This window comes from Dermacentor albipictus, chromosome 5 (assembly GCF_038994185.2).
Source record: "Dermacentor albipictus isolate Rhodes 1998 colony chromosome 5, USDA_Dalb.pri_finalv2, whole genome shotgun sequence".
In the NCBI taxonomy this organism is placed as follows: Eukaryota; Metazoa; Arthropoda; class Arachnida; order Ixodida; family Ixodidae; genus Dermacentor; species Dermacentor albipictus.
In genome coordinates this window covers 45,346,401-45,634,758 of record NC_091825.1, presented here as the reverse complement: position 1 = coordinate 45,634,758, position 288,358 = coordinate 45,346,401, and the positions used below count along the sequence as shown (strand labels likewise).

The following is a 288,358-nucleotide window of genomic DNA, read 5'->3' as shown; positions in this document are numbered from 1 at the left end:
CTATGAAGTGACCCCAACGGACTGAAGGGGTTATAAGCCAGATAGCCATCAGGAAGACAGAGATGTTTTCCTTGCCCTGGGCGGCAGCGTCCGATTTGCTGCAGGTCGCCGATGATTTTTTATTGTTATTTCGCTTTGTAAGTAAACCTTAATTTATTTAAATCCCCTTCCACTTCTGCCAACTCTCGCAATCAACAGCAAGATCCAATAGTGGCGAGGAGATGAAAGAGGAACTGGCCGCATCTTTGGAGCGAGGGAGCTCCTCTAAAGCAGCGCTGTGCCGCAGAGATGGACGAGGAACAGAAAGCCAGGTTGGCGCGAGCGTGCTGCGAGGTTGGTGCGAGCCTTCGACCATCTCTCTCCCACCAGCTCCGTGGCGAAGAGATGGACGGGGAATGGGCCGCATGATTGGAGCGTATAAGACATGCTATAAACCATCACTGAGCCGAGAAGACGAACGAAAAACGGGACGCCAGGTTTGTGCCAGGTTTGAACACCAACTCCATTGGGAGCTGATTAACTAAGAATGGGCCGCACATTCGGAGCGACAGAGAGCTATTATACGTGAGTGCTGCGCTGAGGAGAGGGACGAGGAACGGGACGCCAGGTTGTTGCGAGTGCGGGCTACTGGACACCACTTCCATGGCGAAAAGATAGACAAGGAACAGGCCTCGGGGTTGGTGCGAGAAGGGACCACTGTAAACCATCGCAGAGTGGAGGACACGGATGAAGAGAGGGAAGCCAGGTTTGCGTGAGTGCAGACTACCGAACACCACCTCCGTGGTGAGGAGATGGACGAGGAACGGGCCGCCGCATGCTTGTAGCTAGATAGGGCTAATATATATCAGTGCTGCACCAAGGACAGAGACAAGGCACGAGCAGCCAGGTAGCAGTGAGCGTGGGCAACCTAACACTAGCGCAATGCCGAGGAGACGGACGAGGAATGGTTGAAACGAGAGAAGGCTTCTATAAACCTGGGCCGCGCCAAGGAGACGGACGGAAAACGGGTTGTATGGTTGGAGCAAGTACGCCATACTTTACACCACGCCGCACCAAGGAGACGAACGAAGAACGCGCTGCCAGACCGCGGTGCCAGGGTGAAGCCAGTGCGGGTACCGAACACCAGCGCCACGCCGAGAAGACGGCGCAGGAAGGGTTGTCCAGGTTGGTATTAGCGCGCGCTACCGAATACTAGGGTAGCGACAATTGGAAGGATGAGGAATGAGAAGCCAGCTTTGAGAAGAAGCAGGCGATCGCACAAGCCATTAGATTGCTGCGAAAGCGGGACAACAAGCGCTGGCAGCCAGAGTCCAGCCACGCCGTCAACCAGTGCGGCGGTGACGGCCAACATATAACACTTTTGATCATGTTTCACTGAGGAGAGCGTGCAAAGATCGACGTTTCGTCAAGAAGTGCGTGCAGTAAAATTGCTTTTCTTCGAGCAATCCGAAATTCCGTTTACTACGAGGCACAACTCAAGAGGGATGTGTTCACCATGATAAGGCAACTCGGAAAGCCTATCCTCTCCCTGACCCTGATTACGTTCGAGCTGCCGACGGGTTCTACCTGCTTGTCATCGAGAGCCTCAATAAGTCCGTGGAGGAGCATCGCCAATCATTCGCCGAAAGGCACGCCTACAACAAGGCGTAACTCGTGAACAGTGACCATGTGGTGTGTGCCCTCAAGTTTTATAAGCTGGTGCACACTATAATAATGGCACTGCAGAGAATACAGACTTGCATCCTTTTGGAAAGCACTGAGTCACAAACTACATGAAGCGAATCAAGTTTCAGCAGAGGGGGAGCGTCCATGAGTGCGTGCTCATTCATCTCGACGAGGGGCCCGGTGAGGAGCTCGGTAAAAACGTGCCCCAGTCAATCGCACTAGTCGACTTGCTTATGGTTCTTGACACAAATTTTCTCGAGCAGGAGCGGTGCCAAATTCACCAGCACTCTTTTATATGCTACAAGCATGCTAACACCAAGAAAGTGTACCGATTGCGCGCCCTGTTTTCGCCAATCAGGAAGGGGCATATGTTCACACCCACGCTGAAGCACGAAGATAACGTGATCGAGCTTGAGTTGCTGCAAGGACAGTTTCAACATATGCGCCGGCGGCTCATGGAGGTTGCATACTACTCCTTGGAGGACTTCTTGACCCACAACGCTTGTCGCTATGGATAAGACCACCTGAGGATGTTGAAGGTGGGCATCAACCGGCCGAATGTGTTTCTGAAACGGGAGCCGTCCCAAAAGTTTGTGAGCGTCTTTCAACACTCCATTGCTGTTTTATAAGGCAACATGGACGTTGAGCTCGCTGCGGACACGTACTCATTCTCGGAGCTCGTGATGGAATAAATGAACAAGGCAAACCACGGTTTCTCCAACCTGCAGAACGTGATCGCGGACATCCCAAAACAGCGTCCCGATCTCGCGCTCTCTACAAGCTTGTGGCGGAGCTACACGGGTGCGTGCAGAACGGCGCGAGATGAGCAGTGAGGATGCCACGTGGATTCTGGTTCGCCTCGGCATGTCCGAGTGCAGTCATTATTGATGAACGAATATCGCATTACGCATTAAAGGGAAGCTGAAAGGTTTTCCAGAAAAAATGAGTGAACATCTGTACATAATGGCTTTCAACCCTCCGAATTCGAATATCGTATCGAAATTGAGCGAAAGAAAGCGCAAATATATTTTATTTTGACGAAAAGTGCAGCAGCGGACACGCCCAGCTCGCGCGTCTCGTTTTTGCCTGTGATTGGTCGGTGCGCCTCGTGACGTCTACTCTAGTAACCGACCGCTGCCGCTACGCATGAAGTGTGGTGCCAGGTAGTTTCGTGATGTTTTTCTGAGACGGTAATGGAAAATTTGGAGAGACTGCGTTTTTCTGAGGAGTTCAGCGTTACTCCCTACATGTACGAGCCAATTGCGAAGATCCGGCCTCTCGAAGAAGCAAACGATGCTGGTGCGAGCAGTGCTTTCGACGCGAACGAAAGCAAAGTCTTCGGATCTCCTCGTGTTGGAAATGCTTTTTGGTGAGTATGTTTTTTGCAAAGCGATCTAATGATCTCGCCGATCTTTCGCCGATCTAGTGAGCTCGTTTCCGGTCACACAACTGTAGTGTTGTGTTCCTGCATGCCTCCTCGTGGAACGTAAGCGGGGATGCGATCGTCGGCATGTGTGCGCTGTCTAAAGCTGTCGGCAATCTACAAAGACGGTTTAAACGCATGAAAAGCTTCCCGGTTCATGAAGTACGTGTAGTGACCTTCACCTTTTGACTACCACTCACGTTGATTACCACTCACGTTGACTACCACGCACATTGACTACCACTCTACATACACGCAGACGCACCAACAAAGGAATGCAGGGTAGATCTAAGCAGATTAGATGGCACGCACGCAGAAACAAGCGCGGTCAGGCACGGTCGCGGACGCTGCGAAGGAACGAAACGCTAGAGTTGATGTCACAACACCGCGGTTTCCGGCCACCGCTCCGCACGCTCACTCAACGGGGGGTGGAGCTACAGCGCAATTTCAACCGACGATTACGTCGCTCCTAATTGAAAAAAAAAACCCCAAATTTTACCTACATGGTTTATAAGGTTCCCGCCTCCGTATATGAGCGTCTTATTGAATTCGACAGACTCTTCAGCTTCCCTCTAACGAATATGTTCAGGTTGTCGAGACAGTAAGTAAACGAGCACTCTTAAACGGTGATTTCAGAATGGATCATTTTATTGAAAAACTTATGCCAAGAAATTCAGGCTACACACACAAAAAAAAATAATAGCGACTAGCACAGTTGCCAGTCGTCGAAATCTGAACCTATGGGTTAAATGCGTCCGCGATGTAATCCACGTATCATGTTACGCACGACAGTAGTTACGTAATCGCTTACATTTGAGGATGTGCCAGCGTCCTCGGGTCGCGCGGGCAATCATTACATTTTCTACATAGTATTTTACATAGTATTCTACATAGTATTCAACATAGTATTCTACAACCATTGCGTACCGTAAGAGCGTGATGCCCGTAACGATAACTTTGTAATAGTGATAATGCGGTAAAAATTGGTGACGTACCAAGATAAACAATATACGCATTGTAATTTTTCAAATTTGTGCTACATTATCTTGAATATGCGAACTGCTAGACTTATGCATTTCTGCTAATTCTCATTCACCTGTCTTGTTGCCCTTTCAGGAAAACCACTGTGCACTTACTGGGTGCCAAATTGGGCTTTAAAAGAACGGAACTGGCCATGCCATTTCAAGTTTAATTATACTTGTCATACGCCGCAGCATTATAATATCCACGACTTTAAGAAGGATTGCAAGCGTGTGAAAAAATGATCGAGGAGGTGGATGTGTTTAACTATACCACCAGTGTTTATCAAGCTGCTCAAATCACTGTAACCATTTATGAACAAGAATAAAATTATTATTACTGCGAAAGCATTATACGGCTCATGAGACGGATTATCCGGCATTGTCGACATGACCATTCGATGGTCCATATAGGCGATGAACCCTCGACCTTTTGTGGAAGTCGAGCCCACAGTCTTCGTTGTAAATTAAGGCTATGAGCGCACGACATTGGTTGGAGTCAAACTCGCGAACCATGGCATTAATTAAGGCGAAATTAGTTAAGAACCAGGAACTAGGTGTCCTAAGTGCTAGTTGCTCAACGTCTGACATAGCATAGGCATCGCTCGGTGGTCGCAATACTTCCGCATTCATTCGCGTAGGGACAACTACGTGGCTGCTGAATGTTTAGTCTTGCTTTTCTTTTTAGAAATTTTCAAAAATCTATTTCTATTATGACGGGGTTAGTGTTACCTTTCTTAGACATTTTCAAAGATATATTTCTGTTATAATGCCGACCCCTCGAGCGAAGACGCCGGCATATGTAGCTGTGAAACGGCACATAAATGCCCATTGGCTGCGACTCCACGTCCTGTGCGTGCCTAGACGGAGCAGGGCGGGCGAAAGGGGCCACCTTCTGGCGCGCCAGGTTTTGCGTGAGGGTAGAGGGCATTTCCATGAAGCCACGTCACTCTCGATCTCGCAAGCCTGGGCTAACCAAGCGTTGTTTGTGCTCAGAAGTGCTCACTTGCCTTCTAACTTCGCCTCGGTAATCGCTTTAAAGAAATAAATGCGTAAGAAGCTGAATAAATACGATGGGAACAAGGTCGGCGTTCGGGAGTTTCGAGCCTACGATAACAAGCTAAGAACCCGTCTTAGCCATGGGGCTAAACTAGCGCTTCCTAGATAGCAGGCCGGTGCACTCTCCATTTTGACGTCTTGCTACTAGGATCAGAACTTAATTGCCAAGCCCGCAGTGACGAAAGCGATGACTTCCAAATCCCCGCGGCGTAGTCGGGAGTGTCTCCATTAGATTCCTGGCAGTCGTGTAGAGTAGAATAATGTGACCGATCGAAGGGTGTGGGCCTTGTCCTATCTACGGGGCGTTGGCTAAGTGTCTGAGCCCGCGATGAGGTCATAACGCGAGAGACCGCCCAGCGACGTCCAAGTAGAGGTTAATACATTGAAATTCACGACTCATAAGGAGTGCTTAGGTGTCCTCGGATTTCTTTTTTGCTTTGAAATCATAGTTGCTATACACACTGGAGCTGCACGCTAGCGTGTGTAGGTTTTCTTATAAAAACTTATGTACTGAGATGTGCTGACGTATATTGCTGTAGCTCTATCTATCTATCTATCTATCTATCTATCTATCTATCTATCTATCTATCTATCTATCTATCTATCTATCTATCTATCTATCTATCTATCTATCTATCTATCTATCTATCTATCTATCTATCTATCTATCTATCTATCTATCTATCTATCTATCTATCTATCTATCTATCTATCTATCTATCTATCTATCTATCTATCTATCTATCTATCTATCTATCTATCTATCTATCTATCTATCTATCTATCTATCTATCTATCTATCTATCTATCTATCTATCTATCTATCTATCTATCTATCTATCTATCTATCTATCTATCTATCTATCTATCTATCTATCTATCTATCCATCCATCTATCTATCTATCTATCTATCTATCTATCTATCTATCTATCTATCTATCTGGCATCTTGCACGAACCCGGTCACCCAAGTTTCTTCTCAGCTTGGCATCATCATCATCATCATCATCATCCTGGTTACGCCCACTGCAGGGCAAAGGTCTCTCCCACACTTCTCCAACAACCCCGGTCATGTACTAATTGTGGCCATGCCGTGCTTGCAAACTTCTTAATCTCATCCGCCGACCTAACTTTCTGCCGCCCTCTGCTACGCTTCCCTTCCCTTGGAATCCATTCATCATCATCATCAGTATCATCATCATTAGCCTGGTTACGCCCACTGCAAGGCAAAGGCCTGTCCCATATTTCTCCAACAACCCCGGTCATGTACTAATTGTGGCCATGCCATTCCTGCAAACTTCTTAATCTCATCCGCCCACCTAACTTTCTGCCGTCCCCTGCTACGCTTCCCTTCCCTTGGAATCCAGTCCGTAACCCTTAATGACCATCGGTTATCTTCCCTCCTCATTACATGTCCTGCCCATGCCCATTTCTTTTTTTTGATTTCAACTAAGATGTCACTAACTCGCGTTTGTTCCCTCACCCAATCTGCTCTTTTCCTATCCCTTAACGTTACACCTATCATTCTTCTTTCCATAGCTCGTTGCGCCGTCCTCAATTTGAGTAGAACCCTTTTCGTAAGCCTCCAGGTTTCTGCCCCGTAGGTGAGTACTGGTAAGACACAGCTATTATACACTATTCTCTTGAGGGATAATGGCAACCTGCTGTTCATGATCTGAGAATGCCTGCCAAACGCACCCCAGCCCATTCTTATTCTTCTGATTATTTCCGTCTCATGATCCGGATCCGCAGTCACTACCTGCCCTAAGTAGATGTATTCCCTTACGACTTCCAGAGCCTCGCTGCCTATTGTAAATTGCTGTTCTCTGCCGAGACTGTTAAACATTACTTTAGTTTTCTGCAGATTAATTTTTAGACCCACTCTTCTGCTTTGCCTCTCGAGGTCAGTGAGCATGCATTGCAGTTGGTCCCCTGAGTTACTTAGCAAGGCAATATCATCAGCGAATGGTAAGTTACTAAGGTATTCTCCATTAACTTTTATCCCCATTTCTTCCCAATCCAGGTCTCTGAATACCTCCTGTAAACACGCTGTGAATAGCATTGGAGAGATCGTATCTCCCTGCCTGACGCCTTTCTTTATTGGGATTTTGTTGCTTTCTTTATGGAGGACTACGGTGGCTGTGGAGCCGCTGTAGATATCTTTCAGTATATTTACATACGGCTCGTCTACACCCTGATTCCGTAATGCCTCCATGACTGCTGAGGTTTCGACAGAATCAAATGCTTTCTCGTAATCAATGAAAGCTATATATAAGGGTTGGTTATATTCCGCACATTTCTCTATAACCTGATTGATAGTGTGAATATGGTCAATTGTTGAGTAGCCTTTACGGAATCCTGCCTGGTCCTTTGGGTGACAGAAGTCTAAGGTGTTCCTGATTCTATTTGCGATTACCTTAGTAAATACTTTGTAGGCAGCAGACAGCAAGCTGATCGGTCTATAATTTTTCAAGTCTTAGGCGTCCCCTTTCTTATGGATTAGGATTATGTTAGCGTTTTTCCAAGATTCCGGTACGCTCGACGTTATGAGGCATTGCGTATATAGGGTGGCCAGTTTCTCTAGAACAATCTGCCCACCATCCTTCAACAAATCTGCTGTTACCTGATCCTCCCCAGCTGCCTTCCCCCTTTGCATATCTCCCAAGGCTTTCTTTACTTCTTCCGGCGTTACCTGTGGGATTTCGAATTCCTCTAGACTATGTTCTCTTTCATTATCGTCGTGGGTGCCACTGGTACTGTATAAATCTCTATAGAACTCCTCAGTCACTTCAACTATCTCATCCATATTAGTAATGATATTGCCGGCTTTGTCTCTTAACGCATACATCTGATTCTTGCCAATTCCTAGTTTCTTCTTCACTGTATTTAGGCTTCCTCCGTTCCTGAGAGCATGTTCAATTCTATCCATATTATACTTCCTTATGTCAGCTGTCTTACGCTTGTTGAATAACTTCGAAAGTTCTGCCAGTTCTATTCTAGCTGTAGGGTTAGAGGCTTTCATACATTGGCGTTTCTTGATCAGATCTTTCGTCTCCTGCGATAGTTTACTGGTATCCTTCCTAACGGAGTTACCACCGACTTCCATTGCACATTCCTCCTTAAAGGGACACTAAAGGGAAACAATAAATCAGTTTAGACTAATAAAGCATTGCTTGAGAAATCTGCAGGCAGTCATTTCAAGAAAATAGTTTGAATATTAGATGAGAAAATGAAGGTCCAAGTATCAGTATTTGAATTTCACGCCGAAACGCCAGCGCCGGTACGTCAGCGTGACGTCAGGGATTCCAAAGTTTGTTTTCGCATTTGGGCCGCGTTGGCTGAATAAAGGTTCCCGAAACTTGGCATGTTTATTATTTGGTTCCTTTAGAACACAATGTAGTCAATCTGTACCGCTATATATAATTAGTAGGCCCTAGAAGATGCCATCAAAATCCAAGACGTCACAGCACCCAGGTGCGGGAACTCAAGTAGGCGTCGCCACCCGCATTTCGTTCTTGCGCTTTTTCTGGCTTAGCAAACGTCTTATCGTTGTAAGAGTGGTGTTCTTGGTGTTGTAGAACGGTGATTTACTGATGCAGAAGAAATCACTTTTCACTTTAGTGTCCCTTTAATGATGCCCACAAGATTGTCGTTCATTGCTTCAACACTAAGGTCCTCTTCTTGAGTTAAAGCCGAATACCTGTTCTGTAGCTTGATCTGGAATTCCTCTATTTTTCCTCTTACCGCTAACTCATTGATCGGCTTCTTATGTACCAGTTTCTTCCGCTCCCTTCTCAGGTCTAGGCTAATTCGAGTTCTTACCATCCTGTGGTCACTGCAGCGCACCTTGCCGAGCACGTCCACATCTTGTATGATGCCAGGGTTAGCGCAGAGTATGAAGTCAATTTCATTTCTAGTCTCACCGTTCGGGCTCCTCCACGTCCACTTTCGGCTATCTCGCTTGCGGAAGAAGGTATTCATTATCCTCATATTATTCTGTTCCGCAAACTCTACTAATAACTCTCCCCTGCTATTCCTAGTGCCTATGCCATATTCCCCCACTGCCTTGTCTCCAGCCTGCTTCTTGCCTACCTTGGCATTAAAGTAGCCCATTAGTATAGTGTATTTAGTTTTCACTCTACCCATCGCCGATTCCACGTCTTCATAGAAGCTTTCGACTTCCTGGTCATCGTGACTGGATGTAGGGGCGTAGACCTGTACATTCTTCATTTTGTATCTCTTATTAAGTTTCACAACAAGACCTGCCACCCTCTCGTTAATGCTATAGAATTCCTGTATGTTACCAGCTATATTCTTATTATACAGGAATCCGACGCCTAGTTCTCTTCTCTCTGCTAAGCCCCGGTAGCACAGGACGTGCCCGCTTTTTAGCACTGTATATGCTTCTTTTGGCCTCCTAACTTCACTGAGCCCTATTATATGCCATTTACTGCCCTCTAATTCCTCCAATAGCACTGCTAGACTCGCCTCACTAGATAACGTTCTTGCGTTAAACGTTGCCAGGTTCATATTACAATGGGGGCCTGTCCGGAGCCAGTGATTCTTAGCACCCTCTGCTGCGTCGCAGGTCTGACCGCCGCCGTGGTCAGTTGCTTCGCAGCTGCTGGGGACTGAAAGCCGGGGTTTGATTGTTGTGTTCATATAGGAGGTTGTGGCCAAGTACTGCACCAGGGTGGCCAATCCTGCTCTGGTGAGGGAGTGCGTTACCGGTTCTGGTCACCGGGATCAGGCCACACTCCAGGCCTGTTTGTGCAATTGTATCAACATGCGGATTCTTTTTTTTTTCAATCCGGTGGAAAATTGCCGGCACCGAGATTCGAATCACGGACCTCTTGCACGCGAGGCGGGTGTTCTACCTCTACGCCACCGCTGCAGCTTGGCATACCAGGTCAGTATAGGCTGTGACCGTCGTCAAGCCATCGTTGTCATTAATTCTACGCCGACCAAGTTACACAACTTGTCTAATATCATGCAGCACTAGCTGTGCTCGAGTGATGGCGTCATGGTTGTCGGTTGATAACGACCGATAAGGGTTGATAAGTATTTGTACTGGTCAGATCAACGGCCGAAACGGATTATGAGGGCAATAAAGCACATATTTGATGAACCATGTAATGTTTCGTCAATCGCGGTAAACAACATACGTCGTGTCGTATGCGTAGATATGAGCGAGTGGCAGAATTCTTAAGCATACTTATACAACTTCAGCGAAGTTTCTGCGTAACTTGCTTGTACGTCGTGGCGAACGTGTGCCACCTCAATCTCGCTGTGCTGCAAAAGCTATGCAACACAATGGTCGTCCAGATTTACTGCGTTACTGGCGGCCGCAAAGAATTGCAGGGTGGCGATATTGACGTCACGGGCGTTCTTTTTCCGTTCGCGTGAGTCGCTTTCAGAAAGAGATTACGCTTTAAGAAGAGTGTAAGTTGTTCTTGTCTCGTCGATTCATTCATGAGCATAACTGAACAGCATTTGCCACTCGTCTCAGAGGGTAGTTCCTGATTGTGAGTTTCTCAACCAGTTTCTGATTAAGAGGCACGCCGTAGAAGGGGACTCCGGAAATGTCGACCACCTGGGGTTCCTTAACGTGCACCTAAATCTAAGTTCACGAGGGTTTTCGCAGTTCTCTCTCATCGAAATGTGGCCGCCGTGGCCGGGATTCGATCCCGCGACCTCGGGCTGCGCAACCCAACACCTTATCCACTAAGCAACCACGGCGGGTCCATATGCCTTCACACCTACATGCGCGCACACAGTAGGCATGCGCACGCAGAAACACACAGACATATAGATGCACACACACAACTCCTGACAGTAGGCATGTGCACATACGAACGCACACACTTCTTCACACAGATACGTGCTGAAGCACGAACGCATACATTCGCCACATATACACTCACAGGGACCGTGCACGCCCGCAGAACAATGCAAACACGGATGCACACAAACTAAAATGCAAGTGCCCTCACACGGACTCGCACACGCAAACAGGCGCAAACACGCGCTCGCGAAGGATCACAGTCGCCTCCATGCACGCATGCATGCATACTCACACCTACTCAAGACGTGCACACGCATATTCGCAATCTCTCCCACCATACTGCTCCTCAGTATCTGCGCGTGGACTCAGACTTGACGGAACTGACTCAGCCTTTAGCTTTTCAACACCAACTATAATTAATCGCTCTACTGTTTAAATTTCGTCCCTCTTCTTCAAGCCAATTGGTAGTCTGCCCGAAGGTTGCAAAATGACTTGCTCCTGTCGTGTGACTTCATCGCCGATCACTTACCGAAATACTGCTTTACCGCAGCACGAATGTTACGACTAAGTGCCGTAACTGCATACGCTGTTAAAAGGCAGTGCTCTCTCACCGCTGTTATTGAAATGTTTTGATACTCACCGATAGTCTCTAATATAATTTTGTAAAATTTTACCCAATCATTTACTGGTGCATTGCCGTAAAGCTCCACAAAATGTGAAAGAAGCAGTGTACAAAACTCCTGGATAGGCCTACGTTTTGCTAAGCAAATTTTCACCACAAAAGCAGGTAGCAGAGCCTCATCTATATATTTTGTTCTTTGATCTAGGCAGCCTTTTAATTTGCAAGCCCGGATGTTTCTAAGGACATTTTCTAACAACCTGCTAATCGACAAAAAAAAAAGAGAAATGCTTACAGTTTAGTTAGTTTTATTTGTGTGAGGCAATGCAATGCTCAAGAAAGTAACAACAAATGCATTTTACTAAGGATAAGGTTAAAGTATCAGGCGTATTTCTGTTTCCAGCTTTGAAAACCGGAATTACTTTTACAACCGCGCAATCTGCAGATGATGGCACGGCTGACAACGATTTTCTTCATATGTAACACAGGGCTATGATTTTTTAGTATCTTACAATTCAGATTAAATATACTGGTAGAAATAGATCATTTAGGTTATTTATAACGCACGCAGTACATTCTGTTGGTACGTTCACAGGTTTCCTACAGGGAATATCTAGTTCTGGAGCTGCGGTATGTTTTGTTGATCCAACTTAGTTAATAAATAAGGGAAAAATTTGTTGACCTCAGACGAGCACTGCGCGTCAGATTAAAGAGCGTTGGTACTTTTCAGAAGACTAATAGTTCACGAGTCATGATCAAGTAATATGGTTTGCGAAAACCAATTTGAATGTGAACGTAAAAGCGTATGTCATACGTGAAGTATTTTTGCTTTACCAGCGTTAAATATAGGAACAGTAATAATTTACACATGCCTTTTCTTCGCCCGGCATTATGGGTTCGACGAGCACTTGACAGTTTCAAGCTGTTTCGTTTTATTTCGTAGTCTGCGGAATGACGAGATCAACCATGAATTTTTGTTATCGTGCTTAATTGAACGGAAGGAGATATCTTAATCTCGAAAGACGGCCAGTTTCCATCTACAGAATAGATGAAAAACATGGTATAAAAGGGCGAAGAATAAACGCTGCCAATACCACATTCATGCCGTCATTGTCGACTTTGTTGTGATAATGGACAGTTTTATTAGTTAGAGTGCGTATGCTTGTTGCGGCCTATGCACAATAAGTAAAGCTGAAGTAGATTACAGTCACCAACACCACCAGTGTACAGGACTGGACCTAGCGTTTCGGGAACTGTGGACTGCACGAAATCTAGGACGCTGTACCACGCGTAGGTGTATTCGTGGACTTGGGATGGTTTAAATTCAAGAATACGTTAACGAAATCCGTCGAATACAGCAGGACTGCGACTAAAGGAAGCAGCCAATGATATGAAAAATAACATCGCCGCAAAAGTAGCCATAATTAGTAGGACAGATCAATGTCATTACAGAAAGGCTGCTCTTTAAAAGGGAACTCCCGCGATGTTTGACCCTGTCATGGTAATGAAATGTTCAGGTTCCCGAGGCGCCCCATTCAAGCGTCTAATATTACAAATGTTGCGGAAGCACAAGAATAATTAAAAAATGGCTGTGGCTTAGCTAAGGTTAAGCCCAGGATGCGAAGCATACTAGCCTTTATTTTAACGCGACAGCGTGAGGGAGCTCGTGTCGCCGAAAAGCCGGTGTCGTCGGCGTCGGCTCAGGCGTGCGGTGCTTGCTCAGGCGCACATTTCGTTGTCGCGCCGAACGCTGCGTTGCTCGACGCTCACCGCGTCCGATGCGGGGCGTGTAGTCGCTGCGCCGTAGCAAAGCCACCTAGAAACAGTCTCTGTAGCACGCCGCAACCTTCGCTTCTCATTCCAACGAGCAGCTCTGTCTCCAGGAGGCATCTCACCTCGTGAGTGTCTAGCAGAGGCAAGCGCAGTTTGCTTATATACCGCCGCGACGCCGAGAGCGACGGCGCGAGTTGGAGCCCCGTTTCTCCTCTGTCGTGACGTCACAGTGTCACGTGGTATTGAAGGCGACACCGCCGCGCCTGAGGAGCTGGGTTGAGCTCTAGTAATATGCTTCGCATAAAAAAAAACATGGGAACGGAACCGTAATGTACTTGACAGGCACGTACCCAGGATTTTCTTTCGGGGGGGGGGGGGGGCACCACCTCCATCATCATCACCATCACCATCCTGTTTTATGTCCACTGCAGATCGAAGGCCTCTCCCTGCGATCTCCAATTACCCCTGTCCTGCCGCCAACCGATTCCAGCTAGCACCCGCGAATTTCCTAATTTCATCGCACCATCTATAGCTTTCTGCCGTTTTCTACTGCGCTTCCCGTCTCTTGGTACCCATTCTGTAACCCTAATGGTCCAACGGTTATCTAACCGGCGCATTACATGACCTGCCCAGTGACATTTTTTCTTCTTGATGTCAATTAGAATATCGTCTATACCCGTTCGCTCTCTGATCCAAACTTCTCTCTTTCTCTCTCTTAACGTCATGCCTAGCAATATTCGTTCGATTGCTCTTTGTGCGGTTCTTAACTTGATCTCAAGTCTCTGCCCCATATGCCAGCACTGGCAAAATGCACTGAGTGCACACCTTACTTTTCAATAATAATGGTAAGCTTCCAGTCAGGAGCTGGCAATGTCTGCCGTATGCGATCCAACCTATTTTTATTCTTCTGTGAATTTCCTTCTCATGATCAGGGTTCCCTGTGATCAATTGACCTAGGTAAACGAGCTCCTTCACAGCCTCTAGTGGCCGACTGGCGATCCTGATGTCTTGTTCCTTTGCTCGACTATTTACCATTATCTTCACCTTCTGCATATTAATATTCAGTGCCACTCTTACACTCTCTCAGTTAAGGTCTACAATCATTTGTTGTAACTCGTCTGCATTGTTGTTGAATAGAACACTGTCATAGGCAAACCGAAGGTTGCTGAGATATTTGCCGTCGATCTTTACTCCTAAGCCTTCCCAGTTTAATACCTTGAATTCTTCTAAGCACGCAGTGAACAGCGTTGGAGAAATTGGGTCTCCCTGTCTGACCCCTTTCTCTATAGGTATATCCCTGCTTTTCTTGTGTAGAATTAAGGTAGCTGTAGAACCTCTGTACATATTCTTACCCGAAGGACGGGTCAGTAAGACGAGAAGCTATTTACAGATTATATTTACAACAACGGTTGCAGCACCGACCGGTTAGATTCACAGCGCGAGCCCAGTTCGTTCTTCCTCCTCTTTTCTGGAGTGATGGCGCCCATGCGCCTCGTTCAAACAAACAGATACCACACGCATGTAGCAATATTTTCCAAGCTTTTTACGTGAGCGTTCTGTACTCCTTGATTACGTAGTGGCTATATGACTGCTGGTATCTCTACTGAATCAAATGCCTTTTCGTAATCTATATAAACCACATAGAGAGGCTTATTGTACTCTGCGGATTTCGCGATAACCTGAGTGATGACATGGATGTGATCCATTGTAAAGTATCTCTTCCTGAAGCCAGCCTGTTCTCTTGGTTGACAAAATCCAGTGTTGCCCTCATTCTATTGGAGATTATTGTGGTAAATATTTTATATAATACTGGGAGCAAGCTTATGGGCCTATAACTTTTCAACTCTTTAACGTCTCCTTTTTTGTGGATTAGTATAATGTCTGCATTCTTCCAGTTTTCTGGGACCCTTGCAGTCGATAGCCACTTCGTATAAAGAGCCGCCAGTTTTCCAAGCATTATGTCTCCTCCATCTTTGAATAAATCTACTGTTATTTCACCTTCTCCTCCCGCTCTTCATCGTTTCATGTCTTGCAGGGCCCTTCTGACCCCATCGCTAGTTATAGGAAAATTTCTGTATCCTTTTCATTACTGTTTCTAAGTGAGGTGTCGTGTCTCCTCTGAATACTGTATACAGGTCAGCTTAGAATTTTTCCGCTGCTTTTACTATGCCTTCGAGATTGCTGATGATATTATCTTTTAGTGTATACATCATGGTTTGTCCCAAGCCAGGTTTCCTTTTTTACTGATTTCAGGCTGCATTCATTTTTTACAGCTTCTTCAGTCTTTCTCATGTTATAGTTTCGAATATCAGTTATTTTCGCCTTGTTGGTCAGTTTTGACAGTTCCGCGAATTGCATAACGCTGTGCGGCCGCCAATCCCACACAACCGCGTAGAGCGCAGGACTCTGCGATTCTAGATGTACTGCACTCACCGCGAAAGGTTAGATAAACACCCACATAAGCACAGCAGAGAAGTGGCTACGTGAGGCGGTTCGACCGATAATTGTAGAAGCGTCATTCAAAGCAAGTAATTGTTCTCCACTTTCGGCAGCGTTTTCTCTACTTCCTTTTTAAATAAAAAGATGTTGATCCATAAATATTCTCATAAACAACGGTTAACTTCTTTTATTATTCGATTTTCCTTGCAGTTTGGTTGTTGCCTTGGCTCTCTGCCTTAGTAGATCACTTAATTTCTCAACTCCTTTCGATTTTTGTTTCCAGTTGCCAATTTTGCACGATAAGTGCTATACAATTAGGGAAAAACAGACGAGGTAACGGGCGACCGTCATCTTGCTTATGAGTTTAAGGGTTATTGCAGGGTTGCATGATGGACGCACTTTCACATTATTTTATTTCCTGCCTTATGTACCCCTATCACGTGTATATGGTTGCGGGCATCTGCCAGCCTCGCGGCGAGCCGTAGCTCAAGGAAATAATGAAGGAAAGGGAAAAGTTAAACGCAATTGGCGTTTTCTCCGGCCGCAACTCATTCCACGAGAGTGCAGACCAGCTCAGTAACAGCAGTATCCCTTTCCTGGTCCCAGGATCAGCCTAAACAAAGAAGATTGAACTAACAAAAGCAGCAGCTATGCGCGTGACGGTTGAATTGATGGGGACAACTGAACGCATCTCGAGTTAATCGCACGGGTGCGGAATCTATGAGAAAACTGTCCTTCACATTACAAGAGATGCCGATAACTACCGCCATCTAAAAGGAGTGAAAAAGGCAGCATAATGCTGACCGATTAATAGCTGCCAAGTCTCAAGATTGATCTGGCGGCGCTTTAGGAATGTGTGAGGAGTGGTGGCGTGGTTGGGGAGGTGGGGGGGGGGAGTATGCCACATGATTTCGGGGGGGGGGGGGCGGGCCCCCCCGGGCCCCCACCTGGGTACGTGCCTGGTACTTGAGCAGCCACAGTGAATCTCTTTCTGTGTCGTCACGAGAGGCACACCAGCAGGGAAGGCGCGAAAGTAATGACGGTTTCGCCCGCGGCGCGAACGAAATCGGCGAAGAGCAGACGCTGAACTGGCCCCGTATTCACAAAACGCTCTTACGATAAAAGCGTTCGGGCCAGCCAATAGTGATGTAGGACATATTATAAGCGAAGGCTGTCAGCCAATGAAAAGCAGCACTTACCAACGAAAAGCTTTGTGAATTCGGCCCCTGATTCGGGACCGCGCCAGACCTTCTGGTGACAGTGTCAGCTGCACCAGTCCTTTGGGTCTGTCAAACAGTGACAGCGAGGATTCCGGCGAATTCAATAGCCACGAATTGCCGTTCGAATTCAACCCGCCACCATGACAGCCAGCGCCCATGCGCAACAAACACATCGCGCTGGAGCATGAAGGCCAAGGGTAGCCCTAAGCATTGGTTTTATACGCGCGCAATGCTATTTTAGGTAGTTTACCCGTTCTAGGGTAAGCGTTTCGCATGCTCAATGTAAGGTACAAAGCGCGACTTCCCGCAACTATATCCTGCAGCAACTCCGCTAACAATCCAAAGCACCGGCCGGAGCATTTGTCTACATCTGCAGGTATAGTGATAGCTCGTCGTTTGCTTACGACATACAGGGTGTCCGAGCTAACTTGGACCAAGACTTTGAAAAAAACAACCTATGCGTTCTTCAGGAGAGAAATCGCGTCGATGTTGTTAGCGTTTATCTAAACTTACAGTACCATCTTTTTGCTCGTCTTTTCTGAGTAATTACCAGATCTCACTTAATTAACTTCTTAATAGAGCTTAAAACGTTCAGACGTGAACGGGAAATTTGGGAAGCTTTACAAATATTGCCCGACTCAGGAAGTTCCAACGAGGCAGACTTAGCGTGGCCATTTTTATTCGGGAAAAACAAAAACCCGCGAGGTTTAAGAAATACCATGCGGCAGCGCGCACTTGGCGCCCGAATGCGCCGCGATTACAGCTCTCTCACGAGTGTTTTGTAAAAACATCGCCAGCGCCGCACCTTCCCTTCATTACGAGAAAGAGCTTCAACCTTTGCTCGGCTCTGACATCACCAGAAGCGGCAGGTGACAGCCGTTTCGAAGAATTTGTTTGCTGTGCTTAAAGCATGCTGTATTCAAGAGAGAAAAAAGCCGAACATGGTCTTAGCCTTGGGATCGACAAGGGGTGACAAGAGGAAAGCTGCCAATTAAGGTCTACCGAAATAGGCAATGTGGGGTAAGACCTAGCGCGAGCACAATTATGAGGAGTTACTAGACAGACGCTGAAAGAAACAGGTAGCTTCAAGAATACGCAGCACAAAAAGTGGACCACCATAGAAGAAGCTGATGGAGAAATTTCTGTTTTCATGACTGCAAACCCTCATTCCAGCGTGCGTGATGTGAGTGTTGAGGTCGCCATTTCAAAGTCTTCTGGGTCAAGAGTTCTTAGGAAGGCTGGAATGCATCCGCATCAGCTCCAACTGCATCAAAAGCTGCAACATAGAGATTTTCCACAGAGGCTTGATTTCTCAAATTCGATCCTTTTAAATAGTGGCGAAATACCGTATTTTGTTGACGAAGTGCTCTGTACGGATGAGGCAACCTCCTCCCGGTATTTTAAAGTCAACATCCATAACGCGCATTACTGCAGCGATACGAACCCACATTGGGTGGCGCAGACCCGACACCTGTACCAATGGTCATTCGCTGTGTGGTGCGGTATCTTTGACGCAAGAATAATTGGCCCCATAATTTTTGACGACAAGCTCACTGCCAAGCGGTGCGTGAACGACATGTTAGAAGGCCCAGTCGAAGATTTTTGCTTTGATCTTCTTGCGTTTTTAAAGCGAACTTGATATCAGCACGATGGTGCACCAAGCCTGGCTTGACGACTCCTTCAAATGCCAGTGGGTCGGGAGGAATGGATCAGTCGCATGGCCTGCAAGGTCCCCGGACTTGGCACCTCTCGACTTCTTGTGAGTACATGTGAAAGACCGAGTGTACCTCAAACCTATAACTACACCGGAAGCACTAAAGGCAGGGATTGTTGAGGCCTGTAGCGAGATACCTTCTTGTGTCTTCAAAAAAGCTACATCGTACGTGCTGAAAAGGTGCCAATAGTGCATTATGGCAGAGGGCGACTTGTTTGAAGACATTCTTTAGACAGACATCACAGCGAATAAATCTCTACAACCGTTATTCATAAAAACAGCCATCTCTGTGACACTTTTGTACGATCTGGAAGAGGGACGTAAGTAATATGAAATTACAAATTGTCTGCCGACAAGAAATTGACCGGAAGCAAAAATGCAACCTTCCGTGTCAGTTTACAATTCTTTCTTCTGTACAACCAGCGTTATTATCAAGACGCTATCAAGCTTGTTATCTTGCGTGTTTGCTTGTTGGGGTCTTGCGCACAAATTCGAACTGATGAGCCTGTCATTTTTCCTCCGCATGCATTCTGCTAGCGTGAGAGTGCAATTATCTCCCCCAAAACGATAGCCACGATGTATTTAATCTGCCGCCCGAACCCAATGGTGTTTATCTCTGAACCAAGCTCAACGCGAAGCTCTGTCGTGGGCAGCACAAAAGGCGCGAAGCGAGCGATGTTTTTTGCAAAGCACGGTTGTGAGCGCTGTAACCGTGGTGCATTCGACCGCACAGACCGCGTTGTCACGTGGTATTTTTTAAATTTCCACGGGCTTTCGTTTTCCCAAATCAAAACAACCACGCTAAATCTATCTCGCATGAAGTGTCTGGTTTGGGTAATATTTGTCGAGCTCCGCAACTTTCTCATTGATGCCTGAACGTTTCAAGCTATGTTTAAAAGGATAATTAATTTATCTCGGCTAATTATTCAAACAAGGATGAGCGAAAAACGGTACTCTATGTTTAAATAAATGTTAACAACATCCACGTGATTTCTGTTCCGAAGAACGCATAGCTTTTTTTTTTTCAAAATCTTGCTCCCCGTTAGCTGGGAACCCCTGTATAATGCTAGACGCTCATCAGTGAACTGAATGCTGGGGCTTTGCGTGCTAAAACCGCGATTTGATTATGAGACACGCCATATTGGGGGAGCCAGGGTTAAATTAGATCAAAAGCAGACCTTTAACGTGCCCCCAATGCACGGGACATGGGCGTTTGTGCATTTCGCCCCCAATGACAATGCAACCGCGACGTCGCGCTTAGCAGCGCAACACCATAGCCGCTAAGTCAAAACGGCGGCTGCTCATCAGTGTCATCAAGTAATGTCGGAACAAAGCAAAACACGCAGATCTTGTCCAAGTAAGTGCCGTTGCATTGCTCTCAGTCGTGCTAATATGAGCGACTATACAGACATCCTAAAATAGCGAATGGGAGACCGTAGTACCGGAGCTTTGCTATGCCTACTACTTATCATCATTCGTATTCTCTTCATGGGCACAATTCATTTGTTCCGTAAAACAGACATGGATTAAGACTTTTCCAGTTTGATCATTTATTTAGAGAACGCGTAGTTTTCTCGTGGCAACAGCGATGCCAGTATTGGGGCCGTTGGCTGCTGAACGAGGCAGTTTGCTACGCTGCTTTATCAAAGGGACCTCGACTTGCTGGCCATTTGGCATGCCAGGCAAACAGTGCACCTTGGAAGATCAACATTCCGTCAGCATAAAAGTCGTAAAAATACAGCAATCTACGAAGTCACATTTACCTTAAGGAAGTGGTGGCGAGTGCGAGTTGCAGCCTTCGGGAGCAGCAACGTGCCGATGTTGATAGCGTGCCGTGTCGTCGCTTCTAGCTTCGTGTGTGTGTACTGCATGAACCGAAGAATGGCTTAATTCAAATGCACATGGTGCAAACTGAACTACAGAAGCAGTTTTCTTCATTCTAATGACTTTGTTAGCTTGAGGTCAGTCGCTCAGGTCCGCCAGCAGTAGACGCATGAACTCGGTGACTGCCATAGGCTTAACCTCGGCGCAAAGTGGTAGACATTCGCGCAAACTCTGTGTGTACATGGCGAGTGCTGAGGTTCAGGCAGTCACCAAAGCAACACCACATGCCTCCCATAGCTTGCCCGTGCACACAGAAAGTAACTTTTCGTGACAGTAACTTCTCACGCCAAACACTAGCTCCTCACCACAAGCTCACTTTTCCTCCTTGTCGTCTGCCATTCATTCCCAGCATGCTCTTTAATCAATCAATCAATCAATCAATCAATCAATCAATCAATCAATCAATCAATCAATCAATCAATCAATCAATCAATCAATCAATCAATCAATCAATCAATCAATCAATCAATCAATCAATCAAATTTTCTTATTACATACAAATAACATATAGATAGAGGTATACAGAAGGAGGTCCCATAGTTAAAATTGAATTGGGATCTCCTGTTCCTGGTTAACATAAAAGTTCATTTGGCACGCAACAACAGCTCAATTCGTACAATTGCGGACTTCGTGCACAGCTTTTTCCGCAATTACATAATGTGGCTAATAGCGCAGGAGTAAGCAAGGCACTATGAGAGAATTAATCAACAGAATAAATTTATGAACAAAAAGCTGCGCGAGCCTCAAGTCTGATGTTCTCAAGAAATGATGGAAGCGTGCAGAAATACGCATTCTGCAAATTTCATTCAGGTCCGAATGAACTCAACAAATATCCGTAGTTGTCATTTAAAGGGCAACTCCTGCATATCTTTAACCATATTATAATATGTTCAAATGATACTGACAGTCTTTTAACTGACAGGACGGTTCAATTTGTTATATTTTTATCATTATTTAAACATACCTCACAGGGCAAAAGGTTATTAAGTCCGACGAGGTTTAGGTGCCATTTAAAGGGCAACTCCTGCATATCTTTACCCATATTATAATACTGTCATGTTCAAATGACATTGACAGTCTTTTAACCGACAGGGCGGTGCCATTTGTTATAGTTTTTATCTTTATTTAGACATACGTTACAGGGCGAAAGCTTATTAAGTAAGAGGAGGTTTAGGTATTACAATGAAAGCGCAAGCAGGCTCGTAAGGAACATGGTTACAAAGCAAGGGCGCTGTAATGTAAAACTATTCCACACTTTTGTATTACAATTCCAATATGTTTTTATACCAGTCTCCTGACGTCAAATTTGCGTAACCGCCGACGCAATGATTAGGCGGTCACCCGAACGGCTGTCTGACCAGACCAATCAAACGATCTCGTTGTTTATAAAGGGTCGCTTTAGTTTGCTTGAAAAACATATAACATTGCCTGCACTGAGCAGCTTGTCTTATCTAATTGTCTGGCCGAAAGGCGTGCAGCGCGCTCAAGTGGAGAGGGATTTTATGAGGCCGAGCCACTGCACTGAAAATCGATAACCCGATTAGCATGGTACCGGCGTCTGTGATTGGTTCGCTTTCTCTTACTTAGCTTGCGGTGGCTGGTCGAAATTCGCGGCGGCATACAACGCAAGCTTAAAAATAACGCCATAACGGGTCCTCAGCAAAGAAGATTTGGCAAAACGAGCTTTTAAACATGCCGATAGCGCTAGAAAACGTTGCACGGCCACGCAAAGGATTATTACAGGCTATATGCCATGCTCTCCGGCATCTCCGAGTAACCATTGCCTGAGCGATCGGCAGCAGCCATCTTTTATTCTGTCCGGAACGGGCAGCCTGTGGCTATTCAGAAGAAAATTCAGTTTTGTTCGGCATATTAATGCATCTTTAAGGCGTACACTTCACTTTGACGCGGTGAGTTCTTGCGGTTTTGTGGCGACTCGTAACAGGCAGGTGAAGTGGGTGCATCCCGAGGAGGAGGAGGAGAAGGAAAAACGTTTATTTAGCTCTAGAAAATTCTATGAATTTCGCGGAGTCAGATGGTGTCTTCCATCTTCGTGGCAATGGCTGTGTGTCCCTAGTCCAGGGCTCCGCTGGATGCCGCTGCCAGCTGGGCCCGTCGGATCAGCCCTAGTTGGACGTCCTGACAGTCGCTGGAGAGCATTCCTTCCCATCGCTCCGCACTCGGGTTTGGTATTATTGGTGCCGCATTTGTTTTCTGGCAGGCCCACGTTATATGGTAGCGCGTGGGTGTGTCCTGGAACCATGGGCATTTTTCACTGTACTGTGAGGGTTGTATTTTGCTGAGGGTGCATTCCGAAAACTCTTGATCAATAACCGAGGGAAATGTCGAAAAGGCGGCGAATGAGAAATAACTATTTTTATTTTGTTCGGTCAAATCATGCATAATCTGTGTGTGCACGTCATATTAAATGGGGAGCTATCGCGGTTTTCGTGACGTCGCGTGAGAGACAAGGGGGTAGTCCAAAAAATTTGTGACCCATCGTGGAGGGATAATTGCAGAATTGGAATAGAAAAGCTTGGAATAGCTTTGCGTTATAGCGCCCCAATTCTGGAATCAATCCTCCACGAGTGGTCAACAAACTTTCGGGCCACCCCCAACTTCGCCTACATGCCACGCGATAGATGGGGAGCTATCACGCAAACCGCGATATCTCCCTATCTGCCATCACGTGTACAATCTTATTAGGTATAAATATGCAGAACGAAAATGATTCCTCATTCTACGCCTATTCGCCATAAGCCTTCTGCTTTCGTAAAAAGTTTTCGGGCTCCGCCCACTTCTCCTGTCAGGCGACGCGACGAAACCACGAAAACTCACCGCGTGATAGTGACGTGTATGCGTTAAACATGCATTAATATTGCGAACAAAACTGAATTTTTTTCTGAATAGCCAAAGACTGCCCTGTTCCGGAAGAAATAGAAAATGGCTGCCCGCCGATTCCTCAAGCACTTGCTACTCACACCTGCTCGTGCTCATGGATTTATTTCCATATAATAAACCTGTTCGCGTGGCGGTAAAGCGATATCGAACCCATTGGGCACGTATATGACATTGCTCTGCCAACTCAACTTTGCTGAGGATTCGTTTTAGCCGCATACCTAACCTTCCGATGCACACGGCAGGGATTTTCGGTGAGCCACCGCAAGCTAAGTAAGGGCCGAGCAATACCCGACGCCAGCACCACCCTGCTTGCCCGGTCAGTTATATTCATTGCGCTCGCTTGGTCCCATGAAAACACATCCACTTGAACGCGCTTCTCGCTTCTTGTTAGCCAATTAGATAAGAAAAGCCGCTCAGTGTAGGCAATGGTATTCCTTTTGAAAACGAACCAAGGTGACTTTGTAGGAACGAGGTGAAGGTGGATTTGGCTGGTCAGACAACGCTGCGGGTCACCACGCGATGATTGCATCGACGGGGACGTAAGCTTGATGTTAGGAGATCGGAATAAAAAGCAGAATAAATAATTATTTCAAGGAAAGCTTGAAGTGAAAAAGAAAACACAGCGTAACAAAATAAGTTCCGAAATACAAAAGAAGCCTCCGACACAAGTGAAAAAAAAAGAACAGAATGCTTTTGCGAAATATGCGCTAAAAGAGTGTTTGATTGCAAGCGAATTTGCTTAGAAACTCATCAATAATTTCAAACAACGAATAAACGAGCTACCGAAGCCAAAACGTGCTGCTGCTTCGTGGGACGTCACGATGAATCGAAGTCGTGGGATCCTACACTACCTTTATGCAAACCCAAAGAACGCGGGCTAAACCCGCACTACACGTGATGCTAACGTTAAAAGAAAGGGAAGTTCACAATTTCTTTAAATTAATTATGGGGTTTTAGGTGCCGAAGCCACTTTCTGATTATGAGGCACGCCGTAGTGGACGACTCCGGAAATTTCGACCACCTAGGGTTCTTTAACGTGCACCTAAACCTATGCACACGGGTGTTTTCGCCCCCAGCGAAACGCAGCCGCCGTGGCCGGGATTCGATCCCGCGACCCCGTGCTCAGCAGCCGAACACCATAGCCGCTGAGCAACCACGGCGGGTATGATGTCTTTTGACTACAGCAGGAGCTTTTCTAGCTCCTCCGAACTAGACAATGGCAATTTGAGCGACGATGTGAGCGTGGAAGGATCGCCGCTTGCTTTTGATTCGCCGCCGCCTCGCGAAGCAGCGGCGGCGACGAAAGCACAGAATCGCGCTCGCGTGCGCACTATTCTTATAATAAGCGGCCGCAAATAATGAATAAAGTAGACAAAAAATTGCTGGCTCTCCCGTAATCGAGAGAGGATGTAAGCATGAAACGGCTACCGGCAAAGCAGATTGGTTGCAGATGCTACTACCGACAATATTTAAATGGGTGTAGTGCATGTTCGCAAGGGCACACCCCAAAACACCACGCCATACTGTGCATTGATTCATATTTACGTGATTGTGTCCTGTCGTAGACAGCGATAAGGAACAATTGCGCCCATATGGCGTCTTTTTCTGGGTGTGGTGACGCCACCTTCAATCGCTTTTCTTCTTATCTGCTTTTTCTTTTTGTCTCGTCGAATTGGTCGGATGAAATGTGCGGCATTACGTAGGTGGCTGCTGTCTGTGACGGTTACGTCAACTTCGTGAACGGCCACATATTCCTGGAGTTCTCAGCAGAGTCGAGTAGTGTTCTGCTCTGGTGTGTAACTTTCTAAGCGGTCGGTCTCCAGAAAACGCTTCCTACCTCTCCTTCTACTGCGCTGCATTGCTCGGCTTAAGCATTTGTAATGACGACCTCATTGAAATGAAGCAATGAATCTCTTTTGAACTGGACCACATTGCATGTCCCTTCTCGGCCAAACAAGCATCCGCGGCGCTGCTTAGCTGCCGGCTTAGTCGCGCAACGTGGCACCAACTCATGCACCACTGGCGTTGAAAAGAGCACAGGCAACCTTGTCTCAGCACCCAACAATAAGAATCAAGTGTACGGTGCCCAGTATCTGCTTCTTGAACGTCGCAATTCGAAATGACGAATTAAGCTTCAGTGTACTAGAAGTTAAAGCTTGAGGGATATCGTGAGCAAACTTTAACGAGAAGTCGGAAGCAATATTTTTGAAACTGGTAAGCTAGAGTTAGCCAAGTCGCACACCTGGTGCGAAGAGTGACTAACAGAAAGCACGGCCTGAAGGAGCAGAACGCGATAAAGTTAATAGAAGCCGTAATAAACAGCAGAGCCACTTACGACACCCGATACCTGGTTCTCAAGAACAGCCAGAAGGACAAACTGAACATTCTCGTACGAAAGACTTACAAACTGGCACTGGGACATCCCCAGTCGAAGTTGACGGACAAGCTACTCAGCCTGGGCATCCGTAATAATAATAATCATCATCAGCCTGGTTACATCCACTGAACGGCAAAGGGCTCTCCCATACTTCTCCAACTACCCCGGTCATGAGCTAATTGCGGCCTTGTTGTGCCTGCAAACTTCTTGATCTCATCCGCCCACCTAACTTTCTGCCACCTCCTTAGACGCTTCCCTTCTCTTGGAATCCAGTCTGTAACACTTAATGACATTCTGTTATCTTCACCCCTGATTACATGTCCTGTCCCTGCCCTTTTCTTTTTCTTGATTTCAACATTAACTCACGGTTCTTCCTCTCCTAATCTGCTCTTTTCTTATCCCTTAACGTTACACCCACCATTCTTCCTTCCACAGCTCGTTGCGTAGCCCTCGATTTAGGTAGAGCCCTTTTCGTAAGCCTCCAGGTTTCTGCACTATAGGTGAGTACTAGTAAAACACATCTGTTATACACTTTTCTCTTGAGGGATAATGGCAACCTGCTGTTAATGATCAGAGAATGCCTGCCAAGTGCACTCCAGCCCATTCTTACTTTTCTGATTATTTAAATCTCACGATCCTGATCGGCGGTCACTACCTGCCCTAAGTAGATGTATTCTCTTACCACTTCCAGTGCCTCGCTACCTAACGTAAACTACTGTTCCCTTCCGAGGCTGTTAAGCATTACTTTAGTTTTCTGCAGACTAATTTTTAGACCCACCCTTCTGCTTTGCCTCTCCAGGTCAGTGAGCATGCATTGCAGTTGGTCCCCTGAGCTACTAAGCAAAGCCATATCATCAGCGAATTGCAAGTTACTAAGGCATTGTCCATTAACTCGTATCCCCAATTCTTCCTAATCCAGGTCTCAGAATACCTCCTGTAAACACTCTGTGAATAGCATTGGAATGATCGTATCTCCATGCCTGACGCCTTTCTTTCTTGGGAATTTGCTGCTTTCCTTATGGAGGACTACGGTGGCAGTGGATCTGCTAAAGGTATTTTTCAGTATTTTTACATACGGCTCCTACATAACCTGATTCCGTAATGCCTCCATGACTGCTGAGGTTTCGGCTGATCTAAAGGCTTTCTCGTAACCAATGAAAGCTGTACATAAGGGTTGGGTATACTCCGCACATTTCTCTATCACCTCATTGATAGTGTGAATATGGTCTATTGTTGAGTAGTCTTTAGGAAATCCCGCCTGGTCCTTTGGTTGACAGAAGTCTAAGATGTTCCTGATTGTATTTGCGATCATCTTAGTAAATACTTTGTAGGCAAATGATAGTAAGCTGATCTGTCTATGATTTTTCAAGTCTTTGGTGTCGCATTTCTTGTGGATTAGGATTTTGTTATCGTTCTTCCAAGACACCGGTAGGTTCGAGGTCAGGAAGCATTGCGTATAGCGGGTTGGTTACCTTTTCTAGAACAATCTTCCCACCATCCTTCAACAAATCAGCTGTTACCTGATTCTCCCCAGCTGCCTTCCCCTCTTGCATACCTCCCAAGGATTTCTTTACTTCTTCCGGCGTTACTTGTGGGATTTCAAATTTCTCTATACTATCGTTGCATCCATTATCGTCGTGGGTGCCACTGGTACTGTATAAATCTCTATAGAACTCCTCAGCCATTAAACTATCTCATCCATATTAGTAACGATGTTGCCGGCTTTGTCTCTTACCGCACACATCTGATTCTTTCCAATTCTTACCTTTTTCTTCACTGTCTTTAGGCTTCCTCCGTTCCTGAGAGCATGGTCGATCCTATCCATATTATACTACCTTATGTCAACTGTCTTATGCTTGTTGATTAACTTGGGAAATTCCGCCATTTCTATTCTAGCTCTAGGGTTAGAGGCTTTCATACATTCGCATTTCTTGATCAGATCTTACGTCTCCTGCGATGGCTTATTGGAATCCTGTCTAACGGAGTTACCATCGACTTCTATTGCACACTGCTTAATGTTACCCATAAGATTATCGTTCATTGCTTCAACACTAAGGTCCTCTTCCTGCGGTAAAGCCGAATACCTGTTCTGTAGCTGGAACCGGAATTTCCTTATTTTCCCTCTTACCACTTAATCATTGATCGGCTTCTTATGTACCGGTTTCTTCCGTTCCCTCCTCACGTCTAGGCTAATTCGAGTTCTTACCATCCTATGGTCACTGCAGCGTACCTTGCCAAGCGCGTCCACATCTTGTATGATGGCGTGTTTAGCGCAGAGTACAAGGTCTATTTCATTTCTAGTCTCGCCATTTGGGCTCTTCCCCGTCCACTTTTTGCTATCCCGCTTGAGGAAGAAGGCATTCATTATGCGCATATTATTCTGTTCTGCAAACTCTACTAAGAACTCTCCCCTGCTATTCCTGGAGGCTGTGCCATATTCCACCACTAACTTATCTCTAGCGTGCTTCTTGCCTACCCTGGCATTGAAGTCGCCCATCAGTATAGTGTATTGTGTTTTGACTTTAGCTATCGCCGATTCCACGTCTTCATAGGATATTTCGACTTCCTGGTCATCAGGACTGGATGTAGGGGCGTAGACCTGTACGACCTTCAATTTGTACCTCTCATTAAGTTTTACAACAAGAGCTCCCACCCTCTCGTTAATGCTACGGAATTCCTGTATGTTACCAGCTACATCATTAATAATCAGGAATCCAACTTCTAGTTCTGGTCTCTCTGCTAAGCCCCGGTAGCACAGGACGTGCCCGCTTTTTAGCACTGTATATGCTTCTTTTGTCCTCCTGACTTCACTGAGCCCTATTATATCCCATTTACTGCCCTCTAATTCCTCCAATAGCACTGCTAGACTCGCTTGACTAGATAACGTTCTAGCGTTAAACGTTGCCAGGTTCAGATCCCATTGGGGACCTGTTCAAACCCAGCTATTCTTAGCACCCTCTGCTGCGTCACAGGTCTGACCGTCGCCGTGGTCAGTTGCTTCGCATATGCTGGGTACTGCGGGCCTGGGTTTGATTGTTGTATTCATATAGGAGGTTGTGGCCAAGTATTGCACCAGAGTGGCCACTCCTGCTCTGATGAGGGAGTGTGTTACCGGTTGTGGCCGCCGGGATCAGGGCGCACTTCAGACTTGTTTATGCAATTTGAACAACACGCGAATTTTTTTTGCAACCTGGTGGAAAACTGCGCGGCACCATGATTCGAACCACGGTCCTCTTACACGCGAGGCGGATGCTCTACTTGTATGCCTCCGTGGCACCCTACTGTCGTAAAGAGAGTGAAATATGGGACAAGGAGGTACTCCAGAGAGCAGACGTTACGCGACGACTGCTGTGGACGCGGACTGGACTCCGCTTCGTCAACAGGCATAGCGGCGAGACTATGGGGACACGCCTAATGGAGAACCAATGTCATGTACCTGCGAGACTTGAAGATTCAGTTCGCAAACGCGGATTTCAAAGCAGTGACATGACGACGTTACACAAGTTGGGTGCAAAGACAGCACAAGCTCATGGCCGCAGCTGAGTCATCATCGCCGTTTTATCTCGTGGCACAGAGCGTCTGACCCGATGTTGTCCAACACTTAGGCTATTCCTAAAATGTAACAATTCAAGGAAGGTCAGTAAATTTTCAAGATACTTCTTGCCGCCGCACCATTACGTTGAAAAAAAACTATGTGCGAAGAGTTTTGTGACCACATAATGCAGTTGTGTGGCCACAGAAACAGTAAAAGAGTCCATAACTGTGGCAAATATTTCGTGAACTAAACGCACCTTGGTACAAACGGCAAGATTACTGGGTAGATAAGGCAATTCTGTGGCATAGATCAAACACGCGTGTAATTCTTGTGGCGCTGTTGGGGTATTTGCATCTGTATAAGAGACACTGTAGTGATGATGCTCAAAAATGAAAAGAAGTTTAGAAAGAATACCACACTGTGGTTCTTATTATGCATTGGAAGGCGCGTACGATATTCCTCGCCACTTATGCGTGGTGCGGTCTGCGTGGCTGATTATTTCTTTATATGTATCGAATCAGATTGTTGGTTTTTATGCTCATAAACTCCACAATTGGTTATAATGGACGCCCTAGTGAAGCGCTGCGGTCGAATTTTATAAAAAATTATTTTTGTGGCGAAAACAGTGTTTTGAAGTGCCAAAATCGCAATATGGTTAAGAGGCAAAGCATAGTAGGGGACTGTGGAATAATTTTGACCACCTGGGACTATTTACGGGACACCAAATGCACGGTACCCGGATGTTTCTGCATTTATGGTTTATCAAAATGCGACTGCCGAGGCAGCGTTTTGATCCCGCGACCTAATTGATAAGTCAGTTACAGCGCATAATTGACTAAAGGCCGATCATTGCGTCGTGTAACGAAATTTATTCTGCATCACCTACCAGCTACCATACAATCTTAACTTAACACGATAAGTTCATGGTGCTTGTCCTGTTTAATGCAGCTTAACTGCAGTTAAACAAAGGCTATATCATTTACTAGCCGTGTTCGCTGTGTACATTCATCTTACAAATTTAACGATAGCGCTATTGAACTGACAAAAGCGTACAAGTACCTTGGCCGTAAAGTACAATTGACTTATCATGGGATTACCATATTAACATAACCCTTCCTTCCTGTAATCGTTCTCTCGGCCGTCTTAAAAGTAACGTTAGGCAAGTGCCTTTTCACCTTCGTAAACTTGCTTACACAACGTTAATTCGACCTGAAAGTGAATGTCCATCTCTTATCTGGGATCTTTATAAACACTGTATTATTAACGACATCGAAGGTCTTCGAAACCGTGCTGTTCGCTTCATCTACTGGGAGTACTCACCTTTCGCTAGTGCCACTGCTTTGAAGAATCCGGCTCGATTGCAAGAGCTGTTGCATCACCGCAAGCTTGTTCGCTTATTACTTTGCCATGAGCTTTATCATCACACATCCCTCCATGACAAGTTTTTCTTCAACGTGCACCTATCTCTCCTCGCCGGGACCATGCCAACAAAATAAAACGGATAATGTGCCACTCAAAACACTACATTGTACCTTTCATACCACGCACATCAAAGGATTGGAACCAGTTGCCAACACACATCGCTGCAGGAACTAACATCAGTAAATTTCAAGACCTCATTCATAATAACGTACATGCAGTCATCCCTGATAAATATTCCACTCGTTCGTTCTTCTCACAGTGTGTTAATTAAGTCGCTAGTTTCTTTCTATGTGTAATGGTATTTTTCATTTTACTCAATTTAGTGCACGTCATACTTTTGCTCTGTACTTTAATCCTCACCGAACTTCGTAACTTTGTGTCACTAGGTTCTTCATTCGTTCTCCTTTAAGTGCCAATAACTAGAGCTATTACGCTTGGGTGTTGTTCATGTAAGGTGTAAATATAGCTGCAATAGTTATATATATTTTGTGTACACATTATCTGGTATTATCCTATTATGAATTCTGTATATGCTGCATTGTTAATTTTTAATTATAGTTTTCTTGAAATCCTTTTGACACTACTGTGACTGTGTTTGTATAACACACCTTCACCTCCCTAGTAATACCCTTAACCGGAGGCCCTTTAAGGGTAGCTTGAATAAATAAATAAACAATAAATAAATAAATAATTAAAAACAAGAAAGAACTGCGTGCGCAAGGACCTGCCCTGGCGCTGCATGTCTGTTCCGCTGCGACTTCCAATGACACCAACGCGGAGAACGCCAGTGCATACTAATATGTGTTGAGACAGGAGCTGTCGGCCTTTCTCCTGTTTCCCTCTCGCATTCTTCATGCGGGTTTCTTGTAACTGCGCTTCTCACGTTCGCACGTTGCCATTGCGCGTGCCGTTCTTGCCGCTAGAAGGCTTTCTGGTTTATTTGCAAGCTGTTTCCAAAGTCTTGCATTATTTAAAAAATTCTTGTTGAAGCCTCCCCACCTCCGTTTTATGATTTCGCGGTACGCCTAATCAAGCGGCTCAGGCTTGCTCGAACTCGCATTTACCGCCCGTCATTACCGAGCGGCCTACAAGAATCTTGGCAGAAACAGTGGTGAATGAAGTATGCCTTTTCAGAAAACTCACCTACTGCTCCGGAAGACAGACATGAGATATTGGCGAAGATAAAGCGAGGTAACTACTAAATGCGAAGTAAATACACTCTCTTACCTGTCTATGAACCTCCCACCTCAATGACTGTGAGCGACATGACTGTTAGGTCATGTCGTCTTGCCTGCCCTCGTTGCCTTTAAATCTGAAGTTTTCCGCCCGCTAACTGTGACTCATTTGTTACTTTGCGTTTGATTTTTATTACAATTGGCAGAACCGCAAGAAGCGCTGGAACGACTGAATGCAACTATTAAAGTTGTGCACGCAAACTTGCTTTGTTTTATTACTGGACATGAAAACGGAGGAGGTAAGTTCAAGATTGCCTCATTAACAGTTTAATGTGATCGTCACATGGAATCAAATGTCGACTGCAGAATATTTTTTTGTAGCATTGTGTCACTTCGTTTTAAGCGCTTTTTTAACCGACAAATGACCGCACTGCTGTCTCCGTAGCTGCGGGAACGAGCAGCATGGAAAAAGTAAAAATATAAAAATGACAAAAACATTTTTGACGTAAGAACACTCTTCAGATTCTCTTGACAGGAAATTTTCGAGAAAGAAAATGATTTATTTATATTGAGGCAGTACATACGTTACCCATCCAGGAAATGATATTGTTACGGGGATGTGGCGATTACAGAGACTATATTTACTATATATATACAGGATGAGTCAGAAGAGTTAAGAGGGCTGACCCCCAACAACGCGCAGCAGCCAGAGTTTCCGGTCTTCTTCCACTCTCTTCTTTCATTCTTCCGTAAGAGGACCCCCGGGTGGCGAAGCGCCGTCTCGGCTCGTGGTGGGCGAAGAATTGCGAGCGAAGTATGGCTTTAGCCGCGAAACGTGCACGACGTCAACAGGTGTCTGACTTGAGGATACATCAAAGTGTAGCGGTGAAGTCTTGTAATTTACGTTGTTAACTTGGCGTACGACTTCATAAGGCCCTATGTAGCGAGAGAGAAGCTTCTCGGAGAGACCAACCCGACGACATGGTGACCAGACGAGCACCCAAGCACCTTGCGCGATGGCAGTGGTCATATCGCTCTTTTTGTATATACTGTGAGGCTAATTAACGACATTGGGCGACTTGACGTGCCATGTAGGCGCAATCGATGACTTCACGAGCGTACTCATTTGCGACACGGGGCACAGAAGGGAGGATGGTGTCAAACGGCAATGTGGGGTCGCGACCATACAAGACATAGAAGGGCGAATATCCTGCAGTGTCATGTCGACACAAGTTATACGTGAACGTCACGTCAGGTAGCATGGCGTCCCAATCGCGGTGATCCTTGGAGACGTACATCGACACCACCTCTGTGATTGTTCGGTTGAGACGTTCCGTAAGACAGTTCGTTTGTGGCTGGTAGGCGATGGACAGCTTCTGATCAGTGGAAGAAGAGCGGAGGTGGTCGTCGACAACTCGAGATAAGAACGAGCGGCAGCGGTCTGTACGTAACTGCCGATGTGCACCATGGTGGAGAATGACATCGTGGAGGAGAAACTCGGCGACGTCTGTTGCGCAACTAGTCGGCAACGCCTTTGTTATCGTGTAGTGTGTCCCGTAATCGTAGCGACGGCGATCGGCTCATTCCCTATAGTCGTCGTCTGAAAAGGCCTAAGCAGGTCAAGGCCTACGCAAAAGAGCGGTACAGAGGGAACTTCAATTGGATGGTGTCGTCCGACAGATGCCAGGGGAGCTTTGTTCCAGTGCAGACAAACTTTGTGAGTTGCGACATAACGACGCACAGAGCAGCAGAAACCCGGCCAGAAGAACTGGCGCCGTGCGCGGTCATATGTACGCGAAACTCCAAGGTGTCCCGCCGTCAGTGCATCGTGAAGTTTCTCGAGAACGACGTATCGCAGATGACGAGGAAGGACAAGGAGCAACTCAGGGCCGTCAGGGATGATATTGCGGCGGTAGAGGATGCCCTCTTGCAGCACGAATAAGCGGCATCTGCCGTCGGTGCGACCTGATTGCACTCCGGCGATGATGGACTGTAAGGGTCCGTGGCGTTGTTGTTCAGCGCGCATGTCGGTCATGTCAGTCAAGGCCATCACGCAGGTCACCGGATCATGCGCTACAGATCGGGAGGATCTACGAGGTGACGAGCGAGGCAGTCAGCGTCCTTGTGGCGGGATCCAGCCTTCTAATTGACAACAAATGAAAATTCGAAAATTCCTAGAGCCGCAAAGTCCAGTGACCTAGCCGTCTTATCGGGTGCCGGAGGTAAGACAGCCAACAGAGTGCGTGATGGTTTGTAATGACCCAAACCGTGTGGCTGTACATACATGGGCGAAAATTAGCGACAGCCCAAGCTAATGCCAAGCACTCCCGCTGCGTGATGGAGTAAATTCTCTCGGCAGGTGACAGCAGGCGGCTGCTGTAAGCTATCACGAACTTGGGACCATTCTGTTGGGCGAAAACAGCGCCGATGCCATTGCCGCTTTCGTCGGTGTGGACTTCGGTTGGTGGAGATGGATCAAAGTGGGCAAGTATGGAAGGGGTGGTCAGAAACCAGATGAGAGCAGCGAACGCGTGATCCTGCTCCGCGCCCATGAGAATGGCGTGTTCTTTAGAGGATCTGTCAAAAGTTGAGCAACGTCGTCGAAGCTTTTGACGAAACGGCGAAAGTAAAAGGACGTCTTGTTGGGCGAGTTGGTCACAATTCATCTTGGCTACTAGGCGCGAAAACACACACGACACAAGGAAGGAGACGGGACAGAGCGCCACTTACAACTGCTTTTATTCGGGGGCACACCACACACCACCCACAAGCATGCGCTACCGTTCATGAAGTGCAACGAAGGAGTTGTGTACGAAATCTCCCTCTCATGCGGCCGCTCCTACATAGGGCAAACGGGGCGCTGCGTTAACGACCGAATTAGGGAACATGAGAGAAATGTAGGGCAAGATAAAGAAGGGCCAAACATTCCCAAGCACATTAAGCCCGGCCCATCGCGCTCTTGTGAGCCATGTTTTGCAGGGGTGCGAATTCTTGGAAAAAGTAAAGATCAAAAAGCTCGGGAAGTGATTGAAGCTTTCTTTATCGGAAAGAATGGAAGCATGTGCGTCAGCGACCCGTCAATATCTTTATATATGGCTGAAAAGAAATGTTTAACCAGTGCGCTTCCACATCAATCTTGATGGGATTGTGTCCTTGCGTCTAAGACGGTGCATACGTTTGCGGTGTGCCTCTGAATAAGAGCAGTTGTAAGTGGCACTCTGTCCCGTCTCTTTCCTTTTGTCGTGTGAGTTTTCGCGCCTAGTAGCCAAGATGGCGAAAGTAAGAACTCAGGACGACGAAGCAGCGTACATCGGAAGCAGAACGTGGCACAGGAAAACTGCGTACCGCGCGAAATTTTTCCGGATTTCATTTGACACCGGATGCGCCAACGAGGTGTCCCAACACGGTAATCTGATGGTGCCGGAAATGAAACTTCGTGGAGTTCAGCTGAAAGTCGGCTTCTCGCAAGACTGCAAGAATTGCAGCGAGTCGGGTAAGGTGACTGTCGAACGTGGGAGCAAAAACAATAACGCCGTCAAGGTAACAAAGACAGCTGGTCCATTTGTAGCCTAGCAGATGAGAGTCCATCATACGTTCAAATGTCCCAGGAGAACTGCATAGGCCAAAGGGCATGACTCTAACTGATGTAAACCATCCAGCGTGATGAAGGCTGTCTTCTCGGGGTGTATTTCATCAACTGAAACCTGCCAGTAGCCGGATCGAAGATCCATGGACGAGAAGTATTTAGTTCCGAGCAAACAGTCCAAGGCGTCATCGTTGCGTGGTAGTGGGTAGAGGTCTTATTGCGTGATCTTGTATAACTGGCGATAATCAACGCAAATACGCCAGGTACCATCTTTCTTTTTCACAAGCACGACCGGCAAATATCAAGGGCAGGCTGATGGCTCGATGACCCCTTTGCGGAGCATTTTGTCCACTTCTGATTGGATGGCTAGACTGTCAGCATGCGATACCGATAGGGACGCCGATGAATATAATTCATGTGTGCAGCTTTTATACGGTGGTGAACAAAAGATGTTTGGCCTAAAGGCCTGCCACCAAAATCAAAGATTTCACTGTACGATTCAAGCAGGAGACGTACGTCCATGGCCTGTCCAGAGGTAAGATCAGGTGCAACCATTTTCGCGAAGTCACCCGTTTAGGAACCAGAGCTGTTAGCTGCAGTTGGCACTGGTAAAGCACTCTCAGCATTCAGCCTCCATGTAAAAGTCCGAACTACTAGAAACGCTGACCAGCATGATGGCTGGAAGCACTTGAGGGCTGAAATTCAGAAGCGGTAGAACGACGTCGTTATTAGTAACCATGACTAGCGCATGCGGAACAATAACGTTTCGATTCAAGAGCACGTCCACGATTGGGCGAAGCATATATCACCGTCAGGAACCTGTGGCTGGGTGGTCAAAGTGACGCAAGTGACTGCCTCGGGTGACAGACCCACATCGTGAAGCGAGCACAAGTGCGGTGGGGCGCCGCTCGGAGCATTGGCGATTTGAGGCAGTTTAAACTGAATAACACCGGTTGCGCAGTCTATGAGTCCAAAATGATTGGATAAAGAAGTCCAAACCAAGGATAGCGTCGTCAGGGCAGTGATCTATCAAAGAAAACAGAACACAAGTAGGGCGGCCGGCTATAAATACTTAAACGCGCAATACACCTTCCGATAACAACCAGCACGCCGCCGTCGGCAACACGGAGTACTCGGGCAGTGGCTGGGGTGAGTACTTTCCTTAAACGTAGGCTAGCCCTCTTCACGGAGACATGGGCTCCAGTGTCGGCGAGTGGTTGGACAGATACGCTGTCTATTTTAACGTACAGGAGGCGAACGAAAAACGTTATTTGACCTAATTGGTCAGAAATTAACGGTAACAGATGTGGTCGGCCGTCTTCACGGCCTTCTTTCCCATCTACGCAGGGTCGACGCCCTATTACCGGGCACCATTGATGGTCACACTTCTCTATGTGGGCACAGACAGAGGATTTTCTGCGGTAGTAGGAAGTGCATCACCGCCCCCGAGAGCTGCATTTCTTAGTGTTCAGAAAGGGTGCGGCCAAACGCCACAAGGGATGAAAGACGACGTGGCTGCGGTGAACGGGAACATGGACGACGTGTTTGTGGTGAACGAGATGGGCCCGCGCGACGATGGTGAGTGACTGTACCATGCGTTCCTAGAAGAGTTGTCGGCGCTGTTAGACTCGGCGGTGGGAGAAAGATTACGGCCATTTGCATCAAAACGGCTCAGGATGATCGGCGTGTGAGGTGTTGAGGGCCACGACTTGCGAAAGTATCGGGCGACATGACTAATGCGGCGAAAGATGAAACAGATCGGCTGGTCGTCCAAAGTTATCCACTCAGTCGGGTTGCGATAACGTGGAGAGCAGCGTTGGGGTGGAGCTAGTAGAAGGGCGTTCGTTTCCTCTGGGATTGGCGACAGCACATACAGAATGTAAACGAATGTTTTTATGTTCCTGATGAACGATAGCTTGTATGAGAGGAACGGAAAATGTTGTAGCATCAGGACTACGCGAACAGAAAGCTGCGGGCACCATCGCATCCAGTTCACGTCAAACGATTCGCACCACGTACTCTGATGGCGATGCATGCTACTGTGCAGGTTGATCTGCACACGTCGACACTACGGCAGTAGTGGGAAGTCTGGCGAATGGGTGCAACACGCGTCGGCTTTTGACCTGCTCGAATTGGCAGCCCTCTTTAATGATAGCATCAACTGTACAGCAGCTGTTGTTTATGAGCAGCATAAAGGTGTCGTCAGCAATGCCCTTAAGCACGTGCCCAACCTTCTCAGCTTCTGTAATCTCGTGATCAGCTTTACGACAAAGTGCCAGCACGTTCTTGATGTGCGAGACATATGACTCCGTGAGGTATTGAGCACGGGAGGCCAGTTCCTGTTTTGCGGCAATCTTGCGGCCGGCTGGTTTGCCAAACAACTCAGTAAACTTCTGTTTGCATTGGTCCCAACTGAGCTCCTCTTCGTAGTTTTCGTACCACACCTTTGCCGTGCCTCGCGGCAATTAGGTAGAACAACAGGTCAATTAGCATTAGCGTTGGATCCCATCTGTTGATTCCACTTGCGCGTTCGTATATAGCCACACACTCTTCGACGTCGGCGCCATCGTTCCCGCAGAATGTACCAGGATCCTTATGTTGCACAACCACAACCGAAGGTGACAGCGGCATTGCTGGCGACGGTGGCGTTGGAGGTGGCAACGACATTGATCCCGTGGTTTCACCATCATTCATGGTGCGGACGGTGATGCGGCGTCCACTGCGGAGCTCCGTTTCCAGCCGTGGTACCCCGCATCTCCACCAATATCTTACGGGGATGTTGCGAGTATAGAAAGACAATATTTACGATATATATACAGGATGAGTCAGAGTAGTTAGGATGGCTGACCAGCAGTAACACGCAGCAGCCAGCGTCTCCGATATTCTTCATCCTCTCTCTTCTTTCATCTTTCCGCAACAATATGTTATTCGTCAGTATATCGAGAACCACGGCACTCAAAAGGTGCAACTTCCATTACCGCATTTTAGGTGAAGACAATGAAATTGAGTTCCACTTTATAGCAGCACACAATGAGCTGAGAGACCACTTTTACAGAATCAAACTCGGTACTTTTCTTGGTATGGATCACCACCTAAGTAGCAATTTAGCAGCTTCCGCCTGAAGGCCAAAAGAATACGGCACTTCGGCGGTTCTGTCTTAACGCTTCTGTGACACGGCTAGTTCTACAACGCACCAGGCCTGGGCAGTACCGAATATACATTAATTTTAGATACATTTTATTATGTAACCTGTATCTGTATCATGATACATTCAGAAAGACCTGTATAATTGTGGGTATTTTCGATATATGTGCAGATATGTATGCTACTATACAAGATACACCTATTTCAAGCCGCGCGAGGACGGCCAGAGTCACTGAAAGCTAGTAAATGTCGCCGATAAAGCTTATTGAAACAAACGAGTTTTATCTTTATACGCATCCGAATAAACAAACTTTAGCAGAAACATAATTAACTACAAAGGAATGACAACTTCAAGCTCATCACTTTTGAACTTTACAAATTGCTCAAGCCAGCCATCTGGATTAAAAGTTAGGGTGCTCTGTGGCGCTTTTAAAAAAGTTGCGGTACTGCGAGGCACACGCAACACAGTCAAAGTGTTGCAATATAACGGAACACAGTCAATGTTGCAAACTGGTGCAATATAACGGAACTGCAATACAAACTTTGTTATTATCGATGCTACGCAGCGCACTTGTCACATCGTGCGTCAGACGGTATGCTACGATGCTAATCGTGATGATGATGATGATGATGATGATGATGATGATCTATTGGTATTCTCTTTGAAACGGCATGGTGACAAAAGTCACCTACCCTGCTTGAATTAACGAGGTATGCCAACCATGTTTTTCAGTACTGCAGTATTCGTACATTTCAACAACCATCACTTTCACCCTCCAACTTTAATTTTCTCGCACCATTTATCTGTGCATCTGCTACAAGGCTACCTACCTGGTGTGATAATGTACAACTGCAATGCAAGGCGGGCACGTGTCAACGCTACGTAGCATGCATACCACATTGGAAGTGGCGCGATACCATGCTAATGGAAGTGACAATTCTGATTTATAGGCATCCCCTTTGAGACGCTGCGGTGCAAGCTTGATTTATTTGGGTAGGCAGTAAATATTTTCTAGCATTCTTGTGTAGATCAACTTAAACATTTGCTTCCCGAAACCTTGTCTAGCTACCTTGTGCCGCTACTTGCACATCTGCTACATGGAGTTCTACCTGGTGTAATAATGTGCAAAATTCAATGCAAAATGTGCAGATATCGACGGTACACGACGTGCGTTTCATATCGCCTGTCTCCTCGCGAGCTAGGACGAGTTTACAGGGAATTATTGTGCTGCATGCTAGCAAGCGCTGGGGTGGCTCCGCTGTAAAATAGCTCACTCCCGCTCTGCGGGCCAATGTTCGATGTCGGCGGGAATCGGGTGTGCTTTTTCTCATTCCCGGTGATAGCTGCTACAGACACCGGACACCGGCGGTAAATGCGGTGGCGGTGGCGGACACCATCGCCAACCGAAACGATTATAGGAATGAGCCCACAGTGGCTTGCGCTGTAAAACAAGATTTGCGTTGAAGCATTATATTTATATATGACTAATCAACAAAGGCTTCAAATTATCACACGAGGTATGTTTATAACTGAGCCTATCTATCTATCTATCTATCTATCTATCTATCTATCTATCTATCTATCTATCTATCTATCTATCTATCTATCTATCTATCTATCTATCTATCTATCTATCTATCTATCTATCTATCTATCTATCTATCTATCTATCTATCTATCTATCTATCTATCTATCTATCTATCTATCTATCTATCTATCTATCTATCTATCTATCTATCTATCTATCTATCTATCTATCTATCTATCTATCTATCTATCTATCTATCTATCTATCTATCTATCTATCTATCTATCTATCTATCTATCTATCTATCTATCTATCTATCTATCTATCTATCTATCTATCTATCTATCTATCTATCTATCTATCTATCTATCTATCTATCTATCTATCTATCTATCTATCTATCTATCTATCTATCTATCTATCTATTGGCCCAAGTTCTATACTGTCCATAGTTGCAGCGATGGCGATAGATGCAGCGATGACATAAAGCTAGAGAATCCACCTCACGTGCAAAGGGACCATGGTTCAAATCCCGGTGCCGCGCAATTTTCTACCGGTATAAAGAAAAGCCACGTGTTGATAAAATTGCATAAATAGGCCTGGAGTGCGGCCTGATCTCGCTGACGAGAACCGGTAACTAACTCCCTCACCAGAGCAGGATTGGCCACCCCAGTGCAGTGCTTGGCCACAACCTCCTATATGAATACAACAATCAAACCCTGACCCTCAATCCCCAGCAGCTGCGAAGCAACTGACCACGGCGGCGGTGAGACCTGTGACGCAGCAGAGGGTGCTAAGAATCTCTGGATCCGGACAGGCCGCAATGGAATCTGAACATGGCAACGTTTAACGCTAGAACATTATCCAGTGAGGCGAATCTAGCAGTGCTATTGGAGGAATTAGCGGGCGTTATATGGGGTATAACAGGGCTCATTGAAGTTAGGAGGACAAATGATGCATATACAGCGTTAAAAAGTGGGCACGCTTTTAGTAACATACAGGAATTCATAGCATCAACGAGAGGGTGGCAGTACTTGTCGTGAAACCTAATAAGAATTACAAATTGAAGGTTGCACAGGTCTACGCGCCTATGATGACCAGCCAGTCGAAAGCTTCCTTGAAGACGTGGAATAGGCGATGGGTAAAGTCAAAACAAAATATACTATAATGATGGGCGACTTCAATGGCAGGGTACGTGAGAAGCAGGCTGGAGACAAGTGAGGGGGGACATTGGCATATGTTATAGGAATACCCGGGGAATTATTAGTAGACTTTGCAGAACTGAATAATCTGCGGATAATGAATACCTTCTTCCACAAGCGGGATAGCCGCAAGTGGACGTGGAGGAGTCCGAACGGCCAGATTAGAAATGAAATAGACTTCGTACTTTGCGCTAACCCTGGCATCGTACAAGACGTGGACGTGCTCAGCAAGGTGCACTGCAGTGACCATAGGATGGTAAGATCTCCAATTAGTCTCGACTTGAGGAGGGAATGGAAGAAACTGGTGCATAAGAAGAGGATGAATCACTTACCGGTAAGAGGGAAAAAAAGGAATTCGGGAGCAAGCTATAGAACAGGTATTCAGCGTTAACTCAGCAAGACGACCTTAGTGTTGAAGCAACGAACTACAATGTTATGGGCATCATTAAGGATTGTGCAATAGAAGACGGTGGTAACTTCGTTAGACAGGATACCGGTAAGCTACCGTAGGAGCCGGAAGATCTTATTAAAAAACGCCAATGTATCAAAGCCTCTAACCCCACAGTTAGGATAGAACAGGCGGAAGTTTGGAAGGTATTCAACAAGCGCAACATAGCTGACATAAGGAAGTATAATATGGATATAATTGAGCATGCTCGCAGGAACGGAGGAAGTGTAAAAGCACTGAAGAAACTAGGAATAGGCAAGAATCAGATGTATGCCTTAGACCTTGAGAGACAAAGCCGGCAATATGATTACTAATATGGATAAGATAGTTCAAGTGGCCGAGGAGTTCTATAGAGATTTTAGAAGCGTGAGGCCCACTGATGCTCCTGGCAGGTTTGACAGCTCTGCACCATGGGAGCGATGTCCTGGTCCAGGCCAAGCCACCATCTTCGTCTTTTCTACGCTACGATAGCAAGCGTGGAGCAACTGCAGGACCCTGGACTGGAGACTTTGTGGGATCACCACGCTGGAACGCCACAGTACGCAGCCCTGTTGCAACCCACAGCTCAGCAGCCTTGTGGCTATACGCCTGCAGAACCAATTCGTCCCCACGGGACACCGCCTTGACCACCTGAGACAGGGCTGGGTCCAGGCTGGTCGCTTGCGATACCCCAGATCCGGGGAGCACCTCCGGGTACGCGTGCTTTAGCATGAACACTTGAGCAGGTTCTGCAACAGCATCAGGCACCTCAGGCAGGTGCAGGAGGGTGAGGGCATCAGCAGGTCCTAGGCCCTTTCCCGGACAGTAAACAAGCTGTTAACTGTAAGCTGCCAGCCTCAAGGCCTAGCGTACCACTCGAGGTGATGCCTGCACAGGAACTGCATTGTCAGGCCCCAGCAGCCCCAACAGCGGCGTATGGTCCGTGACCACCGGCTTATAGTCCCTGAGCGCCAGAGATACCGGTGGAAGCGTTCGACACCGAACATGAGGGCCAAGCCTTCGTTGTCGGACTGGCTGGAGCGTTGCTCTGCAGCATGAAGCCGACGAGAAGCAAACGACACAGGGCATTGCTGGCCATCTTTGTCCGTGAGCGACAGGACGGCTCGCACGCCTCACGGCGACGCATCTACGGTCAGGACGACACGCATGGCAGGATCAAAGTGTACCAGCACTGGAGCCTTGATGATTAGCTCTATGCTGCGCGTGAAGGCCCGGTCCAGCTTCTTCTTCCAGACCCATTGCTGACCTTATCAAAGCAGACGATGGAGCGGCTGTAAGTACTCCGACAGGTTTTGCAGGAAACTCGTGTAGAATTTGATGAGGCCGAGATAGCCCTGAAGCTCCTTCTTGCATTGGGGTTTAGGTGGCTTGAGCACAGCGTCAACTATGCGGGGAGCCAAGCTAGGCCAGCCTGGGAAATGACATGTCCCAAATACTCGACAGTGGGGGCAGGGAAATTCCCTTTTCCAACTTGAGCTTGAGACTGGAGTCCTGCAGTCGTGCAAGGAAGTTGTGCAGGTTTTTGAGGTGGTCCCTGTCGTCGCTGCTAGTAACCAGGATGTCGTCCAAATATATCACCGCGTGCCTCATGCCCTCAATTTGAGGGGCATGAGGCACGCGGTAATTGAGGACGACGCAACGAGCTATGGAAAGAAGAATGATAGGTGTAACGTTAAGGGATAAGAAAAGAGCAGATTGGGTGAGGGAACAAACGCGAGTTAATGACATCTTAGTTGAAATCAAGAGAAAGAAATGGGCATGGGCAGGGCATGTAATGAGGAGGGAGGATAACCGATGGTCATTAAGGGTTACGGACTGGATCCCAAGGGAAGGGAAGCGTAACAGGGGGCGGCAGAAAGTTAGGTGGGCGGATGAGATTAAGAAGTTTGCAGGGACGGCATGGCCACAATTAGCACATGACCGGGGTTGTTGGAGAAGTATGGGAGAGGCCTTTGCCCTGCAGTGGGCGTAACCAGGCAGATGATGATGATGATGATGATGCCTCATACCCCTGAAAAGATTGTCCATCTTCCTCTGAAATATGGCTGGGGCTGAGGCCACGCCAAAGGGTCAGCGCGTCTACTGGAAGAGCCCCAAAGTTGTCGATATTGTGACATACTTCCGGGAGGCATTCTTGAGCACCAGCTGCTGGTAAGCATATATGAGGAAGAGCTTGATGAACTTCTGTCCACCGGACAATGCTGACCAGGGATCTTCAATCCAGGGCAACGGGTACTTCTCGACGGGGTTGATGGTAACCTCGAAATCCCCGCAGATCCTGACACTGCCCTCTCGCTTGAAGACTGGTACGATGGGAGCGGCCCATTCAGAAGTCTTGACAGGCACCAGGATGCCCTCTCGCTGTAACCATCGCAGATCCTGGGTGACCCCGTCCTTCAGGGCGAACTGCAGTGGGCGAGGCTTGAAAAAATGTGGCCTGGCTCTTTCGGGTACATTGATGCCAGCAGTCTTGCCGCCAAATGTGCCCACGTCTGGCTGGCACAGGGACTTGAAATTGGTCAGGAGGCTGGAGACGTCTTTCACCGCATGCATGGTAACTTCCTGGTGCTCTGGCAGACAAACACCCAGTGCATGAATCCAGTTCCTGCCCAGCAGCGTCGGCGACGACCCCTTGGTTAAGTAAAGGAGAAGGGTTGCCTCCCTGTCGCCAAAGCGAACGCTGACCTGTGACTGATCCTGGACCTGGGAGAGCTGCCTGGAGTAGTTGCGCAGCATTCCGCCCGAAGCCTCGACGGACACGGCGGGGAAAGCACGCCTGCAGAGTTTCCAAGTCATTACTGACACGTTGGCCCCTGTGTCCAGCTCCATGGAAATGGGGTGCCCGCAGATTTCGACGGTCAGCTTGTACGGCGGCGCAGACGATGGTACATCTGTGTGCCGCATGTCGAAAATCGGCAGAGCCTCCGCCACGATGTGGAGCCTGGCCGCGGAAGAACTTGAGCCTGCTGCCACACGCGCCCACCGCGTACCCTTGCAACGGCTACACTGGCCGCGGGTTTGTGTCGTACCTGGGCTTGAACCAGGCTGCTGCTGCTGTTTGCTGTTCGTCTTACCCCTTCAGCATACCTGTGCCAGGTGCCCAGTTTTCCCGCACGGGAAGCATTGTGCTTGAGAGAACTGGCACTTTGAGGGGGAGTGGGCACCACCACAATAACCACAGGTACCGACTGCCCTTTCTAGACAACTTCTTGACCGCCGCTTTCGCCGACGGTGAGCCAGTCGGACGGACAATGTTGCCGGCCTCCTTGGCGGCCGCTTCCATTGCCAGCACTTCCTTCATGGCGTCGTCCAGCGAGGGGTTGGGAAGCTCCAGGAGTCGCGTCTGCATGGCGGGGTTGTTGAGACGCAGACGAGATGTTCCCGGAGCAGCGAGTCCAGCTGGTCCCCGAAAACGCAGGCACTTGCTAACCCTCGTAGCGCAGCAACGAACTGTCCGAGGGTCTCTCCTTCCTGGTGGCTCAGATTGTTGAAGCGGAAGCGCTCCATTAGTGTAGATGGTGCTGGGTTGAAATGCGAGTGCAGTTATGGCGAGCAGCTCACCTAGCTTCTTAACATGCGGCGTTGCTGGCTTGAGAAGGTCGAGCAGGATACGGAAGACGCGGTTCCCGCAGCTGGCCAGAAAAATACCCCACTGTTCCGCCTCGGGTGTGCCGTTTGCCCGAAAGAACACGGGGACTTGTTCCTCGTAAATTTTCCAGGCAGACCCATCTCCGTAGAACGGCTCAAGCCTTCTGCATAGCGACATGGCGGCAGCAACGGGGGGCGGTGTTTCGCCGCTCGTGGCGTCGTGGCACGATCCGTGGGTACTCATCGCCAGTGCCACGATCCGCTCGGGTTCGTGAACGAAGGAGGGCGCCAGATATATTCCATTAGACAGATGCTCCGCAGCGTGGTGGTGATGAACGCTTCCACAGCCACCGTAGTCCTCCATAAAGAAAGCAATAAAATCCCAATAAAGAAGGGCATCAGGCAGAGAGATACGATCTCTTCAATGCTATTCACAGCTTGTTTACAGGAGGTATTCAGAGACCTGGATTGGGAAGAATTGGGGATAAGAGTTAATGGAGAATGCTTTAGTAATTCGCGATTCGCTGATGATACTGCCTTGCTAAGTAACTCAGGAAACTAATTGCAATACATGCTCACTAACTTGGACATGCAAAGCAGAAGGGTGGGTCTAAAAGTTAATCCGCAGAAAACTAAAGTATTGCTTAACAGTCTCGGAACACAACAGCAGTTTATGATTCGTAAAAAGACACTGCAAGTGGTAAGGGAATACAGCTACTTAGGGCAGACAGTGAGCGCGGATCCGCGTCATAAGATTGAAAAAATAAGAAAACTAAGAATGGGCTGGGGTGCGTTTGGCAGGCATTTAATGATCATGAAGAGCAGGTTGCCATTATCCCTCAAGAGAAAAGTGTATAACTGTGTCTTACCAGTGCTTACCTACGCGGCAGAAACCTGGAGGCTTACGAAAAGGGTTCTACTTAAATTAAGGACGACGCAACGAGCTATGGAAAGAAGCATGATGGGTACAACATTAAGGGATAAGAAGAGAGCAGATTGGATGAGGGAACAAACGCCAGTTAATAACATCTTAGTTGAAATCAAGAAAAAGAAATGGGCAGTCATGGCACCTTAACGTTGACATTTCACCATTTTCATCACTTCAGTATCGCCATCCCATTGTCGTAGTGGCATCAACGTCATCATACACGCTATCTTACATACATTGTCATACCATTGTCGTCAGGCCATCTTGGTCTTGCCATCATCGTCATTCTGGTTTCCTTATCCGGTTGTCATGAGACCGTAGTCGTTACGCCATCGTCCTCATCTCATTGCCTTTAAGTCTGCGTCGTCATGTTGTCGTCGTTATACTGTGGGAAGGCTGTGCTTGGGCACGCGGGTCACCAATTTGTGGAAGGCGGTGCAAAAACGTAGACACCATGGCTACGGTTCATTTGCACCGACTAGCCATGGTGCAGCATAATGTATGGCGTGGTCGACACCGCGGCCGCTCAGGTCGAGCACGCCAGCAAGGTCTATTCTCGCGCAACCTTCACGTGAGTCTACCTTCTTCACTTGCTTTGGAGGCAATGATCACGCCTCTCTAGGGCCCCTTCATAGTGCAAATCGCGACGAAAACAAAGTCCAATAGTAAAGTGAAGGTAATGTGTCCAAATGGTGTTGTCATTGGTAGTGTTGGGTTCAGGCAGTGCACAAGAGATGTACCAGGCAGCACCGGCAGCGTACGTTGTGAGCGAGGCGCAGCCACAAGTGATACCGCAGTGCGAAATCGCGATGTGCCGCAGGTTTTCATAGATACTCGGGCGTGTAGTAGTCGGTGCTTCAAAAGTGGGCCGTCTGGCAACTCAGAACTTGTGTGGAGATAGCGCAAGTGTTGGTCGCTCGCGGTGTAGACGTACAAGTGATGCTGGAGCTGGATAAACCAGGTAGCAGAACTGCGCCTCTAAAACTTCCATAGGACATGCATCCGCAGAAGGTATGAGCACAGATCATCGAAAGGCTCGTCTACTGCTGGTTCAGGTGAAATATCGATAACCGATAGCATCAGGGTTGCGGTGGTAGCTGAATGCACCGTGGAGATTGTGCTTGTGGCGTATTCATGCCTGCGAGAGTGAAATTTTCGCCTTGTGGAGCCGTTGGAAGAACCTCTGTATTGCTGATCAGTGAGGTGCTCCCAAATGGAAAGCGGAGAGCTTGCGGGGACGTCCAAGAAAGGAGAGCAGCGGGCCGTAGAATAGCCGAAAGTGCATACGTTTGTCTCAGTGAATTCATTGGAAAGATTCGTCGCGTAGCTGCCTTTGGGCTGGAGGAGGCTCACGAACCGGGTAGAGGTCTGATGCTGGGCTCGGCCCGTGCTGACGATCGCCACGGGTGGACGCAGGTGCTGTAGGTCGACAAAACGTGGAATAACGCGACAGTTGAAATTGCGAGAGCTGTTCTGAGTGAGCACTGGATGTGACATGGTGGGCAAGGAGCGCTGCCCACAAGTCCACTACAAGTCGGGACTGGGAGTGAAAACCGGAGCCTGAAACGCAGGCAGAGCCGGCAACCTTGTTCAGAAGGAATTGGCTGTCCCGCTGGATGGACCAGATGTCCATCTTGTCCCAGACAGCCTGCAAGCGCGGGCCATCTGCCGGGCCACGTGAGGCCGTGCCACCTCACGTGGCCCGGCCTCACGGCCTCAACGCGATCGAGCGTCCTTGGTAATTTCGGTGCGTTGGCACTGGCATGACTGGGATTGGTGGTCGTTTGGATCACTAGTTTTTGGGAGGGGACGCGAAGAGGAAGCCGCCGTGGTCACGGTCGATTTAAACTGGGCCAGCCATGGCGCAGCGGGATCTTGGAAGGGGCGGACACCACGGCCGCTCAGGTTGAGCGTGCCGGCGTGTTCTATTCTTGTGCGACGTGCACGGTACACAAGCCCGGTGCCAATACTGAGGCTGCCCCGGTCCCTCGTAACGACCCGCTCCCTGAGAAAGTTAGGCACGCGAATGCCATTTGCTTACGCAAAGAGAACGACGACCTCAAGAGCACGATCAAGAGGCTTGTTCATGAAACGGCAGAGATGAGGAACCTCGTTTCGAATGTGATGGGTAACGCTACGTCAGTCAGGTCCACCGAGTCTCGAATCCTAGCTCCGGTAGATGGTACTGCGACGTCCTCCAAATGCAGGGCAGTATTCAAACAAAGATTTGAATTGGGAGCGTTGGCCGCAGAAGTCAGCGAGATTGAGCAAACTCTCATTGAGCTGGCAGACGGCCTCAAACAGGCCACCGCTAGCGCCAATTTGCTCACCGATAACTTTTGCCGAATTCAGGTTGTGCTCTGGGACCCCAACAGGGGCCTCAGAGCTCTCGCCATCGTATCGACGTCCTTGAGGCGGGAGTGGCTTCAGCCTCGTCCATAGTACAACCGCTAACCATTCCCGCAATACTAAAGGAAGCTAGACTTCATTACCCCGTCAGCGCGACGACAGGAGGTCCCTGTCTTTGCGCAGCCCTAACTGCCCATCAGGTGGTAGTCAGTCCGGTCAGCAATTCGCTGCATTGCAGAAATGCAGAGAAATCGACTATGTTGTGGATCTTGGAACCCGCACCATTCTATTCCACATCAACCTCCTTAAAAGTATGAAGAGAGACCACCTCCTACGGACCCAGCGGGGTGCGTCTCTGTCACGTCGAAGACGGAACAACAGGAAGAGCAACCGGCACTGCCGTTCCTCTCACTTAAACATCGCAAGACTCACCGTGAAGTCAAAGGCGCCAATACTTTTTTCTGTAAAGCAAAAGCCCTTGCGCTCGTCGGCGCTGTCCAGAAATTCCACGTCTGTCCTTTTGAGAAACAGTTTGTGCATCAGAGTGACCAGCAGCCGCTCGCCTACGTTAACTCGGCCAACCATACGAAACGAAGGGCACCTGCTGGAGTCTGATAATAAGGGAGCACGACTTCATGGTGGGTATCTAAAGGGGAGTGAAAATGTAGGTGCTGACTATATGAGCGGAGTGTAGAACTACAGTGTGAAGTGCGCTTTGTGCATTTACCGCATTTGTGAATGCTTCATGAACTAATTATGTGCGTGTTGAAATACTCTTACTTCTGAACACTTATCACCTTACGTACTTTCAACTTTGTCCGTGTACTTGCCTTGAAAAGTTGTTTAAGTGAAGCAACTTTCTGAATTGGGGAGGGGGGGCGTGAAATGTAATATGCAAGTGCCGCAAGAACACCGGAGCGGACACTCAAGATCCATAAGGAAGGAAGAAGTAAGCGGGTGGACGACAGCCACAGCACAAGACGCGATCTCGCAGTGTTGAGACCAAGTGGGCGGCAGTTTCGAGCTCCTGGGCTCCTGCCGTTGTCCTGCCGGCTGAGACATGCATGGCAAGGTGTGGTGGACTGCAGAGCCGAGTGCGAACGAAGGTTTCCGAGGTACCAGAACTCCAGCTGCCAGTGCTCGAGACGTTGGCTGACCCGAGGGCCGCGAGTCCGTGAGCTGCCGCACCTGATCTGTGCCGAGCATCATTCCAGTCTGCCAGACCTGGCCCTTACGTGCGGCCGCCGGAAGCAGGTTGCGAGCAGCGTACGAGCTGGGCACCTAAGCCGTCCTGGACGTGCGACCGTAGCTCGTGGGTTCCGAGACGAGGGAACCGTGAGCCTCTTAGCATGGGACTGCTTTAAGTTGTTTATCCTCGTGTGATATGTGTGGGTGTACGGATTGCAGCTACGCAGCTGATTAAGTTCATATTTTTTAAAAGTTCTTTCAATTTCTTTCAGTGTTTACAACAGAACAAGGTTAGCAAACGACTATGTTTTTCTTCCGTGTCACTGCGCACTAGAAAAAGTGCCGAACTGTCTTTACTATTGCATTCACCCGTTGAACATATTCACTGAGAAGACCTGGAGAATATTTACCAAAGCTATGCTGCAGCTGTATGGGTACTTTTCTTGGGCTTTTTGTGGTAAAAGTTGCCAGCATCGACCGCCGCAAGTAAAAGAAGCCTACGTAATTTAGAAACTGCTCCGGTCAAGGCGCTCTCGATTTGTCTCGAAATGCGTCCACTCCGGTAACAATTGCAATCGCAAGCGACTACCTGACCGAGACCGGTATCGCAGTTGAAGGACTAAAGGTGCCTTGTTCTGCGGAGCGATATCCGCACGTCGTGACGCAATACTATCTTGCTTTATATTTGCCTTGATACCTTCGACATTTTCGTGTCTTGTTTACCCAAATATCAACCTGACAATACCAAGCATCCGGAAAAAAGCTGATATGTCGTCGTGAGCTCCTAAGCAGCTTCTCTTACTCCTATTATATGAGAAGTGGTGGAATTACACACACATATACACCAGCGTAGGTTAGATGACCGGTGGACCATTATGGAATGGGTGGCAAGAGAATGGAAGCGCAGTCCAGGACGAAATATGATGATGAAATAAGGAAATTCTCACGCGCAAGCTGGAATCGGTTGGCGCAGGAAAAGGTAACTGGAGATTGGCGGGAGAGGGCTTCGTCGTGCAGGGTACATAAAGTAGGCTGATGAGGATGATTATACACAGACGGCTCTGTCTTGCTGAACAGCTCTACCACAGCTGTCGTCATTTCAGCAAAAGCCACCACTATCAAGGCGAAAAACCTCTCAGTTAACGACGTCACCGGCAGCAGAACCTGAAACGCTTCAAGTCGCACAACACTTTATAATGATGAACCAACACACAAATGGTCCATTTCGGTGACTCGAAGACAGCGCTGTAGTGTTTACTGTGAGTCTTACGGCGCAGTCCGCATGAAGATTTGGTGTTCGAAATAAAGGAGGTCATACACCACCTGACTTAGTAAGGACACAAAATCGCTTCTGAGTAGCCATCAACCCACTCTAGGGATGGCCAACACCGCAGCTTCTGGCGACTGCGGCGACGAGGAAACTCGTCCTATTCTGTGCAAGTGCGCGCAGTACAGTGTGCAGAGACAATCGCTTTATATTGTGCTCGATTCGTTGACAACCAGCATCTGTCGAAAAAAAGAATTCTACAACACCAACGGGATTTAACATTGCATCAGAACGACGTGCAAGCGCTACAGCGCTCGTTGTGATCGACAGGCCTATGTAAACACCTGTAATTAGAATGCTTTTTCTGTTACTTGTACCTGTTTATGCTATTTCTTCCTCTATTTTTTGCCTCTTTCCAAGCCCTATGTCCCCTACCCCGCTGCAGGGTCATCATCATGAGCATAATCGTCATCATAAGCCTATTTATATCCACTGCAGGACGAAGGCCTCTGCCTGTGATCTCCAATTACCCCTGTCCCGCGCCAACCGATTCCAACTAGCACACGCAAATTTCCTAATTTGATCGCCCCACCTAGGTTCTTGCCGTCCTCGAATGCGCTTATTTTTTCTTGGTACCCATTCTGTAACCCTATTGGTCCAACGCTTATCTAACCTGCACATTGCATGACCTGTTCAGCTGTAGTTTTTTTCTATTAGTGCCAATTAGAATCGGCTATATCGGCTATACCCGTTTGCTATACCACTGCAGGGTAGTGAACCGGAAATTCGCCTCTGGTTAATCTCTCTCCCTTTTCCGTCTCTGTCTCTCTTTAAAGGACCTTTTCGGACGTCGTGCTGCAAGAGCTTGAGATCGCCGTGGTCTAGATGTACGGACGAAAACACACTGATGCCGGCTGCTTGCTGCCTCTCCCTCGCACTTATTAACCCGATAACGTTAAAGGCCCCATGTCGCAGAAAAGCCAGTGTCACCGTCGGCAATAAGCGGCGTTGTCCGTGCGAAAAAATTATCCCGAAACGCAACCCCTCATGCGGTTTGCCTGGCACATAAGCGTAATTGACCTATTTGAATTTCTAATTGTAACATTCGCCAGAAAATTCATGAACTCCAATTTATACACACAGGAAAATGTTATGTGGAAGCGCAATAACAGACCCTTTTTCTCCTCGCTTATGGGAGCATGAGTCATTGATGAGTCACTGCTTGTAGGATCTACATTACCGATGTATAAGTGATTGCTCTGCCCTGCACTACCGACGGGATCGGCCAGCCATTGTTTTCTATTGGGCCTCATGTTGCAGATTATCCGGTCTCGGTGTCAGCGGCAACGGGGCTCGATACCTGTATGGCGTCCCACTGTTAAAGGCGAAGCCAAGGGTACATAATGTTTTTGACCCACCACCGCAAGGCGACCACGACGATGACACTTTCCTAGGGACAATAATTGCCTACGACTTCGTCCGCAGCAGGGAGCAGCCCGTTCCTAAGAAGCCATGCCAAGTTATTGTAAAGGAACACCGACTTCATCCCAAAGCTATTTAGGAGCGGACTTTTTCTCGTTGAAAATTCATTCTAAAAAAAAAAAACTTCCCGCAAGTCCGCGCCAAATACCTTCTCTTTGTGCCTTCAGCACTGCGACCAGACCAGAAGTTCTGCACGCACATCATGATGATACAAGGGCAGGGCATCTCGGGTTTTCCCGCACGCTCACGAGACTTAAGCAGAAATAATAATAACCGCGCCATAGCGCGAAAGTCACTCATTACGTCAACAAATGCCGAGACGGCCAGCAATGCAAGACACCACCGACATCACCGACGGGATTGTTACAGCTGATTTAGCCTCATATTGCCGACAGTTTCCGCAGACTGGGATGATTTTGTTGGGGCCCTTGCCAACGTCAAAATCTGGAAATGGTCGATCGTCGTGGTCACCTACTGCCTTACTAGCTATTACAAAATGAAAGCCCTGGCCAAAGATAGCGCTGCGGAAGTAGCGAAAATCTTCGTCAAGAACACCCTGCTGCGACAAGGTGTAGCAGAAGTCCTCATTACCGAAAAAGTAATGGCTTTTACAGCTTGAATTACTGAATCCGTCCTCCAATATAGCCGGACGAGACTCAAGAGGACAGCTGCCTACCACTCACAGGCGACAGTTCTGAAGGACAGCCTGAACAATTACGACGCTCACCGACATGTTAGCGATGTGCGTGGACGTCGAGCGCCAGGTGGGGGATGCAGTACTTCCCTACGTTATCTTCTCTTACAACGCGTCAGTGCAAGAAACAGCGCCGATTATGACGTTCAAGCTGGTTTACGCCAAGAACGCGGCCACGACTCTCGACGCCATGCTGCCGCACGTTGCCGACGAAGGGAATATCAACGTCGCCGCCTATTTGCAGCGCCCCTAGAAAGCATGACAACTTGCCAGCCTGCGCATCAAGAACCGGGAAAGGACGGACAGGCGACACTACGATCTTCGACGAGGCTACATAGAATACCCGCCCGGCCGCAGTGTAAGGGATTAACACTCGCATAGGGCGATGATAACGTGATGAGAAATATCTGTGACATTATTTTGGACCATACTAGATAATCTGATCTATTGGCGTACTGGAATGATAGGTTATACCAGACGGCGTTGCAAATCATGGCAGCACCGCACTACTTGAAGGCGTCCAGGTGGTGCTTTTCAAACTGTTCCACACGCGCTAACGCTGAGGGGGGCTTTATTTCTTTGTTGCTTTCAGATTTTTCTTTACCAAGTGTACATTTGTTTCTCCCTCTCGTGTTACGTTTGCAGCATCAAGATGTAGCTTTTTGTGCGATTACCACTCTTTGCCCATTTCCTATGCTTTGAGCCTTCCCATCTATCTATCTATCTATCTATCTATCTATCTATCTATCTATCTATCTATCTATCTATCTATCTATCTATCTATCTATCTATCTATCTATCTATCTATCTATCTATCTATCTATCTATCTATCTATCTATCTATCTATCTATCTATCTATCTATCTATCTATCTATCTATCTATCTATCTATCTATCTATCTATCTATCTATCTATCTATCTATCTATCTATCTATCTATCTATCTATCTATCTATCTATCTATCTATCTATCTATCTATCTATCTATCTATCTATCTATCTATCTATCTATCTATCTATCTATCTATCTATCTATCTATCTATCTATCTATCTATCTATCTATCTATCTATCTATCTATCTATCTATCTGGCCTATTACGTGAACCCACTGACCCAACTTACCTGTCAGCTTGGGCCACTAGGTAAGTATAGGATGTGGCTGTCTTCATCTCATCCTCGCCATACCTTGTTTGCCGACCAAGTTACTCAACTTGTCTAATATTATGCAGCTTGCATAAGCATAAGCATAAGCATAAGCTCGCATAAGCTTGCTATTATGCAGGTTTATAATGACAGATAAGGGTTGATAAGTGTGTATACCGATCGGATCAAGAGCCGAAACAAATTACAAGGGCAATAAAGCACACATTTGATGAACCGTGTACTGTTTCGTCAATCGCGGTAAACATACGTCGTGTCGTATGCGTGGATATGAACAAGTGGCATGATGCCTACGCATACTTATACAACTCCCGTGAAGTTTCTGCTTAACTGTTGTTTCGACATAGCGGCGAACGTGTACCGCCGCAAACTTGCTGTGTCGCAGAAGCTATACGACATAATGATCGTGGAGATTTACCACGTTACCGGCATCAAGACATTGCGCGGCCGCTGAAGGAAGGAAGGTAACGAATGTGAACCGCTAGGCAGCTTCTCGAGGGACCGTGCTGATGGTGATATTGCAAAGAAATGCAGGGTACTGATACAGACGTCAGAGGGTTTCTTTTTCCTTTGGCGCCAGTTTCGCTTTCAGAAAGACGTAACGCCTAAAAGAATAATAGCGTCATTTGTTCTTGTGTCGTCGATTTATTCATGAGTATAACTGAACTGTATTCGCAGCTTCTCTCAGAGGGCACGGATAAGATAGGAGACGACGCACGCATATGCCTTCACACCCATACATCCACGCACAGTAGGCATGGACACGCACAAACACACACACATATAGATGCACACACACAACCTCAGGCAATAGGCATGCGCGCACACGACCGCACGCACTTCTTCACATAAACGCATGCTCAAGCCCGAACACACATGTTCGCGCACATGTACATTCACGGGTGCCCATGCATGCACGCAGAAAAATGTAAACATGCACGCACACACATTAAAGCACGTGTGCACGCGTAGGCGCGCTCACATGGACTCGCACAGGTAAATGCGGCTATGCGCAAAGGTATACGCTATACGCAAAGACACACAAAGACGCGATACACAGCTATACGCAAAGACGCGCTCGCGAAGGATCACAGCTGCCCCCATACACGCATGCATGCCTATTCACACACAGACACACGAAACGTACACGCACATCAGCACAATCTCTCCGACCCTGCTGCTTCTCAAAATCTGCGCGTAGACAGAGACTTGATGGAACTGACTAAGCCTTTACTTTTTCAAAACCAGCTATAGGAAACCGCTTTACTCTTCAAATTTCGCGCCTCTTCAAGTCAATGTGTACTCTGCAGGGAGGTACCAAAATGATTTGCTCCTGTCGTGCGAATTCGCACATCCCTGGCCAAAATAGTGCATTGCCGCACAACCAATGTTACGACTAAGTGACTAACTGCATACGCTGTTAGAAGGGAGTGCTATCTCACCGCTGTTATTGAAATCTTTTTATACTCGCCGATAGTCTCTAATGTAGTTTTGCCTATATTGTACACAATCAGTTACTGGTACATTGCCGTAAAGCTCCACAGAATGTGGAAGGGGCAGTGTACAAAACTTCTAGATAGGCCTACGTTTTGCTGAACAAATTTTCACCAAGAAGAAAGTCGGAGGGCCTCATCGTATATTTTTATTCATTGATCGGGGCAGCCGCTTCATTTGGAAGCCCGGAGCCTTGTTGAAGCACTCGAAATAACTGTGAAAAGTATTTATTATAGAATTTCAGTTAGTTTTTCCTACCCCTAAAGAAAATTTCTTCGTGCGTCAAGGTATCGTCCCCACCGCTTTAATGGGCTTTGCTGCACAATATGCTTCTGAACCAAATAAATTCTTGGTTGAGATCATTAATCTCTCAATTAAGAGAACCGTTGAGTCTTGTATGAAGCAATAACGATGTTCCTATGTCACATCTAAAGCTTAGCGGGGCTAGCAGCTCAGCCCACGAAGCTCTAATCAAAATATTGCCAGACAGTCAGCCAAAGTTAAGCACAATAAAAGTCGTCAAGCATTACAGCAGCTGATATTAGTAGCAAAATTTGCGAGGAAATAACTGAGGTGTAGTGTAATGATGCGTTCCATGGAGGGCTCTAACAGTTCTTTATTAGCACGAGTGAAGCGCAGGAAGTAGATTTGAGCTCAATCGCTCGTGATTCTGTGGCAACAGTAAAATGCGCCCATTTCTCTATGCTGCTTTCTCACCCCCCCATGAATTCCGAGACATGCTCAAATGAGGAGGCTCCTATGCTGAAGCTAGTAGTCGCCCTCTCCATCGGGGCACAAGTCCCGGCTGTGCTCAGGAACGATCACTCCGCATGTGTCAACAAAGTGGTCGATGCAGTCTTGCGGCACATTGTCCTTGAATTCTCTCCGGGTCCAGAGTATGCACTCTTTAAAGAGAAAAAGAAGAAAACAGCTGTGCAGCAAATAAATACAGTGGCGGTGTTGGTAGTTATTAATTGCAGCCACTTAAATTCCTATTCTTTTGTGGGCGCAGTTTATATTCGTGTGAGTGCTGATAAGACGGATTCTTGGCAGCCTTTAACAATAGTGTTTAAACATAGTTATTTCCGTCAGTCTATTTATGCTAGCTTCATTACGATCAGTTTTTCCATAGTGCTCGAGATAGCTCCATTTCCCACTACGGGACTCCATGCTATCTACTTGAAGTTGCCGAGTACAACTCGGCCTCGAGTCGCTTTTCTTGGCAACAATACTGCAACTCTAACACGCTACCTCTTATCTTCTCAACGTATTGTATAGCCTGCCCACGTGTGCATTATACAGTTCCTAGAATTAGATGCACATACCCTTAATTAAATCCATACTACCATCATGCTGCCTCTAAAGCTATTCTTTTTCCTTCCATCGCTTGTTGCGCACTCGTTGGGTTATGGATTCTGATAAGCTTACATTTACACGAGGTCAGGATCATGACCAAAGAAAGCGCTTATCATTTGCTGTCGAGCATACGTGTATAGTACAGTTTCACAACATATAGATTTATATTACGTAATTTGTTCCGTGGACATGATATGGTCATTTTTTACCCTATCCGCACTTGTCACCAGTTATGCTCAACGATAGTTCAAAGTTTCGTCGCTATTACACAAGCTCCTTCAACGACTGGTTCTCGTCCATGGCCATGGCAGAATGAAATAAATAAAAAGTTCGGCAGTGCGTTACACTTCTGAAGACGTTACTGCGAAAAACTTGCTGCATATTTGGTAATGCGCCGTTTCACATCGTCGCATTGCTGCTTTCGCAGTTTGGTTTCTTCACATAGTTTTCGAGACTTAGCTGCGGCTTCGCGTGCTCGTATAGCGGAGTCAGACTAGCGCTAACGACATTTCTCTTCGACATTACGTTGCATCGTCTCAGAAGAGGAGTGAAACGCATGCTGTTCTGTGTGCTCTATGGGTGATTTCAGTGAATGCATGTTCATTTTGCTGAGCGCTTGTAGCCTCAGCTTTAGGTGGGTATGAGCCATTGCTTAAGGGGGCATGAGCCATTGACAAGGTCCCGTGCTTTCTTTCTTTTTTTTTACAGCTTGACTTCACGCCGCATCTCTATACGTTCCATGCATGTTTCCAATGAATGTATGCACAATACGCTTGAGTTTGCTTAGTGCTTGCAGGCTCTGGATTAGAAGAGGGATGAAACAGTGTATTTTTTGCTTGCTTAGGTGAATATGATCCATAGTATTCCCTTACCACTTCCAGTGCCTCGCTACCTATCGTAAACTGCTGTTCTCTTCCCGACACTGTTAATCATTATTTTAGTTTTCTGCAGATTAATTTTTAGACCTACTCTTCCGCTTTGCCTCTCCAGGTCAGTGAGCATGCATTGGATTGGTTCCCCTGAGTTACTAAGCAAGGCAATATCATCAGCGAATCTCAAGTTACTAAGGTATTCTCCAGTGATTTTTAACCCCAATTCTTCCCAATGCAGGTCTCTGAATACCTCCTGAAAACACGATGTTAATAGCATTGAAGAGATAATATCTCCCTGCCTGACGCCTTTCTTTATTGGGATTTTCTTGCTGTTTTTATGGAGGACTACTGTGCCTATCGAGCCGCTATAGATATCTTTCAGTATTTTACATACGGCTCGTCTACACCCTGATTCCGTAATGCCTCCATGACTGCTGAGGTTTCGACTGAATTAAACGCTTTCTAGTAATCAATGAAAGCTATGTATAAGGGTTGGTTATATTCCGCACATTTCTCTATCACCTAACTGATAGTGTGAATATTGTCTATTGTTGAGTACCTTTTAGGGAATCCTGCCTAGTCCTTTGGTTGACCGAAGTCTAAGGTGTTCTTCATTCTATTTGTGATCACCTTAGTAAATATTTTCTACGAGACGGACAGTAAGCTGATCCGTCGGATAGGCTAGGTTAGGTTAGCGTAAGAGACGTTAGGGTGGCGCGGCGTATACTCATAGCAGTTTTAGAGGCATCAAGCGTCACCCGCGGCCTTGCAGCCGCTGGTTTTCAACCGCAGTTGCTAAGGCACACTGCCTTCTGGATGTTCAATATATGCGTCCCGGTCTCTCCAACGGTCCCTACTTCTCTTACGGAAACATCTGTGACGTCATTTTCAAGGCATATCACCTTAAGGCACAACAGAGCTATGATCCGACATGACTGACTTACGACGAGCGACGCAGGCGTGAGACGGTCTCTGAAACAGCGGTCGCCAAATGGGGTGTCAGTGCCCAATGCTAGGGTGCCTAGAACTACCACTGCTTCACGTGTTTCACCACTCCAGCAGCCAGCGTAAACCAACTGAACCCCACTTCACAGTGCTTATGGGCAAACCCATTCAAGAGGCGCTGAGAAACTTCTCCGTAGTGCCTGGGCACGGTCATATAATCACGGAGCGAAAGCCCAAAATTTCTCTTTCGCACTCGTTCTTACTTGCTCATGCGCACAAAAGCACGACGCCTCCGGAAGCGCCACGCCCCGCTGTACTTACTAGCAATTGTAATGTCTCTGCCGCACACTCAAATTCCTCCGCCCTCCCTTTGCGCAAGACACTGAACGAGCGCAAAGACGCCGCGCCTTCTCAATTCACACCATCCTTCTCAGCTGATACCCTCACCCTCTCACGCTATTCCTCGCGCCTACAGCATATGGCTACGTGGGGCAGGATATGATCTTATCACATTTAACTTTTATGTGGAACTTCCCACCGACGGCTACCGCCGCAGCCTAAATTCTCTAGAAAGGAAAATTAAATTATGGGGTTGCACGTGGCAAAACCACGGTCTGATTATGAGGAACGCTGTAGTGGGGACTTCGGGTATTTCGACCACTTGGGGTCCTTTAACGTGCATCTAAATCTAAGTACATGGATGTTTTCGCATTTCGCCCCCATCGAAATGCGGCTGCCGTGGCCGGAATTCGATCCCGCGACCTTGTGCCTAGCAGCCCAACACAACAGCCACTAAGTAACCAGGGCGGGTCGAAATTCTTCGGGAGTGTCCCTAAAATTGGTGTAGGATTACCAACATTATTGTTTATTAGTAAGCCGTTATGGCTTTTTTTCGTACTACGAAACGTGTTATTGTATATGCGCATAGATTTCACGTTTTTGTATGCTTGCTGTATCCCTGCCTAAATAACACCTCCAGGGCCCTGCAGCTTTTTTCATAAAGTTACCTTAACAGAACGTTGTTAAACGAAATAACGTAACAGAATTAACTGTCCTTGAGAGCAATACAGTGAAATTTATAGGCACATGTGAGTGTCAGTTCAAGTTTCTTCTGCTTAATTTTTGGCTGTCCTACAGCTTGAGAATAATCTCCTCGTTAACATTATTTGCGCAGTCCTGTTGCTTTCAATTAGATTTTTTGTTTATTGTGTAAAGGGGCATGTTCAACAGCTCAGTAGGTAGTGTCAAGTGTAAGCTGGCCGTCAAGCGACACTGAGCAGCAACAGCTGAAAGTCCAAGCAGCTCACACTCGGCCGAAGCGCTACTATCCATCTGGCTCAGTGGCGGCGCGCTGCATGAATCGCATAGACGATTTGACAAGCCTCATCCACGCGTTACTTTTTTTCGTTACAATTACAATATATTACTGCATCCTGGTGTTAACAGGACAAAGCGTAGACGGGGCACAATAGCGGGATTATACAGCTACCTGCCATGTGCTGTGACAGTCCCGGACAACGGAAGCGCGAGACCTAGGTGGGGAAGGAGGCTTTGGCAACAGATTCAGTAATATTGTTTATCATGGGCATGGCATGATACCAACGCGCAAAACTGTCCTTTATCCATAGCAGATAGACGAAACCACGTGACGAAAGAAGTGCTCCAACCACGTCGATGAGCAGGTGGTCGAAACAACGCTGGCTGGATGGCAGGAAAGAATGAGCCGGAGGCTTAGTGTGAAACGTCTCTTTGGTGTTTTGGCCGTGCACAAAGTACAGCTTCCGTTAAGTTCCACATGTCATTGTTTATGGCAGGTCAGAAGTAGCCACGCACGACGAGGAATTGGGTAACTTCGATAGCAGAATGGTAGATGTCGCGATTTAAGGCGAAAAGTGTAGGCGTCTTTTTCAACGAGTGCCATGTTCCTGACTGCTCCTAATATAGCTCCCAAGTTTCTATATTTGCCCACTATTTATAATTGTCAAAAACCACTGCTGTGGTGAAACATGCGTGACGGTTCAGACGGTTGATTGTCGAGCGATGGAAGCACGCATGCTAGCCCATGCTGTCTGAAGCAACATCAATAAATAGCAATGGCAAGCGCGCGTGTCTTCTGCCGGCGTCATGGCTCAAGAGATACATATTTTTCTGCTATGCATTGGCGGCGTCATCTCCATACGACCAGGCGCGGTGTATTGCACCGTGTTTTGCCACAGCGGTGGCAGATAGCGACTTCATTTCATTAAGTCACATCAAGAGCTCCCTGCATGACCATAGGCTTATCCTTCATTCTATGAGTGAGTGAAAACTTTATTGTAAATGCCCGGCAATTTGGGCGGGGTGGGGCCATAAGCACCCTAGCCAAGGTGACGGGCTCGAGTTCTTGGACTCGGGTGGCTTCCACGGTGTGCCCGACGGCCCACATTTGACCAGCGAGGTCGTGGCTGAGCAGAGCCGCCTCCCAACGCGCCCCTCGGTTTCAGACTGTCATGTCTACCACGTTCGTCGGGGACTCCTGCTGCTCGCTACGGTGCATGCCCACAGCATGCGCTGCAGCGTCGCTCTGGCTCCGCACGCTTTACAATCGCCGGACGAATAAATGTCGTGGTAGCAGAGGTGAAGCATCGTCGGGTTCGGCTATGTGTGTGTTTGTAGTTGCATCCAGGCAACCGCCTGTTTCTTGTTTCGTTTGGCGTACAGTCATGGGTATTTACATCTGTTCAATCTGTAGTGTTGCGTGATGTCTCTGAAAGTGCTCATGTGATCCACCCACGTCCATTCCCGCATCGCTCTCGCGGTGGGCGAGACATCGCGATTGCCGGCGGGCGCCACGGTTCGGCTTTTAAATCCTCCAGCAGCGGCATGGGCCGCCTCGTTTCCCCGGAGTGGAGGGTCCGTGTGGTCGGGGTCCATACGAGGAAACTGTCGTTATTGCAGCAAATTTTGCGATGTTGAATTAGGAGAATGCGGGCCGCTTCCCGGGAGATCCGACCACTAGCGTAGTTGCGTATCGCTGCCGGCGAGTCGCTTATAAGAGAAAAATCTTCACAAGACCACTATGAAAACGTCTGAACCTTGCTGCCGAGGTTATGTGAGGTGCAGGGAAAGTATACAACACAACTCACTTTCCGTGAAGAGGTCAAACGGGTTAAAAACGGCTACCTGGTCGCTGCAAACGGGAAGGCCGCATCTCCAGCAACCCAGGGGATAACATACTTTGCATCCGGGCAACAGAGGTCTCTGGAGAGCGTCTACAAAAACCGCTGCTGCGGTAAAAAGAAAACTCACCGGGCCCATTATGAGAGGTAAAGGGTTTGTCGGATCTTTTCGAGCAACCTATTATCGCATTCCCTTAAGTTAAAAGACGCGTCTCTAATGCAATGATGGCACTGTCTGATCACTAAAGCTACAAATAAATCACGCGTATTATTGTGCGTCATTTTTCCTAACATCTCAATTTCTGCAAGCAATAATAGTTGTAGCTTTTGCCGTGACTGCAAGGTGCTGAAAGCCCTTGTTTCGCTGTGACGTAGAGCTTTTTTGGGTTCCATTCCGCGCTCCTCCCGGTCTGCCCCACATAGCACTTCCGACAAAAGCAAATTTATGAACTACATAAATCAGCTGCCCTCCCCCTTTGCTCCCACAAGAAAAGATTTGGTGCATCGTAAGAAATCCTTGCACTGTTTTGACTACAGCAGAGTGTCAGCTGACGAAGTTTGCTACAGGTGCTGACTACATAACCGCTATATTGTGCCTATTTGAAGCTTTTTCGAAGCTTTATTTATGTAATACACCATTTTTAGTCTACTTTGCGCTTTGTTTATTGCCTCATATTGTCACCTGACCCTATTTTCACTTTTTGAATGTCTCAGAAAAAGCGACCATGGTACAATTTGGATACCAAGCCGTCTGCAGCATTCACCGCCCATCGTTGAGATTGGTTTTGACGTTACAATTATTAGATGGCTTGAGCAACAATTTTCGGCAAAGAGAACAGACCCCTCTCTTTGCGTAATGGATTGGTATAGGTTCAAAGGTCATACTTCCTTGTGCACTCGGTGCGCTGAATATGCGACTGCTGTGGCATATATCCCCACCAAAAATTGCTTCTATTCCGCCACCCGAATAATGGACTTACGGTCTCTTGTGTAGTATTCGGCGTTCACCACGACACAATTTTCGAAATCCGTAAAATAGACCGTCCCTTCCAGTGGGGTGAGATCTGAAAGAAATGGTCATTATGCATACGCATACTATTCCTACGAAGCAAGAGTACCGAGTTCTATGTAATAATACAGTGGTTACCATTCGCGTAAGTACTTCTCAAAAAAGAAACTGCAGACTTCCCGCACATCCCGCGTGAGAAATGCTGTGTGATCGGCGGCCAGAGAGCTGTAGGTTCCCTTCCGCCTCTCTAGCCTACGCACCGTTTTGCAAAGCACCTGACACTCAACCTCGCAGAATAAGATGCAACAGAGGCAAGGCGATGCCTGTTTTGTAGGGAGGTGTTTGTAAGAGAAAATGTTTCCCTATAATACTGAACACATGATTAGGGGACGTCGCCGGCCAACGGCAAATGCTCTTGTGAACATGAACATCTGTGAATTCATTCGATACGATTCGTTTCAACGTACGGTTGAAACGGAAACACAGCACAACTAAACATCCCTACACTTATCGTTTGTAACGACAGTGTCACATGCAATAAGGTATGATAATAAGCTACAAGTGTTGCAGTTGTGGAGAGGGTGGTGACTTTCAATCACCACTTATGCAGGACGTTAATCACAAAGCCACAAATACTACTCACTGCGGTTGTTTCATATGCATACCTATGATAGCATCACAATGCCGAGCGTACCCAAAACTATCGTTTCAATTAACTGCCATTGTTAACTGAGGGCCCCGTGCTCCTCTGCCTCACATTTCTTCGGCAAAAGTACATGTTGAATTACTCAGGTTTGAAAGTCACCACGTTTAAACATTCCTAATTACACTTATAAATTGTGACTTGCGGTATACTTTCCTTTTATCAATGGTGCCTCCACGGGCAGATATGTTATGAAAAAAATTCTGTGTAGCACTGCTAATCTTCCATGGCTTTGCAGACCAGTCACACATATGTAACATTATGCAGACGACATCTTTATATTGCCTGCACAACGACCAAAAACACAAGACACACCAATGCTTTGGACTTTCTATGTTTCCGGTTCTCATTTCTTTCTAGAAATCCCGCATATGGAAGGTGTATTGTGAGGTAGCAAAGAAGGTAGTTCAAAAAAGTCATTTTTGTTCTTTAAAAGACGTCACATCAGCTCGCAGCAAACCCTGTGTGCCCACGTTCATTTTTGCGCTGTGCAGCTAAGATGAACGAACTTACACAAACTCAGCCAAGCATGGGCCCTTCTTGTACACACCGCAAGTGTCATGTCTCACACATCCGATGCAACTCTCCCAGAATAATAAATTGAGTGGACATTACAAAGATGGGCAATGATGTAAAAGCTGATTTGTAAGTAGGTTTGAACATTGCATATCGTATGCGCTAAGTTCATACAAGCTGGTGAAACCTCACTCAGGCAAAGCGTTGTAGTGACGAAAAAGGAATTGGTGACTTAACTTAGGACTTGTTTGCGTGCTCATTGTTAACCCACACCATCAGGTATTAAATCATCAGGTAGCGTAGTGAGTCACCTTGCTAAATTAAAATTCAGCGCACAGTGGGCGTTAAATCAGAAAAATTTTCTATTGGGACTAGAATACGATGACTGACCACTGTCTTATTACTTTACTTATAATTAGATGCCTAATTAGAATTAAGAAATAATTATAATTAGAGCATTTCTAATTTATTGAATAGCATGGGAAGTAACATTAGCGGATTGGAGTGTTTCAAAAAGCGCATCACAAGCTTATCACAAAAGTCGACATAGAGTATCACACAAGCTTATCACAAAGACGACATAGATTTCACACGCATAGTTGGAGACCCTATATGAGTCGTGCTTCTTGGGTGAAGGCAAAGTCGCTCGAAATCACTTTTGAAAATAGGAAGTACCCGATGAAAACCATGCACACGTGGAGTAATTTTCGTGTGGTTAAAGAGCCCCTCACCAGGTATGGCTATATTGAGCTGACAAGCCCAGAGTATACATTGCGCAATAACGAACGTATCTGCAAAGTATTACATCGCAAGGTGCTGCGGAAAGGTATGAAATTTCAAACCGAACGCCATTTCTCCTTCTCCTCGCGGCCGCCGCGCTCCAAGACAGAGGATGACGTACTCGTGTGCATGCGCCTACGTACTCGTGTCCGCAGTGTGACGACGCTCGGGGTGACACGTGACTTCGAGAATTATTCAAGACAACATCCGTTATGTGTGCGATCTGTTGCTTGGATTGATGAATTGAAGTTTAGAGAAAAAATGGCTGTGGCTTAGGTAAGGTTAAGCCCAGGATGCGAAGCATACTAGCCTTTATTTTAACGCGACAGCGTTAAGGAGCTCGTGTCGCAGAAAAGCCGGTGTCGTCGGCGTCGGCTCAGGCGTGCGGCGCTTGCTCAGGCGCACATTTCGTTGTCGCGCCGAACGCTGCGTTGCTCGACGCTCACCGCGTCCGATGCGGGGGGGCGACGCCGCAAGCGACGGCGCGAGTTGGAGCCCCGTTTCTCCTCTGTCGTGACGTCACGGTGTCACGTGGTATTGAAGGCGACACCCCCGCACTTGAGGAGCTGGGTTGAGCTCTAGTAATATGCTTCGCATAATAATATAACACGCAAGCGGAAGTTCCGCGTGTTTTGTTTTCTTTTACTTCACACCGAAGCAAGAAAAATATACTTGCGCTTCGTCTGCTTGTTCCCACGGTCATGCCTTCACGTGCGCAGGTACCGAAACTGCGCCATTTTCTACTTTGTTCCAGCGCTTGAACATCCTCTGCGCTCCGCTTGTTCTGCTTCAGTATTCGTGTAGCAGTGAATTATACCGCTAGTCATGTTTCCTTGTGCACAGCGCGCAAAATCTTGTGCTGCGGAAACGAGGCAACGGCTCGCGCGTGACGCTGTCAGCGGAAGTGCGTAGCGCCGAAAGAAAAAAGCGAGAAGAAAAGAAAAACGAAGGCGGAGCCTGTGACGCATGCGTCCCGCGATCGTCGAGGTCCTGTATGGGAGAACGCAGGGAAGTAATTTCGCTTGCGGAGGCTAGACGGGGCAAGTAGAGAGAGCGCCTTGCTTGGCAATGAAGCCCGCCTGCTGAAATCATGGATTTGCGGCATTGAAATATTTCTATCTCGGCTATTAATGAGCCGATGTGAAAATTTTTCGAGCAGGACGCTCCCTAGAGGACATGTAACAACGTACAGCGTATAACCAAAATTTGCTATGGGGCCTGGTGACAGCCTGCTATGGCTTGGTGATGAGCCCTTTAAAGTGATTTCAGGAAAAAAAAATGCGGTGTTCCCTGGAACAAGTTAAAGCTTTTTACGACGTCTAAAGACGGCATTCTGAGCTCGTTAGAAAAGCTCTTCACTAAACGACCAAATAGTTGTTTCAATATTGCGCTATTTATGTCACACTTATTAAATCACGAGGAAGGATGAGGCATGATTCTATTGCTCCGACAACGCACTCATGCGAGCTGTTGTCAAGAAGTATCGACGGCTGGTTGTATTTAGCTATGATATGCCAAGATCAAGATGAGTTTATAGGCTTGGCTCTAGCTAACTTCGTATTGATTTGTCCGTATCAGCAAAATAGAATGCAGTTTCTTTTTGGTAATTTCTTTTAACCAGTAGATTTTTAATTTTACGTGTTTTCCATAGAAGTCAATGACTCATATGAGCAAGTTTACCTTCTCGTGTAACGTTGTGTATTGCGTTGTTTAATAAAAGAACGCAATAAAAAGCAGTACATCTAGCGTCGTGTTTCTTGCCTTCGTTTCGGCAAAAATGTCGAAAACATCAACTGACAGCTTTTGCACGTTATGTTCTACTGTCACAGAGGCAGAGTTGTGTGCATCACTTATTACCAAAATTTAGACATCCAAATCTTATGCACGAAGCATACACCTCAGAAAGGGCTTTAACACTTCATGTTTCCGCATTAGGTACCCGATAATGTCCATACTTTGGTAACACTGGTTTAAATGCCTGTGCGTAACGCATTTAAATACATTTTATCTTGCACAGGAATCTTCTAAATCATTGCCCTTAACGGAATTTACCTTAGTTCTTTTTTTCTGTTTCCTTGCAGCTCTGGTATTCAGATGAAAGAACTGATAGCGAACAATATACCTATCTTGTGTTCTTTTTTCCTTTATTGAAAAAAAAATATTATAAAATACTGTACAATTTTCCGCAGTTTGCACTATCCGAGTAGATAACAGGGCAGGGCAGGCATCGCTTGTGGGGCAAACTGCCATCTCCAGTTACAATATGAGCAAGCGCCCAACTATTACACGGAAATTAAAATTTCTGGGAAAAATTTGCGACAATAAATTGATGGCGTGTAGTAGCAAAGTCTGGTCTGCTTAGAGAAAATTGTCACCACCAGCTTGGCGTTATTCAGGCGCAATACATATTGCATGCTCCCTGCAACCGCGCGAACTATGGGAATCATTTCGGATTCACGTGACGATGCAGTCTACACCGGTGGATTACGAAAGGAGCAGGACGGCTAGCCCATTACACGAATTACTCTAAAATAACAATATTGTGACGCAGCAGTAATCACGGCTTTTATTCCGCGTCAAAAGGTTAGGCGAACCGACCACGCCCACAGCAAGGAGCACACTCGAGAGCCAGCCCCACAAGCGATGATGAAGAAGAACCCCATATGAGCCCCACATGATGATGATCATGTAGAGATGACAAAGAATAGCTTATATCTCGCTACACTAATGTCCCCTCGCGCGAGAGCGGCCATCCTGGCCGCAACTCAAAGGGGCGGTGAACGTCTCGTGAAAGGTTTCATACGGGAAACGTGGACAATCTCAGCGGCGCGGCAGCGGCGGTCATTTGGAACAATAACTGGTTCCACGCGATAGTTCACTGGAGAAGTCTGCTCCATGACTTTGTAGGGGCCGATGAACCGAAGCTGAAACTTGTCACACAAGCCAGGAGTACGAACTGGTGTCCGGAGTAGCACTTCCTCGCCAGGGCGGAAGCACACGACGCGATGAGAGGCGTCGTAATGCTGCCTGCGGTCCTGATGCCGTGCTTCGGTGTTGATGCGGGCGAGCTGGCGGCAACGCAGAACGCGGGACACATATTCTTCGCAGGAGGAAGGACACTGATGGACAGTTGGCGCGAAGAAAGAGACGTCAAGACAGGAAGAGGGCGAACGACCATAGACAAGGTAGAATGGCGAGTAACCGGTCGTGCGTTGAACGGCGGTATTATATGCAAAGGTCACGAATGGTAAAATTGCGTCCCAGTTTCTGTGATCCGGGTCAATGTACATGGCTAACATGTCTGACAGCATGCGATGAAATCGCTCTGTGAGGCCGTTGCTTTGCGGATGGTAACTGGAGGTAGTCTTGTGGGTGGTTCCGGAGGCTCGGAGTACTTCGTCTAGTAGTTGCGAGAGGAATGCTTTTCCACGGTCGCTCAGGAGGACGCGAGGAGCACCGTGACGCAGTATTAAGGATTGAAGTACGAATGCAGCAACTTCAGAGGCTGAGGCAGAGCTCACATGAGTTGTTTCGGCGTAGCGTGTCAAGTGATCAACGGCTGTCACAATCCATCGTTTACCGGTGGGAGTCACAGGAAGAGGACCATACAGGTCAATGCCAACGATTTCAAATGGTTGCGACGGACAAGGAACCGGTTGCAGTTGTCCGCTGGGAGCTGATGTAGGGAGCTTTCGACGCTGACATAGGGCGCAGGAAGCGACATACTTCGCTACACTGGCGGACAATCCAGGCCAGTAGAAGCGACCTTTGATGCGGTCATAGGTTTTCTGGAAACCAAGGTGACCAGCAGTCATGTCGTCGTGAGAAACCCGCAGGACATGAGCACGTAGAGAGCGTGGCAGAACAGGAACCCAGCGTTGACCGTCAGGGTGATAGACATGACGGTATAGGACGCGGTTGTCAATCTTAAATTGCGTCAGCTGCCGATGAAGGCGGGCGTTAGGCGGGCGCGAAGCTCCTTGAAGGTGTTCAATGATGCGCCGACAGTAAGAGTCGGCAAGTTGATGAAATTGGAAGGATTTGTTGTCGTGTGGAGGCATCTCGTCGACAGTGGCCAACAAGAAAGCATCTGAGGAGGGATTGAGCGAAAGCTTGTCACGGATGGTAGTTGGAGCTCCATTGCATGGTGTCGTAGGAAGCGGACAGCGAGAAAGCGCGTCTGCGTCTTGGTGTTTTTTTCCCGCACTTGTAGGTAATGGTAAAGTCGTATTCTTGCAAACGAAGAATCCACCGACCAAGTCGTCCAGACAAGGTCTTCAGCGTCGAAAGCCAGCATAATGCATGATGGTCTGTAACGACCGTAAAGTGGCGGCCGTGAAGATAAGGTCGAAACTTCTGCACAGACCAAATGATAGCTAGACATTCCTGCTCCGTGATGATGTAATTCTTTTCGGCGTTTGTCAGAACGCGACTTGCGTATGCGACGACCCTCTCACCTAAAGTGTCGTCTCGCTGTAGGAGAATGCCACCAATTCCGTGACCACTAGCATCCGTATGCAGGAGGGTAGGAGCAGCTTCATCAAAATGGCGTAGTACTGGTTCAGATGTAAGAGCTTGCTTCAGATGGGTGACCGCAGATTCACATTCGGGAGACCACACAAAGGGAACATTAGAACCCAGTAATTTGTGCAGAGGTGACGCTATTGAGGCGAAGCCCCGTATGAATCGCCGAAAATAGGAAGCGAGGCCTAAGAAACTAGGCAAATCTTTGGTCTTTTCGGGACGAGGGAAGTGCTGAACTGCGGAAACCTTGTCAGGGTCAGGACGAATGCCATCTTTGCTCACAATGTGACCTAGAACTTTGATCGTCTTGCTCGCAAAATGGCATTTCTTGGTGTTTAGCTGAAGTCCAGCGTTGGCAAGGCACGTGAGAACTTCATCCAGACGTTGCAGGTGCTGAGAGAAGGTTGACGAGAAAACAACAATATCGTCGAGATAGCACAGGCAAGTCTTCCACTTTAGGCCACGAAGAACGGTGTCAATCATGCGCTCGAACGTTGCGGGCGCATTGCAAAGGCCGAATGGCATGACATTAAACTCGTAGAGCCCATCTGGTGTTGAAAACGCTGTTTTCTCCTTATCGTCCTCATGCATAGGTATCTGCCAGTAGCCGGAACGCAGATCGATGCTGGAGAAGTACTCGGCACCCTGCAGGGAATCCAAGGCATCGTCTATTCGCGGCATAGGGTATACATCCTTGCGTGTGATCTTGTTAAGTGCTCGGTAGTCGACACAAAATCGAACAGAGCCGTCTTTTTTGCGAACCAAAACAACGGGGGAAGACCAAGGGCTAGCAGAGGGGCGTATTATGTTGCGTTGGAGCATGTCGGTGACGTTCTCGTCAATGACTTTCCTCTCGGCTAGCGATACGCGATATGGTCTACGGCGCACGATGGATGTACCATCTGTCTCTATCCGATGCGTCGTAATCGAAGTCTTTCCCAACGAAGATGAATGCGCGTCAAAGGAAGCTTCATGTTTTTGGAGCAAAGCAAGCAATTGTTGTGACTGCGAAGGTGTCAGGTCGGAACTGATGGCAGCTGCAAGAGCTGAAGGAGATGCGGCCCGTCCGGTACAGAGACCTTCTGAGGAAGCTGGTTTAAAGGAAATAACAGATATAGACTCTGATGCAGTGGCGCAAGCCAATGTAGTGCCTTTAGGGATGAGAATCTTTTCGGATGTCGGGTTTGTAGCGCAGAGAAGTGCAGAGCCATCATCAAACCTAACGAGCCCTGATGCAAAGGCTATCCCTCTTGCAAGACAGCGTGCAGATGGTAAGACGAGCACGTCGCCGCAGTCAATCACATCAGACGTGATAGTAACGATGCTTTGATGGAGAGGAGGTAACGCGGTATCTTCTGCAGCAAGGAAGTGAAGGGGTGTGTCATCTGCATGAAGTGAATAGGTCGTGTCGGTCATATGGAGAACGCGTTGTCCACAGCAGATGGAGGCGGAGGCCATAGAAAGAAAATCCCATTCCAATATGAGCTGCTGGGCACACGAACTTAGCACTGCAAATTGTACGTGATGTAGAAGTCCGTCGATGGAAATACGAGCTGTGCACATGGCGATAGGTCGAATGGAGGCCCCTTGAGCAGCGAGTAGCGTAGGTCCTTCATAGGGGGTCGTAACTTTCCGAAGTCGCGAACACAAATCACGGTGAATGACTGAAACACTAGCACCAGTGTCTATTAAAGCTTCTACTTGTACACCTTCTACTACAACCAATATCACATTGTACGGACGCGATGGAGGAATTTCAGTCCTGTCGTTCGATGCAGCTTTTCCTCCAAAAGCTGCATAATTTAGTTTTCCGGACGACGCTCGGCGAATTGAGAAGCAGGTCTCAGTGGGGACGTAGAGCGGCGAAGGGGTGACGGCGAGCGGCGTCTCGCAGGACGGTAAGCCGTCTCGGATGCTACAGTAGGCGATGGAGAGCGTCCGCGCGGTGGACCATAAGGACGGCGTTGGTCATGGAAGCTCCCTAGACGTTGGAAAGTAGCTCCGGGCGAAAAGTCATCCCGTTCGTATACGTCATAGCCGCGACGCTCGTCTTGCTGGCGCTTGCGGCAAAAACGCGCTATGTGGCCCCGATAGCCGCAGTAGTAGCAGATGGGACGAGGAGGACGCCACTGCGGATAGCTGGTTTGGGTAGGTGCGCTGGTAGTCATGGAAGCGATGTGAGCCGGTGTTGGTTTTGGAGGCGTCGGTGGGACGATGACTGGAGTAGCTGCGGCTACTTGTGCGTACGTCGATGGGGCCCTAGGTGTTAGAGGGTCCGTGTACGCTGCACCAGCCATGGATGCCAATTCCTCCTTGATGACATCTCGCAGATTGGTATCGGAGGCATGAGAAGGCATAGGTCCTGCTGCTAAGCCAAGATACTGGAGCTCTTCTCGAATTATTGCGCGTATCATTGCTCGTAACGTAGGGTCGTTGGCGCTAGTGTTTGCAGTGGTGTCCGGCTGCAACCGTACTGATTCCAGTTCGTCAAGGCGCTGGCAAGTAGCGACGATATCAGCGACGGTAGTGGGGTTCTGGATGGCTAAAGCATTGAAAGCAATAGCGCCGATGCCTTTGAGGATGTGGCGAACCCTGTCTGATTCGGTCATGGCTGTGTGCACGCGTCGACAAAGAGCAAGCACATCCTCGATGTACGACGTATAAGATTCACCGGGTTGTTGCTTGCGAGTGTCGAGCGTCTTTTTTGCGAGGGCAGAACGAACAGCCGGTGTGCCGAAGATTTGGCGGAGCTGCTGTGTGAAAGCACCCCAGTTCGTGAAATCAACCTCATGGTTGAAAAACCAAGTCTTCGCTACGCCTGTCAGATAAAAGGCGACGTGACGCAGCTTGGACGCATCGTCCCAACGGTTAGCCGAACTCACTCGGTCATAGTCGTCCAGCCAATCCTCGACGTCTTCACCGCGAAGTCCAGCAAACAGATGGGGATCACGCTGGTGCCCACTGACAACCCAATACGGAGCGGCTGGGGTAGTCGAGGCCGAGATGGTGGAAGTAGAAGTGCCTGTGGGCTCGTCCTGCGACATGTTGGCGGACAGCTGGCACAATCGGCGACCCGATCGAAGCTCCAGGAGGTTGAGCGGGGAGTCAGAGGACGGGGGACCGAAGAGCACACTCCACCACTTGTGACGCAGCAGTAATCACGGCTTTTATTCCGCGTCAAAAGGTTAGGCGAACCGACCACGCCCACAGCAAGGAGCACACTCGAGAGCCAGCCCCACAAGCGATGATGAAGAAGAACCCCATATGAGCCCCACATGATGATGATCATGTACAGATGACAAAGAATAGCTTATATCTCGCTACAATATTTAAGGTTTGCAAGGCGTATATTAGTTGTGTGGCATTACATTTTACCTTCGCGAGCAATTTTTATTTGATGGAATGTTGTTTCTTTCCACATCCCACTGTCCACATACATAACCGGCAGTGCCTGCGCATAGACTATATCTTTCATAATGCTTGGACCTGCATATCTGAACTATGCAGTGCTGTCCATATGGTCCAATGATGTACGGGCCTACGCACGACGCAGTGCCGTCTTGAAGTTATAAGGTTAAGCCTTCACAGTACTACTACAAAGTGCAATTGGCAATGAGATCGACGCGTGTGCTAAAAGGTGTATTCTGCACTCGTAAAAAGAAAGAGAGCTGCTACATGAAATAAACTGGCCCATTCTACATGGACGATACGCGTTCAACCTCCTTGAATGAAACACTGACACTGTTGTTAAGCTGCGCACGCAACCAGGCAGAACAAGAAGGAAGAGAACTCACCCATGCCCACTGTGAAGGTGACTGTCCCCAGTGTCTCACCTCGTGATATGCGGAACGGGATGTGCAGCCTGAAAAAAACAAAAAGCAGGGAACTAGCTTGACTTTAACTTAAAGATATTTCACTTTGCCTTCTATCAATTTTAGTGCTTGTAAACTCTAGAAGTTGTGAGATTCTTGCTGAGCATTGTCCAGTTGACCGTATCATATCGCACCTTTATGGTTTCGAGGCGCGTATCTGGATGCTAGCGCTGTCGTGGGATCTACTTACCTGTACATTCTGGCCAGAAAATAATAATTACCCGTATAAGACCCGTCCTAGTACAATACCTGCTCCTCCTTTTTGTAACAGACAAACAGACAATGAACTTTCATTGAGGTCCTGAGGGACTAGCCGGCGGAGACCCGTTGGGGCCCCCGGCTCGCCGCTGGCTGCTCCCACGTCGGAATCGGGAGGCCAAGCCTCTCCGCTCTTTCAGGGTCCCTCTGGACGGCCATGGACTCGAGCTTGAGTTCCGTACTAGATGTGGCCTCGTCCCAGTCCTGTTCGCTGGTGAAGGACGTATCCCGTAACGGAGGACTCTGCCAGAGCATATGAGATAGAGTGCTAACCTTCTCCCCACACTACGGGCACTGTGGGTCAATTTCTGGGTAACTCCTGCTCAAGCAACCTCGCGAAGGATATGACCTCCTCTGAAGCATCCTAAGCGTGATGGATTGAGATCTGCATAGATTCGGGTGTGGAGGCGGCAAGCGCCTGCGTTCCTCTTTATAATGGGATACGATCTTATGAAAGGTTAATAAGGGGCCGCTATGGCCGAGCTCCTCCGGATCCAATGTAGCCCCACCGCCGTCGCGGCGCGTTAATTCTCGCCCACGGCGGTGAGCAACCTCATTGGGGTTCGGGCGGCCCAGCAGCACGTTGTCGCCCATGTGAGCGGGGAACCATATAATATAATGCATGGGGTCACAATTATTTCTGGATTTGCTTTTCAGAATTGCCTCCCCCTGTCTCGTAACCATTCCCGAAGCGAAAGCCCTGACGGCAGTGCTTGAGTCAGTGTAGATATACGGCCTTTTTCAATCCTGTATCGCGAGCGCCACCGCCAACTGTTCTGCCACGTCGGCCGTCACAGCGCCTACCGAGGCCGCAGATAGGAGCTCGCTCTTTTCGCTGACTGCCATAACCGTGAATATAATGGAGCGCCCATATTGAGCTGCGTCCACGAAGGATTCCATGCCGACCGTTTTCTTCAAGATCGCCCTGGCACGAGCTGCTCACAAGCCCGCATTATGCTGTGGGTGAACGTTTGTAAGGAAGGGACCAATGACGTAGGTTCCTCTGGAGTTCTCGTCCAGCTGAACCGCCTCGCTGTGACTGTAACGCGGCTGCAAGCCCGCCGCCTGCAAGAGGCGCCTGCCAGCGCTGGAGCCCGAAAGCCTCAGGATCTGCGCCGCTCGTTGCGTCTCTGCGAGTTCGAGGGTGGTTTCATGAACGTCGAGCTGCATGAGCCTGTCCGTGCTCGCCGTGATCGGAATACCCAGTACCTTCTTGACGCTTTTTTGCATCAACGTGTCAAGCTTGTCCCTTTCAGTCTTAGTTCACTGCAGGGCCGAGATCACATAGTTGATGTGGCTCATAAGAAAAGCGTGATGCACACTAAGTAGGTTGTCCTCACCAAGGCTCCCCTTCTTATTGGAGACTCTCATGATTAATCTGAGAATATTCTCGGATTTGGCGGTCAGATACACAATGGTTTTGGCATTACAGCCCCTGGCATCGAGCAACAATCCTAGAACTCTAATCGAATTCATTCTGGGGATCTTCTGGCCGTCTCGCGTGTATACATCTATGGGGATCTGCTCGAGCGGCACGAGCCCCCGAACTCCCTGCCTTGCCGGTCTGTATAGTATGAGCTCTGACTTGGTCGGGGAGAGTTGGAGACCCGTGTCCTCCAGGAAGGACTGGGTCACGTCCAAGGCCTCCTGGAGCGCCTGTTCCACGGACGCCTCCGAGTCTCCCGAACTCTTGATCGTATTGTCGACGGCGTACAGTGCGTGTCCCACGTTTGGTATGGTAGCCAGCCGCTTCAAGAGTCCGTACATTGCAATGGTAAACAGGAGGGGGGAGATCTCCGCCCCTTGTGGCGTGCCTCTGTTTCCTAGGGAGAATGGTTCTAGTTTAGTCTGCCCCACCTTGACGACCGCCGTCCTGCCCCTCAGCAAGTACTCCACAAACGCGAAAAATCTACCTCCCAAGTTCAATGGTGAAATCTCATTTAAGATGAAGTCGTGCGACACGGTGTCGAAGGCTTTCGACAAGTCTAGTGTAAGAATGCCCCTGACGTGTCTAGTCCTGTTGTCAATAACCTGTCTTTTTAGCAGTAGCATGATGTCCTGCGTGGAAAGAGAAGGTCTAAACCCTACCATATTGTACGAGAACAACCCCTCGCGCTCTATGTGTTTTGAGATCTTGTTATGTATAACATGCTCGGCAACTTTACCTAAACATGACGTGAGCGAAATGGGCCGGATGTTGTCCAGGCTTGGGGGCTTTCCAGGCTTAGGAATCAGTACCACTGTCACCTGCTTCCACGAGTCCGAAACTCTACTTTCCTCCCATGCCTTCTTGATTCCCTTTGCAATGGTGCTTATGGAGCGGTCGTCCAGGTCCCTCAAAACCCGGTTGGTTATGCCATCCGGCCCAGGGGCCGACCTGCTATTGAGATTGTGGAGCACCTCCCTGATATCTGCCTGAGAAAACGGATCATCGAGCTTTGGGGCGTCCTGCCCCACGTATTGAGGGCATTCCCGTAGTTCATCCTTCCCTACCGGAAGATACTTCCTTGCCAGGTCTCCGAGAAGGGACGTATCGGAATGACCTCCCTGTTTTTGCTTATGCACAAGTATATCTATGGCGAGTCTCTGATTACCCTTGGTCTGTTTATCATCGAGCAGGTGCTTAAGAAGGTTCCATTTTCCCCACGTGCGCATTCACCCGTCTGCTGCCGAGCAGGCTACATTTCATTGTTGTCTGTTGAGCTCCCGACAATGTGCCTCTATGCTGCTATTAAGCTCCGCGATCTTCTTTCTCAGCCTACGGTTTAGCCTTTGCGTTTTCCACCTCTCCAGCACAGATCTCTTGGCCCCCAGGAGATGCGCCAGGCGCGCGTCCACCTTGGGGGTCTTAAGGTCCATGGATATATCCTTGGTGGCCCTTTCAAAGTCTCTCGTGACCTGCGCGAGTAGATCCTCCAGTGCACCGTACTCCGACTCATCTTCGTCCCATATCTTTCGGAAGAGATCCCAATCAACGTACTTAAATATCCTAAGCGGGGCCGCTCTGATCCTGATTGATAACGCTACCATGTGATGGTCGCTCCCTAAATTTTCTTGCAAGTTAGCCCAGGCTGTGTCAGTGTTTCTAACAAAAGCCAGATCTGGCATCGTGTCCCTCGAGACCGAGGTGCCTATCCTCATGGGAAAGCGGGGTCCGCCACTAGGATCAACGTGCAGTCCGTGCTCACTAAGTTCACTCCCTCCGCCGTTTGTCTATTATAAACCCAGGCCATGTGCGGGGCATTGAAGTCCCCTGCCACCATCAGAGCACTGTCACCCGCTGCGGCGACTGTCCTGTCTAGGAGTTCGCGAAAGCGCTGTCTCTGATCTGTCGGAGGGCTGTACACATTGAAGACGAATATGCTCTGTTGGATACTGCCATTAGGGATTATCTCAACCAGCTGCGCCTCCAATCTAGTGCTAGCGTCAGCTCTGCCTATTGTGATCTCGTGCTCCTGGAAGGAAATTGCCTTCTTAACCATCGTGATTACCCCTCTCCTACGGTCTCCACTCGTCGACACAACGCGGTAACCCGAGAAGGTCGCCTCCTCACAAAGGGTCTCCTGTAGGGAGCAGGAAATGTGGTTCGTCCGCTTGGCTTTCACAAACTGTTGTAGCGAGGCCTTGCGCTTCTTGAAGCTGGCGCAGTACCATTGCCACACAAATAATTTGTCTTTGTTGTCCGCCATTGTGTCTCTATTTAGTTAGCATCCCCTTGCGCGCGGTGCACTTGCCCGACACCTCGGAATCTGGATGTGCTTTCGTAACCTTACCGGCCACCTTCAGTCTGCTTACGTCAAGAAGTTTAGCCTCCATTATCCCCATTCTGCGGTTGAGGGTAGCAATGGCCTCAGACTGTTTCTTGAAGGTCTCGGATTGCTGCCCGATAGCTTCGGACTGTGTCTTAATCGCCTCCGCTTATCGATCGAAGACTTCTTCTTGATTCTTCGTACTTCTAATGCCTCGAGGTTTCGGTGGTTGACAATGAGCGCCTTTAGATCGGCGTTGCTGATCACAGGGTCCACCCGCCCGCACCACTCCCTTGCAGGTGTCATCCGATGCCGCCATGTATGCTGCGACGTCGAAGGGGCCCTCCTTCGTGTGGATCCTTTGGACTCTGGCGTAGGCGCGCGCATTCGCCTCATGCGGCGTGGAAATAACTAGGATGTTCTGGATGCCATTGGGGCACACCGTGTCATCCCGCACTTGTGTCGGCGCCAGAGCCGCAGCCATGGCCAGCGCCCGGGCGAGTATTATCAAATCCGACTTCTTTAAGTCCAGCCCCCCTCGAGGTCGGACGATGATCTTGAATTGCTCCCTCGGTAATCTGGGGAGCCTCGAGGCGTCCACAGTACGCTTCAACGCGCTCCGTGGTGCGGCAGTGCGGCTGCCGCGTTTCTCACTGTTTTTCTTCGCTTCGGGCCCCGGCATCCTCGGCTAGCCCGGCCCGGTCTTCTTCTTTTTGGCCAGCGCTGTTACCCAGCCTGGGCACTCCGCGTCCTCCGGACTAATATCCATGCCTTGAACAATCACCACGCTTTGATTGGAGGCCATAGCACCGCGTCTCGCCGCGACTCGCCGAGCGTCTGGAGCGAGCGTCTCGCCGAGCGGCCGCCGCTCTGCCGTTAGGCTGAGCGCGTTAGGTTTAGCGCCTTGCCAGTGTGGTCCACCAGCAAACAGCTCGGAGAAAAGTCACAAAAGCACCCACCAGTGAAAGTTCGGTGTTCTTAGGTTCCTTGCGACCAACCGCGTCGAATAATGCAATTGTGTAACGTGACAGCCAAAAAAACCTGCCAAAAACATTTAACACAGCGGGAGCCGATATTCAGCCGTCCGCACTGGTCGGCTCTGCTTCTGCCCCCCCTCTTTGGAATAGAAAAAAATTGCAAAAAAAGTTTTAAAGATGTAATGGCTATATTGGCATGAGGTAGAAGAACATGACTGCAGAATTAGGCCGCCGTCGACCTAGAAAGTGCTGACATCTGCCGTGCAACATACAGCAAGAGTCGCCGACGAAAACACACCCACATTAGTTGGAACGTGTTCTGCCAGCATCAGTATATCTGGCCATCGGAGAAGTGCTATGTTTCTTGTGCTTGGAAGTTCCCATACGAAGTGATCTTGGGCATTGACTTTTTGTGCGCGCATTCAGCCCTCGTCGACAGTGGTACCGGCGTCAGTTCACTTGAACTCCCTTTTGTCTGGAAGACTCTGGCGGCCACCCCTATGCGGCTGTGTTCTCTAGAGCTCGTGCAGTTATCACGCCAATCTACTACTTATGTTCATTCGAAGACCTTTCCATCTGTTGCTGAACGGAAACACGCTGCAAACCCCATTATTGACGTCCCCTTGGCACAAAATGTGACCCTACCGTCGAAATTGTCAGCAATGAAGCTTATCTGCTTGTGCTTAAATTTGGTTTGTCCACACATATTCTACCTTCTGAAATTGCGCTTGCAACATTATCACCGCTAAACTACTGTCTAATCTCCACGCTAACATCTGAAGCACCTCCAACTCCTACACGTGCCGCAGGATCCATCAGCTTGCGCACCAGTGAAATCGGCAAAATGATAGTCGCGTACCTTACACCTGCGCGCGCTCTGAGGTTCGCGTGTGCTTGCGTGGTACGGGGTTGTTTTTGATTTCGACAACCTCCAACGGCGCTTCACAACAATTGCCACGCATCGAATCGACACCGGCGACGCAAACCCTATTCATCGACGTCTGTATCGCGTTTCTTGTGCTGAACGGGCGAACATACATAGAGAGGTCAAGAAAATGGCGGAAAAAGACATTATAGTACCTTTGTGTAGCCTATGGGCATCACCAGCCGTGCTCATCAAGGCGTTTCTGTGTCGATTACAACAGCTGAAGAAGATCAATAAGAAAGACGTATGTCTGTTGCCACACATAGACGATGCCTCAACTGCCTCCACAAAGCGAGGTATTTTTAGTTCATTGACCTGCGGTGCCGCTAATGACAGGTTGCCGTGGATCCTACGGACAGCGAGAAGACTCGGTTTTTAACATCTGACGCGCTATACCAATTTAAATGTATGCTCTTCGGTCCATGCAATGCTCCAGCCATATTAGAGCGCATGCTCGATTTCCTACTTCTAGGTTTCAAATGCTCGACTGGCTTATGTTACCTAGATAACATCACTGTTTTTTAACGAAATGTTCCAGTCATATTAAGCGCCTGTCGGCCGTTCTCCAAGTGTTCCGCCCAAGTGCTCACTGAAGTGCCACTTAGGTCGCTGCAAAATCACAGGCCTCTGACCAGTCGCTCCGGATGCTTACCCTTCATTGTGTAACTTTATACCGCCACATTTTATGCCCCCAGGCTCTGAACACTTGCTTGTGCTGCCGTCTCCTATGCTTTACACTGTTCTGCAGCTGCTTCATGACGAACCCAGAGTAGGCCATTTTGTAACGTGCACTTGTGTTCACGTGCGACGTCGATTCTTTTGGCCAGGATGTTTTGTCACTGCTCACAGAAGTATGCCGGCCGCTGCGAACTGTATACCGACGGCGCGAGAGGCCACCAACGCTCCCCGCCGGCCTTCTTCAGCCCGTGGATTTCCCGGCAGAGCCATTCTTCCACGTCGGCCACAACCTGCGGAGACCCTTCCCTACATTAGCATCAGGGAGCAAAGGGGTCGGTGTCGCGATAGAGTTTGCCGCGCGGTAAGCTATGACACATGCACTTAAAAGCAACCGTTCTACTGATACTGCCGAGTTCCTTCACTATGTGATTCTGGATCACGGGGCTACTTGTAAGTTGCTCACCAATCGCAGCCTTCTTGTCCCGCGTCATTGATGACATTCCCCGCTCATGCTAAACAAACCACAAGGTGGGCGAGTGAATGCTACCATAAGCGACATGCCCTTTATGTACGTTTACGCCGACCACCCCGACTGGGATGCCACATTATTCTTTGCTACATTCGCCGAAAATTCGTCACGTCAGGATACTGCAGGTTGTTCACCATTGTATCGTCTTTTGGTGGTGAACCGACCCTACCCATGGATACTTTACTACTAGCCGCTCCACAAGAACCACCCAAGTACGCGAAAGATGCCATCGCATGGGCAACCGCTGCGGTTCATATTGTGCGTGACCACCTTACGATATCGCAGGCATCACAGAAGCGCCGCTACGATTGCCATAAGGAAGCCCACTACTCTTCTGGCTCCTTAATTCTCCTCTAGTCACCAGTTCGCAGAGTTGGACTTTTAGTGAAACATTTACCGCACTACATCGGTCCTTATCGCATTCTGAGCCGAGTCACCGACGTGACGTATTAGATTGCACCGGCCAAACCAACGGTGTCGCCTGTGCCTGGCTAGACTGATGTACGTCATATTGCTTGGCTAAAGCCGCATAACCCGTCCGCTGATCCTGCGCTCTGAGATGCTCGGGTCATGCGAGCGTTTACGCGCAGGGGTAACGCCCCGGAAGAGAAGAGAAATACTAAAGCATTAGGCTGGCACCAATGCAGAAGAGGTAGATGTTGTTCCTTGCCATCTTTGCTGCTTGATCAGCTATGCCTATGCCGGATCAGCTGCTGGATCATCCTGTAGGGGTCCCGGGAGATGCAGAAAAGGCAGGCAACGATGAGGTGGATAGATTCGCTCGAAGGTATACAATCCGAGCACCCGAACAATCCATACTCGAAAGACCACCACCATCTATTCCAAATGAATATCGGCTTTATTGGCACACTAAAGGGGATTCAGAATACGATATCTTCCCCCCATAAAAATCCCTCACGAAGGCAGAGGCCACTAATTAGAAACGTTTCCAGACTGAACATTCAGCTCAAACCTACTCAGTGAAATGTAACACACAAGATACGTAACAAAGTGCCTGGGGTGCGGTCAAACGTCCACCTTATATCCCACTACATGCGAATGCCAACATATAACAGCAGTCTCCATAATCATAAATCGAAGTGCGGAGCGATGCTGGCATTGCTGGCCAGCGACCGTTGCAAGGACCAAATTGGTCTGGTGCAGCGGCACAGAAGACAGCTGAGGCCGTTGTAGCCTTGGACAAAGGGCCCTACACCTGCTAAATCCTGTCAAGAGTATCCAAGCAGACACTGATGGACTACCACAAGAGCCTGTAAAGAGAGAGCAAGGCGTATTTTTGATGACAGTGATAATGATCGTGGCTGCTGATACGCTTGTGCTACACGCCTTACTTGTAAATATTTCAAATTTTACATTTTTGGGCAACATACTATAGAGCATTAAGCATACGACATATCGTTAGTAAGTTTATTTTCATTTATTTTATTTTATTTATTTGAGTACCGTAAGGGCCCGTTAGGGCATTACATAGCGGAGGGGGGGGGGCGAAAAGTTCAAGCGTAAGTGGAAGATGTACGATGCCAATATTATATGAAGGAGTTAGGAACAATAAAAAAAGACCTAAACGTCGAGCAGAAACAAACAAAATAGAAAAAAAGAAAGAAAGAAATGAGAAACGGAGTTTATACAATATCTGGTACCGTGAAAAAAGAATCTAAAATGCGGAGTTAACAACGAATACCCATCAGAACACGAGTGCAAAGACACAATTGAATGATGATTTCGGTAAAAAACCTACACAAATACATATCAGGTGAAACGGAATGAATTTTATACAATGCCAAGCACATGAAAACATTGTTTCAGTAAATATTCAAGCAAATGTTAATTCGGACAGGTCGATACACTCTAAAAAAGATTGCACTGCTACATGAAATGATGATGATTCCGTAAGCGAGGCAATGTTTGAAGGTGGTGAGTTCCATTCGGCGATAGATAAAACTAGAGGTGAATGTTGATAAGCATTAGTTCCGGCAAATATAGGTTTTACTTTATGAACATGGTCTGTGCGGGTAAGGATGTGGGGAGCGGGGAAAATATGGGCTCGAGCGAATGCAATGTTGCTGTGGTAAAAGCTATGGAAGAAGGATAACCGTAATAATTTCCTGCGCATGTCAAGTGAAGGGAGATCGAGTAATTTCTTGAAGGCGGACACACTTTGATATCGAGATTATGAAGTTAAGATGGACCGCGCAGCTTTATTTTGAACTGATTCGAGTAGGTTCCTGAGATTAGAGTGATGGCAGTGCCAAATTGTGGACGCATATTCTAAAGAGGGCCTAACAAGAGAACCGTGTGCGCGAAGTCTGGTACCTGTGTACGCAAGGTGTCATCATCATCATCATCAGCCTGGTTACGCCCACTGCAGGGCAAAGGCCTCTCCCATATTTCTCCAACAACCCCGGTCATGTACTAATTGTGGCCATGCCGTCCCTGCAAACTTCTTAACCTCATCCGCCCACCTAACTTTCTGCCGTCCCCTGCTACGCTTCCCTTCCCTTGGAATCCATTCCGTAACCCTTAATGACCATCGGTTATCTTCCCTCCTCATTACATGTCCTGCCCATGCCCATTTCTTTTTCTTGATTTCAACTAAGATATCATTAACTCGCGTTTGTTCCCTCACCCAATCTGCTCTTTTCTTATCCCTTAACGTTACACCTATCATTCTTCTTTCCATAGCTCGTTGCGTCGTCCTCAATTTAAGTAGAACCCTTTTCGTAAGCCTCCAGGTTTCTGCCCCGTACGTGAGTACTGGTAAGACACAGCTGTTATAAACTTTCCTCTTGAGGGATAATGGCAATCTGCTGTTCATGATCTGAGAATGCCTGCCAAACGCACCCCAGCCCATTCTTATTCTTCTGATTGTTTCAGTCTCATGATCCGGATATGCGGTCACTACCTGGTCTAGGTAGATGTATTCCCTTACCACTTCCAGTGCCTCGCTACATATCGTAAACTGCTGTTGTCTTCCCGACACTGTTAATCATTACTTTAGTTTTCTGCAGATTAATTTTTAGACCCACTCTTCTGCTTTGCCTCTCCAAGGTGTAAGGTGTTGGCCTCGCAAGGTGTAAGTGCCGTTTAAGGTAACCATGTTTTTGTATTCTTTTCTGGTGATGTGTTCAATGTGAGCATTCCAGCTTCAGTCTTTTCTGAAAATAATACGTTTTAGCTATATCATAACTACCGGAGTTATGATATATTATTAAAGTGTGGTTCTTGTGAATTACTTCAGTGTAATGATGATTTTATCTTAACACCGAAATAACAGATGTGCGTTGGTACTGAGCACACATGCGCGTGGTACTATACGCAATGCGTGCAGAAGGTCATCAATTCATGCATGTGTTTGAATTCTTTTGAATTTATGCAAACCATAAATGCTTCCGGGTGTAAAGCCTGCGTTATAGAATGAACGCGATAAATATAGATGCGTGTATTCGTTTTCGATTGTGATTGGATATTGTAGTGAATCTTCCCACTTCCGTTTAATTTGTATACTTGTATTTTCTGTTGATGTGATGTACTGTGAGCTGGCGCAGTAGACGTGTTGGCACACCAAGCCTATAACGGCAAACGCTGATTTTTTCCACCGAGGAGTTGGTTCTGGGCAATCTAGCTGGCGCTCTCGATTCTCGACAAGCCGCTAGGTGAGTATTTGCAACCACGCCGTTTCAGACGGGATGGTAATAAATCGCCATGAGCAGCAGCAAGTCGTCATTGCAGGACGTATGGTCTCCTATGAGATCTTCGCTGTCACGAGTACATATATACTCTGGACTTTATCTGCGCATGATAAAGATTTTTGGGTGGCAATAAAATGTGGTTGAGCCTTCTCGGCGCATAAACCAAATCACTGTGCCAACTATATTTTTCCCCGATAATGCGCTTTAGTGATAGATTTTTCATTCAGTTGTACGCCGCCGCGATCTTGAGGAAGCTACCGCAAGCAAAGAAAGGCGAAGCCTACCAAGCGCAGACGTCGACCCTGCACTCCTTACCTGGAAATTTAAGTTCACTGGACTGCTCGAACACAGTGAAACCCTTGACACTTGTGGGCGCTTTTCGCCCATTGTTAGCAAATTCCACAAGGTATACCTGTCGAGGTGGCTAATGCTGTTCGCTTTTAGTGCAAACAGAAACGGTCTCCTATAAACGAGTAGAGCGTTTGATCGGGCTGTTGAAAGAGCACTGCCTGTCGCCGCCCCATGCTTGCTCCGGCGCTTACGTATTCGACGTCAGTACATAGGAATAAAGGTCAGTCAAAGAACATACCCGGATGAAAAGAAGTCGAACATGTATGTTGCTGCCTGTGCTTCGACATCGATATCTGTGCGATGTGCTGCGAGGCATTCGAATATGGTATCGTTGTCAGAGTCCGATATGGCCACAACGTTCTCGAATTTCTCCATCACCTGCGAGACAAGAAGATTCACTCAACGGCTGAGGTTTCTCAAGCACTAAAGGAGCGCCGGGAAAATCACGGCAAGGAAAATTCTTTGCGAAAGGATTTATATAGCTGACGGTGGCATGCAGCCGAAAGGGCTCAATGTAGAGGATTAACCTTTATACGCTTTCGCTATTCTACTCTTTCACTTGCGTAATTTTACTTGAAAGAAACCTTACCAAATTATGTATTTTAATTAGTGCTGCAACAACACAAATTACATTTTTTCAATTTTTTGCTGTAATATAGTAAACCACAAGAGCAAAATATTTATTGAAATAACGTTCGAAAGTGCCTGTAACATGAAGCACTGCTACATTGCGTATAAAGGAATAAAACCGATGTGATTATCGATAGACTTCATAAAGTTTAGCATGAAGTCTATTTGGACATATTTAAATAAATTCTGCTTGAACTTCGGACTCTGACTTTTCAAGGCGGTGTGCTCATCCCGGCGAGCCAAGCTAAACAAGGTAAGATCAGAGTTTTACTGGATTAGCAATTCACGGTAAAAATAAAGGTATTCTCTCTCTCTAATGGTGGACGAACATAGGGGTCACTAGATATAAAGACTTCAATTCATAATTCATGCTGTAACCACCGATAATGATGTGTGAAATAATCCGACAATGAAACCGTCCAAAATTACTTGCCTACAAGGATAAATCATTGCCTGAAGTTCGAGAAGGACATTCCAAAGCTCACTTCCATGGAAATAGCACAGTTACTAATTTAGACGAGGGACACGAGTGGTATGTATGTTATGGCTGACATTTACACTATGCTAACAAATATCTCCTATAATGTTTCTTCACGAGCATGCACCATATGCTTGAGGTTATTATTCATATCATTATTATTATTGTTTCGCTGCCAACCTAATTGCGCTAAACTCCTGTCTCTGTCAAACTCCTTCACGATAGCCTCACCTGCCCCGAACTGCTTGGGTGTGTAATGTTTAGGATACCACGTAAGATTACCAGAGAACATAAAATTTTCGATGTTCCTGCCTGTCAGCAACACTCGAGCGGCCACAGAATACATTCTTTAAAACTATAATATTCGTGAATTTAGTATTATTCATAACTCACTCTGATTAATCTGGAAAGAGCGTAGGTTAGGGCGTCTTGGTATTCATTAACTGATGTTCTTAATCTTTTAATTAATCTTTAATTCTTTAATCAATCCTTAAACTTAATCTTTTCCGAGCTTTGCGTAGTTGAGTCATAATTTCAGATATTGTTCAACTGCCCTTCTCCTCTTTTTTCTTTTGTATTTACTTTGTGCCTTGTTGTTTGTACGCTTCTTTTCAGGATTGGTCTGTGTACTCATTGCTTTCTTTACTTATATTTCTCTGCCGTTTCCTTAATATATGCGTGCGCCAGCATTCCCACCTCATGGTTGTTCCACTGCATGGTAAACAAATGGTTGATAAATAATAATAATAATAATAATAATAATAATAATAATAATAATAATAATAATAATAATAATAATAATAATAATAATAATAATAATAATAATAATAATAATAATAAATCACATGTGCTTATTAAAGTGTCCAGGAACATCCTAGAGGGTATTCGTGCTGGCGCACTTGGCAAAACAATGCACAACAAAAACAGGTCACACGCCTACACATATGCACATATAACACACACGCACGCATGAACTCGATAATTTCACTAATACAGATTTTCATAGCGCATAAAATGCGTACACGAAGAAAATGCAAAGCAGAAGTCGAAAAACAGAAGAGGATTACCGAATGACGGAGCACACAACGGATGAGGGTCTTTGTTAATTTAGTGCAACTCCTCTGTTACTCTTTTCAGGGCAATATTAAAATTGGGGTGCGTGAAGATATCCAGGTGCTCATATTGGGCGTTATATGTCACCTGCATTCTAGAAAGATGGTCACGAAAGTGCGAAGGCTGAAAGGCGCACAGTTTTCTTGAGGTTTTCTGCGGTACGCACAAGCGCACATTAGAACGTAACGTTGAGCAGCAGATATCTTGTGTACAAATTTTCGGTGAAAAACCAACGTATGACTGGTTGTGTCTAGGGGTGAGGGGAGGTAATGTGATTGCCTTTGATATTGCTAGTTCTAGGGAGATTGCAGGCTTATGAGAGAATCGATCTTCAATTATGGATGCGAACTTTTTCTGCACACTTTCCAGGAGTTCACAATTTGGTCTATAGTCGGGATAATTCAGAAGGCAGCGGCCGTTGCCCCTCAAAGGCGGATGCATACGATTCTCCACCGATGGACGCGCACCCCAGACTGACGTCATCAGCCGTAAGGCCGGTAACCCCGCCGACGGAGAACATAGCAGCCGCGCTTCGAACAGGACCGAGTTGTGTCAGCTGCACTATTTCTTTAGTCGCGAAACCAATTAGCGGCCGCGGTTCGGTCATCTGGGTGGGGCCTCTCCTGCCTTTGGAAATTGTACCCGCTGTACAAGTGCTGGCCCAAAGAACGGAGCTGTAATCAAGAAATGGAAGGCACACGCTCTTATATCAATTTACAATTGGCCCGGGTTGTTTGAAGGATCTCGTCACATGGCAGACTGCACCGAGCATGCTTGCTATCTGGTCTCGAGCGTTGGGAGAGAAACTCGGAGAGCTGTCAAAGTACACGCCAGGGTATTTAATTCCCTGAGCTCTTGGCAGCAGAACGTCTTTCACGGTAGTGTAAATACGATCCTGTGAGTCTTCCGCGTTAAGCTTACGATTTTCGTTTTTGATGCGTTTATGACCAGCTTCTTTCGAGGATACCATTGCGCATAAATCTGCGATGTCTTTCTGATCAAACTTTTTTTGCGACTTTGAAATGTTTCACGTCATCGCCCCATAACATAACTGAGGAGATTTTAATGACTGCCGTAACGTCGTTAACGCACAGCGAGAAAAGAAGAGGGCCTGGGCGAGACCCTTGAGGAACTGCGCTTGTAGCTGAATGAAGTTCTGACGAATGATCCTTTACGCTAACGTAGCAGTACCAATGGTGTAGCTAGCCTCTTATCAGCGCTGCGACAGTGTGGTGAAAATCAAGTTGTGTCAACTTCTGAAAGAGCATATTGTGGCATACAAAATATAACGCCAAACAGAAGTTAAAATAAATGGCACCCAGCTTCACTTTCTTATTCGCTGCTTGAGAGGCATGAGTCATGAGCCTAACGAGGTTGGTAGTTGTGGTACGTCCCGATATGAAACCAAGCTACGGAGGAAGGGCTGTACTTTTATTAGAAGATGAAATTTCCGTGTGCAAAGTTGATTAAAATAATTTAGATGCTGCGCATAGGAGAGAAATAGGCCTATAATACTCGCAGTAGGTATTTACCATGATCATAATCATCAGCCGATTTTGTGTCCACTGCAGGACGAAGGCTTCGCCTTACGATCTCCAATGCCCCTGTCCAGCGCCAACCGATTCCAACTAGCGCCTGCGAATTCCTTACATTGATCATACAACCTAGTGTTCTGCCGTCCTCGGCTGCACTGCTCTTTTCTTAGCACCCATTCTTTAAGCATACGCAGTACATGACCTGCCCAGCTCCATTTTTTTCTAATAACGTCATTTAGAATATCCGCTATACACGTTTGCTCTCTGATCCAAACCGCTTTCTTTCTGTCTCTTAACGTTATGGCTAACATTCTTGGTTCCATCGCTCTGTGCACAGTCAATAACTTGTTCTCAAGAGCTTCTTTGTCAGTCTCCAAGTCTCTGCCCCATATGTCAGCACCGGTTAAATGCACTGATTATACACCTTCCTTTTCAATGACAATGGTAAGTTCACAGTGAGGAATTGACAATGCCTGTCGCATGCGCTCCAACCCAGTTTTATTCTTCTGTCAATTTCCTTCTCAAGATCAGTATACCCTGTCGGTAATTGACCTAGGAAAACGTACTTCTTCACATACTCGAGAGGCTGAACGGCGATCTTGAACTCGCGTTCCCTTGTCCGGCTATTAATCCTCTTTATCTTCTGAATAATAATCTTCCGACCCACTCTTACAGTCTCTCGGTTAGGGTCCTCAGTCATTTGTCGTAACTCGTCCCACTGACAATCTAATCTGCAAATCGAAGCTTGCTAAGATATTCGCCGGTGATAATCACTGCTAAGCCTTCCCAGTTTAGCAGCTTTAGTACTTCCATGCGAGCAGTGAATAGAATTGGATAGATTGGTGTCCTTGTCTGACTCCTTTCTTTATATGTATCTTCATACTTTTGTGAAAAATTAAGGTAGCTGTGGAATCTCTGTAGGTATTTTCCAAGTTCCTTAAGTAAGCGTCCTGTACTCCTTAATTACGTAATGCCTCTATGACTGCTGGTATCTCTACTCAATGCATTTTCGTAATCTGAAAGCCATATAGAGAGGCTTATTGTACTCTGCGGCTTCCTCGATTACCTGATTGATGGCATGGATGGGATCCGCTGTAGACTATCCGTGCTTGAAAGTTATTACCCCGGATTTAAACACGGAAACAACCCGCGCTGTTTTGCGAACGTTTGGAAACGTATTCGCCTTTAAAGCCGGATTAGAAATACAAATAAGCACTGGAACAAGCATGTTCTAACTATAGCAGGTGGAATGTCGTAAGGCCCACACGAAAAAATGACAACCATTCCACTCTTCGAAGGTCGAATGGCAGCGAAAGCTGACGACAGTCAAAGCTCTCAAACGAAAAGCAGTCATTTGAAGTGATGTCTTTGAAGTCTCTCATTATGGGAGTTTATGTGTATGAATGGATGATTTAGTAAAGACTATGCTTGAGGTTCGTTTGGGACCCTTTATTTTGTCAGGGTAGTCATGATTGCTTCATGATCACGGTCATATACACTTAGTGGTTCGACTGCCACCGCAGAGGTGTTCTTGGCCTCAATACATTTGCAGCAGTCGTGACTAGCCAAGGACGAACAACCGTAGCAGCATCTATACACACGAAATCGGTTGCAACGGCCGAAGCTGTGGCCATAGCCCTTGCTATACGCGCCGCGGAATCTAAGGGCCAATCGGCCTACGTGCTGACAGACTCGCAGGACGCCTGCCGCCTCTTCCTTTGGGGGGGGGGGGGGGGGGGCTTTACCGGGCTGCGTCTTCCGCATCCTAGGAACGAACCTCACCATGGATCATTGCGTGACCTGGTGCCCGGCGCACACAGGGATAGCGGGGAACGAACGGGCGGACCGCTTGGCTCGAGGCATGACAGGCCGAGCCGCGGGCCACACCGCCACACCGCTCGACACCCAGTGCGCCAAGAGAAATCCTCGAATTACAACGGCTAAGTGGGCGAACCAAAGCCCTTCCTCACCCAGACCTAGACAGGAGGCAAGCACGGGACTGGCGCCGCCTGCAAACAAACACTTTCCCACATTTATACAGGCTACACAAAATGTACCCAGACAAATACAGCAACACATGCCCGTGGTGCGAAGGAACACCGACATTGGAACACATAACATTCCAGTGCGGGTCATGTCCGGCGGCTGCCACCTCGCCGCTGCTAGACAACACTCTACATAAGTGGTCGTGGGAGGCGCGACTCGAGGAAGTGGAATTGGGAAGCCAACTGGCGACCCTTGACCAGGCCCGGCGAGCCGCTGTAACCAGTGGGGCCCTGGAGGAGGGGCTCCACCCACCATAACCAAACAGTCTCTGTTACAATAAACGTTTACTCTCTCTCTCTCTGGCTAGAATCAAATAAATGCACGTCCGGTGATGCGTGGTAGGTATCATGGCGGTTACAGTAACATTGCACGTCAAGTTATTCCAACATGTATTGCGTGAACCATTTCTTGTATGGCTTAGAAGCGTCCATGTTGAAGTCTCTGTTGATGATCACAGGTGGGTTATCATCCTTTCTAACCCATTGTAAATACGTGATCACAAACTCTTTGGTTTCGGACTTTGAAGTAATGGGCGAGATTGTTGTTTTCGTTCAGCATCGTGGGAACGTTCTTCGTGGGTGGTCTTTTCGCGCCGGGGCCGTTAACATTCTCGTTGCTCCGGCGCTCCTTGTACGCATGTTGTTTTTCGGGTGTACACATTAAACGTGTCCGCCCCATCGATAACGTAGTTTTTGAATGGCTCACACCTCCTTAATCAATGGCTCACATCCCCGTAGAAACGGCCACCCAATCACGACGACGGAAGATAATTCTACACTGGAATGATGAGCGGCAACGGAGACAGCTGTGGAAGACGACGACGCTCGCGCCTTCGCTGATGAAAGTTTGTTTGCACAACGGAGCCAGCTGTGAAGACCATGACGACGACGAACGCGCGTGCAGTGGCACTAATGCGTTCGCACGGTTGGCACCGAGAAGATTTAAGGGCTTTTTGAAAAATTTGTACCAAACATTTTTGCACAAACATCTGTTCTTACCCGTGTGCCTGTGACCTCTTTGTGTCCCATGTGCGACATGAATAGTTCAAGGGCGCCGTACAGGTTCCCGAGTGCACAGGGGTATGCGCAATTGAGCTTGGACCATTTCTGCACTATTACCAGGATCGGTCCAAATGATTTTTTTTTCTGTTGCCGGACGCCGGAAAAAACTACGGAAGATTAGTGATATACTGACTTTGCTGTGAAAAAAAATTTGTGTAAGCCTTTAAAGCTTTTAAAAACAAGTACCTCTGAAATCGATAGGTTAGAGTCCAGGGAAGGGTCATCGAACAGCTCACTAACTCCATCACTCTACCCTTCACCGTACACAGTCCCGAATTGTAGGGCAAATGCACCCGCTACGTCTAAAACAAGTTAGCCGTCACCTTTAACTAAAAAGATATCTTGTTTCGCATTGTCGGATGATTGTTCACAAACGTGTCTCTAAAAAGGCAGAATTTCTGTGTTAGCTATTAAACGTGCTTTACAGATGGAACATCCTCGCTTGTAAAGACGATTAGAGAGTACCCTGTACTTTTTAAAAACAATATGCCAGCGTTCTTGATTTGTACGCTGTGCCTTCCTTTCAGCGAGGCCGTTAAGCTGTAAAGCTGGTTCCAATTCAACACAAAACCATTGGGGAAATTTAGAGCGTTTAGCGCCGTTTAGTGGTACAAGCTTCTCTATGCCGTCGTGAATAATATTCTTGCATGCTATGAATTGGTCCCTAAGATGTATTAGTTTTGCAACTAAAGACAACAACAACAACAACAACAACAACAACAGTAATAATAATAATAATAATAATAATAATAATAATAATAATAATAATAATAATAATAATAATAATAATAATAATAATAATAATAATAATAATAATAATAATAATTTTTATTGCCACAAAAGAATACAAAACAACATTAACAGGCCGGTCTAACACTCAGTTGGCTTATAGTACCATGCCTAGGAATATGACAGACATGGCTAGAAAAATATGCATAAATTCAAGAGACATGCAGAATAAAGAAATAAAACAAATTAGGAAGAAATTAAATAGAACAAGATATCATTTGGTTTATCTAATTAAAACAAATGAGGTTGAAGAAGTACATATTGTGATGGAAAAAGGTTCTGTAGGTTAATTTCAACATTTCTGCGTTAATAATTCTTTCAGCCTGCTTTTAGATGTCGCGTTAAAAATTTAGTCAGTAAATCTGGCAATAATAATAATAATAATAATAATAATAATAATAATAATAATAATAATAATAATAATAATAATAATAATAATAATAATAATAATAATGTTGCTTCAGTGTATCGCGCGTTCCACAAGAGTGTTTACCTCTTTGGGTACTGTTCATTTTTCGAAGACATAATTGCTGTGTTGCTGTGGCTGCCAAAGAAAAGAAAAGCGATACCAAAGATATCCGCAAGCCACCCAGCAGGGCTTTTTTCCTTGGCTCCTTTTACAATATGCAATTGTGAAGAAATAAAATGTAAGATTGAATGAAAAAAATAAATGAAATAATGAATGGAAGAATGTACGATAAGTGTTTGTGAGATGATCATACAATATTCGCAAACTATTTTGAATATGCGATAATGAATTAGGTTCGGTTTACAGCTGACCCTATAAGATTCAATTTCATTCGTTTCTGGCACCATTGGATTCGTGTTCGATTTGGTCTCAGAAACGGCTATTCGCCAAACCATGGCCTATTATGTACCTAAACGCGTGCTGTAAGCGTCCATGCGGACGAACAATTCTCCTCGGGAATATGCCGAACGTCATAAGTCATGTTTCTGTTATCGAAGAAGTTGGTCTTAGTGACGAAGTAGTGTGCTCGAAGTAAAAAAAATTATTTTTGTTTTTAAGAAACAGCGAACACGTTATATTTCAATTAGTGCTCTTATTCTGCCCGCATCACTTTGGCGCTCTGCTGCTGTAGCCCCTCAAAACATCTAGCATCTGCATTGTCGCCATCGCAAGAAAACAAAAAATGACCAACCTTCCCCTACCGGAAAATGGGGGTAAACAAAACCTGACCTTAGTCGCGATGAATTTAAAAAAATTAAATAATGGGGTTTTACGTGCTAAAAGCACTTTCTGATTATTAGGCAAGCCGTAGTGGGGGACTCCAGAAATTCACTCCACTTGGGGTTCGTTAACGTACACCTAAATCTAAGCACACGGGTGTTTTCGTATTTCGGCCCCATCTAAATGCGGCCGCTGGGGCCGGTATTCGATCTCGCCACCTCGTGCTCAGCAGCGCAACACCATAGCCACTGAGCAACCACGGCGGGTGTCACTGTTAAGTAACCCACAGGTGCCGGATCTCTTCGGTCTCCCGCTCTCTCAGCCCGGGATTTTTCATGCTGCCATTGCCTTTGTTCAATCAAAGCTTCAATCTCTTTATTCAATGCTGCCATTTCTTTTTTGTGCTCGTGCCGTTCTCGCTCACGTTCTTTCTCGCGCTCTTGACGTTCTCGTTCACGTTTACTCTCGTGCTCTTCGCGTTCTCGCTCGCGCTGTTAATGTTCACGCTTCTGCAATGATTTCGCTGTCATTGGCATTATTTTAATTGCCTTTTGGATAGTGGCCCCTGTCATTCTTCCGTTCGCTGCAACTCACAAATTGTCGCACAACACCAACGAGTCCGAGCTCGTCAACCTACTAAGACCCATTGCCACTGCCCCGACTGGTGGCTAGCACTGTTTCCTTAAATAATTTGTGCAAACTCAAAATACACTACAGATGCGCGATTCTCACAAGAATCAATACAAACGCAGAATCTGAAGCCTGGCGAATCAAAAGGAAAGAAATGACCAGCCCTTCACCTACCGGCAAACGGAGATAAGCGAAGCTTGTCCTGTGTGCACCTGACCTTCTTCATGGTCAAGTAACCAACATGGAATAGTGCCGGATCGCTTCGGCCTCCTGCGCCCTCAGCTCGGCATCTTCGTTGCTATGGTATTCCCTGCGCTCGGGCGGCTTTAACGACGGGATCGGCACGCCGATGGTGAGTCCTTTCACGGGCGAGTTCCCGCCGCCGCTCGACGAAGGATGCCTATTCCTTAGGGGAACGCACAACGCGTGCGCGTCCCATCCGTTTTCCGAGACTGAACTGAACAGAAACGAAACCGGTGCAGCGCGCGCAAAACCCTTGCCTGCGCTTTCCCTTCTCGGATGAAGTGAAACGACTCTGATTGGTTGCGTGCGTGGCGTGAGCACGTGCCTGTGCAGCTGGAATGCTGGCTAATGACTCAAGCTCCGGTGCCCGCGCAGCAGTGAACTCATCAAACTGCGCTTTCCTGCAGCTGTCCTGCTCTGGAAAAAACTGGGTTCTTTTGCGTGACCACAACAACGCTACCGAAATTTATGAGCCAATACAAGCTCATCAAACATTGCGAGATGAGTGGCGTCGTTACTGCGATTCTCATTTTTAGTTATGATGGATGTGTAATTAGAGATGATACTTGATAACGATTCCTATGATGGTGAAGCTAGTGAGACTTACACAACTGTGTAATATATACAAGTGCAGAAGTTTTCAAATGACATGCTCTAGTTGCTTGCTTGGCCTGGTTTCTATATAGGTTTATACATACAAAAATAAACATGTATGTGTACATCTGGCATCTCTATACGTTTATACATTTTCAGACAAAGTTAGGCAGCAATGGTACTCGCCACTGCGTCATCTTTAGTCGGGCAGTGATGGTCTAGTGCCAAGGACGATGGATAGACAAGTACGGTGCACGTGTAAGAGGCCTAAGGATTCTGATAGCACAAACAAAAATGTGATCGAGCAGTCCTCTGGCGCTAACCGTAAGCACCACGGCCATAAAAGGCCGCTCGATGTCTAACGCCTCCCTCATGTACACCGGAATCCATTGTTTCGGGCTTTGAGAGGTTCCTATTCACAGGTCCATGCAGATAGTCAGTAGTATGTCCCGTTCTCAAGAGTTGTACCAGGGTGTCAATTTGCTCTTGGAGTAGACGATCAAGTACATGGACATGGGTCGCTGCACCATCTCCTTGATGGCCCCTGGGCTGTGCACGGTGGTAACGGTAACAGAATTGGTGGAGTTCGTGATGTGGCCTAGGCAGGACACTGCTATACACGAATGCACCGTCGGCGTGTGGTGACAGACGCAGCGGGACGCATGGCGCATGAGAACATTCTTGCAGAGGACGCCGGGGCTCCTTCACCTGAGCCCCTAGTTATTTTCCACGAGAACAAACACACTTATGCGCGCTGGTTGGCAGCTTTACTTTTCAAAGATCTAGGGTACGTCGCTCCTGGAAATGACCGAGCCTATCTATTTCTCTAACATGCGCATTGAGTGACTGTTTGTTGGTGGCGGCGAGGGAGACGTGCGCCTAAACGTTGTGGATGTCCACGAACTTCTAAGTGCGGTTGATCATCATGTGCAGCCTGCGCTTGGTAAGTCGATTCATTTTGTCGACGAGGTGGTGGTTGGCGCACAATGAGTTTGTGGCCACCGTACTTTTAGCACAGCTAAGAATAATCTCGCAGAATATTTCTGGGGCACAGCAGATGAATGTAGTGACGTGTAGTGGTAATAGCACTAGCGTCGACAGTCATCTTCCGCTTCGAGCTTCTGCTTCTGCTTGCGAATACGAGCAGCAGCGACCTGTGTTGGTATAAAAGAGGTCTATTGCAGAGCGACACGTTCCCAGTGACCAAAGTTGGTCCGATAGTTTGATTTCGAAACCGGTCCTCTCAGTGCAGGCCATGCAGCACCCATTGACACAAGTATGTCCGACGGCTGGTTTCGAAACCAGTACCCTCAGCACTGCAGCCCGATGCCCTACCAATTTGACAATGATAGACTACCCCGTCAACCAAGGTGCATGGTGCATTAGAGACACGGACAGAAGAACACACATCCAGGTAGACAGGTAGGCAGGCGAACAGACAGACGAGCAGACAGGCGGATGGACAGACATATGGGTGGACGGATAGACGGTCTGATTAATATTCATCGGAATGTACGTGAAGTATTCTAAGAATGGTAATCGCATTAGGAGAAATTACGTGTACCATGGCTGGTTCTGAAGCTTCTAACCTGCTTCCCTCAGGTCAACATCTCGATGCTGTACTCATGCGCCTAGAAGCTTCACGCAACACTCTTACGTATTTAGAACGCGCAATCCAGTGTTTTGAGATGCTTGACACTAAGTGGCATCGCATGACAACGATATACATAATAAATTGAGATGACGCGCTCTTCTTGTTGACAATGAAAATAAATGTATTACGCTTGAAAAACTAGCCCATGCAGTCTCGTCATAGTTCGTTTGAAGTCAGTATTGCTACACAGGGTGCTTTTTCAGCTGTATCTACTTAAACAAAAAATTGCCTGAGGCAGTTTTTACTGTTAAAACGGTTGATCTCACTACTCGATGAGGGGACCAGTGTTTCTACAAGAAATCAAAACACCTAATTGAATTAATAAGGTAAACACGCCAGTTACCTTTATAATAATATATTCTATGGCTCTTATTTCAATTTAGGCAGTTTTGCCGGCGAGTGTCCGAAGGATAACCATTTCGAATAAATTTTCAAGACTCCACCACTTTCGAGATAATTTTCAGTGTTGGCCACGAAATGCATTCGCATTCCAGTTAGTTTTCTGCTACAATGTATGGAACATCTGTTTTCTCAAAACGGTAAGTGGAACAACATTGTATATTTACCACAATTTTAATGGCGCATATTCATTTGTCACTGCGTCGGCGCAACGCAATCGTTTTTATACCTCCATGCGCATCGCCGACCCTGGACAGAGAGTGCCATAGGAAAGTGAATCTGAGCATGCCGGCATATAGTCAACTTGCTCAGATTCACTCTCTCATACCTCTCCCTGCTTCTCTTTCTCCTTTTCCGCGTCATTGCGACTCGACAAGGGTCATTGTCCCCTGCGTTCCTGCTTTTTTTGCCAGGCGGCCTCCACGTAGGTGCGGCTCTTTCCAGCTAACCCTTCACCACGTTGCACGCATTCCACGTACTTTGCTAGCACTCCCTCTTCTGCCACGTCGGGGGACTGCGTTTCATTGTCGCGCATATTGTCGTTTACAATGGCGGCCCTGTTCAGTTTTTCCTCGGCTGCTACAAGTCTTTTTTAACTACCTTCCGCGCATCACGCTGCATATTTAGCTCATTTTTGAGCTGTTCCACCTGTTGGACAAGCTCTTCCTGAAAAGATTCTATTTTCTGCAGCCTAGTATCGAGATCACAGTGTGTGCCGGTTGATTCGATTCCCTCTCCATTTTCATACGTCTCCTCATCTGCCTTGAGCGACCCCCTGTGCATTGCCAGCTTTCTCGGCTTTCTTGCCTTGTATTGCACGGCTTTTTCTGATGCGAATACTATACACTATAATAATGCAGAGCACGTGCCTTTTAGCGAAAACCGATACGCACACGATCCAAATCCTCAAAATGTTGCAAAGCAACTCTCACCACTGTTTCAAAAGCAATCAATGCTGTTGACACCCATGGTATCACATGCTTTCGCGTGCACTTAACCACGCGGCCACGCTCTCGATTTCCTACCAAAACACGCACAGTAAAACCACTAATAGCTATTAGTCTTGCCACCTACAGGCTCCTATTTAAAGGCCACAAACACTGTCGTCCTTTCGCGCCACGTGTTGAAGCACGTGGCGCGAAAGGACGCTCTAACCATCCAGCAAAACCAAATGTACACTAAAAACACCCGCGCACACGAAATACGAAAGACAACATAAAATTCAGAAAAAGAAAGCCCCCAATTGCTATTTGAAAGCAAAAAATCAGCAAACGAAAAACAAAAGCAAGCTCAAAGCATGCACAAAAACTTATGAGTTCGTCGCTCTCACGGAGCCCCGAAAAGCACGTCCATTCGCCACAAAATCTCAAGCCATCTCCTATTGAGGTGCCAATTGTGGCCACCTGGCGGGCACTTTTGAGCGTACGCTCGGAAGCAGTAGCAGGCGACCACCCTATGCAGCCGGTATGGCTGAAGTTCGCGGCTATGAGTTTTCCTTTATTCGGATGCCAGACCACTGCTTCAGCAGGAAGAGCTGCAAGGAAGGTGGAGGCCTCTATGAGAGCGGATGTGTACGCGATGCTACTGGAGCTCTGAACAGCTCATTGTGCATACGTGCCAGATGCGTTCCACGCGCATGCGTTACGAAGCCCAATAACTCAAAATGGCGCGCGTCTTAAGCAGCCGTTTTGCTTTGTTGACCAGATGCGATGTCTACATCGCTTTTCTTTTTACAGCGAAAGCTGTACACAGGACTAACCTTCCGTATTTACTTTGGCGTCCGGCAACAGAAAAAATCATCATATGGGCTGATCCTGATGATAGTGCAGAAAGCGTCCAAGATCAATGACACAAACCCTTGTGGGTTCGGCAGCCTGCAACGCACCCTTGAACTATTCTTGTCGCACTTGGCACCCAAAGAAGTCCGAGGCACACGGGTAAGAACAGATGATCTTGAAAAAACAAAAATGTTTCGTAGAAATTTTTCAATAAAGACTTAAAAATTGTCAGCGCCAACAGCGCAAACACACTAGTACCACTACTCGTGCGTTTGTCGGCGTCTTCATCCACATCTGACTCCGTTGTGAAAAGACTTTTTTCATCAGCAATGGCACGAGCGTCCTCGTCTCCGCAGTCGGCTTCATTGCCGCTCATCATTCCATGGTAGGATTATCTTTTGTCGTCATAATTGGGTGGACGCGTCAGCGGAGGTATGAGTCATTGATTATGGTGGTGGGAGCCACTCAACAGCTGCGTTATAAATGGGGCGGACACGTATAGTTTGAACATCGGAAGAACAACATGCGTACGAGGAGCGCCGGAGGGAGCCGCAACGAGAACGTAAACGGTGTCGGCGCGAAACGAACACTAGCAAAGAACATTCCGCGATGCTGAACGAAAACGACCATCTCGCCCTCTACTTGCAAGTTCGAAATGAAGGAGTTGACAACCGCGTATTTCCGGTGGGTTAGAAAGGATGGTACCACACCTATGATAATCAACGGAGACATCAACGTAGACATTTCTGAGCCAGAGAAGAGATGGTTCATGCAATACGTGCTGGCAGAGTTTGGCCTGCAGTGTTACTTCAACGCGATAATACCTGCCATGCATAACCGGACGTGCTTTGATTTGATCTAGCCAAGAACCTCTCTAGAGCTGCAGTCGAACCAGTGAGTGTATATCACAGTATTCATGTAGTAATCGCGACTACGCCGATAAAATGAATCGGATATCAACCACTGTCTTTACTAAATCATTCCTTCAGACACATCAATTCCCATCAGCATAGACTTAAAATAAATGACAACAATTCCACTCTGTGTACATGGAATGGCAGCGAAAGCTGACGGCAGTCAAAGCTCGCAAACCAAAAGCAAAGGGCTTTCGATGCCATTCCATCTGCACAGAGTGAAATGGTCGTCATTTTTTTTTATCGTGCCCTTTCCATAATGCTGTTTCTGTACCCCAATAATAGGCACGTGTGTTTCGTGCACACTAAGATCTGAACTGACTCTGCGCGGTGCGAAGCTGGCACACATTGAAATGATCTTGCCACTGCTGAGTACACATGACATCACCGAATTAATTCCGTCAATGTTTACTCAAGAAGAGTATACTTGCGAATTTGTTAACGGAAATGCGTACACCAGTCCATGAAGTCACAAAAGGCACGGGTTTATAAAAGCGCGAATTAGCGCTGCAGCGCTGTTGTAATTCCGCTGCGGACGTCGACGAAACGCCCTTCTCTGTGTAGTTTTCCAGTCTGAAATTCGCTTAGGGCCTAGCTGCGAAAGTTGCAAAGGTAATGTCTTACAAAATTTCGAGTATGTTTGTTTCAAATGTTAAGGAAGAAGTCTTCGATATATTTGAAGGCCAAGGCACGTCAGCGCTGGCGGCAATACCCTGTCTACTCCTTTGCGGCGTTGTCATTGTGCTCTTACGCCGCAAAGTACAATAAAAAATATTTTAATGCGATTTTATTACACAAGTAAAAAAACATTCTGCGAGGTAAATCTGCTCATATCGACAGCATCAAGTTCGCCTAATGACGTCGCAAACATGACGCTAATTTTTCAGCGAAAATCAAACAGCAATACCATGTGATGCAGTTAGCGGCCATTCTCGCCCTGCGCTACACGTTTTGAAACACAATGGTCAAGAAAGCACAATATGAAACAGGCTCTTGGACGAAAGAAAAAAAGCTGTTGAAGAAACACTTGCGTGTAATGATTCCAATAAGACAGCTTTATTTGAGTCCCTTTTAAATGAGGCAAGGTGAAAACGTCGTACTTAACTAGATGAACAGTTCCGCATGAGGCAACTAGCAACAGTTCAACAGGTGTGTGTGAAGGAGAAATTTATTTACAAAAAGACGGAGAGATCAGCCTGAGCTATAAATTGATCTGGCCTGCTACTCTACACTGGGGAAAAGGAATGAAGAAAAGGGCTGACGAATGATAACGATTTGAAGAGGAGGTGGGCATTTATATGTTCAGAACGTCGTGCCATCCCTAAAGCCGCGCGTCCAGTTCAGTGGTTTATCGAAAGGTCCTAATGGCACTTGTTATCAGGGCTGCGCTGTTTGCATTAGCCGAAGGACCTAAAATAAGCTCGTCTGTTAGCGGCCTGTTATAGATGTTTGCGATGGGAGAGACGAGTTTCTGTCGTTCTTACGCATACGCAGGGCAAATTGAAGATATATGATCAAGTGTTTCTGGTACCTCGGTATTCACAATTTGGGACAGTATCTCACTGCAAATATTAAGGTGTCTATAACGCTGGGTGAATGCGACACAAAGGGGAATCCTGTGCACGTTGCTTGTTTTCTTCTTTTAAGTTTGTCAGGCCTACAGAATTTCCTTTCTGGGTCCCATTTATGCACTCGCTCGTGTCGTCCATCTGTTTGGATCTATTGCCCCAACGTACGATTTCGTATCACGCAACAAAGTAGGTCATTTGTGTCTGTTCGTGAGAAAGAAATGCGCATATCAGAAGCATTATTCAGAGAAGTTTTCTCTCCAGCGTCTGCCTGTTCGTTCCTTATAATGCCACAGTGCGAAGGTATCCACTGAAAGGTGATAATATGAACATTTGTATTTGCGTGGTTGAGATACTTTGTAATTTCTACAGCCATTGAATAATACGGCCCCCTTCTGAGGACAGAGTCAATCGCTTGAAGAGCTGGCTCGAAATCGCAGAATATCGTGCACGCGTGAATAGGAAGTCGAAGTGTGGAAAAATATGTGTAACAGACCTGAATAAATCTACCAGACTAGATGATGATTTGTCATCACCCCGATTCAAAGGGAATGCCATTAAATCATTCACACCATCGTCGATGTGCTTGGTAGCTGCCGCATTTCACTGCTCCGATTTCCCTACTTACAACATCGTCTTCCTGCACGCCGACCAGCCAGTGATGTGCATGATGATGATGACGATTTATTAGCATTCCCTCAGAAATGGGGCGGAGAGAAATTGTCACCTAGACTGCTTCAGTTATTCAAGGAAGCAATTAATGCTTTTTCTTGTAGCGTCCTTGTATAGATCTCATTAAACTGTTCTATCTACCTTGCACCGTTGCCAATGCCTATAATTGGCCCTGTCTCCTCTAATTGCGAATATTTCCTCCAATATGCTTTTGCCCTTAGGAAACCATTGCGAGCGTCCAATTTCAAGGCTTCCCTTCGCATTATCGCAGAGCTTTTCCCTTCTAATTTCTTTTTTCGCATCCTTGTAGACCTCCAAGTTATTTTTCGTTTCCGTTCTTAGCATCCAATTCGCAGTCTCTGTTTCTCTCACCTTCATTTTGATTACTCCTGGTTGTCTATCTACATTTTCCATTACCCTGTACTTGGTTGCCAACTTTCTTGACCTTTTCTTCCATTCTGTCTTCACGCTTTTTACGTACAGATGCTTGTGCACTTTAGCCGTTAATTTATTTTGATGCATGTTCATGAGTCTTTCTTCAAGACTAATTTTGTTCTGTGCTTCTCTGACTTTAAACGAGGTCCAAGCCATGTCCTCTTGCATTGCCTCATTTTTGATTTGGCCATGCAATCCCAAAACCTACCGGCCCTTGGATCTTTGGTTAAATTTCAACCCCGACAATGTATCCGATCTTAGGCCAAGAATGACATTTGCGAAGTGAGCGCTGGTACCACGACTCTTCGGAAGGTTTCACGTGCCACCTGAAGTTTATTGCGGCCCCAAATTGCTCTACGTTTCAATATGGCTGCATTCTACTTCCCCTTTATTTGCAGATTATCTTGGAGGGTGCTTGAGTAGGTCTCTCCTTGCTTTGTGTATACGCCGAGACATTATATTGCTCCACTATGTGTATAAATTGCTGTTGAAGTTTGCAATCAGTTTGTAGCAGCTACTGGTGGCGAGAAGGCTGCGCCGTGAAGAGAATTCGATACACTCTATCCGCTGAACCGTCGCTATGTTAAAGAACCTATGTTAAAGAAACCAAGCGTCACCCGGTGTCCCATTTGGTCTTTTATTGCGCTAATAATTATATGGACACAACAGGCGCATTTCTAGCATCGGCCTTACCATCACCATGACGTTCTGCATCAAATCCAAGGGCGATAACACCGTCGCCGCTCGCCCGCCGCTATATGTGCGAGTGAAAGCGTTCAAGGCAAGCCGACCGTCGCGGTTCGATCTCGGCCGCGCCAAAGAGAGGAAAGCGGGAAGGAAGCGCGCCTCCTTCGCTCTCGCGCGAGCCCCCAACATTGGGAAGTAGCGGTGGGAGGGGAGGGGGCGGCGTTCTACTCCGGCGGCAACTGCGTATGTGGTGGTGGCGCGCGGCTTCGCCGTCGTATCTTGAGAGCGATCTGCCTTTCGAGGAGCAGAATCCAGGTGTGCCGACGGCTCGTAGCTTTGTGCGTGTTGTGTATTCCGGCGCTCAGTTTGCGTTCAAGCAATAGGCAGCGCAATGTTCACTTCGCTCGCTGCTGTTGCCACGCTCCCTCACGGCAATATTTTGACGGTGAGGGCTCGTGGTCATCGAGTGTGATGTGCTCATGTCTGCTGTGCGTGCTGACAGCATGCTCGTTAGGTTATTTAGCAAGCGAATGTTTACATGTTGATGCGTCCGGTAAAAGTAGTATCATCGCTTCGTATGACTGTCGGCTAATTGGCTATTAAAATCGCTGCTTCGCCTTTTGTGTGAAACTGCAACTCTTCTTTTTTTTTTTGGTCAGCGCTGTGTAAATGACTCACAATCGCTTTAAGTTGAGTAAATACGGCAGTTCACACTGAAAAGTAATACAAAAAGAAAGCCCGCCTGAGTCATATACGGAGAAGAATGAATGCAGCAGCAGTTAGTTAAGATTAGAGTGGCATAAATGAAATATACATGGACACGTGTCCAGCCACTTCAACCATTGCCGCTTCTCACTTCTGATGAACTTCACCAGAATAAGCGAGCAAAAGCTAATGAGCAGGAAGTACTTTTTTGCAATCTAGTTGTTTCATGCCAAAATTCGCTGTGCCCTTTCGTATCGCGTCTCTCCGTTCTGTACCTAACGGCGACTCTTAGGAATTTAACTAATGGGCAGCTGTTTTAAAGCTTGATCGTTCACAAGGTTGGCCAAATTTACACAGCTTTCAGTAAGCTAGGTCGGGATACTTCTGTCTGCTAATAACATGCTTTTTTGGGGAGAATTCCCCGCCCTGTTACAGCAGCGCTCTTCACCTGTCAGAAACGCTGCTATAACCTGTTGCAGCGCGTTACACCCGACAGAAAACGATGCTATAACGCAGCGGCTCATTTATCTAGCAGCGGTAGAGGCAAATATACGAAGAAAGGCTGAAGAGGGAGAAAAGGGAGCTCTTGTAAGGAGTGAATGTCTGCCCTGTGCCGGAAGAAGGCGGAGAGGGACTGAAGGTTAATACAAGAGACATCATGGGAAGCACACGTAGAACGATGAGATGAAGTGCGCCATAACTCACAAGGTCCGTCACCTTTTTTGCACGTCTTCAAGAGCCACATCTCTGAATATTGCCACAGAGAAAGACAGATGGAGAAATAGATTGAACAGCGAGAGGCGACGATCGTGTCTGATTGAGGAAAGAAATGTTACCGCAAAGCTGTCTGTTGCATCTTGATGTAGCTTGTGCGGGCCAGGAGGCGTTCCCAGCTTGGCGGTCACTAGGATGGAGGTCCAAAAACCGATAAAGGACAAAGCCACATAGTAATGCACTGCCATTGTTCGAGAAACGCCCCAATCTACCTTCTTCACTGAGCTGAGTTCGAAAGTATCTTTGGTACCCCTGGGAAGCCAGCAGCGCTTGCTAAACGTTATTTCTGATGACCCGCATCCTTTTTAAATTGATCTCTGAAGCTGACAGACATTGTAAAAAATTGAGATTGACCACCTCTACATTATGCCGTCATGTGAACCGGTGACAGGCTGCAAAAGGACATAGGATATGATTGTTTTCGGCAGCGCTGTGCCATGCCATTCAGAATGAATCATGAAACTCAGACGTCAGACGTGTTTCGATATATATTTGAACAATATGCGATTGGTGTGGCGTCTCTTTTTGTGAGTTTGAATGTGTGTGCCTCAATGCTGTTATGCCACGCGTAACGCTACACGCACTGTCTGGCCCAGACAGTGATATTAAAGGTTGCGCCAGCGAGGACGCTCCGTAAAAAGGTTTTCAAATAAGTTGTCAGGTCACTCAAAATTCAATTTGCTCTAGATTGAAATGGCAGTTTAATGCCGTTTTTGTTTCGTAGGAATTTTACACGGAGAACTCGGTTTTGTCTTGTATTCATCAATGCTGCCTGAGCAATGTTGAGTTTCTGAAGAGCAGGGGCTGCGGCGTCAAGTGTCACTGTCACTGCAGAACAAAAGATTTCAGCGCCAAGGTGAAAGCGGTGGTTTTTGCCGCAAGCTCGGATTCACTGATTTGTCCAGGGCCGGTATTTTGTAGCGATGCCTTTTCCGATTCTATGCTTTTTCAGGCTTTTCGCGCTTGGCCAGTGGTCAGAGCGACGGTCTGCCCACATTATCAACGGGATCAGGCGGCCGTGTGTGGTGGATGATAAGTATAGCATAGAATAAGGCATAAGGCATCGCTACAAAATAGCGGCCCAGCTGAAACAGCATTTTGCAATGAGTTAGCTGGGATTTTGAAGATCCATAATATTTTCCCTTTTAGAACATATCCAAGCTTGCACTTTTCGTGCCATCTTCTCGGAGAGTTCTCTGGGAATTTGTCACTAATAGGCGCCGCAGCGCGAACCTCGCCTTAAGTACCACAGATGCCTGCACCGTTTTCCCACCTGAAGCAGTCTAACTTTTATTTCCGAATGAGGAAACACGATTCCCCTCTGCGTAATTGTTTTGAATTAAACATACAAACACACCATACAAACGTACAATACGCAACACGCTATGCTAGCTTGTGCAAAGTGTCGGTGGAAACAGACCAGCAGTCAATATAACGGAAAACGTAGCAACGGAACGTTAAAAACCACACTGTTGCGTTCGTTTTGGTTAAGGGCTACGCAACACAGTCTCATGAAAAATTTGGAGGATGCTTAAGCTTCATTTGAAACAGAACAGCGTGGTTTAGACGGGGACAGCAGGGCGAAGTGACACGGACGAGCACTCCTTCGTGTCGTTTCGTGTCCGTGTCCGTCCCTGCTGTCCCCGTCAAAGCCGCGCTGTTCTGTTTCAAATGTGGCTTACCAACTCACCCAAACGTACGGCTTAAGGTTCGCCATTAAGAGTGGAATGCGATAGCATTCGTATATCCCTCACTGCTTCTCACGCTTCCCGGCAACTGCAGCGTATTTAACCGTAATGTTTGCCGGGAAACGATAGAGGCAAACGCTATGCATGAAGCCGGGCTTTGTGGTAGAGACGCGGCCTCTTGCTTGGGCTGCTGCTGCTGATGATGATGATATTGTGGCCAACCCCTTGTATCGGGTGGACGTGGCAACCACGCCCAAGCCAGAATGACGCTCTATTGCCTACCTATCCAGCAAAGCAGGCACAGGTAGGAAAAGGAAAGAACACCAAAAGAAAGAAGAGAAAAGGAGATAATGCGCTGCACTGATAAGCAGTCATTGCATGGGGTCCATCCACAAGTGCCGCTCGCCAGCATTCAAGGCGCCTCTTGGTCTCTGCGACTACGGCTCTGTCTATACAGCATGCACCATCCGCTATACTAGTCTGATCGAAACCAAGGGCAGCCTTGGTTTCGATGCCCTCACACCATAGCATCGATGGCCCGATGCCCTCACACCGTAGCACCACATGTTCAATGTTTTCGTCCGCTTTCCCGCACGCCCGACACCGCACATCACTCACATCACTGTTTATGCTTCAAAGGCGCACAAGTGTACGGAGCGTACCAGCTCCTGCTTCAAAGAGCAACCTACTCCCGAGGGAATCGTCATATAGGTGTCATATAGGTGTCATATAGGTGTCATATAGACGGAGGTGTGCGTCATCTGGAAATCTTTCGAGGAAGCAAGCGCGCATCTCCGTGGACTCTGAGATATTTACGCGCCGGTGGGAGGAAACGGCGGACGCCGCCTCCGGTTTATGCATCGTAGAACGCTGGAAAAGGGGTTGGTTTGTTTTCGCGTAACAGAATTGTTTTCTCGTATATAGAAATTACAATCCAAGAGCTATCATGTCTGTTGATTGTGTGTAAGTAGTAGTTAACGATCTTTCCGCGTATTTTAGCTTGAGAAATGCAATTAGTTCCGTCGATTTCTTGCATCACATGAAAGCCTGGGTGTGTGATGTTAAAAAAAATATATATACTTGGCCAAAAGACGTCCGATGCCGACACGGGATTTTCTGCGACATAGGCTCGTTACCGCTATCGCGTAGGCACGAACGTCCGCGAAGGTAGCACAGGAGATCTGGAATATCTCAGTAGATTGCCTGACCTGGTGCTAACAGCTCCGAGGACGGTACGTCGGTTGTATGGCTTATGTGAAGAGGTTCATTGGCTGTCGACTTAGAGCGGCTAAAATGGCGGTAAAACAGAAGCAAAGGTCCCAGCACGAGCTGTGAACCCGTGTCTAGCGCTGAGGACAACGATAGGCCAGTGTTCGTCGTCTTCACTACAATTACCTTCGGGAACGAAAAGGGGCGATCCTAGCTACTGAAGAGCTTACCATGATGAGCGGGTCGTAGTACGTGATCAGGCACTGCAGGTCGAGAATATCGCATTCCACGGAGAGCAGGTCCGAAGGCGGCGTGACGGGTTCGATGACGTAGTTAACGGGAGATGTGCACTCGAATATACAATAAGAGCCTTCGTACTTGGGGAGTTGTTTCCAAGAGAGACCAGTTGCAATGGCAGAAAGTAACAGCCAAAGAAGCGCCCCAGGAAGTGGGCGCCTCGGTGCTGTCGATGTGGCTGTTCATTTGGCACTCCTGGTCAGGTAAAGTCATGGCCCGTGCTAGTTCGCGACTCTTTGCAACATATATCGTAGCTGCAGAAACGGGCGCACACTAGGATGTATCAGACCCATGCGGTAGAATTGTGTCGATAGTGTGCGACGGATGGCGGGCGCACAATAAAAAAGAAAGGAACAAAAGCCAGTGGTGCTCTGGGTCGTGGTGTCGTATGAGTAAGTGACAAGACGTAGAATAAGGTCCCAATTTTTGTGGTCAGACGCGACATACATCGCAAGCATGTCGCCAAGCGTACGATCGAAGCGTTCAGTAAGCCCGTTATTTCGAGGGTCGTACGCAGTAGTTGCACGATGAACAACGCGGCACTGATTGAGGATGACCTCAACGAACGCCAACAAAAAAAGGTGCGGCCGTGATCACTGAGCAGCTTGCCCCATGGCGGAGGATAAGCTGCAAGTTCTGCTGCTGTCGACGTGCTATTGTGATAGTATTTATATTTCAAGAAGACCGCGCCCGAGAAAACGACCACTGCTGCGGTAGAACTGTTGGAATCGGTGGCACCATCTGTGTAAATGTGCACGTGGAAGACTTGTGTAGGAGAAGCAGAGACAAACTGCTGCAGGGCTAGCGGTGAGAAATATGCCGTCTTAGAAATCCCAAGAAATCAGAGAGAGCGTAACCTTTATTTTCATATAGCTGAGATTGAGTGCGGCTTCTTTTTATTGAGTCTGGGCACCCGCCGCGGATGCGGTTCCAAGACTTTGTCTCAAAGCGGCTTCCTCGGCTTGCTGGACGGTCCAGAGTTGTGCTGTCAGTTTCGAGCTGAGCAGTGCGGTCTTTCAGCTCGAGCGGGCGCTGGCGGGGGAAGAGACGGAAGAGTCGGCACTGCCCGACTTGTTTGTCAGGTCCTGACACTCCCGTAACATGCGAGTAAGTGTGGCAACCTCGCCACACGATGTGCATCTGTTTGTAGCGTACATGTCTGGATACATGGCATGCATGAATCTGGGGCGCTATAACGTAAAACTATTCCAAATTTTTCTATTCCAATTCTGCTATCAGCCCTCCACGATTGGTCAAAAACTTTTTTCGACCACCCCCACTTCAAATGTCTGTCACGTGACGTCACGAAAACCGCGATAGCTCCTCATCTGATATGATGTGTACGTACTGATTATGCATGATTTGACAGAAAAAAGAAAAACAGTTATTTCTGATTCGACCCCTCTTCGCCATTAGCCCTCGGCTATTGGTAAAAAGTTTTCGGGCTGCACCTACTTCACCTGCCTGTCACGCGACGTCACAAAACCGCACAAACTCACCGCGTCAAAGTGACGTGTACGCGATAAAGATGCATTAATATGCCGAACAAAACTGAATTTTCTTCGGAATAGCCACAGGCTGCCCCGTTCCGAAAGGAATAAAAGATTGCTGCCGCCGATCGCTGAGACGCTGGCTACTCGCACCTGCCGGAGAGCATGGGTGTATTTGCGTATAATAAAACTTCTTGCGTGGCCGTGTAACGTTTTCGAGCACTTTCGGCGCGTTTACCACCTCATTCTGCCAACTCTTCTTTGCTGAGGGTCAGTTTTAGCGTCATTCTTAAGCTTCCGTTGCATGCCGCTGCAATTTTCGACCGGCCACCACAAGCTAAGTAAGGAAAAGCCGACTAATCGCAGACGCCGGCACCACCCTCTTCATCCGGTTGTCGATTTTCAGTGAACTGGCTCTGCCCCATCGGATCCCTCTCCACTTGAGCGTTCTCCTCGCCTCTTGTCAGCCAATTAGATACGACAAGCCGCTCAGTGCAGGCAATGTTATTCGTTTTTCAAGCAAACAAAAGTGACCTCCTATGGACGAGGACAGTGTTTGATTGGTCTGTACATACAACCCTTTGGGTGACCGCCCGGTGCTTGCGTCGGTGGTTACTCAAATATGACGTCAGGAGATTGGAATAGAAACATATTGGAATAGTTTTACGTTATAGGGCCCCTGGGGTTTCAGTAAGAATCCCTTTGTAATTACCTGAAGTGTACTGCTTGCGTCCTGCCTAACCCAGCGTGAGGGAATGGGTATACGCGTCTTTGTAACTTGTAGTGTGTCATGATATTGTGGAACTTAGTCATACGATCGTCGCAAGCCCAGACGTTTGCAGTGCCCCGCGGGGGCTCTTCCTCCAATGATGCTCGGTGAGTGAGGCCTCGAGCAACGCGGTGCTTCGTTGGGCGTGCTCAATCGTGTGTGTGCCGGGATCCATAGCAAATACCATCGGTTATCAAAGTCGGTCTCTCCACGGTGTACGGGATGTCGCTGGAGTATGTGATACGCCTCTTGCTAGATGCGCCAATTTTCAAAATTGCGTATTGCCGTTTGCGAATCGCAGGTCACGTATGTAGCTTTGGTTTGTGTGAAGGGCGATGCTATGGCTGCATCCTCTGCCGCTTCGGCATGTGCGGTCTTCGCGGTGACACTCGTGAGCTCGATGCTTCGGTGGCTAGTAACTGCCTCCACGAAACTCTTCCTGTCTCGATAACGGGCTGCGTCGTTGAAGACCGCCTCCTTGTTGTTGGAGTAACTTCTGTTTGTGTGTTGTGCCCTGGCTTTACGTCTCCCTGTGTGGTGTTGGGGGTGCATGTTGCGAGGCAATGAGGATCCGTATAGTTACTCGCGTATGGTTTTTGGAATTTCTACTTTGATGCCATGCTGCGTGCAGTATCTGCTGCCGAACTTTTCGAGCACATGTCTGCTTGGGCGGGTCTTGGATAGGCGCTCGAGTTTGGACAGTTGTTGCGCCTCCACAAGTTGAGAACTCAGAGGCACACGTGAATCTGCCGGAGACACTACAATGCCAATATTGGACGTTTTGCAGGTTTGAAGCCAGATGGTATCGACTCACGGTGTCTCGTCACAATACCACCAAATGTAGCCTGTAGTTCTCACGCTGGCAAATCGGCAAAATGGTGGGGTGGTAGCCTTGAAAGATGTCGAATGTGCGCCTTTAGCGTCTCAAAGACGTAATGAGTAGTTATCTGATGCTCCTGTGCATTTGAAATGATAATCATTGCAGCTGTGGAGGAACACCTCGGGAGGCCAAGACATGTCCGAATTGCTTGGCCTTGTACGCTGCGTAGTGCAAGGAGATTAGTTTTGCATGTCTTAGACGACATTCGAAGACAGCATCGAAGAAATCCGAATAAAAGTGCCACGTATAGCTGCAACTTGCAGCCAGTGCTGTGTAAAATCGAAGATATATGTATCTTAGGTACTCTTTGAGTATCTTGTATCTGTATCATGATACGTCTGAGAAGACATGTATCAGTATCTGTATTTACGATATATGGAAGAATGCATGTTGTGTTTAAAGATACAAGATATTTATATCGCAACAACACTCTGCGAAACTATAAACGTTAGCTGAACTTTGCGTCTCATGATGGTACTGCTACCACTAAACCACCTGAATAACGTTAAAGGTGGCGTCATTCTTTTATCTTTCCGCTAGGGTCCTCCAGCAATGGCAGGCGGTGGGCTACACGCCTCTCTATTGGTGAAGCAGAGCCACGTGGTGATGCTCACACCGTCTATACAAAAAGCACGAACGGCTGTGCGCAGCCAACCTTTTCTTCATTTTTTGCTTTTACTGTCGTTGGTACCATGACACTTGCTCGTAGCCACCGTACTTTTCAATGAACACCAGTGCATGTGGCATCAATATGTTGCTAACGAACGCATTACGTCGGCAGATAAGCGGAATAGAAATGGTCATTGCAGATTTATGTGCTCTCTGCATACACGATGTGGCTCAAAGAAATCGCGCTACCAGCGTTGTTCCTGCTATATACCTTTCCAGTGATCCGGTATTGTGCAAACGGTAACACGTTTACAGACAAGGTACTGCGGTAATTGCTCCTTCATGCCGAGGCTTACAGAAGCTTCTGTCATTAGATGGCGGTCCGCTAGATGGTTGGCAAGCAGAGCAGCGGCTCCTATCAATACAAGAACGACGAGCAAGAATCTCTGACAGCGCAGCGTATGAGAAACGTTCATGTAAAACAGGTAAAGCAACCCCAATAATGTCTCGAAAGGAAAATACTATACTTTGAGCAAAAAGAAGCTAAAATTTGGAAATAATAATAGAATAAAAGAAATTTAACTCAAATGAAACAAGGTTGGTCAGAGGTAAGCAATTTATTGCAGTAGAACATGTTATGGGGCTAGTTGGTTCATAGCTTTCAAAAGATTAAGCACCAACAGAAACAGCACACTTAGAAAGAACAGTGACAGGACAAGGCACTACTGGCAACTGTTTATTGAGGTAAAAAAACGCTGAGTATATAGGCATAGGAAGAGGTGGAACAAAAAAGAGGGAGCACTGTACATGTGATAGCGCACGTGCGAGAACACAGAAGATGTATAGGAACGGAATCACAAGATTAACCAAAATCTAGATACTTGCTTATTCTCATTCCCGCAGGCCTTGCACTCAAGCGGGAAGCTTGAGCCATAACCGTTTGTCAGTGAAAGCTTGTGCACCCGCAGGCGTTCATTACTACATCGACCAGTTTGGCCGATATACTCTTTCCCACACTTCAGCGGTATGCGGTATACGACCCCTTCTTCACACATCGCAGAAGGGGTTTTATGTTTGGTAGAACACTACTTTCTTAGAGCCGTGAGATCCAGTCAAGCGGCACAAGGTAGCAAGTTTCCGGGGAGCGGAAAAATCCCACAGAAATTTTGTATTTCACGGCGACGTTTAATATTAGGCGCCGCTTTGTGAGAACACGGTATCACCATTCGTTTAGCTTTGTTTTCCAATGTTTGACCTTATTCAATGCTTGATATTCTTTCTTCTTTCACCGTTTTCAACAACGCCCCTGAAACTGCGCTCAAAAACAATCAAGAAAAGCCAGCCTTTCCAAACTTCAAAATGTGTTTGTCAAAGCTTTCGTGTGCCTTATGACAGCACGATTTTTTAAAGGCGGATTCAAAGCACATAGTGGCAATCGCGCATTTAACAGTATTGGGGTGTGTATACTCATACTGCAATTTCCATGAAATCACCAAGCAAGCATTTTTCTGCATACGCAGTTGCTGCTGCATTATGCAACTCTATAATTACCAATGTGTACCGACGATTCTTAAGATACAAATGGAAAGTATCGTATCGGATACAATGATTGCGGTTCTATCTTGTATCTGTATCTGAAATACTTGTTGCCCTAGTATCTTGTATCGTATCTCGATACAATTGCGAAGTATCTTTGCCCAGACGTGCATGGACCGCACTGATGGACCCCACAATTTTTCAGCTAGGAATTTAAACATATTTTTAATAGGAACAAGTTTTTTCTTCATGTAAGAGGCAAGATGACTTAAGGTGAGGTGATGACCCACAGTAACACCGAGGATTTTGTGAGTTTCCTTATACGCAAGTGACTGGCTCTTGGCGCCCACTGGACAGAAAGACATCGGTTTTCGTGTAAATGCCAATAGCGCTCATTTTTCTGTAGACATTGTCCGACCTCATCAGCAGAGGTATGCCGGTGTCAGGGTGCCGCTTTCTGTATTCTGGCGCCCACTTGTGGACGAGTCACACCGGACGCCCAGATGCAAATATCAGCGGCGTAGAGTGATGCATTAGCCGTATTTGTTAGTGTTTTGGTGAGCCCGGCTTGACCGAGACTGAAAATATTCGGGCTCAGCACTCCGCCTTGTGGGACACCACGACTGCAAATATATTCATTTGTCGGGTCATCTTTTGTAAGAGCAAGCACCGCTCTCCTTTAGAGATAGCTCCTAATCTATCTAAAGACATGGCCTCAAAGTTCTGTAGCTTCAAGTGCTTGGAGAGTGGCTTTGTGGGCCACGTTGACGTAGGCACCTTTTGCGTCTAAGAAGACTGCCACAAAGAGACGTTTCGTAGCTTTTTGTTGCTGCATGGAGGTCACAAGATCAATGACGCTGTCAATTGCAGACTGCCCATGTCAAAAACCACCCAATAGGATGAGACGAGATGTTGAACTATTCAGCGTTCCATTCCATACATGTCAGCAACATCCTCTTCATGACCTTACCGATGCGACTGGCAAGTGCGATCGGTCGGTACGATGTCACGTCCAGCCAAGATTTATTGAAGATATCCAGAACACAAAATTGCGCTGTTCAACCTAGGTGTCTTCACGCAGCGTAGGCCACCCCATTGGGACTGGGTGATGGCGACCGCTAGCACGTAGCCAAAGCCACCTGCATTCCTTCCATATTGAAAGGCACTTGGATACTTTGATCTCTCGCAATAGGGACGTCTTTTAGCGAGAGGTCAATCAGTAGAACGACGTCGCCAGTTAGTTGCGCACAAAAATAACCAGCAACTTCAAGCTCTCATCGACTTTGATATAAAGCGGGTACTGGGAAGGAAAGACGTTGTTGTCGAAATGATCGAAAACCCTGAAGAGCTGTCCACACGGGGATAACGGCTTACGAGGGCCCAGGGAATCGCAGAAGCTATTCCGCTTTTCGTCCTTAAGTTTCCTCATCTGACGCTGAAATTTGGTCTGAATGCGTCGGGCTTCCATCAGGTCAAAAATTGACTTGTTACGCCTGTATCGTTTCTCGGCAGTCGCCGCAGAGAGACCTCCGCTTATGCAGCGCTTTGTTTCCATAGAGAAGACACGCGCTATTCTGGTGCCATACCGTATCCATCATCACCGCGCAGGCTGTTTCGCGCGGCAATACGCATTCTTCTCACGCTTTTGTTCCACCAACGATGAGAGCTGCCCTTCTTGGCGGGGAAGTCGCGCGACCAGTAACAGCGGCGATAACACTTAAGGGAGCGTCACATTGAGCCGTACCCGTAGCCGCTTGTGATCGGCCCTCACAGAAGCAGTCATCTCCGTCACATACGCTGGTACAGCGGACTGACCTGACCAGCAGATGCCGCGGACGAACGCAGCCCTCTCCACCCCGTGGCACGCCCCCCCCCCCCCCCCCCCCCTCGGAAGCGCAAATCAGATCGCCCATGCGGCTGTGAATACCTAGGCGTACGGCTACTCAGCGCATGCGCAGGCCGTCTTTCCTCCACTCATCTTCCACTTTCCGCTTCATTATGGCGTACTGTGATTATGGATTATGATTATGTACTATGAATATGTGATTATGGCGTACTGTGGGCCGTGTGTTGTGCGTTTAGCAAAACAGTGGGAGAACCGGGAATGCTTCTACGAGGGCGCCATCAGACAGGCGCTGCGATCGACCGGGGTGCCTAGCGTTCGTAATTAAATATGCTGTGCAAGACTTTGTGCATTTATGCACTAAAATGCTCTCAAAACACAATTTCAATTATTGTAATTAACAAAATATAAATAATACAAACTGTTAGGATACATCAGTAACGCCGTCTAAGCTGGCATGTTTCCAGCCACAGAATATGCAGTGTCCCTGATTGTCGGCTGAGCGTTTAGATTACAGAAGACAAAGAGACGCTCGTCTGCTGGTTCCGTTCAGTAAGCACGCATATGTTTTTGTTATGAAAGTACGTATTTCGAAACACCCGAGGATGAGAGGCCCAGAAGGAATATCTGCACTGAGCCTGCTGGGTTGCGCGGGATTCCTTTCATGTTGCATCAACTTGAAAGTCGGTCGCCAGGTTTCACTGAAGAAAAAAAAAGAAATACTGCTCTGTGACGGATGCAGCCACCATTGTTTGGACATTTCGCCTCGTAAAAGGGCGTCGAAGGGCAATAATACAGCCGCTGTACCCAGCGCGCCCGATTTGAAGAATCCTGGAGGTATTCTGATCGTTTTGCAGGAACTACGATGACAAAAAAAAAAGAGTTGCAGCTAGCAGCTACCGAGCACCGCACAAACATGCATGACCTCCACAAAGCCACAAAACCATAAGTGCTGATCCCGTAGGCCTGCGTTGCACCATTATGGATCCGCCTCCCAGCAATGACTTCCGGCTGCAGCGACAGATGACGCTGCAGTAGACCGGAGTGATCCAGCACCCCGGTCACATCACTAAAGGAGCCACGTTTTCGCACCGAGACGACACACTGCTGTATTACAGCACACCTAAGCCTCATGGTTCCACTGCACCCTCTTCCTGCGCTATCACCTTTCTTTCATCGCCAGCTACGCTCCGCGTTTGCTTTCATTCTTCGCGGCGCTCGTTCGCTTGGTTACGCTGACGCTGTCGGACAACGCCAACACACGCCGCAGTAACGGGCTCCTGAGGGCAGCGCTCTAAAACACCGACAGCTCAAGCCTTTTGTGTTAAATCTTCCCATACTGCAATATTAAAAATACGAAACAATTACAGATACCTGAAAATGATGTCATTTTTGGCGTGGTTGTCCATTACCTGCAGGACCAGCCCACGCAAGAGGCCGTATTGCTACCATAAAAATCGTATTCGTGCGTAGCATTCGCCACCAGCATTTCCCGGTTAACATTGCTGTTACATAAACTGCAGTTGCCGAGAAACGTGAGAAGCCGCCAGGGATTTCCGTACGCTATCGTGTTCCACTCTTAAGCGTTCTGGAAATTTTGAACGCACTTTGCCCTCCCCAGTCTACAACTTTAAATGTACCACTTTGCGGAACCAACAATAACGCTGTAATCAGCTACATCTAAAATGCCGACTTAACATTGATTCCAAGATTGCAAAGATACAAACTATCTATTCTGCGATAAAAGCAGCATAGAAAAACTCCTTCATCCGAGTTACTCCTTTTTGTTACTATAGAAATGCTGCCATTTGAGATATTTATAGTGAGCTAGCAGCTTGCGTGCCGAAACATGTCTAGCGTGGAGAGAAAAGCAAAAAACCTCCATGGTTGCTTAGTGGCTATGTTGTAGGGCTGCCAAGCACGAGGTCGCGGGATTGAATCCCGGTCACGGCGGGCACATTTAGATGGGGACGAAATGCAAAAACACCAGTGTACTTAGACTTAGATGCACGTTAAACAACCCCAGGTGATTCAAATTTCCATAGTCCCCCAAACTACGGGGTTGTTTCGTCTCAGCTCGTTGTTTTAACACATAAAACCCCAAAATATAAGAAAAGCAAAATAGCGCTGAGAAAAACAGCTGGCTTATGTGTAAAGTACAACTGCTTTCACTATAACGAAATTTGCGCCTTTGCTAGTAATAAGGTGCTAACCCAGAGCTTCTTGACAATGATTAATTTATCGCCCAAATAACGAAAACCATATTTTTCACAAAAAATTCGAGGACACCTATATTCGCGGACGACTTTCTCTGGCAATGAAGGGAAAGCTGCAGGCGCGTGGCTGCTGCAAATGTGTTACGGCGCCAAGTAGTCCGGCAGCATTGACAGTGTTTTTAGTTGCTCGGAACAGACGCTGAATAGAGGCAGCTTCAACGTGCAACGATTTCGCTTTTGCCTGGACGCGGAATGGAAAAACCGCAAAATAAGTAAACTTTTAGACCCAGAGGTGTATTCTGTGTTATTTAAGTGTTACTAATGTTTATGTTTTCTGTGGCCCAGCCTCAACTCACGTGGACTAAAACGCCGAACTATTCTTAGAAGGGCTCTCACTTGGCCGGGCTTTGCCTCCGAAGCTTTCCCTTCATTGCCACAGAAAGTTGTGTGCGAGTATAGTCACTTATGAGTTGTGAATGCGAAAGCGTTAAGGTCCAGTTGAACACCGCTGGGCGGTTCATCGAGTTATGAGCTCGTCGTGGGCAAGCGAGCGCGTTGATATGCTTGGAGCGTTTTGATTTGGCCTTCCCTATACTCGGTTCAATACAATGGAAGTCAGCGATGTCGAAGCTACGCAAGAAGATTGGTCAAGAAATGTTATCACACAGTGCGTTCCGTCGATGCTTCACTGGACATTCCGTCCATGCCTTGTTGTACGCCAAAAGCGTTAGCAGCCGCCTACCCCTGTATGTTTGATTCCAAGCATTAAAACTTGTTTCATTCAATGCTAAGCCTATATGAAAAAATTCAGTGCCATTCCACTCTGTGAATGGGGATGACCAGCGAAGCTCTGTATGTTGCCCCCTTAATGGCAAACTGTCCAATGCCCTATGTCAAATGCCGTGTGCGCATAAATAAAAGGCGAGGCGCGACTAGTCCCTTCTCCGAGTTGTTGAGCCTCGGAAGATTACGAGGCACTGGGAAGTATACGTATCCATGTATTGTTGCCAAACACGGCACGAGTCCTTTTACTAATGAATCCCGGCACGTAGGACAGACACGTACCTCACCGCACTCCGAGGGCACGCACTGTAGCACCGTAGCCAAGGCAATCGTGCTTTGGTTGGGGCCCCGCGGTGCAGTAATGGTTATGAGTTCACTCGAAAACCGCAACACAACGCAGGCCACACAAAATTGGCTCCCTAAAAACTTCCTCTGAAATCTTGCCGCTGCTCCGGTGAAACGTTCCATGTTTGCGGGATTGGGGCCACATGAACATTTTGAATTTCTTTTCACCTCGTGGTCCAGCCGGGCGGCACGCTTGGGGGACCGCCGCCACGGGGGAGCAGATGGAAAGAAAAGGAGATACCCGAGCGCTTGGAATTGCAAAAAAAGGGGGTAGGGGTGCAAACGTAAACATGACCGACGCGGGTAAAAGTGTAGTATGTGTTCTTATCAGCTCAATTTCTGATACCTGTTATATTTGGACCTAAGATATTAAACTTCTTTTTGCAAGTTCGCGGAATGCTTAAAGCCTGACGTAATAGTTATGCGGAAAGCGGTAAGGTGGAGAGAAGTAAATAATAAAGGGAAAATCAGACATCCACCTGTTCGTTGCAATTATCACAAAGAAAACCCATATGGGTTCCTCGAAAGAAAAGCCTCGAAGTTGAAGAAACATTCGTCCTGGTGCGGGACGGAGGTCAAGCAGGCTGAAAGCATGCTTCACTTCCGCCGCGGCTCGGCCCGGAATGCACTATCTTATTGATCAGGCCACGTATGGGGAGGCATTGCCGATCTACACGGCTTGATAGACGCACGCAAAATTTTTAAGAACCTAGCCATACACAGTTTCGTTTTAAAGCAATTGCGCACCATTGCGGTGAAATACATTGAACGATATCAATGTGCGAACGAAGCCAGTGAAAAAAGCCTTTAGCCTCCACAGCTTTCACTGCTATACTCCGTTTCATATAACAGGTACAATGGTGTGGAGGCTGGCGATACTTCTTGCAGTGGCTGCGTTCGCAGTTAGAAACAGTTCGGTGTCTTGTGGCCAATTTTTTGAACATGCTTTTTATATGGTGTCAGCTCTGAATTAAATCAATAACTTACCCTGTTTACGTTGTTCCGCTGTTGTTTAGATTTTACGTTGTTTTAGATCACTTTGATTTTCGATGTTATTTAATTGCATGCCGTCACGGCAGCTTCACGTACATGCTCGAGCGAGCGAACGCCACTGGCGCGCTGCGAAGCATAGATGAAATGCGCGGAGTGATAACATTTGGAGAGGGCACTAGTTGCATAGCTTCTATAGCGTTGCACCTGATGTATGAAACGGAACATAGGTATGGAATGTAGTATAGGCGCACTAAGAACGCGGGCGAGAGCTTGCGTGAATTAGGAACGCGGGAATGACACAGGCTTTCGAGAGTGATAGTGACGTGGCGTCGCGGCAATGGCGTCCCCTCACGCTGTACCTGGCGCGCTACTACAGCAGGAAGTGTCAAGGCCCAACCACTGGCACGCGTTGGCACGCGCGGACACGCACCCACGCGTCAAATGCGTCAGGAAACAAGGAAGGAAATGCAGGATGACGCGTCGCAACGCCCGGAGATATTGTGTGCCACTAATGCTTGAATATCGTGCGAGGCATCACCGGCGTCCACCAATCAGAATGCGCCACACCTCGGCTGCAGCTATGCGTGATCGCCGCCGATGCAGAGGCGCCGAGACCAGCCATCGTTCGAGTTCTTTAGACATATGGACGCACGACTCACGCGACAGTGTTTCTGAAAGACAGTCTTGTGATACCAGGCCTACAACGACACGACCGACGAGCATGCATGGTGACAGTTGGACGAGAATTCGTGCCGAGTTCAAATAATGCCGACGTATTCACCGTGCACATTGCCTTACGATGGTGTCAATGTAATCTTCTGCAATACATTCCACGAAATCATCATTGCCGCAACGCCTGCGCTTGTATGTATATGTTATTGAGCTGGAAAGGGACGGAAACATTTTTTCGATTTCCGAAGTTTGGATAAGCAGCACTCGAATACCGTCGACATTGTCTACATTCAACGTAAGCTGAACACGTCTGTCGAGTTTGTAACCTGCCATTGAACAAGCCCAGCTGAGAAACCTTGTTGAATGAACTGAATTTCCAGTTCTGTTTGGACTGCAACGATTTCAAATATCGCACTACCGACTTTGTGTGGTGTGGTGAACCGTGTGGTGAACCGCGGCGTATTTAGTGTGTCATTGACCTGGTCTTAGGTGACTAAAGTTTAACGATCGGCTACTATGCTGTTTTCATCTGCAAAGACAACTTCCGATACGAATCGCATTAGTAGCCGAACAATAGGAAGTACATCTTCAGACATGCCCCTCAGTTGAACTGGCAGCGCGCTCTTCTATTCGACATGTGAAATAGAAATCACCACATCTTCACAATACTCCTTCATTCACTTCTTTCAAGTGCAGGCGCCTGACGGGCTAGTTGGTGCCGTTCGCGCAGCACTAAGAGCAGTGACGCACTGAAGGAAAGATGACGCAGTACTGTGATGTTTGTGCCTGTGTGTCCTTGTGCTTGAGCACTGCAGAAATTTTTTGTTTGCAATATGTGCACCCTGTGCAATCTATAGGAGGACCTACATCACAGACGACCTATGGATTCAGTGGCGTATGCCAGTATTTCCTCGATGCCTGCATGACCAGCAGCACATACCGAGTCAGTGAAGCCGTTATAGGCGTTTTATCTATTTTTTCCTTTATTCAAAGAGTGGACGATGTGAGTGGATGTGCGGACAAAGGGCAAAGGTGTCATCAGTGCTTTAGACGTGCAGCCGGTATGCTTAAAATGTCAAAATTTCTTCAGTTTCCTCTAAAATGTTTCTCGATCTTACACTAGAAACTGCAGTCGGGAATACCGAGTTCCGAATGCATCTTCGCAGAATACATGTGTTTCTTTCATACAGCAACAAGCATATAGTCCTAATAAGGAGTGGTCAATGATACTTTCCACACCGAATTCTCACTTAGTTGGCTGTGCGAGGAGCCAGCAAAAATTAAATCGTACGAAAGATTTTGATATGTGTTCGCATATGATATGACATGGTCGTGCAGGTGTTAGCAAAGCAATCTTGTAGACAGATGGCGACGCAGACACCGAACGTGAGCGCAAGCGCTGATGTTGATGCCTTGTGCAATATTGTTAATTCAAAGTTAAAGAAAAAACTGTTGCATCAGGCGTACATACATAATTCAAACGTGTTTTATATACCTGAAAAAAAAAACATGCAAGCGATGAATTATTTCATTTTACAGCAGGCTGGTTTAGGCCGTACTTGGACGGTTTAGGACAAAATGATCAAGCAACAGTGCGCCGCAGGCGAGAGGCGAGCATCGGCGCGCTTCTGGGCTGATGCCCTGTGGTTGCGAGCCATTTTTGTCCAACCGAGGCCACGCGTTGGCTTGCCGGCGCGCGACGACGCGTGTCAAGGCACGCTTGTGGCGTAGCTCTTACCTTTCGCCCGTTTAGCTCCGCCGAGACACGCTGGTGACAAATAACACCAGCACGACCACCTCACTGTGTGTGTCAACGCCGCTGGTTGCCCACAGAAACCGGCCCATGCCGTCAGTGTAGTGTTACATCAACTTGCTTACATCACAGCTTCCACAATACAGGCGCGCCCACCCATAGAGGCGGAGGAGGCTACCATAGCACTGGCAATCTGAACCACCGCTGCCGAGGTTATCCTCAGCGACTCCAAAACTGCAATCCGCAACTACTCGAAAGGCCGAGTTCATGAACCGACACGGAAAATCCTCAATCATCAGACCTCCCCCCCCCCCCCCCCCCTTACAAACCTATTAAGCTCATCTCGGTGACCGCGCACGCAGGTCATCCTGGCAATTAAATGACCCATTCTATCGCTCGAGTAGCCGTCAACCGAGCCACGCCGTCCGATGACCTTCATAACGGCAGAGACCGATTGGTAGAATATCATGAGATCACCCTCCACTTTCGCGAAATGCGGTTGAGATATCCATCCCCACATAAATCTTTAACGAAATTCCGACAAACTACCTGGCGTCAGCTTCAGGCACAAACCTTCCTTCCTCCAGTTTTTCTCGCCCTGGTTCATCCAGGCCTATATCATCAGGAATGTATACGCTCGACGGTGCGCCGAGAGCCAACTTCCATCACATAATGTTCTTATGACCTCAGCTCTAGCCACCCTCTGAGTGGCAACTCACCGACGTCGAGCGATGGGAGACCGCGGTGTCTAGCTCCAACCCAGCCGACCAAATACGGCTGGTGGACTGAGCTCTGAGGGTCTCCAAGCCCCACGAACTCCCGGACACCCTACACGCTCCTGAGCCCCTTCACAAGTAATGTTGTAAAAAGGCTCAAGTAATAAATGTTTACCACCACCTGGTGACATGGCGTCGCAACCAATGGAAGTGTAGCTGCCGTTTTGCTGTTATAGACGACAGACACCGGCTTCATCGCTCAACGGGCCATTGATGCTTTCGCTTCGAAACCTAATCTGGAGCATTACTGCGAGCCAGCTTCTTCAAAATCGATTAATCGGGAAACTTGGCCTAAATCTGAAATGGTCAGAACATTTAGATTGCTTATCACGTGAACTCTCACAAATGCAAGAACGTTACACAATAAGGACACGCCAGTTTTTCACAGTGATATTCTTGTCTGGTGATCTCACCATGATTGTGCAATCTAGTCCCAATTCCACGTAAAAAGAACATCTGGAATTCCTATATGCAGCATTAGCGTTTCTCGTTCGCAATGTCCTTTATTTTCAGTGTAGTATTTTTAAATAAGAATTTAGCCAACATATTTCGTTCCCGCCTAAGTTTTGTAACCGTCCTCTCGGTGGATCTTGGGGTAACTAACGTAACAGTTTTGAATAACTTCAATATGAAATAAATTTGTATCTTTTATGCATTTTTATTAAGGAAACGTGAAAACTTCAGCACTACTAGTGTTGTAGGCTCAAATGTTGGTGTTTGTTAGAATTACATGCCATTGACAAGCTATTTCGCAAACGGAATTTATTAGACGCTCAGCCATGATAGTGTAATGATTCTATTCTGTTATTTCTTGTCGCTTTTCGCCAGTCACCCGAGCAGCCCCGCCAGTCACCCGAGCAGGGAAATTTTTAGGTTACTTTCATAAAGACGAGAAAGCTGCGCTGGAATCAGACAATACTGGTTTTGTGCCACCATTGTTCGGGATACGTTCGTACAGCTTCTAGCAGCCCGTGGCCTGCCCCACAAAGTACTCGTGCAGTTTTAGTTATTTCTACATGGGTTTGTTAGCAGATATCCGACAAGCCAACTTATGTCGCATGAAGTTATACTAGTAGTGTGCCAACGTGTACAGCTCTAGCCAGTGCCCAAAGCCGGAGAGGAGCCGGGGGGCGGCCGGCCACCCTTCATTTTTTTAAGGAGATGCACCGCCCTCCCTCGGCAGGTCAATTGAAGCATTGCGGCACCCATTCGACCAGTGCTGGAGGTGATTTTATTACCAGCTTTGCCTCGTGCAGGGCAATTATAACTCTCCAGTTTTTCGATTATTGATGTAATTGTGATTAATTGGCTGGAGAGCAGTTGTTGTCCTATTACTGTATGTATTTCCCCAAGGCACTCCACACGACGCTCACAACCCTTGTTCGACTAAGATTCTTGCCTCAGCTATAGCATACTCTTTCATGAGGCAGGTGAGCGTGAAGCTACCTACTCATACATTAGTGAAGGTTTACCTTAGTTTCTTGGGTTTACCAGCTTATTTTCATTCGTTCATTTGCGCCTTATGGGTGCTGTGTTACACCAAAGATGCGTGCATTTTGTCCGGTTTCGTAGGTAAGTTAGTGTGAAACCATAAATATATTGTTGTAGTGCCCTGGGGTGGTGATAGCTGCTTTCTAGATTTCAATGAAACCAAGTAAAGTGTAGATATAAATTAGCTTCTGTGAGTGAAATTGAAATCTAGAAAGCACCTATAACCACCCTAGGGCACTACAACAATAATTCAATTCTAACTGGTTTTCATCTGGGGAGGGTAAAATCGCAGGCAAAACGCATATTATTGGACTTGAATCCAGGCTCTCTTGCACAATCTGCAGAATTAAGAAGGGTTGGCCCTTCGGATGTTTTTCCCAGAAAAAACCCACATGCCGGTAACGCCTTTTCATGCCATTATTTCGGAAAAAGGATCGTAGCAACATTCCCTCCCCTGTTGGCTCCTGTGTCACATTAATGAGATATGTATAGCCTCTTGTATTGCTCCTTTGATGAGCAATTTATTTTTGGCTTACCTAGACAGGAACGTCATGTCACGGATGGGCAATACAAAAATTGAAAAAGTCCTTCGTTATGTGGATGATTTTTAAAATTCTGTTTAATTGTGAGGACAGCTGTTTGGCGGCCTCTGTTCGTCAGACGTTGGATCGGTTTGAGGGAACCTGATCCCCGCTCACACTCAGACATGAGTTTCAGGAGAATGGGTCACTCAGGTTTTTAGATTTTAATTTATCTTTTACCCGGCAACAAGTACGCTGGACGTATGAGCCACAAGCTAATAAGCCTCTGTTATTCTTTGCATGTGCCCATTCAAAACTCGTTAAAAGGTGTATCGTTCATGCTTGCTTGCGTAATACACTAACAAAATCTTGTTATCATTTGATAGAACCGAGTTTCAGTTCACAGATTGCTCGGTTGAGGGCGACAGGGTACCCGAGCAACCTTCTTGTCTCAGTCTTGAAGAACTTGCGCAGTGAGTTAAGCACCAATCCTCACAGCATTGAGCCTCAGGTACTTGATCGAAGAAACAAAACAGCTGTTTTCTCGTACGTTCAAGGGATCTCCCACAAACTTAAAAAAAACTAGGAAAAAGAGCAGGTATTGATGTTATTTTTTCTCTGCTCCAAAACAACTTGCCCAGCTTTGTGTCACGACTAATCCTGTAGCTAAGGGACGTAGGAGTTGCAGTATTAATCATAGGAAAAAGTGTACAGTTTGTTCGAAAAGTGTTGTGTAGAAGATACCCCTGAAATGCGGTTGGTCTTATATAGGGCAGACAGGTAGATGTCCCAATGTTAGATAACAAGAACACAGCAAAAGGCGGGAAGGGTTTCTAGGTGTCCATTGAGCACAATGCGGCTGTATCTCGCTTTTTGCAGAAACCACTATCTTAGCTAGGCAGTCTATTCAATGAACTAGACTTATCATTGAAGCAGCAGCAATTGCCGAAGATGACTGCGCTAGTAAGCCGTCAATTGCATTAACTGAAAAGAACTGGCTTTTCTAAGGTGACACATGCGCTCTCGCTCATCTTGGTCGGCGGTCATGGTTCCTTTGAATTTTGAATGCATACTCATGTCGGCTTGATGCTTTTTGGGGGCCATGTTTGTCTTGGTGTCTCAGTATATATGCGTGGAAAACACGGGGAATGAGGGAGATGGAAATTCAAGACGATGAGCGAAACGAGAACAAGGTGAAAGCAAGCGCCAGCGTTTCGACAAGTAGACTTGTCTTCAAGGCGACGTATACTTTCCTCGCCACAGTATATATAGATGGGGTCCTTCTAAAGGGGAGAGGGTGTAAGGCGGGTGGCTGCGGCAACAAGGGAAGGTGTGTTAGCGTGTCGAATTGAGAATAAAGAAATGCTGTGCACAGCGCCAACGCCATCCTTGTAACGTGTGTGACGTGTGTCTGGTAAAGATCGAGGCAAATACACGATGGCAGGAACAAGCCGCGAAGGGTTTATTGGCACACTCTTCAATAGTTAAACGCACGCGTGATATCAGTGCTGTCCTGATAAGGTAGCGCAGACAGCGCATGCCCGATACATCCTCTGATGGGTAACGAAGAAGCACAGCAGTTCAGGTTACTTCATTAAAGGCCGCGTCATACCGAAGCCGCTGTGGTGGCCTACTGGTAAGACCCGACCTTCTTGGGTCTAGCGTCGGCCTAGGAGGAGATAGCACGTGATGCGCTGTAGTTGGTGCCGGGCCATCGGCGGACGGTGCTTGAGGATGCGGTTGTGTAGGCTGGCACCTTGGAACATCAACGGAGTTACTTGCACTAGAGTCAGTGCACAAGCTGTAATATGAACAGCAGGCATCATCATCACTCTCCTCTGCTGTCCACTGTTCGCGAGTCTGAAGGAGATGCCGTCTGTTACGTCTAAACACCCGACCACCTTCTGTTTCCACGTTGTAGGACCTCGGAGACGTTCTAACCATCACAATACCTTTCGGGGACTATGTTGTGTCCCTGCACCTTACGATCGACCCTTTGTCCAAGGGTGACAAATGCTTTCCGCCGTTGTTCTGACGATGTTTTTTGACTGCCGTAGGCTGCACATCGCCAAAATCGGGTACATTCGACCTGATTCGCCTGCCTTGAAGTTCTCCAGGTGATTGGCCGTCCACAAGCGGTGTAGAGCGGTAGGCCAACAAGCGTAGCCAAATGTCTTCGCGTGAGTCTTCACTTTTCTTCAAAAGGCGTTTCACGACCTGTACCCCATTTCGCTGCCAGACCGTTGGACTGTGGGAAGCGCGGACTGGATGTGACATGAGCGAAGTCATATTTTCTTGCGAATTCTGCAAATTCATAACTTCAAAACTGTGGCCCGTTGTCGGTGCACACCTCCAGAGGTACGCCATACCTGGCAAACATTGCGGTAAGTGCGGAAATTGTTGCTCTTGCTGTGGTGTCCTGGAGCTTCTGGACTTCCGGGAAGTTCGGAAGCGCGTCAAACGCTATGACGTACGAATTTCCCCCAAAAGAAAAAAAAATGTCTACACCAACTCGAACACACGCGCATAATGGGATTGGGCTCATGAGTAACGGTTCTTTCGGTTGCTTGTATGAAAACTTCCGACAAGTAGAGCAACTCTGAATCAGCAGGGAGAAGTCGCTACTGAGCCCAGGCCAAAAAACCAAACGTCGTGCTCTTTCTTTGCATTTCTGCAATTCTAGGTGCCCAGTATGAATTCATCCTAGGATTTCACGTCGCATGCTTTTAGGTATGACGACTTTTGTCCCTTTCAGCAATATACCGTCCACGACGGAAAGCTCTGACGAAAACGGCTTGAGTTCACCCTGCAGGTTCTCACCGCTTGACAAATTAGAGATGACAGTGCTCAAGTAACCGTCACGCGCAGTTTATTGCACCAGCTTCTGTCGCGTAGCGCCCATGACCAAATAGCCCAGAACTTGCACTGCGCGCACTTCCAAGTCGTCAGCGGCGCCAGCGATGTCCTCGTGACTAGCCGGAGCTGATCTTGACAGCATGTCAGCCAAGACTAGGCGTTTTCCTGGTATGTTCTGCAAAACAAAATCGTATTTCAGAAGTCTTAAAAAAACCTCTGAAGGCGGGGAGGCATGTCGCTGATCCCTGTCGCAGCAATAGATAGCAACGGTTTATGGTCAGTTTCCATTAAAACTTTGTGCCCGTACACGAAGTGCTGAAACTTCTCACAGCCGAACGAAATGCTGAGAGTCTTCTTTTCAATCTGCGCGTAACGCTGCTCAGCTTGTGTTAGCGCACGGGATTCATATGCCACTGGGTGCCACTTATCACCATCATGACACTGCAAGAGCGCTGCACTCATGCCAGCTTTTGATGCATCACATGTTATTTTAGACTGCCTTTGGGCATCAAAGATGGCAGTACGGGTTTCATGGTTAGAACTTGAGTGATACCTTTCCACTCTTTTCTGTGGTTTTCAGTCCCCTCAAATACTGCGTGTGTTTTGATAAGCACTCGGAGAAGCGCAGTCCGCTCAGAAAGCCGTGGCACGTACTTTGCAAATTAGTTGATTACACCGAGCATGCGCTGCCCATTAGATTTGGTTTTGGGTCCCGGAGTTTCAAGCAAACTTTTGATAAGTTTTAGGTCTTGCGACATGCCGTCACGTCCAATGATATCGCCCAGGAATTGCATTTCCATAACACAAAACTGGCATATCGCCGAGGAATTGCATTTCCGTAAAACAAAACCGGCATTTTTTTGCGTTGAACGTTAAGCCGGCTTTTTCGGCTGCTTTCAAGACCGCAACCAGTCTCTGGTCACGCTGCTGTTTGCTCCCCATACCAAAATATCGTCAATGTACACATGTACACCGAGAAAGCCCTCAAATACTTCAGTCATCGCCTTTTGAAAGATTTCAGGCGCCGAGGCGATGCCGAAGGGCAATCGGAGGTAACGGTATCTGCCAAAAGGAGTAGCGAAAGTGCATATTTTCGACGTCTGCTCGTCAAGTGCGATCTGGTAGAAGCCGGAGTTTGCGTCCAAGCAACTAAATACAGTTGCGCCGGCCAATTCCCCTTCCATATTCTCGCGCCTTGGGAGCTGGAAGTGTTCTCTTTTTATGTTCTCATGAATTTTCCGGGGTCCATGCAAATTCTAATTCTGCCATCCTTTTTCTTGACGGTACCCAAAGGGCTTACCCAATCCGTGAGGCCCTTCTCTTTTACGATGATGGCCTCGCGCTGCAGTCTTCGCAGCTCTTCCTGAAGAGGGCCCTGCAGGGACAGGGGAATACGCCGCGCTGGTTGAACGACAGGAACCACTGTTGGTTGTAGGACCATGCTGTATGATTGCTTCAAGCAGCCGAATCCCTGGAAGAGGTGCTGGAAATTCGTCACTGCTTCGTAGTCTGTTGAAGCGCGAAAAAGGCCCAAGGCTTCACTCGCTTCCAGTCCTAGTATGGCTGACTGCCGTGTTTTACGACAAAGAACTGGACTGTGGCGGAAATATTCCCTACCGTCACCTCCTGCGACGTTGCTCCGAAGTGTGTTATGACGCCTCCTTTGCAGGCCCGTAGTGCCGAGGTAGCAGCAGTCAACTGTCCCGCCGCACACATTTTCCGGTATGCTGAAAACGGCAGTAATCTGGCCTGTGACCCGGCGTCTACCTTGAAGGAGACCTTCTTGCCCTTGACCTCAGCTTCCACTAACCAGTATTTGACATTTCTGTTCCCAACACCAACTTCTAGGATGTCGAAGTTATCGTCAAAGTCATCTTTGCTGACCTCGGCGATTTTGGGCGTTTCTCGACAGCACACCGCAACATGATTGGGAAAGTGCCATACGTTGCATTTCTTTCCTTATGCAGGACACTGCCTTGGTCTGTGCCACCGGTCGCACTTTGTGCAGCGGTACGGCTTGTAGCCATCTTGGGCGTTTCTGCTTTTCGGTGCAGTTGCGGGCCCCGCAATAGGGTCAATGTGGCTGTCCGCGGCCCTCCGGACCTCGTTTCGTTGCGCCACAGATTCGCCAACCTTGCAAAATTCTTCCGCCTTCACTTAAATCAAGTGTTGTTCGCGAAGCATTTTTTATTCGCGGAACATTGAGTTATTTGTGCCGAACCCTATTTGATCCCGGATAATTGAATCATGCTGTTCTCCGGAATCGCACTGCCCAGCTTGCTTTTTTAGGTTGCGAAGAAAGTTTTCGAACGGGTCCCCATCTGCCTGCTTCCTCGAGAGAAAGAGATATTGCTCATGCACTTCGTTGCTTACCTCAGATAAGTAAGACTCGAACTTTTCAACGATTGTTGCGTAGTCTTCATTGGATTCTTGTGCTTCAAACTTGAACATGTTGAACACGTCAAGTGCTTCGTCACCAGCCACACTGAGAAGGAGTGCCGCTATTGCATCTTCCGTGCGGGGTTGCTCCTTCATTGTGGTTGCCACTATGAACAAGTCAAACTTCTGCTTGAAGCGCTTCCATTGCTCAGAGAGATTGCCGGTAAGTTTCAAGGGTGGCGGTGCCTTCAGTAGTTCCATCGTTGGGGCTCCGCCGGATCCACGCTTCGACCCGAAGTGCCCACTTCTGACTCCATGTAACGTGTGCGACGTGTGTCTGGTAAAGATCGAGGCAACTACACGATGGCAGGAACAAGAAGCCGCGAAGGGTTTATTGGCACGCTCCTAAATGGTCAAACGCACGCGTGATATCAGTGCTGTCCTGATAAGGTAGCGCAGAAAGCGCATGCCCGATACAACCCTCACCCCCGTTTGTCAATCACGTGTCAACGCACACGTGTTAGCCGGCGTGTCAACGGCGTCTCACACGCCGGCTGAAAAAAAAAAAGGATACGCCAAGAGACCAAACTAAGTGTTGTTGCCTATAGGTTGAAATTTAGCATAGCGAATAGATTCTAAAGCTCCCTTTGAGACGTTTATGTCTATTGGTTGCAATGTCTTGAACTTATGAATAGGGTATGATTCTCTGTAATCTTTCTCGTTGAAAACGGAAATTTGACTGTAAGATGAAGAGTTTAAGCTGATCAAAGTTATGACCTGCTTGGTTGAAATGCTCAGCGACGGCTTTGGGAAGCTTCTTAGTTGTGTCCGCGCGATGACCGCTAAATTTGGCGTTCATTGATTGTCGTGTTTCACCGATATATTGTTTCTTACAGAAGGAACATTGAAGCATATAAATCACATCTGAACTTGTACAAGGGAAGCTAGATTTGACTTCATGTGTATAACTATTTGTGGTGCTTTTAGCTTTAATATCTCTTTGAAGGTCCCTGCAGGATTTGCACCTGGGGCGACAACATGCTTTTATTAAGGGGGAATGCTGTTGGCTGACTTTTGTATGCACTAACATGTCTTTAAAGTTCCTGTTTCGACGATAGGTAACCCTAGGTAGAACCACGAACGCTTTTCTCAGACGCTCGTTACTTGATAATATTGGGTGGTATTTTCATAGAATGTTGTATATATGCGCGTTACTCAAAAATCAGTTGGAACTCAGCGCTTGTCTTCATAATTCTTTCGGTCCCTTGTCTATGTGTGCATTGTAAGCAAAGTTTGAAATTCCTGGAAGAGCCAGTGTTATTCTACGTAATTTCCCCGTGTCACACATTCTCGGTCGACGCAAAGCTTCATGCGCCGTACAAAATAAGGTTCAAATAGTAGTGTTGCACATTGGAGAACTTGGGCGCGCACCAAACTTCCCTGAGTCAAGCAGAAATAGCCGATTCGTCTCACCTGCAGGTCAAAGTTTTATCATCGCCAACTGTGCTCACTGCTGACGTTGTGCTTTCATTGTGATCCATTTTTTTTCTGGCACAACCTTCCTGAATAACGAGTTAGTTACGTGATTCACAGATTTTCTACTGTGTTCTTTGGCGTGACTACAATGCGGCAATATTATGTGAGCACAGAATCACTGACGAGCCAGGTGTTGTATACTTTCAAGGTTTCTTCGGCCGGTGCCATGCACTATCATTTTGAATTTTCAGCAAGCTTATTATATAAAGGTTCTTTGCTGGAATGTTCGGCACGCATTAGACATAAAGATTTCGGAAGCCCAAGTAAGCATGCTGCTTGTTCTTGCTTTTAGGCTTTGGTGTTTTATAACGTGCACTATTTCCTTGGAAGGGCAGCTTTTTGTTTCGTTAATGTCATGAAAAATTAGGGCAGCGATGTTTTAAAAAAAACATGCAATTTTTTCAGTCGACTTGACGCACCGTTCTTTGAACTATGTAGGAACAGTTTGCAGCTTTTCATAGTACTATTTTATTGTTTCTCCAACTATACATTCATCGCCAAGATAACATGGCGCGCTATCAAAACGCCTGAACACCTCTTTTATCAGGGCCTGGAAAAATGACGGGCACTTATTTCGTATGGGAGACTCATGGACAGAAAAAAGACACATGAGTATTCCCAATGACCAATCAATGCGAATCATGGTGCCGCTGCAACAGCTGTTACGTTGTCGAGTAATCAAGCAAATTGAAGCATTAACATCCCTTTAAAACTCAATAAAGTGTATTCTATAGAGAGTAAATGGTAGTGATAGGTTCTCAGATGACGGTTTACCATGTTATGTTTAGGAACGACTATTTGCGGCGTAACCCATTCATTTGATTTCTCCGGAACCAGCACTTCCGAGTCCACTAGTGAATGCACTTACAACACTACGGCGGTCCTCAGTGAAGAATCCTTTAATTGAGGCTTATAGAACACACGTGCTGTCGTTCTTTAGCGTACATTTCGCCGATGTGCAAACTTTCGGCTATCAGTCCTAGGGCTGGCTCATATATTAGATAATTTTTTTTTCTAGTTCAAGGGTTTATTTATTGAGATCAATATAGCACACATTTGGACAACTTAGTTTGAAAGTATCTAGCCAATTACGGCTCATCAACAAATAATGACATTTTTGACAAGTTTGGGGCACGTGGAATGCAATTAAGGGCAAGGTGACCGCTTCGCTATTGTGTTCTACGAGCGCCGTCAAATTTCCTACACTTGACAGCGTGACACTCTCATCAGTTTTCAGCCGTACGCCCCAATTTTCTAGAGCTACATGCTTGCACACATTTTATGGCACACTGATCATAGATGTGCTTGTGCTCGCTTGCATAATGAAGGGTTTAAGAAAAACTGTCTTTCTATGAAGTCACGTAGGACAATTAAAAATGTCGCCTGTCGGCTAAACGATGAAGACGTTTTGGTGCCCGTACGGGTACGTTAGTCACAAAAAAGGGAATGGAAAACGGTCCCCTCTGGAGCCCTTTACATACACTCGAATATGTGACGAAGTGAATTAGCATAAAGTGTGTGAAGATTGCCATCCATTCCCGTAAATGTGTCGTTGCTGCGATCCATTTCCGCACGAATATAGAATGAATACCATTCCCGTATGTGCTGTGCACGTGTGCGGCGTTGTCTTGCAAGTACCTAGGTGTCGGTATATCTAACAACTTAACCTGGCACACACACGTCCCTATCATCCTTTCATTTGCTAACAAATCATTCACTTTTCTCAAGCTTCATCTAAAACGCGCCCCCAAATTTTCTATTATCTGTAGTATTTTGTATTGATTTGGCCTATATATCATTACCTACGTATATAACACTTTAGCTCATTTTGTGTATTTATTTTTATTGCTGTTGTTCACGCGTTAAATTATGTAGCATGCAAATTATGTAATGATACATTCCCACCGCTTATGTAATACACCTATCAATGGGTATTTAAGGTAATAAAGTAACGGGTGTTGTCATTTGTCCTGATGGTGAGTGATTCTAGATAAACACGCGATTAAACACTTAGGTCGGCTGCCAAGAGGCTTGCGCCATCTCAATGAATGGTTAGTCCAAATGCCCTCGCATGCTCCGATAAGACATTTGTCGCCGTGTTTCTTGCCGTCATTTTGGTGCTGCTCAAAACGTCGATTTATATCTCCGTTCTCGCCGACATAGGGGTATTCGCAATTTGCCCACGGTATATTCTATACCACACCAGGAAACTTGCATCTTGACGCAGCGTCTTTGACGTTTACCACATCTTTTCTAAGTAGACTGCCAGGCGAACGCGCTATCTGCACGCCATTATTTCTCGAACGCACGACAGCGCTTGCACCTAATGCGCCATTCAGGGCCTCGCTGCAATTTTATTTCTACAGCATTACTTGGTTGCGTGCGCGACCCCTCCGTCACCAAAAAGGCCAGGTGAAAACCAGTGGCACTAAATCTGTGGTAGAAAAGCAGCGCACAAATTTAGTCACCTTCACCTAAGTAAAAAAAAGAAAAAAATCTCCGCGGTGAGGGTTCGACCTGCTGTCGCACAGCCACTGATACTGCTTTGTAGCTGAGCGCGCTAACCCCTGCGCCACCGTTGCTTCCTTTATTTGGTACCTCGCTTGACACAGAGTTTACGAGCTCATAAGAACAGAATAACAAGATCATAGTACGGAGAACCATCAGCTGCTTGCAGACTACAAGTAATCAGTATTTCTCCATATGCACGAACATTTCCAATTTTGAAATCCACTCCAGTATACACGTCTGCACCTTCTGCAATTCGACAAAATGGGATACAGATTCGCATTAATATTCGCGAACGGCTCAAACGTCGATATATGCGCTGTGTACAGCAGTCCGAGTTCGCCATATACTATGCAGGGCCAGGAGCATAACGGCACATCATCGTCGTTTTCGACCGTGAGAGAACGGAATCCATGCGAACCTAATGGCTGCCGCTGCACTGGGACGGGTGTCATCGAGAAACAGGACTCAATGCACGGTGAGTTAAACACTACTTTAATGACACCTCTACAAATAAAGCTGCGCTCACAGATCGCCATATGGCTGGTTGGTCGTCCTGGATTGTTACGACCACATAGCAGCAGCATCACACGCGAAAACGTAACGCATCAGCACTAAACTCAGCAACGTTTCGCCACAACACCACATTTAGCGACATAACTGAGTGAGTCGCTGAGCGCCAGTCAATGCTTCCGCACTTGTGCATCATAAGGATCGTTTAGGTGACCCAATATTTGTTTTTGAAGGCGCTGTTTCTCGCTGAAGGCGCTGTTCATTCCAGTTGTTCCTCGCTTTGCGAGCAAGCGAGAAGGTGCCTTTTTGCATCTTAATCCAAAGGTTTAGGACGAAGTGTGAGTTAAGATGATGGGCATACTTTCAAAAATACAGAAGTCTACAGAATGCGGAAAGACAACTTCGCGGACCCGATCACATGGGCCAAGTGCGAAACAGGTGAGCTGGATAAGCAATGCTTTTTCCCCTGCCCGTGATCCCCAAAACCACTTCCTCCCGGTAGCACAAGAAACACACGCACCATGTTGTGAATGCAAACAGCTACAGGTGCAAGTCACATAGAAAAATGCACTCATAACTTCGTTTCAAGCTCGCCTTGACGCGCTTGATCAGGCCCAATCGCACAACATGGCAGAAAAACACAGGAAACCCGATAGGCAAAACCCAAAAAGCAACGCAGTGATAGAAATAGCTACCCCTCCACCGCAGCTCGCCCAAGTGAATAAAGCGACACCGAGACACACGGCCATCAGCTCTGCACCTAGCATTCAGGCCCCCTCAAAAATAACGAAACCAGAGAAATTCCGAAACTATACTCCACATGTTCAAAGTTCTTACGCCGCATGGACGCTATGCATAACGACCTCCTTCAAGAAATCCGCTATATAAAAGAAGAGTGTCAAGGCATGAAACAAGAGGTGCAGAACCATGTCACTCGCCACGCCCACGCAGAAGTTATCTTGGCCCGTTCGGACAGCACAAACGCACAAACAACGAGTCGATCCACTTCGTAATCTAGACCCAGGCAACCAGAAAACAAGGAAGCAAACAAGAATGAAGATGGCCCGAAACTTAGGTAGACAAGACGCCACGACAATTTCACTGGAGAATTGCCATGGCATTAGAGGTAAAGCAGGGGACTTCCGCAATACATATCAACACTACATCCTCAACCTGAAATAAAGGCACTCCAGATCCATCCTGAAAGGCAACCTTCGCCCTCGCTAAACCAACATCGCAGCGACCCAACATCTTATGCCACAAGGGGCATGCGAGCACAAGCTTGCAGAGATTCTCTTTCGCTCTCCCAAAGACAAACAATCCATTCCTCCTTAATGCTTACTGCCGTCCATCGTGCAGCAAGCCCAAAATACAGTCGACAATACGGGAGTCCCTCGAGTTAACCAGGAACTGCCCCACGCTCATGCTCGGGGATTTCAATCCTCACCACTAGCTGTGGGGTGACAAACACAATACCCAAAGAGGCAAGGAAATAACCACCGCCATGAACCAAAACTTGCTCCACCTTCTGAGCGAACGCCATGTATCGACCAGGGGTGGCACCAGCACGACGCGAGACACGTGCCCAGACATTTCGTTGTTCGCAGGACCACTCGATGTGTCGTGGACACACCCGTAAACGAACCTGGGCTACGACCAAGACCTCATCCAACTCAGCATCAATGACAGAAGCTAAAAGGGCCACGTCGGGTCAGCCCACATCGCCAACTGGAATCACTTCCGAAAAGCTCGAAGGTCCCGTGAGTAGAATCTAGATGCATCATACAATGATTGGACTAGAGAAATCCGAGACCCAAAGACACACACCGAGATCAGCGTCATCCACTATAACACACTTCACGTGGACCCGATGCTTCTGCACCTATGGGAGGCCCGACACGGCCTCACTAGAAGGTAGAAGAGGCACTGAAAACTACGCAATAAGGTCGTCGAAGTAAACAAACAGTCTGCCGACTGTATCACATCCTTATGCAAGGGGAATTCGAATAAATTAAGCGACTGGCTCCAGGGAACCCTGCACACTAGGAAGACGCAGCTCCTCTTTCGCCCCTTGCTTTATCCATTGAGCAGTAAAGGCGAGTCCAACTGTAACGTGGTTCGCACTCTCAACCAGCTCTTTCACGACCTCGAAAACAGATACCTCCACACCGAACGGACCTTCCATCCACCGCTGTACGCAGGCCAAACCAATACCATGCTCAACAAGCCGATACATGTATACGAACTCCGTGCAGCCATTGATCAAAGCAGGTGAAGCAGTGCCCCCGGGCCCAGCTAGGTTACTTACAAACTCTTGGCAAACATCGAAGACCAGTTCAATGACTTTCGGACATGAAGCAAGCTTCCGCAGCGGAAAACAACCGAAGTACGCTTCATTCCCAAATTGGGCAAGTCCCCACACATTGGTAACCTCCGGCCCATATCCATCACACCGTGCATAAGCAAGGTCACGGAAAGGATAGCACTCAAACGCCTCCAACTTGACCTGGACGAAACCCCACAAATACTGGACACTATGTGTGGCCTTAGGTGAAATCTAGGTACCCAGGACGTATTAATTCAATTGAAGGAGGAGATACTCGTCCCTGCCCCCCCCCCCCCCCCACCACCACTCACCCCGGGTCATTCTCGAGCTTAGCCTAAATGGGTATTGGATAACGCGACACACGAGGCGATCCTTCAGAACCTGAACAACACGGGATGCGGGGAGAGAACATATAATTACGTTGTCAATTTTCTATCTCACCACACATTCACACTCAAGATCGGGGATATAGCCTCTGACTCTATCAGACTCGGAAGCAGAGGCAATCCCCAAGGCTCAGTTCTCTCCTCGCTTCTTTTTGACATTGCGCTTCTGCGTTTACCGGGGCACTGGGGAGCATACCCAACGTAGGCCACGCACTAAATGCAGATGATGTGACCACATGGATGGGTACGGACTCGCTCGGGGGCCTGCAAGACACCCGGCAACTGGAAGCGAACAAAGTGAACAAATATCCAAAGGAAAAAGGACTTGCCTGCTATCCTCAGAAGTTGGAGCTTCTTGTGGTCCGGCGGGGTAACCCCCAAAAGATTAGGGATACCATAGAGATTATCCTAGGATGACAGGTTTTTATAAAGCCTTGCAAGGCCCTCGGAATCATTGGACTCCTCATACAAGCTGACACAAATGTGACTAAATGCTACAACACCTCAAGGCGACGACACAGCAGGTCTTACACATGATTCGCGGGATCACAAGCAGACACCGAGGCATGAAAGAGAACAACACCATCCGCCTCACTCGAGTCTTTATCTTCTCTATGGTGGTGCCTGCAGCGCGTGTGTTGCACTGACGAAAACCGACAAAGACAAACTATACACACTCATTCGAAAAGCCAAAAGCTAAACTTTCGGCTCCCTATGAGCGCGTCTACAGACAGCCTTCTCCGTATGCGTCGCCATCACACGGCTGAAGAAGTAATCGAGGGCCACCTATCCAATTAGAAAATGCGCCTGGCTATTATTCAAGCAGGACATAAATTTCTTAAAGAAATCATGTGGAACTCCCCTACAGATGCTAAGTCACCGAGTGAAATTCGAGAAGATTAGCGACGTCACGTTATGATCTATACCTTACCGAAAAATATGCACCCTGCCAACCACCAAGGGCGGTGCGAAGCAAGAGCCAAGGCCCTGGGCAGGACATACGGGCCCCTCCAGAAGGTGGTCTATACAGATTCAGCCCTATACCATGCCAGGAGAGCCAGATATGTCGCGTTGAGGACAAAGACGGATCTCTTCGTCAGTGCCACCACACTTCGTGTAACAACGCAGGAAACAGAGCAACTAGCCATGGAATTAGCCCTCACGCAGCCTACGGCGACAGTCATTATAACTGATACTCTAAAACTGTGCAGGAGCTTTACCTCGGGTCGGGTGGCATCGACGACTCAAGGCATACAAACAGCCAAGGTGCCAGAGAGAAATGTTAAAATAGTGTAACCCGCTCATGGCCTCCTTTGAGGGTAATAAACTCGTCCACTCCAAGGCACGAGAACTTATGGACCAGGCCCCGGAGGACACAGAAGAGCTCACTATACTGACAAGGAACCAAGAGATCACTCAGTAGTACAGCCTGAACCGCAGAACACTCCCACCACCGCATCTACAGCTCACAATGACGCAAGAGACAACATAGATTGTGGCAAACCGATCCGTTCCCGCATCGAAGAAGGGTTCATCTCTTGTTCCAGACTCTATATGGCGAACAAAGTAAATACTGTGAACAGTTAGGAACCCTCCTGCACATTGTAATAGATTGCAAACAGTCTTGCTTCTTCTACCCCCCACCTCTAATAGCTGTGGGAGACGCTGCTGTCTAGTTACCCCCTCCCGGACCAGATCATGTTGGTTGAGAGGGCGGCTCTAACCAAGACCGCGCACGGATTCCCATGAAGAGGAAACCACTCCTGCAAATCAAGCCATCTTTAGGCTCATGAAAGACGTTTTCTCTCTCTCTCTCTCTCTCCAAAAGCGCCTTAGCGTAGCACGCGCGGCCATCTGGGTGCGTCATTGATTGGAACGGCATCAACATCTTGGCGACAGTCTGAAGTGTGTCAACGCGCTTCATATAGCATCACTCATCATTCGGACTACTGACAACACCATTACCAAAATGTATGGCAATTTTAACAGCACCTATGTAAGTATCGAGCGTACCGTAATCTTGGAAGAACGACAACATAATCTTATTAGATAAAAAAGGGGACGCTAAAGACTTGAAAATCATAGACAGATCAGCCTACTGTCCGTTGCGTACAAAATATTTACTAAGGTAATCGCAAATAGAAGCAGGAACAACTTACACTGCTGTCAACCGAAGGACCAGGCAGGATTTCGTAAAGGCTACTCAACAATAAGCTATACTCACACAATCAATCTGGTGATAGAGAAATGTGCCGAATATAACCCACCCTTATATAGAGCTATCATTGATAACGAGAAAGCGTTTGATTCAGTCGAAACCTCAGCAGTCATGCAAGCATTACGGAATCAGGGTGTAGACAAGCTGTATGTAAAAATACTGAAAGATGTCAACAGCGGCTCCACAACTACCATAGTCCTCCACAAAGAAAGCAACAAAATCCCAATAAAGAAGGCCGTCAGGCAGGGAGATAAGATCTCTCCAATGCTATTCACAGCATGTTTACAGGAGGTATTCAGAGACCTGGATGGGGAAGAATTGGGCATAAGAGTAAACGGAGAATACCTTAGAAACTTGCGATTGACTGATGATATTGCATGGCTTAGTAAGTAAGGGGACCAACTGCAATGCATGCTCACTGACCTGGAGAGGCAAAGCAGAATAGTTGGTCAAAAAATTAATCTGCAGAAAACTAAAATAATGATTACTAGTCTCGTAAGAGAACAGCAGTTTAAGATAGGCAGCGAGGGACTGGAAGGGGTCAGGGCATACATCTACTTAGGGCAGGTAGTGACGGCTGATCCGAATCATGAAACTGAAATGATCAGAAGCATAAGAGAGGGCTGGGGTGCGTTTGGCAGGCATCTCAGATCATGGACAGCAGGTCGCCATTATCCTTCAAAATAAAAGTGTATAACAACTTTGTCTTACCAGTATTCACCTATGGGGCAGAAACCTGGTGGCTTACGGAAACGGTACTACTGAAATTGAGCATGACGCAACGGGCTATGGAAAGAAGAATGATGGGTGTAACGTTAAGGCATAAGAAAAGCGCAGATTGGGTGAGGGAACAAACACGAGTTAATGACTTCTTAGTTGAAATCAAGAAAAAGAAATGGGCGGGGCATGTAATGAGGAGGGAAGATAACCGATGGTCATTAAGGATTACGGACTGGATTCCAAGGAAAGGGAAGCGTAGAAGGTGGCGGCAGAAAGTTAGGTGGGCGGTTGAGGTTAAGAAGTTTGCAGGGACAGCATGTTCACAATTAGCTCATGATCGGCGTAGTTGGAGAAATAGGGGAGAGGAATTTGCCCTGAAGTGGGCGTAGCCAGGCTGATGATAAGATGATGATGAAGAAGAAGTAGACGAAGAAGTAGAAGATTATTATTATTAATAATATTATTATTATTATTATTATTATTATTATTATTATTATTATTATTATTATTATTATTATTATTATTATTATTATTATTATTATTATGTGAAGTCACTTCGTCATGTATTCAAGCGTACATAAACTGTTCCGATGGAGACCATTTTCCATTTATGATTTTGTGAACACGGTACCCCACGGGTACCCGAGCCTCTATTTCATCGCTCGACGGGTCGATGAGAAAACTTATAATTGTTACGTTAAAACTTGATCGTAAAACTTTTACCAGTATCTCCAACTTTCGCAATGACCATGGCACAGTTATGTCAATAAATAAGTGTGTAATAGTGTGACAACAGTTTATTGATGCTGAAAATGGAATCGACTCTGATGAAGACTCGTATTCCGAAAACGGTCTCATTTTTTTCGCATACAATATCACGATGAAACTTGAGATTGTGGCCTAATTTGACTCCTAGATATGTGACGTATTCACTTGCGGTAATTAGGTGTTGACCAACTGATAAATTGGAATACTATTTATGAGACGTTGGCCAGTGCTTAAAATGAATTTTCATATAAGAGCTTTTTTTGAAGTTTCTTTTAATCTATCGTTCGTTAGCGCTTCTCAGATCGTAGTTCAATTTTGATACTAGCGCCGAAATACAATTGGCCGAATTAGGCATCATGTCATCGGTATACGACAAAGATTCTGAGTTTATTGCGAGAGGCATATCATATTCATAAATTCAGAAAAAAAATCGAGAGCATTTCCGATTTGTGAAGGCGGATGACTCGCGCAGCTGTTTAGCGTATGACGCATAGGCGACACAGAATTCTGAACGAACGTACGAACACATGCCCTGATCAGTGGTCATCGTGCCAATAGGTACGCACACACATTCTCGTATCACATCTTTAATAAATCCCTAAGTATATATATACTTACCCAACGAGAAATTAGTCCGTCACGTAAGACAATGAATGGCTTAAGTTAAAACAAATATTCTCTACGTGAGAGTCTACTGAATGGGAAGACAGAATGACCAGGTTCAACGACATCACCAACCATCCCAAGATGCAAAGACGCACTTATCCACCACCGCATCAACAACTCAGTAGATCGCAAGCTTTCCAGTGGCGACAACTACAAACCAAATCACACAAGAGCCCGATACAAATGCACGCTATTAATCCAGAAATATACACAACAGATAGATGCAAAGTGTGTGGCAGCAGAGTCATGCTAGAACACAAGCTATGGGAATGCTTGATACAAATACACGGTAATGAAAGCGATACCTCCACCGAGAGCGCCCGCGGGCGATGGCAGGCCGCGCTGCTCGGCTCCAACCTGGAAGACCAACTCTGGGCAGTTCGTCGGGCCAAGGAAGCCGCCATTAGGCATGAACTCTTGGCCGTAACCTCGGCGGGTGCGCCAGCCCACTGACTCGCCGACCGCAAATCGTTCTGATTCGAAATAAAGTTTTCCTACTCATTCACGCTGATAATCTTGAAAATTGTGACTATTGATAACTATTCTACTGAAAATGCATGTCCAAATGATGAGACGTATAAGCTTTTGCATTGAATGAAGGATTTTCCATCAAACTTGAGATCTGAGTTGTCGTGCATCAATATTTGTAGACGTACACACGAAACACACGGAACTTAGCCGTAAACAGCTTCGCTGTGAGAAATAAAAGATGCTGAAGCAATGATTTCTGAAGCACACATGTATTAAATCTTTCCGTGCCTGAGACAGCATCTGAAACACTTAAATTTGTAACTTGTTATGTGTGTAACCATTGAGAAGCAGGAGAGAAGGGCCAGAAATGATGAATGATTCCAGTTTTTTTTCAAGAAGTGTAATAATGCATTTGTACATACGATGTGTCACAGCTATGGTTAGCCAAGCTTCTCAACGAAAAAAGAAGATTAAAAACATGGTACAAGACAGAGTTATAACGCATAGCGTGTTCGGTGGTTAGAGATCTTACGACTGAACACCGTCCGTCATAAAATTGTATCTTCCCGCATGTCTTAATTTTCTTTCGTTCTACTGTTTGGCTAACGTTAGCTGGGACACCATATATAAGATCAATAAGCGTTGATCTTAGATATATTCGTAATAACGATGCATGGCAGCAATAGCTCAAGAGAGTTTCCTAAGTACTTACGCTCCGTGTCAGGCACGCGATATATGCTGTGTTTCGTACAAAGTGTGTTGCTGTTGATATTGAATGGTCGAACTTTTGTTTGCATGAGGTTAGGCCACTTGCGGTACATGTCAGTATAAGCGTCAGGTGCGCATTCAGCAGCAATTACCGAATTAGCTGTTCGTTTAGAGCGGCGAGATTTTGGTGCCACTTATCGCGGCCAACCACTTTCTATACTCAGATATTGAAAAGCGGGGAAAACACTGGAAATTGTACGACAAGAATAAATTTAATAACGCAGTACCGGGAAATGATTAGACGAGCTTGGAGAACAGCTTTATTGGTATCGAAAATCAATAAATGCCGTCTTCCTAGTGAACCAGTCTTGTTTGCGGACTTCAGCTCATGCTCCCATAGGAAAGCGTACCACAGTGCTGCAACGTAGCGAAGCTCATTTATTGTGGTTTTGTAATCAGCGTTTTATTGCAATAGCAGTTATATGGGCAGTCCAAGCGCATTTCTGCCGTCGCCGTCAGTGTCGGCGTCCCAGTAGCCATGAGTGAAAGCGTGTGAGGGTGAGCCGGCAAACGCAGTTCAATCTCGCATACACGAGCGAGGAATGCGGCCTGGATGCGTGCCCTCTCCTTTGGCGCGCAAGTCAGGGGGGTGAGGCGAGGGCAGAGTGGCATGCTCCGGCAGCTGCTACGGTGCCTCGTTGTCCTCCACGCCCGCCGCTCCGTACAGAGTGGAGACAACCGCGGTATCCATGATGCACTGGATCCTAATAATGCTACACAAGCATGCGCACGCTGCTCCTGATACCATGATGCGTTCAAGGCATCCGTCGTACTCCCTAGTAGTCAGCAACTCCACTGAACGACTGGCCTGGTATAATTTCTGTGCTCCCATGATTGCGCGCGTGTGTGTGTATGTGCGTGCATGCGTGCTTGTACCCGCGTTTAAACTCTTTAGGTACTCACAAATCTTCGCTATATATCAATTCCAAATTTTACGGCCTGCTTCCACTTTTTTAGTTTTCTTTTGCCTCCGAGTACATTGTCCACAGAAATTAGCACAAGACTCACTTCTAAGCCATGGAGAGGCGTCGTGCCTCTTCGCGTATTTCTGCCCAGATATCCATAACGTCCGAACTGCAAGTTTTGTGCACGATCGTCTCTTCCATGCGACGCAGCTGCTCCGCGCTGAAATAGCTCCTCCAACCACCTACTTCACCCTTTCTCACAAAAGGCATCATAGTTGGGCATCCGTCGAAACCTTCAGATGTCATCAGTTTACGCTCCTTGATCCTTGCATCTATGGCCGGGTTCTTATGGCCGGCGAGGTTAAGCACCAAGATCCCCTTCATGTGTTCCACCGTTAGCTTCTCTAGCAGTTTGTCCAAGGCTAGATTATTCTCTTCCAGTGCCTCCGCATAGCATTCTCCGAGGAAACGAGCTATGCGCATCACCGTGGCTCCAGCGTCTGCTTTCATTTCCTCGTAAGTGAGAAACAGTACGTTAGGCATGTCTTTCAGGCCGTATCCATAAAGGAGGTGCTCGAAGTAGTCACCATAGCCGAAATCCCCTTCGATAAAGCACTCGAAGAAGTCATCAAAAGTTCCCTCCTTGAAACAGAAGATGTCGAGCGCCTTCACCATGTGATAGAATGAGACGCAGCAGTCCCACGGGTTCCGAGCGACGTAGATGTACTTGGCTTCTGAATTGAAGTTGTCAGGCGGAGGGATTACGTGTGACATATACAAACCCAGGGGTATCGTGGAAGGCCGTTCCCAGTCCTGCAAACCAATGTAGTCGAGCAAGCAAGTTACCGTCGTGAAATCGTCGTAGCTTTCTACCGCTGTGCCTCCTTGTATGATGGTCTGCACCGTAAACTGAATCCAGTGAGTGCCTGTTTTAGGGTACGACAGCTGCAGTACGTCCCCTTTCTGGGGCACAAATGTCATGACATCGGCAAGACGTTCCGGTGTGATCAGCGGGCAACGCTTGACGCCATCAATGACCTGGCAGAACGGTTTCATTCGCGATGTCATCTTTGCTTCCTCTCAGGGAACTCACGTCCTTTCCAAGCAGTGATGGTAGAACAAGACCTGAGATAAAAATACCAAAAAACAAACTAGAATAAGGAGCGAAGGAGCATGCATGTCATTATGGTGTACTATACATTTGTTATTATATTTCTGAAAGACCAGTATTGCCCTCGCGAAAGAGTTGGGCAATATCTAAGCCCTGCGCCACATCTCATATGGTGGTTATCATTATTTCAGCGGACAAATCAAATTATTGCAAAACAGAAGCAATAAAAGGGTCTTGAAGGCCTATAGGCCTAAGCTGAAGATGCTGGGAAACTTTAACAGGAATCAATGACAGAAAACGTGGTTGCCATGGTGTTAATATCACCTAATGAGAAGTGATCCTTACATCAGTCATATGCCAGTCATGTGGGCAATGCAGCCAATGTCTCTACAACACGATCTTCATGAGATATACAGCAAGCACTATGCTTTGAAAATTGGCAATACTACGTTGCACACATTTGTTCCACAAAACCAAAACAACCAATTTTATTCACGAGTATAGCAACTACACGTTCTCAGTGGGGCATTCTCTCGTAAATACAATATGAAGCTGTTGCCCTTCATAGGACTTGCAACGTATCAACGTATCAGTAGAAATCTGGGTATGCGTGCTTTACAAGTTTTGAATTTACGTAATCATAAATCCCGCTCTTTTTCCTGGTTGTACTCAGACTTACAACGTGTTTATACCCTAGCATATCTTTTCAAGGTATCTCTTGATTACCTCTCCAAACCATAGTTTCAAACATTACAGTTTATATCTCATTACAATTCATCACAATAATGACGAAGCCTCTCGTTGGAGAATATTGCAGGACATCAGCTAGAGCCTTCAAATTCTTCACTGGATCCGGTCCGTTGCACTGAAAATCGAACATTCCAATTCGCAATCACGATATCCGGCCTATTGGCTTCTAGGCATCGGTACAGTGACGGTCATACTGGCGGAAGCACAGGTTCGGACAAAACTAATTGAAACACAGTGGATGCGGGCGAAATGTATTCGAGTGCCCTCTAACAGCTTCGGCGAAAACTTGCCCTGATGTTTACGCTCACAGCCAATTTATAGCTCCCCATCTGTTTCTTTACCATAGGATGGCTACCGTCCTTCACAGCTTCTGTGGCTATTCCCTCTCTAGCCTGATGGGGCTAGTAGCTTAGCTGTTTCTGCAGTTCACGGCATTAGACACGGCCCCGCGACAGAGGAAACTATTGCTACGATATCAGCGCCATCAGTCCAGCGAGTGTTTAGCCGCAAAAGATATAAAACACGCTAGCGTTCACGGGTAAAGAAGCAGATCGAGAGCTGTAAAGTGGCTGTGAGTACCGTCCTTCCATTCGCGGCTGCAAGAAGCCACAAGGCTGCAATTCGGCAGCAGCTCCCCCATTGCAATTACTTTTGTCCACCCCTACGTGCGCGGTGTATTGCTGGTGGCCGACGGCCCACAGTGCGCCGAGACATAAAGCCAGTGGCAATAATGTCTTGCCATGCAGTGAATTGTTCTCGGTGCTATTTCTGCGGCTCACTGCAAGCCGCTGGTCGCGGAAATCAATAACGAGTGGCAGATTAATTCCTGTGGTCTAGCAGTCAAACACCGCCAGATACGAGTGCACACTGTTCACGTTGCTGAGCGCAGCCGTACTGATTACAACTGGCAATTGGTCGCCAGATTGCCGAGGTGACAAACAGGCCCGCAACTGCGGCTACACCAACCGCCAGTGCTTTTCGTCGTCAGCGGCTCGATGCGCGCCGTTCTGCAACTGCACGCCAACTGTCATACGCCTTATTTTATGAAAACAGGCAATGTCAAAGTCCAAGTAATTATTACAGGTGTCGCAAGTTTTAAACTCGGTTCCATCAACATATTTAACAGTGTTGACACTGATTTCGTCTCGAGCGACAAATGAGAGTGTCACATTGGTACATTTCTGAGCGTAAAGGGACTGAGAACCGATTTTTAAGGACCTACTTTTTTATGACACAACGCAGAGCTCACCATTGGTAGTGTTTACACCTGCACCACTCACTTCCAGAAGCGCATGAATAATATGGGAGTAGAATTTTTTGATCTGAGCAGCCTCTGAAAAAAGTAAGAGCCCCTCCTCCAGCAACGCTTAGAAGTGATAGCGATATCGATATCTCCGTGTCGCACAGTGTGAAAGCCGCCCATCGTTCTGCTTTCACAGAAGCGAGTGTAATTGTGGTTAACCAGTAAATTTTGAGCTTTTCGACAACCTTTCAAAAAATAAAACAGAAGAAGCTGGCACAATAAGTTAGCGTTGTTTTACACACGTTTCTTATATTTGTACGGCGTTTTTACCTCGGGTACACGCCTACGCCATGGCTCGCTGGCCTCCGTCTTGGTTATTATGCTGATAGACGAACCAAGCTAGCTCATTGAAAACGTACGCGAAGGCACTGACACTTCTCTACTCGCTACAGACGAAGGCCTATCTGCAGATTGTAAATCAGAAATATTTAGAAGAGAAATAAATCCTCCGTCGAGCCGGATTCGAACCAGCGACCTATGGATGTCCGCGTTGGTCACACCTCTACAGTCCACCGCTCTGCCAACTGAGCTATCGACGGAACGCATGCTGCCCCTCGACCAGCGCGCGTCGACAGCGGCCTTGCAACGCGTGACCTAATTGATGGGTCACGTGCCCCGATCGCGAAAATGGCTGTGGCTTAGGTAAGGTTAAGCCCAGGATGCGAAGCATACTAGCCTTTATTTTAGTTGTTGAACCACTGTTTAGCCTGGTGAACTGCTGTTGCTTGGCTATATTTGGTTCGGCTAGACGAAGAAACAACTCATGCATTACTGCTTCGCCTTCAAGAGTGGAACGCGACAGCGTTCCCGTCGACCCGCCAAGGGGTGTAAGACAATGGGCTACAGGGCAGCGACTACGCGCCCCGCATTGGACGCGGTGAGCGTCGAGCAAAGCAGCGTTCGGCGCGGCAACGAAATGTGCGCCTGAGCAAGAGACGCACGCCTTAGAAACAGCTCGTTTCTAAGGCAAAACCGCATTCACTAGAGGCGCTTTTGTACCGCTTTGAAGCATCGTACTCGTGGCTCAGTGGTAGCGTCTCCGTCCCACACTCCGGAGACCCTGGTTCGATTCCCACCCAGCCCGTCTTGCAAGAGTTGAGCCAAAGCCACTTCTCCTCTGTCGTGACGTCACGGTGTCACGTGGTTTCAAGGCGACACCGCCGCGCCTGAGGAGCTGGGTTGAGCTCTCGTAATATGCTTCGCATAAAAAGTGTACTGAATTGCAATATTAATAGAAAGACCAGGAACCGCGTACACTAGCAGAAAGTCACGTAATAGCTCACTCATATGTTTTCACGTTCTTGCCGCGCGTGGCGCCAAAAGTCATTTCTCGCGACTTTTAGAGAACAATTAAAAATATAAATCTACGTTTCATGAGAAAAACGTGGCTCGATGTAGCCACTACCATAAGCATTTCCCTCAGCGAAGTTGTCTCGATTCATGTTCTTAGCGGTTGTCTGTAACATGAAGTGGCGCTTAAGGTAGGATGCTAAAAAAGTTCTATTCAATACAACTGCAATGCGCGTGCGCCGTGTCTCTCTTTCTGTCAAGATATATACTAACAAGTGGACTTGCTTATTGTTTACGGTTGAGTGCATTTTACCGTCTGGCCAGTATTATCGCGCAGCGCGGGACGCGCCCGCATGTATCGGAAGTTTCTCGAATGTTATGGATGCTTCTGTTGCCACCGAAGCTTGTGTAATCTGGGCCGCTATCTTGTACACGTTCGAAAAGACGACTTTGATTTCGCTTCAAGTGATTGGACAAGATTGGCCTAGGCCGCGATATCGGCGCAGCCTGGAGAATCGTGCGAGGCGAAATCGAACGTTGGCTTTTCGAACGTGTACATGATAGCGGCTACCCGCCGCGGTTACTCAGTGGCTATGGTGTTAGGCTGCTGAGCACGAGGTCGCGGGATCGAATCCCGGCCACGGCGGCCGCATTTAGATGGGGGCAAAAACACCCGTGTACATAGATTTAGGTGAACGTTAAAGAACCCCAGCTGGTCAAAATTTCCGGAGTCCTCCACTACGGCGTGCCTCATAATCATGAAGTGGTTTTGGCACGTAAAACCCCATAATTTTTTTTAATATAGCGGCTCTGATTGCATGTGCAACGCCGATTCTGTTGAACTTTCGGAATGACACGTGGGCACCACCGATTGCTTCGCAACCTGCGATGACTCGTGTATAAAAGCCGATGCCCTTGACCAGCAGATCACGTTTTCGACGATCGCCAACGGTGTTCTCCACTGCCGCCGTTCTCTGAGAGTATTAAGATGGCGAGCTGGGCTAGTTGGTTGCTGTTCACGCTTGAAATTTGATTAAAGCGCACATAAGAGGGGAACACAAATAGGGAGGCAGACAGGACAAGCGCTGTGCTGTCTACCAGCCAATCTGTGGCCTCGTCTTATGTGCGCATCAATCAAATTTCAAACATATTTGAGCGTAGCCTGTTTTTCAGGGTGCAAGTTCGCCCAATAAAGCGCCAGTTTTGTCATTGCCAGTTTTCCTGCTTTCCTCACCGTTCCTTCTACGGGACATCTAGTGTAAATGCAAGTGCCTGTATATATCGAACTCCCCCGCAAATCCGCGACCCAAGCCCGAAATTCGAGGACGACACCAACGTCGCCAAGGACAATTGAGCTAGCCGTAGACAGGAAGGACTGCTACTGGAATACGGACCTGTTCTCGAGGAGACCAGAGAGATCAAGCCTAAATCAGCAACCCCTATGGTGGCCCCAGCGTCCCCCATTCTGCTTCAACAGCCTCGGAACACACAAACCATCCATGGATTATCGTCTGAAGACCCAGAAACCTGGCTGGAGACCTTTAAACGAATCGCGACTCTCCGGAACTGGGGCTATGACGACAAGCTACGTCATACATACTTCGCCTTAGAAGATGCCGTGAGAACCTGGTTTGATAACCAGAAATCTACCCTGACAACGTGGTACCTGTTCTGTAGCGCCTTCCTGCCGAGATTTACGAGCGTCATGCGCAAGAAAAAATGCCCGAAGCTATGCTAGAAGGCCGAAACTATGCTAGAATCCCAAATACATCTAATCAACGAGAACCTAGTGATCTTCACCGACAACATGCTGCGCCTGAGCGCCGACGTCGCCCGGTACGTCAAGACATGCCGAAAATGCCAGCGACGCAAGACACCACCGACAAGGCCAGCGGGATTACTACAGGTGATCAAGCCTCCTTGCCGACATTTTCAGCAGATCGGGATGGACTTGTTCGGACTGTTTCCGACGTCACCATCCGGAAATAAGCGGATCGTCGTGACCATGGACTACTTCACCCGCTTCGCTGAAACGAACGCTCTGCCGAAAGATAGTACAACCGGAGTGGCGAACTTCTTCGTAGAGAGCACCCTGCTGCGACATGGTGCCCCAGAAGTCCTGATCACCGACAGACGAGCACCCTTTAGAGCTGAGCTCATCCAAGCCATTAGGCCATACAGCCAGACAAACCACAGCAGTACGACTGCCTACCACGCACAGATGAATGGTCTTATGGAGCGCCTGAGTAAGACCCTCGCCAACATGCTGGCAATGTATGTCGACGTCGAACACAAGACCTTGGATGCCGTCCTGCCGTATGTAACCTTCCCTTACAGCGCGTCGGCCCAAGAAACAACACAAACAACGCAGCTCAAGCTGGTTTACGGCCGGAATCCGACGACTACTCTCGACGCCATGCTGCCACACGTCACAGACTAGGAGAATCTTCACGTCGCCACCTATTTCCAGCGCACCGAATAAGCCCGACAGCTGGCCCGCCTGCGGATCAAGAACGAACAGAGGACTCACAGACGGCACTACAACCTTCGACGACGCTACGTCTAGTACCAGCCAGGCAACCATGCTTGTGTTTTGACTCCAATACGCCGACGATGACTCAGTGGCAACGTTTCCCGCCGCTATTTCGAATCCTACGAAATCATCCGACGCATTAGCTCTCTTGACTATGAGGCCGTGCCAGACGGCATTTCGCTATCACAATGGCGCCGGTCATGACCTCAATGGTATCTATGGTTCTGTTTTCACCGAAGCTTCTCTAATGTGGGGCGCGATCGGAGAGCTTTGTTAGGTACGCGTTCTGTTCGGTTTCTGCAACGTCACAAAGTGCCAGCCTGCAAAATTTCTGAGAACGGGGCGCAGAGAGAAACCAATCGGCAAGCGGTAAACTACCCGGAGGTTTACTTCCCTCGTTTGTCGTCTGCTTGCAGACAGTATACTGCAAAACGAAATGTTTCGCCCCTTCCAACGAATGAAATCTTTATCTAAAAAATGCATTTTTTCTTCTCAAAGTCAAACACGTTTTCCAGTAGTAGTATGTGTGACTACTGCAATTTATAACTATTAGTTTCTCTGCGTCGTTCCTAGGCGGTGTCGCGCACGGCGAGAAGTAAAAGGAAAAAAGAAAGAAACGACGTGAACAGTGGCGCCCTTTTCCAGAAGCAGCAGGAACATTCCAGTGGCTCACTGGCACCGATGATAGAGCCGATTTCGCTGTACAACCATCGCACTATTTGTTTCGAGAAACGAAAGCAACGCCGGAATTAGCTTTCGGCCATTTCTTCAAACGCGGTTCGCACCGCCACCCGCTCTCCTTCTTCCTCGAGCAAGGCCAGCGCAACAACCTAAGTACCTAACGCAAGCGCCATTTTGCTCGAAATAAACTATGGATTGGATCCGAATTCGCTATTCCGCTGCCGAAGCCGCCGTTCGGATCCAATCCAATCCACCAGACGCGCCATGCGAAGCCGGTCTCGTAACGAGCGATGATCGCTCCAAGCTTCGCAACTCCCGTCCCGTGCGGCGCCTAGCAGACGACCTGCTCGGCGGCAAGATGATTGACAGGAGCATGTCATCATTTTGACGTCACCAAAAACGTGGCCGTGCCCCTCGGCTGGCGACGTCGGCGCGGAGTAGGCCAATCGCTCGCGCCGGTAACCGAACGAACGCGCCGAACAACGATCTCCGATCGCACCCCTGATTGCCTGTGCAACGCGATATATGTAGAACTTTCGGGAAAAAACGCGGTCACCACCAATTGCTCTGCAACCTTCGATGAGTCGCGTATAAAAGCCGATGCGCTTGACCAGCGGATCACATTCTCGACGATCGCCGACTGTGTTCGCTGCTATCGCCGTTCTTTGAGTGTAGCCTGTTATTGAAGGCACACGTTCGCCGAATAAAACCCTAGTTTCGTTTGAAGTTCCTTTATGAGCTTTTGGAGAAGGATCTAAGTGCCGAAAACATTTGGGGCGCCGCCGACACACTTTATTGAAGAGCGACCATTTCTGGCTGGCAGATGTTTTTGTCCGCCATGTTCTTCATGGGTCAGTCCAGCTGCTGAGCTCGACGGTGCTGGCACGCTTTGTTTTCTTACTTGTGCAGTTGTGTCAGCTACAGATTTTCAGTGAGGCTGACTTCTGGGGCGTGATCGGAGATCTTTGTTCGATACGCGTTCTGTTCGGTTGCTCCAACGTCACACTGTAGAAGTACTCAAAATTTTTGAGAAGTGGTTGGAGAGAGCCGCTAATCATCAAGCGGTGAACTCCAGGGAACTTTACTTCCCTCGTTTGTCGTCTGCTTGCAGACAGTATATTACAAAATGAAGCGTTTCTCTTATTCCAATGAATGAAATCTTTATCTAAAAAATGAATTTTTTCTTCTTCTGAAGCTTAAACACGTTTTCAAATAATAATACGTGTGACTACTACAATTGATAACTATTAGTTTTTCTACGTCGTCCCAAGGTGCTGTCGCGCTAAGGTAAAAGTAAAAGAAAGAAAGAAACGATGGGAACAGTGGCGCAATTTTCAAGAGGCAGCAACAATATTCTAGCGGCTCGCTGGCACCGATTGATGGGGTCGATTTCTCTGTACAAGCAACGCACTATTTGTTTCGAGAAACGAAAGCGACGCCGGAATACGCTTTTTGCCATTTTTTTCAAACGCGTTACCCGTTCGCACCTCCACCGGCTCTTCTTCCTCCTCGAGCAATGCCAGTGCAACAACCGAAGTTCCCAACGCAAGCGCTATTTTCTCGAATTAAACACTGGATTTCATCCAAACGTGCTATTCAGCTGCCGAAGCCGTCGTTTGGATCCAATCCAATCCACCCGACGCGCCATGCGAAGCCAGTCTTGTAACGAGCGATGATCGCTCCAAACTTCTCAACTCCCGTCGTGTTCGGCGCCTAGCAGATAACATGCTCGCTGGGAGGATCATTGACAGGAGCGTGTCGTCATCATGACGTCACCAAAACCATGGCCGCGCCCCGCGGCTGGCGGAGTAGGCCAATCACGCGCGCCTGTAACCGAAGGAACGCGCCCAACAACCATCTCCGATCGCACCACTGTAGGGTTGTCGCTGTTTGCTGGAAGTCAGCGTACCTTTCCTGGCGCTTCTTGATGCCTGCTGCTGCAGCAGTCGAAACAGCCCCCGCCGCCACCGATATGCGCATTAAGAAGAAAAAGCGCAGAGAAAAATGCGGTTGGAAGAAAAAGTGCATTAGGAAGAACATGGGGCCCAACGCGAACCGCAAGGAAAAGCGTGGTAAGGGGAGAACAAACTTGTCACTACTTGGCAAAAACCGACATAGGGACTTTGGTTTTGTCATTCCTATTGCTACTTTCTTCAGCGTCACAACTACGTGACAATATTTTTTGCATGGACCTTTCTTCCCCTTTTATTTAGAAAGCTTGCCCGTAGTCATGATACAAATTCACGTCAAAAACACACAAGCAAATTCGGTTTAGGCGAAAATTTAGAAACAAATGGTGGAATGTCCCATAAACGCAATGTTCAAGGTCAGGTTAGTGACAAGTCCGAAGGCCTGTTGCTTGTAGGTGGTGAAGACGACTTAAGTGAAGTCCTGGGCACGTCTGCAGTAAATGTGTCATTGTCAAATTCTAGATTGCTGCACCACTATTCAGGCCCAGTACTATATGGACCACGATAGTGTCATGCCAAGAAAATGATCACAGACCGGTGAGTACAGCACTGATACACTGCCTCGGTAACATAACCTTCTCTCTGCGAGCTTCGGATCGCCACCAGGGAGGTCTGTCCCACACGGGGCGTAGGGCTTATATTGTACGCCGGAGGTTTTCTTTTTCTGGTGGCACGTGTCAGCAGGAGTCTTCACGAAAATGTGGAAGTGGGTGCGTTATAACCTTTGGGTGAGTTACCAAATCTGCTTCGAGGAGGTCCGGCTGGGCCATTCGACGCACCCACTGGGCGCGTATTCCAACAGTCGTAGTATCGGGAAGGCGGTGAGTGCTATGTAAGAACAAAGCGGTCCGAGTTAAACTACCTACATCCTGAAGGGCTTGCGTCTAGTCCGTGCGAATCATGAGCCAAAAACAAGAGAAGCTTAAACGCAGTTACGTGGCCAAGCCGTCACTAATGGTGGCAAGCCCGGCGAGATAGGCAAATAGAACTGGATCGCACCCATGTATATGAGCACGTCTGGCCTGCCTCTGGTATTGACGGGCGCAGGAGAGCTGTGTGAATCATGGTGTCGTTAACTGAAGCATCGGCTTATACTGCAACAGTCGGATCTTCTTGATGATCAATGGCGCGATGAACAGGGCAAAGTTGTGCATTTTCCTGGCGAGAAACCAGCCATATGTTGTCCAAGATGATTCCTGTCAGTTACTCGAAAAAAATTATGGGCTTTTACGTTCCAAAATCACTTTCTGATTATGAGGCACGCCGTAGCGGGGGACTGCGGAAATTTGGACCACCTGGCGTTCTTTAACGTGTACCTAAATCTGAGTACACGGGTGTTTTCGCATTTAGCCGCCATCGAAATGCGGCCGCCGTGGCCGGGATTCGATTCCGCGACCTCGTGCTCAGGGGCCGAATCTTATAACGGTTCGGTTCGGGAACCGTTCCTTTGGCCTCACCTGATTGGCCAGAATTTTGATTACGTCACAGGTCGTCAGAGGCAGCGGGGCGGTATCGCAATTTTTGAATACGTCACGCATCTGTCAAACATCTTCAAAGCGAACCGGTCGTAGGAACCGGCGAAGGGGTAGTCCGCTTTGGGTTCCGTTGCTGTGGCTTGGCTGTTGGCTTGTGACCCTGGCGGCGCGCGCCGGTCGCGCGTCCCCGGAGACACGCGGGCGTCGCGCGCGTGTGCGTTGGTTGCTTCGGAAGCTATTACTTGCCTTCGTCGTCTGCTTGGCGTTGCTCTTTCGGTGTCAGATGCGATACGCTTTCGAAGAAGTGACGAATAATGAGTTGCACCGCCCTTGCTGGCTTTCTAAGTAGACCCTTTGCAGGCTACGCTATCAAATGGAAGAGACTCGGGTGCAAGCGTACGAGTGGCCATTCCACGCAGAGGGAGGAATATTGCGCGCTGGGGTTCATTGCGACCGGCCTGCAGCTCCCAGAGCTCAGTCGGACGCGAAGCATTCGTCGGAATTGCCTAGATCTCTGCTGCCGACATTGTCCACAAAGTTGCTCTCGCAATTACTGTGTTGGCCGGTTGAAGGGCTGGGTCAGCTTTCCCGTGACCTCAGCTTCAAAGTCGGTGCCAAGGAGATATTTGCATGGTGAGATCGAATTCCCAGTGCTATCGCCAGTGTGAATAGCTCGCAGATCGCCGTTCAGCAGTCAGAAGGGTTCAACCTAGGCTGGTTCAGCGCTTGTTTCGTTCGTCTGATAAAACTATACAGACAGGACGGGAAGGTATTGTGGAGCTCTCTTATTTGGCTGCCCTTTTTTCTCTAGCTCGGGAGTGCCATACTTTGTTTCTCAATTTCACGGCACAGCGCGCACCGTCAGCACCACACTCTTCGATTTGACTTCGCGCAGGCAATGCAGGGCCCGTGTATCGTAATGTTCGATTTAAGTTCCATTGCTTCTATCACGCGACGCGCCGTGGGGCAGATCGCAGCGATAGCGGCAGCGCGGCGGCGAGCAAGTCATGTCTGAGCCGATGACGAAGGGCGAAAAAAGAAGGAAAATTGATATAGTCGGCTAGTAAAGGTGTCCCTAAGAACCAGTTCACGGCTTTGTAGCGCTAGCTACTTGAGAAGTGCTGGCAGTGCGTTCCTGTTGCATGCATCGTGCGAGCTCCTGGTAGCAGACGACATAGCGCTACGCTCTGCCAACTCATTTACGCTTACGATACCACCTGTGGGCTGAGAATGAAAAAGAATGACATTAATAAATTACTTCTGCATTGCGTAAACGCCCGGCACCATAAGTTTATACTTCAAAACTTGGCGTATAATATTTAATTTATATTTTACATTTATTTAGCAAGCAGAAACATTCTGCAATTCCTCGATTAGCTCGTCATATAATGACGTACACTTCAGAGGTGGCACCCTCTCATCTATTGGTCGCGTCCTCCCCTTCTTCCACCGCCGGCTTGGGAGTGGCACATCTAGTGACGTAAGCGGCGAAGTGAACGGTTCGTATTCCGAACCGTTATAAGATTCGGCCCCAGCAGTCCAACACCATAGCCATGTCAGTTACTTGTACCATATTTCATGAATCCACATTCGGGTGTCATCGAAGCTGTATTTGTGTTTTATGCCCAATGTATCGGACCAACGCAATGGCCGAGCGAAATGTTGATAGCCCAATGGTGCGTCCATCGGCATTGGTCCGCCAGCTCGTTGGTAATTTTGGTTTCTGACTTGGCCTTGAGAGTTAGTACTGAAGTGAGACATTGTAGCTCCGTTTCATGCATAGCCTCATGATAAATGTCCACATGGTGAGACTGTTAGATCTCCAATAAAAGAAGGATTGGTGCCCGGTATACGAGGCGTGGTTGCATACCGAACGAACAAGAAGTTGGGCCATGTCGGTGCTCACGGCGCCATATTTCTTCGCAATACGACGTATTAAGTGCATCGTTTCTGCGGCTGGTTGCTTTGCGATATTTATCCATGGGGAAGCAGATCAGAAGACAGAAATTTAAGGTGAAGCACACTAATGGTTGAGAAGCCAAAGACAAGGGCCCCTCAGTTAACCCCCTTTCTTTTCGTTCATGATTGGTTGAGGTCTCGCGCAGTGGCTGCTGATCCGAAATTCAATGAAGAAGCTGAAGTGCCAGTACGCGGAACCCATACTTGTTCGCTATGAACCTGTACGCTGTCATGTTCTTGGAGATTTCATGCCCTATCTGAGAACACCAGTTGTAAGTCACGTCTTGTGTCGCTTGAAGCGCTTGTCCTTGGCGGCAGATTTCTGGATGAACAGACCAGACTCATGTCACTAACTTGTAAGACAGCGGAAGGAAGGTGGCGTTGAAAAAGACTGATGTGAGCACAGACTTCTGTGTGGCACCACGGCGTGACACCGACTGACCTGTTGCTTTTCTAGCCAGGCGAATGGAGAATCGTCGGGGGCAAAAAAAAAACCCTTGACGAATGCGGTGATACGACTGAGGAACTGAAGCCCATGGAGAATTCAGACAAAAGCTTCATGGCTGACATGGTCACACGCTTCGCGAATGTTCATCGACTGACTGGCGAAAATCTGTCGAGAGAGGGCTCCACTGAGAATCATAGAAGAAATCTGCAGTGCCCAGATGGTGACGGAACCCGATTTCGCCAGTATTATTCTCGATTTCTCGATACATAAACCCAATTATATACCCGATGTATACCGGATTATACGGGATGGCTCCAGCCACCATGAGTCGCGAGCATATGCCCCATCAGCTTACTTACCGCTTAGGTGAGCACCATTGGACCCATTTGGACAATACTGTCTGGAGGTATTCCAGGATTGCAGATAAGAACTGTTTCCGCATGTCGCCAAAAATTAGGAATTGCTCCTGTGGCCCAATCTTCGTTTATGGCCCCAAAAAGCACGTCGAGAACTTTGCCTTCGGCCTTTTTATAGCGTTGATAGCACATGGCATCCGGTCCTCGTGCCTTGCATGGCTTCCATATAGCTGGTGAATTTTTGGCGATAATGAAAGCAGCTTCTATAGCCTCAATTTTGGAGGGCGATAGCAGCGTGCCTGTCTCCACTGGTAGATAGCTTTTCATTTCATTTCAATTATTTACTCTGAGGATTGCTAATATTATACATAGGAGAAGGTAATATGGCCAAATACATCAAGTGAGTGCAAATTGCAGTCTGAAATTGTTGCCATGAATGATGGGTATAACTTAGGTGGAAAGCGGGTCCTGTCCGTGCTTGCGTTTAGTGGAAAAGAATGGAAATACATATTAGTTTGACCATTACGCACACGAGCTTTGAACCAGTGGCCGCAGCGTGGAGAAATATAAGCGCGTGCTTTGTAGGAAGAGTGGCGTAGAACAGAGTTGGAAGGAAATATTTTATGGAAAAGACAATCTTGAACAAATTCACGCCGGAGTGAAAGATCAGGAAAGTTATGAGGTGATTTCATTGATTGGATACTTGCAGTGGAACGAATGTTAGGTAAGGCGAAACGAGCACAACGGTTTCGAATGCCTTCAATGCAAAGGTATAACGACTGAACATGTGCGTCCCAGGTGGAAGAAGCATAACTGAGCGTCGAACTGAGTAGTGTTATATACAATAGCAGTTTTAGGTTAGTAGGGGAGAAGCAGAAATTGCACTTTTGCAACCGAAGGAAAACTTCGCGTTACTGAATATCTGTTCAATAAGCATTTCTCATGAATGGTTCTCAGAGATGTAAATGCCAAGGTATTTGCAATTGCTGACTTCAGAAAGGGGGCATTACTAAGAGAATAATTATAGGGTACAGGATAAATTATATATAGCGGTATCTCTCATAACCTTACATTTCTTACCCCACCGTTCCCTTAACCAGGCACCACGTCATATAGAAAGAATGTCAAGGTCAGATTGAAGGATAACATGGTCTGCAGAACTTCGTATTTCCTGTTAAATGGACGGTTCATCGGTAAACAGTTTCATAGAGGAGGATATATGAAAATGTAAATTGGTTTTGTACATGACAAAAAGTAACGGACTTAAAACAGATCCTTGAGAGACACCACATTTTACAAGACACGGAGTAAACTTATGAGACTTAGCTGATACAAAGCGTACGTGGTTAGATAAAAAGCACTGAATGCATTTGAAAACATTGGGTCTGTGTTCAGTGCATTGAGGTTTAGAACTAGGTGTCGATGAAAAACAGGATGGATAGCTTTCGCAACGTCAATGATGAGGCAATTAATAATGGAGAATGGTCGATAGCAGATATATGCATTGAATAAAGGAGAGGAGCTGTGTTTTTCAATAATATTTTTTCCTAAAGCCATGGTTATGTGTCGCCGAAAAAAAAAGAACTAAAATATTTTTATTGAATATTACTTGCCATGACAACAATTTCATTATCGGGCATCCCGTAGTGGCGGAATCCTGATTAATTTTGACAACCAGCGGATCTTGAACGGGCCCTCTATGCAAGGGACAGAGGCGTTTTTGCATTTCGCCGGCATTTAAAGGACATCATTAATGTAGCAACAAATTAGATGATGGATATGCTTACGCGGTATGTTCGTTACTAAAATTGGTCCATAATTGTTCGGTGAACGTGCATTAGCAATTTTATACAAGGCAACCACCGTCCCAGCCTTCCTATGACCAAAGAGTACACTGGACTCAAGTGACTGCGAAAACAACACTCACTGTTTAGTGGATGAATAGAACTATGCATCCTTAGGAACGTACGAGTAATCGCATCCTAACCAGGACAAGAACGTTTAAGCGTGTCAATTACCTTACATATACACAAAAATTAATATCAATGGAATCCACAGGATGAAAACAATAATCGGAACATACGAAAGCGTAGGAGAAGTACAAGTAAGAAAATGAGATGACAAAACTGGAATAAGCGCAGACCAATACTAGATGACGCCCTCGATTGCCTAACAAGGCACAGTATTTTCGTCCATTGATCTACAATCCGCATATTGGCAAATCGCTGTGGATGATCTTGATCATGAAAACACCGCCTTTATAACGCCTGATTGCCTTTACCACTTCAAACTTATGCCTTTTGAACTATGCAACGCTCCGGCTACCTTTCAGCGTATGATGGACTCATTACTCCAAGGTTTCAAGTTGTCGACTTGTCTCTGCTACTTAGATGACGTTATTCTGTTTTCGCCTGCATTCAGCACACACATTGAGTGCCTTTCAGCTGGACTTGCTGTTTTCCGCAACGCCACTCTACAGCTAAACTCTAGCAAGCGTAACTCGGCCACCGTGAGATTACTGCTATTGGACATGTCGTCAATGCGACTGGTATCCGGAGTGTTTGCCAGCGCCACCACACACAGACCTTGGCGGCGGACGTGCGAAATGCGAAGGTTGTGGGTTCGGTTCCCACCTGCGGCAAGTTGTTTTTTCATCCACTTTAATTTCCAATAATTCTTCGTTTCTTTAGTTCATTTATTAAGCACAAGTAATTTCCCCTATGTTGTCCTTGGTGTCAATGTTTGTTGGCTTCATATGATATGACTAATAAAATCGGGAACCTCGGTTAACCCCCTTTCTTCTCGTTTATTCATAACGAGGGTCTCGAATCCGGCTACATTGATGCCTTCAGGTAGCACATGTGGGTTTATTGACCAGTTGCCTTCACCCCAAAAGATCACGTTCCCGTGACGCCTGCGGCAAAAAGGACGTCCCACGTCCGCCGCCAAGGTCTGTGTGTGGTGGCGCTGGCTAACACTCCCAGGGTTCTACTAGGACACATAAATACCCAAGAAAGTGGATGGGAAAACAGCGCCGCGGTAGCTCAATTGGTAGAGCATCGCACGCGAAATGCGAAGGTTGTGGGTTCGGTTCCCACCTGCGGCAAGTTGTTTTTTCATCCACTTTAATTTCCAATAATTCTTCGTTTCTTTATTTCATTTATTAAGCACAAGTAATTTCCCCTATGTTGTCCTTGGTGTCAATGTTTGTTGGTTTCTTATGATATGACTAATAAAATCGGGACGCTCGGTTAACCCCCCTTCTTCTCGTTTACAGCTACGTCAAGGCATTTTTGTCCAACAGAACAGCAACAATCGGCCTGGGCGAGCTTAGATCCGAAAAGTTCAACACCCCAAACAAAGGAACACCGCAGGGATCGGTCATCTCACCCATGCTGTTCAATGTTGCCATGATTGGACTGGCCCAAGAACTAGACCAAATCGACCGCGTACGCCACGCCATGTACGCCGACGATATCACTGTATGGGTCACCAAAGGCTCACTCAGGGAAAAGGAAGAAAGATTACAAGAAGCCGCGACATGCGTAGAGGAATATGTCAAGGCAAGAGGTGTAGCCTGCTCAACGCAGAAGTCCGAGCTCCTAAGTGTATGGCGAGGCAAGAAGAATCGCACCGTCCCAGAGGAAGTAAACATGAAGTTGAACATCCACCTCGAGGCACAGCCAATCCCGGAGAAGACGCTCATCAGGATATTAGGAATGTGGATACGGTCGAACCAACCATGTACCCACACCCTAGCACTACTTAAAACTGCAACCAACCATGTAACCCGCATGATAACGCGGGTCTCGCGGAAAAGGCACGGAATGAAGGAAGCAGACACACTCAAACTGGTCAGAAGCCTGGTGGTCAGTAGGGTGACGTACAGCCTCCCGTACTACCACTGTACGAAGCACGAAATGCAACAAGCGGACGCAATCCTGAGGAAAGCCCTCAAGACAGCGCTCCACCTACCGCAGTCAACATCGACCGACAAACTCCTGGCCCTGGGGCTACACAACAGTCTCGAGGAGCTCCAAGAAGCGCAGATAATCGCGCAAATGCAGACTAAAGCTATCGGCAATGTGCAGAAGACTCCTGAGCAGATACGGCGGTGAAGCTACCATAAAGGAGACACAAAGCACGGAGACGATACCGGACGAATACAGAAACACCATCAAAGTAGCACCGATACCCAGCAATATGGACCCGAACCTACACATGGCACGAAGACAAGCAAGAGCAGAGTATGTACAAAGAACACTGGCAACTAGACACGACACAGTGTACGTAGACGCTGCTACCTACACTCAGGACAGAAACCACAAGAAAAGCAATGTCGCAACGGTGATCAACTCGGACCTAAAAGAAATCACCAGCGCATCAATTCGGAACTGTACGGTAGTTGAGGCCGAAGAGGCAGCCGTGGCTCTAGCGGTAGCGGACGGCTACCGATTCAACAGGCCCTTAACCATACTCACAGATTCACAAGCAGCATGCCGCAACTACTTAAACGGCAGAATCAGCCACAGCGCGCTCCGCATCCTCCGCTCAAGTGGCAAAACCGTCAACAACCAGGCCAAACACACTATAGTTTGGGTGCCGGGACATACCGACATTACGGGAAATCAGGAGGCCGATAGGATAGCTCGAGGGCACGCAACAAACCGAGCATCCAACAATCCCGACCCCGCTGAGGAACCCGAGCCGGTAGCCCAAAGCTATTCAGAGATACTAAACTACTACAGAGGCATCAGACGAAAATACCCGCCCCCTCACAAACAACTAAACAGAGAAGACGCTGTAGCATGGCGACAGCTACAAACGGGAACATTCCCGTGCCTTAACATGCTAAGCAAGATCTACCCCACGCAGTACGAGAGCAAGTGCCCATGGTGTGGAGACAAAGCAACCCTATACCATACCACATGGGCTTGCCAGAAAACAGAAGGGCTAGCCATAATAAAAAACCCGAGTGCGGAATAGTGGGAGAGAATGCTATCCAGCGATATCCTGAAAGTCCAACAAGGACTAGTAAGGCGTGCACGCAGGGCAGCTACCCTCAGCGGAGCCCTGGACTAGGGGAACCGACCCTGGAGAGAAGATGGAAGACTCCATCTGATGCCGCAAAAATCACTGAAAAATAGAGCAAATAAACGTTTTTCATCATCATCATCATCAACATCGGTAAAAGCCAACAAAACTTACTGCCGGGTACTTACAGCCAATCGACATTCCACCTGACCCATTCTTTCGCGTCGGTTTGAATCTCCTTGGGCGTTTCCCCGAGTCCAGCTCCGGCAACAGGTCGATCGCTGTTGCTACTGATTACGCGACGCGCTATGCCATCACTCGCGCATCTCCCACGAGCTGCGCAAGCGACGTCGCATGTTTCCTGCTCCGGGATATCATTTTAGTAGATGGCGCCCCATGACGGCCCCTTACTGACCCCGGCCGCACTTACCTCTCCCAAGACATCGCCAATATCCTACGCTCATGTTCTCCTCAAGCATAAACTGGTCAACTCCTATCATCCCCAGACCAACGGCCTTGCTGAACGACTTAATCAGACCATTACTGACATGCTATCGAAATACGTTTCACCCAACCACAAGAACTGGGATGTGACGCTGCCTTATGTCACGTTCGCCTATAATTCATAACGCCATGATACTGCTAGGCATTTACTTTCTCGTCAGTCATGACCATGTATTACCATTGGACGCTTCACTGCCCTTGGTATGGGATCATAGGACTGAGTATACCCGCGACATCGTCGCCCAAGCTGACCATGCGTGCCAGCTTGTCCGTGCTTGCTTGTTGGCATAGCGGGAAACTCAACGGCACGCCTACAATCGCCGCCACCGTGACGCCGAGTGCGGCTTCCCGAGAAACTCCTTCCGTGCTAAAAAGGCCCTTACCGCGTTCTACGTCAAGCGACCAATGTCACTTAAGAGATAAGGCCCGTAGCCTGCGTCATGCCACCGGTTTCACATCACCTGACGTCGTAAACGTCTCTCGGGTTAGGCCTTACATGCCCTTACCGGTGGCCCCGTCTCGACCACTGGGACGGTTCTTATTCCGCAAGGGTGTTGGGTTACTGTGGGAGAAGAGGACAATGTCGATGACGGTAAAGACGACTAAGTGGCAACAGCCTCACGGGATTCTCAGCAGTTTATCCATCTCTTCTAAATACATCGTGTAAATAGTTTCATACCCGTGACGCTGTATATATATATATATATATATATATATATATATATATATATATATATATATATATATATATATATATATATATATATATATATATATATATATATATATATATATATTGTCACGGGTATCTTTGTGTAAATAGTGCTCAATGTCAATTGCTGCACCTTGCCACTTTCGAGCTCTCACAACCACAACAGCGTTGTACATAGAAGAATAGATGTGAGCGTAATGATTGCGTCATAGTGTCGTAGACTAAGGTCCTTGACGTTTGCACACTGAAAACTATCCTAGCGCCCGAATTATTACATTTGAATGATGCTCTTTTGTTTGGCCTCTTCAGCCAATGCCGCAATGCACTACTCCTTGTTTTATGTTATGGTCAAATTTCGCGCCGATTGCATGCGACTTATCGGTACACGTATAAGCAATTATAAAAAGTCAGGAAATCGTCCACAATACCAAGCATCTAAGTTATATTCTTACGTGTATTACGAAGACGACCACAGCTGCTTCCACGAATACGGCCGAAAGACAGCGCTGGAGCAGCGGATGTTTCTTGTGATGTACGCTGTGCAAACGCACGACTAGGCTTTATGGGCGAATGTCATGAAAATTAATTTCAGCTCGAGCAAAATTTTCTAGCGCTAGTTGTTTTAGCAATGGCTCTGAACTTTTATGCCATGCGGACGTCAGGCAATAGAAATGACTTTTTCTATAGCAAATTGCGATCGCATCACCGCATCTGCGCGCTACTGAAGTGTCAGAATTTTTCGCCTTCCTGATGGATCGATACACATGCCCCGAACTACAGCCTTCAACGAAAGGATACTTCGTTTCATGATATGACGAACCCAATTAATACTTGTCGCTGGGAAAATTGGTTCATGGTGTAAATGAAAATTTAAAAACAAAAACACATCACTGTGAGACATCAGGAAATGGGACATGCGGCTTCTATAATTATTGGCATCATTTTATGGAACAGCTTAAAGGTGCGCATGTGCGTCCATGCGCTAAAATCAGTTTCTCATTTCGTGCCTACGCACAGGTGCGCACAGCAAACAACGCCTGGCCATCGAAATTCCGCACGTAGCGCTACCTACTCCACGTGAAGGCTCGCAATACTTACTCTCAATGCACAAACACGGTGCTCTAGCATTTTGCCATTTCAAGAGATCGAGTTATATTTTTCTACTTTAGAGGCTGCTCACGTTAGTACCATCGCATTTCGCTTTTGACATGCAGAAGCATTTTCAAAGCTACGCCATTATAACGAGACTTCTGCTTCAATGAAGCCTAGTGAAACAAAAAGACTAACCCCCCACCCTCCGCCCAAGGAAAAAAAGAAGACATGAACAGAAAAGTCGCTCCAATTCAAGTGAATTTAATTTCAAAAAATAAAACACCTTTTCAGCAAACAAGGGCTTCTCGTATGCCCTGCCTCAAGCAGAATCAGCAGAAGTACTACAATTTGGAATGACCCGCAGTATAACAAGAGTGCACAAGCGTCTCATTAGACAAACACATTGGCTGCTAGAAAAACGGAAGGTGCTTTCCCACGATCAGTATTAAACCTGCAAATCAGGTGTGATTCCTTAATTTTCCACATCATCACAGCCTTGCTTTTTTCCAAATACACCGCATATATCACTGACAGGCCGGGGCCACATTTGCCACAGAGAGCTCGAACATATTACCCTAGAGCATTATGAATGTATGTATGTATGTATGTATGTATGTATGTATGTATGTATGTATGTATGTATGTATGTATGTATGTATGTATGTATGTATGTATGTATGTATGTATGTATGTATGTATTGTGAGCGTTATATTACGCCTTCGTCTTTTTGATCTGTTATATTCATCATCACGGCTAGCGTCATCTTCTTCAGCGCGCGATCTGCGCAATAAACCGGTGAGGCTTAACAGCTGTCTCACAAGGGGTGGAGGCTGCTTTCGATCCCTTGACCGTCTACGCCTTCGAGTTTCCCCGGAGGCTCGTTCAGGCCGCCGCTTGCTCCACCTTTCCGCCAGGATGCCCAAAGAAGATACTCCAGGAGCCTCCCGCGTCACCGTCTCTGCCCCACCAGCCGTTCCTTCATGGACGGTCAGTACGCGGCAGCGTGATCCCACCATGTACGCTGGCCTTCGTAGTGACGACGTTGATGGCTGGCAGGACAATTATGACCGCGTGAGGGAGTCTAACCGGTGGGATGACATGCACAAGCTTCGCAACGTCGCATTCTACCTCACTGACGTTGCCAGGACTTCATTCCTCAACCACGAGAGTACCTTGCCTGACTGGACGGCATTCAAACACCAGCTTCGGCAGATTTTTGGCGCTCCCAACGTCCGCTCTGAGGTCGCCAAGAAAAAGCTTGATGGCCGCACGCAACTTCTCGGGGAAACATACACGTCTTATATCGAGGACGTCCTCGCCCTTTGTCGCCGTGTTGACGCCACCATGACGGAATCTGTTCGTGTTCATCACATCCTAAAGGGTATTGCTCACGCCGCGTTCAACGCACTGGCGATCAAGAATCATAATACCGTTAACGATGTGATCGCGACTTGCCAACACCTGGGCGCATTGCAGGCCATCCGTTTACAACCTGTCGCCGGTGACGCACCTCCTTCGTCGGATACCGACCTGCGTATGCTGATTCGGACCCTCATACGCGAATAGCTCCAAGCGTGTGGCCTGCCCAGTCCTCCCGTTCTCCATCCTCAGCCTTGGGTCCCTGACCTGCGCGAAATCATCAAAGAGGAGCTATCTTCCATGACCTGCGCTGCGAGCTGTGGCCCTCCTTCGTCATCCACCTCGTATGCTCAGGTTGCGGCTATGTAACCAGCGCTCGTTCGGGCAGTGCCTCCTGCTCCTGCTACTGCCCCCAACCACTTGGCGACTCTACCACCCCTTCCGCCTGCCACAGGATTTTACACTACCCGGCCTACGCCCCGCCCCATTTGTTGTTACTGTGGTATTCGCGGTCACTTATCGCGTTTTCGCCGAAGGCGACAACAGGACGAACACCGTGGCTACGATAGTTATTACAGAGACCCGTTGCTACCTCCGAGTCCTTACCAGCGCCGGCTCCCCTCACACTCACTATCTCCACATCCCGAAGCGCCTCGCAACTACCGTCCAGGGCGCCGCCACTCGCACTCCCCTTTCCGACGCTCGACATCAACCCTGCAACCGGCCACCCGCACTCCTGACTACCGATCGGAAAACTAGATGGTGCCGTTTTTGGAGAGAAAGCTGCATGGCTCGCACAGACTACAATTCCTCCAGCGTGCCCGGCCAATACTTTATCCGTGTGCGTAGAACGTGTACCAGTCCCAGCATTGCTTGATACAGGAGCAGCTATTTCTATTATTCGCGCTGGCTTGTGTGCTCGTCTACGCAAACTTATTACACCTTACAGTGGAGCTCTTCTTCGTGGTGCAAATAATGTTGTGATTCGGCCATCGGCGCAATGTTACCCTTAGAGTTTCGATCGACGGGATACGCCACCGTATCCAGTTCGCAGTGTTGACTTCCTGTGCTCACATGCTTATCCCATTAAGGACCAGCGTGACCATATGGTCACGTTAGTCTGCACAGTGGATTTCAATTAATTAAGATTAACAAAATGTCACCAAAATCGCCTTTGACATGCCGATCGACAGATTAGAGTCCCCTTTATGGATACCAAGTGTCAGCAGATGTCAGTCGTTTTGTGGGAGCCCCTCGCAGAGGCGGGAATAAGTGTTGCTATGCGAGTAGCGTCGCGATGCATCGCTCCAAAGGTTAAGTGTTTTTTTTTCACGACTTGCTTAAGCAATTGTTGGATATCGTTACCTCCATATTGCTCTTTGAATATGTGACCTTCGATGAGCATGTGGGAAAGAATTATGTTTGATTTATCCATGAACGAGTACGTTATCATGTGCGTTGCCATATGGTCACGCTGGGCCTTTAGGATACCGAACTTTTTATTTTTTTTTAAACTGCATTCTCATCTCTCGCACGGCTGCTGGCGTGTTTCCACAGTGGTTATTTGTTATTTTATTGTCTGAATAGGTAGATGCTGGAAGAAATAGTGAAGGTACTCGAAGAGGAAGTTGACGATGTGTCAGTAATTTATATCGAGCTGCCAGATCTGGCAGCTCGATATAGGCTTGCACCTATTCGGATGAACACTCGGCCGATGAAGACTCAGACAGGCTCATTGACAATCTAAGCGGGCGGCAGCTATGAGCCGGCGCTGAAGCTGTTTTCTCTGACGGACGCAGTATTGGTGGATGCGAGTCTGACCACAACGACCCCGGCGGGCAAAGTGACGGAACATCAGAGGTTTCTTCTGCTGCAGTTGATGCGGCCATTCCTGCTAAATTATCCACTGCTTCTAAGTGGACGAAGGGTGATCTCCAGAAAAGCCTTGGCATATTTCCCGACCCAAACTTTGCTGCATACAGGGACTTTTCAGCTGTTGAGTTGTTCGAACTCTTTTTTGACGAAGCCATCGTCGAGCTGTTAGTCGAACAAGAAACGTTATTTTGAATATGCCTGATCCAAAGGTTACCAAAGAAGAATTAAGATAAGCTTTCTTGGAGTACTTGTTTTTTCCGGCTATAACCGCTTGCCAGAGAAAAAGTGCTATCGGGGCAGCGGCACGGATATGTGCAACACGATGGCCTAGAATGCTATGCGAAGAAATCGCTTCATACAGATAATGTGATTCCTGCACGGAGCGAAATGCAAGCCTAACACTTAGTGACAATTTGGCAAAGTTGCGCCCATTGATGGCACTATTGAAAACAAGAGTTCTGGAGCACTTTCAACCTGTGCGTCACCTGAGGTATGACGAAAGTATGATTGAGTATTATGGTCGTCATGACTGGAAACAGCTCATACGCGGAAAGCCTATCCGCTTCGGGCATAAAGTATGGCGGCTAAATGCCAAGAACGGATACCTTGTAAACTTCAAAGGGTATCAAGGCAAGCAGGGGATCTCGGAACATCTCAAAAATATGAAAAGAACTTCGGAAAAGCAGCGGCGCCACTTCTTCAAATGGGGGATGAACTCGCAGCAGAGACGCACAACCTTCCTTTCTTTTTCTATTTAGATAATTTATCCACAAGCATGCAGCTATTCAGGCATCTCAAGGCACAGGGCTACGAAGGCACGGGCACAATGAAGCAGAACCTTGCTCACAAAGAATGCCCTATCGCTGGACCAGAACTCGTCAAGCGCCAACCTCGCGAGCACGAAGAGCCCGTGCTGAGCGACAATGGGATAATTGTTGTCCGCTGAATGGACAATTCTGTAGTAACGATCGTAAGTACCATTCAAGGCGTAGAGCCAATGTCATCTGCAGACAAGTACTCTCGTGTTCAAAAGAATCGAATCAAGGAGGCCCGTCCAAACACTGTTGCTCAGTACAAGATTTATGTTAGGTACGGACCAGATGGATGCAAATGTAGGTGCCTACAGGTTTGAAATCCGTGGCAAAAAGTGGTGGTGGCCGATTTTCACTTGACTTTGTGATGTATCTATCAGCAACACTTGGACGCTAATTCGTAGCACAGGGTTCAACGTCACGCACGTGGAATTCCGCAGGCAAATCGCAGAAAGCTACCTGATGCGATGGGACAATAAGCCTACAGGGTCTGGTCAATGCAGAATCCCAAAGACTGGTGATGTCCTGACTGGTACAGGGTATGACCAAGTGGCCCACTTTGTTGCACCAATACCTAATGGCAAGAGGTGGAGGTGTGCATAAGATAATTACAACAACGCGGTGCACCCAAAACGCACAAAGTATGACGTCGGCATGTGTATTCCATGATTTAAACCATATCACACTAAATAAGTGCTCGACTATTCGCTATGTATGTTTTTTGTGGCGTTTCATGGCTTGAAATAAATGTTTTTCACTTCGCGTATTTTGCTGTAGCGTAAGGGCCCAGCGTGACCATATGGTCACGGGCTATATTTCAAAAACTAATTAGGCAAGAGTAATAATTTTTTGCATGTGAATTATTAGTATAAAGGTAAGTTAATATATTAGATTTATTTCAAGATAGCAAGAAAAAAAAAGAAACCGGTCCCTAATGGGTTATGCTAGGGTGGGACTTTCTCTCTTCGGCATCGGCTTTCATCTCGTGCCGTGAACGCCTCGTTAACTTGGCAGAGACCGACAATTCCGACGACGTGCACGAACCGCACCTTCGCTTACGAACTGCTGACAATTGTATGGTGCCCCCTGGTTGCGAACAACTCCTTGCAATTACCTCGGACATCACCGGTGGTGACATTTTAGTTGTACCGTCAGCCCGTTGCTTATCCAAAGGCACTGCTCTGGCACCCAGCCTTGTTCGCTGCTCCAACGGCATGGCCACTTTAGCTGTGCTCAACACAACCAATGAGCCAGTCTTGCTTTCTAAAGGCGCCGTTCTCATGTGCGTCTTGAACACTCAGCCTGTCTCTGTGCTTACCTCGACTACTGCTGTTTCACAACCACCCACAGCTATGGATACGGTCCCTGCTTCTGATCTCGCTAGTACCATCAGCTCCGACCTAACGCCACAGCAGACGGAGGAGTTACTGGCGTTGTTATCCAAGCATGAAGACTGCTTCGACATCTACACTACTCTTCTGGGACAGACTTCTGCGACGACTCATCGCATACACACAGATGGAACTACCATCGTGCGCCGGCGGCCATATCGCGTTTCTTCCGCTGAACGACAGATCATCAATACCCACGTTGCCGACATGCTGAAACGTAGCATAATACGCCCATCTTCAAATCCTTGGTCGTCACCTGCCGTTTTGGTGAGTAAGAAAGACGGTTCAGTGCGATTTTGCGTAGAATACCGTGCCTTGAACAAAATAACACGCAAATATGTATATCCACTGCCCCGAATCGATGATGCGTTAGATTCATTACAAGGCGCAGAGTAGCTCTCCAGCCTTGATCTACGCTCCGGATACTGGCAGGTACCCATGCACGAAGCACACAAGGAGAAAACCGCCTTTGCCACACCCGATGAACTTTCTAAATTTAACGTATTGCCTTTCGGCCTATGTAATGCTCCCGCCACATTTGAGCGGTTGATTGACACCGTACTAGGGGGCCTAAAGTGGAAGACTCGCTTATGCTACCTTGACATCATCATATTTTCGTCGACCTTCCATCAGCACTTGCAGTGCCTATACGAAATTCTGACATGCCTCTGAGCTGCTGACCTTCAGCTGAACACAAAAAAGCACCACTTCGCCAGCAAAACCATTAAAGTGCTCGGACACCTTGTCAGGAAAGAGGGCCTTCGACCCGACCCCGACAAGTTTACCGCTGTCCTCCGCTTACCCAGGCCTTAACGCGCCAAAGACTTGCGTAGCTTCCTTGGCCTAGTTTCGTATTTCCGACTCTTCATACGTAACTTTGCCACCACTGTGGCGCCGCTCCATCAGCTCCTTCCTACTGGAGTTCCCTCAGTATGGTCGGACGAATGCCAAACTGCTTTTGACGCCCTCAAGCGTGCCCTCACGTCCGAACCTGTGCTTTTTCATTTCGACAACAGCGAAGCCACTCTTCTACATGCTGACGCCAGCGGACACGGTATCGGCGCCGTTCTTTTGCAACGTCAGCAAAATTCTGAAGCACGTGTGGTTGCACATGCAAGTCGCACGCTAACAGCTGCAGAAAAAAAAATATACGATTATCGAGCAAGAGTGTCTCGGCGTTGTTTGGTCCGTCTTAAAATTTCGGCCTTATCTGCACGGCCGGCAGTTTACGGTCGTTACTGATCACCACGCCTTGTGCTGGTTGGCGACGCTAAAGAATTTAACGGGACGTCTCGGCCGTTGGACACTCCGTTTACAAGAATACGACTTCGACGTCATCTACAAGTCTGGAAAGAAACACCAGGATGCCGATGCTCTCTCTCGTTGTCCCCTACTACCGTCTTCAAACGTTGCTTGCTTACCGCCTTCCGTGAGGAAACCGCAGGGCTCGTCGCCTGCATTCCCTTTGCTCGCAGCTCTCGACTAGCTCCCATCCAGCCATTCTCATACGTTTGCCTCTAGCCAACGTAATGACTCCTACTGCCACTCCGTTACGGAACGTGTTCACGGATCATCTGACACACCTACGCTCGGCTCCGTCGGCATTTGAAGTTCAAGATCGAGAATTCGATATTATACTGGTACGTGTTTCATCCCGAAGGACACCGGTGGGTTCCTATCGTTCTCCGATCACTTCGGGCCCAGATATTGGAGACCTTTCACGACGATCCCACTGCCGATCACTTTGGTTTCCATAAAACCTACGACCGAATTCGCAGCCGCTTCTCTTGGCCTGGACTTGCAACCAGCGTAGCGAAATACGTGGCTTTCTGTTCACTCTACCAACACCGCAAACGACTCACCTCACCTCCGGCTGGACTGCTCCGACCTGTCCCGTGTCTGGAAGCTCCTTTCGCAGTCGTTGGTATCGACCTCTATGGACCGCTACCCTTAACCACTGGTGGTACACGATGGATCGTCCCAGCTGTAGACTACTTGACACGGTACGCTGAAACAGCCGCACTATCTTCGAGATCCGCAGAGGACGTTGCGGCCTTTTTCTTGGAAGCCATATTTTTACGGCACGGGGCCCCACGTGTCCTTTTGAGTGACCATGGAAGGACCTTTCTCTCTAAACTTCTCGACGATGTTCTCCGTGCGTGCAATACCACCCTTAAAACGACTTCCTGCTAACACCCTCAAACTAATGGTCTCACGGAGCGCTTTCATCGCACACTGTCCGGCATGATATCTATCTACATCAACCCTGACCATACCAATTGGGATGTCATTCTAGTATTCGTCACTTTCGCATACAACACGGCCGTCCAACGCACTACGGGATACTCGCCTTTTTCCTCGTGCATGGTCGCTTTCGCTTCATGCTGCGCTTGTAGACCTCCTGTTCTTTGATAGTTTTCCTTACTTCCGCGAGTTCCAGGTTCTCTAGGAGGCCTAGCTCACAATCTACAGAAAGTATGGGCGCTTTACCTGAAGTTGCAAAATGAGGGCTGCAGCCTAACAAGTGGTGTACGATCTGTTGTGATGTTTCACAGCGGCTTCGACACAGCACTTTCAGCCACCGGCAAAGTCTGGATACATCTTCAGATACTGTTTGATGTCTCGTATGGCACGTTCCGCTATGCTGTTTGCGGCCGGGTGGTATAGAGAAGAATACTTGATAATTACGCCGTGCTCCTGTGCCCACTTTGATAATTTGGCACTCCGGAAATCCGGCCCGTTGTCGCAGACGAGCGTCTAAGCGTGTTTAAAACACTGAGCCTTGAGGAGATCTATTACGCTGTTTGCGTCTTCTTTGCTGCTTTAGCCGCAATCGTCCTTGTGCACTCATCCATGGAGAGCAAGGAAGCTTGCGTTCGCTTGACTCCTTCCTCCTTCTTTTTGAGCTCCGCGAAGTCCAAAGGAATTCCTTCGAACGGGAAGCTTGACTATTCAGGGTTTATCATAGCGTCTGTCACCCGCCGTGGTTGCTCAGTGGCTATGGTGTTGGGCTGCTGAGCACGAGGTCGCGGGATTGAATCCCGTCCACGGCGGCCGCATTTCTATGTGGGCGAAATGCGAAAATACCCTTGTACTTAGATTTAGGTGCAAGTTAAAGAACCCCAGGTGGTAAAAATTTCCGGAGTCCCCCACTACGGCTTGCCTTATAATCAGAAAGTGGCTTTGGTGCGTAAAACGCCGTAATTTATTTTTTTAATGCCATCTGTTGATTGCATGAATGTAACTTTGTTTACCTGGAAGAGGTGGCATGTGCGGATGTAATGGCTAATGTCATTTTTCATGCCCGGCCATCTGAACCTCATGAGCAATTTCTCATAGGTGCGCCAGAAGCCATCATGCCCGCCTAATCCAGGAGTGTCGTGGTATAGATGAAGAATCCTTGGAATCATAGTTGGTGGTGCGTGATACCTTCCATTGATAAACTGGAGCCCTTCTGTACCTTCCCACAGTTAATATGATTGATTGATTCTGGATTCTTGCTTGATTCGTGTACAAGTAATCTTGATTGTGTGTCAGGGTCAGTGAGGAGTGGGCCAGGACGCTGCAAAATTACGAAATCAAAATTTTGCAGATAGTTCATCTAGCAAATGCTGCCTCTTGGCTGAGCCATGCTCACAAGTTGAGTCAGTGCTTGATACTCAGTGAAAAGTATGAATTTGGCACCTTTCAGGTAACTAGGGAAGTATTGCACAGCTGTTAAGACGGCCAGAGCTTCCTTTTCTGTGGTAGAGTAATTGATTTCGGCGGGCTTCAGGGTATAGCTGCAGTGTCCCACAACGTAGTGTTTGGTTTGACCAGCTTGTTTGGAGGGTTGCTGGTATAGACTGCACCGGTAGCCTAATATGATGCGTCCGTGTTCTGCACGCAATGCGGAGAAAAATGCGGTATTCGCAAGATGGGGTCCGACGGCATTAGTATTTCAAGTTCACAATTGACAGCGTCCCACTTGTCCCATTGAAAAGGCACGTGTTTTTGAGTTAGACCTGTGAGGCACCTTGCTCTCAGTGCATAGTCTGATAAACGCCCGCAAGTGTCCTGCTAGGCCAAGAAAAACGCGCAGGGAGTGCACGTCATAAGGCTTTACCAGCTTGGAGATTCTCTCTACCGATTATGGCTTAGGGCTTTTTGTGTGTCCATCAAGCACCCTGCCAAGAAATGCTATGGTATCTTGAAAGAACGCTATTTTCTTAATGTTGTCTTTGAGTTGGGCAAGTCTGAGAGCGTGGAGAACCTTTGAAATATGACTACGATGTTCTTCCTTTGTCTGAGTATATGATGAGGTCGTCGATGTACACATTGCAAAAAATACCCAGGTAAGGTTTCAGAATGTCCGTCATATTCCTCTGAAACCACGCAGGCGAGTTTTGCCAAAAAATGGTAGGCGGTTGTACTCAAACAAGCCAAATGGGGTTATGAACGTGGTGTACGTCTTCGTTTCTTCACTTAGTGGAATCTGCCAAAAGCCCTTGCTGAGGTCTATTCGTGAAAAACAATGTCAACCACCAGTTTCATCAAGGATGTCGTCGATTCTCGGCACTGGATAAGGTATCAATTTAGGTTGACGATTGAGAGCCCGGTAGTCTGTGCAGAGGCGGAATATGCCGTCTTCTTTTGGTACAATAGTTATAGGCGGAGCAAATGGGGATACAGAAGGCCGGATGATACCTGCGTCCAACCTTTCTTGCAACTCCTTTTCAGCCACACCTTTTATGCGAAGCATATTACGAGAGCTCAACCCAGCTCCTCAGGCGCGGCGGTGTCGCCTTGAAACCACGTGACACCGTGACGTCACGACAGAGAAGTGGCTTTGGCTCAACTCTTGCAAGATGGGCTGGGTGGGAATCGAACCAGGGTTTCCGGAGTGTGAGACGGAGACGCTACCACTGAGCCACGAGTACGATGCTTCAAAGCGGTACAAAAGCGCCTCTAGTGAATGCGGTGTTGCCTTAGAAACGAGCTGTTTCTAAGGCTCAGGCGCGCGTCGCTTGCTCAGGCACACATTTCGTTGCCGCGCCGAACGCTGCGTTGCTCGACGCTCACCGCGTCCAATGCGGGGCGTCCAAGGCGAAGCAGAGTAACGCATGAGTTGTTTCTTCGTCTAGCCGAACCAAATATAGCCAAGCAACAGCAGTTCACCAAGCTAAACAGTGGTTCAACAACTAAAATAAAGGCTAGTATGCTTCGCATCCTGGGCTTAACCTTACCTAAGCCACAGCCATTTTTTTTATCTCTGGACATATTATAGAGGGTTCTAAAAACCACTGTTTTATCTGCGAGCTTGAAAGGAACATGTGATTTTATTGCTGGAGGGTAGCTACCCATGCATGTAAGCTCTCGGTACTTATTCCTGATGTCTTCCTGGTGAAAAATTAGCCTTGATACCACTAGGTTCTTCAACAGGATCTTCTGTTCTTATCGTGGCTTCTGCCATTAATTTGTCGTCCCAATAAAGGTTTAAGTTTTTTTTCATGTCTGGACGGGTCAAAAGAAAATCGTAGGTGACATTGGGAATTGTCAATACGTAACTGGTAATAGCATGTCCTTGAAATTTAATAGCCAGGGTTACCCATTCACTATGCATGGTCACTAATCCATCATAGGCTTGGACACGCAATGTTCTACCAGCGTGCAGACGACCGGCATCCACTCGAGTCTTGTTCATAATTCATACCGAAGCTCCACTGTCAAAGAGAGCCTTCAATGCCATCTACCTTAATGGGGGCGTACAATAAGCTTGACGACACCAAATACACTGTCTCACTGAAGCTCTTTTTTTTTGGAGCTTCTGATCCATGGTAGACGATTATGTGGAAATAACTTGCCGTGAAAGGTAGTAATTGGTTCTTCACCATCCTCGCAGTCATGATTGACGCTTCCAAGAGATTTGTTTATGAAGCTATATTCACATTCAGATGACGGCAACGACTCTAGATGCTCACTCAGCTTACGAGAATCAAGTTGCTCTGTTCTACCACCTGGCTGTCTTCTCAATGTAATTCTTGGCACTGAAGTCTGTAGAAAGTTCAGAAGGTCATCAAATGTTGGACCTTTCAGCTGGACATGACTACGGATCTCGATACACAACCCTTGCGTTATCAAAGCCACAACAGCAGAAGACGACAGCGTCGGTTCTGCAGAATAGAATAGGCGACGCTTCTCAAGAAAGTACTCAAGCAGATAGCCACCTGTATACCTGAACTCTAGTGCTGCATGCCATCTTTCTACTGCGTTGCCTTCTAAAGCCGCTAAAAAGTTGCTTTTCCACAGTTTCCAACATGTTGTTCCATGATCCATAAGTTGCACATCATACCATTTTTATGCTATACGCGGCGTGCACGCCGATGGCCGCGCCACTGGTGGCGGCCTTGCGCAGAACGCATGGGAGAGGAGCGAGCCGCGCGCCGTAGCACGCCGTAGTTTGTTGCGTCGCTGATAGTGCTTCTCCGCCTTATTTGTGTTTTCAGAGCAAAATAGGCAACACCCTTCGCATGTGTGGGATGGCCAAAGCTTCCGAAGAATGACGAAGAAGAATTGTTGCAGGGTAGGGGGCTCAAATACCGGCGAAAGCGTGCCGGCGATACGGTTCTAATTATTCCCCGCAAAGCCTCATCAGCAGCAACAACGGTGGCAATGGATCGTCGTTTCGGCGCGAAATTTCTTGTTCTCATCCTTTCCTTTGTCGCTTCGGTGTTTTTTCTTTTTTATTATTATTTTTTAGTCGATTGTAGTTAGACGCGTCAGCGACGAAGTTCGTCTGCAGTGCAACATGCGGTTTAAAGGCATTTCGCTAAAGTTCGGAATGCCGTTTGCCGCTTATATTGTTTTCCGCTTCTTTACCGCGTTGGGCTAGCTAAGCAGCACGACTGCACGAGCGCATTGTATTGTATGTTAAAGCTACACAAGTTTGCAAGAACTGAAATTGTTAGTTTTATGTGGCCCGGTAAATCCTCGCACCAGTTGTCACGCACTTCATGTTTTTACATCTATTTTATGCGTGGCTTCGCACATGTTTAACTGTTGCTAGTTGCTTCATGTATAACTCTTGATTCTTTTGAGCTGCGAGGTTTTAACCCTGCCTCGTTTGTAAAGGGTATACATCACGCTGTGTCTTATCGGAATTACACCAAGCAAGTGCTTCTTTAACAGCTTTATTCATTTCGCCCGAGGCCGTCTTAGATATTGTGGTTTTTTGGGAAATGTGTTTAGAAAATAGGTAGCTCAGGGCGAGAATTGCTAATAGTTGCTGCATATGGTATTTTTGTTACATTTTTCGCTGATCCATTTTTCGCTGAATAGTTCGCGTCACGTTTGGTAAGTCATCACAACTTGATGCTTTCTGATCAGACTTAACACGCCGAGTGATTTGTTTGTTTCACAACGTAGTCGCTTCTTGCAAGTGAATTTTGTACTCAACTGAATTATTTCTTATTATGCTTACGCCGCATACGACTAAACACGGCGTTGCCGCAAGCGCTGGATCTAATTTGACTGGCGCTGCTCTGCCTTTAAATATATCATGTGGCACCTCTCTCTAGTAACATTTAAAAAAAGTACTGCAAAGTTAGTCAGACTATAGCTTTGTACGTCTCCAAGCAGCTCCCTTAGGGAATTTAAAATTTCAAAAACTGCAGCGCGAACGGCAGTTCATCGGCGGTACAGCGCTAACACGCGCTTTTATTAACCCGTGTGTTTGGTGGCTTCGTTGACTATATAGTGTACGCGTTTCTATCAATAAATTCGCAATTATTCTTCTTCAGGCGACTTTCACTACACTTATTCGGCGGCGTCACATGTATTCATCGGCAGAAAAATCACAACGGCATATGCAGACATCGCACCGTGCGGATTTGTTATCTAAGTCTGCACTAACGACGCGTGCTTATTACTGAGGTACAGAAGCAGCATTAAGGCAAGGGTAGAATTTGAAAAAGACAACACGGTCGAGACATCGCATTAGTCAACAAAATTTGTCGGCAAGTTTACATGAGCTCCACTTCATGTAAATGGTCTTCATGGCGTTTGTCTGCGGGACGCACCTGGCGCGTATGTGGACCATGTTGCCCCAAACACCAGTAACATCTTGTTCATACCCGCTCCCACAGAGGTCTGCGTCTTCCCTACAGCTGTCACCGCAGAAGAAGCAGTCTGGCGCCCGAATAAAGGACAAATCGCAGCCGCGAACTTCAGTCACCCTTGCTGCAAAGCGTTGTCGTCTGCTACTGCTCCCACGCGTATTGTTGGAAGCGCCCGCTAGGTGGCTATCAGTGGCGCCTCTATAGGCGGTGCACGCGGCCTATACCGCCCAAATAGTGGCGCATATTCAAAATATTTATCTCGTCGGAGTGCCACATGCTCTTCTCCCAGGCATACTCTAAAAACCAAAGCCAGTAGTGTGCACTTAGCCAGTTTCCTTCAAAAACATCCGGTACAGCAATGCCTCGTGTTGATTGCTTTCAATTAAGCTCTTGGACGAAAGTTCTCATTATTTCGATCTGTTGCATATTGTGCCTTTGCAGTTCCATAACAGTCAAGCCTAGGCCCACCTTCCCGGCACACGTGTCCTCTTTGAGGGTGCTACGTCGTATGGGTTCCAGAACGAGTTCGCTCAGTGTCTGCGGTTGTAGATTCACTGTTTCATGATTCATGTAGATTCATCCTGTTTGCTTGAGGGCTTGGTGGCTGATAACAGTTGCACCACATTGATCAGCGCGGTAGAACTAACTTCGATAAAAGGTCCGTCGCTGGCTCACCATGCCCTTGGTATCGGGTGAACACAACATCCGATGACGCCTGGTCGGTGAAAAACGTCACCCGCATGGCTGGTCTTCCAAAATTGTCGGCTTCGCCAAAATCTAGCGTTCCTAACTAGAACGGCAGCAAAAATGGCCACCCACCTTTGCACGGAGAGATGCATCCACACACACACACACACACACACACACACACACACACACACACACACACACACACACACACACACACACACACACACACACACACACACACACACACACACACACACACACACACACACACACACACACACACACACACACACACACACACACACACACACACACACACACACACACACACACACACACACACACACACACACACACACACGCACGCACGCACGCACGCACGCACGCACGTACACACGCACACACGCACACACACACACGCACACACACACACACACACACACACACGCACGCACGTACACACACACGCACACACACACACACAAATATATATACATACATACATATATATATATATATATATATATATATATATATATATATATAGAGAGAGAGAGAGAGAGATATTAGACGCTATTTATATAGATTTGATTAGAATTACTTGTACTTACGAATTAAATGAGAGAGAGAAAAAATGTGATAATTCGGATTAGTGAGAACGAGTTCTTTCTTCACCCAAGGCGGATGGCCCCCTCAGTTTGGTTAGCCATTGGGCCTTGGTCTTTCAGGTCCGGGTCCACGAGCACGGCATCCAACGAATGTTGACAGCCTTCTGTGCGTTCGTTTTCAGTTCTTGAATGAGCTTCTTCGTTGTTGGGTTCAGCAAGGTTAGGACAGCCCATCACGATGTGACAAAGGGTGTCGGCGCCCCGGAAGATAGGGAAAGGTATGAGGATTAAGTCGGGTGCATTCTATGCATCATAATGCCATGTGCATAGGTGTTTCTTTGGAGGCGCCGCATAGCAACTGCCTTTTCTATGATTAGCCTGTGGTGCGGCAAGGGGTATACCCTTCTTTCAAATTCGCAATGCTGCAGGATATCCGAACATTTTTTGGGAATATCCTGGGACCTTGTCGCTTTTCGGAACCCCTCTGGAAGGAAAGCTCGAATTGTATGATCTCCGGCTGTGGCGCGTGCCGCTTCGTTTTCCGCCAGTGACTCATGGCCAGGGGTCTAGACAATGTAGGTCTCAGGAACTTGCGTGTGTCTTGATATTTCTTGGAGGATTTTCAGAGATTTGGTGAATTTCATGCCTTTTCATAAATTATGAGACGCGGATGGCGAGTCGCTCAGAATTGCGCCGTTTTCGGTGCATGTGGAGATGGTCAGTGCTATTGGCACCCCTTCGGCCGTGTCCGCTCCTGTTGTGATTATCGTTGCAGCAGCGTTTTCTTCGCTTGTGGTGTTAATTGCGGTTACTTCGAAAGGAGGTATCCTTAGATACTTATTCGCATCCGTGAATCTTGTGTTAGGGTTTGCAGAGAATTTCTTGTGGAGTGCTCTTGATCATGCTTCTTTACTCATGCAAATATGGCTGCATATCGCGGGGTACAGGTGCTACTGAGTCTCGTATGTGTGTTGGGAGTCTCAATTTTTCGTCCGATTTCGTAGTTGCCTCCACATCGTAACCCAGCCGAAGGAGTACGCTTCGCCCGGTGGGAGTCAATTTGAGTCTTTCAATCTAGCTTGTTTTGTGCGCTTCTTGGAGTTCCTCCCACGTATAGTGCAGGCCGAGTTTGAGTAACCGTGCTGTAGATGCTTTTTCTGGAATTCCCGATGCAGTCTTGGTAGCTTTTCTAATCATGATGCTTAGTTATTCTCTGTCTGCCATCTTCACGGCCAGGTAGGGGGTGACATACGCGATCCGCCTGCCGATGAGCACCTGTACAATACGCAGTGTGTCTTGTTCTTTGAGGCCGTGTCTTTGGTGTGCAACTCTCCTAGTGAGTTGGCTCTTGTGAAGAAATTCCGGTTAACGTAGGTATTGAAGTTGCTGATGTCGTAAAGTTCGGCTTGGACTGGTGCCATTTGTCGAGTTATGCATTTTTGTAGCTGTTGTGTGACTTGCTGCAGAATTAGACCCATTGTTTTCTGGATTACTGTCTTGGTCACTGCTTGCACCTCTTCCTTGGTAAACATTTCAGTGTCACTGCATTTCACTCTCTTACCCTTGATGATGATATCTGGCACCTAGCAGCATCGGACGAGTTTTTCTATTAACGTTTGTTGATTGCCTAGCTTGGCTTGAAACTCCTTCCTTAGCTTTTTCTCCATTTCTTTGACTTACATTGTTTATTGGCCCTTAAGGACCCCTGGAAGGGACCTTACATAAGGGGGGGTGGAACATCGAACACAACAACGTAGGTCACTCTCAAACATTGATACAATCGGGGATCAGCAGGATATATAGAGGAGAAAAAGTGCTAGCTGAATGTTTTGCGGTCCGGAAGAGTCGTTTCTTTTTATTTGAAAGTTTTCTGAGGGCATTAGAATACAAGGGTCTGCTGGCATCGCCTCGCATACAGACATGGGGTACATATCGGTCAACGAGTGATCACAATTTTTGTTTGGAAAGCAGCCAATCTTCATTTACTGTTCTGGAAGTGGAGGACATGCGGAAGTAATTAAGAAACTTGTCCAGCTCGGTGATAATATTCTGAATGTCAGCCTTCTTATAGTCTCGGATATATTTGACAGATGGCTGACGAGTAGGGATGGGTACGGACAGTATGAACAATTAGGAGCAATCATCGCTGAAACCGGCAATGCATGATAATGACTGAATGGATTCAGGGTTCGAAGCAAGAAAAAGGTCAAGAGTATTGTTCTGGCGGGTTGGCATTTCAACTGTTTGTGTGAGATTGAAGGTAAGAACTAAATTAATAAACACCTTCGTTTGGCCACTGTACCCTGATAAGTCAAGCTAGTTAATGTCAGGGAAGTCGAAATCGCCACAAAGTAAGCACCTGGCGTGGGGATAACGGACCTGAAGATCCAGTAGGATTGAATACAGTTGGTTAACAAATGAAATGTCGGTGCCCGGGGCACGATATCATGCAACTAAAATGATTATACTGGAAGGAAGTGTTACTTCCAGAGCAACAGTCTCATGATTACTGATTGGTAAGACACAGAAAGAGGGCACACTCGACCTCACGAAAACAAACACACCACCACCCTCTACCTCACACTGTCGCGCCTGTACACCGTGAAAGATCGCACAACGTGTAGCAACTCATCATGCGAGATATCAGAAGTTAGCCAAAACACAGTACATATTGCTATGTCTGTACTACTATCATTTAGGAAGGCTTCAGCAGCGTCTTTCTTCGACAGACAGCTGCGAATATCGGTTAGAAGAACCGCCAAAGTATGATAGGTTGGTGCGAAGTATCTCACGCAGGGTGACTGGTAGGGGGCTTGGCGGCGACTTGTAAGCGGGTGGCCATTGCTATAATTGCACTTCGTCGACAGAATTTGTTTCGGAATTTTACATGAATTGTTTGTCATTCATGGTGAGCTTGTCGAATCGGATCTTAAAATTAGTGCTCCTCTCTTGGGCGTTAGTGATAAGCATTTTTCGGGCTGTTCGCACGCGTGTTGAATAATAATCACGAATTGCGTAAACCGTATCATTAAATTGGGTCTCGCTGATATAATCTTTGATTTAACTTTAAACGCCCGAATTTTACAAATATAGAGCGCTTTTTGTCTGCCCGGAATTGCTATAGCATGTGCGCTCGCTCAATGTCGTCAGGATTTACGGTAACGCCAAGTTTCTCTGAGCAAAAGGAAATAATCTGGGTCTCGGACACTGCCGAGGTTTTGCCTTTATTACCCTTTATTCCTAAAGAACTCAAATTTGACCAGAGAAGGCGATTCTCGGCGTCATCAGAATTGTTGGTAAGAGCTTTGATTTCCGTGAAGAATTTTTCGATGCCTGTTTTCAAGGTGCAACAAGACGTCAAGACAGGCGGCCGACCAGACCTTCTATATTAGTTTGGGCAGCGCGGGCTAGCGAATGTTCTGCGAGAATACTGATTTGGGACTGTTCCAAGCGAAACAGTGTGTACTCAGTGGCTATGGTGTTAGGCTGCTGAGCACGAGGTCGCGGGATCGAATCCCGGCCACGGCGGCCGCGATGGGGGCGAAATGCGAAACACCCGTGTACTTAGATTTAGGTGCACGTTAAAGAACCCCAGGTGGTCGAAATTTCCGGAGTCCTTCACTACGGCGTGCCTCATAATCAGAAAGTGGTTTTGGCACGTAAAACCCCATGAAATAGATACAAGCGATACCGGTTCGTCACCATTCGAAGGTCTTGGATTCAGTTCCACATCCCCCGGCATGACAAACAAGAGAGATACCAAATGAACATTGTGGCAAAAATAAAATGAAAAACACAACAATCTACGGTAACAATCAAGCAGGTAAGATGGGCGTGACACTGCGACCAAAAAAGGAATACTGGTTTGGAGGCAACTAGCGAGAGGAAGGTAACTAACCAGCGCAAAAAGGAGTGGTTGCATGACCACGTTTGTCGCAGCGGCGTGCCCCGAATGGCCCTATTTGTGGTTTCACCGGTCACAACATCTGCATACAATATTCCCTTTTGCGAAGCAGATCGCGATCGAGTGGGCCCGGCGAAAGCGCTTGGCGCAGGTAATTCACCATGCAATACGTATTCTTCGTGCACGAGCATTTTATTGGTGCATGATCGTGCAGGCTCCTTTTCTTTGCCAGCAGCCACGCTAACGCCTGCTTCAACAACATCAAGCGACATCACCTATGAAGCTCGGATATACGGCGTTATCACCCCTTCATCCAAGCCATTGATTCGTGACGTCATCAGCCTCTAGCTTTATAAAGACTCTACGAGACCCGAGGATTTTCAGTGGGCCTGGCGAAAGCGCTTGGCGCCGGTCATTCACCGTGCAATACGTTTCGTTCGTACAGGTTGGCCACAATTTTCGCTACGTAGTGATAATAAGCTTTAGTGGTTCTGCCGTGCTCCAAAGAAAGTTGTATCCATCCATCCATGATGGATGGACAACAGGCAATAAGAAATGATATATCGGCCTTGAAAACGCGCCTTGAGACTACGGGAAGAACTTTCGATAGTTTTGAGAAGCACTTCATTCAGTTGGAAGGACACGGAAAAGCAAATACAAGCGCAGCTGCTAGCTTGGTCGCAACTGTAGGCGAAATGGAAGAGGCGTTCCAATCACACCAAGCCAAACTGATCCAACTGAAAGATCACAGCAGGCTTTCAAACCTGATAGCTGTTGGCATCCCAGAAATCCCCAACAAAACCGCATCATTGTTAGACGACAGAGTTCAACATTACGCGACAAGGATTTACATTTGGGCGAGTTGGTACTGGTTGAACATCTTGAAGGGGCACTGCCATATTACGAACACCGGAGGAAGAATCGCTGTCCTGTGTGTTCCTGCCTTCTGTCTTCGTCATATTGCGCTGCCCCTTCAAGGTATCAATACCGCTCCGAGTCTCGCCCAAAGCAGGCGACCTTGACACTTTCCAGTGAGGTCTTCGACCTTTCTACAGCTTTGGACAGCGTTTATAATATAGCGAATGAGGAGGAGGAAGTGGGAGGAGGTAACTGACCCCGAAGTTTTTCTGACAACGCTGCACGCCTAAACGTACGCTGTCATTTGGGAATTGTGGGCCTCATTTAACGTACAGGGGCGCCTTCTTCTATCACTCAGACATGGTTTGAGAATTTCGCGCTTGTAAGAAATTGACGGCTCTGCTACCGCCATGGTCGCAATAAAGTTCTCGGGAATACAAACGAAAATAAGCAAGGAAGAATTGCTGCCGATATACACGAAAGGAAATGACGCATATACGATCATTCTGACGTGTTCAAATTCTGTGTGCTAACTTGACAGCTAGGTGTTGTTTCTACTTGCTCTCTCTTATTCTTTGCGTGAATACTGTAAAAAAACTTCCCGTTAATCTTCTTTGTACGTTTGGTGCGGAAATTTCGTATTCTCAAAGGAAGCCCGTTTTAGCAGCGGGCATCATAGGTTGCTGCGGATAGGTTCTTGAACATTTGTAGTGTTATCCAGTGTGTAGTGCCAACATCTATTCGCATATTTGGTTCACCGAATACGTTTTCCAGATCTGTATAAGCTAGCGTCTATGTATTGTGGGCTTATAAAGAGGGCTCGCGTCAGGTGCAGGTGTTCGGAATTTGACTGCGTTATATTTTCTAGTGTTGTCACGAGAAAGCATGTGCAGGATATCTCGGTAGTGTATTTGCGAAGGTGTTTTGGTTGAGATTTCGTGTTGCACGATATAGTGTCATTTGTTGGTGGCACTAACCTCTTGTTTCCCAAATCTCACGCATGCACGCGGTCTTGAGCTCGCTTAGGTACACGATATAATTTCGCTGAATTTGAGCAGTACTTGACACTTCTGTGTAAAAATAAAAAAAAAGGGAAAGGTTTTCAACGCTTACCGAGAGGCCCCAAGTCGCGTATCGTTTCCTCGTCGTGTCTGCTTGTCCCTTGGCGTCCCGAAAGCTAGCGCTCCCGGTTAGCTATTCAGAAAGGTCAGTCGCGCCGCCGTATTAATACCGGTCTGAGTGTCCCAATGCAGACGACCTTGACAGCTTCCAGTGGTGTCTTTGGCCTTTCTACAGCTTTGGACAGCGCGTATACTAGAGCGAATGAGGAAGAGAAAGGGTGATTAGGTAACTGAGCCCGCAGTTTTTCTGAGAACGCTGCGGGCCATAACGTACGCTAGGGATTTGAGAATTGTATGCCTCATTTAACCTACAGATGCGCCTTCTTCGATCACTCAGACATGGTTTGGATGTTTCGCTCTTGTAAGAAATTGATGACTCTACTACCACCACGGTCGCTATACAATTCTCGGGAATACAAACGAAAATAACAAAAAAAGAATAACTGCACACGTACACGAAAGGAAATGACGCATATACGATCTTTCCGACGTGCTGAAAATCTGTGTGCTAACTTTACAGCTAGGTGTTGTTTCTACTTGCTTTCCCATATTCTTCGCGGTCTTACTGTAAACAATAAACGTTCGGTCATTTTTCTTTGTACCTTGGGCCCTATAACGTAAAACGATTCAAATATGTTCTTATTGCAATCTCCTGACGTCAAATTAGTGTAACCGCCGCCGCAAGCATCGGGCGGTCACCCGCCGGGTTGTCTGAACATAAAAATCAAACGCTCACCTCGTTCATATATGAGGCCACTTTTGTTTGTTTGGAAAACGAATAACGTTGCCTACACTGAACGGCTTGTCTTATCTAATTGGCTGACAAGAAATGAGGAGCTCGCTCAAGTGGAGAAGGATTTGATGGGTCGGAAGCACTGCACTGAAAATCTATAACCGGATAAAGAGAGTGGTGCCGGCGTCTGCGATTGGTCCAGTTTCCCTGAGATAGCCTGCGCTCGCTGGTCCAAAATCGCAGCGGCACGCAAGGGAAGCTTTCAGAATGACGCTAAAACGGATCCGCACCAAATAATAGTTGCACAACGAGGTCCTAAACGTGCCGAAAGTGCTCGAAAACATTACATTGCCACGCAAAAAGTTTAATGATACGCAAATAAACCCATGCTAACATGCCCGTCAGAGTAGCCAGTGCCTGAGCGATCAGCCGCATGCATTTCTATTCCTTTTGGAATGGGGCAGCCTGTGGCTATTCAGAAAAAAACTGTTTTGTTCGGCATAATAATGCATCTTTAACGAGTACACGTCACTTTGACGCGGTGGGTTTTTGCAGTCTTGTGGTGTGGCATGAACGGCAGGAGAAGTGGGTGCAGCGCGAAAATTTTTCACCAATAGCCGAGGGCTAATAGCGAAAAGGCGTTGAATCAGAAATGACAATTTTTCTCTTTTTTGGTCAAATCATGCATAATCAGTGTGTACACGTTATACAAGCTGGGGAGATACCGCTAACGCGGTTATTGTGAAGTCGCGTGACAGACAGGTGAAGTGGGGTGGTCCGAAAATCTTTTTGACCAATAGCGGGGGGCTGATTGCAGAGTTAGAATAGAAAAGTTTGGAGTAGTTTTACGTTATAGCGCCCCTTTTGTGCGAAAATTTCGCATCCTCAAAGGGAGCCCGTTTTGGTAGCGCGCCTCTTAAGTTGCTGCGGATAAGTTCTTGAACATTTGTAGTGTTATCCAGTGTGTAGTGCCAACATCTAATCGCGTATTTGGTTCCCTGAATACGTTTTCCAGCTCTGTATAAGCTAGCGTTTATGTATTGTGGGCCTATAAAGAGGGAATCGCGGCAGGTGCAGATGTTCGGAATTTGTCTGCGTTGTATTTTCTATTGTTGTCACGAGGAAGCATGTGCAATGTATGTCGGTAGTGTAATTGTGAAGGCCTTTTCGTAGAAATTTAGTGTTACAGGATGCAGTGTGAATTGTAGGTGGCCCTAACCTCTTCTTTCCAGAATCTCACGCATGCACGTGGTTTTGAGCGCAGCAGGTACACGTTACTTTTTCGCTGTATTTGAACAGTACTTGACACTTCTGTGTAAAAATAAAAAAGGAAAAGGCTTTGAACGCTTACCGAGTAGCCCCGAGTCACGTACCGTCCTCTCGTCTTGTCTCCTTGTCCTTGGCGTCCGAAAACTAGCGCTCCCGGTTAGCTATTTACAATGGTAATCGTGCCGCCATATCTATACCGGTCTGAGTCTCGCACAAACCAGGCGACCTTGACAGCTTGCAGTGGTGTCTTCAGCATTTGTACAGCTTTGGACAGCGCATATACTAGAGCGAATGAGGAGGAGAAAGGGGGATTAGGTAACTGACCCCACAGTTATTCTGAGAACGCTGAGGGCCATAACGCACGCTAGGCATTTGAGAATTGTATGCCTCATTTAACCTATAGGTGCGCCTTCTTCAATCACTCAGACATGGTTTGGATGTTTCACTCTTGTAAGAAATTGATGGCTCTACTACCACCACGGTCGCTATAGAATTCTCGGGAATACAAACGAAAATAAGCAAGAAAGAATAACTGCATACGTACACGACAGGAAATGACGCATATACGATCGTTCTTACGTGCTGAAAATCTGTGTGCTAACTTTACAGCTAGGTGCTGTTTCTACTTGCTTTCCCATATTCTTTGCGGTCATACTCTAAATAAACTTCCGGTCATTTTTCTTTCTACCTTGGGCCCTATAACGTAAAACTATTCCAATATGTTCTTATTGCAATCTCCTGACGTCAACTTTGCGTAACCGCCGACGCAAGCATCGCGCGGTCACCCGCCGGGTTGTCTGAACGTACCAATCAAACGCTCACCTCGTTCATAGGAGGCCACTTTTGTTTGCTTGAAAAATGAATGACATTGCCTACACTGAATGGCTTGTCTTATCTAATTGGCTGACAAGAGGTGAGGAGCACGCTCAATTGGACAAGGATTTGATGGGGCGGAACCACTGCACTGAAAATCTATAACCAGATGAAGAGAGTGGTGCCGGCGTCTGCGATTGGTCCAGTTTGCTTAACTTAGCCTGCGCTCGCTGGTCGAAAATCGCAGTGGCATGCAACGAAAACTTCAAGAATGATGCTAAAACGGCTCCTGAGGAAATAATAGTTGCGCAACGAGGTCCTAAACGTGCCGAAAATGCTCGAAAACAGTACATGGCCATGTAAAAACTTTAATTATACGCGAATAAACCCATGCTAACATGACTGTCCGAGTAGCGAGTGCTTGAGCGATCAGCCGCATGCATTTGTATTCCTTTCGGAATGGGGCAGCCTGTGGCTATTCAGAAAAAAAAAACAGTTTTGTTCGGCACATTACTGCATCTTTAACGCGTACACGTCACTTTTATGCGGTGAGTGTTTGCGGTCTTTGGCGTCGAATGACCGGCAGAAGTGGGTGCAGCCCGAAAATTTTGCACCAATAGCCGAGGTCTAATAGCGAAAAGGCGTTGAATCAGAAATAACTATTTTTCTCTGGTTTGGTCAAATCATGCATAATCAGTGTGTACACGTTATATAAGCTGGGGAGATACCGGTAGCGCGGATGTTGTGAAGTCGCGTGACAGACAGGTGAAGTGGGGTGGTCCAAAAATGTTTTTGACCAATAGCGGGGGGCTGATTGCAGAGTTAGAATAGAAAATTTTGGAATAGTTTTACGTTATAGCGCCCCTTTTTTGCGGAAATTTCGCATTCTCAAAGGAAGCCCGTTTTAGCAGCACGCCTCTTAGGTTGCTGCGGATAAGTTCTTGAACATCTGTAGTGTTGTCCAGTGTGTAGCGCCAACATCTATTCGCGTGTTTGGTTCCCTGAATACATTTTACAGCTCTGTATAAGCTAGCGTTTATGTATTGCGGGCCTATAAAGAGGGAATCGCGGCAGGTGCACATGTTCGGAATTTGTCTGCGTTGTACATTCTAGTGTTGTCACGGGAAAGCATGTGCAATGCATGTCGGTAGCGTAATTGTGAAGGCCTTTTCGTAGAAATTTAGAGTTGCACGGTACAGTGTAAATTGTAGGTTGCCCTAACCTCTTCTTTCCAGTCTCACGCAAGCACGTGGTCTTGAGCGCACCCAGGTACACGGTATTTTTTTGCTGAATTTGAACAGTACTTGACACTTCTGTGTAAAAATAAAAAAGGAAAAGGCTTTGAACGCTTACCGAGTAGCCCCGAGTCACGTACCGTCCTCTCGTCTTGTCTCCTTGTCCTTGGCGCCCGAAAACTAGCGCTCCTGGTTAGCTATTTACAATGGTAATCGTGCCGCCATATCCATACCGGTCTGAGTCTCGCACAAACCAGGCGACCTTGACAGCTTGCAGTGGTGTCTTCAGCATTTGTACAGCTTTGGACAGCGCTTATACTAGAGCGAATGAGGAGGAGAAAGGGGGATTAGGTAATTGACCCCACAGTTTTTCTGAGAGCGCTGAGGGCCATAACGTACGCTAGGGATTTGAGAATTGTATGCCTCATTTAACCTACAGATGCGCCTTCTTCGATCACTCAGACATGGTTTGGATATTTCGCTCTTGTAAGAAATTGATGGCTCTACTACCACCGCGGTCGCTATAGGATTCTCGGGAATACAAACGAAAATAAGCAAGAAAGAATAACTGCAGACGTACACGAAAGGAAATGACGCATATACGATCGTTCTTACGTGCTGAAAATCTGTGTGCTAACTTTACAGCTAGGTGTTGTTTCTACTTGCTTTCCCATATTCTTTGCGGTCATACTGTAAACAATAAACTTCCGGTCATTTTTCTTTCTACCTTGGGCCCTATAATGTAAAACTATTCCAATAAGTTCTTATTGCAATCTCCTGACGTCAACTTTGCGTAACCGCCGACGCAAGCATCGCGCGGTCACCCGCCGGGTTGTCTGAACATACCAATCAAACGCTCACCTCGTTCATAGGAGGCCACTTTTGTTTGCTTGAAAAATGAATAACATTTCCTACACTGTATGGCTTGTCTCATCTAATTGGCTGACAAGAGGTGAGGAGCACGCTCAATTGGACAAGGATTTGATGGGGCGGAACCACTGCACCGAAAATCTATAACCAGATGAAGAGAGTGGTGCCGGCGTCTGCGATTGGTCCAGTTTTCTTAACTTAGCCTGCGCTCGCTGGTCGAAACTCGCAGCGGCATGCAACGAAAACTTCAAGAATGACGCTAAAACGGATCTTCAGGAAATAATAGCTGTGCAACGAGGTCCCAAACGTGCCGAAAATGCTCGAAAACAGTACATGGCCATGTAAAAAGTTTAATTATACGTGAATAAACCCATGCTAACATGCCCGTCCGAGTAGCGAGTGCCTGAGCGATCAGCCGCATGCATTTCTATTCCTTTCGGAATGGGGCAGCCTGTGGCTATTGAGAAAAAAAAAACAGTTTTATTCGGTATATTACTGCATATTTAACGCGTACACGTCACTTTGACGCGGTGAGTGTTTGCGGTCTTTGGCGTGGAATGACCGACAGAAGTGGGTGCAGCCCGAAAATTTTGCACCAATAGCCGAGGGCTAATGGCGAAAAGCCATCGAATCACAAATAACCATTTTTCTCTTGTCTGGTAAAATCATGCATAATCAGTGTGTACACGTTATATCAGCTGGGCAGATACCGGTAGCGCGGATTTTGTGAAGTCGCGTGCCAGACAGGTGAAGTGGGGTGGTCCAAAAATGTTTTTGACCAATCGCGGGGGGCTGATTGCTGAATTAGAATAGAAAAGTTTGGGATAGTTTTACGTTATAGCGCCCCTTTTGTGCGGAAATTTCGCATTCTCAAAGGAAGCCCGTTTTAGCAGCGCGCCTCTTAGGTTGCTGCGGATAAGTTCTTGAACATCTGTAGTGTTATCCAGTGTGTAGCGTCAACATCTATTCGCGTGTTTGGTTCTCTGAATACATTTTCCAGCTCTGTATAAGCTAGCGTTTATGTATTGCGGGCCTATAAAGAGGGAATCGCGGCAGGTGCACATGTTCGGAATTTGTCTGTGTTGTACATTCTAGTGTTGCCACGGGAAAGCATGTGCAACGCATGTCGGTAGCGTAATTGTGAAGGCCTTTTCGTAGAAATTTAGAGTTGCACGATACAGTGTAAATTGTAGGTTGCCCTAACCTCTTCTTTCCAGTCTCACGCAAGCACGTGGTCTTGAGCGCACCCAGGTACACGGTATTTTTTTGCTGAATTTGAGCGGCACTTTCCACTTCTGTCTAAGAATAAAAAATGGAAAGGCTTTGAACGCTTACCGAGTAGCCCCGAGTCACGTACCGTCCTCTCGTCTTGTCTCCTTGTCCTTGGCGTCTGAAAACTAGCGCTCCTGGTTAGATATATACAATGGTAATGGTGCCGCCATGTCAATACCGGTCTGAGTCTCGCACAAAGCAGGCGACCTTCACAGCTTCCAGTGGTGTCTTCGGCCTTCCTACAGCTTTGAGCAGCGGTTACACCAGAGCTAATGCGGAGGACGAAGGCGGAGGAGGTAACTGGCCCCGCAGTTTTTCTGAGAACGCTGCGGGCTATAACGCACGCTAGGGATTTGAGAATTGTGTGCCTCATTTAACCTAGAATGGTGCCTTCTTCGATCAGTCAAACATGGTTTGAACAGTTCGCGCTTGTAAGCAATTGACGGCTCTGCTACATTAAAAGATTTCCGTAATTTTTCTGTCAAACCTGCCGTAACAATTACGTAGACCGTTAAGTTTCATGAAAAACGGCGGAATTCTACGTAAAAAAACAGACGTGAGCTCTGTTTTTGAAATACGGAGAGCCGTCCGTAATTTCATGTGGAGGGCAGCTGAGCATGTCAAGAGCAAAAAATTAACACGCAAAGAATGTAAAGAAGAGACAAGGCCCACGCTCACGAGCAGTTACAATATATTACCATAGGTAATGCTGCTTCAACATTGCTCGTCGGCGAATCATAAATACACACACAAACGTAAGAGGTTTCAGCGGTGGCGCTGCTTACCAACCTTCATCGCTTCTACATAACGGGTTGCATTTCTCCGCCTCAATAGTATAGAGTGGACAGCGACTGGAAATGGCGGTGCGCGGAGGTGGTCTACCTGTTGCATTTGGGATTTGATTCTGAGAATAAGAAGGAATCGACGATGGACTGCTACGCTAGTAAGTGATTTAGGTGTCATTTTTCGTTGTTAGTGCACGTCGCGCGGGAGAAATGCACCGCGATAGCCGGTGACGGGCTCAACTGTGTTGTGTGAACATGCCCTGTAACGACATTCCCGCTTGGCGATGAGGATTGATAAAGCCGCGGCATTGCGAGTATGTGATAAAGGGTGTAGCGTTTGTAGTGCTGATTTCATATAGAGTACATTGGGACGCGTAGGCAACATCAGCGTTGATGACCTTGGTAGCAGCTTGGTGGCAGCTAGTTTACTGACATTGGCATACCAGTTTGCACTGTTTTGTGCTGTGTTCTTATCATTCCAAAATAAAGTGAAGTTACAGTTCCCCTTAGCAATCTCTCACGACGCTGTGTAACGCTTTGTTAGCCGTATTCGGCGACGCATTGCATCACAGGAAAATTCTATTTTTGCTTAAGCTTAAAACGCAGTGTCCTGGCTTGGCGTGCATAATCGCTGTGTTCATACCCGTAATCGGGAGATTGTTTCAGGAATTTAAAGTTTGCTTGTGTATGAAGAGCTCATAGGGCATGTTGGATGCGATGCCCCTACACCACAATGAATGGACGGTGCAGCGTGCTTGCTGCCGTAACCTCGTGTGATCTGCAGTGTTAGGTAACACTCGTGTAACACAGTGCCTTGGAACACTTTGGGATGGAGCTCGAGCAATCGTGCGCGATCGCAATTGAAAGTGTCCGCGTGATACCCATTAAGGGTCGCTGCAGCAGAAATGGATTATTTTGGGAGCTGGTAATCAGCACCAGATGTTTCTCTAATTGTTTATTTTTTTACTTCAGAAAGCTACCAGGCTGACGATCAACATTCTGACCCAATACGTCAGCATTTAACGTAATCTGGGAGTGGATTGTCACGTAAATTGTGTCCATCTGCGGCTGTAATTGTAGAGCAAGTGCATGTGATAAGTTATTTTTAACGTAACCTTGGCACAGAATGACACAGAAAAGTGTTTAATGGACATCCAAAGTTACAAATGTTCAAAACTGGTATAAAAAATCAACAGATGTGACAACACTGATGTTAAAGGCTGGTTCTAATACTGACTGCCTGTAGTTGCGTAGACTAATTTACAGCATATAGGCATCACTACAATAATTATTCTAAAATGGATGCTGTGAGTTATGTAAAGCAAAATATCTGCTGTTTTGCTGAGTAGAATGTGCTTCATGAAGTCTTTTTTAAATGAGTTGAACGATGCAATCGATGACACCAAATGATGGTACAGCAATCAGTAATTCGGTGACAAGCTTATGCGCGAGAGCAATTGTATACGAAAATTTTTTTGCTTTACTGCGGATGACCGATCTGAAAATACCTGATATTAGTATTTCAACTGCAGCTATTGCACCAGTGAAAGAGGTCTGTGTGCCCGCTGGCGCTCAGTTTCTCAGCCAGTGGGCCTGCTTGTAATTCCAATGTGCCACAGCCGTCTGTCGAGTGGTGCTCTTTGTTCTGGTAAGCTGTGCCATTCTATTGTATATTTGTCTTGCATATGCAGTCTTAATGGACAGTGACTGCAGATGTTGGTGGAATAACGAGGCATATGCAAGTAGAGTATTTTTTGCAGATGCATTCAAAGAATAATTGATGATTTGTCTTCATGTGGCAAGAAATTGGTTCTGTATGAGCACGTCGATTGAAAGGGATATTGTTTCATACCTGACTTGGGTGCACATATGAGTTGTGTTTAAAAAAGCATTTATAGTGCCAGAGTTCAAGAGCTGAGACAACAGATGAAATATGCACCAATAAAATAGCTTTTTGTCTAGTGTTGGCTTAATGAGTATGCAAAAACACCACTGTCATGCATGGGCTCCATAGTAACTAAGTTTAGCCACTAATAAGCTTACTGTGAGCTAGTGTTGAGCTCACTATAATAGGTGAATATGCGATGATGTAATTGAGTGCAGCATTGGAAGGCAACGTAACAATGTAAAATTGTAGCCTGAGTTCGTAGGTGCGTTGCGTGGTCAGGCGACTAAAAGATATGTATATATAAAAGGAAATGAACAGTGCTACTGCCAGTACGAATTGACGGCATCGGACACAACATATTTCCTTTGTCCTGTCTGTAGCCCTGTTTGATTCGCTTCTAAACATGCACCAAGCAGCCCAATTCAGAACGCTCCTGCAGTTTGAACTGAATACTTGAATTTGCCAAGCAGGTCAAGTGGTGACACATTAGCATAGCGGGAGCTATTCTGCAAGTTGTGTATCCTTTGAAAATGTGTCATGAAGATACTTCACTACTAAAAATTTAGTATGCAACTGCACAAAGCAGCATCAATAGCTACGTTGCTCCCCCATGTTGTGTCAAGTGTCTGTGCATGTTTTGTAAGAGAATCCTTGAGTAATCAGCCGGTTTGTCCTACATAATTGCTGCTGCAGGACAGTGGGATGTTGTAAAGAGCACCAACCATAGTACCTATGAACTCCAGCACATACTCTTTAATGTAAACTTGACGTCTTGCCCCCCTGGTCCGGGTAACATTTTGTAGGTGCCCAGATTGCTTGGCGCTGAAAATAAAAGGTAGTTTCAACTCTCCGAGCAATTTGCTTGAATTGACGGTTATCTTTGTGTACAGATTGCATAACAATCATAAGCCTTGGCTTCCTCAAAGTTGTCTGACCTGAGAGGTCAGCTACGTTCAACTCCATTAAATACTTCTTGGCGATGCATACTAAAAGGCAGTACGAAGGCACTGTTAAAAGCAAACATTGTACTTGGTTATGGAAGCTCCCTTCCACCTCGGGATTGCGCAAGTGGTAAACGTGATCTCCGGTGTTGCTGTAGCAACAATATGCTTCAGTGTTCAAGCGCACCAATTGAAAATGTGAAAACACCTTTGAGTGCAGGGAAAAGCTCGATGCTCACCACAGAAAATCTTCAGGTCCTGATAGTGGAGCTTGCCTTTCAGTAGTAGTTTTACTTACTTGAGCATGCGTGGCACTTTGTAGGAGACATTAAAGGGAAACTGAAGAGTCTGTCGAATTCAGTAAGACGCTCATATACGGATGCGGGAACCTTATAAACCATGAAGGTAAAATTTTGGGGGGGGATTTTTCCCTTAGGAGCGACGCAATCGTCCGTTAAAATTGCGCTGTAGCTCCGCCCCCCGTCAAGCGCCGGGCGCTGCTGCTGACGCTGACGATGCGAGCGGAGACCGGAAGCCGCGGCTTAGTGACGTCAACACTGGTGTCCCGCTCCTTCGCATTCTCCGCGACCGTGCCTGACCGGGCTTATTTCTGCGTGCGTGCCGTCCTAATCTGCTTCCCTCGCCCCTACATTCCTTTATTTGTGTGTATGTAGGAGTGGTAGTTGACGTGCGCAGCATCAATTGAACTTGTAGGCCGATCATGCCGGCGTTATGTGCAGCCTACGCTTGCACGAACACCAGTGGCCGCGATGATGTTCCGATGTTCCATTAGTTCCTGCAAGACAAGAAGCTTTCTGCTCAGTGGGAGGCTGCTGTGAAGCGAAACAACTTCAAGCGCTCAAGAACAAGTGTTGTGCGCTAACCACTTCCATGACAATTACTACCGGAGTTTATCAATATTGCGTGCTTTGGTTTCTCCTAAAAAATAGTTAGAATGCTGAACTGAAGGTGCATGTTTGTCTCCCATCCTTGACGCAGGTTTCATCACCAAGCACCGCGAGTTTTTTATTCGCACGTGTGTTGTGAAACAGCCTGCATGCAGCTACCATAACGCACAGCAAGCGTAAAATTTGCATGTGTTGGAAAGCCTGCTCACGCCAAGACGCTGCGCTTCCCCTTCTCTCGCACACATAAGAAACCGACCATCTCACGTAGCCGACGGCATTCGCCGGTTACGAGTAGCGTGCGGATGGCGCGCTGATGAAGGTTTTATACTACACGTGCTACAACAGCCGGTAAACTTTCCCGCCTTTAAACCGTTTGTGTAGATTGCCGACAGCTTTGGGGCCGCGCACAAATGCTGAAGATCGCATCACCGCTTACGTTCTACGAGGAGGCATGCAGGAACACAACACTACAGTTGTTTGCCCGGAAACGTACTCACTGGAACGCTGAATGCAGCTTAGCAAAAAAAATACTCGCCAAAGAACATTTCCAACACGAGGAGATGCTAACACCGCCTTCGTTCGCGTGGAAAGCAATGCTTGCACCAGCATTTTTTGCTTCTTGGAGAGGCCGGCTCTTCGCAATCGGCTCGTACATGTAGTATGTTGTTACGGACTTGCACCGCTGCACCACTATTACGACTTTGTGGTCCCGTAGCGCTCGTCACCCGTTTCGTGACAGAGCGTTGGTAGCGAAGACTCCGAGCCAGGCGTCGATGAGAATGACGAAAGGGATTTTATACATTATATACAGGTCATTGTACAGGACAAGATCGGATCGGCACTGGGGCCCAGAGCTCACACAAACGCGACTGTTCCCGCACGACGGCGTCCGGCGAAAACGCGTGACACATCTCACCCCAGTCGGGAGCGACACTCTCTCCCGGTGGGTCGGCGGATCCTGTTTTCGAGGCGGCCTCCTCGCCGCTTTATAATCCCCGAGAACCATTGTCACTCAAACGGCCCAATACAAAGTCAGCACACGACGGTCGTCCGAGGGGTCCAACCAGCGACCGCGCTGGCCACCCGGTTCAAAGTTCGCGCGCGTGGTGACCTCCATGCAAGAGGAGGTGCGGCGCCGGGCTGTCTGGTACTCGCGGACACGTCCAAACACGCTGCTCGCCGAGGCTTCTCCCGCAGGACAGCGCTGCCTGACGGCTCAGCATCTTGCCTTTTCACGGGAGAATTTGGGCGCTCGCAGGATAAATTCTGCATCTTGCAGATTCGGAATCCGGGCTTGTGGTAATGGCACAACAGCATCCCCGCCCTCAGATAAGGCGCCGGGAAGACGAGCTGCTTCCACGTGGCTCGGATGCCAGGCGCGCACGTTCGTCAGGCTCGTCCAAGTTCACGTCCAGTGTCGGGACGCCAGGTAACTTCACGTGCCCAGGTCCGACTCGCCAGGACAGGAGCTCTGCTCACCGCGTCGTCGCCAAGGCACCTTGACCAGCTCCGCTCGGGTCGTTCCTAAGACCTTGCTTCTCGCCACTGGTCCCGCTTGGTCGTTCTGCAGCTTGCAAAACCGACCGGCAAAAGGCAACACCCAACCCGAACAAGTGCCCTCTGTCTCCCGTCAAACACCAGACAAGGGCATAATCCAAATCAACCTAACTAAATCGCTATCCCCTTTTGCTCCCGCTGCAACAAGAGGCAGGTGTACGATCTAGCACACATGGCTCAAACAATCAGTTTTCAAATTAACAACGCAACAGAATAGACAAGAAACAATTATTAATCAGCAGTAATAATTACAAATGGAATGGTCCCCTTGAAATCACTTGGACCGAAAACATACCACTGAGGAAGCAAATGAGGTCATTCATTTTTCCCGGCGATATTTTCGCGGAATCCGAAGCTGCTTATATTTGCGACCCTGCTTATCCGTGTAGCGGCGGTACAATAAGCCAGATTCCTTGCCAAATGAAACCCCTTTTTTTTTCACTCCCCGTTTGATGCTCTTCCTCAGATCGGCTAGTGAACAATCTTCCTGTTGCTCGCGAATCAGACTTTCTCTTTCAACTGCAGCCTGCTCCTGCCGGCTGGCGGAAACCGGAGCGAGTGTGGAGCCCGCGTCGCCTAATTGCGGCGTCGAGTCTATATCGCGGCTAGCACTGCACGCGTCACTCCCACTCACTTCCAGGACCCGCTCGTCTAGGCCAGCCTCCGAGCTCTGCCTCTCCCGTGACTGCTCGCCACTCAAGTTACCGTGATCGGTCCGTGTGCCGCACCGCCTTTCGCTCACCGACGCTAAGTCAAGTTCCCTCGACAGCGGGCGCGCTTTGGATCGCGTGGGGGCCATGTACGCCACGTCGGCAAAGAATGATTTGCCGTGATCCCTCAGCAGCTGCTCCGAGCTATTTGAGAAGAGGTAGGAAAATTGCTCCGGGAGGGCGGCTGACACAGCGGCTTCGGTGTTAAGTTTCCCAAACTCTCCTTCAATGATAACCGTTGCGATCGGTAAACAGACACTCTCCTTCTCGGCCACTTGCCGTATCCTAACGCACTCTCCCGTAAAATCACTCGAGGAGACGAAAGACGGGTGAACAACGTCCATAGTTGCTGCAGAGTCCCGCAGTGCTCGGCACTTCTTGCCGTTTACCTTAATTTCCTGCACACAGGGCTCCAATAGACGTATGTTTTTGTGAGTTTCCTGTATCGTTGCAAAAGCAATTCTCTCTGGGCAGCTTGCAGCGATGTGCCCTTGCTTTTTGCAATTGTAGCAGGTTAACGGTTTCCGTTTTTCAAAAGAACGCGTCATTTCGTTTCGCTGTTTCGGACCATCGTCATCATTCTGAGATGCATTCTGTCCTTCCCTTACAGTTTCTTTGGTAAGGGATTCGTCGTCCCGAAACTCGCGACGCGTGATTTGCTTCCGTTCGTCGGGCTTCCCGGAAAACCAATCTCTCCTATCAGCTTTTTCTACGCGCACTGCCTTGCTGTGCAAGCTGCGGCGTGTGTAATACTCTTCCGCTAACTCTGCTGCCTTGTTTAGCTTAACATCCTTTAGCCTATCTTGCAGCCAGAGCCGGACATCCTCATCAATGCAACGGTAGAACTGCTCCAACGCGATGCATTCGACAATTTTGTCGCGGTCGTCGTAAACCTCTTCGCCCTTCAGCCATTCCACCAGGTCGGCTTTTAGACGAAACGCGAAGTCAACATTCGACTCCTTACCCTTTTTTGCATACCGGAACCTCTGCCGGAAAGCTTCGGGCGACAATTTGTACTTCCGCAGTAGCGCTTCCTTCACATCACTGTAGCTCTCAAACGCCTCTTTCGATAAGCAAGTTATTACGTCTGATGCCTCCCCAGGAAGCAAGGCTAACAGATTCTGTGCCCAAAGGGATCGCTCAATGCTATTCCGTTCACACACGTGCTCAAATTTCACGAGGTATTTGGCCATATCCTCTCCGACGACAAAGGGTGGAAGTTGATCGCGTATTCTGGGAACATTAGAAGTGAGACTAGGCGCCGGCGAGTTATTTCGGGTCTCCAACTCTTTCGTTTTAAGCTCGTGCTCGCGCCGTTCCCTCTCTCTCCTATCCTCTCTTTCCTCCTCGCGACGTTCCTTTTCTCTCCTTTCCTCCCTTTCCTCGTCGCGACGTTCCTTTTCTCTCCTTTCCTGCTCGCAACGTTCCTTCTCCTCCCTTTCCCGACGTTCATTGATACCCGCCAAGGCCTCTGCGGCTTCCTCAGCCGTTACGTCCCCAGTCCTCATGACCTCAAGGATCGCATTCTTTCTTTTGGTTGAGCCCAACTCAATGCCCAATTCCTCACAAATTTCGAGAAGTTCCTTCACCTTGTACTTCTCCATCGTTCACACTGTCCTCCTGCTGTTTACCCTTTTTGAATATACCTGCCGTACGCAACTATAACACTACTAGTAAGACATATGCAAGTATTTCACACACTGCCCTGTTTACCCCCTCAGCATCCCCTGGTTTTCAAAACACTCTTACTAGGCTTGAAACACACAAGGTTATCACAATGCAACACCAAATCCTTCCCTAAGCTACTATAACCTGTGTCAGAGAAAGTCTGGTGTTTGAGGTAAACTTCAGGCACTCACCGCGCCGAGGTAGCTGATGCCGGTCAATCCCGTAGCTGCCATCCAGTGTTACGACACCCAACCGGTGCCACCAGTGTTACGAACTTGCACCGCTGCACCACTATTACGACTTTGTGGTCCCGTAGCGCTCGTCACCCGTTTCGTGACAGAGCGTTGGTAGCGAAGACTCCGAGCCAGGCGTCGATGAGAATAACGAAAGGGATTTTATACATTATATACAGGTCATTGTACAGGACAAGATCGGATCGGCACTGGGGCCGAGAGCTCACACAAACGCGACTGTTCCCGCACGACGGCGTCCGGCGAAAACGCGTGACACATCTCACCCCAGTCGGGAGCGACACTCTCTCCCGGTGGGTCGGCGGATCCTGTTTTCGAGGCGGCCTCCTCGCCGCTTTATAATCCCCGAGAACCATTGTCACTCAAACGGCCCAATACAAAGTCAGCACACGACGGTCGTCCGAGGGGTCCAACCAGCGACCGCGCTGGCCACCCGGTTCAAAGTTCGCGCGCGTGGTGACCTCCATGCAAGAGGAGGTGCGGCGCCGGGCTGTCTGGTACTCGCGGACACGTCCAAACACGCTGCTCGCCGAGGCTTCTCCAGCAGGGCAGCGCTGCCTGACGGCTCAGCATCTTGCCTTTTCACGGGAGAATTTGGGCGCTCGCAGGATAAATTCTGCATCTTGCAGATTCGGAATCCGGGCTTGTGGTAATGGCACAACAATGTACAAGTACAAGCCCCTTACAAGTGATCTTGCACGCGACAGCGACAGCGCTACAAGCGAGGTGATGGCTGTCGCGTTCACTCGTCGTCTGCAAGCCGAACTCCACGCGAGCGACGGCTTTGAGCGACGCCTTCCCGGTATGAGGGCAGCAATATACGTGCCGAAACTAGCGTGACACGTGCTTTATCAACTTAAGTTGATGTATTTTACTGAAGAAGGAGCATAAAATATTTCTGAAGGTCTTGCACTAGGTTCTTATTCTTGCACGTGTAAAATTCAATAGTTTGCCCGTTCCGCGCGACAAACTGTAGCATTTGAGTTATGTACATCCAGTTTCGGCTTCGCACAATTGGCTAGTCGCTCATAGCATTTCCGGGCGACGAGAGACGAGTTCTAGATTTCTAGAAACGAGTGATCGAGCGAGAACACCGAGCGATTTGTTCAAGCGACGGACCGTTTTGTCGCTCGAAGCCGTCGCCCGTCACCGTCGCGCACAAAATTGCTCTCGTAGAGTTTGGACTTCACGCCGAACTCCTCAGAGAAGCGCAAGCTCTCGAAAATTCCCATGACCGTCTCAGCAAAAACCACCAAACTACTTTGCACCGTGCTTCGTGTGTAGCGGCAGCAGTCGGTCCGGATGAACACCACTGTTGACGTCACGAGGCGCCCGACCAATCACAGGTGGAAACGAGGCGCGCGAGCTGGACGTGTCTGCTGCTGCACTTTTCGTCGAAATAAAATATGTTTGCGCTTTCTTTCGCTCAATTCGGATGCGATATTCGAATTCAGAGGGTTCAAAACCACGGCGTACTGCTCTTCACTCATTTTTTTTGGAAAAGCTTTCAGCTTCCTTTTAAAAAGTTGCTCAAACGCTTTATTTGCAACTTTTCACCATTGAGAACACTGTCAGCTAGTCGTAAAACACTAGCTGCTGTGAAAGCCAGCGTAGTAAAGATATTCTGCTTCATTAGAATCTTTCTACCCTGTATGACGTGAAGTACGGTTACTAAATGGGTAGAGTGATTTGTTTTCTGTATTCTCTACAGAGCTAGATGAGTTCATGGAAGGGGGAAAACTACATTTCAAAAAATGAAGTGCCAACAGAGATAGCACACTCAGAAAAAACGAAGACAGGACAAGGCGCTACTTGCAAATCTTTATTGCGGTCAAAAGCGCTGAATATATAGCCATGGGGAGAGGGGGAAGAAAAACACAAGTACTGATTATGTGAATGCGCATGGACGAAAATATGGAAGATGTATATTAGGGGAATAATAAGATTAACTAAAATCTAAAACTTATCCAAAAACATAAATCATTTCTCTAAATAGTCAGAGACGGGGCGTCGACACAGGCGTCCCCTCGTTTCTTAGTCTGGTTGGCCTCCAATAGTTCATGCGCCACAGTGGCTTTGCTTTTAAGCATGATTGTTATATGATGAAGCCTTGCTTCACATACTTGTTTATTCTCGTTCTCTCATGCCTTGCAATGAAGCAGCATGTTTGAACCATAACCATTTTTGATCGAAAGCTTGTGCTTCTGCAGGCGTTCATTAATACATCAGCCAGTTTGTCCGGTTTACTCCTCCCCACACTTCACCGGTATGCAGTATACGACCCCTTCTCCAGACTTCACAAGAGGGTTTGTGCGTTTGATAGAACACTCTACTTTCTTAGTCATGAGAGCCAATAAGACGGCACAAAGTAGCAAGTTTTCGCTTCACAGAAGAAATCACAGGCATTTTTTATTTCACGGCGACATGTTTAAGAGTATGCGCCACTTTGTGAGAATATAGTATCACCACTGGTTTAGCTTTCTTTTCCAATGTTTGACCTTCTACACTGCTTCGTTTTCTTTCTGTTTACACCTTTTTCAACAATGCCTGAGAAACTGCGCTCAAAACCAAACAAGGAAAGCCAGCCTTCTTCAACTTCAATATCTGTTCATCAAAGCTTTTGTGTGCCTTATGACAGCACAATTTTATCAGGGTGAATTCAAGGCGCATAGTGGCAATCGCACGTTTAACAGCCTTGGGGTGCGTAGACTCATACGGCAACAGTTTATTGCGGTGTCAGTATACCGACCTCGTGCCCGCAAGGAATTTCTGCCGTAGCCAGTGGCAATACCGTATTCTCACGAAGTGGCGCATAATCTTAAACACGTCGCCGCGAAATGCAAAATTCCTGTGGTTTCTTCTGCACACCGAAAACTTGCTACTTCGTGCCGCCTGATTGAATCTCATGACTCTAGGAAAGTAGAATGTTCTATTAAACATACAAATCCTTTTGTGAAGTGTGAAGAAGCGGTCGTATACCGTATACCGCGTAAGTGTGGGAAAGAGTAAATCGGACAAACTGGCCGATGTATTAATGAACACCTGTGGGAGCACAAGCTTTCGCTGAAAAATAGTTATGGCTCAAACTTGCCACTTCATTGCAGGGCCTGCGTTAATGAGAATAAGCAAGTATGTGAAGCAAGGCTTCATGATACAACAATCGCGTGTAAAAGCAAAGACACTGGGGCACGTGAACTGTTGGATGCCAACCAGATTAAGAATAGAGGGGATGCCTGTGTCAGTATGCCTGTGTCTCAGAATATTTGCGCAAATGAATGCATGCTTTTATATAAGTTTTAGATTTTGGCTAATCTTATTATTCCTTTTATCTTTATCTTCTGTGTTCTCGCGCGTGCGCCTTCAGAGAATCAGTACTCCTGTTTTTTTCCTCTTCCCCTTCTCCCCATGGCTACACATTCAGCCGATTTTCACCTCAATAAACAGTTGCAAGTAGGGTCTTGTCCTGTCTTTGTTCTTTCTTAGTGTGCGGTCTCTGTTGGCGCTTCATATTCTGAAAGCTCTGAACCAAGTAGCCCCCACAATGTGTTCTACTGGAAAACTACCACTACACAGTGATCTTCCAATTCTTGACCTCATTGTTTTCTTTGGTGTGTGTCATGTGCACTGCATCTATGCCCCGTTTTTTAAGGAGGGAATTCTGCCTTTCGCATCGGCGCACTGTTTGGCGATGAAGCTCTGTCACAGAAGCACGAAATAACGTCCTCAACAAATTGAGGAAAACTTCTAGACCCAGGTCTAACATTAGCCTACAGTAGGGTGACCACTGTTAGATCATCTTCACAAGGTCAGCCATAGTCTCAAAAAGACTGTTGGGAGAGCTAGAACTTTTATTTGTCACGTCAAGCAACCTGGATTAAAAAAGGTGAATCAGACCACGCCTTGACGCGAAGTGCAGCAAGAGGCACACGCAGCAGTTCAACTGTATGGTTGTTCACATCCCGCTGTCCTGCAGCTGCAACTAGGCAGGAAAAATAGGCCTAATATTTATTTGTGTGTGTGTGTGTGTTTGTGTGTGCAGTTAAACAAACGTCAGCCTGCACTCATGTTGTTTAGCCTTCTCCCGTCTTTTCGTGCTGTCCTAAAGTAACCGTTAGGTGTCCCATTCTTATAGAATTTGCAGTAATGAGATTCATGCTTTGGAACATAATCAGAAGCTACCAAACGGATGACATAATCCATCTACATCTGTTGGTGTAGATAAAGTGTCTGTGCAGTAGGGGTAGGGCATCATATGTGCCTGTTGACCACTTATGCACTTTTGTTTCCAGAGCTTGTGACACAGTGATTCAAATTATGCCTGTGAAAACAATGCTGCACGTTGCAAGGAAATGTTACAACACTTGTAGGGGAAGCTATTGTTGTGAGAGACAACTTCATGTAGTCGCCTGCAGAACGACACCATGACTAAATGGCGCCGTGACGCGGGCCCTGACGTCTTCTCAGCGGGTGGTCTCTACTCAACTCCAGCGCGTGTTACTCCCGCGGTCGGTCGCCCTGAGGGGCAATGTTCCGTTATTGAAACTTGCTTTCTGCAAGTTTCTAGAGCATTTTTTAAAGATGCTTCTTTATCTCACGCGTGCATCGTGTTCATGCCTCACTATGAAACTATCAACAAGTATATCCTTTATGCCATCCTTTTCTAAAGATTACATGAATATAACTAAGGAGACATGCTTCTTGAAACAATTTCTCGAAACAACATTGGGAAATACCACCTGAGGGCCTCCATCTTTTGCATCTGCTGTTTTGCGAATCACATTTGTAATAATACTGCATTTAGTAGCTGCGCCGCACAGGCCTCATTTGGTTTGCCACACTTCTTTGCCTTTTCACCCCCTGCCCCATGTCTTAATTCAACAACTTCTATCTGCAGGCCGTCATAAAATCGCTGCAATATTGTTGACTAATTCCAATATTTTTTTCTAACCATTCTCTCATGTGATCTAAAGAAAATTAGCTTGATTAGCCGGACATGAAGGTGAATTCGAAATAATTTATTTATAGTACTTGCTTGGTAGCACTGAACTGTTTCTTTAATCAATATAATACTTGCAATTCACCTTTGTATTGCTGAGTACGCGTAGAGATATGGTTAGTTATTCAACAGAAAGGATCCCGAATTTTCCAACTTATGAGTGTAGGTTAGACAGTCACTTGTTGCACTTCACAAAGAGTGACTTGTGGTTGCTAGGAAATACAGTTTTACTGAGAATTTTCATAGATGCAACTTGATCCTGTGTACTAGCATGTTTGTATTAGCATGTATTTCATAGAGTTGAGGCTCCATGAAAGTACACTCTGTCATTGAATGTCTGTGACATGGTTAAGCAGGTTGACCATATCTAATTAGAATTTCCTATGTTCTGGGGCGTTTGTTTGCAACTTAAGCTTGTGTTGTTTGGTGCTGTCAGTGTAAGCCTAATGTCTTTTTTGTTCTCCCAGGAAGGACGCAAGCACTGCTGAAGAGCCATTTGACCTGCCGCTGCACTAATATTGTATTTGGTATGTTCTATTACAGCTTTATTTCGTGTAGTACCTGCTATAATTGTGTACAATGTGTTCAAAACTTCAGTGAGTAGCCTGCACGACAACAGGTGTTTACAAATTATTAATTATAAAATATGTTCAAGGTCATTATTGATACAATTGCTGCTCACTGCTGATTTTCTTTCCAAATTAAATGATGAGCCATCCTGCAAGTACGGTTCTCCTGCCTAATTATACAAACATTCTATTACGGTCAATTCTTTATCACACGTGTACACCAGTCGGGGACAACTGTTCCCAGCGACGATTTCATAATATTTGCTTGCATACAAAAGTTAGCCAAAGGTCAGGTACACTTATTAAGTTTTATGAAACAAGTTCATCCTCATATTGCATACTTCATTGAAAACTTTGTCACGGAATTCTCACTTCTATGAACAGATCAACAATTGTCGAACGATGGTCGTCTCTAGAGCCAATGTTTTGGCAAAAGGCTTGCCTTCAGAAGCCTAACCAGAGACTTTTTTGCCACGCAGTTTGAGCTGATCAGTATGAAGACATTACATAGGATAGGAACACAAAGGATTAGTGGGCCTTTTCGATTATCAGTCCTTGACACTCCTGGACTGCTTAGCACTGCTGTCCCGCATTCGATTTTCTCAATCAGCTTCGGAAGCCCCGCCAACCAGCCTGAGAGCAGCCAGAATCGCATTCGTTTTACCAGAAGTCACAGACTGTCTGCGGACTCTCAGAGCTGTCACAAGATATTTGTTTGGACATATGCAAGTAGCTAGCAGACGATGGCTCTCTTAAAGAGATGCACGCGGGCTTGACGCCATGTTTTAAAAAGACTGTGTTTATGTGTACTTTGCGCGTTCCAGACGGCGAATATCATGCACTCAGCTATAGCCTCCGTTAAATCGGGGCTTCGTGTGCCATAATGCGAGGTTTTCATGACTGGTCTAATTGCTGCAACCTTAGTCCTTGTGTTTTTTAAGAGCAAAGCACAGTGATCAGGCACAGGTGTTTGATTTTCTTGATGTGTTTCGTGAAATCTGTCATGCTCATTGCTATATGCATAGTGAACCGGTATATTTCGCTTTTCAGATGAGTGAAACTGGTGTGCGAGGAAACAGATCATATTGCATGTAGATATTTAATGCTGGTAGCTGGCGTGGCATACAGGGTGTCTCACGTACCTTGAGCCAAACATTGAAAATATGCAAATGCCACGTATCTGGGCAGAACCAATGTAATGTTGTTTGCCCTCGCTTGGAGATGCTCATATTTCTTTTTCATTTCGCTAGATGAAATCATTAGTCTTCAGCAATTAATCAACTTCTGAAATATTTTAATTATGTGCTACATAAAAGTGTTTTTCCGAGCGTGAAAGCAGCCTGAAAATACACACAAAATTGTTGCGCGACTGTCCATTCGCATTTTCAACCAGTAATACACTGTGCGTGTATTCGCGAGCTTCTTTCTCGCTCGGGAAAACACTCGTATGCAGCATGTCTCGAACAACAGAAAGCTGTATGGGAAGCTTTTCATGTTGCTCTACAATTTTCTCATGGACACTACTAATCGAGTTATAATATTTCAAAAGTTGATTAATTAACGAAGATGAAATATTTATTTTGGTGGAATGAACAAAAATCTGAGTATCTCCAAGCAACGGCAAACAACATTACCTTGGTTCTGTTGAGCCACGTCACATTTGCATATGTTTAATCTTTGGCTGAAGTTACGTGGGACCACCTGTATATTCAGAGCTTCGCCGATTGCTGTTGACATGTGTGCTGATCGCTTCTGTTACACAAATTCGAGATATTGCTTTTTTTGATGCAAGATTAGTACAAAGCGTAGACGCGCTCTGCCGCGCTCTGACGTGTGTAGACACACGTCAGGCCTTTAGTAGACAGTTTCACGAGCTTTGAGGATATCGGCGTGTGCTTTGTGGGTGAACAGTGATGTGGCACGGCCGTGTTTTTGCTTGTTTTCGTGTGGCAATGACGCCTAAATTTTCCAGGAAATGAATGAGCTGGAATAAATACAGCGGTTAAGGGGCACGAAGAGCGAGAGCACGATGTAAACTTAGCTTTCTGAACATGTTCAATTTGCCCAGGCTGCGATTCTATTATGCAAGCTTTATGGTTGTGTTGGCGACATGGCCTCTGAGAGTGCACCATTTTGGAGGCCACGCTACTGAATTTGTTGGGCAGTGTGCTATCTACAAGTAGCTAAGAGCACGATCGCGGGATTGAATCCCGGCCATGCCGGCCGCAATTCAATGGAGGCAAAAAGAGAAAACACCCATGTACTTAAATCTAGGTGCACATTAAGGAATCCCAGGTGGTCGAAATTTCCGAAGTGCTCCACTGCGGCTTGCCTCATAATCAGAAAGTGGATTGGGCACGAAAACCCAATAATTTAAGTAGCTAATTTAAGAGAACAGCAATCAGGAGAGCGACTTCCAATCATGGTGCTTTCAAAGAAAACCTCGGACAGTCCCAGACAGCTGGATCACCTGATTTTGACGCGCCCATCTGTCAGTGCTAGCCAGACCGGAAGCCACAGGCGGTTTGCGGACGACAGTCTGGGACTGCATAATCAAAAAGGCGCGGTGCTCTCACATACAATATGTCAACTGCGGGACGAAGGCCTTTTCTATTAATCTGTAAATATATATGGCTTGCGGCAACTGACTCCATCCTATGCTTGCATATTTACAAATTTCGTCATGGTGCCCAGTTCTTCACTGCCCTCACCAGCACCTTTTTCTTATTTATCATGCCTATCATTTTTGTCGTTCCGTTGCTTGTTGAGCAAGCCTTCATTCTCAAGCTTCATTTTTATCATGCCAGGCTTCAGCTCTTAGGTTAATTTTCGCACAATGCAATGATGGTACTCTTAAGACCAGTGGTAAGCTATAGATGGTGACTCAGTAATGTATGACATGAGTCTTCAAAACAATTTCTAGTCTTCAAAGTTTCCTCTAGTGATCCAGGACTCCTGTGACTAATTGCCTTAAGTAACATATTTCATTGCCTTCTTGCCCTAGAAAATATAACTGGTGCCTTCTTGCAGGCCTTTAGAGTGGCAGCATGTGCACTGCAAACAGTAGGGCATGTTCAGATAAATTCAACTGGACATGCCTGGCGATCACTTTTAGTTTTAAATAAAAAAAATATTTAGCTGCTTGAGCCAGGCGACAATGAAATCAACCTTAGTTTCCCGAGAAGAAAGGGTGTCTCTGCAAAAAACAATATAGAATGACCTGCTTAGTTAGAAGCATTTTCCTTGGGTTTTGCCGAATCTGCATTTTGGATAGATCCCAAAGAAATAGCGTTGTCGCTGTGGCTTTAAAAATATTTTGTACCAGGCTGCAGGCCAATAGCATTAATTCCAACTAATTACCACAGAGTATCCTCACTACGGTATAAAGAAAAGAAATTTTGGAACGCAACATTGCACAAATTGGCCAAAGCTTCTTTTGCATTTATTAACAGCAAGGAATTTGGCCATCCTGCTGTCATGAGTCGTAGAAATTTGCGCAAATAGGTCGGTCCTCATTTTATCTCAAGCTCTAAGGGAAGTGCTCATGTTTCGGCATGTCAATGAATTAATCTAGTTTAAAATGTTTTAGGAGAGGCTTGATTCGTTTGAGAAATTTCCCGAATTAAGCGCATTCACATGAAGCAATGCAATCTGGAAAAAAAAAACGTGTTGCATAATTTGGTTGTGGGACTGTAAGTCAAGAGACGGGCTGAATAAAGAGTACTGCCTGCCGGAGCCATGTACGGGGTCCAGGCATAGTTGTAGGCTTCTTTACGTCATGAAAATGCTACCGGTTGCTTCGAAAAGCACGCACTAACAAAAGGGAAAATTTTTCAGTGAAAACTGTGCAATATTATAACTTTTTAAGAAGATGGGAAGGGCATGTTCATGCATTCACGACCGCATCTTTCAATTTTCTCTGCTTGAGTAAAAAGAATATTACGCACTCATACTTCTTCCGTGACACAACAAACCATATCTGAAAGGGGCTGACAGCTGTTGTGACACAGTTGTGGTGCAAGCATGGTTTCTTTGTATTGTTGCTATTCTACCAGCCCGTAGGCTGGACACTATTTTTGGCTTGCTTGTTCTGCGTTGAAAGTAAATAAGATGTATGGTTTGAGCTTGTTTCAAGACTGCTTCATTGTTTTGGGAAACAGTAAAATCTGCAAGGTTGTTTATTGGAGCAGTGAAAGTTGAAAGCTATGGTCCGCAGTATGTGGCCATGGCAGCTCTACCAATCTCCGAATGTCCTAATGTGCACGTGACATCTTTGCCTGTTCTAAGCAAACCATCAATTGACTTGGGTCCTTTCCATCTGAAGCTTTGTATGCTATAAGGCTACGAATAAATATAGACCAACATGGCCGAGTCTGAACCATTTCTATTGATAAGAACACTTGTAGTGACAGTTGTGAATGAGAAATTATTTATTGTTTATCTGAGTAACAATAATGATCATGGTGGTAATGATTGAACAACCTTAATTAATTGGTGTTTCTTTCTTTTCAGGCAAAGCCGAAGGTATCTGCAAGCAGCCAAACCTTCCAATTTTCAACCAATCCTTCCTCTAGTCAGTCAATTTCTGGTGTCTATGCGGAAATTACTAGTGCAAGAGTGGACACGGGACACTAAAAAGGCGACAAGGACAGGCGCAAACTTCCGACTGGTGTTCATTACAAAAAGGTATGTATATGCACTCTCGCGCACTTGATCATAGTCAGTTACAATCGTGAAAGTCAACATGGTCATCACAAATAAACGAGCGCACCAAGGCCTAAGGCGGCTTCCCGCATACAGATCCCAGATATGCAAATTCTTTAACAGTCAATGCTATAGGGATGGCTTGCTAACGCAGTTGCATTCTGCGATAGCCGCTGCATCAGTGATGAGTCTGCTGTTTCCTTTCACATTATTTGCTATTATTTCTGTTTTTTCAGACAGTTGATGACAATTGCATTGGGGGCAATGGATTCCAAAAAAAGCCTCTCTCCCTTTTTGTACTTTCTGATTATGTTCCTGTAGTCTCAATTTTAGGCAACTTCCCATTTGTCCTACGTAACGCTGCCCCCAGAAAAGTGGTGTGCTATACACTATTCCTCTTGAGCATTTGACGAAACTCTTTCTGCACATAATGTTGCATTATTTTGATTGTCTGCTGACAGGGCTGGTTTTGACCCATAACTTAGCTTGTGGGACGCGGAAAAAACGACCAAGACTCCAGTCCTTTGGCCTATTTTCTTTAGTTACACCTATCTGATACTGTTCGCAGGAATCTAGCCGTCAACCCATACATTCACGCTATCTTGCATAACTAAAGAAAGTAGGCGAAAGGGCAGGAGTTTCGGTCATTTTTCCCGCACCCCACAAGTTATCTCGGTTATGCACCAAAGCCAGCCCTGTCAGCAGACAATCAATTTCATGCAACCCTGCTCACAGAAAAGGTATCACCGAATGCTCAGGGAGAGTAGTGTATAGTGTCACGTGGCAGTGACGGTGAAGAAAGCAGCAATATGGTGGAATACAAAACTAGCTTTTATTGGGCGAACCTGTGCCCACAAAAACAGGCTACACTTATAGCACAACGATAGCGGCGAACACGGTCGGCGATCGTCGGAAATCTGATCAGCGGGTCAAGCGCGTCGGCTTTTATAGAGCAGTCGTCGAATGTTCCAGACTAATCGTTCGGACCCGCGTGCCTTCCACGAAGTTCTACACCATTCGCGTCAGCTGATGAAATCAGATAACATAAGGTTCGTCGTCAAAGACAGCGGATAGAAACATCGATAACTTTCCAGAAACTTCGGATACATGCAGGCGCGTCCCACGCTGTGCGATAACATTTGTTAGGCGGCGAAACGTGGTCACCCGATAAAGATAAGTACACGTGTCAATAGCACACCTGTTTCCTGTGGGCAGCGCTACGTGGGACAAACGGGAAGGTGCCTAAACATGACACTACAGGAACATAATACGAAAGTACAAAAAGGAAGAGAGGGCTTCTGTGGAATCCATTACTCCTAATGCAAATGTCATCCACTCTAAAAAAAAACAGAAATAATAGAAGCAACGCACAAGATAGCACTAGGCCCATCAATGATGGGGCAGATATCGCAGAAGGCAATTGCGTTAGCAAACTATCCCTAGCATTGACGTTAAAGAATTTGCATACCTGGGGTCTGTATGTGGGAGGCCGCCCACATACACGAAGGCCCTTGGGGTGGCCTTGGTGCGCTCTTGTAACTGAATATTGACACGTATACTTATCTTTATCGGGCAACCACGTTTCGCAGCCTAACAAAAGTAATCGCACAGCGTGGGACGCGCCTGTATGTACCGAAGTTTCTGGAACGTTATCGATGCTTCTATCTGCTGTCTGTTGTCGCTGAACGTTATGTTATCTGATTGCATCACTTGACGCGAATGGTGTAGAACTTTGTGGAAGGCATGCGGGTCCGAACGATTAGTCTGGAACATTCGATGACTGCTCTATAAAAGCCGACGCGCTTGACCCGCTGATCAGATTTTCGACGATCGCCGAGCGTGTTCGCCGCCATCGTTGCGCTTTAAGTGTAGCCTGTTTTGTGGGCACAGGTTCGCCCAATAAAAGCTAGTTTTGTCTTTCAGAGTACTGCTACTGTGTTCTTTAACGTCACTACCACGTGACAATATGATCAAGTGCGCAAGAGTATATATACATGCCTTTCGTAATAAACACTATTTGGAAGTTCGCACCTGTTCTTGTCGCGTTTTTAGTGTGCCGAGTCCACTCTTGCGCTAGTCGCTTCAGCATGGAATACCAACTAGCACGGTCTCACACCCTGCTCTAGTGTCTAGTCATGCAAGATCTTTTCTTTCAGTGAAGCAGAATAAACACAGGTTTGTTCAGACTGAAGTGGCTTGTTGTTTCTCGGACACAAATATTTATGTATGCTGTGTGCATGTCGGGTGTAGAACCCAAGTGCAACTTGACAATACTGACACGAAGAATAAGTGGTGTAGAAACGATGACACTAGGAGGAAACATGGAAACACAGCACGTTCTTTGAGGTGTACGTCTTCTGTGGTATGATTTCTGCCCCGTTTCCAACTATATCCTAAATGGTGCTGCAAGTTATCCACGTTGTAATGTACGACTTGGCTGGTTCATTGCCCAATATAACTTATTTTAATGAACGAAACAATTTGGCTGGAGAACACGAGCCTTACCATCAACAAAATATAAGAATTCTTTAAACAGCATTTGTATCTGTCAATACGAAGCAACATAAAGTTGAGCAAGTTGATATGGACTCGTAGTATGAAAATGCAAGCATAGAAAACATGGACACAAGAATGAAAAGAATTGTGTTTCCATTTCTTTTCGTTATTTTTGCGTCTTTTATGTTCATACCTTTCCTTACCATGATCTGTCCACTTTTGAAGACCCCGTATCTTCATTATCAAAGTACGGTCAAGTACTGTAATCACAAGTACGGGGCTGAATTGAATGCATTTCCGTTTTACGGAACTGACCGTCTTTTTTATTTGCAAAACACGGTCATTCTGTGATCACAACTACCGAGCTCACTGTTTTCCATTTAACGGAAATAATTTTTACAACCTGTCCGTTCTACGGAAACACCGTTTTTCATTTACGGAAAAGTGTCCGGGAACGTTTTACCTGCAACTTTGACCGTAAACTGAAGAAATCGTTTTACAGTGTAGCTCCGCAGTAGCAATAAAATTCTCGGTAATACAAACGAAAATAAGTAAGAAAAAATAACTGCACATGTGCACGAAAGGAATGGACGGATATGCGATCATTGGGGCGTGCTGAAAATTTGTGTAACTTTGCAGCTAGGTGCTGTTGCTACTTGCTATCTCTTATTCTTTGTGTGAATATTATAAACAAAACCTTCCCGTCATTTTTCTCTGTACATTGTGTGCGGAAATTTCGCATCCTCAAAGGAAGCCCGTTTTGGCGACGCGCCTCGTAAGTGTCTGTGGATAAGTTCTTGAACATTTGAATTGTTAACGAGCGTGTAGTGCCAATATTTATTCACGCATTTGGTTCCTCGAATGAGTTTGCCACATCTGTATAAGCTAGCGTCCATTTATTGTGGGCTTATAAAGAGGGAGTCGCGGCAGATGCAGATGTTCGTCTGCGTTGTATTTTCTAGTGTTGTCACGAGAAAGCATGTGCAATGTATGTCCGTAGTGTATTCGCGAAGGCCTCTTCGTAGAGATTTCGTGTTGCACGAGATAGTGTCAATTGTGGGTGGGCCTAACCTCTTGTTTCCCGAAACTCACGCTTGCACACGGTCTTGAGTCCGCCCAGGTACTCGGTATTTCGCATAATTTAAAGAGCACTTGATATTTCTGTGTAAAAATAAAAAAAGGGAAATGTTTTCAGTGCTTACGGAGAGGTCCTGAGTCACGTATTGTCCTTTCGTCGCGTGTGCTTGTCCCTTGGCGTCCGAAAAATAGCACCCCCGGTTCTGGTTGTTGGTTCTGGCCTCGTAGTTCCGGAATCGCACGTTCGCGGACGGCTTTGAACTCGACTAGCTAAAACCTACAGGCGTACGGACGACCACACATACGCAGGCGGTCCTAAATTCGGCTAAGGAAGGAATATACAGCCGACTCCGTCTCCCGTTAAAAATAATACCGTGCACGATGCGCTCACTTTGGGTTAGTCAAAGTCGATTTCGTATATCTGAAATGCTTGAAAACATGTGTGAAATCTTCCGCGCAGTAGGGGCTTTGCTAAACGGAGCAGGTGACATGTCATAGTATCATACCTCAATGGATCGTGGTTTCGGAGTCACCTGTACACATGCGGGTATGAGCGCGGCTAGATATACGATACATTTTCGGGGAACTTCAACAATACCTAAATGTAGTGTGGAAAAAAATGAAAAAAATGAGAAAAATAAGAACTTTCAGCGCTTACCGTGAATTCACTAGTAGCGTATTCAAGGCGGTACTTCAAATAACTCACGGAATAGGCTACCGGTCTCACATATCGGAGAAGTCATTCCTAACAAAGTGGAACTGATACTGACTCGCCGCCCAACACTGAGGTACCAAATGAGAGAATGATACCCAGGCAGAGACTTTCGCTCAAAGGGCAAATCCTCAGAGTTGGGAGACGGGCTGCTAACAATGGTGCTGAGCCGCGCATGAGAAAGCCGTCCTTGGAAGGCAGCCTTGCTCTATGGTTGGAAAGCGCCTATACATCACCTCCTTTAAGCTACAGCGCATGCGTCTGCGATCGGTTAGACATTGTGCATGATTGCTGGTTCCCGATCTCTACATAATACGCACAAACTGTCATCCTTTCGAAATACAGTTGGGGTGGGAAGGCGAATTCTACTGTTGAACAGCAGCATATTTGGATAAATTATGGTGGCTGTCAATGTAAATGTTATTCGCGGCCGCTGGAACGGCGATATAAACGGCCAAATTATTTAACGTGACTGTGTCCAACGTTTGAGCGAATTCTGTCTTACGTTCCGCAGCACCCATAGGTTTCCAACACTGTCTGCGTATCCACACAAAGGCCTTGCAACTGCGTTTTGCCGTTGATATCGTAGTGCACCGACACTATTTTTGCCGCCGGTATAACAACAGAGCAGGCCTGGCTGTCAGAGAAAGGGCAGTGTTGCGAGAAAGAGCTTTCGTCTATTGCGATTTGCACACTAAGAAAAAAAAGAGTACCTCTAACTCGTTTCGGAGAGCCTGGACTCGCCACGTATACGACACACTTTGTGGGAGACACCCGAACTTTCTTTTGGCAGAGAGTCCCGAGACTAACTGTCCTTCGACTGTGCCGGTCATGGTAACCTACTCATGCTGCTTTCTAGCATTGGTCGGTCCATTAATCTAATCAATTGGATCCGCTCCTACCTCACCAACCGGAAACAGTTTCTGCAGGTCGAAGGTTGCAACTCTGTTGCTCTGGCTGTAACCACGGGAGTTCCCAAGGGTAGTATCCTTGTCCCTGCCTTGTTAACGCGATAGCATCAAGGACCCCGTGTCGCAAAATATACGGTGTCGGCGTCGGACGTCGTTTTGGAAAACAGATTTTTGAACCACCCAGATCCAGACGTTTCATGTGCTGCAAACAACTTACTGAACTAATTGTATTTCTCAAGCTAAACTATGTAGAGAAATCGTAAATTACGACTTAAACACAGCCTACAGACATGAGAGCTCTCAGATTGTAATTCGAATACACAAGAAAACATAATTATGTTATGGGAAAGCTCAAACAAACCCATTTCCCAGCATTTCTACAATTCATAGACTGCCGACGGCGTGCGCCATTTGCACGCGCCGTGAATATCTGGGAGTCCACGTAGCGGCGCGCCCCCTTCCTTGAAACTTCCAGATGCGGCTCGCCACCGCCGCATCACAGCCCACGCAAGAGGCCGCATTTCTACCAGAAAGCCTGCCTTCGTGCACAGCGTTTGCGCCGAGCCTGTCCCGACAAACATTGTGGTTACGTATGTTGCAGCTTCCAGGAAGCATGAGAAGCTGTCAGGGATCTCTGAATGCTATGGCGTTCCACTCTTAAAGGCAAAGCTTAAGCGTCTTCCAAATTTTTTTCTCATCTTCTTCAATCATCACCATCATCATTTTGTTTCATCAGCAGAGACCCCCACCATAATTTGAAAGCTTTTTGTAGATGACTGCATTCTTTACAAGGCATATGAAGTGGAAAGGAGCAAGTGTGTTTGCAGAACAACTTAAATTCTCTCTCTTATTGATTTAACATCTGGTTAATGAAATTAAACATTAGCAAATTGGTCTTTGTGCGAATCTCCAATAAACCTACTCCATTAACATCTAGGTATATTTAAACAATGATTCCTTCATCGGTGTCGACAAGTTTAAATACTGGGGAGTCAAGTTTAACCATACACTATCATGGGGTATCCATATTGACGACGTTTGCTCATCTGCTTCCCCCTGCTTGATCTTCGGACTGTAGTACATACTAAATAAAAAATGTAGTATACAACTTGACCACGATACACAATCATAGCAGTTTATCCAGAAAAGATGTGAGCCTTGGTAGATAGAATGGTGCTCTATGAACACTTGCGATTTCAGCGATTGAGTTTCTTACCAAATCGGGGCAGCTCTAAGCAATGCATCTATTTAGCAGCAAGGACAGTGGCGTTGAAGCGTCTTATTTTTCTGGGTGTACAGATTTCTTATTACCCGGGTGAAATGACTCAAATTGATTGGGTCACAGTTATGTACTCCACGAATGTGATCAGCAGCACGCACCTCTGGGCACCATCCTCTGCTCTCCTGCGGCTGAATTATTTGAAACAGGCCCACCATGAATCAGTAGTGTTCCCACAGAATTAAATAAAGGCTAGCTCTTGCCCCTTATGTTGGGAAAATACGAACACTAATTTTTCGAGTCCAATACAAATCGATGAGCAAAGGCTGTTGTATACGGATTGGATTGCAGGATTCACCATATAAGTGCTTATGTACCTACTGCTATGAGTATTGGCATAACCCTAACAAATTGCAGATAATGAAAGCTTACTTGCGTTGCGAATAAACATGGGCAATGCGACACCGCATCTTCATTAAACTGTTTCATTGAGGTGATACGTCTGAATCCGGATATATGATGAGAAACTTTATTTTCGTTCTGTATTTGTCTTACGCTTCCGTTTTCGCTCTAGTTTGTATTGCATGTGTCGCTGCTGTACAGAGTTACGCCAGTGCCGCAACTATCTTTGAATGCGGCCAGACAGTCCTTGGGCACAACATCCTCAGTTCCTCTTGTTTCCCAGAGAAAACAAACTGAAATGGAAGTAATATAAATTCACTTCTTCTTCGTAACAATATGAAATATTCCTGTGTGAAGGGGACGTCTTCTAATAAACGTGTTCCGATGTGCATGTTAAGCTTGTGGAACACATTCTACAGCCGCGCGAGTAGCGAGTAGCGTTTCTGCGCAGCAGCAAGGCATTTATACATAAATCTAGCGTTTACCTACTGCCACCTTCTCTAACATGAAGAGAGATGCACGAGAAGCCTCTTCAGCAAACCTGGACTTCTCTCACATAACTAAACATTTTCGAGAAAGCCTCATATCATACCGGTACATAATTCCTTCTTTATGAATTCGCCTCTAATAATTAGCCCGTAATACCTATAACGCTTTCACTAGCATTGTTTAGATAAATGTACATTCAGTAACCGTGTAAAGAAAAGATGAAGAAGATCGCTTCCATATATCTTCCATTCGGAATCGTACCTTTTACGCTAAATGGCACTCTATCACTTTTTACTCTTCTACACTTGCACAACTGCTCTTGCTTATTCTGTAGTCACGAAGTGCTCAACAGCAAAATCAAGCATGAAGCACCACCCAGACAATGGGCCTTCAGTTGTTTCTCTTTTGTCGTTTGAAATATTGCCTGGTCTGGCGTAAATAAAGTCTGCGTACTGCGTAGGGGGGAAACGACGATAGCGACTCACGAATGGTGTGTTGGTGCGTTACTGGTGGCGCTACCGGAGATTCTGTTGCGGTGCTTTTGCGGCAACATGACAGGGTGGCTCAGTGTGCTACTGCAGAAGAGCCAATCAACTCGGAAGACCTAATTACTGTGCATTTCTTAAGTACGGTGTTTCGTTTTCAAGAACACAGTGGTAATTACTCACAGAAAGAAATTCACCCACCATGGCGATTGCGAGGACAATATTTGTGATCGTCATCGCCTCCGTAAGCCACCGTTAACGTTGAGGCGATGTTTTAGGGGCAAGTCCTGAAATATTGGTCTTGAATGCGTTCGACTTCTTGCGATGTATTATGGACTTTCCGGGGGCTGCCTACCTATGCATATATGCATGTTTGTTTCTATTTGTCTACGTATGTCTTTTAGGTTTTGCCGCCTACCTGGGTCACTGCGTATTTCTGGGTGGAACGAGTAGTACAACGGGCTACTCTGCTGACGTAACAGAGTTCGAAGCCAATGATCGGACAAACTTGGCTGACTGGACATGTCTCAATACGTACACACGTGCTATGATGCAGGAATGGGCAGGCACTGCTGTTCGAAGAAACACTTCGACGCCGACTTAGAGTATTAGGTATGTGCCACTCGGTCTGTGCTGCTCTTCAATGAGTCTCTCTGAACCCAATGAACCCACATCAGAAGGGTTCCTCAAGCACATAAACCTGGCGCATTAGCCAGATTTATGTCCTGCGTATGTGCCGCTTTTCAAAGAACACCTCTCACGCCAACCTATTAGGGAGATGAGCGAAGAATGCACACATTGTGTGCCCTTTTTCAGTGAACCTCTCGTGAATTTGAGTCACTGGTTATGTGTTGGTGAGTGTGCGGCAAGCGAGGGAACAATTAACAGTGTTAGCTGGGCCCAAAGCACCCCATTTCTCGTCTCGGAGGCCACGCATGGACTCTTCGGCAGTGATACTAGATGGCGCAGCGCGTCCAGCAAGAAGCGCTACATAGGGGTGTGCTTGCTGTATAATGCGGTTCTCAGCGTTCGCACACACCGGCTCGCTATAAATTTCGGACGCCACGCGCAGGCTTCGCGGTGGCGGGACTGGATGGCGCTCAGTGTTCTTTGGGAAGCGCGAAAAAAGAGCGCCGCTGCAGTAAATGCCTCAAAAAAGTTTGCCTTTAGCAGCCGCTCCCATGTGCCCCAATGCACTTCCACTCGTTGATAGGTGGGGCTGCGTTCTAATTCACAACGTTGCTGCGTCCATGGAATGTAGAATCCTCCTTCTGAAGACTGAGCATGAGGACCTCTAGAAATTCTAGGCCCTAATAGCCCGCGAACATTGCTGTACAGAGTTTTCGAAGGTCGCGAGGACGAATGAATTCTGGCAGAACCCATCTTAAGATGACTATTGAAGTTAATGCGATTAGCATTCACACAGAGTAGTGAGCACGTAGCCACTCAGTGTATTGATTACGATACCTTTATTTAGAATCGGTATTGATCCTCCTAAGATTTCAACTGATTCGGCTATTTGCAACATACACTGTATCCCCGATTGGCCCGTTTTGTTATTGTCATCGCTCGCCAAGGTTATCTCTCCTCGGTAGCACTGTATAGGTAGGCAAATGCACTGACGACGATGGAATTAATGAAGACAGAATGACGTCGATAGAAATACGAACACTAGTCTATGAGAACGACAGCATGACGACGATGGTATGATTTTGAATCGATGGCCATAAATTCACACGATGCCGTTACGATAACATAGCGACGGTGGCATAATCATGATTGATAGACGATAGCATGATTTTAATGGAATGAAGGCGAAATTATGTTGTTGCAGCGATGACGGTGGCATGACGACAACGGCATGATAACAACTGAATGGCACTTCTGAAATTATGAGAACTGCGCGGCCCCCGTGGGGCTACGCAACGTTACTAGACTAGGTTCAGTTTTCAAACTCCCGTGACTGCGTGGACCCATCACCGATCTTCGCATCTCGTGGCGCTGCTGTCGCACTTTGCTCGGTCAGCACGGCGCGGACAGGGCGACTAAGCACTGTCCGTTGTTTAAGTGTTTTGGCGCGTTGTATATACGCGTGTTTTGCTGCAGTCTCGGTGCATTTTTGCGACGCTCTTATGCGTTTTAAATGCCGCGTGCGTTTTGAAGAGTTTACGGGCCGTATCATCCAATTTTATTTAGTGACGCGAATGCAAATATATGCTCCGTTCCTGCAGCGACTCACTTTGAATGTGCAAGTCTGCTCGCAAGGGAGCAAAGCTCACGTAGGTTTCAACATTGCACTTGTGAATGCGGTGCTCTGATGATAGAAATAGTGCTAGCTTCATTTTTTGTTTATCCCGAAATGAAGTACTGAGAGTGTGTATATACCGTGTGTACCAGCTAACTTCAGCCAGCGTTTTAAGATATGCGAATGCCGCGTAGCTGGGCACAACCAAGGTAATGTTCGCCGCAGCTTTGAGATATTCAAATTATTATAAATCCGCCCAGTTAGGTAATGCGTAGTTAATTCATTATTGATTAAAAATTATCCAATAATTGTTAGTGTACTTCTTAATTCACTAATTAATAAATTAGTTCATCTATTTATGTAATTCGTTGCCACCACCAAAGGTCCAGGCCTTAACTCTATTTTAATTAACTATGCCTTAATTAACTTCACCTAATTCACTGTGCCTTGACTGGCCTCGTGAACTGCCTCGATTGGTTCGCTTGGGCTCCCGTGACTTTCTTGGACCATCGTGTGGTCGCGCTAACATCGCCTCATGCGTTCGCATTAATATTTAATTAGTACTAAGCAGCAACAGCTGATTACAACTACTAATCAGCTACTTACAGCTACTCATCAGCAACAGCTGACTAATATAGAGCGCAGTGGACGGCCGGGGCTGCTGCGGCCCTGGACTAAGGACTCCACAGCGTACTCTGGGGCAGCGCAGCAGCATTTTCACAGCTACGAAAAGTTTTTTAATCAATCTCCTAAACGCGAGACTATACACACATTTAAAGACGCATCGGTGAAAACACTTGCTGAGTACGTAAGTTGCGAAGTCTGAGGACTCAAGCCCCTTCGCCAACGCAGAGCTGCGCCCTGGTAGAGCTACTTACGGTGCTCCCGCCCTCTGGCGGCAAACCAAGACAAGGGGCCACCCGCGATGTACGGCGCCTAAGGAGAGTTTCACAACTGAACCTAATCTAGTAACGTTGGGGCTACGGTCACCTGGCGACAATGGAATGACAAGTGTACGACGATCACGACGTGATGACTTCAACGCGACCATGACTTTTTGACGAAAGTAGCGGAACGACGACAGTATGAAGAAAATCAGATGACGCAGCTGGACGATGGAACGATGGATGACGACGATGGAACGACCACGACAGTATCTAGACAACCTTACGACAACAAATGCACGAAGACGACTGTATGCCGTCAACGAAATGACGACGATGGCATGAAAATGGTGACATAATCACCATTGAATGACTACAGCATGGTTACGATAAAATGATGTCGATGGAATGGCGAAGACTGTATGACGGAGAGGATATGACGACATTTTAATAGCGTTTTTGAAATGATGGAGGGTACGACAGCGTTACGAGAACTACATGAGTAGAACGGGGTGCTCATGACTGTATGACGACGATGGAACCATCATGACCCCAAGAACACACGTAGCGGCTCACATTAGTAGACAACAATGGGGTTACATGACAAAAACTAGATAGATAGATAGATAGATAGATAGATAGATAGATAGATAGATAGATAGATAGATAGATAGATAGATAGATAGATAGATAGATAGATAGATAGATAGATAGATAGATAGATAGATAGATAGATAGATAAGTGTTTGAAGTCATCAAAGAATTGTGATAGCATGAAAAAGCGGAGCGCAAAGAATATTTCTGTTTGATCACTGGCACTGTTTCCTCCGTAGCCAAAGAGGGCCGGTAATGTACAGTGATCTGCGCATTGTACAGCTGCTATGTCATGGCCTGTCTATGTCGGCTTTCCCATAAATATACAGACACCATAGTCATAAAATTTGCATCGGGCTGCAGTTTTTCTGTTACAGTGGCAAACCCTGGCCTAAGCCGGGCCAGGCTCAGGCCCAGGACCTACCCTAGCTTCAAGGTTCAAGGGCCAAGGTTGGCCCGAGTCCGAGTCAACAATTACCCGGCCCAAGCCCAGCCCTCAGTCTTTGTTGGGCGCGTCAATTGCTTTTAGATGCATACCAATAATAATCATATTGTGATGAAGAGGAAGACGAAGAAGGCGCTCTTGTGTCGGCTGTACGCGCCATCAGCGTTCGTCTACTGCCAGTGCAACTAGACTGTGCCTAGTGCTTTATAATAAGTCATCATATTATATGCTGGAAAGTGCTGCACTCCCCGACCTCATCCTGGAACTTTGCAGCCGAACTTTAACATCTGCTCCAGCCGCTACCATGAACGAGGCTCCCAACAATCCTCTTGGAGCATCGGCCGCTCCTGTCATGTGCGGCGCCGTGCAGCGGCAGCGGGACCCTCCTGTTTTTAGCGGATCAGATGAGAATGACGTAGAAGATTGGCTCTCTACCTACGAGCGCGTCAGTGATCACAACAAGTGGGATGACCCGACGAAGCTACGTAGCGTGATCTTCTATCTTGCTGACGCTGCGAACCTCTGGTTCCACAATCATGAACGGGAACGGCCCACCTCGTCCGCTTTCAAAACAGCATTCGGAGAAGTCTTCGGTCGCCCAGCCTTGCAAAAACTCCGCGCTGAACAGTGCCTACGCAAGCGCGCTCAACCACCCGGAGGGACTTACACTTGTTACATAGAGGATGTCGTTGATATTTGCGCCCGCGTCGATTCCACCATGACTGAAGAGTACAAGGAGAAGCACATCCTCAAGGGCATCGAGGACGACGCATTTCAAATGCTCCTGGCGCGAAACCCTATTTCTGCTGCTGCTGTCGTCACTCTTTGCCAGAGCTTCAATGAGCTGCGTCGACAAAGGGTCCTTGCGCGCAGCGCTGTCGCACCTGGCGACTCCCTCTCGGGCCTCACGCTTCGCTCCAACTCCACGCCAGCAACATCGCTCTCTGTTGATATTAAGGATTTCATTCGTGAGAAGGTGGCGCGCCAACTGTCTATGCTGCCTCTCAATTATAGACCTCCCCAGCCTGACACATCTCTGGCTGCTCCCATTAGGCGGGCCATTCGCGAGGAACTTGCTCTGTCTTTACCTTTAGTTCAACCCTACCCTCCCGTGGCTGCACCTCTGACTTATGCCGGAGTCACCGCGCGACCTGCGCCGCCGACGTTCGCGTTTCCGGTGCCAATGTGACTTCAAGCTTCACCTCCTCCCGCGTCGCCTCCCATTCCGTCTCGACGACCAGTTCAGACCCCTTGGCGCACACGCGACAACCGACCCATATGCTTCGCTTGCGGTGTCGCCGGCCACGTTGCGCGCTTTTGCCATCGTCGCATGCCACCTGCTAACGCTGCTGTCGCAACACCTGGATGTGCCCATTCCCACGATACTACCGGGCATGCGATGCTTCCCGAGCAAGAGTTCTCGCCGCCACCTCGACGCCCTGTCGGCACCCATCGTTCGTCATCACCACGTCGTCGCTCACTTTCCCCCTTACGTCGCCGCCAGTTACCTAGCGAGGGAAACTAGTTGCTGCAGTTCCGCAGGCATGAACTGGAAGCTTCGCGACTTCTACAAGGCCTGCGCAGTCGCCACGCAATTTATTGTACGTTTTGGTCGAAGGACCCACCGCAATTGCGCTTATTGATACTGGGGCTGCAGTTTCTGTTATCGACGAAAAGCTTTGTCGCAGCCTTTACAATGTCACAACGCCGTTGTCTAGTATGCTTCTAATCATGCGCGACTGCGCAGCATATTGCCCCGCTTGCTCAATGCACTGTAAGGGTGGTCATCGACGGCATTGTCTATGTTGTTGAATTTCTCGTGTTGTCTTCATGTTCACATGACATTATTCTCGGCTGCGACTTGTCTCACCATCGTGCCATATCGACTGTGCACGGGCCGAAGTGGTGCTCTTCCCGCTCGCCGATGACCCGCTCCCTGACCCCTCCGAAGAAAAAGCCTCCAAGCTCACCATTGGGTCCGATGCGGACATACCACCCGAAAAGCGTGTGCTTGTGCCCGTCTCTTCCTCTACCGCGCCACACTTTACAGTACTTTTTACACCGTCGCCTATTTTTCTACGTCGCAAGGCTCTACCTCTCCCATTTCCCGTCCTCACCACTGTGTCTGGATTATCCTCAATGCTTGTGTGTAACCCGTCTCACTACCCTGTGACGTTACTGCGCGGCGAATCACTAAGTCGTGTTCAGCCCCTTGACCCGCTTCACATGCTCGATGCTTCCGACGACACGGCCTGTTATGAACTCGACGCCCTCACTTCTCCCGTGCTGTGCACATCATCATCATCATTGTCGTCACCATCGTCACACTTTCTTGAATCTGTCGTAGACGCCGATCTGCCACCTCCGTGTCCCCAGCAAGTCCTCGCTTTTCTTCAGAATTTTTGCTCGTTGTTTGACTGTGAACAACCATCTCTGGGGCGTACGGAAACCGTCACTCACAGTGTACACACTGGTCCCTATCCTCCTGTACGCCAGCGACCATACCGCGTGTCTGCAGCCGAGCGAATATCATTAACGAGCAGGTCGACGACATACTGCACCGTGGCGTCATTCGCCCTTCCCACAGTCCTTGGGCGTCTCCTGTAGTATTATTACGCAAGAAGGATGGGTCAATACGATTCTGTGTGGATTACCGTCGACTCAATAAGATCACTCGTATAGATGTCTATCCGCTGCCTCGGATAGATGACGCCCTCGACTCCTTGCAAGGCGCGGAGTACTTCTCAACTTTGGATCTTCGCTCCACCTATTGGCAAGTGCCGATGACAGAAGGTGACTCTGAGAAGACAGCTTTCATTACGCCCGATGACTCGTACCAATTTACCGTAATGCCATGCGGGCTCTGCAACGCGCCCGCTACTTTCCGGCGTATGATGGACACCATCCTTCGTAACTACAACTGGAAAACATGTCTCTGGTACGTTGACGATATCGTGATGTTTTCGCCAGATTTCCCGACGTACCTCATTCACCTGCGTGAGATACTGACCTGCCTCACCTTTGTTGGCCTCCAGCTTAACATAAATAGTGCCGTTTTGCTGCTCGCAAGTTTACAATATTGGGTCACGTTGTATCGAAGGACAGTGTGCTACCGGACCCAGCCAAGCTTCGCGCAGTCACATAGTATCCGATGCCCACTACTCTTAAGGCGCTCCGCAGTTTTATAGAGCTCAGCTTTTACTTTCGGCGTTTCGTGCGCAATTTCGCGAATATCATCGCCCCACTGAGCAATTTGCTTACCGCTACCAACGGCATCTCCACGTGGTCAACTTCCTGTGACGAAGCCTTCCAGCAACTACGTCGCCTGCTCACTTCGCCCCCGATCCTTCGAAACTACAATCCCACAGAGCCTACAGAGGCACATACGGACGCCAGCGGGATCGGACTTGGTGCAGTCCTCGCACAATGGAAATACGGCTTTGACGAGTACGACGTCGCGTATGCGAGCCGCACTTTAAAGAAGCTAGAAGCCAACTACTCAGTAACAGAAAGGGGGGCTTGGCCATTATTTGGGCGCTCGTCAAATTTCGTCCATACCTATATGGTCACCCTTTTGACATTGTCACCGACCACCATTCATTTTGCTGGCTGTCCTCGTTGAAGGATCCGTCAGGTCGCCTAGGGCGATGGACACTCCGCTTACAAGAATATGATATCCGCGTTGTGTACCGATCGGACAGAAAGCAATCTAACGTCGATGCGCTTTCCCGATCACCGCTACCTTGTGATGTGGCTTCGGTGTCTCCGCTCTTCGCATCCATGTCAGCCTTCAACGTCGCTGATATGCCGGACGAGCAGCGTAAGGATCCCCTGCTTTCAACTATGCTGAACTTCCTCCACGACCCCATCCGCCACACCCTCTTCTCGAACACTTCGTCGCCAAGCCGCTCACTTTACTGTCCGCGACAACGTCCTTTACCGCAGAAATTATTTGCCTGATGGTCGCAAATGGATCCTGGTGATACGACGACACATGCGTTCTGACAGATGCGCATATTTTGATGCTGCTCCTCATAATAGTCACGCCGGTGTTCTGAAAACGTATACTCGGCTAAGGCAGCGTTTCTACTGGCACGGCAAGTATCACTTCGTGCACCAGTACGTACGCGCTTACACGCCGCGCCAATGGCATAAAATTCCACAGCGCTCTCCTGGTGAGCTACAGCCGCTGCCCTGCCCGGCTCAGCCCTTTGATCGTGTCGGCATAGACCTATGCGGGCCACTTCCCTGTAGCTCGTCGTGTAACCGATGGATAATTGTAGGTGTTGATCACTTGACGCGCTACGCCGAGACTGCCGCACTTCCGGCAGCCTCTGCGCGCGAAGTTGCGTTTTTCATGTTGCGGAACTTTGTTCTTCGACATGGCGCACCACGCGAACTGCTCAGCGACAGGGGACGTGTCTTCTTGTCCGAAGTAATCCAAGCCCTTCTCGCTGCATGCAGCATCGTTCACCGCAAGTCTACAGCCTACCACCGGCAAACGAACGGCTTGTCAGAGAGGTTCAACCACACACTCGGTGACATGTTGACTATGTACGTCGCCTCGGATCACAGTAACTGGGACACTGTTTTGCCGTTCGTAACGTATGCCTATAATACGGCCACACACGCTACCGCTGGGTTTTCGCTATTCTTTATGCTGTATGGACGATAGCCCTCGTGTACTATGAACAGACTGCTCCCATACCGACCCGACGCTTCCGAGTGCACGCCTGTGTCTGAAGACGCCGAATACGCCGAAGACTGTAGGCAGCTCGCGCGAACCCTTACAACCACTGCTCAAGGTCGTCAAAAGCTGCGGCGTGACAGTGGCGCGCTTACACCAGTTTTCCGATTGGTTACCTTGTTTGGTTGTGGACCCCGCCTCACAGCCCTGGCCTTTCAACCAAACTCCTTGCACGCTATGATGGACCCTACCATGTCATAGACCGTACCTCTGATGTCACCTACGTTGTAGAACCTGTGACGCCTTCACCCGACCTTAGGCATCGAGGGCGTGACACGGTTCATGTAAACAGACTTAAGCCGTACTATGACCCCCTCATCCTACCTACGCCGTAAGTTGCCAGGATGGCTCCTCTTCTCTCCCGGGGCCATTGTGGAGAATAGGAAGACGAAGAAGGCGCTCTTGTGTCGGCTATGCGCGTGATCAGCGTTCGTCTACTGCCAGTGCAACTAGACTGTGCCTAGTGCCTTATAATAAATCATCATATTACAATATGAATATAAGTGCGTTTACTATAGAAGCATCGGAAATGAACAAACACGTGCTAGAGCAGCCAGTGAAGCGCTTGCCCCATCCTCCATATCCAAACTCCTCTGCTCTTTGGTCACAATTAAGAAAGAAAAACCACGCCCCACTGGTTCCTCTGCATCTTTTCATCAAGTCAAACAGCAATTATTAGGAATGACGACTTAAAAAAACTAAAGACAAAAGAAAACGAATAGAAAAAGAAACAGCGCCATGGTGCATTTTGTGAACAACGACAGTGACATAATAGCACAACCAGTATTTCAAAGCTTCTGTTCATCCTCGATAACTTAATATTTTGCCTTTGTTTTTGTAAATCCATTCAGAACGCTTTACTAACTCCGCATTCTCAAACGGCGGGATGTAAAGGGTATTTTTTTTAACCATACATATTTCTTTACGGAAAACTGATTAGCATAGGGAACATGGCGTTTTTGCGGACGAGTTTCTATGCAGTGTGGATATATTTTGCAGCCAACAGCGTGAGCGTCAGAAGGATTATTAACACAAATTCATCAAATAACCTTTTCATTATTGCATTGGGAGCAGTTGCCTATATTTGAAGGCTGTGACATATTCATGCACACGCGTCATTTAAACATCTAGAAATGCGCGCCTAATTTAAGAAGCTCTTCGTCAAATTTCAAAGCAGACAAGGCAATATCGATGCTTGAGCGCTTGCTGCGGCCCGTCAAACGGTAACGCCCGCCAAGGAAGTGCTGGACGATGTTCGAATGATGGCATCCCGCGGCAAATCCTACCTGACTGCAGCATATGCTTGCCGCTCAAAGCGTGCCGTATCAGTAGTTGCCGCGACTGACCCACAGACCGATACGTTCCCTTCCGCGCTACCTCGCCCTTGTCGTCACGACATGATAGGGGGCCCGCCTGTTCTGCACTCATGCGGCTTTCAGTCGTGATGTTGCCTGGGTTTACTGGTGAAATTCGATGGCAAACATCTCAAATTGGATGCGACGTTGAAGATATTAAAAAAAAGGTTAGGGTTCATTAAGGTGTAGCTGCCTCCACTTTCGCCATTTCAGTTCCTACTCTTAAGGCACAAATAAAAATTTATTAATAACCTTTTCGGCAATTAGTCTTCCAATCCTCACGTTTATTAGTGGCAAAATGCGTCCACTTAGCCAAAGAACTACTATGTAAAAAATGTCGCATTACCAGCGCTTATAGCCTGTTTATGAAAAGTGTTTTCTTTCTAAAATTAACAACTTGTAATGGAAAGGTATATTTCGCCAACTGTCGTTTAAACGGAGGCTTTACATTGAAGACATAGATTGCTGCAAAAGAGCACCAATACTCTTTCGTATGACACTCCCAGTGCCTATTCTTATTAGATTCGTTGCATAATATACAAAACTTGAATATTTGGAGAAGAACGTTAACTTTAAATAGGGTGAGCAGATTCTTGGCTGATACGTTCGTGGCTATTGATAAATTTTCCAACTGAGTTCTCTATGTTAACGCCTCACGCTTTCGGTGTTAAAGGATATATGAAGGCTCAAAGATGTTGTATAGGTAAAAATCAAAAAGCTGTCTGGCTAGAAAGAGTGGTGATTATGAAAGTGCAAAGTACATATAAGAAACAGCAATTGTGTTGGGATCAAATATACACCTTTTGGTGCTTATGAGTGATTATATGCTGCCATGAATCAGTCACTAAAGTGTTTTTGCCATGTCAAAGGCTTCCAAGCCTTGGAGCAGTCATAATACTTAAGGCAGCACCTTACACTTGGCGATGGGCCAGAAGTGGGTCGTACCGCAATTCTGAAAGAGGAGTTGGTTGGGACTTCGTAGGATCAAAAGTAATGATGCCTCTTTCACCCTCATGTTTTTAGTATTCTGCAAAGTTATCCTGAACGATGAACACTTTAACGGAAGCTCTGGTTTGTCAGCTTCAGTCTAACGTATCTTCACTTATTTCTTATTCAGAACTGCCGGTGGTGACGCTGATTTCGTTTTTCTAATTAGCAATGTTCCATAACTTTTGTAGAATAGCGCAGGACTAAACTGCCACTCCAATTAGAACTGTCGCGAGAATCTGCAACCTCATTTCCGAAATGCAATAGATTTTATGGAAACCTGTACAACAGTTCTTTAATATAAAACATTTCTGCGTTTCACACACGATTAAGAAATATCGGAGCTTGCGTTAGGCTTGTGCCTTAGTGCGAATATACGTTCAGAACGACAATGTGGTCCTACTTTGAGATTTCCAGGTCTCATGCGGAAACTTAGTGCTCCACTGCGACCAAGTCCGGGAGTTATGAGTTATGATGCTGAAAACCAGCGCACCGACATCACGAGCACCTGCGCTTTCCAATGTGCAGAAAGCTCTTCTATATATAGATTTGACCCCGCAGGGGCGTCTGCGTAAGCAGGCGTTTGGTGTGTTGCGACACCACGTACCCGAGCACACGAGGGTTGGACCCTCCCGCGTGTAGCCGTGCGCGGCTTAGCCGTGTCCGGGGAAAAGGGGATCCTGGGGGTTGAGCCAATGCCGGGTGTTTGGACCTTTACGGCCCCTCGGCGGCGGCAACACACCCCTTTGGCCTCGGCTTCACGTAGACGGCACCCCCGGACTGACCCACCCGGGGGAAATCGGTAGTTGCCTTTTCCTGTCTCTCTCTCCCTGTTACCTTCGTCTTTCTCTTACTTTCCACCTTTCCTGTCTCCTGCTCTCTTCTTTTTACTTCTTTTTTTCCTGGCGGCAAGGGTTAACCCTGTGTGGATAGCCAACCTTGGTTATTTCATATTTGGTTATAGTAGTAATGTACAGCTGGCGTTTGCAGGCCGTGTTTCACAGGTCCTGCAGCGTCCCCTTGTAGGACTCCACGGTGGGTGGCTGGCGTTACTGCCGAAATCTCACATATGTTTATGGCTACCTCCTTCCCTACACTCCCTGATCGCCCTCAGAAAAGAGGGCGCACCGATGAAGTATTCAAATTTTTTGGTCGGCAAAAAGAATCTTTCCCTCGTTTCCACGTTATCCATTCTGAAACACCAGCTAAACCAGTGCGAACAATTTCTCCATTTCTTGTATCGAAGCCCCTTACCGAAGTTTTTGGTCCAGGATATAAGGCGTCGAGGATGGCTAGCGGTGACCTCCTCCTGGAGCTCCGCGATCACAAACAATTTGAGAAACTGCCTAAACTTGTATCATTTGGGGAGACCCAAATAGTAGTAACCCCGCACCGCACGATGAATACCTCCCGCGGCGTTGTCTCAGACGATGATTTGCTGCAGCTCTCTGAGGCTGAACTCTTGGAGGGCTTCAGTGAACAAAATGTTATAAATGTCAAAAGAATCAAGATGAGGCGAGATGGTAAGGAACTTGCGACCAAACACCTAATACTCACCTTTAACTCAAGTGTCCTGCCCGAGTCCATCGAGGCCGGGTATATCAAGCTCCGTGTTCGTCCATACATCCCTAATCCCCTGCGTTGCTTCAAATGCCAGCGTTTCGGTCACAGCTCGCAGAGCTGCCGAGGCCGCCAAACCTGCGCTAAATGCAGTGCTAATGAGCACACTTCTGAATCGTGTGAAAACTCTCTCCACTGCGTAAACTGTGAAGGCGAGCACGCTGCATACTCGCGGTCGTGCCCGTCTTGGAAGAAAGAAAAGGAAATAGTTACGATTAAAGTTAAAGAAAACATAAGTTTCAAAGAAGCACGCAGGCGGGTATCTTTCCTGCCAAAGCACACCTTTGCCGAAGTGGCGCGTCAGGGGGCAGCGCCACAACGGCCTCCGGCGGCTGTCCGTCCCACACCCAGTGAGGCGGCAGTGACGCCATCCGCCCCCTCGGCGACTACAGCTAACGCTGCTACGCCACCACAGCAGGCGGGGCCAACGACCACGAAGGTGGGCGCAGCCGAGGCTACCCCAACCTCCCCGGCCCCGTCCAGCGCTGGCAACAACCGGCGCAGCCAGATCCCTCAGGGAGCCCCACCGACCTCCGGGCTGGTGGGCGCAGGGATCTTGCCTTCCGAGGCAGGACCCTCACAGAAAACTCGCTCGCAAGAGCATGTGTCCAGCGCCTCCCAAGAGGCAATGGACACTACACATGTCCTCACGGCGCGCCAAGCGCCTAAGGAGCGGCGAGGCTCACTCGAACGCTCCAGAAAGGGCAAAACCCCGATTACAGGGCCTCGAAAGAGCTCTGTAATCTAAGACATCTTTCAGTTTCCGTACACACAGCACCAACTTAGTTTAAAAATGGATACACAAATAATTCAGTGGAATGTCCGAGGTCTTCTTAGAAACCTAGATGATGTGCAGGAACTCATCCAAAAACACAATCCAAAAGTGCTGTGTTTACAGGAAACACACCTAAAATCCAAACACACAAATTTTCTCCGACAGTACATAACTTATCGCAAAGATCGCGATGATGCTGTCGCATCATCGGGTGGTGTCGCCATTGTTATCCATAAGAACATTGCGTGTCAACTTTTACAGCTAAAAACGCCTCTCGAAGCAGTGGCGGTTCGAGCTGTTCTTCTAAACAAACTCATCACCATTAGCTCTCTTTACATACCCCCACATTACCAATTAACGAAACACGAATTTCAATCTTATGTAGATCAATTGCCAGAACCTTATGTTGTTCTTGGCGATTTCAATGCGCATAGCACCTTGTGGGGAGACTCTCGCATCGATGCGCGAGGTCGTCTCGTTGAACAGTTCCTTTTTTCTTCTGGAGCGTGCATTCTAAATAGGAAAGAACCCACATATTACTCTCTTGCAAACAGATCCTTTTCGTCAATAGATCTTAGTATAGTCTCCGCGTCTATACTACCCGAACTCAACTGGGAAGTTACGAGCAATCCTTACGGGAGCGATCACTTCCCCGTACTGCTAAAAACATCTAAAGAAAATGAATTTCCCCCACAAGTTCCTAGGTGGAAGATAGATACAGCCGACTGGGAGAAATTTCGAAATCTATCTAGACTCTCATGGGCTGATATGTCTTCTCTAGAAATCGATGCCGCTGTGGAGTATTTTACAGCGTTCATAATAGATGCCGCATCTAAATGCATATCTGAAGGAAGCGGTTTGGGATGCAGACGGCGTGTCCCGTGGTGGAACGAGGAATGTAGGATTGCTCGTAAGAAACAGAACAAAGCGTGGGGGTTGCTACGCGCTTCCCCCACTGCAGAGAATCTTATCAACTTTAAGAAAGTAAAATCTCAAGGCAGGAGAACCCGCAGGCAGGCCAGAAGAGAAAGTTGGCAGAACTTTTTATCAAGTATTAACTCGTTTACAGATGAGGCGAAAGTCTGGAACCGCGTAAATAGAATTAGAGGGCGGCAAACATATTCACTCCCACTAGTAAATACACAGGGCGATACACTGAAAGATCAAGCCGACTCACTGGGGGAACACTTTGAGAGTGTATCAAGCTCAAATCATTATTCACAATCCTTCCTAAAATATAAACAAATCGAAGAATGCAAGCCACTCACCAATAAATGCCGACAGAATGAACCGTACAATTGCCCTTTTAGTGCTGCCGAGTTGAAAGCTGCCTTGAGCGCATGCAAGACCTCTGCACCGGGATCCGATAGAATCATGTATGCCATGCTCAAAAATTTACACAATGACACACAAGTAACACTACTTACACTCTTCAACACTATCTGGGACGCAGGGTACCTTCCAACGGCATGGAAAGAAGCCATTGTGGTCCCTGTTTTGAAACAAGGGAAAGACCCTTCTTCAGTGGCAAGTTACCGCCCGATAGCCCTCACAAGCTGCATGTGTAAGGTATTTGAAAAAATGATAAATCGACGACTCATCCACTTCCTTGAACAAAACAAAATGCTTGATCCCTTTCAGTGTGGCTTCCGAGAAGGGCGCTGCACAACCGACCATCTGTACGTATTGAAGGACATATTCGTGACGCGTTTGTACACAAACAGTACTTCTTATCGATATTCCTCGATATGGAGAAGGCGTACGATACGACCTGGCGGTATGGAATCTTGAGAGATTTGTCAGAAATGGGCATTGATGGTAATATGCTAAACGTAATAAAAAGCTACCTGTCCAATCGTACCTTCCGGGTGAAAGTAGGCAATGTGCTGTCACGTCCTTTTGCACAAGAAACCGGTGTACCCCAGGGTGGCGTGCTCAGTTGCACACTCTTTATTGTTAAGATGACAACACTTCGTGCTTCCGTACCACCCGCCATCTTTTACTCTGTCTACGTGGACGACATTCAAATAGGTTTCAAATCCTGTAACCTCGCAGTGTGCGAAAGACAGGTACAGCATGGTTTGAACAAGGTGTCAGGGTGGGCAGAGAAAAATGGATTCAAAATCAATCCCCATAAGAGTTCTTGTGTTTTGTTTACAAGGAAGAGAGGCCTGGTTCCGGATCCCTGCTTAGAAGTGTGTGGACAACAGATACCTGTAAACAAAGAACACAAATTTCTAGGTGTCATACTTGACTACAGACTCACTTTCGTCCCCCACATTAAACATCTTAAAGAAAAATGTCTGAAAACAATGAACATAATGAAACTTCTATCCCAGACTACGTGGGGTAGTGACAGGAAGTGTTTAATGAATCTATATAAAAGCCTCATTCGATCGCGACTAGACTATGGTGCCGTCATTTATCACTCTGCCGCCCCGAGCGCACTAAAGATGCTAGACCCTGTTCACCATCTGGGTATCCGTTTAGCCACAGGAGCTTTCAGAACGAGTCCCGTACAAAGTTTATATGCAGAATCGAATGAGTGGTCACTTCATATCCAGAGAACATACATCAGCCAAACATATTTTTTTAAAGTCCACTCTAATCCCGAACATCTCTGTTTTAACACCATTAATGATATGACATATGCTACACTATTTCGTAATCGTCCTTCCGTAAGACAGCCTTTCTCGCTGCGTGTGAGGGAGCTTAGTCATGAAATGCATGTTCCACTCCTCGAACTTCGCCTAATGCATCCAGCCAAGCTGCTACCTCCTTGGGAGTGGCAGCTGATACAATGCGATACATCTTTCATGGAAGTTACAAAAAACGCTCCAGAGATTGAAATCAAGATGCATTTCCGGGAACTCCAGCACAAATACTCCTGCACGGAGTACTACACAGACGCATCGAAGTCACACGACGGGGTGTCTTATGCAGCCGTCGGTCCATCCTTCTCGGAATCCGACGTACTGCACCCGGAAACCAGTATCTTTACGGCTGAGGCCTACGCACTGCTGTCGACCGTAAAGCATATAAATAAATCACAATTCCAGAGATCAGTTATATATACGGACTCCCTTAGTGTTGTGAAGGCCTTGATGGCATTCTCTAACCACAAAAATCCGGTAATTAACGAACTTTATTCTGCTCTGTGTAAAGCGTATATAGGTAATCAGCATGTCATCATATGCTGGGTGCCAGGTCATAGGGGCATCGAAGGTAACGTTCTTGCGGACCAGATGGCCACGTCAGTTGCATCGCATGCAGTTAATCCTACTGCTTCGGTCCCTGTCACAGACCTGAAGCCTTTTTTAAGAAGGAAACTACGAAGCCACTGGCAACGCATGTGGGACGAAGAAATAAATAATAAACTCCATGTAATAAAGCCACAATTAGGTTTCTGGCCTCCTGTAACCAAATCCCGTCGGACAGATGTCCTATTCTGCCGTCTAAGAATAGGTCACACTTTTGGCACACATAACTTTTTACTCACGGGAAACGAGCCTCCAACCTGTGGTAGATGCGGGGAGAGGCTTACCGTGCTCCACGTCCTACTGGAGTGTCGGGAAGCCGAATCCGAAAGAAAAAAACATTTTCTCTTAGCATACCGCCACCACCTCCCCCTTCATCCTGTTATGTTACTTGGTCCAGAACCACTGTTTGACACCAACGCCGTCCTAGGTTTTTTGAAAGATGTCGTGTTGCATGTTATTAGCCCCACACGTTCGTAGCGCTTCCTCTCTCCAGAGGATGCCGCTGCGATAAATATTTTTAATAGCACATGCCTCTAGGTCCTTGTGGTTCAAGGGCTCTGGCGAGGCAGTAGTGCTGTAAGCAATTTAACATCTCGCATATTTTAAACATTGCATCAATCTTTTACGATGGATTTTAAAGTTCATAGTATTCGTCATCAGTCATCGCCATAATTTTATAGCACGTAGATTTTACGCACTTTACAGCGACTATTTTTAGGCCACTTTACAGCCAAGTCACATCTTCCATAATACATCCTTAACACTACCACCAGTCATGGCGCTCTTTGGCCAAACCTGGCCCTTGCGCCACAAAACAACACACATCATCATCATATAGATTTGATGTCTGAACATTGCGAATGATTATCTTGTGCCCCCTTACAACGCCTACAGCGCCGGCACTTTTTCTACGGTCAAGATATGTACAAAGTGACTGCACAATTACCGACGTGCTTCCCGCGCGAAGGGTTGCGGTGCAAATCTTGAACATCTACATGAGCGAAAAGTAAAGTATAAACATTCCGCGAGAATCCATCTCACGTTTAATGCCGACGTTAACAGGAGAAGAATTGAAGCATTGTAGCGACACGCCATACTGCGAACGCCTAAATGTATATGAAGCCGGACTCCTTTGTCGCGCTTCCCAGTGAACAAGCTGCGCGATCTGGCGACGCCGCCGCGAAGTGTGCGCAGGTTCTATGCCACCGAGAACCAGGGAACAATCAGACTGTTTTTTTGTCATTGAAGAGCAGCACATAAGCATAGTACAAACCCAGGTACTCAAGTTTGCGTCAAAAAGGTTTGTTGAGGAGCCGCACAGGCAAAGTGGCATATAACTGGTGCTCTAAACCGTCATGAAGAAGGTTATTTTGACAGCGACACGTAGCTAGTGCGACCCACCCAATGCAATATATCCCTACATCCAAGTTGATTCTGATAGGTAATTTGGAACTCTGTTCCCTGAGCACAACAGCCCGATGGTTACTAATTCTACCATAGACCACCTGTGCAATAACCAAAGTTAGCGATAAAATGCTTAGAGACACCAACAGACAAACCGAAAGGGAGGCAGAGCGTCAAGCATCTTAAGAATGCTAATCACGACATTCTGTACAAAGCATTTAAATCGCGCGGAATGAGCAGAGCTTGCACCAAATTGTGGGGAATAATAAATCATAGTTTCTAATTAAAGACATGGAATTCGTAATAATGACCTGTTTGTTGATGATGTAGTAAATTCTGCCGATCTCTTACCTTCTTTTTGTCCCATGAAAAATTTCGTAACAATGCAGTTTTTGTAATCGCTGTACACAACTTGGGCAACAAAAGACTGAGAGTTGTCTGGAAAAAGAAAAGTTTTAAGTTCAATTTAAGCTGATTTGTTTCAGAAGCAGATTTTTAAACACGGTCTTTTAATCGGTAATGCTGGTCTTGTTGGCGAGAGGAAGACGCGGAATGCAAACGCCTAATAAAAGCTTGCTAAATAGCAATGATTGCTTGCTGATTTCAAAGTGCTAGTGCCTTACAAGTAGAAGTACAAAAAACCACCGGCACTAAGTAGTACGGCCCAAAATATTTGCACCCTGGCGCAAAGTTATCTAAGCTTATGATATGAAATGTTTCCGATGTGAGGGCCCAATGCGAATTATTCATATACAGAATTGATGTGCAATTTTGTTTTGGAACTGAGGGAATAAAATATGAAAAGTATCGTCAGTGTCTCTCATATAAAGATAGAGCAGGAAACGTGTATTAGAAACAATAAAAGACAACCCTTTAGTGAAGGTTCTCTAGATGTGGTGGTCAGTGCCCAAATAACTGCTTCTTTATACCTTCTTTCTATATCTTCAATTTCAGCTGTTTTTCAACCTTCACTCGAAATGACCCAGTATCATCTTGGTGTCTCTGCTCTAATGCTTCGATGGAGATTTGCGGTTTCCACAAGTGTCGCATGCACTTGAACGTAACGTTATAGGTGAAGAAAATATTAAAAAAAACGATCTGTTTTCACACAAGTGAGTCGCGGAATATATCTTACCGTCATTTATTTGCGCAACAGCCATGTCGGGCGGACCTCCACCAACAGCGTAATTGACTCGAACGTCTTTCCTAGAAAAGAAAAAATTAAAATGCACAATAAAACGCATGCTCTTGTATTTCGCACACTTGTAGGCGCACTGAAAATAATGCCCAATGCACGCGCAGAACAATATTTCCTAAAACATTAGGCGCCCGTATGTTGATTTAAATAAAAACCAGTGTGCTCAGTAGCGAAGTCTCAACTAACCGAATGACAGTGTTATTTGCGATAAAAGAAATTGCCGACAGTTACGATACTTCCGAATGCAAAATTTGAGCCCAGTGCTATACGCGCTTCCATTTCGCGATATATTGGGTGGCGCGTACAATCGCTCTCGTGCGGCGCGACTGCCTCGCTAATCTAGGCACCGCGAGAGCGAGCGCGTGGGGCCAGCCCACGGGGGACACGTGGGAGCGATTCACGGAAGCCGCCGCCGACTTACCAAGACCATGGCCGCTTATCCAGCGGCCGGGCCCAGACGATGATGGCAATGTTGATGATGATTTAATGGCGTCCCATTTGAAACAGGGTGGCGACAAATAGTCACCTGGCCTGATTGATTTAATAAGGTATGTCATACATGCTTCAAATGTGAAGCATTTGCTGGCGAACATTTGCCACCTTTCACAGTATCTATCTAGGCGCCTACGTCTTGGTGCTCTAATGGTCGTTGCGTTAAAGTGGTATTTAGGAAAACTGGCATAGTATGACAAGAGCTTATGACGAGCATGAAATATAGGTCATGTCATGAATGCCATGACATGCGTGTCATGTAGGTCATGGAACGGCTGCCGACATCTTGGTGCTCGCATGCTCCTTTCGTTAACTTGGTGGCTCGCCGCACACTGATTCGTGTAAGATTGATTCTCACTGGGCGTGGAATGTGCCGGTTTTCCTTTTTCATCAATATTCTAAACCTCTCTTGCTTATTTCGAGTGCTGACCTGTTGATGCTTCCGATCCCTTAAAGCCCAAGGGCTTTAAGGGATCGGAAGCATCAACAGGACCCAGTGACCCAGTGAGAACCGTAGGTAAGGTACACCTTCCAGAGTGCTTGCACTCTGGAAGGTGTACCTTACTTACGGTTCTCACTGGGTCAATCCCTTCGCATTCCATTAGGGTGTGCTCCGCTTTGTAGTCTCCTAATTTTCGCTGTTATATTCGCGTGCCTCATCTAGTTCCAAATATTTTCTTGGGTATGTGTTTGTTTTTAGGCAACCGGCTCGAGCCTGAAATTGCAGGGCACTGCCATTTGTGTTATTGTACAGATTTTCCATTCTAATTTCTTTCTTCTCATTCTTCTAAACCTCCATGTCTTCTTTTTGGTTGATGTCTTCATATGCAGTTAACTTTCTCTATTTCTCTCACTTTCTTACTGATGGCTTCTGGTTTTGTATATACAGTTTCTGTTAGCCTGTGCTTGGTTGCGAACTTTCTTGACCTCTTCCTCCATTATATGTCCATGCTTTTCATGTACGGATACTTGCGTACTTTAGCTGCCCCTTTATTTTTATCCATGTCGTGATTATTTCTTCAAAACAAATTTTGCTCTGTGCTTCTCTAACTTCCGAAAGGCCCAACTCATGTCACCCTGCACTGCCTCATATGTTGTTTTACCATGGGCTCCCAAAGCCAACCTGACTACCAATATTTGGTTAACTTTCAACTCCGACACGATATCCTACTTTGAGCATAGAATGACATTTGCGACCATTAGCACTTTCCGTTTTGCAGGTTTCACGCATTACCCCATATATTTCGTGGCCCCATGGTGCTCTGTGTTTTGTTATTGCTGCATTCCGCTTCCCATTTATTTTCAGACTCTCTTGGTGCGCGCTTCCTTCCTTCGAAGGAAGCGCTTCCTTACTTCGAAGTCCTTCCTTCGTTTATGTATACGCCAAGGTAGTTATATTGATGGACTACGGGCATTATTGTTGTTGATAACACGCAATTATTTGTCTCTTCATTAAAGATCATGATTCCCGATTTCTCTGTGGTACCCTTGAGGCCAAGATTTATTGCTGCGTTGCCCCAACTATTCGCAGGTTTTTGTAAAGCTTTTTTGTTGTCCATTAGTAGCACTATATCGTCCGTAAACGTCCGTCGAGGGAGCTGCTGTTGCACCATTTGTTCATTACGCTTGTACGATAAATCAAACCTTAATTCGCTGTTTTTCAGACGCGATTCTATGCGCTTACCATACAGCGGGGACAAGAACGGAGGCAGAGGAGAACCCTGTCGTGAGTCCTTTGCAAATTCCCACCAATTTATTACCTTTCGACCTTCTCATGCAGCTTGTACTTGGTTGTCTGTATTTATCTCCCTCGGGAGCTATACGAAATTGTCCTCTATGCATTCGCTATTAATCGTATCCCATAACAATTTCCAGTCTTCATTGTCATAGACGATTCTGCGGCGTGACGCCTCTCGCGCCGTTAAACGAAAGTTGAGAAAAGCACAAAGAATTTCTGTGTTTTAAGGCTTTTCGCCAGCGAACCTATGGAAAACAACATGTGACTTACATTAAGGCCATAGGAAAGCACGTCTACGTTTTCGTGTGCGCAGACGACTTTCCCATCGAGTTTCGAAGCGTCCTGCTCAGCCGCCATCATGCTCGGGCACCAAAGTAGCCAGCATCGTTTTCGACTTGGATGCTGTCTCTGCGAAGCTGTCTAGTCTTACATCTACTGCGAGTATTGGAACACAGCCATGAAACACGGTCGTATGTCTTCGTTACAAATACGCCTTTGGTGCCGGCAAAACTTCGATGAAATCATTCGCACACGCGCGCTAGTTTTCAACTACATGCAAAATAATAAATATAACCTATAGAAATTTAGAAAAACACATGCAAGAAATGCACCAATCCCAGACTCTCATGAAATAGGAAAGCGGCAGTGAACGTGATAATGATGAGAACAACGCAATAAAAAATGAGTGTCACTACCTGAAAACTTTTTTACCTATGGATCTTATCAAAATTGCGGCACTCCTCCTTTTTTGCTCGTTTTTCCTCGAACATCATCCCCGTCGCTGTACGGAAACGCTTCTAAGTAAGCTAAAGACTAATAAGTGCGCGCAGCAAAATTGGTTTAATTTTTTGCTATGATATGGTGAATGATTACTTCTTTCTTAAAAGCACCGTTTCATACAAACATGTGCAAAATAGGGGCATGTTAAACTGTCAAGATAGTGTACGGTGTATTTTACACCACTGCCCATGAAGTCTCCCATGAACTCTGCATGCGCCCGCTTCGACCCAAACTCACGCTTATTACATGATCTTCGCTGCAACGGCAAGGAATGAAAGATGAATCAGCCATCGGCTTAGTCTCATCTCATGCCTAGAGCCGAGTGCGGTGTACGAGTTGGGATCGGGAATGTAAAAATAGGTAGCTTACCCATGCCGTCGTCTGTCTCTTCCGTGCTAAGGACATTGTTGAAGGGAGGAATGGTTTCTCAACGAGAACGAGGAGTACTGAGTTTATTTACAATTTTTACACGAAGAATGGAAAACGTTACATTTCATCAGCCTAGCATGACTGAAAACGAAGCCTACCGAGGTGTAGGGAACGTCTGCTTAAGCCCCCTCTGTCATCTATAGATCCATAGGCCAGGGAAACTGCCATCCAACATTCGTCCAATCGGAGTGCCCAAAGTCATCGAAGGACCAGCCTTCGAGGGCGAGGGTTCACACACTCACTGCCGCACCTTTGTTTCCTTTAACAGAGGGAAAGGAGTGCGGCCTCGTAGTCAAGCGCTGTCATGCTTGACTCAAACTGGCGCGTGGAGGCTCATGGTGTGACTCCGCAGTTAGCTGGGGCGTTTGACAAACATCCCTGGCGATTACCTGAGTCCGTAAGGGAACACCGTAGAACACCGTTTTCCGGGAATTTTCTTAGTCACATTGGTGAGTGACGAAGAATGCGATCCAGCTAACAATACTCGGTCCGCCAAACGTGTTTCGCCTTGCAGCGTGGCCAGTCTCTCTGAGGGGCACGCACTGTTGGCTTCACGAAGCGATTCGCCCCAGCCGGTTAGGAGAGTTTAGAAGGTCACTACCCCCGCTGTCGGCCTTAACAGCTGGGAGCCTACTAAGTTAACAAAACGACAGTGAGAGCACCGAGACGTAGTCGGCTGTTTCATGCCCTAACTGACACCCATGTCATAACATTCATGTCACGATCTGTCATTTATGTTCCTCATACACTCTTCTCATACTAGGCACATGTTGGCACATAAGACGTAGGCAGCTGTTTCATGACCTACATGGCAGGCATCTCAAGGCATTCATGTCGTGACCTATTATTTATGTTCGTCATACACTCCTGTCATACTACGCCAATTGTGCTACATTTCAAGTTATGAAACGACCAAGAGAACACCAAGACGTAGGCGGCTGTTTTATGACTTAAATGATACGCATGTCATGATATTATTTCTCATGACCTATTACCTATGTTTGTCACACAATCTACTCCTACTATGACAATTTTGGTACATACCAAGTTAACGAAACGACCATGAGAGCACGAAAACGTAGGCGGCTAGACAAATACTGCCAAAGTGGCAAATGTTCGCCAAGAAATGCTTCGCATTTAAAAAGCTTGGCAGCATGTTACACTCCGATAGCACGGAAAGTTTAAAGAAAGAACACGTGATAGGGCATTAATTTATACGATCGGAGGGGTCAGACTTCTTGCAAGACATAATGAGCCAAAGTGGGAAGTCATCATATGACGCTTTAGGACGCCCTCCTCAACGACACATGCAAGCACCTAAACCTAACCTTGAAGGTTATTTCTTTCTTTCTTGGTTTTGTTCTCTTTTTCTTTCCGTCTTTCTTTGTTTACGTTGTTTCTTTCTTTCATTCTTTCTTTCTTTGTCCTTTCGATCGTTCTTTCTTTTGTTCTTTCATTCTTTAGTTCCTTTTTCGGTTTCATTCAATCGTCCGTTTCTTCACTCATGTTCAGCCATTGCATCTTTGCTTCCTTACTGAGATATGATTCATTCGTGGTGATGATATTGTTACGGAAAGATGAATGAAGAGAAAGGAAGAAGAAGATCGCGAGACACTGGCTGCTGCGTGTTGTTGCTGGAGAGCAGTCGTAACCACATTGACTCTGCTTGTATATATATTGTAAATACAGTCTGTCTATACTCCCAACCTCCCCATAACAATATTTTTCTCTCACTAGATACGCCGCATGTTGGGGGGTAGGAGCCACTACAACGAGCCACTGAATGCTTTCGTCATAATAGGGGTTTGATTTTAACGGAGGAGATGGCGCCACAGCCCAAGCGCAGGCAATGGCGTAATTGATGCGTCGACGGTGTGGAACGCCTTAAAAGCCTAATGATTCACTGTATCATTATTTTACTACTCCGATCTTGTATGGTTCGCAATGATGTTGACAATGAAACGCTAACTATTCTCCGTTCCATACATAGAAGTCAACGCTGTAGAAGCTACGCAAGAACTTCGGTCAAGAAAAGTTGTCAATCCGTGCGTTCCATCTTGGCTTCGTTGCGCGCGAAGAGCGTTCGCTCGCACGAGCGCGCACGTGAGACTCCTCGCGACAGTTTGCAAATAAAAAAAAAAAAAACGAAAAGAAGAACGAAAATAGCAATTATCTAAAACAACCCATTAACCGTCGTAAACCACAGTGCGCTTGTTTCTAAGGCTTAAGGCTGCCTTCTTTCAACAGTGAGGCTAAATAGAAACAGTTGGGCACAACTGCGGTAAAAAAAACAACATAGCAGCCCTTACCAGTCCGTGTCGAACAGCGAAGCTGTTTTCTTCATTTGTACGCCACTGATGTGCTTACGCGCCTCGTGCGCGCACTTCGGAATAGGCCTCTCGTTGCTGCCGTTTAAACTCGGCATCTCTGGCGCGCAGCTCCGGGTCGGCCGTACGACAACGAGCCCGTTCACGAGCCAACTCTCACTGACGCTCGTGATAGGCAGCTTCTTCCTCACGAGTACACTACTCGTTGTTTTCCCATAGTTGTTCCTGGGATAGAATGTGCTGAACCACTGCCGTATATTGGGTGCAAGGCCCACCACTGGAAACACTGGCGCTGCAACCGTTTTAACGATTGGTTGGATTGGTTTGACGATTGACGTGGCTGCAGGCATTTGCTGGCCCAAGATGCAAGTTGTGCCAGCAGCCACGCGCTCCTAGTATCACGTTTCAGTCGCTGGGCCCTGTTCGTTGGCCGCAAGTCCTCAGCATAATATTTGTTTCTTTCACGGCAAGGTGGAATTAATCGGCGATAAATTCGATGCCAATCTGTCTCGATCGCCGAAAGTGCACCATGTGACAACCGTATAATATTGTCGTATAACATACCATCCTCACAGGGGGAAAGGGGTCACACCACCCTTTCCTCCTCTTGCGCTCTTCTTTTCTTCGCCCGTTAGGTCACGCGGCCCCTTTTTAGCCAAGTCCGACAATGACGGTAGAGGGTCGGCATAAACAGCTTCGCTGTAAAATATTCAACAATCTCCAAGTGCCAACGAAGCCACTGCATGAAGTCTGTCTAGCGTCCACAGCATTGACTACTATGTATGCAACGGAGTATACAAGCCGAGAAAACGGCGCGACGTGGGTGGCCGTATTCAGAGTGGCGTTCGCCCCTGTTATAGCACAGGCAAACCTCAAGGAAACGTTGATAAAGGGTTCACTGCAAATTAAGCGAAGCACCAGGATTCATCTATAAGCGGCATGTAGTTAGAACGCCTAAACATTTGTTGCTCTCATCTATCCCCATCGCCGGCGTATTGGCACAAATGACCTGGCCATTCAGCTGTTCCGGAGCTCCCACGCGGGCTGTGTTTCGCTCTAAAAAAGATTGCCTAGAGTGAACTACGCTCTGCTCATAAGCCGCTTTAGCGCAGAAAAGGCTGCGAAGGATGGGAACGCAGGTGTTTGCGCAAGGTGAATGTGACTTGCATGTCTCCTCGTACGCCACATTTGCGCAAGCGCCTGTAATTGTTTTTCAATGCCAGCCAGATGCGGCGGATCCGACCGATCACCACCATCTCCCATTGTCCTTTGCTACTTTCCCCCTTCGGCTGGCGTTGGCGCCTGCTCGCCTCGCGCGCCACAGAAGAGGGCACGCAACTTGGCGGCGTTCATCGCTCGCGCACGCTGCCTTAAACCGCCTTCGTCGGCTAACCCTCCCACGCTTTCGCTCATACGGAACCTCACAGCGATGAAGACGCCAACGGCAGAAATGCGCCTGGAGTGTCTATATAATTGCTATCGCAATAAAAATTCAAGCCGCGCTAAAATAAAAACCGCTCTTCGGGCTGTGAATTTGAACCATTAACCTCTGTGGTTGCGAGACCACACGCTAATCGATTCAACCATTGTCAGCCCATCATACGCCCTCTTTAAGCGGGGTTTTATATGCATGAAAAAGTAGACGCAGCACAAATTGCGAGCCAATCACAGGTGTGCCCTCCTTCCTAGGAAAAGGGTGCGTTCGCTCGCCTAGGGAGGGGGGGGGGGGTAGCGACCGCGGTTTCCCGCCAGTGCAGGCCTGGCAGTCAGAGGGGGACGCCGCGTTTGGTTCGCTCTGCGAAAGAGCAAGCTGTGTTGAAGGAACGTCAGCAGGGGCGGGCAGCGCGTCATGCGCTTGGCCGAAGAAACGGCGGCATTTGATGAACGCTGCCGAGAACTCGCTCGAGAACGGGCTCATCGTCGGCGTGCCGACCTAACCGTGAGGAAGCACGAAGCCGAGGTGCTACGATGGATCCCTGCTTTGACTGCACCCCTGTATATCACAATGCTAATATATATCAGCACGCTCTTTCCAGTACTCCGAGCTAGTAAGTCGCTCTACCCGACCATTAAAGCCGCCACGTAGTGAACTCTGCTCGAGTGTATTCTGCTTGCGATAAGAAATCTATTTCCTAGCCGGCCGTGCAAAAGTACGACTAGTGCCGCTGGTGCAGTTCAGTGCTCCGTGACGATAAGACAGCAGAGAGCCCACCTTTTGCCGGGTTTGATGGTAGATATTGGGAGTGAAGCACAACTTCAAATTGGGAATAGACGAATGCAAAAATATTTGTTTTTCGCTTGTTGCTGTAATCCTCAATTATATCGAGGTCTGCCTCACTCAATTGAAACTTACAAGAACATTTTTTTTTTCATTTCTCGTGTCAGTCATCATTCGGTATCAAGTCAAAGGCGGTTGAAAAATAAATTTACACGCACCTTTCTGAACTGTCCGGGGATTTAACATGCCAGGTGTACGTTGCTTTTCCAGAATCCACGTCAAGGAATGTAATGTCAGCAGTTAGACACCTTAAAACCGGTATGTCCACGCTTGACACCGCCAGCAGCACGTTCTGTACTGACGCAACGGCCTACAAATTGAATTAGGTTGAGATCATAAGCATTACATTCAAAAATAATTTAAAGACCTAATTCTTTAAAACTCTCTGAAAAATAGAAATCATAAATTCATAAATTTAATTATTCTGCCTCAACGTACATACTACATGTCCGAGCTTAATGCATTGAACTTTAAAACATTCATTGTACGCATATAAAACCTAGTGCATGGTGTTGTGAGTTCAATAGATAAACCTCCAGTACTTTTTCAGTAGCGGATATTCTGTCGCCAGATTCTAAGTAATTAAGAATCATTTATTGTTTATTCGTAAAAATAATATTGAGCTGGTTATGGAGAATCGTAAGAGACATCAATAAGTTGATCTTTTCAACAAAGTGCACTTGATATTACTACAATTGAATGCTGGGCCACTTGTCACTGGCATTGTGAAATATTTTTGCAACCACGTGATAGATGGATGTGATGCAAGATTATGAATAATGGCTACATGACCAGCACTCATCTATTATATGCTGCTCCTATTTACGCCTTCGTCTTTTGTTGCGGGGTAACGATGCGCCATATTCAACTCCGCATGTTTATGTTTTTCATGGCGCAGAAGGCAAGCGAAGTGCGAAAACATCGGTTGATCTCTCTTTTCGAGGAATTGGCCATAACATGAGAGTGAAACGCGTTATTCTATGAAGTCGTGACGTGTTCGTTGCAAACTCACAAATGCTGGTAGGTAGATGTGCATTCTTTCACTATTAACAGTTTTGCTCCAAGAGTTAAGCAATGACCCCTATAGCAAGCAAGCGAGGCCTTTGCTGCTCCTCAGCGTAAACAACACCTTGCGCGCTTCCAGGCCTCATATGTACATCCGACGAGACGGTGAGCGCTTATGTGATTCAACGGCATTGTTGGAGCTTCGGCATAGAATGCAGAACAAACTTTAGAGAAAGGAAAGTGCACCTTCGACAGTGGTACGAAAACAGAAAGCGGTAATGCAATTTTTTTCATAGTGCAACATCTAGTGTGGCCGCTTTTTACCGGTGGCGCACGCTGGGGTACGCGCCGAGCTCACCCTACTGGCTTTGCGGCATGCCTCAGCTGTCACGTTTTAATTGCCAGCAGACTAAAGAGGCTCTGCTGACGCCCATACAAACAAGCCACAACAGAATGAATATGACGTGTGGCTTTACTGGCAGAAGAAAAGCAGTGCCCTTTATTGAACAAGAACAGAAATAAACTTGGCATGTCGAGATACGCTGAAACTATTAACGGGAGCTCGTAATCTGCGCACTCTCATCGTCGCACATGGCGGTCTGGTAACGAGCAGAATCAGTAGCGCGAACAAATTGGACAGTGCCCACCTGTTTGCATCGGCTGTCGCCATATCTTGCATTGCGAAGCAATCGGGTGACGCAGGCATCTGCTGCCTCAGCCAACAAAGCGACCTAAACTACCCGGCAATTTAGCGTTACCTCGTTTCCAACCTGCACGTTTGTTTTTTGTTCTTTCGCGTGCTGTTAATGTGAAACTCACACTTGGTACCCCAGATTTTCAACAGGGGCATGGTCGTTGTGGGCATTACTATTTTGCAGTCACTTTTGCAACCCTTTCCACCAATGTGGCTATCGACTGCATACACTTCGGACCATGTATTCACGTATGCTGGTCTCCACTCGCGCCACATCACGGCCGATGAAGACCCACAAGCATAATCTGCTCACGGTTGCAGCAGGAAAGGACGAACGGGTAGCACCAATTATGGTGCGTGTAAATTTGGAGTCCTTGTCGCTGTGTGGACTGCAGGACAATATCGTTACTTCGAGAGACTGTTACCCAATGCAGTTGACCAGGTCGCCACATCCATGGAACATAACACGGCGACCATGATCAAATAAGACTTGGCATTCCATCACCGCAAATGTTCAGACAATAAACTATACATTGGCTAAGATCCACATGACAGCAGTGAGCATTCACGCACCATGGGTCGCTTACGGCACATTCAGCTATCCGACGTCAGGCACTGTGTTTGCCTTCGTTGTACATGTCGGTCTCGTAACGAGCGACAACCAGTAGCGCAAGCAGATTGGGCAATGTTCCACCTGTTTGCGCCGACAGTCGCAGTAACTTGCATTGCGAAGCAATGGATTGACGCAGGCATTTGCTGCCACAGCCAACACAGCAGCATGGACTACCCGGCATTTTAGCGGTAGCTGCTTTCCAACCTGCACTTTTTTTGCTCTATAGGGTGCCGCTTTAGGGTGCCACTTGGTGCCCCACATTCTCTCAATTTGGGCATAGTCGGTTTTGTGCTCATCACCATCTTGCAGCTTCTTTTGCAGGCTTTTCCGTCCATGTGGACTTCATACACTTCAGGAGATATAAGCACGTGTGCTAGACTCCGTTCACGTCAAATCGCGGCCGACGGAGGCCAAAAGCACACTTTACCCATGGCTGCAGCAGGAAGAGACAAACAGGGAGAAGCAATCACAATACATGTAAATAGGGAGTCTATGTCACTGTGCGGACTGTAGGAGCAGGCGATTACCTCAAGAGGCTATTGCCCAATGCAACTGACCAGGCCGCCACATCCGAGTAATGTAACACTGCAGCCATGACCAAGTGGGACAGCATTGAAACGAGGCTCTGCAATCAGATCCCTGTAGCATACCTCTAACATAACACTGAATCTATACATTGACACTATACATTGGCTATGATTCCCGTGACAACGTGAGCATACACGCAGACGAGTCGCTTACGGCACATTCAACTGTCCGACTGCAGGCGTGGTGCTTGCCTTCGTCGCATATGGTGGTCTGGTAACAAGCGACAGTCAGAAGCGCAAGCAGATTGGACAGAGTGTCCCATCTGTTTGCACCGACAGTCGCCGTTGAAGATGAGCAACTTGTATTGCGAAGCAATCGGGTGACGCAAGCATCTGCTGCCGCAGCCAACACAGCTACATGGAGTACCCGGCGTTTTAGCCTCACCTCCTTTCTAACCTGCACGTTGCTTTTTCTTCTATCGCGTGCTGCTAATGTGTAAGTCGCTCTTGGTGCCCTACACTCTCTCAATATGGGCATGGTTGGTTTTGCGGGCATCATCATATTGCAGGCACTTTTGCAGGCACTTTTGAAGGCCTTTCCACCCATGTTGATATCAACTTCATACACTTCGGAACATGTAACCATGTATGATAGACTCTGTTGACGCCAAATCATGTCTGAAGTAGGCCACAAGCAAAATTTGCAGACGGCTGCAGCAGGAAAAAACGGAATGGGCAGCACCAATCACGGTGCGTGTAAATTCGGAGTCTATGTCGCTGTGCGAACTGCAGGAGCAGGTGCTTGCCTCGAAAGGCTGTTTCCAATGCAACTGACGTGGTTCCCATAAAGGAGAAACGTGACTCGGTGATGAATACAAAGGCCGACAGCAGCGAAACCAGATTCTGCAAACAATCACTTCAATGTAGTTTGCACGAAAGCACAGGCTGTCGAGCAAGAATAGCGATCCCGAACTAGGAATAAATATGGGAATGAGGCAGCTTGCATTCAAGAAAGAAGCCGCTCCATATTGCAAGCACTGAAAGCGAAAAACGAGAGAAGTTCAATGCTACATAAACACACGGTGCAATAGTTAAGGAAAGACACACGCCAATGCCGCACCAGCTATTTCAGAAGAGAAATTACACATGACAACGCACACTAGAAAATGCGGCAACAAATATGTTATGCTACTAGACAGTGACTGGGATTAAGTATGATCAAAGCCTGTGTTGATCTTTCTGTTTAGATGAGAAAGACGAATTATCTCTAACAAGAATGTGGAATGAAAAAGCTTGCATTCATTGAAAAAAATTAGACTTGGCACAAATAGAATTTGACAAGGCCAGGAAGCTGAATGAGGAAGAGAAAGCTGACGGAACTCTTTTGGCCAACGTCGTCATAGCTTGTTCATAGGTTGCAGGTATATCTGAAGACAAAATTTTTGTTGTTGAGGCACCTGAATGACTCGAGCAATATCCGTGCTTCTGGAATGATGGCTGAGGCTCTTTTGACTCTTGACTCAATCGTCCGTACACCTTATATCTTATCCGAATACTTATGGAACGGCTTCTTTGTTCGTGGTGTGAAGGCTAGCGGTATCCGCTTCAGCCCTTTATTGCTGGTGCAGATGGCGGCTCCTGTGATGACCAAGATGTGCTCGGCACAAACTTTGTGGAGGCAGAATGGTGACACATGAGATACAGCAGATGTTAACCACATTCATGTAATCTTTTAAAGCGAAACTGTATACCTCTACCATGCTAGGACACTTTCATGTCGTTGTTAGCAAAAAACATCCCGTACGTGGGCCGATTCCGTACATGGTGCAATGACAGGCCGACCCGCGGTGGAGCAGCAGTTCGCCATTAAGGGGCCCATATACACATCTTCAATGGTCATCCTTCTTCACAGAGTGGACGGGCACTGAGTTTTTTCTTTTATGTTCGAACCAAATATGCTGAGCTATAAATATGAACAAAGGTTCACATCATCCGCTACAAACAAATGACACACATCTGATAACTATCAAGCCAATACTGCATATATTCAGCATATTTATTTCTGAACCAGGTGTTGTTTATCTTGTAGTAGCAATCAAAGTCCACACAATAGCCTTGTTGTAGCAGGGAGCAGCTTCTCTTTAGTACCTGGAGTGTGTTGCTTTATACTGGTGCCGTCCTCCTTACTGCATGTCTGGAACAGAAATTTGGACTGCATCAGAAATTGAAAAAAGCAGAATTTCGCCATGGGAAATGCGAAAAGAAGTTGCTTATATATTGTAATTGTTTGCGGCTACAGAACACATGCACTCTTCGGCCCAGGGTGCTTAAGCATCACGGTAAATAAATATTGCTACTCTTCATAAAATTGATGCTTGCCTAATTACAATTCATGTTAACAGTTTAAGTATTATTAAGATCCCAAATGAGAACATTTGTGCGCTGATTTATAGAATAGAAGAGATCACACTGCTGGTTTCACAAGTACATGCATGAAAGACATGAACTTATTAGGAATGATGCATTTTTTTTCTGCATGAACGTGATGCACCGCTTTACTACTGCAAAAATAAATCTCCTGAAGTAAACCAATCTGAAAAGCAAGAACATTTCGAACCAACAGGTGTGAAATATGTGTGAATTATCATGCGTGAAACTGTTTGATACATTAAATTCAGTACTTAGCTTCAGTTCATCAGATCACTATTTGGTTTTGTGGACGAAAGAAGTTGGCGGCGGATTCGAAAAAAACAGTGTATTGATAAAGCTACTCAGTCACCCATGGCTATGGCTACAACGAGATGAAAAATGCGACGCGCGTTCTGATATCATTCTTTCCTCTGTGAATGTGGGCATAATGACGGCCTCGCAAGTAAAAGCTTATTTCGTAAAAAGCAACGCAGGGTCCTTCCTGACTCTCCATATGTAATACAGCATCTAGTTCGTTAACTTGCCTCCGCCTGTAAGTTAAGGAGACGAATATATTACATAGCGATTGAAGCAGCGATGTTAAGTGACTCACCGATATTGTTTTCCCCAGTCGCAGCAAGATCCGGCTCCGATTCCGATGGAGACGCGTTCCACATGGCTCACTACTGAAACCTAGGTTTCGGGCTTAAACGCCAAGTTAAATAACGCGAGGTAACGGAGTCCAATAAATTTGTTTCAGCACAAAATAAGCAACTGATGTACGAGACGATGAATCTGTACCTGCCGTACGTGCACGCGAACATACCGGTAAGCATCTTAAATCCAGGCCGATGGTCACGTGGGAGGTCTATGAGGTTGAACGATATTTTGGTTGACAGCGGCAAAAACAACAAAGTTAGTAATAAAGAATACAATGTTTCATAATGAACGATAATTTTGTACTCTGTCATCTAATAAAAACGCTTCGTTTATTGTTGAAGAAGGTTTGTAGGTTAAAATCACGCTTACTACGGCGCCTCTAGCGGGAGATAGTGCGCTCACGTGGGAACCTTTTTAATTGGTGTACGATGCGTATTGTTTGTTTGCTTTATTTTAGCAGCGCCACACGGTGGCTTTTTTTGCCATCCGTGGCCATTTATTGAACTTGACAGCGTGCGGGGCCTGACTTCGGCGGCATAGTGCGTTTGCGCAAATACACGTGGAAAGGCGAAACGCCGCAGTGCCCCCGAGCGAAGACAATTGCCGGCGATCACTTCCTAAGAGTGCCAAAGAATGCGGCACGTGCGCCGTTGGCCGTAAACGCCGACTGAGTTAGATTGCAAGAAGCTTTCAAGCACTGCCATACTTACGAACTTTATAAGTGTTGTACTGGAAAAAGAACTAACAGTATGCACAAAGCCATCATCGCTTCTTGCTTCCCTTTGCCCTCCTTCCCTATCACAGGGCTCCAGCGCACTTTACGTTTCGAATCCTTTTTCGGTTCCATCAAGCTTACATCATGGCGAGTGCCTCGGTTCTGTTGACGCATTCGACACGAGCTCTGCTTACGATGTGCCTGATGACTCCTCTTCAGCTCGGCGCCATGGCTCTTCCTGTCTCAGCGCCTGCACCGGCATGTGACAGGACGTTTGCTCGATCTATTGATCCGAACCTCACTCCGAGTCCCCTTGCGCGGATCGTCGACCTCCTTAACTAATTTGGTACTTCTTTTCACCTCCAACAACAATGTTTAGGACGTACCTGCACAGTTGTTCATCACATCAACACCGCCTGCGATGCGCCGTTACGCCAGCGTCCATACCGTGTGTCCCCAATGAACCAACGCGTCATCGATGAGCACGTAAAAGACATGCTCCAACGTGGCGTGATGCACTCGTCGTACAGCCCTCAGCCTTTCCGGTAGTTCTGGGCCAAAATAAAGATAGGACGATTCGTTGTTGTGTGGACTATCGACGACTCAATGAGAGGACCTAGAAAGATGTCTATCCTCTTCCCCATATCGACGATGCACTCGACTATCTCCAAGGCGCTGAATTGCTTTCGTCCTTAGACTTACGATCCTGTTATGGGCAAGTCCCGTTGGCACAGGCTGATCTCCCGAACACGGCTCGTATGAATTTACCGTCATGATCTTGGCCTGTGTAATGCGCTTGCCATATTTCAAAAAAATGATGCTAACATCCTCCGGCGCCTCAAATGTCAGACATGCTTTTGTGAGCTCGATGACATTGTCATCTCTTCGCCCAACGCTTCTCACCTCTACCCTAAGAAACCTAGACAGCAAACAGGTTGCCGCACTCACGCAATACGCAAATGAGTGCCGGCACTCAGGCAAAATACCGCAAGAATGGAAACGCGGAAAACTAGTGTTCATCCCGAAGCCGGGCACGAAGATGGATATCGCCAATCAACGCCCCATCTCGCTGATTTTGTTCCCCGGCAAATTGATCGAAAATGTCATCCTCGCTAGACTACAAACTTACGCGGAAGATAAAGATCTGAGTCCACCGGCGATGCTGGAATTCCACGTCCACCGTTCGACGTAAGACCCGGTCATCCAAATACATCACGACTTACTTCGGACACGACACACGCAGACATCCGCCCCCTGCTCGGCATCGACCTCCACAAGGCCTTCGATACGGGGCAACACGCGGCCACCGCCTCGAACCTCGCCGCCATGCACCCGGGGGAGCACACCTACAACTGCGTGTGTGATTTCCTTTCAAACCGAACGATGTAACTGTCACTGGCCGGCGGGCTCACCTCCACACGAATGTCCTCTCCCCCTTCATTTTCAATATTGTTACGTAAGAAGACGCAAATGAAAAGCTATATACAAGTATATTTACAACGTAATACGCCGCACTTGGCCAAGAGGCAACAGCCCGCGCTAGCCTCCAATCGTTGTCGTCGTCTTCGTACTGCTCGCCTCTTCGTCATCGGTAATACTATTCCGTAGCACTACCCCCGGCGGCAAAAGCGCCGTCCCGGAGCGACTAAAGGCCGGACTTGGAAACAGTGTAGTAGGCCTTGAGCCTACTGACGTGCACAACATCACTAGGTGCCACAGTAGATGACGAGGTTGAGCTCACAGGGGCAATTTCGTACGTCACAGGCGTCACCTGGCGCAGCACGCGGTAGGGCCCTGTGTATGGCGAAAGGAGCTTCTCTGAAAGTCCGACGTGACGGGAGGGCGACCAGAGGAGCACGAGCGCACCAGGCGAAAACTGTACGTCACGGTGGCGGGCGTTGTACTGACGCTGCTGAGTGGTTTGCGAGTCCGTCAGTCGAGCACGGGCAAGCTGGCGTGCATGGTCGGCGAGAGCGATGGCGTCGCGCGCATACTCGCTTGTTGAGATCGAAGCAGGAGGAAGTGCCGTGTCAAGGGGCAAGGTCGGTTCGCGACCGTAGAGCAGATAAAAGGGAGAAAATCCGGCGGTGTCGTGCCGGGAAGAATTATAAGCGAATGTGACGTAAGGAAGGGCAATGTCCCAGTCGCGGTGGTCCTTGGAAACGTACTTTGACAGCATATCGGTAAGAGTACGGTTTAACCGCTCTGTCAGGCCATTGGTTTGAGGATGGTATGAGGTAGTCAGCTTGTGTTGAGTGGAGCAGGAACGTACAATGTCGGCGATAACTTTCGAGAGGAAGTTACGACCACGGTCAGTGAGCAGCTGTCGCGGGGCGCCATGAAGTAAGATAATGTCACGCAAGAGAAAGTCCGCGACGTCAGTGGCGCAACTGGTAGGGAGAGCCCGCGTGATAGCGTATCGGGTGGCGTAATCAGTTGCGACGGCTACCCATTTGTTCCCAGAGGATGACGTGGGAAAGGGACCGAGGAGGTCTAATCCAACACGAAAGAACGGTTCCACAGGGACAGTGATCGGCTGGAGATGACCGGCAGGTAGCACCTGAGGTGTTTTCCAACGCTGGCAGGTATCGCAGGCAGCAACATACTGTCGGACGGAGCGAGCGAGGCCAGGCCAATAGAAGCGGCGGCGGACGCGGTCGTACGTGCGGGTTACGCCAAGATGTCCTGCAGTAGGTGCGTCATGCATCTCAAAGAGCACAGTCTGTCATAGATGTTTTGGCACGACAAGAAGAAGATCAGATCCGTCAGGAAGGAAGTTCCTTCGGTACAGAATGCCGCCCTGGAGGACATATCGGCGAACGGATGCGTCGGTAGGTGTAGAGCGCAGACGCTCGATGAGTACTCGCAGCGATAGGTCTCGGTACTGCTCATCGGCGATGTTAGCGAAGGCAGACACAGAGAAAATGCCGTCGGCGGTACTACTGTCGGCGTCGTCAGGCTCGTCTACCGGGTAGCGAGACAGCCAGTCAGCGTCCTTGTGTAGTCGGCCAGATTTGTAGGTGACAGAGAACGAATATTCTTGGAGGCGTAAGGCCCAGCGACCAAGTCTTCCTGAAGGGTCTTTCAATGAGCATAACCAACAAAGCGCGTGATGGTCTGTGATAACGGAAAAGGGTCGGCCATATAAGTATGGGCGGAACTTCGCAATCGCCCAAACTAGGGCCAGACACTCACGCTCAGTGATGGAATAGTTGCGCTCCGCGGGTGAGAGGAGCCTGCTGGCGTAAGCGATAACACGGTCGTTGCCGCGCTGGCGTTGTGCCAGTACTGCGCCTATTCCGTGACCGCTGGCATCAGTGCGAACTTCGGTATGCGCAGAAAGATCGAAATGGGCCAGAACGGGAGGCGTTGTGAGAACGTCGATTAGATGCGAGAATGCAGAGGCCTCGTTATCGCCCCACTGGAAAGGAGCGTCTTTTTTCAAAAGCTCGGTTAGTGGTCGTGCGATGGCCGCGAAATTTTTCACGAAACGGCGGAAGTAGGAACAAAGGCCGATGAAGCTGCGCACATCCTTGACACACTTCGGAACAGGAAAGTGCGTAACAGCATGGATCTTGCCTGGGTCCGGTTGCACTCCGTTCGCGTCAACGAGATGCCCAAGGACGGTAATCTGGCGACGGCCGAATTGGCACTTCGATGCGTTCAGTTGCAGACCGGCGCGACGAAAAACGTCCAGGACTGCCGAGAGGCGCTCGAGGTGCGTAGCGAACGTTGGGGAGAATACTATGACGTCGTCCAAGTAGCACAGGCATATGGACCATTTGAAACCGTGAAGAAGGGAGTCCATCATGCGTTCAAAAGTGGCAGGAGCGTTACATAGACCAAACGGCATCACTTTGAATTGATAAAGACCGTCCGGAGTTACAAAAGCAGTCTTCTCGCGGTCGAGATCGTCCACAGCAATCTGCCAGTAGCCGGAGCGGAGGTCAATAGAAGAGAAGTAGCGAGCACCATGGAGGCAGTCAAGGGCGTCATCGATCCGAGGTAGGGGATACACGTCCTTTTTGGTAACCCTGTTAAGGTGCCGATAACCCACGCAAAAGCGCCATGAGCCATCCTTCTTTTTTACCAGTACAACCGGTGACGCCCATGGACTACATGACGGTTCTATGATGTTATTGGCAAGCATTTTGCGAACTTCAGCGTGAATAACTTGACGCTCAACCGGTGACACTCGATACGGGCGGCGATGAATAGGAGGGGCATCGCCGGTATTAATGCGATGTTTAACAGTTGTAGTTTGGGCCAAAGGACGATCGTGAAAGTAAAAAATATCGTTGTAGGAAAAGAGAACGCGGTAGAGCTCACGAGCGTGCTCGGACGGCATGTCGGGCGCAATCATTTTCTGTAAGTCGGCGATGGTGCAAGTTGTCGACGGAGATGGTAGAGGAGGATCGGCTGAATGGCTGTCTACCTCAATAGATGCTATTGCGTGATCTTCGAATGAGCAAAGCTGGGCCAGAGACATCCCGCGTGGCAGCACTTGTGTTGTCAAGCCAAAATTGACCACGGGCAGGCAGACGCAATTAGCCGTAATAGATAAAACGGTATGAGGCACCGTGATCCCGTGTGTAAGGAGGACGTCTTGTATAGGAGCCGCGATATAGTGACCGTCGGGCACTGGTGGGGATGACACTAGGTCAACGTAAGTCAGTGCCGTAGGTGGCAAGCGAACAAAGTCGACGGAACTGAGGCGACTGGGGTGTGGTTCAGCGGGATCCAGAACAGGCAGGTCAAGGCGGAGAGTACTGGCGGAACAATCAATTAGAGCAGAATGTGCGGAGAGGAAGTCTAAGCCGAGGATGATGTCATGGGGACAGTGGGCGATGACCGCGAATAGCACGACTGTTGAGCGATCGGCGAAGGAGACGCGGGCGGCACACATACCAATTACGGGGGCTGTTCCGCCATCGGCGACACGGACAACAAGCGTCGTGGCGGGCGTGATTATTTTTTTCAGGCGGGTACGAAAGTCCGCGCTCATTACCGACAAATGCGCCCCAGTGTCTATAAGAGAAGATACAGGAACACCGTCGACTTGCACGTCAAGAAGGCTCAGATGAGTGGGCAACGTCAGTGGAGGATTTGACGGCGTAGGGAGCAATGCAGCGTCACCTCGAGGCGCTGCATCATTCAGTTTTTCGGCTGGGAGCGGCGTCCGAAGGGAGTCGGCGAAAAGGAGCGACGGGGCTGGGGAGAGCGAGATTGTCGTCCTTGGGGCGAAGGTGAACGAGAATAGGGGCGGTTCGGCGCAGGCGAGTCAGTGGCGGCATTATCGGAGCGTGCGGCATAAGGACGAGAAGGGCCACCCGAGGGGCGAGCATAGGCAGTATAAGCAGACCGGGTCGGGGAAGTCCAGCCACTTCGACAGTGCCGAGAAATCTGCCCGATGCGACGGCAGTGAAAACAAATGGGCTTGTCGTCAGCAGTGCGCTATTCAGCTGGGTTGCGGAAACGTGGTGGGTAAGACGATGCGGGACGGGACGGAATCGAAGCCGAATGGGTATCAGGGTGATGGGCCGAGCAGATGGTGTGAAGGCCCATGTTTTCGAACTACTGACGGACAACTGCCTGGATCAGGGAAACCGTGACTGCCGGTGCGTTGGTGGGGCTGGAGTCGAAGGCAGCCGGATAGGCGGCCTCAATCTCACGCCGAACGATCTTGGTAATATCGCCGGTGTTGTTGGGACGAGGAGCGTCGGCACAGGAAGAAGTCGCTGGGGTGTTGGGCAAACGGGCAAACTGCTGATCGATACGTCTGCTTTTAGCGAGTTCCAGGCGGCGGCACTCTTTGATAACAGCATCCACCGTCGCGACGTTGTTGAACACGAGCAAGTTGAAGGCGTCATCGGCAATGCCTTTGAGGATGTGGGATACCTTGTCTGACTCAGGCGTGTGTGCATCAACTTTGTGGCACAGAGCCAGGACGTCCTGAATGTACGTGACATAGGGCTCTGTTGACGTCTGCACACGGCCGGAAAGCGCCTTCTGCGCGGCAAGTTGGTGGCCGTAGGGGTTGCCGAACAAGTCTCGGAGCTTTTGCTTGAACGAATCCCAACTGGTGAGCTCCTCTTCGTGCGTCCGAAACCAAACTCGAGGTGTGCCACCGAGGTAAAAGACTACGTTGGCGAGCATGATAGTAGGGTCCCACCGGTTATTGCGGCTGACGTGTTCGTACAGGCTGATCCAGTCGTCGATGTCGTCCCCATCTTTGCCCGAGAATACGCCAGGATCACGAGGAGCAGGGAGAGAGATGTAGGTCGTCGAAGTGGCAGGAGGGGTCGGAGGCGGCTGAGTCGAATTGTACAGAGAACGTCCACCTCCACCAGATATGTTACGTAAGAAGACGCAAATGAAAAGCTATATACAAGTATATTTACAACGTAATACGCCGCACTTGGCCAAGAGGCAACAGCCCGCGCTAGCCTCCAATCGTTGTCGTCGTCTTCGTACTGCTCGCCTCTTCGTCATCGGTAATACTATTGCGTAGCAATATGATCATGCGTACACTTTCTCCCTCTATTGACGAGATCCCCGACTTACGCCACATCATCTATGCCAACCATATCACGCTGTGGACGACGACTGGATCGTGTGGCCACATCGAAGAGACCCTTCAACGAGTCGGCGTAACCGTCATTCCCCACGCAACGCAGGCAGGCCTCAAATGTTAGGAGAGTAAATTGGAACTCCTACTGCTCAGACCTCCTGACCATCGCAAAACGAAGCTCCCCACTTTACTGACAATCAGGGTCCAGGAAAACGGCACATTGAACCACATGCGAATCGTCAGCCTTCACCTCCGAACAGGCCAATCAAACGCCACCCTACTCGACCGGCTGATCGTTCCGGTTAAGCAAACAGTCCGTCTCATCGCACACGTGTCGGCCAACCGGCAAGGCATGCGTGAAAAGGAAATTTCTCCAACTCTTTTGCGCCGTCATGATATCGCGCAGCACCTATGCCCTACCATACCTGCATGTTTTACCCACCGAAAAGGACAGACTTTAACGGCTCATTCGCAAGGTCAACAAGCTAGCCCTAGGCCTTACAGCCACCAACTCCGCGACGCGCCTTCTTAGCCTCGGTCTACACAGCACCTTCGACGAATCAGTTGAGGGACTTCGCACTGCCCGGATACAACGTCTTTACGGAAGCAAGACCGGCCAATGCATCCTCGATCGCATTGGTCTCACTGCATCACCCTCAGGCCAAGAAGCGCTCTCCCTACCTGCTCCGATACGACAACGCTTCGTCGTCAAACCACTACCGAAAAACATGCTGGCTGGCCACCACGATGGACATCGTCAGACGGGGGGGCTGGCCGGCCTTGCAAGTGACCTACGCTTCAAGCACACAGATGGCATACGTAGATGTGGCCCGTTACACCTCGCAGTAAAGCGTGAGCACTCACAGTTACGGCTATCCGCACTCCCACAGAAACAACCACTCTCCTTGGCATCGTTGGCTGCGTCCACGCCCTAAACCCCGCCGGAGGCGAAGAAGCGACTATCGCACTTGCGGCTTCTGCAGCCCACACTATAATACTTAGCGATTCGAAAACCACCATCCTTCATTTTGCTCGCGGCACCGTCACCCCTAGCACCTTACGCCTTCTAAAACCACTCGCTCGTCAGCAAGACTATGGGACCCCCCCCCCCCCCCCTACCCATCTGAGGAGTTTGGTTACTTGTGCACGCGAGCAACCCGGGAAACGAGGCCACCCACTGCCAAGCTCGAGGGTCAACCGAGCGGCGGACCGTGCCAGGAGATCCCGAGGAGTACACCGGTGATTCTCTCGTGGAACACTCCACCTCGCCCGCCAAACCAAACCATCACTGCGCCCCGAACTCACTAAACCCCCGCCAATCGTGTGACGCCACCTCCAGACACATTCGGTCCATTGTCCGCAAATATACAGTCACATATATCCTGACCTCTTTAGCCCACACTATTGACATTGCGGCACCTACACCAGCCTTGCACACATACTCTGGGACTGCAACGAGGACCCACCCCCGCCTCATCTCCCGACCACACCCTCGCCTGAAGTGTGAGACAACGTTCTCCGGAACTCTAGCCTCAACGTGCAACTCCGGGCCATTCAACGAGCAGAAAAGGTGTTGGCCAGTCACCGCCTGACCACCATCCGTATAGTAATGTTTTTTTTTCACTTTAATAAAATTATTTCTCTCGCGCTCTCTCTCTCACCTCTTCTTCTCACTAGTCTGCCTTTGGGTTCCCGCAGCTAGCCCTGGACTTTCACCAAAACTCCTTTCCAACTGCGAGGGTCCATGTTGTGTGGTCATCAAATATATTCTGTGAACTATTTGCTAGAACCGCTAGAGCCGCCTTCAGATAAGCGCCGCTTTTGGCGCGAAATGGTGCACGTTCAGCGGTAAAACCTTTTTTCGATCCACGTGTGCTATTCTGCCCGTACGTCGCGGGGACAACTCCTCTTCTCCGGGGAGACAATTGTGCTGGAGAACAACGAGCAGAGTGCGCTGCTAGGAGAAAGGTGACGACACGGAGTTTTCGAAGCTTAGTGTCTGTATTGTCGGAGCTGTGTGACCTGTCACTCGGGTGCTCTGCTCTCTGAGGTCTTCATCAATTAAACCAGAACACCTTTTGACAGTCCCAAGGGTGCCAGCCATGTTGTTTACAAGATTACTCAGTGATAAAAGAAAATAGACCTAAATATCCTGGGTGCAACAAGTAAACGACATCAAGACCAATATTTGTTTTATAGAGCAAACCTTCTTAGCTTTCCTAAGCTCACATGACTAATCGTGTGACGTATGTAAATGGGACTAACTTTCGGTGGTGCCCGGCAAAAAACACTATCGTGTCGAAATACGACAGCACTAGTGTCCTCGCCCACGCGATAGCAGTCCCATTACGCAGTGTCATTGGAGAAGCAAGCTGTTAATCAGTTGCTGTGCCCTGCAACAAGAATAACAGAGCGCCTGGATTTGACACGATTGAGCGCCTGGATTTGAGCCGACATCACCGAATGCCACTGCTATGACCAGCAAGCCGCAGATGAATGGCGTGCTGTCGAACGGAGCTTACTCGATGGCACTACTATAGCGTGGGTGCGGGTGCGTAGTCACCTGCTTTATTTTCATATTTCGAGTTTTATTCTCGCCTCTACACCGAATTAAACATGTGTACTTTAGAGGAAACACACTGTTTTTTATATGTATATTAGAGGAAGTCGGTGCCCACTTGTGCGACCGGGTAATCCTCATCATTGACATGGTATTTCCGCTCAGAAAGTCTATAGTAAAAACATTGAGAAAAAAAGATCTGCGTACACTGACACACACACACATATACATATATATATACATATATATATATATATATATATATATATATATATATATATATATATATATATATATATATATATATATGTGTGTGTGTGTGTGTGTGTGTGTGTGTGTGTGTTCTCTCCCAATTCACAAGTTAACACACAGGTATTTTTCATGAAGTATACTTGTTCTGGGCTACTTGCAATGAACAGGCCGCCATTAGAATCTGAACCTGGCAATGTTTAACGTTAGAGCGTTATTTAGTGAGGCGAGTCCAGCACTGTTATTGGAGGAATTAGAGGGTGGTCAATGGGATATAATAGGGCTTAGTGATGTTAGGAGGACAAAAGAAGCATATACAGTGCTAAAAAGCGGGCACGTTCTGTGCTACAGGGCTTTAGCGGAGAGACGAGGACTAAGAGTCGGATTCCTGAATAATAAGGATATAGCTGGTAACATACAGGAATTCTATAGAAATAACGAGAGGGTGGTAGGTCTTGTTGTGAAACTTAATAAGAGGTACAAATTGAAGGTCGTACAGGTCTATGCCCCTACATCCGTCACACTGACCAGGAAGTCGAGAGCTTTTATGAAGACGTGGAATCGTCGATGGGCAAAGTAAAAAAAAAAACATTCTGCTGATGGGCGACTTCAATGCCAGGGTAGGCAAGAAGCAGGCTGGAGACAAGTCAGTGGGGGAATATAGCATAGGTTCTAGGAAAAGCAGGCGAGAGTTATTAGTAGAGTTTGCAGAACAGAATAATATGCGGATAATGAATACCTTCTTCCGCAAGCGGGTTAGCAGAATGTGGACGTGGAGGAGCCCGAATGGCCAGACTAGAAATGAAATAGGCTTCATACTTTGCGCTAACCCTGGCACCATACAAGATGTGGACGTGCTCGGCAAGGTGCGCTGCAGTGACCATAGGATGGTAAGAACTCGAATTAGCCTAGTCTTGAGGAGGGAACGGAAGAAACTGGTACAGAAGAAGCCAATCAATGAGTTAGCGGTAAGAGGGAAATAAGAGGAATTCTGGATCAAGCTACAAAACAGGTATTCGGCTTTAACTCAGGAAGAGGACCTTTGTATTGAAGGAATAAACGACAATCATAAGGACGTCATTAAGGAGCCTGCAGTAGAATTCCGTGGTAACTCCGTTAGACAGGATACGAGTAAGCTATCGTAGGAGACGAAATATCTGATCAAGAAACGCCAATGTATAAAAGCCTCTAACCCTACAGCTAGAACAGAACTGGCAGAACTTTCCAAGTTCATCAACAAGCGTAAGAGCTTTGACATAAGGAAGTATAATATGGATGGAATTGAACATGCTCTCAGGAATGGAGGAAGCATAAAGCACTGAAGAAGAAACTAGGAATAGGCGAAAATCAGATGTATGCGTTAAGAGACAAAGCCGGCAATATGATTACTAATATGGATGAGATAGTTCAACTGGGTGAGGAGTTCTATAGATATTTATACAGTACTAGTAGCACCCAAGACAATAATGTGAGAGAGGATAGTCTAGAGGAAATTGAAATCCCACAAGTAACGCCGGAAGAAGTAAAGAACGCCTTGGGGGCTATGCAAAGGGGTAAGGCAGCTGGGGAGGATCAGGTAACAGGAGATTTGTTGAAGGATGGTGGGAACATTGTTCTAGAAAGACTGGCCAAACTATATACACAATGCCTCATGACCTTGAGCGTACCGGAATCTTGGAAGAACGCTAACATAATCCTAATCCATAAGAAAGGGGACGCCAAGGACAGCAAAAATTATAGACCGATCAGCTTACTGTCCGTTGCCTACAAAGTATTTACTAGGACAATCACAAATAGAATCAGGAACACCTTAGACTTCTGTCAACCAAAGGACCAGGCGCAATTCCGGAAAGGCTACTGAACAATAAGCCATATTCACACCATCAATCAGGTGATAGAGAAATGCGCAGAATGTAACCCACCCTTATATATAGCTTTCATTGATTACGAGAAAGCGTTTTATTCAGTTGAAACGTCAGCAGTCATGGAGGAACTGCGTAATCAGGGTGTAGAGGAGCCGTATGTAAAAATACTTAAAGATATCTATCTATAGCGGCTCCACAGCCACCGTTGTTCACCATAAAGAAAGCAACAAAATCTCAATAAAGAAAGACGTCAGGCAGGGAGATACGATCTCTTCAATGCTATTCACAGCGTGTTTACAGGAGGTATTCAGAGACCTGGATTGGGAAGAATTGAGGATAAGAGGTAATGGAGAATACCTTAGTAACTTGCGAATCGCTGATGATATTGCCTTGCTTAGTTACTCAGGAGATCAATTGCAATGCATGCTCACTGACCTGGAGAGGAAAAGTAGAAGGGTGGCTCTAAAAGTTAATCTGCAGAAAACTGAAGTAAAGTTTAACAGTCTCGGAAGAGAACAGCAGTTTACGATAGGTAGCGAGGCACTTGATGTGGTAAGGGAATACATCTACTTAGGGCAGGTAGTGACCACAGATCTGGATCATGACACTGAAATAATCAGAATAATAATAATGGGCTGGGGTGCGTTTGGCAGGCATTCTCAAATCATGAACAGCAGGCTGTCACTATCCCTCAAAAGAAAAGTGTATGACAGCTGCGTCTTACCAGTACTCACGTATGGGGAAGGAACCTGGAGGCTTACGAAAAGGGTTCTACGTGAATTGAGGACGGTGCAACGAGCTATGGAACGAAGAATGATGGGTGTAACGTTAAGGATTAGGAAAAGAGCAGATTTGGTGATGGAACAAACGCGGGTTAATGACATCTTAGGTGAAATCAAGAAAAATAAATGGGCACGGGCAAGATATGTAATGAGGAGGGAAGATAACCGATGGTCATTAAGGGTTACGGACTAGATTCCAAGGGAAGGGAAGCGTAGCAGGGGGCGGCAGAAAGTTAGGTGGGCGGATGACATTAAGAAGTTTACAGGGACAGCATAGCCACAATTAGTACATGACCGGGGTAGTTGGAGAAGTGTGGGAGAGGCCTTTGCCCTGGAGTGGGCGTAACCAGGCTGATGATAACGACTAGCAATGGACGTTTCTCATGAGTGTATATTTCAAGTGGAGCACTGAAGTACTTAAAGAAGAGCCAAGAAACGCGCAAAAATACGCGCAAGCCCGAATACCAGACCATCTGCCGTTTCTAAAGAAAAAAAGCCAAAATAAGAGTGCAAAAAGTAATGCTAAGGAAATTAAATGATTCCTTATTTGATTTAGGAGGTTCTTTTCTGTATTTCTGATTCTCCGTATATTTAACTATTATGCGCGTAGCAGTGTGCTGCTGTTTTCCCGATGGCTATGGACCCACAATTTTTCTTATGTTAGTGGTCAAATATACAAGCCGGGTAGCTTTGCTGCCAGCCTTCACGGAGTGCCATACATATTTTGGAGTTGATATATAGGTCCTCTATGTCTTGTTCAGTCTCTCAAAGATTATCATATTTACATTAGACAAACCGGTACAACATACTAATTGACACTTGTAAAATTAGATTTCCAATAGTAAGATAAATAATTGCTTTAAAGCTTACTGCATGTCGGCATCCACAAATATTGAGGGTGATGGTACCTACAGAAGTCCAAACGAAATGCGCTTGGTCTTATTGGTGTGGTATTTACAACATATACAACATATATTATATATATATATACATATATATATATATATGTAGCATATATATATATATGTTGTAAATGTTATATATATATATATATATATATATATATATATATATATATATATATATATATATATATATATATATATATATATATATATATATATATATATATATATATATATATATATATATATATTGTAAAGGAGATTTCTTGGGGTTCGTAGCGCCTGCCGGTCGTTGGCTGCACCGGGCAGTTCCCGAGCTCGAGCCTCTGCTGCGCGCTTGATGCTGCCGATGCTGCTGACTCTGTGCGCACGTTCGTAATCTTCCTTACAATGGCAATGCGAAAATAAAGGCGCCATCCTGGCGACTTAGTTTTCTGGAAGGATGGTAAAATGGTGATACGGCTTGAGACGCTGAACGCGAACGACTTCACGGATATGACGTCGCATGTGGGATGGAGGAGTTAGCGGCTCAACCAGGTATATAACGGGTGTTCTCTCGAGAACGCGGTATGGCCTGTCGTACTTCGGAGGAAGCTTTGAAGCGAGCCCAGGCGTACGCTTTGGCACTTACAACTAGGCGAGAGCGCCCGGGAAAAATGTGGGAGTCGAGTTTTGGGCATCATGCACGGCATTTTGGCGGTTCTCGTCGTCCGAGGTGAATCGACGGGCCAGCTGGCGACATTGCTCGGCATGTCTGCCAGCTTCCTGAGATCGGCAGGCAACTGGGTGGGTCCGGCCGGTAAGGCAGAATGGTGTCGATTGTGTGCGAAGGATGACGGCCGTAAAGACGGTAAAAGGGTGAGAATCCGGTTGTGGCCCGAGTCGCGGTGTTGTAGGCGTAGGTGACAAACGGAAGAACTAGGTCCCAATTAGAGTGATTAGGTGAGGCATACATGTCGAGTATGTCATCAAGAGTTAGATTAAGGCGTTCCGTAGTACAGTTAGTCTGTGGGTGATAAGCAGTGCATTTACAATGAACAATAGCGCATTCAACAAGCAGTTGTTCAATGACTTCAGATAAGAAGGCGCGGCCTCTGCCGCTTAAAAGTTCACGTCGACCTCCATGTCGAAAGAGAAAACGACGAAGTATGAAATTGGTGACCTCCTGCGCTGTAGCGTTTGGTAGAACAGCAGTCTCCGCATAATGGGTTAAGCCATCTACCGCAACGATTATCCACCTGTTGCCGGTAGGAATCAACGGAAGTGGCCCGTAGAGACCTATGCCCACGCGATCTAAGGGTCGCGGACGAACTTTCGAACGAAATTGTACATTCCGCGCCGGTAACAGCGGTGTCGAAGTCGTTCGTTGGTCTTGAAGACTCCCACGTGGCCACACTGAGGGTCGACGGGGAACGAGTAGCAGAGCTCTGATCGCAAGATTCTCTTAATGACGAGTAACCAGGTGTGTTTCTCTGGGGAATAGTTGCGTACATATAGCAGCTGGTATCGAATCTCAAAATGAGGAATTTTGCGTGGAAGCGTACGTGACGCCGGAACTCCTGACTCTTCCGAGAGAAGGTCGAGCGGAGATGCAGCCCAGTGATCATTACGCTGTGCAGCAGTGATGGTGCCAACGTCCAGACAGGATAATGTGTACTCGCAGGAGGAGTCGTCACTGGCCTTCGGGGGAAGCGGTGATCGGGATAGCGCGTCAGCATCGGAGTGCTTTCGCCCGGAATGATAAACCACGCGGATGTCATATTCTTGGATTTGCAATGCCCAGCGGGCAAGGCGGCCCGATGGATCTTTGAGCGTCGACAGCCAACATAGTGCGTGGTGGTCGGTCACTACGTCGAATGATCGGTCCCATAAATATGAGCGAAACTTGCCAAGCGCCCATACAGTGGCCAAACACTCCATTTATGTAACGCTGTAATCAGTCTCCCCCTTGGTTAACGTGCGACTCACGTATGCGATGACGTATTCTGTGCGGCCAGGTGGACGCTGTGCCAACACAGCACCACGGCCTGCACCGCTTGCATCAGCATGGATTTCGGTTGGCGCTTGAGGGTCAAAATGACGAAGAATGGGTGGCGTCGGGAGAAGACAGCGCAAGGTTTTGAAGGCGTCGTCACAGGCTGGAGACCATGATGAGAGATCTCTAGCGCCAAGGAGCTGCGTGTGAGGCGGTATAATTGACGCAAAATTTCGAACGAATCACTGGAAGTAAGAGCAGAGGCCGATAAAACTGCGTAGCTCTTTCATAGTGGCAGGTTTTGAGAACGCAGTAACAGCACGTAGCTTCTCAGGATCCGAGCGAACGTCCTCCTTTGACGCGACATGGCCTAAAATTGTGAGCTGACGAACAGCAAATCGACACTTCTTCAGGTTAAGTTGCAACCCGGCGTTGGTCAAGGAAGTGAGTACGTGCTGGGGGCGGAACAGGTGCGTTGCGAAATCAGGGGCGAACACCACAATGTCGTCAAGATAGCAACGACAGATTTTTCATTTGAGTCCACGCAGAACATTATCCATCATTCTTTCAAACGCAGCAGGTGCGTTGCAAAGTCCGAAAGGCGTGACGGTGAATTCATACAAGCCGTCTGGTGTAACAAAGGCAGTTTTGGGGTGATTGGCCTCTGCCATCGGAACCTGCAAATGGCATAACCGCAAATACAGCGAAGAAAAGATCTCGGCTCCCTGCAAACAGTCCAGAGCATCATCAATGCGTGGTAATGGCTAGACATTCTTCAGCGTGATCTTGTTCAACCGTCGAAAATCAACAGGGAAGTGGATGGAACCATCTTTTTTGTAACGAGGACCACGGGAGAGGCCGATGGCCTTTGGGAAGGTTGAATGACGCCTCGGCAGAGCATGTAATCGACCTGGTCTGCAATGACACGACGTTCCGTAGTGGACACGCGATATGGTCTTTGTCGCAGCGGTGAGTGAGAGCCAGTGTCGATGTAATGCTCGACCGTCGATGCACGGCCAAGAGATGTTTGCGCAAAGTCGAAAGAACGGCGGAAGTGCTTAAGGACTGCGAGAATTTGAGATCGCTGCGAGTGCGTCAGATCTTCGGCGATGAATGGGCTGCACACACCAGTTCATGTTGAGTGGGGTACGGAGAGGGCACTCAGTTAATGGACGGGAGTAGAAGGCACTTCGTCGAGGACGGAGACAGTTCGTGTTGAATCGACCGACTCGACGTAACCAAGGCATTCGCGGCGGAGCAGTGATAGCGGTGATGAAAGATGATTGCAAATGGGCATCGTGCTGACACCGGCGGCAAGGTCAAGAGCTGCAAAGGGCAAAGGAAGCGCTTTTCGGGTAACAAAGTGATGAGAGGGCATGAAGAAGACCGTCCCATCGAATATGGTACTATAGAAGACTGGTAAAAATGCTGAAGAGCACGGGGGAATACAGGTGCCTTCTTTCACGATTACAAGCAGCGTTAGGGCAAATGGGTTGAGCACTCACCGTTCGAAGCGACAATCCAGACAGATACTCAATTTACGAAGCGAACGGCAAAACCTGGCATCCATAACTGGAATAGCGGCACCGGTATCGACGAGGGCGACTGTGGCGACATTTTCGATAAACACATCAATGACAATGGCAGGTAAAGGAGGAGGACTTCGGCACGTCGACACTAGCGCAGTTCTTGCCTCAGGAACTGCGTGTCCAGTTTCCCTCTTCGTTAGAGACGAGTCGTCGACGCATAGGGGAAAGCGATCGACGACGTGGAGAGGGTGATCGGAGGCGTTCGAAGCGAGAACGGCGATCAGTCTGGGAGCGAGCTGATGATTGGTCGGAGCGTCCGTAAGGCGCATTTGAGTCAGGCGGCACATAAAGCGTTCGGCGATCGTCATCGAACGCCTATGATTGGCGGCGGCAGAACCTCGCAACATGACTGGGACACCTACATACGAAGCATATAGGGCGATTGTCCGGCGTACGCCAGGGGTTAGCGACGGCAGTGGTGGCCCAGGGGTTGGGAGGGAAAGGGCGGTGCACAGTGCGCTGGAAGCGACGCACGGGCACAGTGCGGGTGGCCATTGCAGCAACTGCAGCATAAGTAAGTGGTGTAGTCACGACATTATGCTGGTCAACAGCCGGCACCGCTTCTGCGACCTCTTCATGGATTACGTTACGGAGATGAGACGGTAAAGTGCTGGCAGACTCCTGAGTGACGGACACCAGAGATAGCTCTCGTGTGATTTCTTCGCGGACGAAATCATTGATTTGGGTTTACAGGGAGGCTTGTTCTGGGCCGTTGGTCAGGCTGTAGAGTGACGCCGCATTTGGTGTGCAATGTCGCCTTGTCAGAGCTCACTGCTTACGTAATTCATCATAGCTCTGGCACATGCTGATGACTTCGCCAACACTGCGCGGGTCCTTGGCCACAAGCATCTGGAACGCGTCATCATCGATTTCCTTGATGACGTGCTTGATCTTTTCCCCTTTCGTCATGGCAGCGTTCACGCGCCTGCACAAATCTAGCATGTCTTTTGTATAGCTGGTGAATGTCTCACCCGTGTCCTTTGTGCGTTCACACAAACGCTGCACGGCTCGGAGTTGCCTGATGGCGGGTTGGTCAAATACTTCTGTAATCGACGCCTTGAACGCCGACCAGGTTCGGATATCCCTCTCATGCTTTCTGAACCCGAGACTGGCCACGCCCGCGAGGTATAATGATGCGTAAGCCAGTTTGTCCCAGTCATTCCATTTGTTTTGAACGCTCACCTATTCGTAGGACGACAGCTACTCTTCAATGTCGTTGTCGTCGGTTCCGTTGAAGATAGGAGGCTCCCGCTGTCGAACGGTGCCAGCGCAAGAGACGGGTGGCGATGGAAGGGTCTGCTGGTTGGCGTCCCGCATGGCGGAGCGTAGCGTCTGAGAAGGGAGTTTCAGGATGATAGAATGGAACGTTATCCCGCACCAGTCCACCACTTATAAAGGAGATTTATTGGGGTTCGTAGCGACCGCCGGTTCTAGGATGCATAGAGCAGTTCCCGAGCTCGAGCCTCTGCTGCACGCTTGATGCAGCCGCTGCTGCTGGCTGTGCGCACGTTCATCATCTATATATATATATATATATATATATATATATCTATATATATATATTCACAGTGAAGTAGGCGCGCGTATGAAGCGGTTTATTGACGTTTCGGCCGGGGTCCGGCCTTCATCAGAATGCATTGCATGGTGTCAGTACAGTTAATATACATGCGCTTATCAACCAAATGAAGATACGTTAACATGAAAAACGAATAAAATGGGCGAACAAAATACATCCGAATCGTTCAAAGGATAGCTGACACGTGTATAGACCGATGGCAATCGCCATCGGTCTATACACGTGTCAGCTATCCTTTGAACGATTCGGATGTATTTTGTTCGCCCATTTTATTCGTTTTTCATGTTAACGTATCTTCATTTGGTTGATAAGCGCATGTATATTAACTGTACTGACACCATGCAATGCATTCTGATGAAGGCCGGACCCCGGCCGAAACGTCAATAAACCGCTTCATACGCGCGCCTACTTCACTGTGAATATTTACCCGGACCCAGAACTGCATTTTTTCTGGTATATATATATATATATATATATATATATATATATATATATATATATATATATATATATATATATATATATATATATATATATATTATGAGTCCATAACGTCATGGTGCACCCGGTCACATGATATCGCCGTTCCACGATTAACATGTGACATCCACACCTAATAAAGGCAACCCTTTAAGCTTCATACCTGTTCATTGCAGTTCTATGGGGCCTCCATTTGTTTAGCCCGTCACAGAACACACTGAGCTTTACTCTCTGCTGTCCACGTCTCGACAGGCGTGGGTTCATCCGCTGCTGCGCAGTTCGTGGTGCAGCGTCATCACCCGTATGCGCACGCTCCTGCGCATCGTTCTAGGGAAATTTGGAGAGTTTACTTTTATTGGGGGAACATGTCACATTTATATCCCGTGTTGTTGCTTTCCTGTGACCGGTCAGAAGTGCACCATATATATATATATATATATATATATATATATATATATATATATATATATTATTTATTTAAAATACATTACGGGCCCCATGGGGGCATTGTGTAAGGGGGTTACAGAGTAAGCATCCTTCTAATGTGGTACACAATAGATGAACATATCAGGGGGTACAATTCCTGAATGTGATATTCAGGGAAAAAGACTCAAAAAAGCAATAATATATACAAGGCAATACAAGTGAACACACGACGCAGCATAAAATAGCAATTCACAAGAGCGAGATAGCAATGCATAAAAAAAATATCACAGGAAGTTCGAAGCAGATTGCAAAGTGTACGAAAAAAGATAAAGTGATTTGTAAGTGCTATTTTGAAAAATGCTCGTGTAGGAGATGACGAAATTTTTCTTGATCTGACTCGGAAGCAATGTGCTCAGGTAGATTGTTCCACAAGCGAATGGCCATAGGGAGCGCGGAAAACTTAAAAGCATGTGTCGTACCGTACATGCGCGCAAAGCTTAAGTGGTGATTTAATTGACGAGACGTCGATTTTATATATATATATATATATATATATATATATATATATATATAAAATGGGAAATGGGAATATATATATATATATATATATATATATATATATATATATATATATATATATATATATGTAATCGTGTATCAACACCACACGCATTGTTACTTAGTGAAGAAAGTACAATTTGTTCATTGTATCCTTATGGAAATGGGAACATTAGCTTTTAAGCTCGCATCATATAAGCAATTATCCCATACCCTTGCAAAGAAACCAAAGATCGCTTTATGTGATATCGTTTACCCGCCGTGGTTGCTTAGTGGCAATGGTGCTGAGCACAAGGTCGCGCTATCGAATCCTGGCCACGGCGGCCGCATTTTAATGGGGGTGAAATGCGAAGACACAAATGTGTTTAGATGTAGGGGCACGCTAAAGAATCCCAGGTGGTTTAAATTTCCGGAGTCCCCCACTACAGCCTGCTTCACATTCAGATCGTGGTTTCGGCATGTAAAATCCTATAAGTTATTTTAATGTGATATGGCTTCTATCTTTTCACATCTGTAATAAAGATACCGGACAGCCTCGTTAATTTCGTGGTTTTGAAAACGTGCCCGCCCCAAGATCTTACTTCTGCATATGTAGGCTGACGCTGTCATCATCATCATCATCAGCCTAGTTACGCCCACTGCATGGCAAAGGCCTCTCCCATACTTCTACAACTACACCGGTCATGTACTAATTGTGGCCATGTTGTCCCGGCAAACGTCTTAATGTCATCCGCCCACCTAACTTTCTGCCACCCCCTGCTACGCTTCCCTTCCCTTGGAATCCAGTCCGTAACCCTTAATGACCATCGGGTATCTTCCCATGCCCATTTCTTTTTCTTGATTTCAACGAAGATGTCATTTACCCGCGTTTGTTGCCTCACCCAATCTGCTCTTTTCTTATCCCTTAACGTTACACCGATCATTCTTCTTTCCATAGCTCGTTGCGTCGTCCTCAATTTCAGCAGAACCCTTTTCGTAAGCCTCCAGGTTTCTGCCCCATATGTGTGTACTGGTCACACAGCTGTTATACACTTTCCTTTTGAGGGATAGTGGCAACCTGCTGTTCATGATTTGAGAATGCCTGCCAAACGCACCCCAGCCAATTCTTATTCTTCTGGTTATTTCAGTCTCATGATCCGGATCCGTGGTCACTACCTGCCCTAAGTAGATGTATTCCCTTACAACTTCCAGTGCCTCGCTACCTATCGTAAACTGCTGTTCTCTACCGAGACTGTTAAACATTACTTTAGTTTTCTGCAGATTAATTTTCAGACCCACCCTTCTGCTTTGCCTCTCCAGGTCAGTGAGCATGCATTGCAATCGGTCTCCTGAGTTACTAAGCAAGGCAATATCATCAGCGAATCGCAAGTTGTTAAGGTATTCTCCATCAACTTTTATCCCCCATTCTTCCCACTGCAGGCCTCTGAATACCTCCTGTAAACATGCGGTGAATAGCACTGGAGAGATCGTATCTCCCTGTCTGACGCCTTTCTTTATTGGGATTTTGTTGCTTTCTTTGTAGAGGACTACGGTGGCTGTCGAGCCGCCATAGATATCTTCCAGTATTTTTACATATGGCTCATCTACACCCTGATTCCGTAATGCCTCCATGACTGCTGAGGTTTCGGCTGAATCGAACGCTTTCTCGTAATCAATGAAAGCTATATATAAGGGTTGGTTATATTCTGCACATTTTTCTATCACCTCATTGATAGTGTGAATATGGTCTATTGTTGAGTAGCCTTTACGGAATCCTGCCTGGTCCTTTGGTTGACAGAAGTCTGAGGTGTTCCTGATTCTATTTGCGATTACCTTAGTAAATACTTTGTAGGCAACGGACAGTAGGCTGTGCGGTCTATAACTTTTCAAGTCTTTGACGTCCCCTTTCTTATGGATTAGGATTATGTTACCGTTCTTCCAAGATTCCGGTACGCTCGAGGTTATGAGGCATTGCGTATACAGGGTGGCCAGTTTCTCTAGAACAATCTGACCACCATCCTTCAACCAATCTGCTGTTACCTGATCCTCCCCAGCTGCCTTCCTCCTTTGCAAAGCTCCCAAGGTTTTCTTTACTTCTTCTGGCGTTACCTGCGGGATTTCGAATTCCTCTAGGCTATTCTCTCTTCCATGATCGTCGTGGGTGCCACTGGTACTATATAAATCTCTGTAGACCTCCTCAGCCACTTGAACTATCTCATTCATATTAGTAACGATATTGCCGGCTTTGTCTCTCAACACACACATCTGATTCTTGCCTATTCCTCGTTTCTTCTGCACTGTTTTTAGGCTTCCTCCGTTCCTGAGAGCCTGTTCAATTCTATCCATATTATAGGTCCTGATGTCCGCTGTCTTACGCTTGTTGATTAACTTAGAAAGTTCTGCCAGTTCTATTCTAGCTGTAGGGTTAGAGGCTTTCATACATTCGCGTTTCTTGATCAGATTTTTTGTCTCCTGCGATAGCTTACTGGTTTCCTGTCTAACGGCGTTACCACCGACTTCTATTGCGCACTCCTTAACGATGCCCATGAGATTCTCGTTCATTGCTTCAACACTAAGGTCCTCTTCCTGAGTTAAAGCCGAATACCTGTTCTGTAGCTTGATCCCGAATTCCTCTAGTTTCCCTCTTACCGCTAACTCATTGATCGGCTTGTTGTGTACCAGTTTCTTCCGTTCCCTCCTCAAGTCTAGGCTAATTCGAGTTCTTACCATCCTATGGTCAGCGCAGCGTACCCTGCAGAGCACGTCTACATCTTGTATGATGCCAGGGTTCGCGCAGAATATGAAGTCTTCTAGTCTCACCATTCGGGCTCCTCCACGTCCACTTTCGACTAACCCGCTTGCGGAAAAGCGTATTCATTATCCGCATATTATTCTGTTCTGCAAACTCCACTAATAACTCTCCATTGCCATTATTAGAGCCTATGCCATATTCCCCCACTGACTTGTCTCTAGCCTGCTTCTTGCCTACCCTGGCATTGAAGTTGCCCATCAGTATACTGTGTTTTGTTTTCACTTTACCAATGACCGATTCCATGTCTTCATAGAAGCTTTCGACTTCCTGGTCATCATGACCGCATGTAGGGGCATAGACTTGTACCACCTTCAATTTGTACCTCTTACTAAGTTTCACAACAAGATCTGCCACCCTTTCGTTAATGCTATAGAATACCTGTATGTTACAGGCTATTTCCTTTTTAATCAGGAATCCGACTCCTAGTTCTCGTCTCTCCGCTAAGCCCCTGTAGCACAGTACGTGCCCGCTTTTTAGCACTGTATATGCTTCTTTTGTCCTCCTAACCTCACTGAGCCCTATTATATCCCATTTACCACCCTCTTATTCCTCCAATAACACTGCTAGACTCGCCTCACTAGATAACGTTCTAACGTTAAACGTTGCCAGGTTCAGATTCCAATGGCGGCCTGTCCGGAGCCAGGTATTCTTAGCACCCTCTGCAGCGTCACAGATCTGACCGCCGCCGTGGTCAGTTGCTTCGCGGCTGCTGGGGACTGAGGGCCGGGGTTTGATTGTTGTATTCATATGGGAGGTTGTGGCCAAGTACTGCACCAGGGTGGCCAATCCTTCTCTGGTGAGAGAGTGCGTTACAGGTTCTGGTCGCCGGGATCAGGCCGCACTCCAGGCCTGTTTGTGCAATTTTCTCAACACAAGTTTTTTTTTGTATTTTCCGGTGGTGAATGGCGCGGCACCGGGATTTGAACCACGGTCCTCTTGCACGGGAGACAGATACTCTACCTTCACGGCAGTAGTTAAATTAAAAAATTAAATTATGGGGTTTAACGTGACAAAACCACTTTCTGATTCTGAGGCATGCCGTAGTGGGGGACTCCGGAAATTTCGACCTCCTGGGGTTTCTTAACGTGCACCTATTTCTAACTACACGGGTGTTTTCGCATTTCGCCCCCATCGAAATGCGGCCGCCGTGGCCGGGATCCGATCTCGCGCCCTCGTGCTCAGGAGTCTAACACCATAGCCACTGAGCAACCACGGCGGGTCCCGCAGGAGTTGTACGCCTCATTTAACCTACAGAGGTGCCCTATTTGATCAGTCAAGGTTGACCAATCTGAGCTCGGTTATACCGCACGGATGGCACTCGACTAGAGAACCTGGTATTTATGACTTGCACATGTGTCGTCATACCTAATTGAGGATGTATATAATTTTTAGGAGGGTTCCCGTGCAGTCATAAAATAAAGGAAAAGACTATAAAAAGCAAAAAAAAAGAAAAAAAGGGAAAAAAGGGAACATGACAGGTGATTTGCACTCATGACCCTTGGATGTTGCCCGGAAAGATAGCTCAGTCGGTTGGTTCGTCAGGCCCCAGGTTACTGTCAAGCGCCATAGCTCCTGCTCCGAGCCTCATACTTACGTGGAAAGGGACTCATGTTGTCCGCGACAGTCGATTTTCGACAGTCGATTTTCGTGACCGTCGACAGTGGTTGTAAGGCATAATTACTTGGGAAGAAGGGGGGGGGGAAGATGAGGGGGGAAATATGCGCTCACCGAGAGGGCATCGTCAGCACGAGACCACCACCAGGCACCTTACTGAGATGTGGGGAGCTTCGCGGCCGCAACGAAGCCTCCCTTCTCTGCCGGCCAAGAGGGGAAAACGCGCTTTCCGATCGCTCAAGGTTGCGCGGACATAGTAGTGTAGCTCTAGCGTCTAGGAAAAGCTTAAACAGGTGCGAGGGCGGCACGCATAGCGTGGGAAGCTAGCCGCCAGAATAGCTATCTCAAGGCCTGCTGCTGACGAGGGCGAAATACATTCGTGTAATTATAATAACCCTAATAGGACTACTTTCGGAAGAACAAAAAAAAGAAAAAGAAAGGAAACGGCTCAGAAGGCTATACTACGAGAGCTATGACTGATAATTTTCTAGCTGAGCACGAGGTCGCGGGATCGAATCCCGGCCACGGCGGCTGCATTTCGATGGGGGCGAAATGCGAAAACACCCGTGTGCTTAGATTTAGGTGCACGTTAAAGAACCCCAGGTGGTCAAAATTTCCGGAGTCCTCCACTACGGCGTGCCTCATAATCAGAAAGTGGTTTTGGCACGTAAAACCCCAAATATTATTATTATAATTTTCTATATATATATGTATTCATCTCATCTATGGGATCGCATGCGCGCGTTGTTTCTTTGGCTCTGCGTGTATTAGTGAAGAGAGCCAGTTTAAGGGCGGAAAAGAATGAAGGAAAGGAACGCCAAATTGCAGCGCCGTGGTTTTAAAGCGCACCCGTGGTAGAGAAACGGAAGGCGATATAAGCGTGCGTGGCTATGTTACGCACATGATAACACAGCAATCAGCACTCGAATATAATTAAAACCCTGATAATAATTGTAAATATTGATCTCATCTATGGGATGTAATGCGCGCGTTGTTGCTTTATCTCTACGTGTATTAGTGAAGAGAGACAGCTTAAGGGCGGAGAAGAATGAAGGAAAGGAAAGCAAAATTTCAGCGCCGTGGTTTCAAAGCACACCCGTGGTAGAGAAACAGAAGGCGATATAAGCGTGCGTGGCTATGATACGCACACGAAAAAATGCCTTAAAATAGTTAGACTTGGGGGAAAGCTTCGCTAACAAACGATAGCACAGCAATCACCATTCGAATATAATTATAACCCTAATAATAATTTTAAATATTCATCTCATCTATGGGATCTAATGCGCGCGCTGTTGCTTTGTCTCTGCGTGTAGTAGTTAAAAGAGCCAGATTAAGGGCGGAGAAGAAGTAAGGAAAGCAAAGTCTCTGAAGTAAAATTGCAGCGCCGTGGTTTTAAAGCGCAACCGTGGTGCAGAAACGGAAGGCGATATAAGCGTACGTGGCCATGATACGCACACGACAAACTGCCTTAAAATATTTAGACTTGAAGGGAAAGCTTCGTTAACAAACTATAACGCGGCAATCAGCACTCGAATACGACGAGAGAAATTATTGAGACATGGAAAATTCCCTTGAAATAAATGTGGTTTGCGAGACAAATGCTTGTAAGTATTGAAACTCTTAAAATATGAGGGGGGAAATATGCGCTCACCGAGAGGGCATCGTCAGCACGAGACCACCACCAGGCACCTTACTGAGATGTGGGGAGCTTCGCGGCCGGAACGAAGCCTCCCTTCTCTGCCGGCCTAAAGGGGAAAAAGCGCTTTCCGATCGCTCAAGGTTTGCGCGGACATAGTAGTATAGCTCTAGCGTCTAGGAAAAGCTTAAACAGGTGCGAGGGCGGCACGCATAGCGTGGGAAGCTAGCCGCCAGAATAGGCTATACGCAAGATTAAATATTATGATTCGCTAGTTGTGGCAGTCACCGTCTGCTGCTTTTTGCAGCTTTGAAATAGTCCTCGTCAGCCTCTTTATGGGTACGATGAACCGAATGTAATTATTGCAACGGAGAAATTGCCAGCCGCATAATTTTTCCGCCTAGACCTGTGCTTCGTAGGCGATGCAGCATACGCCTCTTCGATACCACATCGAAGCTGGGCATGCGGAGCTGCATCAAAATTTCACGACAACAAAGTCAACGTGATTATTACTCTTGCGCACTGTGCCTTCTTTAAGCAAGAACCACGCATACGTTGATTCATACGGTAAAACTCGTCCAAGTGTGAGTTTCAAATTTAAACACTGAAAAGTAAGAGAATTGAAGTATCCGTTCTCACGCGCAATGCGTCGGCAGGATCGCTGTTGCTTTCGTCTTCACCGAAGCATACTGGGGGCATTGAAGAAGCCACAGTAATGAATAAAACTATGATGGAACGCATTGTTGCTTCTAACTGAAGACCTGAGTGCACACGTTGCTCCCCTAGCAAACGAAAGACACCGCGAAATCGGCCAGGATGCTTGGTAATATAAGAGAATACCACTTTACACAAAAAGAACAAAAAGCGCAATTCACAACAGCGAGAGGACTCACTTTTTTCTGACAATGATACCTAAGTTTTTACTGTTCGTACTGTTCTTGTCGTGTTCCCATGGGACAAAGAACGTTGACGAACTCGTCTTGTCAAAACATTAGGTCGCATATCAATAAAGCCAAAATTAGCTGACAAAGAAAAGTGAAAAGCAGTCCACTCTAAATTGCATGAGATTTTGAGAGGGTGGAATATTGAAGCCAGAAAAACAAAACGAAATCAAGCAAGAAAAGCCGCGTTCCATTCTCTACAGAAATCAAGGACGACACCCAGCTCGAAAGCACCGTAGGCCTTGAAATATTGGAGCATCAAATCTACGCATGTAGCTGTTGCATGTCAGGCCAGGCTGCCTTGCTTCGAATGAAACTGTAACAATAGCTAAATAGAGAATCAAAACTCTTGTCATAGAATGAAGCTGGACACAAAGCTCATTTTTGGCCGCAGACGGACAGTTTTGCATTTAACTTGCTCTAAACTGATTGTTCCAATTTCATCATGCGCCCATGAAACGAAAGCCACTTATTTCATATAGATATCGCCGCAGCAATAATAGTTCTAGATCACCCGTGCAGCTTCAAAATGGCACATGGACAAAAAAGAAAATCCACCAAATTCCTATAGTGACACAGATCGGTCCTTAACAGATCTCGCGGGCTAGCATAATTTGCAGACGGGACAAGCTCTTTAAAGCGAATGCATGTACTGCGAACCAGTTCTCTTCTTTTTTTCTAAATTTGTACACGACTACAGACAAGGAGGACCGCAACAAGCGGTGCCGGTCACGGGCCGTTCCGCGAAGCGCAAGTGCCTCAGCCGCTTGCGAGAGAGGCACTTGAGATACAACTTGAAGAGATACAATTTTCGGACCGTTCTTGCCTTAATTTCAATTACCGTCGCAGCACACGTAGTGCAACAGGTGCAATGGCAGTAGCACCCACACGTCAAGAACAGACACATTGTGTGCACACGTACGTCACGCTTAACACGCACTTGTGCGTAGGTGGAGCATACACCCTTTTCCTAGGCCCTCCGCTAAGCGTAAGCGCCTTATTGAACTAATTGAATTTCTCAAAGTAAACTGGGTCAGAAGATTCGTAAATCATGACTTAGACACAAGCTGCAGACATAATAGCTTCGGATTGCAATTCAAACGCACGAGAATAACGGTATCGTCACGTGGCAATATTTACTGAAGACGTAATATTATGACTTCCTCAAGCCAAACGTGACGTCATACCATGATGTCTTGGGCAATTGATGATGTAACCTGATGACGTCGTGTGATGCCTGTACGAGGAGCGGCACACCATGCGCTCTTCGCTCCTTTGGGCAGTCTGCGGCATCGGTCCACATTTTTGTGCGGGCTCCACGCACACAGACACGAAAAATTTCGCCCAACTAGAGGTTAACAGCTTCGCTGTAAAACAAGGGTGGTTAAGAAACTCTTCGCACTTTGTTAGCCTTTTAGTCGCGTGTTACAAACACAAGCGTTTAGCTAAACGATGGCGTGCTGGCGTATAAGTGCGACGAGGATTACTGGACACATCAGGTGTCAGCCTTTTTCTTCAAATAAGCAACTTTTGGCCCTCAAGTCTCATGTTTTCGTTTCTTCTCTTTTCGGCTCATGTCACTACTTTTTTATGTGAAAGAATGGAATAGGAGCAACTATAGTAAGACAGGTACTTGCGTCAAGGTACACTGGATTCAAGGCCTTTCAGCGAACCCTCACTACATTACTGCTGAGCAGGAGGCACACTGCCCTCCTAATCCTGATCTTCCGCCTATTCCCCTCCCACCTCAACCCCTTAACTCGCTCCGAGCCCGTAAAAACTTTCTACGGCAGGACACACGCGCTCTTATCCCACCGTGTGTATGCTCCCTCCCCCTTGACCTTACTAGGGCGGAGGAAGTTGTGCTTAGGAGGCTTCGGGCCGGGGTGGCCCTTACACCGGCTGTTATCTCAAGGAGGAACTGGTCGCATTTACCACTGGGTGCTACGTGTCCATACTGCTCCGTTCCTGTGAATGAAGCAGATGCATACCACCTAATATGGAGATGTACTGGTTTAAAATCGGAACGCTCGCGTCTCCTACTGCAAACCGGCCTCCGCTACAGTGGGACAACCAGCTATGACTGCTGGATACACAACAGATTCCACAAAACACTGCTTCAATTCATACACAACACAGGCCTCACAGCACACATATAATACACATATACGCATCAAGAGTTATGTCTTAAGGGCAAGTCTTTATCGCAATAAAATAAAAAAAATTCAAGTAAGCAACTTATTTTTAAATTATTAAATAAAATTAGACTTTGCCACAATATGTATTGTAGTAAATTATCTGTACTGAATTTACAGGTCCCGGAAAACGTAAGACTAGTTTAAAAAGAGGAAAACTGAACTCTTTTGAAGACATCTAACAAGTGAAGTGGCAGTAAAGCAGAATGTTAGGTGAAGTTTACTTCAAGAGTGGTCTTTATGCTATCGAGGGCGTGTCAAAAGTATTACAACTGGAGATCTAGTAGACTATAAGAAATCCCTAATTCTACGTGTGGCGTAACATTCGCGATCCTGGCTTAAAATGTATCATTTGAAATAATTACTGAACCCTCGTTCATTTGTAATATATGCGTTTGTGATGGGCGGTTCGAAATTGGGTTTTTTACTTCCGTCGGTCAAGTAGGCTGTAGAGGTTCTTTATATATCTGTGAATATTAGCGGGAAATGTTGGGGAAAATTCAAAGTACCTTGTTTAATTATGGTTCTCGCAAGAAATTACGCTTGCAAATGCTTCTAAGCGTTGTGAGTATGTTTTGTCAGCGGCGTCCAGTTTAGCCTGCTTCCCTAGCGTAACTACAAATACAACCTATATGAAGCACAGCGAACTTCCCCAGAACATGAAAAGCACGAAAGCACGAAAAAATTTCTGGGAGGAGGGGGGGGTGGCTGAAGCCCCGTAAGAACCCCCTCTGGCTATGCCCCTGCCCAGTTGAAGCACTAACCTGGTGCTCGAGGCCATTAACTTTCATGCTACTAAAATGAATGCGCGCCACGCTGAGCTAAGCTCAACTCTTAATGAAGTGAAAGCCAACCAAGAATTACTTGAGGAGTATATTACAAGCATGAATGACAGATTAGCGCCCGTAGTGCAGGAAGTTGCTGCACTTGAAACCCAGCAGGAACGTGCTCATATCCGAGGCATTATTACCGAGACCACGAAAAGTGAGAATGCATCGGTGCAATCTGGTCGGGACGATTTCGAGGACAGGCCAAGGAGAGATAACTTGATTCTCTATGGCATCGCCGATGGTGCCTCTGAAACTTGGACGGAAACAGAAAAAACGTTCGTTCAATCCTTGTGCAACTTTTTGCATGGCAATTACCCGAAAAGGGAATTGAGCGTGCGCATCGCTTAGGTGCCTTTATAAATAACAAATGTCGACCAGTGGTAGTGAAATTGACACCATTTAAAATAAATGAAAATAAATTACCACAAAAAAAGAAACTGAAAGGATCCGGCGTATTCATTAAAGAAGGCTTTTGCCAGGCAACTAGAATTACCAGGAATAAGTTAATTGCATTTGGAAAGCCTTCCGGTCAATTGTATCTTCTCAAGTACAACAAATTGTTCATCAACAAAACGTGCTACGTGTATTGCTCTCAAACCGATACTGTTTATGAACTTCAGCAGAACAGTATTGATACTGCCAGTGGTAATGTAGGCATCAGCGCAATAAGTTTCCCTGAAAAACCCCTGTCACCCGTTTCGAGTTAGCATCGCATGGCCGTACAGTATAAGCATGACAACGATTACTATGTGCTCTTCACTAACATCCGCTCCATCATGAATAAGCGCGAGGCCCTGTCTGCACGGATCGGCACGTGTATTGCAGATATTGTTGTTTTAGTCCAGACCTGGCTTTCAGATAAAATTCAAAATTCGGAACTTTTCGAGTGCAGTAAGGCTTTGAATATTTATAGAAATGACTGAATAGGATGATGTGGCGGTGGGACCTTGATCGCTGTTTCATCTGATATCACCTCCCTTTACATACACGTGCTTTCGCAAATTGAGTTCTTGTGCAGCTGTATTCTCATAAATAACAAAGACGTGATATTTGCCGCTTGCTATCGACCACCTGACAGTACATCCACATTTTGCAATGAACTATTTGAATGTCTTAACCAAATCGTTGTTAAATATCCAACAGCACCATATTCTTGCTCGGTGATTTCAATTTCCCTGGCATTGACTGGGCTGTTGACTTCCCATCAGTGACTCTATCCTCTTCCCTATGTTCAAACTTTCTTGATATATGTTCGACTTTCGGCCTCACGCAGTTTATTAAAGAGCCTACCCGTGTCACTGCAATTTCTGCCAACATTCTTAACCTCGTCTTCACCCCATCTTCTGATTCAATTTCTTCATTATCAGTTATACCTGGTTTAAGCGATCATTCCGTGATTTATTTTGCAATCACCTTACGCTCGCCTCAGCTTCTATAATATTTTAAGAAAATTCGTGACTACAGTCGAGCACATTTTTGTTCGATCCATAACGAATTACAATGATTTGCCGATTTCTTATTTTCACAGTTCTGGGGAAGGACTATCGCAGAAAACTGGTTTCTTTTCAAAAAGAAAGTTGAAACACTATCTGAAAAATATATTCCGACTCGCCTATTATCTCCATGCAATCAGGCTCCTTTGTTTAACTTCAGTTTAAAGCGGCTTCTTAACAAGAAAGAACGCATTTTTCAACGCTTCGAACTGTCTGGAGAAACCAAAGCAAAAGCTGCCATCGTAGCTATCACATGTAAATATAAAATGGCCATCCGCTCAGCAAAGGATTACTTTTTTTCTGGAACACTACCTCATCTGCTCACAACTAATCCTCAAAGTTTTGGAACGTTATCGACGCACGCAAGCCTAAAGAAATTCTTCTGAAAACTTACGCTGGATTTCCTGTCCCCCGTGAGCACTGCTCAACGGCTTTTAACAACACACTCTCCCTATCTGTTTCTGACGCTCTAATGGATACTTCACTGTCCGCACGTGCCTTTACGCAGCCTGAGATGGAGCCGATTTCGATCGGCTTTGACGGCATATAAAATTCGATGATAAAAGCGGAACTTTCTTCATCGACAGGCGTTGATGCTATAAATTACAAATTGTTAACTGTAGCGTATTCAACTGCTTTCTTGTCACATATTTTTATACAGTTTTTGCGAAGTTCAACACTTCCGGACGACTGGAAAACGGCGAAGGTGATTCCAGTCCACAAAACTAGTGATATGGATAACCCCTCAAACTACCAGTCCATCTCCTTAACTTCTATTCGACGCAAGTTATTAGAGCAAATAATCTACTGCAAGCTGATTAGCTTTCTCGAGTCTAATAATTTTTTGCGTCACAGCGGCATGGTTGTCGTAAAAATTATTCTCTTGAGACTCAATTATTAACCTTTACTAATGGTTGGTCTTCCGCTTTAGATCGAGCTTGAGTTATTGACCGCATCTTCCTTGACTTCGCGAAAGCTTTTGATACCGTCTCACATCGACTACTATTACTGAAACTTAGCACATTCCATCTTGAGTGTAGCTTGCATAAGTGGATTGAATGTTTCTTGCAGAAGAGAACACAGTACGTTTCTGTTACTGATCATGACTGTAAATCATGCAAAGTAATATCCGGTGTTTCTCAGGGGTCAGTCGTAGGACCACTTCTTTTCCTAATTTATATTAATGACCTGTCTGATCCTGTTACCTATAACATAAGGCTCTTCGCAGACGACTGCGTTCTGTACCTCGTAATTTCTAATGAGGTTGACTTCTCCGTTCTTCAAACTGACCTAAATAAAATTTCTTCTCGGTGGGATACATGACTTATGAAACAAAACATTAAGCAATGTGAAGCAGTGAGGGTATCTCGAAAGATTAACCAGTCCATTTCTCATGGCTATAATCTTAACGGTTGCCCTCTTCAGTTCGTCATCAGCTACAAGTATCTAGGTGTCCATATCACTAATAATCTCTCATGGCAGAAACACACCCACCATGTTATTAACAAAGCTAACAGTTCGCTTGGTTTCCTTCGGCGAAATGTCCGCCTCGCTCCCGTTCCGTTGAAACTACTAGTATATAAAACACTCGTGCATTCAAAACTGGAGCACGCTTCATCCATGTGGGACCCGTTCACTAGCTTGTTCGCACAGTCCTTAAAGTCGGTTCAGGACCGCTCAGTTAGGTTTCTCCTCTCGTACTACTATCGCTTAGCCAGAGTTTCTCGCATAAAGCAAAAGCTTGACCTACCCCTCCTTTCTACTAGACGTAAAATTTCTCCCGCTTATGCCTGTTTCATAAAATATACTGCACTAATAATGACCTAAAGATGGCGCTTTTTTCGCCGCCGAGTCACCTGTCATTCCGTATTGATCATCGAATGAAGGTTGGGGTGCCTCAGTGTAAAAGCAATGTATACCTCGAAGCCTTCATCCCGAAAACAAGGCAAGACTGGAATCGCCTTCCCGCCTCCATCGTCACTATCACAGATCATTATGTGTTCAAGTCGGCTATCTGTGACCATGTGCTGCCTCATTAGCCATTTTGTTTCTATTTCTATTGCCACTCCTCTCTGTAATGCAAATACGGTCTTGAGAGTAAATAAATGAAAAGAAATGAATCGTCGTCCCTGCATGCGCCGTCAGCATGCAGTCGTCGCTCTGCCACCACGGCCATTGAGAAGCCTGGCGATCGAGCGTCATAGCAAAGTGGGTCAATGAATGAGACAGTGTATGTAACATATAGCTGAAACACTCTCGCGGAAGGACCAGTGCAGATTCTAAAGAAATGCGCCTGCCTTCGACACGACGTGCTCGCTATATTGCCAGAATGCTAATCGGATTACGTTGGAGTCATATTAAGATGAGCTATGCTGAAATGTGTTCATCTTCACGACGCTGAAAACACTGGTCAGCCTTGTTTGTAGAGTATGCTGACCTCGGATATCTAGAGGTGATCGTATTCTGGGGGGAGACGGACGATACGACGTTTAAATGGAAGTGGCGCTGTGAGTTCGGCAGCGGCCCCGCCTGTTAAGAACGGGAAGAACGTTAGCGGGGCTGGGAATGGTGGCGGAGGACACATTTCGGGAGTGGCATGACATCAGAGTCGGGTCAAAATGATGCGTAGATAAAAATAGATATGCATTGCAATGGCGATGAAGAGATGGGAAAATTTTCATATGGTTGGAGACTCGCTGCAGAAAAATTTTCTAGGATGCCTTCACATGCCCGAAGTATCCTTAGTATGCAGCGACAGGAGCAGAATCAATGTCAGAAGTTTCACTACAGCGCATTATATGTTTCATGAGAAGAAGACGAGCCCAAGGGCACTCGTTCACAACATTTTGTTGCTGCACAATACATGCACACTTCTTGCTTGAGTCATTGATGTGCCACTCTACACTGCGTCATGAGTGGTAATATTAATGCAGAAACGAAAATTAAATAAACTTTACGCATGTATTTAAAGTAGGTAAATAAAGTGGAAGCACAGAAATTATGGAATACTTGTCTACAAATTTATTTTTGTGCTTAGGTCAAGTGCCACGCACCCCATATTTTCACGATTTTTTTTTTCGCTATTGGTAGTAGCGAGTTCAATGTTCTGTCGTATGCTGTCGCATAATTAGTAAAACTATATAAATTTAGACTTTAAAGTGTCCATTGTTTTTAGATGAATACCTAAAACCTATGTGGCTGGTGAAAAGGGTTGGTACAGTGGTGAAAGACATGTGGGGAAGAAAATAGAACGCCGAAAATTCTATTTACTCATGTATTTTTAATGATGTTTTTACACGCTATGTGCCTCAACGCTCGTGTTGACTGCCTTGTATATATTTTTACATCACGGAGCTGGTTGTCTGCAAATTTACGTGAATGACCAAGTATATCATATCCCAATTTGATAAAAAGAGGCACTGCGTTGGCTTTATTGTACATTGCCGTGTGCTTAACAACTGACGTGATGCAACAAAAGTATGCAGAGATCGCATTTGCTTATATTTGAAAACCGCAACAGCTGAATTGGTGTTTCGAAAATTTTCCACCATAATAATGAGGCCGAATAAAGCAAAGAAAATGGCATGTTTTGCTTCACAATATCATTTCACCCTTGCGTTAGCTTTGCAGGCCACCAATATCCGTTGAATCAACCCAGCCTTTAGACGCCTTTGACGCCAACTCGGACAACTAGGTATGTGCCACTGAGAATGGGCCCTTGTACAATGATGCAAAATAGGCTTTAAATATCTTCGAAGGTGAGCGGAATGCCACCCACGTCGCAACGCTTCTTCAAGGGCAGCAAACCGACGCATTTCCATGCACTGGGACTGTGCCGCATTTCAAACAACGCTTTTTCACGTCAACGCTGTAGCGAGGTGCACCAAGACTCCACTGATTATGTGCCACTAACTGCGCGGCAAGCGAGGGAACAAACTTCAGTGTTCGGTGTCACCGGCACGCCATGCTTCTCTTCTTGGTGGCGACGTGCGGACTTCTCGGCAGCGCCATCAGATGGCGCAGCGTGTCCAGGAATATGTGCAAGAGAGGAGCCGGGTTCTCGAATGATGCGTTTCTCAGCGTTCGCACCATTGTATTTTGGAGTCCAGGTGCAGGATTTACAGCGGCAACGCTAGATGGCACCAGGTGTTCTGATGGAAGTGCGAAAGAGAAATCTCACTGCAGTTCACGCCTCAGAAATAAGTCGTTTCGGCGGTGGAAATATGTTCCCAGTTGAAAAACACAACAGGAAATTTTAACATTCTGTTGTATTTTGGGACGTTGTTTCTGTAGTTCTGTTGTCTGTAGTTCTGTTGTCTGTAGTTCTGTCGTCTGTAGTTCTGTTGCCTGTAGTTCTGTTGCCTGTAGTTCTGTTGCCTGTAGTTCTGTTGTCTGTAGTGTGACGTCCTGTAGTAGAAAGTTCTGTAGTTCTTGATCAATATTTAATTAATAGTTGACAGAGACGTTCGTAAGATTATG

At 47.1% G+C, this 288,358-nt stretch overlaps 3 protein-coding genes, 1 long non-coding RNA gene and 2 other non-coding genes across 7 annotated transcripts; 1 reads left to right on the top strand and 5 right to left on the bottom strand.

Moving 5' to 3' along the window:
- Positions 1-56,742: 56,742 nt before the first annotated feature.
- Positions 56,743-185,743, bottom strand: LOC135900530 (uncharacterized). Its single transcript, XM_070539565.1, has 5 exons — positions 185,695-185,743; positions 85,223-85,362; positions 73,730-73,797; positions 63,384-63,467; positions 56,743-56,977 (listed from the first exon to the last, which is right to left on the bottom strand). Exons 2-5 carry the CDS (start codon positions 85,357-85,359, stop codon positions 56,841-56,843), a joined length of 426 nt encoding a protein of 141 aa, XP_070395666.1. The 5' UTR covers positions 85,360-85,362; positions 185,695-185,743; the 3' UTR covers positions 56,743-56,840.
- LOC139060043 (uncharacterized) lies at positions 127,619-130,343 on the bottom strand. The gene is made up of 2 exons (XM_070538789.1): positions 129,979-130,343; positions 127,619-127,780 (listed from the first exon to the last, which is right to left on the bottom strand). Exons 1-2 carry the CDS (start codon positions 130,243-130,245, stop codon positions 127,619-127,621), a joined length of 429 nt encoding a protein of 142 aa, XP_070394890.1. The 5' UTR covers positions 130,246-130,343.
- On the bottom strand, positions 143,108-187,805 carry LOC135900531 (sulfotransferase 1C2A-like). 2 transcript variants are annotated; one of them, XM_070539562.1, is made up of 2 exons: positions 187,787-187,805; positions 143,108-144,894 (listed from the first exon to the last, which is right to left on the bottom strand). In XM_070539562.1, exon 2 carries the CDS (start codon positions 144,835-144,837, stop codon positions 143,875-143,877), a length of 963 nt encoding a protein of 320 aa, XP_070395663.1. In that variant the 5' UTR covers positions 144,838-144,894; positions 187,787-187,805; the 3' UTR covers positions 143,108-143,874. The 2 variants fall into 2 exon arrangements, with proteins under 2 accessions (XP_070395663.1, XP_070395664.1); XM_070539563.1 differs by lacking the exon at positions 187,787-187,805 and adding an exon at positions 146,880-146,921.
- TRNAY-GUA (transfer RNA tyrosine (anticodon GUA)) lies at positions 147,381-147,472 on the bottom strand. The gene is given in 2 exon segments: positions 147,381-147,416; positions 147,436-147,472. It is a non-coding gene; the product is annotated as a tRNA-Tyr (tRNA).
- On the top strand, positions 160,679-160,751 carry TRNAS-CGA (transfer RNA serine (anticodon CGA)). Its single transcript has one exon. It is a non-coding gene; the product is annotated as a tRNA-Ser (tRNA).
- Positions 187,806-217,799: 29,994 nt separating the features above from the next.
- LOC135900533 (uncharacterized) lies at positions 217,800-279,171 on the bottom strand. The gene is made up of 4 exons (XR_010563896.1): positions 279,060-279,171; positions 246,379-246,530; positions 238,114-238,184; positions 217,800-217,981 (listed from the first exon to the last, which is right to left on the bottom strand). It is a non-coding gene; the product is annotated as an uncharacterized lncRNA (long non-coding RNA).
- Positions 279,172-288,358: the final 9,187 nt, after the last annotated feature.

Excerpts from the sequence above, each read along its gene's own strand:
- LOC135900530 (XM_070539565.1), bottom strand. The coding sequence starts at position 85,359 with ATGGAGAAATTCGAGAACGTTGTGGCCATATCGGACTCTGACAACGAT. Across the intron at positions 63,468-73,729 it reads CACCTTCACAGTGGGCATGG|ATCTCACCCCACTGGAAGGG; the intron begins GTGAGTTCTCTT and ends CATTTCTTTCAG. Across the intron at positions 56,978-63,383 it reads CGAATACTACACAAGAGACC|AGTGCATACTCTGGACCCGG; the intron begins GTAAGTCCATTA and ends TTCTCTTTAAAG.
- LOC139060043 (XM_070538789.1), bottom strand. The coding sequence starts at position 130,245 with ATGGAACTACTGAAGGCACCGCCACCCTTGAAACTTACCGGCAATCTC. Across the intron at positions 127,781-129,978 it reads TCGAGTCTTACTTATCTGAG|AACATACCAGGAAAACGCCT; the intron begins GTAAGCAACGAA and ends TTTGTTTTGCAG.
- LOC135900531 (XM_070539562.1), bottom strand. The coding sequence starts at position 144,837 with ATGACATCGCGAATGAAACCGTTCTGCCAGGTCATTGATGGCGTCAAG.